At 47.6% G+C, this 254,382-nt stretch overlaps 72 protein-coding genes across 72 annotated transcripts, besides 1 other annotated feature; 33 read left to right on the top strand and 39 right to left on the bottom strand.

The window, feature by feature from the left end:
- Positions 1-352: 352 nt before the first annotated feature.
- Positions 353-745, bottom strand: CORC01_08495 (peptidase family M20/M25/M40; the record flags this gene model as incomplete). Its single annotated transcript, XM_022620125.1, has 1 exon — positions 353-745. The coding sequence occupies one exon, from the start codon at positions 743-745 to the stop codon at positions 353-355; it is 393 nt and encodes a 130-aa protein (XP_022473437.1).
- Positions 746-4,687: 3,942 nt separating this feature from the next.
- CORC01_08494 (uncharacterized protein) lies at positions 4,688-5,610 on the bottom strand (the record flags this gene model as incomplete). Its single annotated transcript, XM_022620124.1, has 2 exons — positions 4,688-4,735; positions 4,864-5,610. 2 exons carry the CDS (start codon positions 5,608-5,610, stop codon positions 4,688-4,690), a joined length of 795 nt encoding a protein of 264 aa, XP_022473436.1.
- A 4,813-nt stretch (positions 5,611-10,423) lies between these two features.
- Positions 10,424-10,720, bottom strand: CORC01_08493 (dihydrodipicolinate synthase; the record flags this gene model as incomplete). Its single annotated transcript, XM_022620123.1, has 1 exon — positions 10,424-10,720. The coding sequence occupies one exon, from the start codon at positions 10,718-10,720 to the stop codon at positions 10,424-10,426; it is 297 nt and encodes a 98-aa protein (XP_022473435.1).
- Positions 10,721-12,874: 2,154 nt separating this feature from the next.
- On the bottom strand, positions 12,875-13,855 carry CORC01_08492 (uncharacterized protein; the record flags this gene model as incomplete). Its single annotated transcript, XM_022620122.1, has 2 exons — positions 12,875-13,160; positions 13,242-13,855. The coding sequence occupies 2 exons, from the start codon at positions 13,853-13,855 to the stop codon at positions 12,875-12,877; spliced, it is 900 nt and encodes a 299-aa protein (XP_022473434.1).
- Positions 13,856-18,322: 4,467 nt separating this feature from the next.
- On the top strand, positions 18,323-18,895 carry CORC01_08491 (uncharacterized protein; the record flags this gene model as incomplete). Its single annotated transcript, XM_022620121.1, has 1 exon — positions 18,323-18,895. The coding sequence occupies one exon, from the start codon at positions 18,323-18,325 to the stop codon at positions 18,893-18,895; it is 573 nt and encodes a 190-aa protein (XP_022473433.1).
- A 352-nt stretch (positions 18,896-19,247) lies between these two features.
- Positions 19,248-20,267, bottom strand: CORC01_08490 (uncharacterized protein; the record flags this gene model as incomplete). Its single annotated transcript, XM_022620120.1, has 2 exons — positions 19,248-19,737; positions 19,804-20,267. 2 exons carry the CDS (start codon positions 20,265-20,267, stop codon positions 19,248-19,250), a joined length of 954 nt encoding a protein of 317 aa, XP_022473432.1.
- A 2,489-nt stretch (positions 20,268-22,756) lies between these two features.
- Positions 22,757-25,345, top strand: CORC01_08489 (uncharacterized protein; the record flags this gene model as incomplete). Its single annotated transcript, XM_022620119.1, has 1 exon — positions 22,757-25,345. The coding sequence occupies one exon, from the start codon at positions 22,757-22,759 to the stop codon at positions 25,343-25,345; it is 2,589 nt and encodes an 862-aa protein (XP_022473431.1).
- Positions 25,346-25,499: 154 nt separating this feature from the next.
- On the bottom strand, positions 25,500-26,637 carry CORC01_08488 (1-aminocyclopropane-1-carboxylate deaminase; the record flags this gene model as incomplete). The annotated part of the gene is made up of 2 exons (XM_022620118.1): positions 25,500-26,228; positions 26,335-26,637. 2 exons carry the CDS (start codon positions 26,635-26,637, stop codon positions 25,500-25,502), a joined length of 1,032 nt encoding a protein of 343 aa, XP_022473430.1.
- An 806-nt stretch (positions 26,638-27,443) lies between these two features.
- Positions 27,444-27,920, top strand: CORC01_08487 (uncharacterized protein; the record flags this gene model as incomplete). The annotated part of the gene is made up of 1 exon (XM_022620117.1): positions 27,444-27,920. The coding sequence occupies one exon, from the start codon at positions 27,444-27,446 to the stop codon at positions 27,918-27,920; it is 477 nt and encodes a 158-aa protein (XP_022473429.1).
- Positions 27,921-29,077: 1,157 nt separating this feature from the next.
- CORC01_08486 (uncharacterized protein) lies at positions 29,078-29,737 on the bottom strand (the record flags this gene model as incomplete). The annotated part of the gene is made up of 2 exons (XM_022620116.1): positions 29,078-29,382; positions 29,449-29,737. 2 exons carry the CDS (start codon positions 29,735-29,737, stop codon positions 29,078-29,080), a joined length of 594 nt encoding a protein of 197 aa, XP_022473428.1.
- A 3,758-nt stretch (positions 29,738-33,495) lies between these two features.
- CORC01_08485 (alcohol dehydrogenase) lies at positions 33,496-34,518 on the bottom strand (the record flags this gene model as incomplete). Its single annotated transcript, XM_022620115.1, has 1 exon — positions 33,496-34,518. One exon carries the CDS (start codon positions 34,516-34,518, stop codon positions 33,496-33,498), a length of 1,023 nt encoding a protein of 340 aa, XP_022473427.1.
- A 1,792-nt stretch (positions 34,519-36,310) lies between these two features.
- On the bottom strand, positions 36,311-38,426 carry CORC01_08484 (major facilitator superfamily transporter; the record flags this gene model as incomplete). The annotated part of the gene is made up of 8 exons (XM_022620114.1): positions 36,311-36,612; positions 36,690-36,749; positions 36,821-37,181; positions 37,261-37,502; positions 37,561-37,576; positions 37,634-37,759; positions 37,893-38,162; positions 38,271-38,426. 8 exons carry the CDS (start codon positions 38,424-38,426, stop codon positions 36,311-36,313), a joined length of 1,533 nt encoding a protein of 510 aa, XP_022473426.1.
- A 3,143-nt stretch (positions 38,427-41,569) lies between these two features.
- CORC01_08483 (prolyl 4-hydroxylase) lies at positions 41,570-43,135 on the bottom strand (the record flags this gene model as incomplete). The annotated part of the gene is made up of 2 exons (XM_022620113.1): positions 41,570-42,768; positions 42,835-43,135. 2 exons carry the CDS (start codon positions 43,133-43,135, stop codon positions 41,570-41,572), a joined length of 1,500 nt encoding a protein of 499 aa, XP_022473425.1.
- A 1,846-nt stretch (positions 43,136-44,981) lies between these two features.
- Positions 44,982-46,842, top strand: CORC01_08482 (cytochrome P450; the record flags this gene model as incomplete). Its single annotated transcript, XM_022620112.1, has 5 exons — positions 44,982-45,065; positions 45,165-45,953; positions 46,033-46,347; positions 46,435-46,601; positions 46,680-46,842. 5 exons carry the CDS (start codon positions 44,982-44,984, stop codon positions 46,840-46,842), a joined length of 1,518 nt encoding a protein of 505 aa, XP_022473424.1.
- A 1,835-nt stretch (positions 46,843-48,677) lies between these two features.
- On the top strand, positions 48,678-49,268 carry CORC01_08481 (uncharacterized protein; the record flags this gene model as incomplete). Its single annotated transcript, XM_022620111.1, has 3 exons — positions 48,678-48,723; positions 48,965-49,014; positions 49,068-49,268. The coding sequence occupies 3 exons, from the start codon at positions 48,678-48,680 to the stop codon at positions 49,266-49,268; spliced, it is 297 nt and encodes a 98-aa protein (XP_022473423.1).
- On the bottom strand, positions 48,981-49,477 carry CORC01_08480 (uncharacterized protein; the record flags this gene model as incomplete). The annotated part of the gene is made up of 2 exons (XM_022620110.1): positions 48,981-49,287; positions 49,434-49,477. The coding sequence occupies 2 exons, from the start codon at positions 49,475-49,477 to the stop codon at positions 48,981-48,983; spliced, it is 351 nt and encodes a 116-aa protein (XP_022473422.1).
- Positions 49,478-50,417: 940 nt separating this feature from the next.
- On the top strand, positions 50,418-52,799 carry CORC01_08479 (phytase; the record flags this gene model as incomplete). Its single annotated transcript, XM_022620109.1, has 3 exons — positions 50,418-50,951; positions 51,006-51,970; positions 52,025-52,799. 3 exons carry the CDS (start codon positions 50,418-50,420, stop codon positions 52,797-52,799), a joined length of 2,274 nt encoding a protein of 757 aa, XP_022473421.1.
- Positions 52,800-54,013: 1,214 nt separating this feature from the next.
- CORC01_08478 (uncharacterized protein) lies at positions 54,014-56,866 on the bottom strand (the record flags this gene model as incomplete). The annotated part of the gene is made up of 1 exon (XM_022620108.1): positions 54,014-56,866. The coding sequence occupies one exon, from the start codon at positions 56,864-56,866 to the stop codon at positions 54,014-54,016; it is 2,853 nt and encodes a 950-aa protein (XP_022473420.1).
- Positions 56,867-58,834: 1,968 nt separating this feature from the next.
- Positions 58,835-60,415, top strand: CORC01_08477 (major facilitator superfamily transporter; the record flags this gene model as incomplete). The annotated part of the gene is made up of 3 exons (XM_022620107.1): positions 58,835-59,081; positions 59,224-59,599; positions 59,662-60,415. 3 exons carry the CDS (start codon positions 58,835-58,837, stop codon positions 60,413-60,415), a joined length of 1,377 nt encoding a protein of 458 aa, XP_022473419.1.
- Positions 60,416-61,437: 1,022 nt separating this feature from the next.
- CORC01_08476 (isoflavone reductase) lies at positions 61,438-62,479 on the top strand (the record flags this gene model as incomplete). The annotated part of the gene is made up of 3 exons (XM_022620106.1): positions 61,438-61,467; positions 61,538-61,966; positions 62,027-62,479. The coding sequence occupies 3 exons, from the start codon at positions 61,438-61,440 to the stop codon at positions 62,477-62,479; spliced, it is 912 nt and encodes a 303-aa protein (XP_022473418.1).
- A 1,080-nt stretch (positions 62,480-63,559) lies between these two features.
- CORC01_08475 (hydantoinase/carbamoylase family amidase) lies at positions 63,560-64,573 on the top strand (the record flags this gene model as incomplete). The annotated part of the gene is made up of 2 exons (XM_022620105.1): positions 63,560-63,793; positions 63,869-64,573. 2 exons carry the CDS (start codon positions 63,560-63,562, stop codon positions 64,571-64,573), a joined length of 939 nt encoding a protein of 312 aa, XP_022473417.1.
- A 307-nt stretch (positions 64,574-64,880) lies between these two features.
- CORC01_08474 (uncharacterized protein) lies at positions 64,881-65,888 on the top strand (the record flags this gene model as incomplete). Its single annotated transcript, XM_022620104.1, has 3 exons — positions 64,881-65,160; positions 65,225-65,651; positions 65,705-65,888. The coding sequence occupies 3 exons, from the start codon at positions 64,881-64,883 to the stop codon at positions 65,886-65,888; spliced, it is 891 nt and encodes a 296-aa protein (XP_022473416.1).
- Positions 65,889-66,756: 868 nt separating this feature from the next.
- On the top strand, positions 66,757-67,763 carry CORC01_08473 (uncharacterized protein; the record flags this gene model as incomplete). Its single annotated transcript, XM_022620103.1, has 2 exons — positions 66,757-66,766; positions 67,015-67,763. The coding sequence occupies 2 exons, from the start codon at positions 66,757-66,759 to the stop codon at positions 67,761-67,763; spliced, it is 759 nt and encodes a 252-aa protein (XP_022473415.1).
- A 21,948-nt stretch (positions 67,764-89,711) lies between these two features.
- On the bottom strand, positions 89,712-89,861 carry CORC01_08472 (uncharacterized protein; the record flags this gene model as incomplete). The annotated part of the gene is made up of 1 exon (XM_022620102.1): positions 89,712-89,861. A coding segment is annotated over one exon (150 nt), but the record flags the coding sequence as incomplete, so codon positions are not given.
- A 1,447-nt stretch (positions 89,862-91,308) lies between these two features.
- On the bottom strand, positions 91,309-91,428 carry CORC01_08471 (uncharacterized protein; the record flags this gene model as incomplete). Its single annotated transcript, XM_022620101.1, has 1 exon — positions 91,309-91,428. A coding segment is annotated over one exon (120 nt), but the record flags the coding sequence as incomplete, so codon positions are not given.
- Positions 91,429-106,351: 14,923 nt separating this feature from the next.
- CORC01_08470 (uncharacterized protein) lies at positions 106,352-106,576 on the top strand (the record flags this gene model as incomplete). Its single annotated transcript, XM_022620100.1, has 2 exons — positions 106,352-106,457; positions 106,521-106,576. The coding sequence occupies 2 exons, from the start codon at positions 106,352-106,354 to the stop codon at positions 106,574-106,576; spliced, it is 162 nt and encodes a 53-aa protein (XP_022473412.1).
- A 4,313-nt stretch (positions 106,577-110,889) lies between these two features.
- On the bottom strand, positions 110,890-113,106 carry CORC01_08469 (uncharacterized protein; the record flags this gene model as incomplete). Its single annotated transcript, XM_022620099.1, has 2 exons — positions 110,890-112,884; positions 113,035-113,106. 2 exons carry the CDS (start codon positions 113,104-113,106, stop codon positions 110,890-110,892), a joined length of 2,067 nt encoding a protein of 688 aa, XP_022473411.1.
- A 3,199-nt stretch (positions 113,107-116,305) lies between these two features.
- CORC01_08468 (uncharacterized protein) lies at positions 116,306-116,758 on the bottom strand (the record flags this gene model as incomplete). The annotated part of the gene is made up of 1 exon (XM_022620098.1): positions 116,306-116,758. One exon carries the CDS (start codon positions 116,756-116,758, stop codon positions 116,306-116,308), a length of 453 nt encoding a protein of 150 aa, XP_022473410.1.
- A 2,011-nt stretch (positions 116,759-118,769) lies between these two features.
- CORC01_08467 (NAD-dependent deacetylase sirtuin-7) lies at positions 118,770-120,419 on the bottom strand (the record flags this gene model as incomplete). The annotated part of the gene is made up of 3 exons (XM_022620097.1): positions 118,770-119,653; positions 119,770-119,842; positions 119,919-120,419. The coding sequence occupies 3 exons, from the start codon at positions 120,417-120,419 to the stop codon at positions 118,770-118,772; spliced, it is 1,458 nt and encodes a 485-aa protein (XP_022473409.1).
- An 836-nt stretch (positions 120,420-121,255) lies between these two features.
- CORC01_08466 (uncharacterized protein) lies at positions 121,256-121,891 on the bottom strand (the record flags this gene model as incomplete). Its single annotated transcript, XM_022620096.1, has 3 exons — positions 121,256-121,441; positions 121,507-121,638; positions 121,718-121,891. The coding sequence occupies 3 exons, from the start codon at positions 121,889-121,891 to the stop codon at positions 121,256-121,258; spliced, it is 492 nt and encodes a 163-aa protein (XP_022473408.1).
- A 3,465-nt stretch (positions 121,892-125,356) lies between these two features.
- On the bottom strand, positions 125,357-126,966 carry CORC01_08465 (riboflavin transporter MCH5; the record flags this gene model as incomplete). The annotated part of the gene is made up of 4 exons (XM_022620095.1): positions 125,357-126,261; positions 126,338-126,430; positions 126,491-126,730; positions 126,795-126,966. 4 exons carry the CDS (start codon positions 126,964-126,966, stop codon positions 125,357-125,359), a joined length of 1,410 nt encoding a protein of 469 aa, XP_022473407.1.
- Positions 126,967-128,192: 1,226 nt separating this feature from the next.
- On the bottom strand, positions 128,193-129,944 carry CORC01_08464 (uncharacterized protein; the record flags this gene model as incomplete). Its single annotated transcript, XM_022620094.1, has 1 exon — positions 128,193-129,944. The coding sequence occupies one exon, from the start codon at positions 129,942-129,944 to the stop codon at positions 128,193-128,195; it is 1,752 nt and encodes a 583-aa protein (XP_022473406.1).
- A 2,811-nt stretch (positions 129,945-132,755) lies between these two features.
- CORC01_08463 (glycosyl hydrolase family 61) lies at positions 132,756-133,784 on the top strand (the record flags this gene model as incomplete). Its single annotated transcript, XM_022620093.1, has 1 exon — positions 132,756-133,784. One exon carries the CDS (start codon positions 132,756-132,758, stop codon positions 133,782-133,784), a length of 1,029 nt encoding a protein of 342 aa, XP_022473405.1.
- A 4,436-nt stretch (positions 133,785-138,220) lies between these two features.
- Positions 138,221-139,895, top strand: CORC01_08462 (uncharacterized protein; the record flags this gene model as incomplete). Its single annotated transcript, XM_022620092.1, has 2 exons — positions 138,221-138,931; positions 138,981-139,895. The coding sequence occupies 2 exons, from the start codon at positions 138,221-138,223 to the stop codon at positions 139,893-139,895; spliced, it is 1,626 nt and encodes a 541-aa protein (XP_022473404.1).
- A 1,541-nt stretch (positions 139,896-141,436) lies between these two features.
- Positions 141,437-142,081, bottom strand: CORC01_08461 (uncharacterized protein; the record flags this gene model as incomplete). The annotated part of the gene is made up of 1 exon (XM_022620091.1): positions 141,437-142,081. One exon carries the CDS (start codon positions 142,079-142,081, stop codon positions 141,437-141,439), a length of 645 nt encoding a protein of 214 aa, XP_022473403.1.
- Positions 142,082-143,775: 1,694 nt separating this feature from the next.
- CORC01_08460 (tannase and feruloyl esterase) lies at positions 143,776-145,539 on the top strand (the record flags this gene model as incomplete). The annotated part of the gene is made up of 2 exons (XM_022620090.1): positions 143,776-144,220; positions 144,290-145,539. The coding sequence occupies 2 exons, from the start codon at positions 143,776-143,778 to the stop codon at positions 145,537-145,539; spliced, it is 1,695 nt and encodes a 564-aa protein (XP_022473402.1).
- Positions 145,540-146,569: 1,030 nt separating this feature from the next.
- On the top strand, positions 146,570-147,389 carry CORC01_08459 (uncharacterized protein; the record flags this gene model as incomplete). The annotated part of the gene is made up of 2 exons (XM_022620089.1): positions 146,570-146,761; positions 146,925-147,389. The coding sequence occupies 2 exons, from the start codon at positions 146,570-146,572 to the stop codon at positions 147,387-147,389; spliced, it is 657 nt and encodes a 218-aa protein (XP_022473401.1).
- A 3,544-nt stretch (positions 147,390-150,933) lies between these two features.
- On the bottom strand, positions 150,934-151,188 carry CORC01_08458 (uncharacterized protein; the record flags this gene model as incomplete). Its single annotated transcript, XM_022620088.1, has 1 exon — positions 150,934-151,188. One exon carries the CDS (start codon positions 151,186-151,188, stop codon positions 150,934-150,936), a length of 255 nt encoding a protein of 84 aa, XP_022473400.1.
- A 1,400-nt stretch (positions 151,189-152,588) lies between these two features.
- On the bottom strand, positions 152,589-153,443 carry CORC01_08457 (alpha-ketoglutarate-dependent 2; the record flags this gene model as incomplete). Its single annotated transcript, XM_022620087.1, has 3 exons — positions 152,589-152,837; positions 153,030-153,257; positions 153,318-153,443. The coding sequence occupies 3 exons, from the start codon at positions 153,441-153,443 to the stop codon at positions 152,589-152,591; spliced, it is 603 nt and encodes a 200-aa protein (XP_022473399.1).
- An 837-nt stretch (positions 153,444-154,280) lies between these two features.
- Positions 154,281-155,134, bottom strand: CORC01_08456 (ctr copper transporter; the record flags this gene model as incomplete). Its single annotated transcript, XM_022620086.1, has 3 exons — positions 154,281-154,359; positions 154,417-154,569; positions 155,127-155,134. The coding sequence occupies 3 exons, from the start codon at positions 155,132-155,134 to the stop codon at positions 154,281-154,283; spliced, it is 240 nt and encodes a 79-aa protein (XP_022473398.1).
- A 322-nt stretch (positions 155,135-155,456) lies between these two features.
- On the top strand, positions 155,457-155,921 carry CORC01_08455 (Bys1 family protein; the record flags this gene model as incomplete). Its single annotated transcript, XM_022620085.1, has 1 exon — positions 155,457-155,921. The coding sequence occupies one exon, from the start codon at positions 155,457-155,459 to the stop codon at positions 155,919-155,921; it is 465 nt and encodes a 154-aa protein (XP_022473397.1).
- Positions 155,922-156,373: 452 nt separating this feature from the next.
- CORC01_08454 (uncharacterized protein) lies at positions 156,374-157,348 on the bottom strand (the record flags this gene model as incomplete). The annotated part of the gene is made up of 5 exons (XM_022620084.1): positions 156,374-156,465; positions 156,540-156,591; positions 156,650-156,940; positions 157,002-157,140; positions 157,188-157,348. The coding sequence occupies 5 exons, from the start codon at positions 157,346-157,348 to the stop codon at positions 156,374-156,376; spliced, it is 735 nt and encodes a 244-aa protein (XP_022473396.1).
- Positions 157,349-159,336: 1,988 nt separating this feature from the next.
- On the bottom strand, positions 159,337-160,122 carry CORC01_08453 (uncharacterized protein; the record flags this gene model as incomplete). The annotated part of the gene is made up of 4 exons (XM_022620083.1): positions 159,337-159,496; positions 159,577-159,686; positions 159,767-159,929; positions 160,004-160,122. 4 exons carry the CDS (start codon positions 160,120-160,122, stop codon positions 159,337-159,339), a joined length of 552 nt encoding a protein of 183 aa, XP_022473395.1.
- An 842-nt stretch (positions 160,123-160,964) lies between these two features.
- On the top strand, positions 160,965-161,563 carry CORC01_08452 (uncharacterized protein; the record flags this gene model as incomplete). Its single annotated transcript, XM_022620082.1, has 2 exons — positions 160,965-161,353; positions 161,425-161,563. 2 exons carry the CDS (start codon positions 160,965-160,967, stop codon positions 161,561-161,563), a joined length of 528 nt encoding a protein of 175 aa, XP_022473394.1.
- A 513-nt stretch (positions 161,564-162,076) lies between these two features.
- Positions 162,077-165,620, bottom strand: CORC01_08451 (calcium-translocating P-type ATPase; the record flags this gene model as incomplete). The annotated part of the gene is made up of 2 exons (XM_022620081.1): positions 162,077-162,943; positions 163,002-165,620. The coding sequence occupies 2 exons, from the start codon at positions 165,618-165,620 to the stop codon at positions 162,077-162,079; spliced, it is 3,486 nt and encodes a 1,161-aa protein (XP_022473393.1).
- A 3,534-nt stretch (positions 165,621-169,154) lies between these two features.
- CORC01_08450 (quinate permease) lies at positions 169,155-171,081 on the top strand (the record flags this gene model as incomplete). Its single annotated transcript, XM_022620080.1, has 6 exons — positions 169,155-169,245; positions 169,317-169,642; positions 169,786-170,149; positions 170,180-170,492; positions 170,564-170,771; positions 170,866-171,081. The coding sequence occupies 6 exons, from the start codon at positions 169,155-169,157 to the stop codon at positions 171,079-171,081; spliced, it is 1,518 nt and encodes a 505-aa protein (XP_022473392.1).
- A 2,120-nt stretch (positions 171,082-173,201) lies between these two features.
- Positions 173,202-173,273: a sequence feature (Short protein (CORC01_08449, OHE96231.1) was converted to a misc_feature.).
- Positions 173,274-173,925: 652 nt separating this feature from the next.
- On the bottom strand, positions 173,926-175,651 carry CORC01_08448 (cytochrome P450; the record flags this gene model as incomplete). The annotated part of the gene is made up of 3 exons (XM_022620079.1): positions 173,926-174,920; positions 174,978-175,347; positions 175,415-175,651. 3 exons carry the CDS (start codon positions 175,649-175,651, stop codon positions 173,926-173,928), a joined length of 1,602 nt encoding a protein of 533 aa, XP_022473391.1.
- Positions 175,652-178,466: 2,815 nt separating this feature from the next.
- On the bottom strand, positions 178,467-178,952 carry CORC01_08447 (uncharacterized protein; the record flags this gene model as incomplete). The annotated part of the gene is made up of 1 exon (XM_022620078.1): positions 178,467-178,952. The coding sequence occupies one exon, from the start codon at positions 178,950-178,952 to the stop codon at positions 178,467-178,469; it is 486 nt and encodes a 161-aa protein (XP_022473390.1).
- Positions 178,953-180,082: 1,130 nt separating this feature from the next.
- CORC01_08446 (uncharacterized protein) lies at positions 180,083-181,438 on the bottom strand (the record flags this gene model as incomplete). Its single annotated transcript, XM_022620077.1, has 1 exon — positions 180,083-181,438. The coding sequence occupies one exon, from the start codon at positions 181,436-181,438 to the stop codon at positions 180,083-180,085; it is 1,356 nt and encodes a 451-aa protein (XP_022473389.1).
- A 1,183-nt stretch (positions 181,439-182,621) lies between these two features.
- CORC01_08445 (acyltransferase) lies at positions 182,622-184,133 on the bottom strand (the record flags this gene model as incomplete). Its single annotated transcript, XM_022620076.1, has 1 exon — positions 182,622-184,133. The coding sequence occupies one exon, from the start codon at positions 184,131-184,133 to the stop codon at positions 182,622-182,624; it is 1,512 nt and encodes a 503-aa protein (XP_022473388.1).
- A 1,532-nt stretch (positions 184,134-185,665) lies between these two features.
- Positions 185,666-187,021, top strand: CORC01_08444 (glycosyltransferase sugar-binding region containing DXD domain-containing protein; the record flags this gene model as incomplete). The annotated part of the gene is made up of 1 exon (XM_022620075.1): positions 185,666-187,021. One exon carries the CDS (start codon positions 185,666-185,668, stop codon positions 187,019-187,021), a length of 1,356 nt encoding a protein of 451 aa, XP_022473387.1.
- Positions 187,022-187,803: 782 nt separating this feature from the next.
- On the bottom strand, positions 187,804-189,106 carry CORC01_08443 (pectate lyase; the record flags this gene model as incomplete). The annotated part of the gene is made up of 6 exons (XM_022620074.1): positions 187,804-188,071; positions 188,141-188,317; positions 188,368-188,486; positions 188,555-188,661; positions 188,721-188,899; positions 188,955-189,106. 6 exons carry the CDS (start codon positions 189,104-189,106, stop codon positions 187,804-187,806), a joined length of 1,002 nt encoding a protein of 333 aa, XP_022473386.1.
- A 1,953-nt stretch (positions 189,107-191,059) lies between these two features.
- On the bottom strand, positions 191,060-191,430 carry CORC01_08442 (aristolochene synthase; the record flags this gene model as incomplete). The annotated part of the gene is made up of 2 exons (XM_022620073.1): positions 191,060-191,295; positions 191,358-191,430. The coding sequence occupies 2 exons, from the start codon at positions 191,428-191,430 to the stop codon at positions 191,060-191,062; spliced, it is 309 nt and encodes a 102-aa protein (XP_022473385.1).
- Positions 191,431-193,253: 1,823 nt separating this feature from the next.
- Positions 193,254-195,167, bottom strand: CORC01_08441 (uncharacterized protein; the record flags this gene model as incomplete). Its single annotated transcript, XM_022620072.1, has 1 exon — positions 193,254-195,167. One exon carries the CDS (start codon positions 195,165-195,167, stop codon positions 193,254-193,256), a length of 1,914 nt encoding a protein of 637 aa, XP_022473384.1.
- Positions 195,168-197,105: 1,938 nt separating this feature from the next.
- On the bottom strand, positions 197,106-199,499 carry CORC01_08440 (glutamyl-tRNA(Gln) amidotransferase; the record flags this gene model as incomplete). Its single annotated transcript, XM_022620071.1, has 8 exons — positions 197,106-197,287; positions 197,420-197,679; positions 197,733-198,046; positions 198,104-198,206; positions 198,263-198,362; positions 198,423-198,856; positions 198,911-199,314; positions 199,377-199,499. 8 exons carry the CDS (start codon positions 199,497-199,499, stop codon positions 197,106-197,108), a joined length of 1,920 nt encoding a protein of 639 aa, XP_022473383.1.
- Positions 199,500-200,461: 962 nt separating this feature from the next.
- CORC01_08439 (uncharacterized protein) lies at positions 200,462-201,586 on the top strand (the record flags this gene model as incomplete). Its single annotated transcript, XM_022620070.1, has 3 exons — positions 200,462-200,518; positions 200,663-200,912; positions 201,159-201,586. The coding sequence occupies 3 exons, from the start codon at positions 200,462-200,464 to the stop codon at positions 201,584-201,586; spliced, it is 735 nt and encodes a 244-aa protein (XP_022473382.1).
- A 3,248-nt stretch (positions 201,587-204,834) lies between these two features.
- CORC01_08438 (acyl-CoA oxidase) lies at positions 204,835-206,934 on the top strand (the record flags this gene model as incomplete). The annotated part of the gene is made up of 1 exon (XM_022620069.1): positions 204,835-206,934. One exon carries the CDS (start codon positions 204,835-204,837, stop codon positions 206,932-206,934), a length of 2,100 nt encoding a protein of 699 aa, XP_022473381.1.
- Positions 206,935-207,802: 868 nt separating this feature from the next.
- CORC01_08437 (uncharacterized protein) lies at positions 207,803-208,057 on the top strand (the record flags this gene model as incomplete). Its single annotated transcript, XM_022620068.1, has 1 exon — positions 207,803-208,057. One exon carries the CDS (start codon positions 207,803-207,805, stop codon positions 208,055-208,057), a length of 255 nt encoding a protein of 84 aa, XP_022473380.1.
- Positions 208,058-208,595: 538 nt separating this feature from the next.
- CORC01_08436 (uncharacterized protein) lies at positions 208,596-211,097 on the top strand (the record flags this gene model as incomplete). Its single annotated transcript, XM_022620067.1, has 1 exon — positions 208,596-211,097. The coding sequence occupies one exon, from the start codon at positions 208,596-208,598 to the stop codon at positions 211,095-211,097; it is 2,502 nt and encodes an 833-aa protein (XP_022473379.1).
- Positions 211,098-211,915: 818 nt separating this feature from the next.
- Positions 211,916-213,001, top strand: CORC01_08435 (uncharacterized protein; the record flags this gene model as incomplete). The annotated part of the gene is made up of 1 exon (XM_022620066.1): positions 211,916-213,001. The coding sequence occupies one exon, from the start codon at positions 211,916-211,918 to the stop codon at positions 212,999-213,001; it is 1,086 nt and encodes a 361-aa protein (XP_022473378.1).
- A 2,924-nt stretch (positions 213,002-215,925) lies between these two features.
- CORC01_08434 (uncharacterized protein) lies at positions 215,926-218,852 on the top strand (the record flags this gene model as incomplete). Its single annotated transcript, XM_022620065.1, has 2 exons — positions 215,926-218,301; positions 218,382-218,852. 2 exons carry the CDS (start codon positions 215,926-215,928, stop codon positions 218,850-218,852), a joined length of 2,847 nt encoding a protein of 948 aa, XP_022473377.1.
- A 591-nt stretch (positions 218,853-219,443) lies between these two features.
- CORC01_08433 (chromo domain-containing protein) lies at positions 219,444-221,525 on the bottom strand (the record flags this gene model as incomplete). Its single annotated transcript, XM_022620064.1, has 1 exon — positions 219,444-221,525. One exon carries the CDS (start codon positions 221,523-221,525, stop codon positions 219,444-219,446), a length of 2,082 nt encoding a protein of 693 aa, XP_022473376.1.
- Positions 221,526-222,547: 1,022 nt separating this feature from the next.
- Positions 222,548-223,439, top strand: CORC01_08432 (uncharacterized protein; the record flags this gene model as incomplete). The annotated part of the gene is made up of 3 exons (XM_022620063.1): positions 222,548-223,150; positions 223,212-223,284; positions 223,339-223,439. 3 exons carry the CDS (start codon positions 222,548-222,550, stop codon positions 223,437-223,439), a joined length of 777 nt encoding a protein of 258 aa, XP_022473375.1.
- A 199-nt stretch (positions 223,440-223,638) lies between these two features.
- Positions 223,639-225,148, bottom strand: CORC01_08431 (ThiF family protein; the record flags this gene model as incomplete). Its single annotated transcript, XM_022620062.1, has 3 exons — positions 223,639-224,632; positions 224,685-224,898; positions 224,953-225,148. The coding sequence occupies 3 exons, from the start codon at positions 225,146-225,148 to the stop codon at positions 223,639-223,641; spliced, it is 1,404 nt and encodes a 467-aa protein (XP_022473374.1).
- Positions 225,149-225,469: 321 nt separating this feature from the next.
- On the top strand, positions 225,470-226,102 carry CORC01_08430 (uncharacterized protein; the record flags this gene model as incomplete). Its single annotated transcript, XM_022620061.1, has 1 exon — positions 225,470-226,102. The coding sequence occupies one exon, from the start codon at positions 225,470-225,472 to the stop codon at positions 226,100-226,102; it is 633 nt and encodes a 210-aa protein (XP_022473373.1).
- A 1,760-nt stretch (positions 226,103-227,862) lies between these two features.
- On the top strand, positions 227,863-228,528 carry CORC01_08429 (stress-induced bacterial acidophilic repeat domain-containing protein; the record flags this gene model as incomplete). The annotated part of the gene is made up of 4 exons (XM_022620060.1): positions 227,863-227,897; positions 227,982-228,095; positions 228,158-228,277; positions 228,402-228,528. The coding sequence occupies 4 exons, from the start codon at positions 227,863-227,865 to the stop codon at positions 228,526-228,528; spliced, it is 396 nt and encodes a 131-aa protein (XP_022473372.1).
- Positions 228,529-231,161: 2,633 nt separating this feature from the next.
- CORC01_08428 (uncharacterized protein) lies at positions 231,162-231,455 on the bottom strand (the record flags this gene model as incomplete). The annotated part of the gene is made up of 1 exon (XM_022620059.1): positions 231,162-231,455. One exon carries the CDS (start codon positions 231,453-231,455, stop codon positions 231,162-231,164), a length of 294 nt encoding a protein of 97 aa, XP_022473371.1.
- A 195-nt stretch (positions 231,456-231,650) lies between these two features.
- Positions 231,651-232,746, top strand: CORC01_08427 (Ulp1 protease family protein; the record flags this gene model as incomplete). Its single annotated transcript, XM_022620058.1, has 5 exons — positions 231,651-231,747; positions 231,885-231,899; positions 232,004-232,053; positions 232,102-232,121; positions 232,191-232,746. The coding sequence occupies 5 exons, from the start codon at positions 231,651-231,653 to the stop codon at positions 232,744-232,746; spliced, it is 738 nt and encodes a 245-aa protein (XP_022473370.1).
- Positions 232,747-235,208: 2,462 nt separating this feature from the next.
- CORC01_08426 (gliotoxin biosynthesis protein GliK) lies at positions 235,209-236,546 on the top strand (the record flags this gene model as incomplete). The annotated part of the gene is made up of 1 exon (XM_022620057.1): positions 235,209-236,546. The coding sequence occupies one exon, from the start codon at positions 235,209-235,211 to the stop codon at positions 236,544-236,546; it is 1,338 nt and encodes a 445-aa protein (XP_022473369.1).
- Positions 236,547-236,868: 322 nt separating this feature from the next.
- CORC01_08425 (glycerol-3-phosphate dehydrogenase) lies at positions 236,869-238,250 on the bottom strand (the record flags this gene model as incomplete). The annotated part of the gene is made up of 2 exons (XM_022620056.1): positions 236,869-238,087; positions 238,192-238,250. The coding sequence occupies 2 exons, from the start codon at positions 238,248-238,250 to the stop codon at positions 236,869-236,871; spliced, it is 1,278 nt and encodes a 425-aa protein (XP_022473368.1).
- Positions 238,251-245,152: 6,902 nt separating this feature from the next.
- Positions 245,153-250,016, top strand: CORC01_08424 (glycogen debranching enzyme; the record flags this gene model as incomplete). The annotated part of the gene is made up of 3 exons (XM_022620055.1): positions 245,153-245,367; positions 245,474-249,857; positions 249,909-250,016. The coding sequence occupies 3 exons, from the start codon at positions 245,153-245,155 to the stop codon at positions 250,014-250,016; spliced, it is 4,707 nt and encodes a 1,568-aa protein (XP_022473367.1).
- A 748-nt stretch (positions 250,017-250,764) lies between these two features.
- Positions 250,765-251,930, top strand: CORC01_08423 (uncharacterized protein; the record flags this gene model as incomplete). Its single annotated transcript, XM_022620054.1, has 3 exons — positions 250,765-250,968; positions 251,078-251,245; positions 251,400-251,930. 3 exons carry the CDS (start codon positions 250,765-250,767, stop codon positions 251,928-251,930), a joined length of 903 nt encoding a protein of 300 aa, XP_022473366.1.
- Between the last annotated feature and the right edge of the window lie 2,452 nt (positions 251,931-254,382).

Here is a 254,382-nt window from a genome sequence, read left to right as displayed (position 1 = left end):
CCAAAGGTGTTTACTTTTTCGAGGGTGGAGCGGGCGTGACTGTTTTTTGTATTTTTGATTGTTTAGTGTGTGTTGGTCTTGGTCTTGCTTTGGTAGCTTTTGGTTGGTGCTGTGTGCTCTTTTCTCGGGAGCGGCCTCACGTGGTGAAAGGTTGGTTGTTGAGGGGGGGGGGGCCTGGGGAAGTAGGTCGCGGGGACACCCGTCATGGGGGGGTCGGCGTCCGTCGCGGCGGGGGGGGGGGGGGGGGGGGTGGGGGGGGGGGGGGGGGGGGGGGGGGGGGGGGGGGGGGGGGGGGGGGGGGGGGGGGGGGGGGGGGGGGGGGGGGGGGTGGGAAGCAGGGAGTGGAGGACACTCACAAGACGGGATACGTCTTCTTCAAGACGTCGTGGAGCTCGTAAAACACGTTCCACCGTTCGTCCTTGTCAAAGTCGCCGAGATCGTCGTAGCAGATTGACGGGACGCGGACGAGGGCGGCGTGGCGCTCGACTTGTTTCCTGATGGCGGCTTCGGAGGTGAAGAGGTCGCGGGCGGAGGGGAGGCCGTCGGAGGGGGCTACGGGGGGCGGGAGGTCGCATTGGAAGGCCGAGGAGACTACGGGGCCGGTCCCAGCGGTGGCGGCGGCGGTGGTGTCGTCGGTGGCATCGTCGTCGATGAAGGGGTATTGGTGTTCGGTGTAGAAGGGCGAGGAGGATGAGGTTGCCAAGGAGGCGGAGAGGAAGGTGAGGAGGAGGGATTGTGAGCGCATGGTGTGGGCGGATGTTCTCGTCTCAGCCGGACGAGGACGTCTGCGCTATCAATTGAATATGAAGGGGGGGCCGTCACTTAATCACCAAAACGGTTGTGGGATTCGCACGATCTGAGGCAGATGCTCTTCGAGACCGCAAAGGATGTTGATAGCAACAACACACCACGCTTGTCTATGCGGAACGTCGAGGATTGGGAGAAGAGGGCATTTACTACGTAGGGTGTCACGGGACTGGGCGAATGTCATTATGTACACAATCACACAAAAATTCAAGTCGGCCGTGAAGGGCCAATCCATTGCGTGATAGCTAACCCAGCTTGTGTCGAGAGCTGCCATCCTCGCTTCCCCCGCCGAGATAGGAGTTTGGCGGGGTACGGGACTTCGATTGATAACGGCATCGAACACCCCAGTCTTTGCCGAAGCCGCGTTTCGGAGTCTTCACGGGGGGGGGTTGTCGGTTGGATGGTAAAGACTGAGTGAGTGAGTCAGTTGAGTGAGTTTGGGAGACCGGTGCCGATACGGAGAAGTCGGGAGAGATTTGTTGCCTGCAGTGGCCCGTGGGACAGGAGCTTTTCAGAGAGAGAAGGAGGAAGCAATGCTGTGCTATCATGAGGCGATTAGCGATTTTCCCTCGTCGGACAGATGCCGCGGGCAACTGGTTTGTGGACCTTCCTAATCGGAGCATGGAGGCTGGATAAGGCGGTTTGATTGGTCGATGGTTGTGGTGAGTGGTGAGCGGCGTCGGGTATCGTCCGGTGAGTTTCTGGGTCGCTGCTAAGGACAGGCGGAAAAGGGTGGTCGAACTGGGTTTACCAAGTTACTGGTTTGCCCAAATATCTTTACAAGGGCGGGGACATGAGTCATTGTGGTCGGAGGGGGGGGAAGGGCCGTCGGCAATTTTGACGATTCAGGTTGGAGTTGGCGACTTGAGGGTAGTAGTACGTGATGCCAACTTGAAACTTCTTGATTAATAAGGCATCGAGAATAATAGACTTTATTATTCAAATCAGGACATGATTCATTGGAAGCAGGCACTAGATGGCATTAAGTTCCTGTTGGCTTTGCAGGTTTATAACGGCGCCGGCACCCGACCCGGGTCCATTTTTGTTCCCGAACCGCCGGTTTCGGCGCGGAGTTCCCGGCCGATGTGCGGGGGCCATCGGCTCCAAGGTGGCAACGCCAAGCGCCGTTACAGCTCATCCGGCTCTCGTACGCAATCCACCTCTTGGTCTACCTCTCTTCCGTAGTAACCTGTCACTTGCCGTAGGTCGACCGCAAACTCACCGAAAATCACCATCGCTCGACTCTCTGATCATGTTCACCTTGATTCCTTCCCAAGGTCTTGTCGCTGTTCCGAAATGAGTCATTATTTTCTCTACTGCACACAGCCCTCTGGATCAAAACTCGCTCCCTGGTTACAATGTCTCTGGAGCTCATCAAGCAAAGGGGAAGCGCTTCAACAATCTTGCCAGTTTCTGTGGTATCAGTTCCGAATGTCCTTTCGGGTGGCGTTGTCGGTTTCCTGTAGCTCCCTCTGTTGCCAATGAACCAAAGTTGTCTTTTGTGGATTCTTTTCATAGCTGCTCCGGTACTCGTAAATTGCTGAAGATGGCCGAGCGGCAGTCTTGGAGTGATTGATGATTCTGACGAGTCTGATGATGTGAAGAACCCATCCTTGACCTCTGGCACCCTGAGATGTGGTTTCTGCTGGCGGTGACCAAACAAGCGGGCTGGACCTCCTTACACGTTTTCAAAGGTATCTTTTGTTTGGTCCGCGCCGACTCACCCTTGCTGTAACAACGAGTACCACAAAGAGATATTAGGATCTGCCCGGTCCCTGCTCATCGCCGTACGCTGGGCCTCATTTTCGCACGTATCAGGTTCGGGTAGAGGATTCTTCCTCCAGTTGCCGCGAGGACAGCTCGTTCAAATTAGATGTCGCTGTGCGATGGATGTAACAGCTCGAGTATAGCCACGTCTTTGTTCGTCCACGCCATTGGTGTCTAGACTTTTGCAGACCGGCGACGGTGCGGAACGGCCCCCGCCCAGCGTGCGAGAATGTTCCGACGTTGTAGTCGGAGAAGCTGCGGAAGCTGCTTCGCGCGCGGGGTCGGTGTTTCTCCTAGTGAACTCTGTCGCTGGATCATAATGCGATCTCAGTTTACCGACTCATGGGCAAGTCCTCTCAAGGTATTGGCACTGGGGAGCTGTAAATGTTTTGTTTGAGTGTTAATCAATCGCGCCCAATCCTGGCTGAAGCGCAGTCGCCAGATCTGATACTCAGGATTTTCTCTGAATGACCCATCGTCCCAACCAGGTGGGAAGGAGTGATGATATCCATCCACGCTCTGCATATCTTTGGGCCAGTCGTCTGGTTGATTCGCCGCCGCCACAGCCACTACAGGATGTCCGTGTCTTGCCGTCGCCCAGGCGGGTGCTGGCCGGTCCGGTTGCAAGATTTCCCAGCCAGTCCGAAGTTTCCGTAGGGTTGCGACAGATGACTCGGCGATGGCGGGCAGATTGAAGAGAACAAATTAACATCAAACACGGGATGGATGGTTCAAAGCTCTGAGCGGGATCTACGGAACAGACGGGGGGGTCGTTTTCGAGTTCGCTCGCTGATGCTTGTTGCGGCCGTCCATGAGTTATATCGGGGGGAGTCATGGGAAGCCTGCGGTCCGGTCTCTCTTTTTTTTTTTTTTAGAGTTTCAACGCCGCCGTCTCCGATGTAGTTGTTTCGTTTCGGACGGCGCTGCAGACAAGGGGTGGGGGAGCCTGACGTTCTACATGATTTGAGTTTTGCTTAGCACCGCGGCTCCCACCGGCTTCTGCCCACAAGCTGCTGTCCGCAACAAAGTCTCCAGCCGGCCGGATGCAATAAAGGTCGCTGGGTGTCTGTTAGCACCACTGGGCGTAGAGCATAGGCGGCATCACTGCGGGGAAAGGGCGGGGAGGGTTGGAGTGGTATTTTTTCTTTCCTTCTTTTTTTGAGTTTCGCGTCCGCGAGATGACTTGCAGCAGTTGTGGATTCTGGCGATGTTTCCCGATCTGCCACGGGTGATGTGACCTGACAGTGCGCTAGCCCTATTGACCCGATAGAGTACCGTGCATGCTGGCACGTGCACAGCTCAATTGACAGTGGAATTTATTAGCTGAATCACGGTTGAGTTAGTGAAAGGGGTGGGTTGAGGATAGGGTCAGGATTGGTTGAAATCCGAGCACGGAAAGGAGTAATAGATAGCCCGGGGCGGATTCGCTGTCATTCATGCGGAGCACGTGCCATCGTGCACGGTGCTCCCGGGTTACTTTATCCGAACATATACACTAATTATTCGTGGACTCCACGAGTGATGTCACTCTTGGCTCTTAGCCGATCGTCATAAGGGACGATCTTTGGTGGGGTTTTCCTACTTGCGACGACTTTGCCTCAGACCGCACACCACCGCGTCGAATCCGCCAGTTCGGACGTGGTTGTGTCGTGCGTCTGATCTGCAAGAGGAAAGTTACAATTTCTGGTGTAAAGGATGGTGGGACGGAAGTTGGGACGTTGGCAAAGCTGACCTGGGAAACCTGTCTACATTTGTATTCAGCTGTCAAATTACATAACGAGGAATCAGACGACGGACATGGAGAATGGAAGGAGCGGGACAGCATGTTTCGTATTAAGACGCGCATTTTCACGGTTACGTAGGCAGAGGGAGGGTATAATATGCAAAGAATAAGTATTGAACATTGAAGTGTTTTAAACTTTGTACAAGAACATGCAAATCCCAGGGTTTGGGGGTGTCAAGCCCTTTTTTTGTGAAACTGTGAGGTCCGTTTCCGAACCATCTCGTCTTTCTCTCTCTCGTCCCTCCTCCTCCTCCTCCATCTCGTCTCAAAAAAGGTGACTGGGGTATCAGATGCGAGTCCGAAGTCTACTATAAAACTCTAAATTCCACTTTAGAAGCGCTTGCGAAGGGCCCGCTTGGCGTTGCGCTTGCAAGGGGACTATTGAGAAATAAGGGGTTAGCTCATTGTGAACAACTTTCAACAGGTTTCAATCCGAACTTTCCAGTCTACCACCACGAGAGTAGATTTGGAAAAAAGGATGGGGATGTGAGATGTGTAATACTTACAGGAGAAGAGGGCGTAGCGGAGGGGGTGGCGGCGACGGGGTCGGCGGTCTGATCGGAGCTACCAGCGGCAGGGGCGGAGGGGGTAGCGGAGGCGATGGCAGAGGTCACGAGGGTGGTTGGCGCAGCAGCAGAGGGAGCAGCGGCAGAGGGAGCAGGAGCGGGCGCGGCAGAGCCGGAGCCGGAGCCGGACGTGAAGTCGACGCAGGACATGTAGGTCTGGCCGGCCTCGGCAGAGTCCCACCACCACTGGAGAACGCAGTTGCCGGCGGTGCCGCAGGTGGCGGGGAGGGAGTTGGGGAGGGTGACGCTAAAGGCGGTGTTGTTGGCGGCGACGCCGGTCTTGGTGGAGGCGTAGTTGGTGAAGGAGATGAGGGGCGATCCGATGATGGAGTTGGCGGTGGTGTCGACGACGGAGACGTTGGCGACGCCGGTGTGGGGGGCGCGGATCTCGACCTTGAAGTCGACGGTCTGGCCCGGGGTGTAGCTCTGGACGTTGGCGGTGTTGTCGGCGAACTTGTAGCCCTTGCACTGGTAGAGCTCGCACTTGGTGGGGTCGAGGCTGCTGCCGGCCTGGTTGGCGAGGCCCTGGATGTTGCCGTACGGGTCGGCCTGCTCCGTGTTCCACATGGTGTCGCCGCAGGCCGCCTTGAAGGCATCGCCGGCGGAGCGGGGGGTGGGCGAGGTGACCTTGCCGTGGGCCGAGACGGCGGCGACGAAGGAGAGAACGGTGAGGATGTTGGACTGCATTTTGGCTGATTTCTACGCGGTAGAGATTGGCTTGATTTTAAAAAAGGAGGGTTTGACGGTTGGGAATTTTGTTTCGCAATGTTCTGTAAAAAGCTCAAAAAAAAGAGTGGCTTGTGTCTAGCACAGCTGTAAAGAGAGTGTTGAAAGAATGAACGTGAATGAAAATTCGGACAAGTTTGGAATGGGACGAGGAGATAGGATCAGGGAGATGAGGAGAAAGAGTTCGAGGCATGGCGGAGGCTCTTATACGGTTGGACTGACAAAACCGTTGTGTGGCCTGCCGTCACAGGGTGTGGGTATCATGGGCGACCCATTCTAGACCCAGCTATGGACGCGGAGCAAACTGATAGTACATACTGTGGACGAACAGAAAAGAAAGCCCAGGCCAGCATTGGGTCGGTCAGTCAGTAGTCAGTCAGTCGGGTACGGGATGAGACCGTACTACCGTACGGATAGAGTAGACACAAGACAAGCCGGCCACCAAGAGCCCAGAGATGTGATCCATCCGTGGTCCTGGAACATGGCAGCCAACGATCCCCAGTCAGCTCCACGTGGAGGGAATGGCGGCGATTGGGCGGGTGACGGACAGGGCTCCCACAACGGGCAGTAGTCGCCCAGTTGTTTAATTTGAGTGAGGCTAGGTGGGCACTTGTTGGACTGAGCCTTGCTTGTCTTTGGCTGATGTTCCTTTTGCGCAGACGCCCACGAGGAGAAGGAGGGGAGGGAAGGGGTGGGCGTCGTCATGACATAATCCTTGCTTCACCCTTTCCGCTCCTGAACCGGGATGGCTGAAACGGCGCCATCACGCATCTTTCAGGCGGCTCCGCCGTGTCACCCCCACCGCCTTGCTTCTTCGATTCTCTCGGTGTCGGTTGTCGTAGATTGGGTGATGCCCTTGTCGTTGCGGTACAAGTCATGATCCTCCCTTCGTCCCATCTTCGGTTGCTCGGCCTTTCGCATCTTCGATGACCCCAACGGGAGATGCGTGAGGATCGTCGACAACCTGGAACGTCCCTGCAAGCGAGAAATTAAAGGTCGATGCGCTCGTCTTTAAGGGGGATGACGGTCCATGTTTCCTTGTGCCCGTCTAGAAAGATATTTGAAATGTTGTGCGGATTGTTGGCCTGTTTCGAGAAGCTGACTCCGTGGTTCAATCTCGATGTGAGCTGAAGGCCCTTTGTCGTCCCAGACACGGGCGAAGAGAGTAGGTATCGTATTCGTCGAGACTTGACCGCATCAGTCATCATCGCCCGGAATTACCTGACCAATTGGTAAGATGGTAACGCGATGCACTGCCGTACAATCTGGATGCATCTCACTTGGAATGAGATGGTTCTCTACTGCGACGTCACTTCGTCCAGCTTGTTCAAACGTCGCGTTCACAATGTCCTCTCTGCACGGCCGCATCCCGTGGCAACAACGCGGAGCGCATCTTTTCATCAACCTCTGACCGAAGCCTTTGCCCCTGTGGAACTCCACCATACCCAACTTGGCTGCCAGGTCGTGGGCCACTTCAGGGCGCGCGTCATACTGGTCCTCTCTGCTCTCGGAGTCTCATACGCGGCCAAGTGGGGACCATAATAGAACGCACACGCGGACTTTCAATTTTCTATACCACGGCAACCACACATTTACGACCGATAATGGTGTCAAAATCGTCTTGATATCCAAAACAAAATCTCCAATCACTATAAACTTGTAGAGAGATATAGTGTAATGTCTATTTTACTTATAAAGTTTAGCTATAGTGCTCGAAGGGCAGATCAGTCTAGTGGTGCGGTGATGCGCTGACAGGGAAAGTCTACGCTCTCTTCTGGTCCCCACTTGCTGGCCTGGCGGGTTGTCGGTGAGCAGACTGGCTGCCCGGCTAGAGCGGTAGGGCCTCCTCGGACTCGTTTCTTCTTCTCGCCTTCTTCGTCCGATCGTGCCCACATCGTGGATCCGAGGTAGGGTCAAGGGCGCTAAACCTTGTCCCACCAGCGGGGCCGGGATGCCGGGCCAGGCCTGCCCCCTCTTCTTTCTGAGCCTTGAGCCCGTTAGATTGGGACGTTTGAATTTTTGCTGCTAACGTATGGAGGTGATGCAGGGGCCAAATGTATTGAGGGCTTCCAGGAACCCTTGTCGCCGCCGTGTGAGGACCACAAGCAGACAGACGCGAGCGGCTTATAACCGGTCTCAATCCGTCGTCTCCTTTATTTGCACCTACCTAATCGAAGCACTTTTCAAGCAATTAACAAGATTAGATAGGCCAATGTCCAATCAAAATTTGATTAGTTCATCATCGGTGCCACGACGTCGAGCAAAAGTCCGAGTCCTTCACACAGTGTCAGCGGTCCCTGGAAGCCCTCAATACTTTGGGCCTCTCTGCCTTCGTACAGGTGAGGAGGGATGAGGCAGGGGGCAGACGCCCGACAAAGAAAAGGGGATGGGCGCTGGATACACCGTAGGCAAGCGAGAACGAGGCTCCAGCTGGGTATGTGATGGAGAATGTGGGAGATGAAATGCATTTTTTCTTAAAATTCATGGGATGAAAGATGGAGAAACAGGAGCCGAGGCCCCTCCACATTCCCGCACGCCCAAGACCTCCATCCGCTTGATTCGGTCACTGACCGATTCTATCGGCCGAGTGGGGATGACATCGGTAATCAGAGGTTTTCCCCTTTTCTTTTGGCACTGATGCAGAGCTGATGTCTCAAGTAAAGATGCTTGGAAGGACCTATGAGATCAATGCAAGAAGCCGCCTACGGTGCATATCACATCTACCCTGGTAATAAGTAGATTTGATTCTAGGCTCGATGATGAGGATGTTTACTTCTGCATCAGGTTGACAAGCCTTTCTTATTTCTCTACAAGGCAGAAGACTCGGACATACTATGTAGACGCACAGCTGCTCAAAGACGCTGCTGGGGCTAAAACGTCAGCTGTCAAAATAGAGACGTCCACATCAGCGCCCAGTGAGATTGAGACAACTGAAGAGGGAAATCGTTCAAGATCAATGAGTACCCCCCTTCGTCGTGTGCTCACTAAGCACTGGTGAAAAGGCTTCAGTGTCATGCTTTATGGCTTAATTATGAATGTTTTGCAGATTTCGGCACTCACACCAGGGATCGAATGAGACTAAAACCCGTGCTCCAGACGACTCCTTGTTGATTACTGTTCTCTAGCCGAGCATTCAAAAAATGGACGGTCGTGAATCCTCGTCTTGACGGCTGTTCTCATAGTTCCCACCCCATAGGTATCTCTGGCTGTCTGAGGTTGAGTATGCTTGATTCGGTAGGGCATCCTCCTCCCGGGCCGCAGGTACGGCCCCCCCTTTCAGATGCCGCGCCATCCGTCTTACGCGCCAAGTGGTTAATCTGACACGGTCCTTGCAGCTGTGACGCCGCCAGAGGTCAGCCTAGCAGTGGTTCCGGCCGGAAGCCCATTCTGCTGGTCGACATTACGGCCTCCCTGATCGCCTCTATTGTCAGTGCCTTGAGATCCAGAAGTGGATGTTCCAGTTGCTGAGCGGACACCAGCCGTCAGCGTGTTTTTTGAAACCAGCGCGACGGCTCTTGACGATGTCCACTGTCCATGGAAGGATCGACCAACAGATGACATAAAAAAAATATGCCGCCTCTATTCACCAGTTTCACTAACCACAGAGAGCGAAGCATGGATCTCACTATTTCCGTTGTTCTATCGGCCAACAGCCCGGCGGTGCATTCTCTTAACACGCCACATGAAGACAATTCTGGCGCGCTAGGCATAGCTTGCCACCCGGCGCTCTTCTCTTTTCATGTTTATGCTGTGTTTCCTCACATTTATTACCGTTCAGAGTGCTGTGACACTGTTGCTTTCTGGCGCTTATCGGCTGCCGGCGGCTAGTGCTATTCTTTAAGTGACTAACGCTGACTGACTTATCATTCTCAAACACGTTACCCCCACGGAGGCGGATTAAGGGGCCAGGTGTGTGATCACTTCAAAACAGGCATCCAGGCCTCGTAGGGAGGTAGTAGCAATGACTGAGAGGGAAAGAGCCATATCATTGTCTACATACGGGGTCCAGATTCAGTTTCAAGATGATAGAAGGTACTCTTCGTAGATACTTGGTACTTAATTTCAGAAACGAACATGATATCAAATTTGGTGTCCCTTGCTGCGCTTCTTCTCATGCCCTTGCCATTATTTGATTCTCAGATCTGCCCACTTCTCTGTATGCAGAATTCAATCGTCATCTCTTGAAGACCTCCAGGACATCAACGAGGACAGGCAGTATTTGAAGATTTATACAATGGCATTAATACTTAAGAAGACAGGATTTGGATTTTTTCACTTCATAAGGTTGCATCTAAAGTTGTTTGTTGCCTCTAACCCTCAAGTTTTGTTGAATAATCTACAACTTCGCCCTAATCAGCAGTTTGAGACTGTAAATCCTGCCCACGACGACACCTCAAGCCTACATGTACCTCTCATTGTGGAGATACTTACTACCACTCTTAATTTATTTGATTTCATCTTATAATGTACTGCTCATCCAGAGGAATCTAGAATACCTGAACCGTCTCAAAAAACAGCTTAGGTGGGTCACTTCACAAACCTAGTTTTTGTAATTGAGTGCAAACCTACCGGGAGAGTCGTGGGGCGCCGACCAGCGAGAAGACATGGCGATGAAATGCCCCCTCTAGTAGGTAGGAAATGGTAAAGCGCCTCATGAGCTTTGACAGAGACAACATGAGAATGCGGGGTGCACAAGTGATTATCCCGTCCTGGCGATGTTGACCCTTTGTCCGCTGCCATGGTGGCTACGTGCGCGTAATACCACGCCGACGAATCAGCCCCCTAGCTCTCTGCCTTGGAAGACGTCCGAAGCTTCTTTCATGAGGTGCTGCGCGGGGCGGAAGACGGCGTCCGAGATGAGGTCAAGTTCCGACGCTGCCGCGGGGAAGTTGCAGATGACCAACGGGATGGGCGATTCGTCTTCGAAGTTGTGAAAGTGCTGGACGATTCTTTCGTCGTCGATAAAGGGGGGCTGTAGTAGCTTGGATGTAGCACGAGCGCGCGAGATGCGTTGCTCTCGGCGGCGTCTTTGCCGAGTTGAAGAATGTCGCATGTCGACTGGGCTCCACATCTGGCAAGCAATGAAATAACTCGACATCGTGTTCCTCTCAGCCGATGGTATCGGCTGCGCACTGGATCATGGAATTGCGTCTTTCTCTAGTCTGGTGCGCTGCTTCCCCGTTGGATCCGTGGCCGATGATGCCTGCTTCACCAGCGCTTATCCATCTGACGAAGTGGCGTTCGAGATTATTTGTATCACGTTCCTCGGACTCCACGAGGAATTCAAGGGTAGGAACGTATACTCCTTCGGGGAGGCGATGACGCTATGATTTGGGGGCACCGTGTAAGGATCCCAACAGCGGAGTCGTAACCAGGGTGGCAGCGGGCATCCTGGAATCTGGGGCTCAGATAGTGCGCTGCTAAGAATATCAAATCTGCTGGGGGAAGAAGTGCCGCTTGGCTTTTATACACAGGGCTGGAAACGTTGAGAATATTAAAACGTTGATCTGACTACTAAGTAAGTGCGGTTCCGACAACACTGTGAGTGCAAAGAGCAAAGTGCTACACTAAATCAAGACGGATTGAAGACCGAGAGCACCCTGAAATGCTTTGAGGTTTACACTCGGTTTTAGAACCCTCGACTCGATTATAAGGAGTAAGCTCCGCCTTAGTATGGATGATGATTGGGCTGTTGCTTTTGAGTTTTTCGTTTGCTTGGTTTCCAGCCTCGTGGGTATGCCAACGGGCTTCGCAACAGGATAGAGTTCATGATGGGACGTCTTTTTAGAAGTAACGGAGTGTCGGAAGCATCGGCCCCGGGATCTCCTGTCCGTTGAACAAGCGGCTTGAATAAACTTGGCGAGAGGCTGCACATTCAAACTGGCATCGGTTTGCAACTCTGCATGAGGTTGGCTACTCTACATATTGACACTATATCGTGCCACTTTCGACCAAGCGGCTGGATATGGGTATGTGAAGTCCGGAGTTGATCCGCAACGCTGCCAGATTTTTGACTTCAATACCTCGCACGTGCGCCACCACACCATCCCACGGGGAGCGTTCCTTCGTCACCTGCGTCTAGCTTCCCGCTGAAGACTCTTGTACAAGCTGATCAGTCCCTAGGCTGATCTAGACTCTGTAACGCTGCTCTCGGGCAGGAGGGGTCCTTTCTGAATTATATATCGGGTCTAAGAAACTCCGTAAGGCTTGCATCAAAAGGTGATTGAAATTAAGGTAAAGTCCCAGTTTGATCACATCAGCCTTGGTGATGAGCTACCCTTTTTGCCTTGTAGAAGGCTTCAGATCTCTCGTCATGAGCGGAATACTTTTAGAGATAAAGCTGATTGAACTCATCCCGCTGCAATTGGGGTGCCAATCACAATGGATTGCACGGCTGGCAGAGTTGATGAACGAGATTTCCTAGATAGATGTCACCAATCAAGCTCTCCTCAGAACTTGGTACACTATCGACGGTCAATTAATGATCACTTAAAACCTACTTCTATTTTTTCCTATTCCGGTTGATTTCAGTGTGTATATGCTCCATAATTTATGATTTGAACGCCTTGTCTAATGCGGCTGGAAGTTGGAAAACAAATCAGATGTCTCGTTCATCGAATGAAATCGCATGGGTCTGCAATGAGTGGGTTTTTCGTAACACGATTGGCTGCCATCGCCATCTCCACCTCAGGTTGCGACCAGCGAGTGGGAATGCCAGGCGTTGTGGCAGAGTGGTCTAATGCGCAAGACTAGAAATCTTGTTCCTTCGGGAGCGTCTGTTCGAATCAGGCCAACGTCGTTTACCTTTTGCTTCTTGAAGATGTGTACTCTTTTAATGAAGAATATTGTTCTTTTCAGTTCGCATACATGACTCTGTTTTCAAATCGCACTTGCGATAGGCAGGCTTTTTGTCCCCTCGCCCATGTCGGGCATACACCTTGCGAGGCACACAGCCAGCTTTGCGAACAAGATTCCCCACGCAATCACTTCAAATCATGATTGAGAATCTTCCTAACCAGTGGATCGAAATCATTTCAAATACTTGGTCCTGGCGTCTAAGCCGTTAGCAGTTTTCTCAAGGATACATGACCGCGCCCAATTTGACAGTGTATGTTCACAAACTTATGGTAGGGGCTTCATGACCTTTCATTTCATTCCAAGTCCTCGACGAATGTTGGACGTGTGCCTCATGGTCCTCCTCTTTCAGGTAGAAGTTCCAGTCAACTCACGGGTGTCTGCCCCAAAACCAGGCTAAAGAAACACCTATCAAAGCCCCGTCTTGTATATCTCTCTCCATCTCGGACTCGAGCCTGTCAATGTCCTGAGAACTTTGGAGGGTGTCAACACCTCCAGCCTCAAGAATAGACAGCATCACCGGCCGAATGATCTCGGTGGCTATCTTTCTCATCGACTCTCGCATCATACCCTCGATGCCGAAAGTGTTCCAGACCTTCTCGTCGATATCCGTAAAGCCGGCATCGCGGAGCACAAGAGGAAGTTGCGCGGGCATACTGCATCGCGTTATCATGATAGAACAGGATAGGAAACCAGAAACCATGTAGAATATACGCAGAAGCTTCGTGAAGGCTTACAAAGGATTGCGGCCGACTTTTAGTGACCACAGCAGCCTGATCCTGGACCACTCATCGAAAGCGCAACTAGGCGGGACGCACTTCCAAGAAGTCTCACCCGCTTCCTCCCAGTGGATGTATCCCCCGGGTCGCAGTAGGGTAAACGCGTTCGACGCCACGGTTTTCCAGTCCTCCTTCCGCATTCCCGACCCAATCAACCGTATGTGAACCATGTCGAATGACCCATGCATTCCATCTGGGAATGATTTCAGAGCATTGTGTTGCAGCAGAGAAATGTTCGGAGGCAGAGCTGAAGGAGGTGGAAACTTGGTGGTGTCCATATCGATGCCTCGCAACTCGGCGGAAGGGGGGAGCAACTTGGCCATGTCTCTGAGCCAAATACCAGTGCCGGTGGCGATCTCTGCGACGCGTGGGGTCTGCTGGTTTGTGAGATGCGTCAAGACTTCCTGGGGACAGAGTCCGCCGCAGAGAGGCAGAAAGATATTCTTGTGGTTGTACTCGAGTCGATCACGCTCTTTGGTGAGGTCGCCACGGTTGAGGGCGTAGACAGTATCTTCGCCCTTGTTCCATGGCTCCAGACCGGCAAACGACTGCGAGTGGGATACTGCTGTCATGATGGTGAAATTCAAATCCACAGGATACCGTCGAGAGTATTCTTTATAGAGTGCCTTGTAGACAGGGAGAGAGGTGGTTGAGGTCCGACGGGCTTTATGTATCCAAGATCACACGGAATGGGGCTTTCAGCCGAGGCAGTGATTAAGTTGAAGACATGAGAAGCTCTGGCCAATCGCTCAAGGACTTTTTATCAACGTTTGAGCTGCATTTACGTATTAGGCTTTCGGCACTTGGTCATCAGAATCGCAATTGGTTGGTGATGTGTCATCCATGGATAGCTCCAAAGATTTACCAGCATTTTACAAGGAGGCTAAGAGGAGCTTGTTCAGTTGAGCACCTTCTGGATCGGCAACTTCGGCGCATGATCTCGGGCTCCCATGCTGTCGATGCCTTGCATGCGCAGAAAGGTGAAAAGTCGGCGGCGCGACGGCTACATGAAACCTTGACATAGGCCCATGCAGCCGCTGACTAAAAGGGATGACTTCGAGATGCCAGAACGAATGCGAACATTTGCGAAAGCAAGTCGACCTGAACCCTTCAAAAGAATCCCGTGTCATGACGGTTCTTCCAATGCATTCTTCTTTTCGGACCTGAATGTGAAGGGCTAGCTTACATAAGGTATGTGGGCAACAGTGCCAACCAGGCAACCAGGGTCCAGCACACCTACCCAAGTAGGCCCAAAGGCCCGAACCGAAGTTGTTGACGCAAGAGGTACTTACGTGACTACAAGTACCCGACTTGTAGGTTTGCTGTATCTAAGAAGTATGGGTATCACGCGTACGTCACCCTGGGCCCGACTCGGTGGGAGACCCGGAAGATGTGTGGATACCTCTGCCGTATCCTCCGACTCCGGACCCACCGGTCGGGATTGATATGCCTCACATCATTGGGATAAGACCTCCGGACCATGTCCGCGATGCGACGCAAGCGGCAATCTGGCGCTTGTCAAACGTGCGAGACATGACAGCCTCTCAGATTTCAGTCTGGGGACGGGGAGGCTAGACTGGTTATTCTGGTTGCAAGCAGTGCGGCTCTTTCGTTCAGCTCTCAGGTGAGGGCCTTTGTGTCCGCGAGCTAAAGGGTAAGTTTTCTTCGAGTGGGCCCGTGGTTTGCGAAAAACTTTTCGGAGCCGGCGTGGAGCGTCCGGCACCTTATCGGTGCCACGTTATTTAATGTCGATTTCTTTGAGCAATTTTTCATGTCAGGATGTGTTCATTGAATGATCTGCCGCTGCCAAGCTATAAAGAACGCCTGTCCCGGTCCTCGTCAGCCGCGCTGGTATCCAATTCAGCATCATTCGTGACAGACGACGGGACATCTTCATCAGAGGTCCGAACTTGACGGTCGAAAACCAGACAGAATGACGATTGATAACCTAATAGCGTTCAGGAATACGAAGTACTTCTATTTCCCAGAAGCTTTCGTGTTATGTCTAAATACCAGCGACAACTCAGTCTACCCATTGGCCGTCGATGACTATTCCTGTCAATACTTTGACTCGTGTGGTTGTGACGTTGTGCTCCTGGTATCCCGCCCCACAACCAATATGGCCATTCCTAGCCCACAATGTGCACTCATCCAGGGCCCTCGGGTTCATCTCCAATGTCCAGGGGACTAGGCTGTGCCATCAGATCCGTATCTTCACTCTGCGTCTGCCCTTTCTCACGATCCAACCTTTCGAGAAGTCTTCTGCTGGTCCTGGCCGCCCGTCTGGCTTTTCTTCTGGATTTTGACTGGCTTTTTGCTTCTCGATGGGCTGCGTGTTGAGGTTCTTCCATTTGCCGAATTTCCCCCCGGGTTAATGGCCGAGGCGCCCGTGCTACGGCTCTGAGCAGGTTCAGTAACGCTTCATGATGCCCTGACGGATTTCGCTCGGCATCAAATACCGCTATCATGAGTAGCGCTCGTAGACAATAGTGAGCATCGTTTCCAGCGGCATGCAGGTTTGCATAGGGTATTTGTAATGCTTCGAGTAACTTCTCCAAGCTATACCGATAGTATAGCTCAAGAGGAGACTATGCAGCCTTGTTGGTATCGATAACGTAAAGTGATTGAGTTGGGAGATCGATTTCGAGATGCTGAAGAATCTTGAAGTCTGAGTGTGTACCATGAAGGACAAGAATGTAGTCCCTTTTTGATAGTAGAACATCCATTCTCGGTTTAAGCTCGGAAATGCCGACAGGTTGTGACAAGCCGAAAATGAATTTTTTTGATGCCTTTTGACAATAAGCCGACTCTCCCACTGTGAACTGATATGATGTTATAGCTTCTTGATAATTTGCTGCAGTTGGGTTTAAAAGCATGTCTTCCAGAATCCTGGTGTCTAATATGGAGACTCCAATATGTAGCTGTTGGTCCGCGATAAGCTGCTCGTATCCTTGATATGTGTCAATATCGAGCCCGACAAAGAGAACATCCCTCATGGAAGATCGCTGAAGCCTATTATCAAGGCTTTTTGGTTGAAAACTTGGTACTGAATCGACAACGCTGTATCCAAGGAGTTGCCGGAGAACAAGTGTTTCGTCTCTCAAAAGTCCTAGATGGGCTGGTGGTGCTGATTTTCGGTTATCGCGGCTAGATAGCATGGCGTTGTTGGTGAGTATCTAGTTCCAAGGGCCAGAAGAAGAAGTGAGGAAAACTTGGTGTCTGAGGCAACTGACGATATGGATGATGCGACACAATCGTCGACCGAAATAGCTGCACGTCTCGCTCGCGCCTTACGGATTATGTTGATGGCCTTCACCTTTGTAGGTCTCCAGTACGCGTTCTGGGTCACTGGCTACGAAGGAATCTATGACAAGGGATAGTTTAGTTGCCCGATAAATTACACTGTGGACAAGCTAAAAGGTGGGAGACCTCAAAGCTTATGGTGATCAACATGACCTTGATGGCGTACCGGTCGTATTTTTTAGATGGACCACATCAGAGGGTTTATAATCAACAAGCAAGGCCAATCTATCAATATCTTGAAATCTGAGACGGTCTTCAAGCGATAGACTGAATATCACGTTTTAAAGACGATGCGAACATCGCTTCTGGCGGTTTAGTACTTCCTCGCATCTAAAGTCGGGAACTTATTGAGCCCGACTTTATACTTCATGCTTAGGTCATACTCGCTCATCGACGATAGGTCGCGCGTGAGCCAGGAGATGGAAAATGACGCTCATCATGAAGAAAATGAGCTTGTCTTTAGTCAGCTCGTCCCAATATTCTTGCTCATCATCCCCTTCATGGGGCTCTTTGAGTCTTATGCAAGGCATTCGAAGGCGGTCAATGAGTCCGAAGCTAAGGAGCTGGAATGCTGTACATTGGAGGGACCTTGAGACAAATTGTTTCATGCGAGTGGTGAACCTTGAGGGAGAAATGGGACAAAAGGAGGAAACAAAATGACGTACTGTACGACTTCTGCTGAGGCTAGGTGGGGGATACTCAGAGATGTGGAATACCATAATTCGCCGAAGATCGGATTGATTTCGTGTCAGAGGAAATGCCAGCTTGTTGGTCAAAGCAACATGGCGGTGTTCATCGTGTGTTCTCCCTCAGGGTTGGCCAGCACGTCCCGCCGTTGCCTCTCCCGGCGGTGCCACGGATCATCGAAGCGTTTGACACTTCAACCACCACGGGGCGCAAGGTGAGAAACCGCCAGCCCACTTGTCGGGCAAGGCTAACATCGTGCGAGACATGAAGAAGCCACAGTAGACGGACAGTCGACATGAAAACGTCCAGATAGCATGAGTTAGGTTGTGGATCAAGGCTGAATGGTAGGGAAAAAAGGTGCAGGCACCGAATTGCCCGGCGCTCAACGCTAGATGGCGCATGTCTCATTCCCCGGCCTCACACGCATGCCAATGGGAATGCCACATTCCTGACACTTTGGCTTTGACGCTAAGTCCGCCCAGTCACCTCTCCCAAACGCGTCCGGCGTAGCGGAGGCTGAGCGAGGGGCGCGTCTTACAGGCCCCGACACGAGATGATGAGAAGGCGGGCCGAGGATGCCAGTCAGAGGTGGAAATCCGTCCTTCACCATGCGAAGCAGTTGAGCATACAAATTCCTTGCCGCGGCTTTTCTTGAGATGTCACAGAACGAGTCTGCGTCGTTCCCGTTGCTCATGCAGATCAGAGATCGCCACAGCGAGTTGGCCTCCTCATAGCCACATACCTCACCGCGCAAACCCAGGGGAGACCATTGGCCCTTCGCCAAGCCACACGATCCGAGGCAAGAGTACATCGGTGAATTTGATATAAGACGACCATCGCTCCTTATCCACGCAGAAAGTTAAGGACCAGACGAAATCAAAACGTGCATTCACCTTATAAATCATCGTCATTACTCACCGTCACCTCCCTTGCCCGTGTCACGCCTCGGCGACTTCGCCCGCGGCCATATCAACCCGTCCGTCACCCGGAATTCTCGAGGCAGATACATCATCCACACTCACACACACACACTTGCACAAACTCTCGAAATGCGTTCTTCAACCTACATCTTCGCGGCCCTCAGCGCCACAGCAAACGCTCTCCAAGCACTGGAAGTACCCAACCGGGCTCACGAGGCCATCGCAGCCGCCAACGCAGCCATCAAGGATCGCCGCGACCTCAACTCTTGTAACTCGGTCGCAACGTCCCTCCTCCCCAAGATCACCGACGGCGTCCCCACACCGCCCGCCGATGTGGCCGCCTACATCGCGCTCTCGGTGACCATCACGGACGCCTGCTCCGACCCGACGATTACGGGCTCCGTCGGCTCCGCCTACTCGACCTACGCCTCGTCGTACACCTCGTGGCGCGACAAGCACATCACCGACTTCCGCGCGCTGTGGCAGGCCTGCAGCGACGTGCCGGGCGTCGTCGACGTCCTTCCTACTGGCACGAACCAGTGCAGCTCGGTCGTGGCGCAGATTACCAGCGCCGGCCCGGTCAACGGGGGTGGGTCAGGAAACGGTGTCGGGGGATCGCACAACGCGGCCCGGCCTAGGGAGACCGGGGCGGTCGTTGCGGCGGCGGCTATGGCTGGTTTTGTTGTTGCTGCCATTCAGTGAGAGCTGGGGCACAATATTTGCTTTTGACTTGGGGTAATGAATTTTTGTTGCGGATGAGAGTTCTCATTGACACTTGTAGTTGATACCTTGAGTTGCTTGAGTTGAGGAGGAAATAATGAGGATCATGATGGAGCGGGGGATGTTCACGGCGTTTGGAGATATCAGACAAAATGATGAAGAAATTTGCTTGCTTTCATTCCCCATTTGCCTGATGCTGTGCACTATGACTCCGTATACGCCCGCTCCTCCTGGTATCTCGATGCTTCCTCCATGTCTTTGAGCATTTGACATTATCATTAGTATATGCTTCCCAATATCTACAGAAATCCCCCCATACCATCCCATTTCTACATCATAACAAAATCGCAAAGTTCCAGTTCTCCACAGTCTCGTGAGACTTTTTCAAGTCTCGCTTGAGCCAGCATCGCAGCTCCGCCGCCCCGTTGATCATCACGTTACCCCAAGAGACACCGGTACACTGAGCCGACTTTGAGCAGATCTCCATGCAGTCGCCCATGGTGCTCGCCTGCGTGTTGGACATATCGATGGCGCCGTCGTCTCCGCTGTAGTCCACACCGCACAGCCGGAGGAACCTCTTGTCGGAGCCGATGACGTTGTACACCGTGTTATCCGCGTCCGGGCAGATGGCGTTCCCGCTCGAAGTCGCCGTCGGAGACGGAGCCGACGTAGAGCTGCTGGTGACCGAGGTTGGTACCGTTGCCGTCGCTGTCGGGGTCGCCGTTGCGTCACTGCTTCGCGACACGGACGAGCTGGACACTGTGGGCACGATCATTGATAGTGTTGCCGTTGCGGAGCCCGCGCCCGTCGTTGACGAAGCAGAACTGGGAAAAGAGTTGTTAATGGACGACACAACGGGTAACTTCAGTTCAAGACAGGGAATCACATACCTCGTCTTTGTGGCGCTCCCGCCAGACTGATCCGACTTCTGGTTCGCGCCGATACCGACGCCGACGCCGACGCCAACTCCGACAACCACCGCAACGATCAGCGCGACGAGCAACCAAAACACCCACAGTGTCATGCCGCAACACTTGCGCTTCCTATTCCGGCCACTGTCCTCCTCGTCGTGATCGAATGCGCTCTGCCGGAACCCCCGCGCTCGGGCAGCTTTGTCGCCCTCTGGCAGCGGCGGTGTCCCCTCTCTGTAAAAGGTAAACTCCTCATTGTTCATCGGTGTCGTGTCGTCGCCGGCCCAGTATACGCTGGGAATGGACGCCTTTCCAAAGATGGATCCCTTCGCGCTCCGGATGGTAGCTGCTTTGCGGGGCGACGGCACGGTGCGTTTGGCCTGGAGGTCGCGGGGGACGATCGGATCCGGTTCGTCCGGCGGGGGAGGGCGGTCGTTCATCATCTTGTTCCCCGATGATCCTATTGCCACCTGGCCTGGACGTTTCAAGTCCCCCAAGTGCCCAATTTCTCCTCGATTCGTGGCAGTCTGGGGACCAGATTTGCGGGCTTGCAATGGTGCCAGAGTTGCTTTCTTTGGCAAGGCTGTTGTGGTTGTTGGGTTATACGGCGAGATCCCGCACCATCGTCTCGGCCTTCCCGGGACGAGACAGAGTTTCACAGCCTCCTCTGGCTGGTATAAAAAGAAACGAATGTATCTCGAACAAATGCGACGTTGTTTTAAACGAGCTGTAGGGGGCGCGCCCCGGAGCGCAATGCGGTGCGCTGCCGCGAATGAATTGTGTCGGCCTCTGCCGTTTCCCACCCCCGTCACGCTGAAGCGGAAAGGAATGACCGTCCTGTGGGATATTTCGCCTTCAAGTGAATGAATGAAATTGAACGAACGTAATTGAATGAATGAGAGTAAAGGAAGAAACAGGAAGAAAGGCGAGGGAAACGAAAAGTGGGCAAACAGAGTCAACCGTCCCGCGAATCCATGATCTGTTTAGGAAACTCCCCTCCCCCCTGCTCTGGGCGGTTTCTCCATCGATAAAAGACCTATATAAGAGAGCCGGAAGTGGTGGTACCCCTGTTGTGATAATTTCCCGCGGCCTGGGGGGATGATGTGACGGACAGTTGGACTAGGCCGCTTTGGCACGTCCAAGCAATCTACACCATGGAACCGTGGTTTTAGGGGCAAGGATCAGGTCGGTGTTGGTTATCTGAGATAGGAACCAACGTGAGAGGCAGCTGAGTTGGTACAGGTTGAGGCGGCCGGATTAAGAGTGAGAGAAGAACTTGACAAGAACTTGAAAAGATATTCAAAGATGGAATTCCGCAGCTGGAATGGGAAAACGGTGTCGTGTTTTGCCCATACATTTGGGATGTGCTTCTGGCTCAGCCGGGGAGTCCGACGCGACTGTGACCGACTCACCATTCCAAAAACCCCCGATGAAGAAAACACTCGGCGGGCTGTGTTTCCTCGAACAAGTTAGCCCCCCCATCAAAAGGAAAGGTCCTAGCGCATCCAGACCAGATAGATAAAAAGACGGGCATGTGCAAACCAGCCACCGGGTACTAAAGAAAGGCCTTGTTTGGGCGCGAAGGAGTTCTCATGCTGGCGCCGGAGTTTTGCACTTTGCGTCTGAGTCGACCCCCTCATCCCTCCCACAGTGATTCAACTTGGTCCTTTGCCCCCTCTTCTTTGCTTTTCTTCCCAAGACGACGGTCCGCCGTGCATGAGCCCGCGCCGCCGGGGAAATCTGTTCGCAGCTTTGGCGTGCTTGTGCTTTGCCTCGCCTCGATCGCTTCCGCTCTCCCGCAACGGGTGTGCTACACATTCGGCTGACGGGTGGTGCAAACTCTAGCCCCCCCCCCCCCTTCTTCTCCTCTCCTCCATCTGCAAAGAGGTTCGTTCGGTGCTTCACTCATATTCGTTGTCATGGTCACTTGATCCAAGATGCGGGAAGATAAGGTGAGCAGGAGCAGAGGTAAAGGGCAGAAGAGGAAGGGGAACCGTTGGAACTTTGGAGGAGTCAGGGCAGTGGTATGTGCGTGGAGGCAACTGGTCAAACTAGCAGAGTTTGCGATTCATGAATAGATCGTTCATCTCAACTTTTCGTCCCAACGGTGTCCCTGCGAGGAGCCCAACCTCGAAAATATTCCATGGGAAAACGAGGGAAAACAAGGGAAACAAGCTAGTAAAGCCTGCTTTCCAGCCTTGCAGAGCCCTTGCCGGCCTTCGAGAATAACAACAACATTCAACTCTTGACGCCCGATAATCAAACTCCCACGCCCAAAGCAACCTGCTTTCACCGCATTCCATGGCCAAAGCCCCTGTCCAAGCCCTAGTCGTTGTTTGCGAAAAGGTCTTTGCCAAAAGAAAATCCCCGAAGCCGCGGAATGCAGCCTAGATTCTTCTTCCACAGCCGCCGAAGCCTGAAGCCTCGTGCTCCTCCGCGAGTCTGCGTCACAGTAAACAGGTTCCCGTTGCCATTGGGAAATGAAGACGAGGTCGGACGGGTCTACTAGTCAAGACTGTCAAGGAAGCCCTTCGCTCTCTTGTCTCCCCTCCAGCCCCCAGTCCCAGGGCGATCGCTGCAAGTCGGGCATGAGGTGGTGTGGATCATCTCCACGAACATCCCGGCATTCCGCCCATCGGGCACCAACTCGAGGCCGCTCTCTCAGATGAAGCCCATCGACTACTCCCTTTCGAAGCTTCCTTTAAACATGCACGTCGTCCCGGGGCGGCTGCATGTTGCATGACTCCCGCAAGACCTTTCCTTGTCTACTTTACTCTGCGTTTCTGCTGTTCCGTTGGGGGAGATCTTCAGCGCCTATCCTTACCGTCCCATCCCGCTTCGGTACCAGACCAAAAGAGGGTGAAGCCATCGTCATTTTGTATATTTGCAGTGGAGAACTATTTTGATCATCATTTCGGCCCGTGTCTGCAGCATGAACCATCGACAGCCCCCGCCGCAGCCGGCCCGGAGCTCCCGGCCCCAGACCGAGAAAGTCTCCAGCTCGGCGACTATGAGCAAGGGAACTCATGCGCCGGTACCGGCTCCGGCTCCCAAGCCAGCCAAGCAGTCGACTCCCATCGCAGCACCGAGGCCCGTCCGCCCGGTCTCTTCTCACAAACTTCAGCCTCCGGTGCAGCAGTGGACGGGAAACCCGAGTCCCCCTTCTTACACCAGCTTCAACGTCCCGCCGCCCGCAAGCCCGGCACCAAAAGCCGGACCCAGCGGCCCTTCAGCGCCCCCAAAAGCTTCTTCATCCGGCCTTTCCGGCGCTGGCCGCGTGGCCGACCTCCGCAGCCCCGGACCCGGCGCCCTCACCAGCTTTCCTCCGCCACCGCCGACACCGCCTCAGAGGGAGCCCGCCGGTTACTTCCCCGCGGGCGCAGGGCAACAACCACTACATGCACAGAGCAAGGCCACTGCAGCTCGTATCCCGGCCAGTGCGGCCAACGGAGTCTTGACACCGCCCGAAAAGGCAAAGAGCGCTGGGGCGGCTGGACCGCGGCCTGGCGTGATCGACTTTGACAACCTCGAAGAGACTCTCCAAAACCTGCGCTTTGCGCCCTCGCCGATGCTGTCAACCATCTACTCCGCCCCGTCGACCCCTCGCGACGAACTCTCTACTCCCGACTTCACCGCCAGCACCACCACATCGTGCTTCACGCCTCCTTCTACGAACCCGACACCGGAACCCGTGACGCCGTTGGATCTCACTCCTCGAGGACCGCCGCCGCCGCCGCCGGAGAAGAAGGAACTCACGCTGTCGCCTACCAGACCACGCGCCAACTCTCGCAGGGCCAGCCCGCCCAGCAGAAAGCGTGGACGTGGCGTCGTTGCCTGCATCGACAGCCCGGTAACCTTCTGCACCACGTGGTACACCCACCCTACCGCTCCCGACTTCTCCATCTGTTCCAAGTGCTACGAGGACTACCTCGTCGGCACCCGCTTCGAGTACGATTTCAGGGGCAAGATCTGCGACGACAACAAGCCGCGTGTCTGCCGCTTCAGCAAACCCCGCGTCAAGGACCATCTTCTCCGGAACACGCTCGCCACGGGACGCATTGAGGACCTCGTCAGCTTCCTCCTTCACAGGAGCGCCATTCCTGACTGCAGGGGAGCTGATGGAGCCAAGGGAAGCGAGGGCGCTAGGTGGTACCGTCCCAAGAATAACGCCGTCCCGAACATGGTTGTCTGCCAGGCATGTTTCGAGGACCATATCCAGCCGTATCGCTTCGCGGCCAACTTTGAACAAGCCACGGGACAAGCCACCAACGACGTCTGGTCCTGCGACCTCTCCACCCGCTACATCCAAAACATTTACAAGGAGGCGGCGGTGAAAGATGACTGGCCCGGCTTCACCAAGGAAGCTCTCGCCAGGATGAATATTCCCGCCTGCGCCAAGCGCCAAAAGGTCACCGTCACCTCCCGCAAGTGGTTCACGCCGACGACCCCGGGCCACGACGGCGTCCTAGCCTGCGCCGCTTGCTACTGTGACTTCGTAGCCGGCACGGGCGAAGAGGGCAAGTGGTGCGACGCCGGCACCAACCTCGCGTCCAGGTACGGCAGCCTGGTCTACTGCGCGCTGGGTCACTTCAACATTGGCATCGCCATGTCCTGCGCCACCGAGGCCAAGCAGTACTCCATCTTCTGGAAGGCCCTCGACGCGGCCTGCAGCGAGGAGTTTTGCAGCCCGCAGGGCATCAAGGACGGCAAATGGTACACCTTCCCCTCCCACCCGGCCGAGTTTGGCATCTGCGCCGCGTGCGTGTCGACCGTCGCCGAGCCCCTCGGGCTGAGCTCCTCTCTCGTAACCAAGTGCGGCGTATCCTCCGGCACGACGCTCCTGTGCTGCTTCAACCCTGCGAACCCGCGCTTCGCGCCCTACATGACGAAGCTCCTCGAGTGCCACTTCACGGCCGACACCCAGCCCCTCGAGTCCTACGCCCTCGAGTTTGCCAGCCTGCCCCTCTGCCCGCGCGACGAGGACTTTCAGAACCGGCGGTGGTACGGCTGGCAGGACTGCACAATCTGCCCCTCGTGCTACCACGAGTCCATCCGCGGCACCGCCCTGGCGGCCTCCATGCCCCTCAAGGGCGCCACCGTCCCCGCGAGCCTCATGTGCGAAATGTACAGCCCGCGCATGCGCAACCTCTACGCCCAGGCCTGCGCGCGCGGCGACCCTTCCGAGCTCCTCCGGGTCTCGAGGGCCCGCCGCGCCGTCTACGTCGAGACGGTGCCTACGATTCGGCAGATGATCATGGAGGCGCAGCTGGCGCTGGGCCAGCAGCACATGTTGAACGTCGCGAGCTCGACGAGCCGGACCATGGGGCAGGTCAAGGAGATTGCTATGCCGAGCCAGGGTGTGTACGGCATGCCGGGCGTCGGGTTTGGGTTCTCCAACCACTTTGAGGCTCAGGGGGCGCTGTACAGCAAACAGGCAAAGTCGATCATGGCTGAGTATGGATCAGGCTCGCGGACGCATGTCATTGGGACCTTGGAGAAGAGATGGAGGGAGGTTGAGTAGGGCAGATGCTTCGAAAGAGCGAGGACGTATAAGCGTGTTATTTTCCCTTTGTTCAAAGATACCACTTAAGAATATGAAAACCTTTGTCAAAAACTACCACCAGCCCAAGTCGTCGCTCCGAGATAATTGTTACCTCAGTGGCAGAGGTCGAAAGTCACTGCTTGAGTTTCGGGTACGCACTCAAAGCGGCTTGCCCACCAGTATGCAGAAACAGCGTCGCGTTCCCGTCAAACCCTCCCTGCTTCGCCGTGTGCAGCAGCCCAGTGAACGCCTTGCCGGTGTACACCGGATCCGTGAGGATCCCCTCCGCCCTCGCCAGCGTCTTGATGCCGTCCGCCGTCCGCTCATCAAGGTGGCCGTACGAGCCGCCAAGGTAGTCATAGTCAATCTCAAAGTCGTCCTTGGTGATGGACGCGGGATCCAGCCCAATCTTCTCCGCCGTGGTCCGCGCAATGTCCAGGACCAACCCCGCCACGTCCTGTTCGGGCTTCCTCAGGATCGAGTAGCCGACCAGGCGTTTCCGCGCGCCATTCCTGCCGAGCTGCTGCGCGAGTTTGAAGCCGGCGACCATGCCGCCCAGCGTCGAGCCGGACCCGACCGCCACCACGATGATGTGTCCCAAGGGTTCCCCGAGCCTGTCCTCCTGGTCGAGCAGCTCGAAGGCCCACCTGGCGTAGCCCAGGCCGCCCAGGGGGTGCGTGCTCGCCCCCGCAGGGATCACGTACGGTTTCCTTCCGCGGGTCGTCAGGGCGGAGATGACGTCGTCCTGGCTGGTGTTGGCCGGAAATGTCTCGGCCCCGAGGATCTCATTGAGCTGGATGTTGCCGGCGTACTTGTACTCTGGGTCCCCTGACGGGACCACGTCAACTGGGAACAGCGCTACCTGATTGTCCGTCAGAGTTTTTCCCCGTCAGAGGAGGCACCGCTACCACATGGAGAAAAAAAGAAAATGTAAAAAATGTCTCTGCCATGAGAGGTTGAAAACTCACTTTCAGACCTAGTTTTGCTGCAGCCGCAGCGGTCTGCCGCATGTGGTTCGACTGGGTTCCGCCGGTCGTAACCAAAGTATCCGCACCTTGATTGATTGCGTCTGCCAAAACGTACTCTAGCTTCCGCACCTTGTTGCCTCCAAATGCGAGACCGGAGTTGCAATCGTCACGGGCGATCCAGAGGCTGGTCGTGCTTATCCCCTCGAGCTTGGCGAGCCGATCCAGCCGCTCAATGTCTATGGGCCGATCATAGAGCAATCGGACGCGAGGAATCTCGCTGAATGGGAATGGGAGATTGACCATCTTTTGTACTTTGATTTCAAGAGACTCGTCGAGATGTTGGCCAGATAGGTACTATTTTTGGTGTTGTGCTTTGAAGTGCAAAAGTTGCGGTCACGCAAGAGGGGATATAACCAACGTAAGACGACCCCGCTTCAGCTGGATAATAGCCCATGACGATGACTTGCGGAGTTTGTGAGCAACGTGATTTGGATAATCGCTAGTGATCCTGATCATCAGAACATCACCTCACATGATCTCAGGGTCTGGTGTGTGGATAAGCCGTGCTCCTTTTTGACATGAAACCAAGTACATACGGCACTATTGATAAGGAAATATACCTGGGGATTCAGACTTTGGGAAGAGATTCTTCAATGTCGCTCGGAAACGCTACTTCCTCGTCTCTAATGCCATTGAGTCGACTGTTGTATTCTTTTCCGAACTCTTCAATTAATGAGAACTTCTCCAATTTTTCCATACTTCCAATTAAGACTTTTTAATAATATATAACAAGAATAATCAAATGATTTAAGGGACCGTCTCGTCTTATGGTACGAGCCGGGTGGAATAAGTGGTGCACTTCCGTGGAACTGGACCGACCATCAGGGCAGCAGGACTTTTGAGACCAAAATTTTCTTCGGCCATCGAGGTGCGAGGCAAGTTCAGAAGCCGCAAATTCTCAGTCTCGCGCCCCTACATAAACTGCGATAGCCAATACCAAGCATCACTTTCCATCTCACTGCTAACCTCTCTCTTCCTGTACACAGTAAGGTACTTGCCCCAAACACCTACGACCTCAACAAGTCTGTCTACAGATCCCCACGACAAAGATGCAGTGGAAATTGATCTATTGGATCTTCCCACTCGCCTGCGGCGCAACCCAACCTGCCGCAGATATCGCCATCCAGCCCCCTGTGCCGATCCTCAGCAAGAACATGCCGGTCTGGACCTCGATTACGCCTCCAGCCCCAACACCGACAGACGCATCGAGATTCCTCCGTATCCCGTTGTCTCGAGGCCACGCACGATGCTGGTACGATCGCTACGTGGACGCGCACCACATGTTGAAGCGCGAAAAGTACAAGGCGCTCCCTTCCTCCGTCAACGAGTGCCAGGATCTGTGCAGGAAGCCTCTCTCCGATGGCAGCACTTGCCGATACGCTGTCTATATCAAGGGCGGCCCCAGGGCTGCCGAAGATGTCTGCCTGCTGGATAGTGAGCCGTTTGACGAGGTTCAGTGGAATTGGCACGGCCCGCATGATACTTGGATCTGTGTCGGCAGCGAGAAGATGAAGGGTGAGAGTTAGGAGACCTGAGGATGGGAATGAAGGATGAGGATGGTGATTGATATAGTTGGAAGATGTTCCAGGACATTTCGTGGCTGGTGGTGAAGTCACAGCGCTGTGCGGATTCTTTTGGGGGGTGGAGGATGGATGGATTGTTGGAGGGGTGAAGCTTGATCAGGACAACATCGACAACAAGAACAAAAGAGGCATACCATGCTCTTCTACATCTACCCGACTGTCAGACCCCATGTCTGTATCAACACCGCGTTACGCCATTCCTCTACTGCGTCACTTGGAACCAATATCACCTTCTCAGCTATTAGCACCTATAGTCTAGACAGTACATCGAATTACAAACAGTTCAAGTTGAAATTCGTTTCAAAATAATGATAGGAACCCTCGGTGAATTATGAGAGCCACGAAGTATGACGGCGAAAGACTGCACGAGTTCGCCATAGAAGCCAGGGCTATGATGAATGTCGGGGCATGCATTTACTCTTCTTTCTGTGCCAGATTGCAGAAGTCCATTCTTCGCATTCTCCAATACAGCTCCGTTTTTTCTGCCCTTTCACTCTCGGCCGCTCTTGAAGAAAATGCCGATGATTCAATCATGAACCTTTTGCAATGGCCATAAAGGTGGAGTCTGCTGTCCGCTTTCAAGACAGAAGCAATATCGCGCGAGGTTGACATTGTTGATTCTTACGACATAACTGAGTGATGTGATATTTCCACAAGGCCTTCAGACGTTAGGTCCAGAAATTTGACGTCGAATAAAAGAGGATAGCCTTTTTCAGAGAAATTTTGAACGAACCACTTCATTTCACCCACTAACAGACCATGAATGTGACCGCTTACAAGTTCAGGAACCTTGAATGAAGACCACGAGAGTGGAACGGCGAGTCTCCTACTCTTAGATTCCTAGGAACTCTCTCATTCATCAAACATTGGGCTTAAAGCTTACAAGCATCGATGACGTTGTCCGAGAAAACCTTTGATTATATCTCAGAAGAGAGCAAGACCCCTTCAGGAGAATTGAGCATTTGAAACGACAGTCAATGCCAAGATATATATCTGCCAAAGCGCCTCAAATGCAATGCGAATACAAGAACCCAAAAGTTCATTCATGTTTCTCAAGATGGTCGTAAAGCCAACTTTTCAATCCCGAACCGCCCCGAAATTTACAAGAAGAAAGCGCCGATGGCGGCGGCACCAAGCACACCAAGACCTTGAGGTGACACGAGACCCGCAGCGTTGGGGGCCGGGGTGGAGCTGCTGCCGCCGTTATTGTTGCCGGAGCCGGAAGCGGGGGTCTGGGTCGGGGAAGTAGCTCCGCCGCCGCCGGAGCCGGGAGTTATGGTGGTGGTGAGTTGGGCCGAGTTAGTGGGGCGCGCCGCTGAGACGGACGGGGTGGAGGAGGCGTAAGAGGCAGTGGAGGCGTAGGAGGTGCTGGCGAAGCCGCAGGTTCTCAGGATATCGTTGATGTCTATGCCGATGTGGGTCAGTACAAGAACGGGATGCTGTTGAAAGTGTGTTGATTTCTTTTGCTTACCATCCAGGTCATCCCGGTCACGGACATTCTGGTCCATGCAGCTGGCGCAGAGCGCGGCGTACTGGGAGACGTTGATGCTGTTGTTGGTACAGACGCACTGGGCCTCGAGACGGCCCTCGGTGAGGTCGTCGTTGATCCGGTCATCGTCAACCTCGCAGGCCCGGCCGAGGTCGTAGATTGGGCGGCAGACGGCCTGGCACTGGCTGGGAATGTCGTCGTTGTCGAGTCGGAGGTCGGCCTTGACGAAGGCGGCGGCGGCGAGGGACAAGGCGACGCCGGTGAAGTGCATTTTGGCTGTTAAAATTGTTTTTGGGAGGCTGAAAGTCAGTTCAGGGACGGAGTGGTCAAGTAATTGCAATTGAATTGGTGTCGTGGCAAGTAGTTGATGATGTTGGATTGCTGGTGAAGTGTTCGTCGGAATAGAGAGTAGGATGGGATGATGCCGGATATATAGTAATTTGCCGGACGACTCTCTACTGGGCCGAGCATCAATGAATCAACAACACTCAATAGATGAACGGCAGAATAGACAGAGTGACAGACCACGTACGAAGCATGCGGCTGTGTCTTGGGCGGCGACCGCGCATCGTCACTCGGAGGCTTGGGTCTTGGTTGGTCTCTTGGCGGTGGCAGGTCTCCATCTCAACGGCTCCCACTCAGATGAGCAGCTATTCGAAAGTGGATTTCGATGAAGGAAGCCAAGAAGCCCCCCCCGCTGCCCCAGCCTCAATTGGCGACTCAGCATCCCGGGCATTATCGACCGCAGTTTTTTGTTTCTGCCAAAAGCCCACTGAACAAGTCTAAATTGAACAAACGTTGATTACCTAACGTGAGCTCTCGGCCGGTGCTGCTTGGGGGCCTCTTAGTCCTTGCTGACCGCAGGGTTGCTCGTCAAAACCCTACCTCATGTTTCTTCCACCATGTCAGAAGAGCAAATTCCTCCTTCGCTGTCCCTGAATCCACAGGAAAGCTTAATACGATACGCCTGGGGCCCCTTGTTAGCCCATGGACAGTCACAAGTTGAGACTCTAAGACGGATAGGTGTCGCGTGCTACAGTTGACAGCATATTTACGGACATGACCGCACTTTGGACGGGTAAGTTGTAACAGCGTTGGGGCAAGGTTCAGCTACCGGACAAGGGCTGGGCGAGAGGCTAAGCAACCCCACACAAGTGGCGCCCTAAAACCAACCGACAAATCGAGGAAGCTGAAAGCCAAATTTGTACTCCATGGTAATTACTTTACTATACTTTCATGAAATGCCTTCCAAATAGGCAGGTAGGTACTGTCCGCTAAGATAGAAAAACACAAACCTCCACGTGTATGTCCGCCCTCGTCATCAATCGAGTGGGCGTGCGCCAACAAAGATTTGGCGCCAGATTTGGACATCTCGTTGCCTTCCAGAAACCGCCAGCCTTATTTCTTGTCAAGGCCAATTGACCCCATCCATCGATCAAGCCTTTATTTTGGGTTTCTATCTATATCTAGTGGGGTACTAGAGCTACTGGAGAGTTGATCATTCGCCGCCGGTACATCGCCGCCAAGAACAGCAGAGCCACGGCAACACGCACGCACCGCATTCCAGCAGCAGTGCCGTGAAGCGTCTCTCTCTTCGACTGGATCATCCACCACCCAAGACCCCAAGAAAAACTCCAAAGATGAGCTGTCGTGTTTCACATCTCTGCTTGGCGTATGGTCTTGGAGAGGAAGTGTCTTGCAGTCCCAGTATTCCGTTGTTGACGGTTCGTCCATTCATGTTTTCATGTTCACTGCCCCCCCAGATGACGCCGAGCTGCGGATGATCTACACCAGGTTCTGCCACCAGTTAAGGGATCAGCATCATCTTTTGTTATCTTTACAATTCGCTGGTTGTTGGGTTCTCTCGGCCTTTCGTCAACCCCACGCAAAACCCAATGCTATCCCCAACTTTCCTTGCAGCTAGAGGGACGGAACTCGAAATGGGGGGGTTTCTGATTTGCCCAGAAAGGTTCAAAAGCTTCGCGGTGTCTCCAGGTCAGCTGAGAGAAGAGGTGCGGGTACAGGGTGCTAAATTTAGGTCCTCACGATGCGCTTACATCTTGGCGCTATCCAAAAGAAATTTCAAACGAAAGAAATTTCAATCAGCAGCTTGCAGACGATGCAAGGCCCACTGCAAATTTGAAATCGAATTAGACATCTTTAGTCATGATCGAACGAACTGTTAAGCTTCTAGATTTTTACTACCAGTGGAGGAACATAACCGTGACGAGCTGTTCCGAACAATTGTCGTGTGTTTGCTGATATCTCTACGGGGTCCACACAATGTGCCAAGACATCAATGAAGCTTCACCTCCGTTAAAAAAAAAAAAAAAAAAAAAAAAAAAAACAAAAAAAAAAAAAAAAAAAAAAAAAAAAAAAAAAAAAAAAAAAAAAAATAAAAAAAAAAAAAAAAAAAAATAATTAAAAAAAAAAACAAAAAAAAAAAAAAAAAAAAAAAAAAAAAAAAAAAAAAAAAAAAAGCCGCCCAAAACGAGAAGGAGAAAATGAAGGGAAATAAACTCAAAAGAAACAAGTTATCAATCTCCAGGACGGAAATTAATCCAAAGTGGGGACTCAAAGATTCATATTCATACTGATTTAAATCCAGAAATACAGACAAGCAGTCAGATGATCTGTATGCTTAAACTAGGAGAACTGTTCTGGTGACTATCAAGATGGCTTGACTGAAGCCAAATAATCAAAAGGCTGATGTAAAGCCATCCTCAATTTGAATCAAAAAAAATTTTAATCCGTCGAGATTGAGAAGATCGACAATTTGTCTCGTGACCATCACACGCGTACAAGGCTCAGTGCAAGACGTAAGCTTCACAGGTGAGGGCGATCCGCGCTATATGTGGCGATGTGCGTGATCACTGCCTACCTCCGTAGCATTTTGGACCAATAGATTGGGATACGGATACATCACAGAATGGCTAAATATTTGAGAGACTCTTAGGGGGCAGTGTATCTTCTGTGAGGTGAATCTTCCTGATCTGTGCCGTGGAGAAAGCTGTAGAATTTCGTCATGTCCGCTTTTCAGGGTAATCTCATAGCATTGGTTATTTTTGATCCATCGGAAGATTGGTTTCCTCCGTCGCTGGTTGGTAGACGCAATAAACGACTTTCTCATCTCGGTCACTCGGCCAGCTGTAAATGAAATCTTAGATAAGTCACGCCTGTAGCATGACTGGTTCATCTATTGATTGCTTCCCAATGGTAGGCCGAGTCGAGATTATAAATCCGATTGAGATCGAGATTAGGTTGCCCGGTCGATACATGTAAAAGTAGCTGTGAGGAGGCACATTTTATAATATTTACTCTGGTCAGATCTTCAAAAGAGTAGGGAAACTTACAAACCAGTTGCTTTTACAATCAAAGTCTTGCAGCAAAGTCTCAACGAGAGTTTCACGATTCAGGAGCATATTGGACAAGATCTCATTATCATGAATGCATCAGACTAAAAGTACTATGTAGATCGTATGATGGGGAAGCTCTAAGGAAATGAGACGAATGGATCGTCTCCGGAGTAGAGCCATTTGTACTGCATTAGTAATGATATTTGATTGGAGGCCCAGTAATGAAATAGGAAGTGACGGTGGGATGATTTGAATGGTTTTACTTAATGTCCCTATTACTTCAACACTGGACTTTTAACCTATATCGAAATCAATTCTACAAAAGGTACGCCAACAGCGAGACGTCTCCTATCCTGACTTTTCGACGAAGAGTCTCCAAAACGAGCGTGCAGGTTTCTTGTTACCATCGAACCATGTTTGCTCTTGGAAGGATTTATTTTTCTTTGATATGTAGCGGTCGCCTTCGCATGTGTAAGCTTTTTCCTCGGATGTCATCGATTGTTGGGGAGGTGGTGGGTATGAGGGACTGTCAAGGTTGACGGTTCTTAGAAGAGCACATGTGCAACCAAGCCAGGCCGGCAGTTATGTTGGCTTCGTCTGAAAACGACAACCACACTCAATGTCTAGGCTTCTATCATGAATGGTGTGTACCGCTATTATTTCCTCTTTGCGTTTAGTCGAAAACCACAACAACCTTGTTTGCCTTGCCTGACTTGGCCAACTCCAACGCTTCTATTGCCCTTTCAAACGGAATCTGGTCACTGACAATCTCCGCATACTTGTCCCAATTATCGATGATATCATCCGTGACCTCCAAAATCTCTGTCGGATAGCCCACGCTGAAGACGATGGTCAACTCGGTTGAAATCAAATGGGCAAAGTTCAACTCCGTCGGCTTCCTGTGGATTCCAACCACCCCAAACGTAGCCCCGCGCTTCGCCATCTTGCACACTTGCGCAGGCACCGGTGGCGCACCGGCGGCGTCGAGAAAGATGTCGCTATCAGGACGCGTGCCTCGCTTCTGCGCCGTCGCCCCGTCCCCTTGCAACTCGACGAGCTTCGCAGCCAAGTCTTCGGCCTCGTCCGAGTTGATGACGGCGTCGGCGCCGACTTTGAGCGCCTTTTCGAGCCTCGAGTTGACCACGTCCACGACGACGATATGGCTCGCCCCCTTTCTACGATACCCCAAAACCGCGCCCAAACCAATCGGCCCCGCGCCAAAGACCACAACCTTGCAGCCCGGTTTCGGGCTCGTCCTGTTGACGGCGTGCAGGGCGACCGCCATGGGCTCGTTGAGCGCTGCAATGTGCCAGGGTATGCTCTTTGGGATCTTCTTTAGGTGCTTCCGAGGTTCGTAGTTGTGGATGACGACGTAGTCGCACAGCGCACCTTGCGCGCCGCCCGAGCCGAGGAGGCCGTCCGTGAATACCATCGTGTCTACCACAACGTGATCGCCGACCTCAATGTCGGGTGACTCAATCTGCTTTCCAATTTCTGCCACCTCTCCTGCTGGTTCGTGGCCGAGGGGAGTGCATCCCTGGTACGGCGGGATGCCGCCGTGATCAATGTATAAGTTGTCGGATCCGCAGATACCGCAGGCTTTGATTTTGAGAAGAACGTCTTTGGGGCCTGCTACGGGTGTAGGGATATCGACCCATGATACGACACCAGGTGCGGTGATTTCAATGCGCTTCATGGCGAGCTTAGGCTGGGACTGAGCGAGGGAATGGACACAAAAATGGTCGCTGAAAAACAGTTTCTACGAGTTCAAATGAGAGTTGCAAGGGTTGCCCCCTATTTCTGAGCGACACATTAGGTTGCTTATTGGACTCTTATATTCACTTCCTCTTTGGTTTTCATTGACTTCATAGTTTAGAAAGCGAATCCGATACCGAGATATCGCGAACAGACAAATGAGAGTAGCTGGGTGCGAAATGGGGGTGGGTCGAAGGTTGACAACTGCTCCCGGAAACTTACCTTTGACTGGGGATTCCCAAAGTCGGCACTTGATGCCTCGAACTTTATTTTGGGGATTCGGGATGTGGCCAGTGGTGACGCATGGCAGTGACTAAGCATAGTCAATATACTACTGTTACTGCTTAGCACTCCTCGTTAATAGGTCATGCTAAGGTACGGAGTGGTCCATCTATCTCTCAGGACTCAACTTAAAGAGATGAAATAACTTGGACAAGGGCATCATGTCATTTACCCACGGAGCGATGAGCATCTATCGCGCGTATCTGGGGATGTCAGCAGAGGGCGCCGCTTCCCGCGAGTTTTTCGACTTCTCTGCTGAGCCACGTCGCCGGTCCCGACTCAAGTTCTGAGTACGTGGCGGAGCATGTCGGGATTAGCTTGCAGGACAAAGTGATTGATGACGCACTGATGCAGTTCTTCAAATGGCAGTACCCTCCCTCACTTCATGCTCATCTACCGCGAGTCGTTTCTGAGAGACCACTTTGGTGACCGGATTCACAACAAGTATTAGTCTTCGGCTTTACTCATGTCGATTTGTGGCCCTGGGGGACGTCACGTCACCAGAAAGGCGCCATCGGGATGCGAGCGAGCAATTCCTCTCCGCTGCCGAGAGAATACTCTTCGTCTCCGGTTTCACGAAACCTTCCATCGTGGCTGTGAAGTGATTTCTCTGCCTGGGGGTTCTATGAAATAGGAAGAGGCAATCTCTCCAAGGGCTGGGGTTTCTCAGTTACGCCATCGCTGATGGTAGTGTGTACTAGGATATCTGCTTCCGTCATCTTCCAGTCTGTTGATTACGATGTACATCGAATGAAGGTCTACCCGCCGTGTCTTGGCATACACTTTCTGTCTGTCTCCCACCGTGGACCTCAAGCAAACTCTCAGTTACGGAGCTGTTAGCTGTTATCATTCTGAATTGATTTTGAGAAGCGCCAGAATCAAGGTGTCATGTAAGCTGGTTGAAGGAATGTCAATGACCGCAGCTACGGCTCTACGGCTGGTTTCGAATCATCACGGAGATCTCATCTCTGACTTACGGGAGTCTGTTGGTGATTTCGGACCTCAGCGTCATCTTACAATAGATAAACAGACTGTCCAAGTATCAGACTAATCAACTTATACGAAGTGTAGCATCCGTAAAATATGCGACGGCGCATCTCCATATCCTCCTCAGTAGAGGGTGATGCATCGTGAGACATCCAGTATTTCGGGTCCCTTTGGAAAGCCAAGTCTTGTGCCATGCGGAAGGCGAGTCCTGAACGCGTCCGACTTCAGCATCAGGTAGTACACTGGAGAGAGCTGTTTCCTTGGCAGCGGAACGACTCAGGAGGTAGGTCTGACATTATTCAATAGGTATTATGAGCAGGTTTAATTCACAAGTGGTATCATCGCGGCTCTTCAGATCTTGTCCCGTCCCGCGTCATCTTTACTCTTCCACGCTCACCGTTCGCCCTTGTCATGAGGAGCTTCAAAACGACTTTGCATCACTAGGACGTAGGTTCATGGGCCTCTTAAGCTACCACCACCTTTTCACCCTTGGTGGTCTCCGTCAGACCCTCGACGGGGATCTCAGCGTCGGTGTTCTCGAAGCTCTCGCCGCGCATCATGCCGAGCTGGCGGGTGTCGTAGCCGTTGGCCTCCAGATAAGCCCGGTAGCGTTGGTCTTCGACAGCAATGGTGTCCTGGCCGATATGCGGCAGGCAGAAGATGGCGAGGGCCGCGGACAGGATGCACAGCGAGGAGGAGACCCAGAAGGGATACTGGGCGGATGCGACTGCGTTGTCGCCGCCGGCCGCCTGAATGTAGGGGAAAACTAAAAAGAAAAAAAAGACTTTTTGTCAGCGTGGGTTCTCTCCAGCGTCGCAATTTCATGAGCCATTTTGGACGTACCCCAGGTGCCGACGAATGCGCCAATCTTGCCAATCGCCGCAGCGATGCCGTAATATTTGCCTGTTGAGTGAAATTCCATCAGCACGCGTCGCCAGATTTTCAACCGGTTGTTAACGAGGGCAATTTCGTACCGCGGATACCCGTCGCACACGTCTTTGCCGCCAGCAAGCCAATGTTGTTTCCGGGCCCGACCTCGCCCAGCGCCAGGAAGATGCCGTACACGACGACGAAGCCGGCAATCATGCTAGGCTGCGACAGGTTGAAGTAGTCGCCGGCCATGATGAAGCCGACAACGGCCTGCAAGATAACGCCGAGGGCGAGGGCGTAGCGCGGGCCGAGCCAGTCGGAGAGCGGGGCGCCGAGCATGGTACCCGGGATGTAGAACAGGTTGATGACCGTGTTCCAGCCGAAGACGGTGGTGAGCGGGGCCGTATCGCCGTACACGTTGCTCAGGATGGTTGAGGAGTAGATTCCGAACGAGTAGGAGGAGAACTATTTCGGACATTAGCATGAACAAATTCATCACCGAGAGAGAGCCTTCTTCTTTTAGGGCAGCAAGATTTAGACTAACATCATAGATGAACCAGATCAAGCTGACGACGAAGAGGCGCCAGCCGTAAAACTTGAGGGATAGCAGGTAGGGCGTCTTTGCGTAGCGCATCGAGTTCTTGGTCGAGGCTGCGGGCTCTTTGACGAAAAGACGGAGGACGAAGAGGAACATGGGGAACACGACGCCGATGCCCAAGCTGGTGCGCCAGATGGTGCTGTAGTGGCCATTGTGGCAAGCGGCCGCGACTACGTATGGCACAAATGCTGTTTTTATGTATCAGTATCATCATGTCCCCGGTATCAAGAAAGTTGTAGCACAAACCGCCAATAACGAATCCCTAGTTGACCGAGTCAGCAAAAGGCAAGTGATGTTCCGGAACTTGTACAATACGTACCCAATCAATCATGGTGTTCGTAAACATGATGAACCACAAGTTTCTCGAGCCCGACTTTAGCTCGCCGGTAGACTCTGCTGCGCCGACACTACCCGCGGGGTACTCTCCTCCAATGCCGATGCCGACCTAAAATGTCATGGCGATGACGTTAACAATTGGCCTTTTCTGAGCGCCCATCCAGTCCCCAACAAATGGAGCGAGCGAACAGGTGGAAAAAGCAGCCAAAAAATCAAATAGTGGTCGGGTCTTTGCAACTTACGAAAAACCGCCAGGCAGCCAGCATATTAAACATGCCGATATCCTCACCCTTGTAGTAGGACCCGGTAGCGAGCGCGGTGAAGACGACCAGGATGACAGTCGAGACGAGCAGCGAGTTGGTCCGCGACCAGTGGTCTGCAAGCCAGCCGAACGCGAGCTGGCCGACGACGGTGCCGGCAAAGGCGATGTCGCTGACGTACTTTTTGGCGTTGGAGTTCTTGTAGACGTCGCCGTACTGCAGAGCGAGGACCGTGGTGACGGATCCAATGACCTGTGGCACCCCCGGCGCATGCGCGCGCGCGCGTCAGTACCAATTTCTTTAATTACCAAGAGGGCCGCAATACATGGTGAATGCGTCAAGAGTTGGGTTGGCGCTCACGTTGTTGATGTAGCCGTCGGAGAAGAGACCGGCGCCGCAGGCAATGACGGGCACAATGGCCTTTCGGAACGGCTGACGGGGCGCATCGTCGATGGCGACGGCCTCTTGCGCCGTAGCCTCGGACTCGGCCGACTTCTTTCCTCGGAAGTTGAGCATCGTCGCGAGTTTGACCGGGGGGGCGGCTCTTCTTCTCGTGTAAGTGCTCACGCTGGCGCCCCGCGTGTCAAAGGGAAACCCAGCGACGACTGCGACAGGAAGGACGAGCAAATGATCGAGAGATGACAGCAACACAGAGAGACTGTATGTGCGTGAGACGGGGAAGGGAGGATGAAGGTTGTGCAGAGCGGCGCAAAGGTTAAAAAGGCGATAGGCGCGCCGAGTCAAGAAGCGCAGGGGAAATCAACAAGGTATTTATTCGGACGATCACAGGCTCGTCGGTGCTAGCCACACGGCATGACCTGCCAACCAGAGGAGAGGGCCTCTTCCCATGTTGCTTTTATCTTGTTTCCCTCCCCCCCCCCACACCCCACTTACCACACGCCCTCGGAAGCAGTTCTGCTGTTGGCTGCTTCGTTCTGTGTGAGCAAGTGTTGGTGTGTGAGAAAGAGAGAGAGAGAGAGAGAGAGAGAGAGATAACCCATGGGAATGCCTCTGGTGTCCCGTCCCACCCCACCCTGTTCCCCGGCGGACGGGGGGCCGGGTACACCCAAGAACGGGCGGCCAACCCCGATGCAACATAAGGGAAAGAATCCTACGGGGTCTCCCCTCCTCCCACGAGTCACCTCCAAAGGGCGATTCTTTCGAGGCAGACGAGTGGCTTATTGGCCATCTCTTGAGAAAAAACAGATCCACATTGGATAAGAGTTGCGGGCAAATACCGGGTAGTATGCTGATAAGACACGGATATGCGGCAAGAGGGGGAGGAGTTGGCAATTAATTCCCAATACTCTTTTTCGGTCTGTCTGGGTGCGGGTACACACCGTACGTACCATACGTACCATTCGTACACCTGGGGAGGACGAAACAACCGACTTTGAAGGAGAGTCGGGGAGAGACGAGTGGAGGGAGGGAGGGGGGGAGCCCGATATTACCCATCCGCTAGGCGAGCTGCTGGTTCGTGCAGACTTGCAGTAGTTCATGTGCTTTCTCGACTCTTGTCTCCCGCTTTCCACAGGTTCAACAGGTGGCAGTGTGGCACAGATGACGCTGCGATAAGGGCCAAAAAAAAAAGGTGAACCACAGAAGGCTGTCGCGTGTCGTATTTCCGCAACAGCCAATGGTTATCGTCCAGGAAGAAAGGCAATTGGAAGATTTGGCTTGGCTACCTAGCCGCATCGGCTAAGCTTTTTCCAAGCAGTCTAGCGCTTCTCGGCAGCCGTAGGAGGCTTACCGGTACTTCACTTGGCACTCTCCCGTCTGCTGCCAAGACTTTTTCCCCCCATGCGGCCCTACTGATGCTGAGCTAAAGTACTTTGGGGAAATTGTTAGTTAGTGCAGTTGTGCTTGTGGCAATAATGAGAAACTCTGTGGGTGCAACATGGGAATAATAGTTCATTCACTCATTCTCTGTGCGAACCCTCGAGCCAATGTGCCGCCTGATTTGACCACGTGCTAGCTCTTAAAATCACTATCCACCGAGACAATGAGACCATGTAAGCCCGTCTGCTCTTCAAAAAGTCCCCGATGAATCCCGATGAATCATTCCGATGAATCGGAGACCCAGCCAGTAGATTGACCGCCGAACCACCTCTCGATTGGGAAAAGAAGACTAAAAGAGAAAGAAAAAACTCAAAAAAACTTTTTACAAATTGCGCGGCTCAAGCATTTACATGAGAGCACGTGGCAAGGTTGCAGACATTATTTCCAACCCCAAGCACCTCGCATTGGGGAAAAAAAAAAATCTTTCCAACGCTGTCTCCATTGCGCGGCCTTTTGTCGCGGCCAATCCAAGGCCGTGTTGCCCACCACGTGCATGCGGCTCCGAGGTGCCGCTTTTGCAGGCCGGGCCCCGGCTTTTCGGCACAATTGGCGGCGGGGAGACACCCTCTTCTACCTCCCGGGACCCGATATTTCCGGACCGGAGGCGTTACTGCGACAGTGATCTAGGTATTCTGCCTGCGCGCCTGTTCATTCCCGCTTTCGTTCGCTTCTCCTCGGCCTTATCTCTTTCACTCAGTAACTCTCTGATGCTATTATTACGGCCGTTGGCTGGATCCTCAATGCAACCTAAAACAGCCCTGGAACGAGTCCATTGGATGTAAAGGCGCCCCGAGTGAAGACCACGGTCTAGTGTTCTCTGCAAACATGATTAAGCGCAAGATTATAAATAAGAACATACGTGTATTCAACTCTCATTGCATACTTCGCGCTCCTTTCAAAAGTTGAGAGCCTAGGATTCCAGCTGTCAGTTGCAGGCCTGGTCAAGAGACAGGTAGTGGAGATTCGAGGGCTGGAAATTGAAAGTATATGTAAATATTTTTACGAATTTGATACCTGAAAAGCTACGGACGTATGTTTAGGGGGGCCCAAGTCTATCCTGTATCATATCCATCCTTTGGCCGAACAGTCCTTTAATGCCTGGAATTTATGGGGCACCACGTCCATCGTCGGGCGACACCCTGGCTCCCCCCCGGCGCCCAATCCCGCTCAACTCAATGGTCCTCTATTCCTCATGACATCTGATTATGATCTCCTTGGTTGCGCCCGTCCATCTAGCCCAGGAGATGGACAAGGGTGATAAGCTTCAGTCGTGCGTGCTTTAGCTGACTGTACAAACTTGGCCCAGCCCTCTACTAGCTGCGAAGGTCAAACCAATAGAGATACTGCCTTCAATGGCTGTATATCCAGCAAATGTAGCCCTGACGCCTATTCAAACAAGTCTACCGCCTGCACCGTGCCGAAAAGCTTCAGACTTGGTAGTTGATGAGGGTAACGATATGTGGCCCAAGAAGGACGATCACAGAGTATCCTAGAGTATCGGTAGACGTTGCCTCGATGATGTGATGCTGACTGCTAAAACTTGACCCGGGTATGTGCTACCCATAACAGCTTCACGGCCACGCCGGAGTCTATCACCAGTCAAGTAGACATTCAATACGACTACCACCATGATATCGAGCCCTTGGTGAATCGACGCTGAAGCGACTGCGACAGCGGGGCATATGCGCTAGGGTCGGCTGTTGGTATTTGCATGATAGATGCAGACCTAGGTCTGAGCCTCGCGGTTGTTCAAGGCTCACGTCTCACCTCCAGAGCCCGCAATAACAGGTAAGATTGGTTGTCATTCTGAGTGTACTTGATCATGGCTCCTCAGATGACTTAATGTCGTACTCAACTTCAGTCCTGATGACATACTTGGCACCCTTTCTTACACCGGTGCCCTCGTGAAGAGGCGCGCCCTTCGCATCTCCATGTGGGAAGATGGCAACTCCGCCCATGACCGGTCGCACGGGGTACGCGTTCAGTGTACCCTCCCGCGCGGCCGGGAGGAAATACGTTGTTTCGCCGCCCTCAAATTCGTCATTCAAGTAAATGAGGAACGTAAACAGGGAGCTCTGCTTCTTCTCCTCGGGAGATGCATCGTAGACATACGTGTCATCGGGGAGAATGCCAGATGGTGGCCAGGCGCCATCAATATGGGCGCGGTATTCGGCACCGGGGACGTAGCGGTACACGCGGAACCGTCGGTTGAGGCCGCGGACTAGTCGTCCGCCGACTGACTGGGGAACAAATGATGACACTCTGGACCACAGCGCATCGTGGAAAGTAGTGTCGACAACCCAGTAGAAGTTGTGCGCGAGAATGCTGATATCCCCATCCTCGCGGAGAGGGGCATCCGGGAGGAAGTGGACTGTCTCGCCGGCAGTAATGATGGCTTTGCATTCATCTGCGGAGAGGACGTTCTTCAAAAGGCTAAGCCCTGGGACAATAGGATGAGAGTATGATGTCACTGGTGCTCGTTCTTCGATGAGGGGTATCGTATTTGGTGCAGTCGTGTAAAGAAGTGCGTCGTGGTGATTGGGCGGCTTCCGGAGCGGGCCGGGTGTTCGTTCGATAACGCGAAGAGAGGCAGCCAGATTGGTTGGCGCCGATTCGAATATGGTCTTGTCAAGCACAGAGGCGTATACTTGTAGAGATGGCGTGGTAGAGCGGAGATCCCAGGTGTCTTGGAGGGCGATTCCGGGTGTCGAGGAAAGAGGTAAGGGCATGGCCTTGGGATTACTATCGGAGTGGCCGCAGGCTCGCAAGACGGCGTCGAGAACCAAGAGACGTTGCTTGTCCCTTTCAGTTCGCTGGATAGCGGTTCCAGCTCCTTCTCCTTCTGGCAGGGTGGAAAGGCCACTGATGACGTCCAGGTCTCGTACCCAGCGACAGAGCGCTCCCAGCTTCGGTTCCTGGCCGCGGATTCTCATCTCGGATAGCAGCACTCTCGCGTCGTCGTATTTCTCGTCGGTGAGGGCGCCGGTAATTCGTGCCGTAAGGCCAAGGTTTGTACCAGCTAGAGCAGTCAATTGTCAGTAGCTGTTTTGACGATGGCATCGTACGATCTACGGAGTCTACATACGAGCATTGTTGACGCCGCTGGCGCAGTTCTGACGGAAGTCATAGACGGCGACGCGAAGGTCCCGACACTGTTTCGATTTGATGAGGTTCGGGTATTTTGCGAGTGTGTTCAGCGTGTCAATCGCGATGTCGAGCTCCTCGTCTGATATGACCGTCTGGAGGCTCTTGGGCTCGAGGTTTGAGGCAGTGTTGTCGTCGCTGTCGGGTGGTGTAATTGTCGTCGCTGCGGTCTTGACCACCTTGCGCGGAAGTTCATCTTGCGCGGTTTGCTTGCGCTTCTTAGCAGCTTTAGACTTCGCCATGGCCGATTGTCGCAATATTTTGACGATGACAGAGAAAGCTTGGTAGTGGGATGAGGTCAAGTCGGAGGAGGGTGGCGTTCAGTGGGCTGAGAATTTGGACCAACCTTAGCCTGCACCACCACCACCACCATTCCAAGGGTCTTGCCCCGCCGAGGGGTTCGGCCAATCGTGGTATCGCAGCCTGAGGCAAACGCTCCGAAACCCGCTGTGGGGCCGCTGTTTGTCCGGGACGGGTCGGGTGGATCTGGGGTACCCTTAGCTGGGCGGAGCCGTCCAATATGATTATCTGTTCCCCGCTCCATCTTCCAATACCTATCCAGCACTTGATGTGATGGGATACCGTAGGAATTGGCGTCGTTTCGAAGATGGCAGGGAATTACGTTCTCCCCAAGGTTGTTTTCCCGGTCACCCTGTCCACATGTAAACGCAAGCTGAGCAATCCTCAAAGTGCCAACGCCTTTGGCATTTCGACCTCTACCACATCTAGAGCATTTTCATACCATCACGCACCGTCCTCCACAATACAACAGACACTCCAATCTATTTGCGCCCTAAAGCAGGTTGCACTGCGGCTAAAGACACCACACCTTACCTTCAGGAAGCAGCTGGGGAAACCCACATGTAGCAAGTCGTGATGTGGCAGCGTCGATGGAATAGGCCTCGTGCCGTTGAATCGCAGGAGCATGTACACACCGGCGGTTCGGAGCAGAATAGGAACCGAACCGATCAATCAAGTCAGGCGACGGAGTTTGTTGTTGCACAAGAAAAGGTCATTCACTCTTCCCAGGGCGCTTTGACCTGCAAAACCGAAGACGGGGCGGGTATTAATCTCGAAATCCGACCCGGAATTAAGACCGTCTGAACACCAGGTTATGCAGGCCGTTGGGTCTGTCAACGGTGAGCTGTCAAGTCCTTTTCCACTGCACAGAACCAGAACCTGCTACGGCGCTACTCTCCACCACCAGATGGAATGGTGCTGGTGCACATGCACATGCGACCAATTCGGAGGGTTCACCCAGCATTTCTTACCCATACACGCTACTACCTATCTCAAAAGCATCTTCTGGCCGCCCATCGAAAACGAGGATACGTTCAAGAGCCCATGACAACTGCCAGTCTGTGATGGACGTCCACGGCGGAAGAGCAGCATCGAATGATTCGGGATCTTGGTCCAAAGTTTCTCTTTGGCTTGCTATTTCCCATGCCAGAGTGATCAGCTTTTCTAGCATCAAAGGCTAAGTGTGGCATAGTCGTCGATCAGGAGTATACCCCAGATGCCAGTTCACATCCCTCGGAGGTAGTGGGGGCACCAATCAGGGAAAATCAGTTGACACCTGACCAGGACACACAAGAGACATGATCAGAGTGGACATTGGTTGGACATGCTCCCGCTCTGTCACCCCCCGCTGAACGCTTGAAAGTAACAAGAGGATCCAACTGCCGAATCCTGGACGGGGATCAGTGCCGTGAATCTAGATTGCGAGTGGGGCAACTTAACGGAAACGGGACAAGCCGGGCGAGTTATGCACTCAATGTGCAAGAGCGCGGAGACCATCCGAGTCCCGACCAGCGGTGACGTTTGCCTGCCGCAACACCGCGTATAACCTTGATCCACCTCCACAAGTATGTAACGGTATGCCGCCGTGGTTTCACGAGCGATGGTCAGTCCATGGGGTCTTCGGGCTTCGAGCTTTGTGCCGAATTCCGCCGCTTGAATCGAGCAAAGGTGATAAAAGAGCATCGATGCCTGGCTTAAATTCGGAGTGACGTTACCACCTGTCAAGTTTATCCCGTCTGTTTTCACCTTGATAGTTTCAGGTCTCGCAAGGAACCCACACCATCGAACATGGCGGACCTCAGTACTGGCTTTACAGCCCAGATTCTGAATATTCATACGCTCTGTTCGGCTTTTTTTCTAGTTTTTTCTCTGGTATGTGATAATGTATTGACCCAAGGTGCTAGGATCCAATTGGGTCTCACTGTTTTAGTCGAAAACGCCAAATCCAACTGGATCTGACCACTCATATAGGGCTTGACTTACCTCTTTGGGACCATCGTTTACAACGTCTTCTTCCACCCCCTACGCAAATACCCCGGACCGAAGCTCTGGGCAGCCTCGCGAATTCCCTTCACTCGCAGCAACCTTTCCGGGCAGATACACCGCAAGATATTGGAGCTGCATCAAGAATACGGGCCCATTGTCCGAGTCGCCCCCAACGAGCTCGCGTACAACCACCCCGACGCCTGGAAAGATCTCCACGGACACCTCAAGAACGGCACCGGCGACCACGGCCGAGATCCGGTCGCCACCCAGGACAGCAGGCACGGCATCATCGGCGCCAACCGCGAGGACCACTCGCGTTTCCGACGAGCCCTGTCCCACGGCTTCTCGGCGCAGTCCATGCTCGACCAGCAGCCCATTGTGAAAAAGTACGTGGATCTGCTTTTCCAACGACTCCACGAGAAATGTGCCAGAGGAGGCTCCGAGGCTCTGAACATGGTCTCGTGGTACAACTGGACGACCTTTGACGTGATTGGCGACTTGGCGTTTGGGGAACCGTTCCACTGCTTAGACGATTCTGGCTATCATCCGTGGGTCAAGCTCATTTTCGACGGAATCAAGGGCAACTCTTTCAAGAACAGCATGCGACGGTTCCCCCCCATCGAGAAGATTCTCATGTACTTCATCCCCGCCGATCTCAGAAACAAGCGGGAGCAGCATTTGGCCCTCACACAAGAAAAGGTTTCCAAACGACTCGCCATGGAGACTGAGCGGCCAGACTTTATGGACTCCATGTTGCGCACAAAGGGCACCCAGGTAGAATAATCCCGAACTCCCTCCCCCCGCGCCCCCATTGACCCCGTCTATTCATCCTAACGCGACCTGTGGTACCTAGAAACTCACCTTTGAAGAACTCAAATCCAACTCCTCCGTTCTCATTATCGCGGGCTCGGAGACTACCGCGACGGCTCTGTCAGCAATCACGTACTACCTCTGCACAAATCGCCAAGCTCTGCAAAAGCTCACTGACGAGGTCCGAACCGCGTTCACCTCCGAAGATGACATTGAGATGGTCACCGTGCAGCAGCTCCCGTACATGCAGGCAGTGGTCAACGAGGGCCTTCGCATGTACCCACCCGTCCCGACGGGAATCGTGCGTAGGGTCACCGACGATGGCGGCGTGTTCCTGGGTCAATATGTGCCGAGTGGAGTGAGTCCATTCCGTTCCATTTCCTCTGGGAGGGAAAAGGAAAAAAAAGAGTATAGTTGATGATGCTGACGCGGTAGGCGATATAAGACTCTCGTGCAGGTCTGGCATTGGCCGGTCTTCCACAGTCCGGAGAACTTCACCCTTCCCGACTCTTTCATACCTGAGCGCTGGCTCGATGACGCTCGCTTTTCTGGCGATAAGAAGGACGCGTTTCAACCTTTCTCGGTCGGTCCGAGAAACTGCATTGGCAGGAAGTATGTGTTATCCAAGTCTCTTGCACAACGTGTGTGCTTTTCCTTTGATTTGATACTGATATGGTACATTGCATCTAGCCTAGCTTACGCGGAGATGCGCCTTATCCTCGCCAGAATGGTCTGGAATTTTGACATGAAGCTATCGGAGGAATGCAGGGGCTGGGACGAGAAGAGCCAAGTCCATCTGCTCTGGGAAAAGGGGCCTGTGAATGTCTTCCTTACGCCCAGGGCGGAAGCTTGAGGATCTCAAAATACGTCGGTGGTGGAGAGGATTCAAAGGCAACAGATCTGTCATTGTGTTGATTCTCGACGGGCTACGAGTAGTAGCATGCATGTTTGTTTTCGTCCGAAGACTTATGACTTGGCGTTGACGGAGTGGGTAAAGCAAATACTGTGGTTGAGATGAGTGCTTCGTTATTTGAAGCTTTCTCTCACCGAGATCGCAGCCTTAAGAAATGGAGCCTTCATTATACTGTTCACCCATGTCAATTACATAAGTATGGACCTTGTATTATGAATATCACCCTAAAGCCCAACCACAACAACATGGATACTACTTACCGATAAGGTACCACCCGGCTTCGTTTGAAAGTCCCCAACCATGATTCTTTGAATAATGACTACTGCTGTAATACTACGAGAATCCGGTCCACTTTTACTTCATGGAATGTGGCCTTGAGGCCGTTCAGAAACGGTCGGCTGGTCATGGCGTGGGGCCAACTTCGCTATCTGGGTGATGCGGCACACGTTAAGTGAATGAAGCCTCTCTCTTCTTGAAAACCCGCCAGGCTCTGGATGCAAATCTATAATCAAGGAGGTTTTGGCGTCGACTCCAAGACTGCGATTCACTGAATCTACGCCAATTCGAAAGAGGCAACCGTAAATGTCGTCTTTGTTTTGCTGAGATGCGCAGACGTTTAGCTACCGGCATACTCTTGATTCATTCCGAATGACTCGGATGTGGATGGCTCAGCGGCCTTTTTACACAGGAATGCTGTTCCGGTATTTATATCGGCCGTGACAGCGGCTGTCAAGGTTGTTACGAGCGTCGGCCTTCAAGGTCATTACGATCATCTCGTATGATGATGTCGAAGACAGGCCGGAAGAGAACACGCGTATATGTAAATTCTTTCCTGTATGCAAAGAGTCCAAAGTCAATCGAAGCTGATTATCAGCATTTCACCTATCTGGGTCAGCTCTTCTTTTGTTTCTTTTTCTTCTTCTCGTCTATTACGCAAGATTTCCGCATTCATTGATGCGCTGGTCACTTTGAACATGTTTGTTCGAGTCAGCGTAATTTAGTCCAATTTTATTGAAGCTTGCGTAAAGGCGCAGCGGCACCACCCGCTAAGTGGAGAGTGGCCTCGTTATTCGGTGCCGCTGGGAAACTTGTCAACGAAGTTGGGAAGCCTTTCCGCCTGTATCGGGATCCACAACGATGAAACGTGACGTGGGAGACTCATAAGTAGCTGGCTCCCGAGATAGCTCCCATTCCGGGTCGACCGCGGGGCTCCACTTTAGAACCACCCTCTTTTTTGCATGTCAAACTTCTCTAGGTATTTCTTTCCCGCTCGGGGCGTGCCCTGAAGTTGAATTAAGGAATTTCAGGGACGCTTAAGGACAGGCACCGGTGTGGAGACGCATTGGCGCCAAAGTCGCAAATGCGCCCCCAGCGGGGAACGAAGTCGTGTGTGTGAGGCTCAGAAGCCCTGCATGCCACAACGGCAACGGGCAGCATATGGCCTTTTGCGCGGTGCTGGTTGGACGGACGTTCAGACGATTGATCGCGGGCTCTGGATGGAAGAATCGAAAATAGTAGGGCTGGGCGGGGGATCGGATGAGAGCGAAGTCCCCTCGGTCGTCCACTCACGCAGAGGCGAACGCGTTGGTAGATAGTGAAGATACTTGATGGGCGGAGAACGAGTTTGGATAAAGGGTGGTCTTGGGGCCGGATATCTCTCATCTAAGATCATCAGCCGCAACCATCACAGCAATGGTAGTCGCTTCTGCAACAACATACTTAGTATCATTTCCAACATTCGCTACAACCTTGGTCGTACTACAGCAAAATCAACGATGGCCCCCGACCTCGCCCTCGCAGGCTGTGTCTCTACCCAATCCGGTGAGCACCATAGCCGTGCCCGCATGAAGCGCACCATCTAGATCTGTGATAACGTTGCCGCCAACGGCCACCGCTCCCTAAACTCCTGCTCCGACACCTCCGGTGCTCAGGCCATGAAGAAGCGCGCCGTTGAGCCCTGTGCCAGAAAATTGAGGAAATCCGCGTCAAGAAGGGACTCAAGACCCGTAGGCTACCATTGGCGTTTAGATAAGTTCGTGAAAATTCATTAATATTTCCACAGCTGCCAGCAAGAACCTTCATGATGCAGACGAGGTCACCGCCTGGGAGGCTGTCAACCACAACGAGGCCGGCCCCAGTGACAACGCCATCTTGTTACCTTCGAGGACGTCTTCAGCGCGAACAACTCCTGCGTATTGGCTCCTGAGATCACTGATGGCTCTGACCATATCTTCGGCGAGTACATGCGCTCCAACGTTATCGATTCCAAGTCGTGCGACGGCGTCCCCGCCTTCCTTGAGGTCCAGAAAGTCGACGTTGCCACCTGCGACCCCATCCCCAAGGTTGCCGGCGACATCTGGAACTGAAATGACACCGGAATCTACCCTGGCATTTCCACCAGTGGCAACTACGCCGCCGACGGCATGAGCAGTACATTACTCCGCGGCACCCAGCTCACCGATCACAACGGTGTCGCCTAGTTCGTGACAATCTTCCCCGGCCACTACGTAGGCCGCGCCGCCTACACCCACCTGATCTCGCACATCAGTGTGACCTTGATTTCCAACGGCACCATCTCGGTCTGGAACGCTCTCGTTGGTTTGTGGCTTTTTGAATGACTGTAGATCTCCTGAATAAGAACACTCAGTCGCAAACACTTAGAGTTCCAGGCTGTATATAAATCGTGCCGACACAGGTATATAGGTAAGCAGAAGCAGCCGCGGCAACTATCAGTTGCACGCGCTCTTTGAAGTTCGGCAATTCGTCATCAAGAAAGGGTGAGGACTCGATTTAAGCCAACTTGCGTCCAGTCACATCTGATTTAACACATCGGGGAGCCAAAATAAATGGCGACAACCTGGGGCTTGGCGTCTGAAGCCCGCGACGGGACCAGAGCGCGTAGAACCGGGCCGGCATTGAACACAAGCTAATTGTGAAATTCCGAAGGGAAGAAGATGGGAAACCAATTCTATACCTCGGAAGTTCACCCCAATGTCACCGCATAATAAGGTATTGACTGGACACATGGTATTTACTTTTTTGGCAGAAACAGAGGTCTCTCAACCACCTCCTCGTTTGGACCTATGACTTCACAATGGAACCTGAAATTTCAATGCCAAGACGGACGACTCCAAAAGTGGAAGCTCCAAGGATTCTTCGTCCCGTCGCGTCCACCAATTGTTTCCTCCCTTTCATGCACGCGTTTCACCCGAAGGGAACCACCAGTGTTCCATCACAAACGGCCTTCACGCGGATCCGTCTTCCAGACAGCAATTGAAAGCAGATTCGGGCAAAAGGTCGTGGCCTGAGGAAGTCTTTGCATGACGGAGGAGCTGAACTTGCTTGCGGTCCCGGCCTTGTGGGCGTGGGGCCACCCGCTCCTCCGCTATCAGCCCGCCTAGGGGGGGCGGCAATGAGACGACATGATAAATGGACTGCTCCTCCTGATATGGCGAGCCTTCAGCTTGCATGTCTTGCCATGCCAGGCAGCCCTCTTTCGACTTGACTCGACCGCCATGGGCCTCAAGTACCTCACCTGCGCCGCGGCCATCGTCGCGGTCGCGATCCATCCTTGGCTGGCAACGGTCGCCTCAAAGGTCGACGTCGTGGCCAACATCACAGCACTGACTGGTGGTGAAGTCGAATCCGATTGGACAAACATCTTTTATTCGACAGAGAAGCCGCTGCTGCTGGGAAACGATGGAGGAGCCGCCACGGGAGGGTTTCACGCGTGGGACTTGAACGGCGACACTCCGCTGTCCGAGGTGAAGTCCATGACCACTGGCCGAACAAAGCTCATCACAACGGTCTATAACGTCACGGGGAAAGATTATGCGCTTACGATTGCGATGCCGGACTCGATCATTCGGCTCTACGAGATGCCGGGATTTACGGAAATTGAATCAGCGCAGGTGACGATGCTCGGGGATTGGTCTGCGATTTGCTCGTGGCGCACCAAGAGTTTGAACAATTACGTCTATCTTTTTGGCAAGAGCTTGGCGGTGCAGTATCTAGTTCGCCCAGTCAAAAACTCGATTGAACTGGTGGAGGTGAGAGGGTGCATCTTCAAACTCTTATCATTCATTCCTCACTAACTTGATCAGGTCCAAAGCATCCCAGTTCCGACTGAGTTCTCTGGCTGTGCTGTGGTGCAATCCCAGGCTAAGATGGTTGTCAGTGCCGACGACGACAAGGATGTCTACATGTTCGATCTCAAAGAATCGACTATTGCCCCAGAAATCACCAATCTCGGCGAGGCTGCTGAAGACGTGACGGGGGTTGCAACATATGCTTCGAATTCTACAGGAACGGAATACCTGTTCGTTGCCCAAGAAAGTAGCGTTGCTGTCTACAAGTATCCCTTTGATCTTCTCGGCAACGTCAAATTGACTGGTCTTGAAGACATCGAGGTCCAAGGCCTCAGTATCTACCAGGGGTCGACATCAAAGTATCCCAGCGGGGCTGTCGGCTTCGCCATCGAGGCAGATAGTGTTGCCGGGTTCGGGCTGGTGTCTCTGGATGGTGCTCTCGATAAACTCGGGATAGATGTCAACACCGCATATGACCCTCGGAATCAAACTGGGTGCCGTAGCCGTTCCCCGATTTGCGACGCCTGCTCAGGCAACGGCTACTGCCAGGAGAACGCACTCGGTTGCGGTTGCTTCGCTGGCTTCACCGGCGACAAGTGCGACGAAATACAGTGCATGAAGAATTGCTCAGGGCATGGCGATTGTGTTGGGCCACAGCAGTGCAAATGCGAGAACGGATGGGGAGGCCTTTTCTGTTCTGCCGTCTTCGTCGAACCTTCCTATGAGACTGATCCAAACGGAGGCGACGGAGACGATCCCGCCATCTGGATCTCGCCAGAATCGCCCGAAAATTCCCGCATCATTACTACGACCAAGTCTACAGAGGGCGCCGGCTTAGGCGTTTTCGACCTAAAGGGCAAGCTGCTGCAGACTCTGCCAGCGTCGGAGCCTAACAATGTTGATATGATTTACGGCTTCCAAGCTGGGGATCGGACGGTTGACCTCGCTTTCGCTGCTTGCCGTGGCGACGACACACTTTGGTTGGTTCATGCTGGTTATCACGAGTTGCCCATCAATCACTAATATTGCCACAGCCTTTTCGAGATGACATCAAACGGAACACTGAAAGATATCCCAGGCGGCATCCAACCTGTGCCAGCAGACTACAAAGTCTACGGTTCCTGCGTCTACAAGTCCCCGAACAGCGGCAAGCAGTACCTCTTCGTCAACGAGAAGTCCGCTCGCTACTTGCAATACGAGTTGACGTCCAACTCGAACGGGACTCTCCAGACCACCCTCGTCCGAGACTTCACGGGCGGGTCAGGCGGACAAGTCGAGGGCTGTGTGACGGACGAAGAGAACGGCTGGATCTTCCTCGGCGAAGAGCCTTCCGCATTGTGGCGTTATGGTGCCGAGCCTGAGTCGTCGGAGGATGAGGCCATTCAGGTTACTTTCGTGGGCGATGGCCAGACCTTTGCAGATGTGGAGGGCGTCACACTCGTCTACGGCGTCAGGCCCGATCAGGGGTACATTCTCGTGTCGAACCAGGGTGTCAGTGCTTACAATGTGTACACCCGGGCTGATCCTCACTACTATGTCACGACTTTCACAATCACCAAGTCGTCGGATGGACAGATTGATGCTGTTTCGAATACCGACGGCATCACTGCGGTCGGAACTCATCTCGGAAAGGACTTCCCTCACGGATTGTTTGTTACCCACGATGACGCGAACCAACTGCCTGACGGTAGTACCAGTACCCAAGCTAGCTTTAAGCTGGTGAGCCTGGAGAAGATTCTTGGATCAGACGTGCTAAAGACAAGGAACCTCCTCGATGACGTCGATGCTAACTGGGACCCGAGGAAATGAATTGAATGATTCACCTGCCTCACATGATCGTTTAGATTCAAATAATTATACATGTAGAGTTTATTACCCTAATGATTGGTGAACCCTTTCGGGTTACCACCATTCAATGTTGCGAAACTGGCGTGGAACCCAATAGTATTCACTAGTGCTGGTATCCTGCGTCTGCGGAACAGCCTCCAAGACCATAGGTATGAATTGGAGTAAAATGACGCAGAGCTTTGATTGTACAATAAAGTTCGGGGTTGTCTAACAGCACATGTAGTGCTGCCGGGGTGCCGAAAAGGCGGAACGCCGAGCCTCATAATTGTCCCTCGCTGATTAATCCAAGTAACGCCAACATCAGAGCCCATCACCACCGATTATACCCATCTCAGCCCCTTCAGAAGGCATCCCTGTTCAATGAGACTTAGTAATCCTAAGCTGATCTAAGCGGGCGTATCTTGATAAAGCCTCGGGGGCCCAGGTGCCGTCGCTGTTGCCAGTCTTCCGCTGCAGGTCGAGGCAAGATCCCGCCCATGTCTGGACAGCGGATAGGATCTGGCTTGCACATGGCCTAAGATACTGTTGATTTATTGAATTAAATATCAGCGTATGAGGCGACTCGGCCAAAATTGATGTTTGTTCGGTTTCTTAATGGTCGCTTCTTCTCAATTTGGAGTCTGATATGACAGTTGTAGACTGTAGTGGAGGTTACTCAACCTGAGTGATGGTGTACGGTTCGAAGTAATCGAACTTTCTTAAACAGGCTAGATATTACTATGTATATTCAAACTCATGGGAGACCCTGAATCACTCCATCCTCTTAGTCACTCTGTCGTCCGATCATTGTATGTGGGCCTAGTGCTGTCTTGGGCCATATTCACTATCATGTCAATGCCTGATCCAAGAGGTGAATCGAAAGGATTTTGCTTCCATAGTAAATCTTTTTTTAGTTCAAATCTGTTAATTCAAGGCAAGTCAGCTTACTAGCACTTCCTAGTTGTGATTGGAATGTGGATTTTTCCCTTGTACCAAGGCGAATCCCATACATATCAATCACAGACGACAAGTTAGGTAAAGCAGGGTGATTAGCCTTATAGATCTCTGGGATAACATCAAGGAAAATTATAGGTGAGTTCAAGCATGTTGTTTTCTAGATACTGTGATAATCCACATGTCTTTCCTTAGCAGGACAGACTCTATACTAGTTCTTCTTCATCGAGTGACTAAGAATCTTAGAGAACTAAACCCCAGCGCACGGCCTTCTCCCTCATCATATCAATGACGCCGAGCGGTAAAAATCGCTCGTCAACCAGCCGAAGACCATCGAACCGGTCTTTCGCCTCCTGATGATACATTTGCACTATCCATTGCACCTCGGACCATAGACTCGCTGGCTGGATATGCAAGCCCTCCAACACTTGATCGACATGCCGGTCAGTCCTGGGGCTTGTCTCGAATGGGCTCTCCTGAACCTGCTCGTAAAGGCTTTTCAAAAGACTGCTAGTGGTGCTCCGATTCGCAGTGTACTCCTCGTAGGTGAAGAACGTATCCGCATCGTCCGGGCCGAGGAAGTCAGGGTCGAAACGGCTCTGAAAACCATCCTCTAGCTCACGCATCCTGGTGGTCTTTGTATATTCAAAGGTCCTCTTCTTGTCCTCATGGTCCTGGCGTTCGCTATCAAAGAACGATTGCACCTTCTCTTCCGCAGATGCTCCTTTTCCAGAAAGACTCTCCTGGGCCTTGAGAAATGGTATAAATGGGTTTCGAAGGCCCAACCCACCTAGTTGATCCGGGAAGAAAATGAAGGCGTCCGACACGTCTGTAACCCCGAAGCGTTGCTCAATCTTGGATTTGATGTAGCGGACGACGCTGAGCTGGTCCTCACCCGCCTCGCCGCTGGTTGAACAGCCGCTGTTCTTGGTGCACCATGGCCCAAAGATGTCGCGCTGCATCTTCTGGTAGGTCTGCAAGACACTCTCGACGTGTTCTTTGCCAAAGCAGTAGGCCGGTTCCCCAAATGCCTGACCGAAGAAGCGGCTGATGCAGCTGTTCCATGTGCGCACCCAGTCGAGAACGCTCCTGCACTCAGCGAGCTGTTTCCGAAGCTGCTTCACATGCTCCGCGACGTGTGCCTGGTCAATAGTCCATTTCCCGGTCTTCTGGTCCAGTACAAGGTGGCCGATGCTGACAGGCCCTTTGGGTAGCCCTGCATCGATGGCTTCGTCCCGGGGCACCCCTTCACTGGTCAAGTACACCGAGCCAGTCTTCTTCATGTTAAACTCCAATCCCATGACCTTGGCGAAGCGTTCCATGGCAGACCACGCCTTGGCCGTATGCTCCGGATCGCCAGCAACCCAGAGATCGTCGTGTAGGCGGTACAGTTGCAGCCCAGTCTCTTGGTTGACGGCAAAGTCCATCACGAACAAGATCAACTCCCCGATGAGTTTCGCTGGCGTCCGACCCATCGGTGTACCCCTGTGTCTGACGCGAGGCTCACTCGACGATACTACTGATTCAGAAGAGGGACCCAGGTTCACCGGCGTCTCGAGAACCTTGCGGTAGAACGAGATAAGGTTTTCGGGAAACCCAAAGAAGCGAAGGGTGGCGAAGATTGACGTGTGCGATAAGCTGGCTCCGAACCACTTGAGATCAGACTGCACCACGGCAGCTCTTCCGTGAAGCGCTTGATGCAGCATTGTCTCGGTGGCAAGCGTGCGCAGAAGAAGCTGTTTGACGTTCAAATTCGACTTTTGAGCCCGCACCCAATCAGACGAAGCAGCATCGTCATCACCATCATCATCCCCCGTTACTCCGCCATCATCCGTGTACAGTGCTTCGGTGAGCGTATCAACTCGGCTTGGCAGGGCGGCGAGACAAAATCTCTCGATGAAGTTCTTCTTGCGGAATCCGGCGACCGTATCGTCAGAAGTGGAAGGCCGGAATTGGCGATTCCTGAGAGTTCTATTGGCCGTCTTCCCCCCCCTCCTTGTTGAGGAGCGCCAAGATCTATCAGAGAGCTCTTTGGGCGCTTCGCCGAGATAGTACGTTCGCCTCTGGGTTTGCCTCTCAGTCGCGGGTGGCTCGGCGTGCCATCTCCAGACCTGATCGGCCCCGTCCAGGGAGACGAAATTCGTCAGGGTCGATTTCAAGCTGACGCAGCTGTTGACGCCGATCCAGTGGATGAAGATGGCCTGCAACACATCTTCGTCCATCCAGATGCGGTACTTTCCGTTGGCTTGCTGGCGCGGGAGAAACGGGACTCCCTCTTTGCCGGCGTCCCATTCCCAATTGTCAAAGTCGGCGAATCGCGTGTTCAGAACATCGGCAATCTCCCGCAGGACGACTTCGTTGCCTTCAAACTCACGCAGAATTTCCTGCTTCTCGTCGCTCAGCAGGTCTTGCTGGAGGAGGCTGGTGATGCACTTCTTCAGCGTGACCGTGTTGAACGGGTTCGTACCCTTGAGGAACTGCTCGCTTGTATATGCGATTTGTCGCCGAACATCTTCGAATGCTCTTTTGCTTTTGCTAGTCTCCAATAGACTACTCAGATAGTTGTTGATTTCCGTCTCGTCGGTCTCCAGTGGCGTGAAGACTACTTTCTCAAATTGGTCACACAGATTTCGCAGCCGCTCTTGCTGGCAATCACTGAGGGAGGAGTCTTCGTCTGTCAAGTCGGCGGCGACGGGATTCTCCATGGGGCTTCCAGGGTTGATCCACTCGCTAACAAGTCGCGAGTATAGGTGTGCCATATTGAGTTTATGGCTTTGCACCTCAAGTTTGGACCTCAATAGTTCCTCAGAAGCCCGCAACATTGCGGAAGGCACTGACGTGTCATACTTGGACTGAGCTAGTAAGTTGCCGATGTTGTCGATGCTGGTGTCAGTTCTGTTGCCATTGGAATACAGCTCCTTGACTCCATGGAGTAAAGAGTTGATACGATCGCACTGGTTGTGGTAGCTTTCGGCTTGCTCGAGGATTTTGCCCTTGCGGCTCTCCAATTGAGTGCGCTGCTTCTCCAACTCGCGGATTTTGGTGGTTGTGATAGACTGAAGCGTCTTCGATAAGACGGACGTCGAAGACGACATTGAAGCAGATGGTCAATGTGGACGAAGGGCTTGGATGGCGTACAGTTGCGAAGATGAGCCTACTTTGTTCGTTTATCATTTTTCCAGATTGACTGTGGCTCCAGTCTATATATGTAATTTTGCGAGAGCCTGAAATCCAAAGTGACCAAATGCTCTTTCAAAATAGTCGTCGAGTGAGCCTCCTCCCGAGGTTGGTCGTCCATACGCCTAGAATGGAGCAACTGGCTGCAGGAGCTGTCAGAACATGTAAGACGCTGGTGCCTGGGTAAGTGACGCCCTGTCGAGTGTCATCTCAGCTTTGACAAACTCGACAACCCAGTCCATAGCCATATGTCGAACCATGATGACGTTCAGAGGTTAGAATGAATATGATTTTCACCCTATTGGAACATTCCTTTGTGACAATATGTTACATTTGAGGACAAGCAACTTGGCCGCCAAGGAAGTAGTAGTCGATCAAGTCAAGGCAAGGGCGTAAGCATGAGGAAGAATTCTAGAAGCTTCTCTTTCATAAAAGGCTATAGGCCGCTTCACACTTGATACCTCTCTCGTGTGGAAAGAATGAAATTAGTATACCCAGAGCGAAATCGTTTGATCGAGAGTCTTCTACAATAAACAATCAGGCAAGTCGTCTCTACATTGTCAGTAAGCAACTTGAAAGTATCTAATTTCCGCCGACGTTCGTTGACTTAACGTATTCTTGTTTTCGACCTATAATCGGATCTAGTAAACCTTGTGCAGTGGCGAGCCAATTACATTAGACATCTCTGTATTTGACGGAGCTAGTAAGCCTATCACGGTTATTCTCAACCTGAACGACGCAGCGATTAGCGATTGATCGTACGTCACTCTCACAATGCCCTCTCACTTTTGGTAACGTCCACATCGAGCGGTGCACATGCAGTCAACGGCCAGTGCCGAAAAAAAGCACGGCCAATGGAGAGAACCGCCGAATTATGGTCAGATCTGGCCCCAGTTTCTGGCCCGAATTGGGCAAAACTATCCAGCTGGATCTGTGGATGGGACCGATGGGTTGTCAGCCCATTTTGGCAGGTTGTCAAACCCGTTGCATTCTGGCCAGCATAACCCTGGGATCTGCCCCAGTGGCGACCCGACGCGCGCGGCAGATCAGTGGGCTGGCCTGCCTAAACTGGCGCTGTCGCCGGTTCAAATTCCGCACTCTGATGATCCTTTCCGGGCGCCGGCCGAGGTCTCGTTTTCGCCATCACGTTCTCTAGTGTAGTTTTTGGCCTCCCTCTGAAGGGAGTATGAGAGGAATGAGGTGACTCTTACAATTCTAATGTCTAACTTGTCGGAGGACCTCATGAATGGTCAAGCATGGTTGAATTTGACATCTCCAACGGTAGTTGCTTTTCAGATTTCTCGTCCCAACACACACATCCCAACATCATCCACATCATCTGTCGGATAGAAGTGCCGCGTCTAGATCCGATCTGCTGCAGATGCCTCAGTGCGGAGCGGATACTGTCGGGGGACCCGATCACGGCATCAATAAAGGGTTGCATCGAGGACATGGAAGTGGGTAAAATGAGTGTAAGACCATCGGCTCATCTTATCAGTCAGTCGATTGAAGAAGAGAAAAAATTCCAAGGCAAAAAGGTTCCCCACAACCCATGGGAAAAGGGGGGTCCCTTGGCACAACGCAATTTTTTGCTTAGATGAGCGCCAAAAAAGGCGTGGCTCGGGAGTATTTTGATTTACCTTTAGGTACTGCCGAAGCCGCGTTTCTCGCCTGAGACCCTGTAGTGCCCAATCCTAACCGGCACCACCCCTTTCACCACTTAAACCTTTTTGGTTCTAGACTTTGTCGCGTTGGCGCACTGATAAGACGGGCTATTGTAATCTTTCAGACCATTTGAAGCCGGAATAGACTTTGGCATCCCGCTTCCCGCATCGGCCGCTCACATAGGACGGAATTAGGTTCAGATGACTTGACTCAGCTCGGCAATGGCTTCAACTTCAAATGATAGTCCAAGGGAGCAGGAGAAGGACAACGGCACACGAGAGGCCACGGTGGACGCCTCCGTCATCGTAGCAGACAACGCCAGCAGCAACGACAGCCCTCCAACATCATCATCTCAAGCATCACCTACCGCTGAGAAGTCGACAACAACCCCTGCTGGACCTCCCGACGGTGGTTTGCAAGCATGGCTCCACATCGTTGGGTCATTCTTCATCTACTTCAACACATGGGGTAAGCAAGATCGATCTTCGGGCCTGCGTTTTACGCGATGCGACCATCGTGAGCTGCGGCTGCTGCAGCAGCTACTGCAGGGCCAAAAAACATGGGACATGGTCATTTTCAGATGCGGCTAGCTGACTGGGTAGCAACTCAGGTCTCATTTCAAGCTTCGGCGCCTTTCAGGCTTACTACCAGTCCGATCTCCTGAGCAATAACACGGCCTTTCAGATCTCTACGATTGGTTCTCTGCAGAACTTTCTCATGGTCTTTCTAGGTTTCATCATTGGCCCCATCTACGACCTGGGCTACTCTCGATACCTGCTGGTGGTGGGATCGATCCTGGTGCTGGTCGGTCTCATCCTCCAAGCCTTCTGCCGGAACCTATGGCAATTCCTCCTCTGCCAGGGCCTCATTGTCGGCCTCGGAACAGGCTGTCTGTCTACACTAGGCGTCGCACTCCCATCGCAATGGTTCTCGACTAGATTGGCGCTTGCCAATGGTATCGCGGCAAACGGTAGCGGTGTTGGCGGGTACGTGATGCTTTGACGAGCCTGAGGGCTAAACCTCGAACCGACTAACAATGCCGTCCCAGTCTCGTCCTGCCAGCCATGTTCCGAGCCCTCCAGCCCAAGATCGGCTTCCGATGGACGGTCCTCATCTTCGCGCTGATTGCGCTCGTGACGCTCGGCATAGCCAATCTCGTCATCAAGACATCGAAGCTCAAGATCCCCCTCAAGCGACGACCGCTCGTCGACAAATCCGTCTTCCGCGACCTCCCGTTCCTCCTCTTCCTCGGCGCCTGCTGTCTGCTCTTCCTGGGCATGTACACGCCGTACGTGTACGTGCAGAGCTACGCCCTAGAGAACCACATGGCGAGCGAGAATGTCGCGCTCTACCTCCTCTCGATGCTCAACGGCGCCTCCATTGTCGGGCGCATCATCCCCAACTTCTTCGCGCCCTATATCGGCATCATGAACATGATTGCCGGCGCCGTCTTTGTCATGTCCATTGCCGCCTTCTGCTTCGCCGCGACGAACAGCCAGGCTTCGCTGATTGTCGTCACCGTGGTGTACGGCTTCTTCAGCGGAACCTTTTTCGGCTTGCAGCCGACTACCTTTGTGAAGCTCACGGCCGACAAGAGTTACATGGGCACTAGGTTCGGTATGGCGTTTACGGTCATGTCGGTGGCGCTGCTCTTCGGATCGCCCATTGCTGGTGCGCTGTCGAGGTCGCACGGATACCTGAGCGGTTGGATCTGGTCGGGATGTTGCCTTGCTGCCAGCGGCGTAACGATTTGCGTTGCGCGAGGCTTCGCGGGCGGTTGGAAGCCGAATAAGGTGGTTTAAGATGCTTGCTTGGCAATCCTGTACACATTAATAATCTCATGCTCCAAGTTGTACCAAAGATGCGATTGCTCGATTCAAATGCCTAATTCTTGAGGAATGCGATAACACTGCTTGAATAGAGAACAGCGACGACACTCAATGGAGGTGGCTCAAGCTCAATGAAGCCATCACTTGCCTGGAGCTGTCATGGAGTGACAGCCATCGTGAGAGGGGTAAGGTAGGGTTACCGCTAGCAACGTCACAGTTGCGATGGATGCCATTGAGATCAATCTCTTTGCGGGCCGCAGCCGTGACCCATGTTCGGCTTGCATTTCAAGCGTATCCGCGTAAAGAAATATCCTCCCTGTCGCGGTGCCTCCGCCAGGTGCCGCCAGGTACCTCCAACGGCCATAACCGATGGTGACAGGAACGTGTGGGGAAGCAGAGAGTTATTAGCCAAGTCATTGAAGAACCAGCCCCTTTCTGGAAATACTTGGCATTGCGGAAGATGGAAGATGGAAAGTGACGAGTGTCTAGATAACAGGTTGCTCAAAGTGTGAGTCGGTCTCTCCCTGACTCGCCCTTGTTCCCCAGCAAGGAGACCCGGGCTCGACCTATAGATAAGAACTATATGCGGTCCTGTGCCACTATACTAGTCTTTACCAGGGCCACTAGCGGCATATCGATGATCTGCAATCCATTCTGCGATGATGCAAGCCAAATGCGTGGGTATCGCTGCCACAGCTTGACAGATGCACTGCTTTTTTCCCCCGGAAGCTTGATTATAGAGCCCCCGTGTAGGGTTGCACTCCGCAGAACCACGCCCGCCATGCCAAATGGCGCAAGCCTTCCAGTTCAATGACGGGGATGGAGGAGTTAGAGGGATTAGGGGCTAAACTCCCTTGTCCATTCCCATGGTTGCAGGTTCTATCTTCACGTATAAATAGTTGGGTTGAGCGCCAGGTATGCAAGGGTCTCTCTCTCCTTGTCGGGTTCCCGTTGCATTCTCTCCAGTCAGATCGATATTAGATAGAGTCCAAAAAATGTCCGTCAAGACAGTTGCAGTAGTCGGTGTAGGTACTCCACCCTCACGCCCGTGATCGCCAACAAGTCACATGCGACGGAAGCTTACGACTTCACCAGGCATCCGGCCTCGTCGGCCTGCGCGTCGTCAACGCACTCCAGCAAAAAGGCTTCCAAGTCACAGCCATCTCCCGCGAGGCCTCAACCGCCACGTTCCCGTCCGGCGTCGCCGTTCGCAAGGCTGACCTCTCGTCTGTCGAGTCGCTCACTTCCGCCTTTGCCGGCCAGGACGTGGTCATCTCTGCAATTTCCACCGTGGCCGTCATCGTCCCCGGCTCGCAGAACCCGCTCATTGATGCGGCGATTGCGGCTGGCGTGAAGCGCTTCATCCCGTCCGAGTACGGCCTCAACACCCGCACCTTGGAGGGCGAGATCCTCGGCGACTGGTTGAAGTCTAAGACGGCCGCTGTCGACTACTTGATCAAGAAGGCGGAAGCGAATCCCGGCTTCACGTGGACTGGTATTGGAACGAGTCTCTTCTTCGACTGGGTAAGTTCCCAAATGTCTCAAGAGGGTTGAATTGAAGTGAATCTGACCCTGTCTTGACAGAGTATCACGCGAGGAATCTACGGCATCTCGCTCGAGAGCAAGAGTATTACCATCTTTGACTCTGGAAACCAAAAGGTTTCGACGACGTCACTGGCTTTCTTGGCCGAAGGCATCGTCGCGGTGCTGCGACACCCTGCCGAAACCGCCAACAAGTACATCAACATTGTCGAGTTTGAAGTTACACAAAACGAGCTCCACAAATTGTTTGAGGAGGAGACGGGGTCAAAGTTTACAGTCGAGCACAAGACTGCCGACGAAGCCGAGAAGGAGGGCAAGGAGAAGCTGGCGGCTGGTGGAAGATTCCCCTTTGAGGAGTTTTTGCAAAAATACTGGTTCGGAGACGTACCTGGGCATGCTATCAAGGAGGAAGATAAGTCCAACAAGATTCTGGAGCTTCCGTCAAGTGACCTGCGGGAGGTTGTTAGGGGCTACATAAAGGAGCACAGCACATAGAGAGAGTGGAATGGCCTTTTCCTGAGAGAAATTTGCAAAGTCTATTGAAGTCAACTGGTGAATTTCTCTAATCTCCAAAATGACTTCCATTTGAAAGAGGCCAACATCCCAAGTAAGGTCGTTATTAGCCGCATCGAAAATATGCGTATCAGCCCCCTTTTTATTGTCGTTCCAACCATGCTATTGATGTCTTAGTGTATACCAAGAGCTCTGTCCTTTGGGCAGCAAGACAAAGTTGCACGTGCAAACATGAGTAAATTTCTGTGACCACTGTTGCAGTCAAAATGCTCCCAAGATTGTGTTTAAAACACAGAGATTATATACCCATAGTGGTTTTTTCCCACTGTTTAATTGTCGAGCAATAATGACTGCGTGTTTCTGACTAGGAGAGTACGCAAATTATGTCTAAAAAATCGATCAGATCTCGGCAGGACTACTGTCGCAAATAACCCTAACTCCCCCATTGCCTTGACGATGGGCGCGCCGCTTTCCTTCCTGATTTGCTCGAAGGAGAGCATGATGTGGTCAGCGGTGCCGGCCTGCCAGATGAAAGAGGTTAGTTTGAAAAGAAAAGACTGTAGAAGTAGGCGCCTCATTGAGAACAGACCATGACATTCGGGGAATGAAAGCAATCGCTTCGTTTCGCTTCTCTTGGCTGTGGGAGGAGGTTGTTTTCTGTCTTCTCAGCAACGACAGCTCTGTTCGGCAGGTCAAAAACTCCTTTCCCACACATTTTGTCCGCCGAATGAGTGTCTCGGAACATTCCGTAGCACTGACGCTGGCAAGGCAAGGGCAGATAAGGCAATTGAGAAACAGAAGAGTCAGGAGGTTGAAATGTCGGGAGTTGAAGGTGATGGAAGGCCGGCGCGTCAAGACGCGTCAAGAACGTTTATGATATAAGCGCGGCCTCCCAAGGACCGACGGAAGGAGATTAGGGCGGAAGCACATTGATTAGCTGCAGCAGCAAGTCGTGAGGCCGCCTTCTTGCTCTCTTCTACAATAGTCACCTTGGCAATCATGTGGTGTCGCGCACGATCCAAGACGGGTATCATTTACTAGGAGGGTGCGCAATTCCCGAGAATGGCTGTATCTTCAGGTGTCTGGGCTGAAGCCATTCCACTGCAAACAGCCTGGGGCCTGAGAGAGGTGTCATCACGCGATGGCCAGCCCAAGTCCATGAAGGAGGAGCTCGACAGAATTGGCTACACTGGTGAATGCGCGGCTTCGTATCGCACAAATCCCTTTGCTGCTCACTTCGAGCTGCACATCGAGCGAGGACCTATTCTGGAAGATTTAAAGCAAAAGCTTGGTGTCGTCCGAAGCTAGACCCTCGATCTGACGACAGCCATCAAGAGTGACTCAGTACTAACCACGAAAACGGGCGTGAAGGCTTTCAAATGGTTCAACATCACAGTCAAGGGTCGCGATAGTCACGCCGGCACAACGCCGCTGTCCGCGCGCAAGGACCCGGTACTCTGTGCAAGCAAGCTCGTCGTTGCGGCCAATACCGTCGCCCATGATTTCAGCGGCTTCGCTACGACGGGCATCTTCACCACAGATCCAGGAAGCGTCAACACAATGCCGCACACGGCCAAGTTCAGCCTTGACATGCGTCACGTCGAGGACGCAGTGTTGGGGGAAATGGTCCGCCGCTGCGAGGAGGAGCTTGAGCGTATCGGCAAAGATGACAGCGGACAAGGGTGCATTGTGGAGTGGAAGCTGCTGTTCGATAGTCCAGCCGTTCAGTTCCATCCGGATTGCATCGCTGCTGTTGAGGCGAGTGCAGCTGATGTGTGCTCTACGCTTCCCGAGGCTGGTGAGCACAAGCTGTTCAGACCAATTATCAGCGGCGCCGGACATGACAGTTGCTACACTAACCTGCAGGTGCCGATAAGCATGGTCTTCACACTGACGAGGGAGGGTATCAGCCACAACCCTACAGAATACTGCTCATCGGAGGACTGGTATGATTATTCTCATCATCCTGATTTATTAAACGAATCTGACATGTGCAAAGCGCGATGGGTGCCAAACGTGTTACTCGGAACAGTACTGCGGTATGATAAACTGCGTGCCGGAAAACAAATGCCATGATCTGTCCCGAGGGTTGCGAGTGGGGTGACCGGGGTGACCGAATCGAACAAGACATCCGTGCAGAAAACAGTTGATCGAGTTCTGATTTACAGGGGCCTCCCTGTATACCTATGCGATGGTCCTTCTCATATAATGACTACTATCTACCTTATCTACCTTATATAGCATTGATAATTATTTGATTGTTCAGTCTTAATTTTTCGGTCTGTCCGTTCAAGCGAGTCGGGAAGTAAATTCTTTAAAAGGCAGGTTTCTGACCACGCGTGTCTCGACGTATTTGTGGATGTCATTTACAAATATTGTGAAGATGCGCGGCTGTACATTCTTAGTCTCTCTTCATTTGTTTGTTGCAGCCTATTGCGCGACGCTGAAATCTCAGATACCACATTCGAAATTTCGAAGGAAAACGAGTCTTGGGATTATCGCAGGTGCCCAAGGAGAAGGCAGCCCGTTCATATGCAACGAAACACAGGTTGCTTTCATCCAAAATGCTATCAAATGGATGAAATACTACGCTGAGTCGGCGTCTGACTTTCTTGTTGAAGACGACGCCGAGAGAACAGCCGCATTTCTTGGATGGTTTGGCTGTAAGTCTTTTTGACCTTATTCTACCTCGAGCTACGATAACCTTACAATACTTTTCTATTCGAGATGGTAATCGAGAACTGGTGTTGGATATGAGTTGGAGCATTTTCGAGTCTATTCGCGCATTGGGTTCTGAAAAGACTACCTACGTGTCCTCACTTCGAGAGCGAGATGTCGTTATACCCATCGGATGCGGAACACATCAATCTTCCCGCCTATGCAGAACCGAACCTCGTACTCTGGCCTTTGCACGGCCAAAGGACAACAGTGTTGTTATTTGCCCTACAGCTTTCTCCAATGAGGGATACTATGGAACAGATGAAGGGGAACAAGCCGCGCAATCAGCATGGACGCGCAATCGAGTTGTGCAACCTTCTGCAGGACTCTCCCTCCTGCATGAGATGACACACCTACCTGGTGTGGTAGGAGGTTTTCAACATTGGAAGTCGGCTACTTATGATGGTTCTCTTGATTACGATTATGCGCCATCTAAGTGAGTGAAAGACTTTCCAGCTTTATGAAACCCTGACTAAACAATGGCGATAGTTGTATCACCCTATCTGATATTGAGAAGCTCAACAACGCACAAAACTACGCTTTTTTTGCATTGGATATTACAGCGAACCATGAACATGCAATCTGTAAAATTGATAAGGATGCACCAGATAAAGAGGGAGATGCAATTTGGTGGTTGAAAGAAGGAGCTGGTGGTCGGGGAGAAACTCCATGAGCGTCTAAATCTTATGTAGTGAATTCAACGTTCACAGCCATCTAGAACCCAGCCAGTAGTCTAATGTCTTGATAATATTCAACAGTGATGCCAGCTTTTCGGTCAACTCATGCAATGCTCCGCAAAGTGAGCAATCTCTTTTAACACCCAAAACCTAGCCCAAAATGAAACTTGTATAGCAGAACGGCTTGAAGTTCCTTATTCGGCAGAGTGACTTTTCACGCCCCTTCCCAACTTGAACAATATTATCAGAATCACTGTCTGATTTGTCGTCAAATGTCTTATTGTGTCCAACATGTAATGTTGTCTTCATCATTGCGAAGACGAGCACGCCGCCAAATATGGCACCAAGCCAAGCTATAAAAGATGACCAGCAACCAACTCAGAGCTCTCACCGTGCCAAGTTAATGTGAACTTACTGATGTTAAACGACCAGCCAACACCGATGGTGTCTATCATGGGAACGACACCACCAACAGCGCCGGCCCCGGAACAATATTGGACGATGTGTTTTCCACTAATGACGGCTGTTCTCTTTTCTGGTAGAACTTCTACTAAAAATCCACTAGTCAGTCATACATAGGTAGCAATGTAGATGTTAACATCAGATATGAACGCACCGGCGGTATATGTGTTCAGCCCGCTGAATGACCACACTAGACCGAAGCCTTGAACAAAGGAGCTGGTGACTGGCAAAGCCATCCCTCCTACCTCTAATTGGAGACTCCAGCCTAAGACTAATGTTCCGAGTGGAAGTAGGAAGAAGAAAGCCAGAAGATAGGCATTGAGTCGGTCCTGTGGTAGGCGGAGGCCGTTCCGCTTTTGGATATACCGCTTGACCGTACGATACGACAGCGCACCGCCGATCATGCTGCCAAGTAAGAAGCCAGCTCCCGGGGCGAGATAGAAGAGTTCGCTGATAAGGGGAGTGGTGAGGTTGAACACGTGGGTTGATGACTCGTCGAATCGATGCTATGAGGGCATATTGATTGAAGCCCAGAAGGCCGCAAGCGAAGTCCTGAAATTGGGACAGGTTAGCAATAGTGACTGAGACAGTATCTGAAGTAGAAATACCGCCAAAATTATCGTCGGTTTAACCCGTTCCATTCCAGCTATGACGGTTGAGGCTCTGCTAGAGCTTCTCCGTTCCCGAATGTCGACGGGACAGACCTGGAGGAAGTTCTGGGCAGCAAAGACATCATCTCTCCGATCCACGTCGCCCAAGCTGAGCAGGTCGTTGATACTCCAAAATTTGGGGATTGGGCCATCGCGGCCACGTCAGCTGAGCTCCTCTTGGAGGGCAACTTTGGATTTGACGAAAGTCATTACATTTCGGCGCTGTCGGTCCTGTCCGCCACGTTCACGCAGACGCTCCGCATAAGAGATGACTCTATCTCGCTATTGTTCTCCTGCGGCCTCCACCCAGAAGAAGAAAAAAAAGAAGAAGACGATGACAAGGGGAGCTCGACCATCGCAGGAGTATCCATGATCAAGAGCTTGATCGGGCAGTTACTGGAGCAGCACCGCAGCTTCAACTTGACCGGCTTGGACCGCCGCATCAAGCAACGGCTGATCAAGGATGGTGACCTCGAGGAGTTGTGCGCCCCGTTCGGCTGGCTATTCGAGCGGCTACCAAATAGGCTAACCCTCGTATGTTTCGTTGATGGCGCGGTGCACTACGAAATCGAACCCTGGGAAGATGAACTTATCAAGGTGGTGGGGTGTTTGCTCGACCTGGTGAGGAATGAGGACATGACGTTTCCTGTCAAAATTCTTGTCACAAGCCCGACGCCGACAGAGAGCCTCCAAAAGTTATTCGACACGGAAGATAAGGTCTCCCTGTTGAATGCTTGTCACATACCCGGTGTGCTCTGAAAAATAACATATGCGGAACTTTCAGGATAGAAGGTCTGTCGGATTGGAAGCCCAATTCGACCTCGAGTCAGCGCCAGCGCAGGGGCCATCTGAGGGTCTCTATATCAGCGTTTGACCGGCGATCCAACCTACGGTTAGAACCTCTCTTTTCCACTTCACGCAGAGATCAATACAAGAGTAATTAACCTTTTATTACCACGGTTCGATCGAACAAATCACCTTATAATTATATAAACTAATACTAATTAATAGTTTAATTATTATCGTAAATTAATAAGGCTATTATAAAATAAAAAAAGTAACTTTTTAATATTATATAAGATAAAAGAATCGTATTATTTTAACTTTTTATAAAAACTAAAAAAAAACGATTTTTTAACGCCGTATAAAATAAAAGATTTCCGATCTTTTAGATTTTTATTAAAAAAAAAGCGTTTATTATATTAGCAACGTTTTTAAACGGTTTATTAATAAAACCGCTTAAATTAAATATTAACCGTTAAAAAAATCTTTTTTTTTATACCTTTTTTAATTTTAAAAAACTTTTTTTTTTATTTTTTTTTTTATTTTTTATAATAAATATACGAATCTATTTATTTTATATTTATATTAACCGCGACCGGATTATATAATATTTATATTTATTTTATAATTTATAAAATATAAACATAAAAAAAAAATATAAAAAGTAAATTATATAATTTATTTAACTTTATAAATACGAAAAACGAGCTTTTAATAAAAATATATTAAAACGCCGTACGATTAAAAACTAAAAAGATTTTTTAAATAAATCGTATTTACGCTTTTTAATAAAGGTAAGAATAAAAGAGGTAGACTTAACGAACTTAAACTATACGACGATTTAATTAAAAAAAAGATCGAAGATATAAAGTAAATTTTATAAAATCTTATTTAATTTAACCTCTTTTTAACTTTTTTATTACCTCTTTAAATAAACGAATAGAATACTACTTTAACAACGATTTATAAATAAAAACGAGGTTATTATAAAATTTTTAAGCTTAACCGGCCTACTATAAGCACCTACCGTACGAAAGTAATAAGTATTTTTATAATTTAATAATAGGCGTTAAAAAAAGAGGCTAAGGCTAAAATAATCCTAAAAAAAAAAAGACTAAGAACGGATTTAAAACGGTTTTTTTATACTTTTTAAAAAAAAATAGATTACCGAATAATAATAATTCGCTTAACGAATATATACGTCTCCCGGGTGTTTATTTAAGGAGAAACGTATATATTTAAAACGTTATTAAATTAACCGTAATCTATTTTAATAAAATATAATAAAACCGCTTAAATTAAATAAAAGGAGCCTATAATAACTAAAAACGGTATTAAAAGCTTATTTATAAAGTAAAGGATAAATATAAAGAATATTACGAAGTAAACTTAGGGCGTAGGAACCGATTTAACTTTTAATAATAAGTTAAGCGACGATAAAAAGTTATTACCGCTATTTTTAAATAAGTTAAATTTTAATATATTAAAAACTAATATAACGATCGCCTTAAGTTTTAATATAGGCCATAATACGACTTTAAGCGAGTTAAGCCGGGCATAAGTAAAAGTGCTTATCCCGGATTAATAAATTACTATTAATATCTAAGCGTATTAAAGAAATTAATTATATAACAATATAGACGATTTTAATAATGATTAAATTAATATAGCGCTATTATTTATAATTAAAATATACCGTAAATAGAACTTAATTAAGCGAACTTTATTTTATTATATAATTAATAACTTAAATTATTAGCCTAACGATTAGTTTAAACTCGTAAATAAATAGATTATTAAAGAATTTAATAAATTTATTTATAATAATAAGGTCTTATTAAACTAAACGCTAGTAAAGTAGCCTTATAAAACCTTTATAATAACGGTTTAGGTAATTAACTTCTTAATTTAATTTAAAATATAAATTAATTAAGTAGTTAATCGATTCGAATAGTTTACTTAACGGACTAAAGAGCTTAAATTCTTATTTAAAATTATAAATAGAGCTATCTCGGCTTCGAGATCTATATTAATTAAAAAAATATTATTAAAAATAAAGTTATTACTACTTTTATAAACTTTTATTACGGCTAATAAATTATCGATAAGAACGAGGCTATTTAGCCCTATTTAACTAAATACGAGTGTTAAATTGCGATTAATTAACTACGGCTAACGCGGCTTTAATTTCTTTTTTTAAATAAGCTATAAAAATCTAAGCCTAGAAGCGGCTAATGTACGGTAATTAACCGATTTATATAAAATCTTCTTTAAAAAAAAGAAGTATTTAAATAGAAAATACAAGGTTTTATAAAAGATTTTAATTATATTTTATATTAATTATAAAAAGATTAAAATCTAAAATTATTAATATTATTTAGCAATTACTATCGTTTTTATTAAAAAGGTTAAGGAATATTATTATTAAATCGTATATATAATAGTCGATTAAAATAATTTTATTACAATTATTAACGCCTTTCGAAGCCGTTTTAAAACTAATAATTAAAAAAAAAGGCTTCTTATTAAACTTAAAACTTTATTATTCGGATCGGTAATAAAAAAGATAAAAGGTAAACTAAAAATAAAATTTTTTAAAAAGCTTATTTTACGGATTAATAAAATTAATAAAACCTTATTAATAAAAAGAACCGATAAATAAAAAGTCGATTATTTATTAATTACGGTTTAATAAGTTAATAAAGTAAGATTTACTTTATAAAATTAATTTAATAAATACGAATGTTACGACCTAACACGTATTACTAAACCAAGGCCCTGCCCCACAGGACCTACGGCGGCTACTATACTATATATATAATAATAAGAACTTAAACGGCCTCTCTTAAGATAAAAAAACTATAAATAAATTACATAACCCCGATCGTATAATAAAATAAAAAACGGACGCCCGTAAATAAATAGAATAGGCGATTATAAAAATATAAGACGGACGACCGTTTAATAAACGATTAAATAATAATAAATAAAATATTATAAAAGATATATTTATAATTAGGATTTATATATAAAATAACCTAAGTTAAATTTAAAAATAAATTTTTATAACTTTTTTAATAATTAATTCTTATATTAAATTTAATAATCGTTTTTAACTATCCTTATTAAAAACTTATTTAATAAAATTACGATTAATTACTAAAGCCTTACTTATTTTATAATTTATAAATAATAGCTTTATTAAAACTATTTTTATAACGATTATTATTTATGAATATCGTAGCCCCGATTTTTATTAATACGAACTTTATTACGATTAGCTAGCTATAATATTTTAATTATTTTTATTTAATAAGTCGACTTTATAAAAACTTATTAAATAATATAAACGATATTTATTTAATCTTTTTTTAATAAAAGTAAATAGCCCTAGGTTCTAAATACCGAACTTTCCTAAGCTAAAAAAGATTTAAAAATACCCGATATTAAATTCGATTTTAATAAAAACGTAGTCCTTAATTAAATAATATACGCTTAAATACGTAAAGCCGTTAAAAAAAATATTAAACGTAATAAAAAACTAAATAAACTTTTTAATATTAATACTACTCGATTAATAAAAGCTTAAATTAAAAACGATTACGATATTATTAAAATATAAAAAATACTTAATATTACGTTTAAAAGATTTAAAAGTAAATATTAAAGAGTTTTAAATTTCGCTAATTAAATAAATACGTTTTAAAATACTGTTAATATCGTTATTATTTTTCTTAATAAAAAATAATAAAAATTTAAACTTAATATACTTATTACTTTTAATAGGACTTTTAAAACCTTAAAAAAATTCTTAATTTAAATTAAAAACTTTTAAAACTTTTATTAAAAAGACTTTAATAATAAAATTAAAAAGGTCGTATACGCCGTTAGCTTTTTTAAAAAACGAGTTTTTAAATAGTTTAAACTTTTTTAAAAAAAGTATTTTAAAAAAGAGACTTTTAATAAATATTTTATTAAAATATAAAATATTTATTATAATTTCGATAAGTTTAAAAAAGTTTTTAAATTATTTTTTTAAAATCTAAATAAAAAACGATAAGCCGAGCGCGATATATTATAATTCTAATAAATTAAATTAATAAAAGATTATTTAGCTGAGTTTAAATGCTTTAATATTTAATTTAATCTTATTAATAATATTAAGATTTTTATATTCTATTAAAAATTAAAAAATAAGGTTAAGGACGAACTTATTAAGATCGACGAACTAAACGATTTTTTTTAATATACTAAATTTATAATTAAAATTAATAACCGCTTTTATAAAAAAAAAAAAAAAAATAACGATAAAAACTTAACTTAAGACGTAAATATTAATAACAACTTTAACGCAACTTTAATTAAAAACACCGCTATAATAAAAATAATAACCCTTAATAAACTACTATTTATAAATAATATAACGGACTTATAAACCTTAATATAGTAAAACGAGATTAATCCCGCTAAAAAAAAAAATTTAAATATTATAATTATAATAAATTAAGATATATAACTAAAGACTATAAATAGCCTAAACGAATTTAATAACGACCTATTTTCGAAAAATAAATTAATATTACTTTTAAAAAAATACTTTATAAATCACTTTTTTAAATTATATATTACGACGATAATTACTTTATTTATTAAAATAATAAAGAATAATTAGGATAGTACTTTAAAAAACCCTTTAGTAAAACCTTTATTATAATAAATAAATAAAAAATAGTTTAATGCCTTAAGACTATTAAAAACTATAATAAAAAGTATATTTAAATACTATTAATAATATATAAAATAATTAAAGTATAACCTATTAGCTTTTTTAAGCGAGCGTAAACCTTTATAATAATAAAAAGTAAATTAAAAAAAAAATAATAATTAAAAACAAAGACGACCTATTTTAATTAAAAAACGAAATCCTAGCTTATAAAATACGGATTTTGAATAAATTTATTTATATAATACGACGAATATTTAATAAAATAATTTAATATTACGAATAGCGCCTTTTAATAATAAAAGATTATAACGAAAACTATATTTATATCTTAATTAATTATTATAAAACCGGCCGATTATTAAAAAAAAAGCGACTAAATATAAAAATAATATTCGCTTTATTTTAATAACGATTTTAGAGACGATTAAAAGTTAAAATAAAAAAAGACCTTTTTTAATTAAAATATAAAATTGATAAAAAAATAAATATTATATATTTAATATATAGACTTTAGATGTTAAAAAAACGTTATTATTAACGTATTAAGGAACTAAATAAGGTTTATTATATAATAGACGCTTATATTTTTTAATATTTAATTATAAAAATAGTCCTTATTATTTTATAATAGTAATTATATAAATAATTTAAAATAATAATAAAAGATAATATATTCTATTTAAAATAAAACTTTTTTATGTTTAAAGAAAATACTAAACTAAATAATTTAAGTAAAGAAATTACCGACGATATATTTACGGAATTTAATACCGAAGGACTAAACTATAACTCCTTTTTAAATAATATTAATATATCGGATTACGAATAATTAATAAGTTAATAATCGCTTTATAACTCGAACGAACCTCGCGACGTCGCTTAATAACGTATTTAGTTAAAAATCGATTATAAAATACTACTTAATATTAACGATTTTATTATTAAAAAAAAAACCGATTTAAATAAGTAGTTAAAATAATAAAAATCTATAAATTTCTAAAAAGAACTAAATAAGTTTATTAAAGACCTAAAAGATTACCTATATAACTAACATATTCTAAACATATAATTTAATATTAAAATACTTAGAAATTATAAATTATTTCTTAAAGGAAAAGAACTTATTAATAAAAAAATAAATAATATCTATAATATTATTAACACACTATATTTACTTATTAAAAAATAAAAGCGTCCCGATTTAGTAATTAATTATAAACGGCTTATAAAAAAAAGACAAATATTAGTTTTTAAGATATTAAAAAATTAAATATATTAATCGTAAAAGAATAATAAAAGGCGGTTAAAATAAATAAGTTTTTATATTTTATAATACTCCCCGATAAAAAATATTTACGATTTAAATTTTAAATAAACGGATATAATATAAATATTATTATTAATAATAGCGTTTAAAGAATCTTTATTTTATTAAAAACGATAAATAAATATAAACTATTATAAATACGGAAAACGAACTTATATACTTTACGAACGGTAAAAAAAAAAAAAATTAATTATAATAACGGATATATTAACTAAGAGACTATATACCTTACGATATATATTAATAATTAATTAAAATAACTAAAATACGATATTATAAAAATTAAAGATACTGACGTTATTTTAAAAATCTCGTAATTATAAAAATATAATCTATAAATAGATTAAAAAACCGGTTAACTTTATTAAATAGATTTAATTACTAAACGACTTAAAGAAAAGAGTTTAAATAAGTCTTATGTAATACTTAACGAATAAAAATAAACTAAATATATCGCTTTTATTAAAACGATAAAACCTATTAAGATATTCGCACTTAATACGGACGATCGAAGATCGGACCTACTCTAAACTATACTTAAAGAATACCGGATTTATATAAAACTATTCGTTTTAAAAAAAAAAATAAGATTACTAAAATATAGTAACTAAAATATAAAAATCGAATTAAAAAAAAAAACATAACTTAAATTCTATTTATTATACCTTATAAATTAATTTAAACGTAACGAACTTAATAAATATATCGATAATAAACTTAAAAAAGGTTATATTAAACTATTATTTTTTTTAATAAGAATATTAATCTTTTTCGTATTTAAAAAAAGTAAAAAAAAGTTTAGATTTATAATCGATTATAAAAAATTTAACGAAATTATTAAAAAAAATTACTATTTATTACCCCTTATTATAAAACTTAAAAAAATATTATATAAAGTTTAATAGTTTACCGTAATAAACTTTAAAAGAGTATTTAATTAAATTAAAATTAAAAAAATAAATAAATAAAAGATAATATTCTAAACCCGTAAAGGACTTTATAAGTATTTAGTTATACTTTTTAAATTTATTAATATACTTATTATATTTTAAATAATAATTAATTACGTACTTAGGGAATACGTTAATATTTTCGTAATCGTTTATTTTAATAATATCCTTATCTTCTCTTTTAACTTTAAGATATATAAAAAACACGTTTATATAATATTTTAAAAACTCTAAAACGTAAAGCTCTTCGCTAAGTTTAATAAATACGAATTTTATATATAAAAAATAAATTTCCTTAACTATATAATTATATTAAAATAAATTTATATATAAATATTTAAAATAATAGTAGTTAAAGACTAGCCTATATTTATTAATATTAAAAACATATAATTATTTTTAAAATTTATTAACTTTTACCGGCAATTCTTTAAAAACTATATTAATATTATTAAACTTTTTAATAACTTAATAAAAAAAAATATAACCTTTATCTAAAATAAAAAATATAAAAAAGCCTTTAATAAAGTTAAAAACTTAGTTATTTTAAAATTAATAATTATAATTCCGGATTTAAAAAAACCGTTCGAAGTCGAGATTAACGCCTCGGACTTTATTATAAAAACTATTTTAAAATAATAAGATTAATAAAAAGTATTTTATTTTTATATATTCTACTCTAAAACGTTTTATAAAACAGAACTAAATTAATAAATTTATAATAAAGAATTAATAACTATAATCGAAACCTTTAAAAAATAAAAACTATAGCTTTTAAAAACTAAATATAAAGTTATTATCTATATAAACTATAAAAACTTTATAAATTTTACAATAAATAAAAATCTAAATAAATAATAAATTAAATAAAACGAATTCTTATTAAAATTTAATTTCCGAATTATCTACTAAAAAGGTTTAAAAAACGATAAAGTAAACGTTTTTAATAAACGACCTAATTACGAAATTACGGTCCCTAAGGAAATATAAGTAATTTTTAAATACGATAATAACGGTAATTTTATACTTATTATAAAACTCCTTATAATAACTAAAAAAGTTAATACTAGCCTATTTAGAAAAATAACTTTTAAACTTATTATAAAAGTTTATAATATTTAAACACATAGTTATTAAAATATTATAAAAATATAAAAACGGATTCGTTAATATTATAATAAAACCGCTATAAGAATAGAAGTTATTAAAGTTATTAAAAATTATAATATTTATAAAAAAAATAAAAATAGCCTTTATAAGCTTTATAAAGAGTTATAACTATTATTAATACCTTTAGAAATATAATACTTAATCTTTTAAGACTTTATTATTAAACTATTAAAGTCTAAGGAACTATTAATAAATATATAATATAATAGTATTTTAATTATCGTCGACCGACTTACTAAATTTACCTATTTTATATTATATAAAAAAGTAAATAATATTAAGGAATTAATATATACCTTCCTTAAAATAATCATTATTAACTATAATTTACCTAAAGAAATAGTTTTTAATAAAAATAAGTTATTTATCGCTAAGTTTTAAAAATCTTTAATCTCGTAGCTCGGTATAAATTATAAACTATTAACCTTTTTCTACTCGTAAACTAATAAATAAATAAAAAAAATTAATTAAATTTTTAAAATATACCTCCGCTATTATATAAATTACGATTAAAATAATTAAGTAATATTACTATTAATAGCTTAGTTTATATATAATAGCGTAGTTAATAAAAATATAAAAGAATCCCCTTTTTACCTTAACTACGGATTTTAATTAACTATATATAAAAAAGCACGCAAAGGACTATAAGTTATAAAAGCCGTAATAAACGTAAATAAATTTAAAAAAATTTAAAAAGAAGCCTTTTTAAACTTTAAGTTTATATAATAGCGTATAAAAAAATACGCCGATAAATTAAAAATTAATAAACTAACTTTAAAAAAAAGAAATAGTATATATCTCCTTCGCCGTAATATTAAAATAAAACGATTAAATAATAAATTAAATTATAAAAAATTTAAACCTTTTGAAATTATTAAAAAAAATTTATTAATTAATTTTAAATTAAAACTCTTAAATACGATACGATACTACCCGGTTTTTTATATTTTATTTTTAAAGCCGGTATTTAAAAGCTTATATACTAAAGATCGCATTATCGTTAAACTTAATAAATTAAAATATAAAATCAAATAAATTATCGATTACCGAACTAAAAAAAAATATAAAAAATACTTTATTAAATAAAAAAATTATAGATATAAAGATAATATATAAAAACCTATTACAAACTTTTAAAACTCTTAATAGCTTTTTAAAAAATACTAAAATTAAATTTAAATTTAGAACTCTTAGTTATTACGGCATCCTAATCGATAACGTTAAAAATACTATTAACTTATACCTCCTAGGCTATTAAAAAAATACTCTCGGTATCCTTAAGAAATTCCTTTAATATAATACGACTCTTTTTAAATATTATTTATTTTTAAAAATAAAAGCGTTTTAACTTAAATAACGACTTATTTAATTTAATTTAAGCTTTTTAATAAGCCTTAGCCCTTTTCTATAGCTTTATAACTCTCTTTTAAAACCGCGACTCTTTTATTTATTCTTTATAATTAAAACAATTAGACTCTATTATTAAACGATTTACTATACCTATTAATTAAAACTTATAAAACATAATCCTTAAAAAACTTATAAATATAAATAATATTAATAAAAATATTATATAAAATACCTAAACGATAATATATTTTATAAATATCGGAATTAAAAAGAACTAAGTAATGAATACCTTAAGAACGATAATTTAAACACGATATTATTTCTATACTTTTATTAAAAAAACGAATAATATATAATAAACAACGATAAAACGTAGCTATTTATAATTTCGATTTTTTAATTCGATTTAATATAATATTAATATATTTTAATAAAAATACTTAACGATTCCTTAATTTAAAAATAAATAATTTATTTATAAGCCTAAGGACTAGACTTTTAAAAAAAAAAGCTAATATTACGACTTAATACGTATTACTAAACTAAGGCCCTGCTTTATAAGACTTACGACGGCTACTACACTATATATATAATAATAAAAACTTAAATAGCCTCTTTTAAAATAAAAAAACTATAAATAAGTTATATAACTACGATCGTATAATAAAATAAAAAACGAACGCTTATAAATAAATAAAATAGGCGATTATAAAAATATAAAACGCACGACCGCTCGATAAACGATCGAATAATAATAAATAAAATATTATAAAAAATATATTTATAATTAAGATTTATATATAAGATAGCCTAAGCTAGGTTTAAAAATAGACTTTTATAGCTTTTTTAGTAATTAATTTTTATATTAAATTTAACGATCGCTTTTAGCTATCCTTATTAAAAACTTATTTAATAAAACTATAATTAATTATTAAAACCTTACCTATCTTACGACTTATAAATAATAGTTTTATTAAAACTATTTTTATAATGACTATTATTTATAAGTATCGTAGCCCTGACTTCTATTAACACGAACCTTATTACGACTAGCTGGCCGTAATAACGAAGCGCTTTACGTTTAATTTAAAACCGGGTTTAATATCGAAATTAAAATACCTAAATAGTAATAGTTTTTAATTAACGAAAAACCGTACTAATAGTATTAAGTTAATTGTATTTATAATAGTAAAGGAAAAGAAGTTAAATACGGCGCCCGATCGTAGGGCTAGAATAGAAAAATAGCTCCGGACGGCCTTTAGAAGCCTCCTATAGCAGGGTTCCGCGGATTTTAAAAGTGTTACGTATATTAAAAAAAGGGCTATTAATTTAATAGCTATTTAAAAAAGGAAAGAACCGAAATATATAAATAATATAAGAGGGTAAAAAGAACCGTTAGTAAAATTAATTTAGCTAAGTATAATTAGTTTTTTATTGATTACGAAGGTAAATCGCCTGAGATTATAGACTTTATTATAAAGTTTAAAAGTATAAAAGATCTAACCGTTTATTTAATTAATAACGATAAAGATCTAAACGTTCTAAATAAGACCTAATAGTTCTATTTTACTTTATTAATAATTAATTATTTAATGTTTAACAAGAAATAAGCTGTGGAAGTTTTAAACGAGTAAGCTTTTTTCTATAGCTAATTACGATCTATTAATAAAGAGATTACCTAACCTCGAGACTCTTTAGTCTAATCTAGGGTAGAAACCTTTTACTTTTAACTTTGAATAAATAAAAAAGGAGGTGATCTTAAAGAAAAGATAAGCTTAATAACAGCGCTAAAACCTTTTTTATACGATTTAATTAAATAAATAAAAAAGATCGTATAAACTTATTTTATTAATAATCGATACGGATTAAAAACCTTTTAAAAGATTATTTTAAATATAGGAATTTTAAAATAGTTAATAGGGGGAAAAAGGTAATTTTAAGTTTTAAAAAAGATCTATTTAACCGAACTTAATACTATTAAGGCCGGTATCGCTAAGATTACGTTTAAACTAAATAAATAGCTTATTGGGATCAGAATAGTTAATATTTAGACCTAATTCGGTATTATAACTTTTTATATATTGCTTATTAATATACTCTTTTTTTTATATTTAATAGATATAAATCGCCTCGGTATTATATTTAAAAACTTTATAAATAAGATTATTAACGATAAAATATTTAAAACCGTTAAATAATAATAAAGTTACGCTTTTATAAAGCTTAAAACCGGTATTTTATTAATTTATTATTTTATAAAAACCGAATTACGGCGCTTTTATTAAAGGTTTAGTTACTTATCGGTTTAAAAACTTTATATTTTACTTAAGTAGTTAAGTAACGACGTTAAGATCGCAGTAATAAAACATTTAACTAAGTTCTATTATTAATATTAAATAAACGTATAAAACCTATAGCGATTTAAATTTAAAATTTACAACGAGCTTAATTTTAATTAAGAAATAATAATAAACGTTTTTTATTTAAATAGCCGGCTAGTTTTTTATATAATCGATTTAGCTACTTTTTTTTAAATAGGGTAATTCTTTACTAATTTTTAAGTAAAAACGGTTTAGGTAGCGTTAAAAACGTAATAAATTAATATATATTAAGGCCTATTTAACGGTATATAAATTAATACCGGAACTAGTTTTAAATCTATTAAATTTAAAAAGAACGCTAGATTATATAAAATCGAATTAAAAATAATACTAATTAAGGCCTATTATAATATTAATAAAATCGAACGAGCTTATTAATAGTTAAAAAGAGCGTTTAAAATTATTAAAAAATAAAAGCCCGGATTTTATAAACGACGACTATTTATAAATAATATTAAAATGCTATAACGATATTATTAAACCGTAAGGTTTAATTTTAATGCTTTTAATATTCGGATCGTATTTTAAAACTATTATTTTATTATTACTATTATTTAATATTATTTAAAAAATATAAGCGATCGAGAAGGTAATATAAATTTTATAAAATCTAAAAATAAAAAAGTAAGTTAGCGAAGCCTTAGCGGTATGTAATGGGCTTAATATATTGTAGAATTTTAATATCCTATTAAATTTAAATATACGAGTTTAAAAAGATACCGTAAATAAATAAACCGGACTATATAAATTAATCTTTATCGACGAGCGTTTTTATATAATTATAAAAAATTAAGATTAATTATTTAAAGCTATAATAACGGCGATCCGACCGTATAATTAAAAAGATAAAGAGATAATTTATAAAGAAAAAAGAGAAGAGTTAGGGAAAGTCGAATAGTTACTTCTTATTTAAAAGGGCGAAGATTAAATCGATTAATTAAAAATCGTTCTTAACGAGATCGTCGTAATTAATAAATTAAATAATTAATTATTAGATCCGTCGCGATAACGGCGAGGTCGGCTTTAAAAAAATATAATTCTATAGCTTTTTAATTATAATAGATTAATCGATAATTATATTAATATTTTTTATTTAGTTAAAAAAAAATAGACTTCAAATTAGTTTTTAAATTATAAAAAAAAGGGATTATTACTATAAAAAATAAGCTTTACGAGGCTTTAAATATTATTAAAATAGAAACCTTATGAGATTAAAGCATATATCGCTTCGTTTTATATAATTTAAATAAGTACGCTAATTTACGGATTTTTAAATTATATATAGTTTAAGAGATTAAAAATAAAAGAATTAACGCGCTATATAAGAAATCTTATTATATAATTTAGGGATATAGCGACGTTAAGAAAATAGAATTATTTACGTAATCGCCGACGGTTTAAAAGAGTAGTTAATAGTTAATACTAGCTTTAATCTTTTCTTTTATTAAAGACGGATATTATATATAGAGTAGGGATATTACGTAAGTATAAACGTAATTTATTATTAGTTTAATATAGAAGATCTTTGTTTATTTTTTAAAAAAGATGATTAGTAAGTATTTAAAAGGTACGATTATTAAAGTGTTTAAACTATTATATAGGCTAATAGAATCGAGAACTTATTAATAAACGACTTATTACGATTTCTATATTAAATAGTTAAATATAATTACGTTAATTTACGATTTATGCTTATTAATTTTTAATTATTTAGAAGGACCTTGTGGGATCGTTAATATATAAACCGACGATACGCTAAGCGTATTTAATATCGAATTTATATAAAAAAAAGATAAAAAATTTAAAAAGGCCGGATTTACTATTAAATATTACGGCCAGCTAGTCGTAATAAGGTTTATATTAATAGAAATCGGGGCTACGATACTTATAAACAATAATCGTCGTTAAAATAACTTTAAAAAAGCTATTATTTATAAATCATTAAATAAAAAAGCTTCGATAATTAATCGTAATTTTATTAATAAAGTTTTTAATAAAAATAATTAAAAGCGATTATTAGATCTAATATAAGAATTAATTATTAAAAAAGCTATAAAAATCTATCCTCGAGCTTAGCTTAGGCTATCCTATATATAAATCTTAATTATAAATATATCCTTTATAATATCTTATTTACTTATTATCTAACGGTTTATTAAACGGTCGTCCGTCTTATATTTTTATAATTACTTATTTTATTTATTTATAAGCGTCCGTTCCTTATTTTATTATATAATTATAATTATATAACTTATTTATAATTCTTTTATCTTAAAAAAAGCTATTACTATTATATATATAATATAATAACCGCTATAGGTTTTATAGGGCAGGGCTTTAGTTTAATAATATATATTAAATCGTAATATTAGCTCCTCCTTTCGAAAGTCTAATCCTTAGGTTTATAAATAAATTATTCGTTTTTAAGTTAAAAAATCGTTAAATATTTTTGTTAAAATACGCTAACGTTATATTAAACTAAATTAAAAAATCAAAATTATAAATAACTACGTCTCGTTACCGTTTATTACGTATTATTCGCTTTTTTAATAAAAATATAAAAATAATACCGTGCTCGAATTATTATTCTTAAAGCGTTCGTTATTTAGTTTTTTTTAATTTTAATATTTATAGGATATACTATCGCTTAGGTATTTCGTACGATACTTTTATTAATATTATTTATATTTATAAGTTCTATAGATAATTTCCTATAAGTCTTAATTAATAAATATAATAAATCGTTTAATAATAAAATTTAATCGTATTAATTATAAAAAATAAGCGGAGGAGTCGCAGTTTTAAAAAAAAGTTATAAAACTATAAAAGAAAGCTAAGGCCTATTAAAAAGCTTAAGTTAAATTAAATAAATCGTTATTTAAATTAAAACGCTTTTATTTTTAAAAGTAAATAATATTTAAAAAAAGTCGTATTATATTAAAAGAATTTTTTAAAAATACCGAGAGTATTTTTTTAATAACTTAGGAGGCGTAAGTTAATAATATTTTTAATATTATTAATTAAGACGCCGTAATAATTAAAAGTTCTAAGTTTAAGTTTAATTTTAGTATTCCTTAAAAAACTATTAAAAGTTCTAAAAGTTCGTAATAAGTTCTTATATATTATCCTTATATCCATAATCTTTTTATTTAATAAAATATTTTTTTTATCCTTTTTTAATTTAGTAATTAATAATTCGCTTAATTTCATATTTTAATTTATTAAATTCGACGATAATACGATTTTTAATATATAAGTTTTTAAATATTAGTTTTAAAAATAAAATATAAAAAACTAAATAGTATCGTATTATATTTAAGAGTTTTAATTTAAAATTAATTAGTAAAACTTTTTTAATAATTTTAAAAGGTCTAAGTTTTTTATAATTTAATTTATTATTTAGTCGTTTTATTTTAATATTATGGCGAAGGAGATATATATTATCTCTTTTTTTTAAAATTAATTTACTAATTTTTAATTTATTGGCGTATTTTTTTATACGCTACTATATAAATTTAAAGTTTAGAAAGGCTTTTTTTAAATTTTTTTAAATTTATTTATATTTATTACGGCTTTTATAATTTATAATCCTTTACGTACTTTTTTATATATAATTAATTAAAATTCGTAATTAAAATAAAAGGGGGATTTTTTTATATTTTCGTTAACTACGTTATTATATATAAACTAAGCTATTAATAATAATATTACCTAATTATCTTAATCGTAATTTATATAGTAATAGAGGTATATTTTAAGAATTTAATTAATCCTTTTTATTTATCTATCGGTTTATAAATAAAAAAAGGTCAATAATTTATAATTTATACCGAGTTATAAAATTAAAAATTTTTAAAACTTAACGGTAAATAATTTATTTCTATCGAATATTATTTCTTTAAGTAAACCGTAGTTAATAATAATTATTTTAAAAAAAGTATATATTAATTCCTTAATATTATTTATTTTTTTATATAATATAAAATGGGTAAATTTAGTAAGTCGGTCGATAATAATTAAAATATTATCGTATTATATATTTATTAATAGCTTTTTAAACTTTAATAATTTAATGATAAAGTCCTAAGAGATTAAATACTATACCTCTAAAAGCATTAGTAATAGTTATAGTTTTTTATAAAGCTTATAAAAGCTATTTTTACTTTTTTTATAAATATTATAGTTTTTAATAACTTTAGCGACTTTTATTTTTATAACGGTTTTATTATAATATTAATAAATTCGTTTTTATATTTTTATAATACTTTAATAATTATATACTTAAGTATTATAAACTTTTATAATAAGTTTAAAAGTTATTTTTTTAAATAAGCTAATATTAACTTTTTTAATTATTATAAAGAGTTTTATAATAAATATAAAATTATTATTATTATTATATTTAAGGATTACTTATATTTTTTTAAAAACCGTAACTTTATAATTAGGTTGTTTATTAAGAGCGTTTATTTTATTATTTTCTAAACTTTTTTAATAAATAATTCAGAAATTAAACTCAAATAAGAATTTATTCTATTTAATTTATTATTTATTTAGATTTTTATTTATTATAAAATTTATAAGGTTTTTATAATTTATATAAATAATAATTTCGTATTTAATATTTAAAAGCTATAATTTTTATTTTTTAAAAACTTTGATTATAACTATTAATTTTTTATTATAAATTTATTAATTTAGTTTTATTTTATAAAATATTTTAAAATAAAATATATAAAAATAGAATACTTTTTATTAATTTTATTATTTTAAAATAATTTTTATAACGAAATTTAAAATATCGGTCTCGACTTTGAATAGTTTCTTTAAGTCTAGGATTATAATTATTAGTTCCGAAATAATTAAGTCTTTAACTTTATTAAAAGCTTTTTTAAATTTTTATTTTAAATAAAAGTTATATTTTTCTTTATTAAGTTATTAAGAAGTTTAATAATATTAGCGTAGTCCTTAAGGAATCGTTAATAAAAATTAATAAATCTTAAAAATAATTATACGTTTTTAACGTTAATAAATATAAACTAATTTTTAATTATTTTTATTTTAAATACTTATATATAGATTTATTTTAATATAATTATATAGCTAAAAAAATCTATTTTTTATATATAAAATTCGTATTTATTAAGCTTAATAAAAAGCTTTATGTTTTAAAATTTTTAAAATATTATATAAACGTGTTTTTTATAAATCTTAAAATTAAAAAAAAAGATACGGATATCGTCGAGATAAACGATTATAAAAATATTAATATACTTTTTAAATATATAATTAACTATTATTTAAAATATAATAAGTATATTAATAAGTCCGAAAGGTATAACTAAATATTTATAAAATCCTCTATAAGTTCAGAATATTATTTTTTATTTATCTTTTTTTTTAATTTTAATTTAATTAAATACTCTTTTAAAGTCTATTATAATAAACTATTAAGCTCTATATAATATTTCCTTAAGTTTTACAATAAGAGGTAATAAATAATAATTCTTTTTAATAATTTTATTAAATTTTTTATAATCGATTATAAATCTAAGCTTTTTTTTATTTTTCTTAAATATAAAAAAAATTAATACTTTTATTAAAAAAATAATAATCTAATATAACCTTTTTTAAGTTTATTATCGATATACTTATTAAATTTATCGCATTTAAATTAATTTATAAAATATAATAAATAAAACTTAAATTATATTCCTTTTTTTAATTCGATTTCTATATCTTAGTTATTATATTTTAATAGTCCTATTTCTTTTTTTAAAACGAATAGTTTTATATAAATCCGGTACTTTTTAAATATAATTTAAAATAGGTCCGATTTTTAATTGTCTATACCGAGTATAAATATTTTAATAAGTTCTATTATTTTAATAAAGGCGATATATTTAGTTTATTTTCGTTCGTTAGGTATTACGTAAAACTTATTTAAACCCTTTTCCTTAAGTTATTTAATAATTAAGTCTATTTAATAAAATTAGCCGGTTTTTTAATTTATTTATAAATTATACTTTTATAATTATAAGATTTTTAAGATAACGTCGGTATTTCCGATCTTTATAATATCGTACTTTAATTATTTTAGTTAATTATTAATATATATCGTAAGGTATATAGTCTCTTAATTAATATATTTATTATTATAATTAACTTATTCTTTTTTAACCGTTCGTAAAGTATATAAATTCGTTTTTTATATTTATAATAATTTATATTTATTTACTATTTTTAATAAAATAAAAATTTTTTAAACGCTATTATCGATAATAACGTTTATATTATGTCCGTTTATTTAAAATTTAAACTATAAATATTCTTTATTAAGGAATATTATAAAATATAAAAACTTATTTATTTTAGCCGCTTTTTATTATTTTTTTATAATTAGTATATTTAATTTTTTAATATTTTGAAAATTAATACCCGTTTTCTTTTTATAAGCCGTTCGTAATTAACTATTAAATTAGGACGCCTTTATTTTTTAATAAATAAATATAATACGTTAATAATATTATAAATATTATTTATTTTTTTATTAATAGGTTCTTTCCTTTTAAGAAATAATTTATAATTTTTAAATATTTTAATATTAAATTATATATTTAAAATATATTAGTTATATAGGTAATGTTTTAAATTTTTAATAAGCTAATCTAATTCTTTTTAGAAGTTTATAAATTTTTATTATTTTAATTACTTATTTAAATCGGCTTCCTTTTTAATAGTAAAATCGTTAATATTGGGTAATATTTTATAATTAATTTTTAATTAAATACGTTATTAAGTAACGTCGCGACGTTTATCCGAGTTATAAAGCGATTATTAACTTATTAACTATTTATAATTTAATATATTAATATTATTTAAGAGGGGGTCATAGTCTAGTCCCTCGGTATTAAATTTTATAAATATATTATTAATAATTTCTTCGCTTAAATTATTTAGCTTAATATTCTTTTTAAATATAAAAAAATTTTATTTTAAATAAAGTATATCGTTTTTTGTTATTATTTTAAATTATTTATATAACCGTTATAATAAAATAATAAAGACTATTTTTATAATTAAATATTAAGGAATATAAACGTTTACCGTATAATAAGCCTCGTTTAGTTCTTTAATACGTTAATAATAACGTTTTTTTAATATTTAAAGTTTATATATTAAATATATAATATTTATTTTTTTATCGATTTCGTATTTTAATTAAAAAAGGTTTTTTTTTATTTTAACTTTTAATCGTTTTTAAAATCGTTATTAAAATAAAGCGAGTATTGCTTTTACGTTTAGTCGTTTTTTTCTTAATAATCGGCTAACTTTATAATAATTAACTAAAATACGGATATAATTTTCGTTATAATCTTTTATTATTAAAAAATAATATTCGTAATATTAAATTATTTTATTAAATATTCGTTGTATTATATAAATAAATTTATTTAAAATCCGTATTTTACGGGCTAAGATCTCGTCTTTTAACTAAAATAAGTCGTTTTTATTTTTAATTATTATCCTTTTTTTTAATTTATTTTTTATTATCGTAAGGGTTTACGTTTAGTTAAGAAAGTTAATAAATTATATTTTAACTACTTTATATATTATTAATAGTATTTAAATATACTTTTTATTATAATTTTTAATAGTTTTAAAGCGTTAAATTATTTTTTGTTTATTTATTATAATAAAAGTCTTATTAAAAGGTTTTTTAAAATACTATTTTAATTATTTTTTATTATTTTAATAAGTAAAGTAGTTATCGTCGTAATATATAGTTTAAAAAAGTAATTTATAAAATACTTTTTTAAAAGTAATATTAATTTGCTTTTTAGGAATAAGTTATTATTAAATTCGTTTAGGTTATTTATAATCCTTAACTATATATCTTAGTTTATTATAATTATAATATTTAAATTTTTTTTTATAAGATTAGTCTTGATTTATTATATTAAGATTTATAAATCCGTTATATTATTTATAAATAATAGTTTATTAAGGATTATTATTTTTATTATAGCGGTTTCTTTAGTTAAAATTACGTTAAAGTTATTATTAATATTTACGTTTTAAATTAGTTTTTTATTATCGTTTTTTCTTTTTTTTTTTTTTTTTTTTTTTTTTTTTATTTTTTTTTTAATTTTATTTTTTTTTTTTTTTTTTTTAATTTTTTTTTTTATTTTTTTTTTTTTTTTTTTTTTTTTTTTATAAAAATTATTATTAATTTTAATTATAAATTTAATATATTAAAGAAAATCTTTTAGCCTATTGAGTTTAATAATTTCGTTTTTAATTTTATTTTTTAATTTTTAATAAAATATAAAAACCTTAGTGTCGTTAATAAGATTAAATTAAACGTTAAATTATTTAAATTTAATTAAATAGTCCTTTATTAATTTAATTTATTAGAGTTATAATATATCGCGCTCGGTTTATTATTTTTTATTTAAATTTTAAAAAAGCGATTTAAAAGCTTTTTTAAATTTATCGAAATTATAATAAATATTTTATATTTCGATAAAGTATTTATTAAAAATCTCTTTTTTAAAATACTTTTTTTAAAAAAATTTAAATTATTTAAAAGCTCGTTTTTTAAAAAAGCTAACGGCGTATACGACTTTTTTAATTTCGTTATTAAAATCTTTTTAATAAAAGTTTTAAAAGTTCTTAATTTAAATTAAGAATTTTTTTAAAGTTCTAAAGGTCTTATTAAAAATAATAAATATATTAAATTTAAATTTTTATTATCTTTTATTAAAAAGAGTAATAACGATATTAATAATATTTTAAAACGTATTTATTTAATTAGTAAAATTTAAAACTTTTTAATATTTATTTTTAAATTTTTTAAATATAACGTTAAATATTTTTTATATTTTAATAATATTACGGTCGTTTTTAACTTAAGCTTTTATTAATTAAATAATAATAATATTAAAAAGGTCCGTTAATTTTTTATTATATTAAATATTTTAATTAACAACGCGGCGTATTTTAATATATATTATTTTATTAAAAACTATATTTTTATTAAAATTATATTTAACATCGGGTATTTTTATATCTTTTTTAACTTAAGCTAGCTCAATATTTAAAATTTAAAGTTTTTTATTTTTATTAAAAAAAGATTCGATAAATATCGTTCGTATTATTTAATAAGTTTTTATAAAATCGATTTATTAAATAGGAGTAATTAAAATAATACGGCTAACTAATTATAATAAAATTTATATTAATAAAAGTTAGGGCTATGATATTTATAAATAATAATCGTTATAAAAATAGTTTTAATAAAGCTATTATTTATAAATCGTAAAATAGGTAAAGCTTTAATAATTAATTATAATTTTATTAAATAAATTCTTAATAAAAATAACTAAAAATAATCGTTAAATCTAATATAAAAATTAATTATTAAAAAAGTTATAAAAGTTTATTTTTAAACCTAGCTCGGGCTATCCTATATATAAATCTTAATTATAAATATATTTTTTATAATATTTTATTTATTTATTATTTAACGGTTTATTAAATAGTCGTCCGTTTTATATTTTTATAATCGCTCGTCTTATTTATTTATAAACGTCCTTTTTTTATTTTATTATATAATTATAATTATATAATTTATTTATAGTTTTTTTGTCCCGAAAGGAGCTGTTATTATTATATATATAATGTAATAGCCGCTGTAGGTCCTGTAGGGTAGGGCCTTGGTTTAGTAATACGTATTAAATCGTAATATAGTCCTTTATATACTTCTCTATATATAGTTAATTAAAATCCGTAATTAAAATAAAAAAGGGATTCTTTTATATTTTCGTTAACTACGCTATTATATATAAACTAAGCTATTAATAATAATACTATTTAATTATCTTAATTATAATTTATATAATAACGGAAATATATTTTAAAAATCTAATTAATTTTTTCCGTTTATCTATCGGTTTATAAATAAAAAAAGGTTAATAATTTATAATTTATACTAAACTACGAAATTAAAAATCTTTAAAACTTAACGGTAAATAACTTATTTTTATTAAAAACTATTTCCTTAAATAAACTATAATTAATAATAATTATCTTAAGAAAAGTATATATTAGTTCCTTAATATTATTTACTTCTTTATATAGTATAAAATAAGTAAATTTAATAAGTCGGTTGACGATAACTAAAATACTATCGTACTATATATTCGTTAATAGTTTTTTAGACTTTAATAATTTAATAATAAAATCCTAAGAGATTAAATACTATACTTTTAAAAGCATTAATAATAATTATAATTCTCTATAAAGCTTATAAAAGCTATTTTTATTTTTTTTATAAATATCGTAATCTTTAATAGCCTTAACGATTTTTATTTTTATAGCGGTTTTATTATAATATTAATAAATCCGTTTCTATATTTTTATAATATTTTAATAACTGTATACTCGAGTATTATAAACTTTTATAATAAGTTTAGGAGTTATTTTTTTAAATAGGCTAATATTAACTTTTTTAGCTATTATAAAGAGTTTTATAATAAATATAAAATTACTATTATCGTCGTATTTAAAAATTACTTATATTTCTTTAAAGACCGTAACTTTATAATTAAATCGTTTATTAAAAGCGTTTATTTTATTATTTTTTAAACCTTTTTAATAAATAATTTAAAAATTAAATTTAAATAAGAATTTACTTTATTTAATTTATCGTTTATTTAGATTTTTATTTATTATAAAATTCGTAAAGTTCTTATAATTTATATAAATAATAACTTCGTATTTAATACTTAAGAACTATAGTTTTTATTTTTTAAAAACTTCGATTATAATTATTAATTTTTTATCATAAATTTACTAATTTAATTTTATTTTATAAAATATTTTAAAATAAAATACGTAAAAATAGAATATTTTTTATTAATTTTATTATTTTAAAATAGCTTTTATAACGAAATTTAAAACGTCGGTCTCGATTTTAAATAGTTTTTTTAAGTCCGGGATTATAATTATTAATTTTAAAATAACTAAATCCTTAACTTTATTAAAAGCTTTTTTATATTTTTTATTTTAAATAAAAATTATATCTTTTTTTATTAAGTTATTAAAAAGTCTAATAATATTAACGTAATTTTTAAAAAATCGTTAATAAAAGTTAATAAATCTTAAAAATAATTATACGTTTTTAATATTAATAAATATAAACTAATCCTTAATTACTTTTATTTTAAATACCTATATATAAATTTATTTTAATATAATCGTATAATTAAAAAAATCTATTTTTTATATATAAAATTCGTATTTATTAAGCTTAATAAAGAGTTTTATATTTTAAAGTTTTTAAAATATTATATAGACGTATTTTTTATAAGTCTCGAAATTAAAAAAAAAATAAGGATATTATTAAAATAAACGATTATAAAAATATCGATATACTTTTTAAATACGTAATTAATTATTATTTAAAATATAATAAGTATGTTAATAAGTTTAAAAAGTATAACTAAGTATTTATAAAGTCCTTTATAAGTTTAGAATACCGTTTTCTATTCGTTTTTTTTTTAATTTTAATTTAATTAAATACTTTTTTAAAATTTATTATAATAAATTATTAAACTTCGTATAATATTTCCCTAAATTTTATAATAAAAGGTAATAAATAATAATTTTTCTTAATAATTTCGTTAAATCTTTTATAATTAATTATAAGTCTAAGCTTTTTTTTACTTTTTTAAATATAAAAAAGATTAGTATTTTTATTAAAAAAATAATAGTTTAATATAACCTTTTTTAAGTCTATCGTCGATATATTTATTAAGTTTATTATATTTAAATTAATTTATAAAGTATAATAAATAAAACTTAAATTATATTCTTTTTTTTAATTTGATTTTTATATTTTAACTATTATATTTTAATAATCTTATTTCTTTTTTTAAAATAAATAATTTTATATAAATCCGGTATTCCTTAAGTATAATTTAAAATAAGTCCGATCTTTAATCGTCCGTATTAAATATAAATATCTTAATAAGTTTTATTATTTTAATAAAAGCGATATATTTAATTTATTTTTATTTATTAAGTATTACGTAAGACTTATTTAAACTTTTTTTTTTTAAATCGTTTAATAATTAAATTTATTTAATAAAGTTAGTCGGTTTTTTAATTTATTTATAGATTATACTTTTATAATTATAAAATTCTTAAAATAACATCGATATCTCTAATCTTTATAATATCGTATTTTAATTATTTTAATTAATTATTAATATATATTATAAAGTATATAATCTCTTAATTAATATATTTATTATTACAATTAATTTATTTTCTTTCTATCGTTTATAAAGTATATAAGTTCGTTTTCTATACCTATAATAGTTTATATTTATTTACCGTTTTTAATAAAATAAAAATTCTTTAAGCGCCGTTATCGATAATAATGTTTATATTATATCCGTTTATTTAAAATTTAAATCGTAAATATTTTTTATTAAGGAGTATTATTGTCGGATTGGAAGCCCAATTCGACCTCGAGTCAGCGCCAGCGCAGGGGCCATCTGAGGGTCTCTATATCAGCGTTTAACCGGCGATCTAACTAACGGTTAAAACCTCTTTTTTCCACTTCACGCAGAGATCAATACAAAAGTAATTAACTTTTCGTCACCACGGTTCGATTAAACAAATCACCCTATGATTACGTAAACTAATACTAATTAATAATTTAACTACTATTATAGATTAATAAGGCTATTATAAAATAGAAAAGGCGACCCTTTAATACCGCATAGGATAAAAGAATCGTATTATCTTAACTTTTTATAAAAACTAAAAGAAACGACTTTTTAACGCCGTACGGAATAAAAGATTTCTAATTTTCTAGACTTTTATTAAAAAGGAGGCGTTTATTACGTTAATAACGCTTTTAAACGGTCTATCGACAGAACCGCTTAAGTTAACCGCCGACCGTTAAAAAAATCTTTTTTTTTTATACTTTTTTTAATTTTAAAAAACCCTTTTTTTTACCCTTTTTTTTTATTTATTTTTCGTAATAAATACGCGAATTTATTTATTTTATATTTATATTAACCGCGATCGGATTATATAATATTTATATTTATTTTACAACTTACGAAGTACGAACGCGAAATAAAAACGTAAATAATAAACTATATAATTTATTTAATTTCGTAAGAGCGAAAAACGAGCCTTTATTAAACGATAATTCGATTAAAAAAGAAATTAAAGATATAAAATAAACCTCATAAGATTTTATTTAATTTAACCTTTTTTTAGCTTTTTTATTACCTTTTTAAATAAACGAATAGAATATTATTTTAATAACGATTTATAAGTAAAAACGAGGCTATTACGAGATTTCTAAACTTAACCGGCCTATTACGAGCACTTACTATACAAAAATAATAAATATTTTTATAATTTAGTAACGGGCGTTAAAAGAAAAGGCTAAGGCTAAGGTAATCTTAAAAAAAAGAAGACTAAGAACGGATTTAAAACGGTTTTTTTATATTTACTAAAGGGAAATAAATTACTAAATAGTAATAATTCGCTTAATAAATATATACGCCTCTTAAGTATCTATTTAAAGAAAAACGTATATATTTAAAACGTCGTTAGATTAACCGTAATCTACTTTAATAAAGTATAATAAAAACCGCTTAAATCGAATAGAAAAAGCCTACGATAGCTAGAAACGGCGTTAGAAGCCTATTTATAAAATAAAGGATAAATATAAGGAATATTACGAAGTAAACCTAGGGCGTGGGGACCGGTTTGACCCTTAACGACAAGTCGAGCGACGATAGGAGGCTGCCGCTGCTACCTCTAAGCGGGTTAAACCTTAGCGTATTAAAAGCTAATACGACGATCGCTTTAAGTTTTAATATAGGCCGTAATACGACTTTAAGCGAGTTAAGCCGGGCGTAGGCAAGAGTACTTATCCCGGATTAATAGATTATTATTAATATTTAGGCGTATTAAGGAAATTAGCTATACAATAATATAAACGATTTTAATAGCGATTAGATTAATACGGCGCTATTATTTATAATCGAGATATACCGTAAATAGAACTTAATTAAACGAACTTTATTTTATTATATTATTAATAATTTAGGTTATTAGCCTAACGATTAGTTTAAATTTGCGAATAAACGGATTATTAAGGAATTTAGCGGATTTATTTATAATAATAGGGTCCTATTAAACTAAACGCTAGCGAGGCAGCCCTACGAGACTTTTATAATAACGGTTTAAGTAATTAATTTCTTAATTTAGTTTAAAGCGTAAGTTAACTGGGTAGTTAATCGATTTAAATAGTTTATTTAGCGGATTAAAAAGCTCGAATTCTTATTTAAAATTATAAACGGAGCTATTTCGGCTTTAAGATCTACGTTAATTAAAGGGATATTATTAAAAGTAAGGTTATTATTATTTTTATAAACTTCTATTATAGCTAGCGGATCGTCGGCAAGAACGAGGCTACTTAGCCTTATTTAATTAAATATAAGCGTTAAATCGAGATTAATTAACTACGGCTAACGCGGCCTTAATCCCTTTTTTTAAATAAGCTATAAAAATCTAAACTTAAAAGCGGCTAGCGTACGGCAACTAACGGATTTATATAAGATCTTTTTTAAAAAAAGGAAGTACTTAAAAGGAAAGTACGAAGTTTTATAAAAGACTTTAACTATATTCTATATTAATTATGAAAAGATTAGGATCTAAAACTATTAATATTACTTAACGATTACTATCGTTTTTATTAAAAAAGTTAAAGAATATTATTACTAAATCGTACGTATAATAATCGATTAAAACGATTTTATTACGATTGTTAACGCTTTTTAAAGCTATTTTAAAATTAACGATTAAAAAAAAAGGCTTTTTACCGAACTTAAAGCTTTATCGTTCGGATCGGTAGTAAAAGAGATAAAAAGTAAACCGAGGATAAAAATTTTTAAAAAGCTTATTTTATAAATCGATAAGATTAATAAAACCTTATTAATAAAGGGAACCGACGAACGAAAGGTCGATTATTTATTAACTACGGTTTAACGAGTTAATAAAATAAAATTTACTTTATAAAGCTAGCTTAACAAATACGAAGCGCTCTACGCTTAATTTAAAACCGGGTTTAATATCGAAATTAAGATATTTAAATAGTAATAGTTTTTAATTAATAAAGAACCGTATTAATAATATTAGGTTAATCGTATTTATAACGGCAAAGGAAAAGAAGTTAAATACGGCGCCCGATTATAAGGCTAGAACGGAAAAATAGCTCCGGACGGCCCTTAAAAGCCTTTTACGGCAGGGTCCCGCGGACCTTAGAAGTGCTATATATACTAAAAAAAGGGCTATTAGTTTAGTAGTTATTTGAAAAAGGAAAAAACCAAAGTATATAAGCGATATAAAAGGGCGAAAGGAACCGCTAGTAAAACTAACCTAATTAAATATAATTAGTTCTTTATTAATTACGAAGGTAGATCGCTTAAAACTATAAACCTTATCGTAAGGTTTAAAAGTACGGAAGATCTAACTACTTATTTAATCAATAACGATAAGGATTTAGACGTTTTAAATAAGACCTAATAGCTTTATTTTACCTTATCGGTAACTAGCTATTTAACGCTTAACAAGAAGCAAGCCGTAGAAGCTCTGAACGAGTAGGCTTTCCTCCACGGCTGGCTACGATCTGCTAGTAAAGAGATTGCCTAACCTCGAGACTCCCTAGTCTAATCCGGGGCAAAAACCTCTTATTTTTAACCTCGAATAGGCGAGGAAAGAGGTGATCTTAGGGAAGAGATAGGCTTAATAATAACATTAAGACCCTTTTTATATAATTTAACCGATTAAATAAAAGGGATCGTATAGACTTATTTTATTAACAATCGATACGGATTAAAGACTTTTTAAGGGATTATCCTAAATATAAGAACTTTAAAATAGTTAATAAAGGGAGAAGGGCAGTTCTAAACTTTAAAAAAGATCTATTTAGCCAAACTCAACACCGCTAAGGCCGGTATCGCTAAGATTACGTTCGGACTAAACGAATAAATCGTCGGGATCGGAATAATTAATATCTAAACCTAGTTCGGTATTATAATTTTTTATATATTACCTATTAATACGCTTTTTTTTTTATACTTAATAAATATAAATCGCTTTAGTATTACGTTCAAAAACCTTATGAATAGGATTATTAACAATAAAGCATTTAAAACCGTTAAACAACGATAAAGCCACGTTTTTATAAGGCTTAAGACCGGTATTTTATCAATTTATTATTTTATAAAAACTAAACTACGGCGTTTTTATTAAAGGTTCGGTTACTTATCGATTTAAAAGCTCTATACCTTATTTAAGTAATTAAATAACGACGTTAAGATCGCGATAATAAAATACTTAACTAAATTCTATTATTAATACTAAATAAACGTATAAAGCTTACGACGATTTAAATTTAAAATCTATAACAAACTTAATTTTAATTAAGAAATAGTAATAGACGTTTTTTATTTAAATAGCCGGCTAGTTTTTTATATAATCGATTTAGCTACCTCTTTTTAAGTAAGGTAGTTTTTTACCGATCTCTAAGTAAAAACGGTTTAGGTAGCGCTAAAAGCGCAATAGATTAATACGTATTAAGGCCTACTTAACGATATATAAACTAATACCGGAACTAGTTTTAAATCTACCGAATTTAAAAAGAACGTTAAATCGTATAGGATCGAATTAAAAATAGTATTAATTAAGGCCTATTATAATATCGATAAGATCGAACGAGCTTATTAATAATTAAAAAGAGCGTTTAAAATTATTAAAAATAAAAGCCCGGATCTTATAAACGACGACTATTTATAAGCAGTGCTAAAGTATTATAACGATATTACCGGACCATAAGGTCTAATTTTAACGCTTTTAATGTTCGGATTATACCTTAAAACCACTATTTCGTCGCCGCTATCGCCCAATATTATTTAAAAAACGTAAGCAATTAAGAAAATAATACAAACTCTATGGGATCTAAGGGCAAAAAAGCAGGTTAGTAAAGCCTTAATAATACATAATAGGCCCGATATATCGCAGAATTTTAATATCTTATTAAACTTAAATATATAAGTCTAAAAAGATACCGCAAATAAATAGACCGGACTATATAAACTAATCTCTATTAATAAGCGCTTTTATATAATCGTAAAAGATCAAGATTAACTACTTAAGGTCATAATAATAGCGATCTGACCGTATAACTAAGTAAGTAAAAAGATAATCCATAGGGAAAAAAAAAAAGAGCTAAGGAAGGTCGAATAATTACCTCTTATTTAAAAGGGCAAAGATTAAATCGATTAATTAAAGATCGTTTTTAATAAGATCGTCGTAACTAATAAATCGGATAATTAACTACTAGATCCGCCGCGACGGCGGCGAGGTCGGCCTCGGAAAAACTTAATTCCATAGCTTTTTAACTATAACAGATTAATTAACAATTATACCGATATTTTTTATTTAGTTAAAAAAAAAATAGATTTCGAATTAGCTTTTAAATTACGAAAAAAAAGGATTATTACTATAAAGGGTAAGCCCTACGAGGTTTTAAATATCGTCAAAATAGAAACCCTACGAAATCGAGGCGTATATCGCTTTATTTTATACGATTTAAATAAGTACGTTAATCTACGGATTTTTAAATTACGTATAATTCAAAAAATTAAAAGTAAAGGAATTAACGCACTATATAAAAAATCTCGTTACATAATCTAAGGATATAGCGACGTTAAGAAGGTAAAATTATTTACATAATCGCCGACGGTTTAAAAGAATAGCTAACGATTAATACTAGCTTTAATCCTTTCCTTTATTAAAAACGGATATTACGTATAAAATAAAGATATTATGTAAGCGTATACATAATTCGCTATTAGTTTAATACGGAAGATCCTTACTTATTTTTTAAAAAAAATAACTAATAAATATCTAGAGGGCACGATTATCGAAGTGCTTAAACCACTATATAAGCTAGTAAAATCGGGAACTTATTAGTAGGTAACCTATTACGATTTCTATATTAAATAGCTAGGTATAATTACGTTAACTTACGATTTATACCTATTAATTTTTAATTACTTAAAGAGACCCTATAGGATCGTTAATATATAAACCGACGATATGCTAAGCGTATTTAACATCAAATTCATATAGAAAAAAGATAAAAAATTTAAAAAGGCCGGATTTACTACTAAACTAAAAAAGATCTTTATTGTTAATTATTTATTAATATTTAACAACGGGATCCTCATAATTAAAAGCGATATTATCGTTTTTTATTAAAAAAGGTAAAAAGAGAAAATTACCTTTGTTAGTTTTATATTACGTAACTAGTAAAAAAGATATCGGGTAAAATAAATAAAAGGATTATATATTATTAATATTTATTAACTAAAAGCAACGTTCAATACCGTAAAAATAGCGTAAACTACGGATTTAACTAAAAAAGACGTTACCGCGCTAAATAAACAGCTAAGCTAACAAATAGTAAACCTAGATCGCGGGCTAACCTATTATCCGTTAGATCTAGCCTCTACTAAGCTTTACGTCTTTATCGACGGATCGTTCATAAATAACATAAATTTAACCTCTTAACTCGGATATATTATTATTTTAATAAACAAGGTTATAAAAGACGACGAATTCACGATATACGGTAATATCGTTTATTATTTATTAATTAAAAATAAAAGAGTAACTAAAAGCGTTCTAGCCTTAGAGGTCTATAAGATAGTTAACGGCGTCGACTTCGCTTATACAATCTTTATTATATTTAAACGGATTACAAATTAATTAACTTTATTTACAATACTAACAATCGTTTATACAAATTCTTATTTACTATACGAGTGCCTTATTAAGTTAAGCATTATTAAAAAAAAGAGGCTAATAATAAATATCATAGCTTTACGGCAATCGTACGAACGACATAAGATTCTTAAAATCCGTTAAATTAACAGCGAAAATAATTTAATAAACGTTTTTACTAAATAGAACCTAAACCTAAGTCTAGAACGATTTATTAACAATAAAACAACTATAATACGTATAAAAAGATAAGTTATACAGAAAAGGTTTAAAAAAGAAGCGGAAAAAGAACTATAAATATTGCTTTTATCGGCGTATTATACGTTATTATAAGATCGTCGAATTACCTTTTTGATTATATAAGATTAACGATAAAAGAGAAATAGTTAGTATTAGATTAGAAGCTTAATTCGACCTTAAGTTAACGCCAGCGCAGGGGCCATCTAAGGGTCTCTATATTAACGTTTGACCGGCGATCTAACTAACGGTTGGAACCTCTCTTTTCCACTTTACGTAGAGATCAATATAAGAGTAATTAACCCTTCGTCACCACGGTTCGATCGAACAAATCACCCTGTGATTACGTAAACTAACAATTATAAAATATAAAAACTTATTCATTTTAATTACTTTTTATTATTTTTTTACGATTAGTATATTTAGTTTTTTAATATTTTAAAAGTTAATATTTATCCTTTTTTTATAAACTATTTGTAATTAGTTATTAAATCGGGACGCTTTTATTTTTTAATAAGTAAATATAATATATTAATAATATTATAAATATCGTTTATTTTTTTATTAATAAGTTCTCTCCCTTTAAAAAACAATTTATAATTTTTAAATATTTTAATATTAAATTATATATTTAAAATATATCGGTTATATAAATAGTCTTTTAAGTCTTTAATAAACTAATTTAGTTCTCTTTAAAAGCTTATAAATTCTTATTATTTTAATTATTTATTTAAATCGGCTTTCTTTTTAATAATAAAATCGTTAATATTAAGTAATATTTTATAATCGATTTTTAATTAAATACGTTATTAAACGATATTATGAGGTTTATTTAAATTATAAAGCAATTATTAACTTATTAGCTATTTGTAATTTAATATATTAATATTATTTAAGAAAGGGTCGTAATTTAGTTTTTTAATATTAAATTCTATAAATATATCGTTAATAATTCTTTTATTTAAATCGTTTAGTTTAATACTTTTTTTAAACGTAAAGAAGTTTTATTTTAAATAAAATATATCGTCTTTTATTATTATTTTAAATTATTTATATATTTATTATTTTAAAATAATAAAAACTATCTTTATAATCAAATATCGGGGAATATAAACGTTTACTATATAATAAGCTTCGCTTAGTTCTTTAATACGTTATTAATAATATTCTTTTAACGTTTAAAATCCGTAAATTAAATATATAATATCTATTTCTTTATCGATTTCGTATTTTAATTAAAAAAGCTTTTTTTCGTTTTAACCTTTAGTCGTTTTTAAAGTTATTATTAAAATAGGGCGAGTATTACTTTTATATTTAATCGCTTTTTCTTTAATAATCGGTTAGTTTTATAATAATTAATTAAGATATAGATATAGTTTTTATTATAATTTTTTATTATTAAAAAGCGATATTTATAATATTAAATTATCTTATTAAATATTTATCGTATTATATAAATAAATTTATTTAAAATCCGTATTTCGTAAGCTAAGATCTTATCTTTTAATTATAATAAGTCGTCTTTAGTTTTAATTATTATTTTTTTTTTAATTTACTTTTTATTATCGTAAGGGTTTACGTTCGCTTAAGAAAGCTAATAGGTTATATTTTAATTATTTTATATACTATTAATAATATTTAAATATATTCTTTATTATAGTTTTCGATAGTTTTAAAATATTAAACTATTTTTTATTTATTTGTTATAATAAGGGTTTTATTAAAAGGTTTTTTAAAATACTATTTTAATTATTTTTTATTATTTCGGTAAATAAAGTAGTTATCGTCGTAATATACGGTTTATAAAAGCGATTTATAAAATACTTTTTTAAAAATAATATTAATTTATTTCTTAAGAATAGGTCGTTATTAAATTTGTTTAAATTATTTATAATCTTTAGTTATATATTTTAACTTATCGTAATTATAATATTTAAATTTTTTTTTAATAGGATTAGTTTTGCTTTATTATATTAAAGTTTATAAATCCGTTATATTATCCGTAAGTAATAGTTTATTAAAAATTATTATTCTCGTTATAACGGTTTTTTTAATTAAAATTATATTAAGGTTATTATTAATATTTATGTCTTAAATTAAGTTTTTATCGTCGTTTTTTTTTTCTTTTTTTTTTTTTATAAAAGCGATTATCGATTTTAATTACGAGTTTAATATATTAAAAGAAATTTTTTAACTTATTAAGTTTAATAATTTCGTTCTTAACTTCGTTTTTTAGTTTTTAATAAAATATAAAAACCTTAATATTATTAATAAAATTAAATTAAATGCTAAGTTGTCTAAACTTAATTAAATAGTTTTTTATTAATTTAATCTATCGGAATTATAATATATTACGTTCGGCTTATCGTTTTTTATTTAAATTTTAAAAAAACGATTTAAAAGCTTTTTTAAATCTTTTAAAATTATAATAAATATCTTATATTTTAATAAAATATTTATTAAAAATTTCTTTTTTAAAATATTCTTTTTAAAAAAGTTCAAACTATTTAAAAACTCGTTTTTTAAAAAAGTTAATAGTATATATAACTTTTTTAATTTTGTTATTAAAATCTTTTTAATAAAAGTTTTAAAAGTTTTTAATTTAAATTAAAAATCTTTTTAAAATTCTAAAAGTGTCGTTAAAAATAATAAATATATTAAATTTAAACTTTTATTATCCTTTAATAAAAAAAATAATAATAATATTAACGGCGTTTTAAAACGTATTTATTTATTTAATAAGTTTTAAAATCTTTTTATATTAAATATTAAATCTTTTAAACATAGTATTAAATAGTTTTTATATATAAACGATATTATAATCGTTTTTAGCTTAAGTTTTCGTTAATTAAATAATAATAATATTAAAAAAGTCTATTAATTTTTTATTATATTAAATATTTTAATTAACGACGTAGCGTATTTTAATATATATTATCTTATTAAAAACCGCGTCCTTATTAAAATTATATTTAATATTAAATATTTTTACGTTTTTTTCGGCTTAGGCTAGCTCGATATTTAAAACCTAAGGCTTTTTATTTTTATTAAAAAAAGATTTAATAAATATCGTTTATATTATTTAATAAGTTTTTATAAAATCGATTTATTAAATAAAAGTAATTAAAATATTATGGTTAATTAGTCGTAATAAGGTTTATATTAATAAAAGTCGAGGCTATAATATTTATAAATAATAATTGTTATTAAAATAATTTTAAAAAAGCTATTATTTATAAATCGTTAAATAAAAAAGCTTTAATAATTAATTATAATCTTATTAATAAAGTTTTTAATAAAGATAGTTAAAAACGATTATTAAATTTAATATAAAAATTAATTATTAAAAAAGTTATAAAAGTCTATCCTTAAGCCCAGCTCGGGCTATCCTATATATAAATCTTAATCGTAAATATATTTTTTATAATATTTTATTTATTTATTATTTAATAGTTTATTAAACGGTCGTCCGTCTTATATTTTTATAATCGCTTATTTTATTTATTTATAAACGTCCGTTCTTTATTTTATTATATAATCGTAATTATATAATTTATTTATAGTTCTTTCGTCTTAAGGGGAGCCGTTATTATTATATATATAATATAATAGCCGCCGTAGGTCCTATAAAGCAGGGCCCTAGTCTAGCAATGCGTGTTAGGTCGTAATATTAAACTAAAAAAGATTTTTATTATTAACTACTTATTAACATTTAATAATAAGATCTTTATAATTAAGGGCGATATTATTATTTTTTATTAAAAAAGGTAAAGAGAAAAGATTACCCTTATTAACTTTATATTACGTAATTAATAAAAAAGATATTAAGTAAAATAAGTAAAAGGATATTACGGCTAGCTAGTCGTAATGAGGTTTATGTTAACAAAAGTCAGGGCTACGATACTTATAAATAATAGTCGTTATTAAAATAACTTTAAAAAAGCTATTATTTATAAGTCGTTAAATAAAAAAGCTTCGGTAATTAGTCATAGTTTTTTTAATAAGGTTCTTAGTAAAAATAACTAAAAGCGATTATTAAATTTAGTATAAGAATTAATTATTAAAAAAGCTATAAAAGTCTATCCTTAAGCCTAGCTTAGGCTATTTTATATATAAGTCTTAATTATAAATATATCTTTTATAATATTTTATTTATTTATTATTTAACGGTTTATTAAACGATCGTCCGTTTTATATTTTTATAATCGCTTATTTTATTTATTTATAAGCGTCCGTTCTTTATTTTATTATACGATCGTAGTTATATAATTCATTTATAGTTTTTTTATTTTAAAGGGAGCCGTTATTATTATATATATAGTATAGTAGCCGCCGTAGGTCCTGTGGGGCAGGGCCTTGGTTTGGTAATGCGTGTTAGGTCGTAATAAAGGATCGTATATTATTAATATTTATTAATTAAAAGTAATATTTAATATTATAAAAGTAGTATAAACTACGGATTTAATTAAAAAAAACGTTATTATATTAAATAAACGGCTAAGTTAATAAGTAATAAATTTAAATCGCGGGCTAATTTATTATTTACTAAATTTAGCTTTTACTAAGCTTTACGTTTTTGTCGACGGATTATTTATAAATAACGTAGATTTAACTTTTTAATTCGGATATATTATTATTTTAGTAAACGAGGCTATAAAAAACGATTAACTTATAATCTATAATAATATCGTTTATTATTTATTAATTAAAAATAAAAAAGTAATTAGAAACGTTTTAGTTTTAAAAGTTTATAAAATAATTAACGACGTCGATTTCACTTACGCAATCTTTATTACGTTTAAATAGATTATAAATTAATTAATTTTACTTACGATATTAACAATCGTTTATATAAATTCCTATTTATTATATAAATACTTTATTAAATTAAGAACTATTAAAAAAAAAAAGTTAATAATAAATATTATAGCTTTATAATAATCGTATAAGCGATATAAAATTCTTAAGATCCGTTAGATTAATAGCGAAGATAATTTAATAAACGTTTTTATTAAATAAAACTTAAATTTAAATTTAAAACGATTTATTAATAACGGAACGATTATAATATATATAAAAAGATAAATTATATAAAAAGGGTTTAAAAAAGAAATAGAAAAGGAATTATAAATATTACTTTTATTAGCGTATTATATACTATCGCGAGATCGTCGAATTGCCTTTTTAATTATATAAAATTAACGATAAAAAAGAGATAGTTAGTGTCGGATTAAAAGCCTAATTCGACCTTGAGTCAGCGCTAGTGCAGGGGCTATCTGAGGGTCTCTATATTAGCGTTTGACCGGCGATCTAACCTACGGTTGGAACCTCTCTTTTTCACTTCACGCAGAGATTAATATAAGAGTAATTGACCCTTCGTCACCACGGTTCGATCGAACAAATCACCCTGTGATTACGTAAACTAACAAGGTCTAAATCATGAAAATGGAGGTTTAACGATATTTTTAAGTTGAAATGATGTCTCTTAGTGCTTCGGTACGATCTCAAGTCTTAATATTACTCTAACTAATCCAATCTAGACGAATTTGAAATACCAGGTATTGTTAGATTTTGTATTGTATGATTCTTGATGCTCTGTCTCACCAGGCTCTACATGTTAAGAAGGCTTTTATGGCCCACCCAGTAAGATGGCACATAGCAAGAGACACGCAGCAAGAGCACTTCGACCAGAGCTTCGTCCAGTAAAGAGATCACAGTATCATACTATACATAACAATATATATCCAACAATTCTCCATCTCAGTCTGTGTAAAGTGGCTCCGGGATGCTTGCGTGGCTTACTAACGAAACATCACTATTAGTGAAGATCAATGAGGTTTCGACGATACGTGGGAACGGCGGCGTTCGCATTGGCATCAATACTTAGACCTACACTTAGCTGACGGCTTGACCAAGGGCCATGATAAGACACTTGTTAAGCGTTCTTTTCGGGGGCGAATGGTTGCTAGGTGAGGTCGTGAAAGAGCACGGTTTAGCCCAATAGGGGCATTCCACTTAGGACCCAAACCAAATCGATGACATATTTCCCTTCTGCCTCTGCACCACTCTCAAGACAAGCCTTGAGCTAATAATCATTGGCCCAGTTTCTAAGAGAGGAAGAAAAGGGGAGAAAAATGCAAAGCGTGCTGAACATTACGAGGCCTGTGGTCGACAATATCAAGAGCCCGGATTGATCATCTTAGCACTTCTGTACCTTTCGCAATCAAGTTTATTGCCATTGAAGAAGGCGTGGACGAAGGTTTCTGTGGTAGTCAATTCGGGATCGTCTCAAGTCGCGGCAGTGCCGACGTTGCAGCGCTGAATGACACGAGGCCAAAAGCTTGGCCAAGACGTCGCGGCTTGTCACATCAGGAGAGAAACACCTGTCAAGTGAGATTCGATGCTTGGCTACCAACATTCGAAAAGATGAAAGCTTTTGTTGAAATCGGACTCGCGAAATACCATCGAGTCTACTTATGTACGCAATGTTCCCCAAATTGTTGATGCGGCTGAAGCGGTCCTCGCTTCCACTTACCTGCAACATAACAACAGAGGAACTTGATCGAAAGGGATTCATCACATTGGACGGTGAAGAGCCCCTCGCCGTCTAATGTAATATTTCGGCCGGCGAACGGAGTGGGTAGATGAGCCGACGCGGCATTCAGTTGAGCAGGGGGTTCATGCGACCCTCCGTAGATCCTCCTTGTTTCAGGAGGCTGAAACGGTGGGGGCCACAGTGTTCTCGCCCCAGAATGGACTCACTTAGGCTTCACATCACGATAAAGTCGCAGGACCATGGTGTGAGGCTGTGTTGCTGGCAAAACTTGAAGGGGGAACATGAGATGATCGACGGGATGGCGAAAAAGTCAAGAGACGTGTGCTCACGGTGTATATCACTTCGAAACCGTGCAGATGATAGCACATCAAACCAAATCATTTATTATGTTCAGTAATCATCGGCAGTAGTTCGCAGATCCGTAAATCAAGGTTGGAAAAACCCACAAACCCCCAGGTGACAGATCAGGGGTGGGGTTCTTTGACAGAATGCGACCCCCGGGGCCCGGTACCAGCCCGGTTTAAGGGGAGCCCCGAAACTACCTCGTAGACAATGGGACCATTTCCTTTGATCCGTGATGACACCCATCCTCTCGCATTTGCTGCACCCACTTTTGAAACCGAAATGAGATGACATGAGCCCATTCCCAAGCCCGCGTGTGTGGGAATGACCATATAGACTCAGGCGGACGCTTCAAATCTCTTGGCATTATATGGTGGTAATCCACGAACCCTGGCCATTCCCCGTCGCATCGGTGTGGTCAAGTTGCGGGACCGACGGGATCGGGCATCTAGATTTTTTGATGATATATGGGCACCCAGAACCACAACTTTGTTCAAGGGCGTCCACAAAAGAAAGACTCGTCCATGTTGTTGATCCCGGTGATCTTTGCGCATCTTCGTCTTTTCCGATTAATTGCCTTCATATACATTATTTCGCTGGCCCATCGGGATCGCGGCTCTTTATCTACTTAGACAACATGCCTGTTCTCGATACGCGGCTTATCCAGGAGGGGATGATGGAAGTTGGACACGAGATCATGAAAAGAAGCGTCGACCACACCGTACTAGAGACACTGGCAGTAGGTAAGTCGACTTGTACCGGAGTGGCGACTTTGAAACGAAACTTTGGCTGACTTATATGCACAGCTGGCACATGTATATTCGGTGTCGGCGGCTTCATTTACTGGATTAACCATAGGTGATTGACCAATCATAATGAAAGAGGTAAAGACACCTTTCCAAACGAGCAGTCCACGAGATAGCCGAAGCTAATTATTTGCAACATTAGGTTGAAATACCACACCCGCCATCAACATCACCCAAGACCACGAACGCCGAAGCAGAGACACCGCCAGCGTGCGACACTTCACAACTAATACATACATCAGAATATGTTGCAGGACACCCAGCGATATTGCTCGAGATGGCATAATTGAGGAGCTACTCCTGTTGGTCTCGACAGGCGCATAGCAATGCTGCGGCCTCCTCTAGCTCACGCCAGTATATCATACCGACCCGCCTGATATCAGAAGCATTAACGAGATGCACCCTCACAGCGATCAGATATCGAGATCATTTGGCTATACAAACATTTGTAATTTAGAGGCCGCCATTCCGTTTTGATACCCTACCAATTCATTATATGCGTTCGAATCACACAATCCTAGTTTTGATGGGAGACGTTAGGCGAAAGGGAGACACTTCTCAACATGGTGTTGGCATTTGCTTACCTGGGTTTCATGGCTTAAGTTGAAAGATGTTTTGTTTGACGTCGAACAGATTTCTTCCTTGCTACTGCGATGTCATTGTAGTTGAGCCCTTGCATTACCCTCGTCTGACTGACTTGTAGTTGAGATCATTCCTCAACTCGTGACATTGTCATTGCCAAATGGCCCATGCGCTAGATATCTGCCTTTAGGCTTTGGCTACGATGGTTTCCATTGTAACATCCTATTCCATACCGGATCCCTTAAATTCAAGGCTACCCTTCTGAATGTTTTGGAATTGTTCTGATGCACTAATACTGGGATAAAAGGTCCTGCCATATTCTTGCAATCCCAAGCACCCTACATGTCATGTCATTGACTCCAACATTCAGACACCGGTTCAAATACAGGTCCACCTTCAACCGGTTCAAATGGCAAAGGCACACTTGGCAGGCGGATGAGCGAGAGTCTATAAAAAATTCGGGTAAGGCCATCTAGTTTCTGATTCACGATTACCAAGTAGACAGTCTCTTGTTGTATGTAAACGGCGCACCTCACTCTGCCAGTATCAGGCCACCGTTGTGGAGCAATTATACATCATCTGGGATCTCAACTCGGTGATTCGTTCATACCTTCAACTTGCAAGACTATTGTAGGTGCTTCTAGTCAGAGGCCATCCTGCCCACTCTAGAATGAATGTCAAGGTACTGGACAGGGTCAATTAGGCATTGGGTCTTGCTTTACGTAGGCAAAAATGAAAAAGATGGAAACAAATATTTGTATCTCAAACTTGTGTGATTGATTGCCTTTCAATTTTCTTTCTACCATCAATTTTGATTTTCTGAATATGATTCGAGATGCAGGATACATATTTCTGAGGCTAGCACATCTGTAAACCCCAGCAGGACTACCAAAGCCTCTTTTTCAGCATCCGCTGAACAAGAGGGACCTTTCATGATGAAACTCTTAAACCACGTATGCTTCCAAGAATAGCTCTATATACATTTTGGTTGATCTTGAATCCAGGAGGCCTGTTGCGCACTATATATGTCTGCCTTATTGCAAGCCCGTGACTGAACTGAGTGTGAAAACTAGCTTTGAGCGGGCTGCACCTGTTCAACAGTCCACCGGACCCAAGTGGGGCCGTTCACCCGGCCCCAAACCCGGAAGAAAGAACCTCATCCGTAAAGTGCTACTATATCTTAGCACCATGATCATCATCCCTATGCAATTTAAAAAACAAAGAATTCATATATGCTTCTGGTTACCATGACGAAACTTAGCCTTAGTTCACATCCTGAGAATTGAAACAGCGGGTACCTTCCATCGCCAGGTCAACAAACTTAGCATCTTCTTCCCTCTCCCCAGATCTCTTTCCTTTCTCCCACCTTTTTCCTTCTCATCCTGTCAATCCTCTCCATCCTCTACATCTTTTACTCATCACCAAGGCTCGAGAAATCTTCTTCTCCGAAACAGATCATCTTCAAACCATGTTTGCAACCTAGTAAGTCTTTCCCTCCCCTCCCTACTCCACCAAAGTTTTCCCCAGCTCTTCATGATGATAACGCAGGACTGGTGAGGCCAACGAGTCCATGATGCATGAATCGCGAATAATGTTCTGATTGAGCTTCCTGTCTCTATCCCCGTCTTCTCCTCTCCTACTACTCGGCGCTCCTTCATTTTGCTAATTCATCACCACGACGCAGACTGCGGTACCGCCATGTTCCAATTCGCAAATCCTTCTCCTCGAGCTCTCGAGGCGTTTGGTAAGCTTACCATTTCTATTTTTTATCCTACCACCAGCAAGCTGTCAAGCCTTTGTGGCGTTTCCATTCTTCATGATGATACAACCAGGCAACTGAGATCCATTGGTCTCTGAGCGATTATACAGAGGTGATCTGATCGAATGTTTCTTCTCTTTTCTCCGTCTCCTTCCATTTTGTCGCTCCGAGTTTTCACACTTTCCTAATCCATTATCATGACGCAGGAATACAGTATCTCCATCTTCTGGTTCGCCAATCCTTCTTCTCGGCGCGTGCGGCAAGTTCAAGTCCCAAGGTCATTTCTTACCCTGCCAGTACCACTTGCAAGCCATGATGGCTTTTGAATTGGTTCCATTCCATGTGATGACAAAAATCCTGCATCCGAGATCTATTGGTTTCTGAGCAATCACCCCGAGAGACAGACGTTTGATGGGTCTGAGGGTTTTCTTCTCTTACCCTCTCCATGTCCATCGAGAGCTCATTTCTACTTTTTCCTTCCATCTCGCAGTGCCAGAATTTCTCTCAGACAGCAATACCTCGTCTTGAAGCTCTAAGTAAGTTCCCAAATTCACATCTACTCTCTGAATTCCACCTCTCCAATATCTCTTCCATATCTCTGCCCCTCTCTTTTGAAAACCAGAAGCTGACACCACATCTTTCAGAACTCACACCAAGACACCAAAGATTCTCACCTCAACAATGTAAGCCCAAGCTCACCCTCCCCCGACCCCCACGCCGCAGAGAGAGTCGTCACCAGCCTCATGATGATGTCAACCGTGTTGCACCGAGAGCACTTCAATGAGCAATAGAACATTCTGAGTCCGACATGAGCCCCCCCTCTTTCCATCGGCTTCTTGCTGCAATGACACAAAGCTGACCATATCCACATCACCTAGGCCTCAAAAGTTGGACTCTTAATCGTCTCCTCATCGCATGGTGGTAAGTTTATGCCCATTTCCCCCTGTCCCATACTCACGCAGCGGAAAACTTTATCTCCTGCCTCATTATGATGACGACATTAGTGTACCATGAACCCTTCATTGAGTGACACGTCGTAAGGTGTCTGAAATGAGCATCCCAATCCCCTCTGATTATCTTCTTGAATGGACCTGATCAAATTTACTGACAATCTTCTCATCTACCAGGTCTCAAAATCCGTCTACAGGCCGTGTCCCCTTTCCTTGAAGCCATTTCACTACAAGTAAGGAAGCTCCGTCCTGGTACAAGCTCTTTGCGTTTATCGAACTTTGGCTAGCTAGCGAGACGAAGATATGTTTTCGAACTACTGGTCTTTCGATGCTCTCCCTAATTCTTGCTTATTTACGACCTGCCATCTGGCATCTGCGTCACGAGTTGGAGCGCATATCAGCAAACAGCATTAATAGGAATAGATGCTTGATGCCATTATACAGAAGAGTGGAAGGGAACAAGATACTTTTATTTACAAGACACGATGCAGGAGAACTCGGGAGACCCTTGTGATGAGGCAGATGTGAATAGGCATCTAGCCCTATGTAGAACAGCCTGTCGTGATAAATATACTCCTCCCACAAGACTCGCATCATTGGCCTAATCGAATTCCTTTGGCGCACCATAGAATAAAATAAGAAGCTGCAGGAAATGTTCTCTTGGCTATTTCTAGCACAGAAGGTTTGATATCTCTCTGTAAAAGGGCTCCCATGACTGAAGAGAGGTGATTGGCTATATGAAGTGGTGGTAGTCGGAGCATATTCGATTCCGCGTTTGCACGTCAACAGGGCTAGGTAAGGTAGTTCACAAGCATCGAGGGTGGTGGATCATGGGAGAAAATGGTTCACTGCAAAGTTGCGAAACATATCGGCATTTATTCTATTAGAGGACAAGTATTATCAACAGAGCCGCATGATGGAGGGTTTTCTCAATTTTTGTAAGGTACGACTATCGCTATGAACATGCATTACGTGTCCCATATCCACATTGGTGTCGTGTGAACGTTGTTTCCCATCAAATTATACATTGAACAAAAAAACTCGCTTGAAAGTCAACAATCCAGGCGCATGGCTGATTTTAGAGTAGAGCAGCAACTACAACGCCAGCGGCCGCGGCGAAGACACCGGAGCCGAGACGATTAGCAGCGTTGGTGACTTGGACTGGAGGCGTCGTGGTCTTGCTGGGAGAGGTGACGAATGTGGTGGCGGCGGGAGGAGTTCCTGCGGGAGCAGAAGTTGAAGGAGGAGAAGAGCCGGCAGGCGGGGCAGAAGGGGTACCAGCCGGAGGGGGCACGGCGGTGCCAGCGGGGGGGAAACCAGCGGGAGGAGCAAGGGGGCTGCTAGCAGGCGGGGCGGGAGGAATGCCAGCTGGGGGTGTACCAGCGGGAGGTGCCGGGTGAGTACTGGCAGGAGGAGCAGGGGGATTTCCAGCAGGAGGAGTGCCAGCAGGAGGAGTGCCAGCAGGAGGAGGGCCGGCGGGAGGAGTTCCAGCTGGGTGTGTACCAGCGGGAGGGGCAGGAGGAGTTCCAGCGGGAGGAGTGCCGGCGGGAGGAGTGCCAGCAGGAGGAGTGCCGGCGGGAGGAGTGCCAGCGGGAGGAGTTCCAGCTGGGGGTGCACCAGCGGGAGGTGCCGGGTAAGTACTGGCAGGAGGAGCAGGAGGAGTTCCAGCGGGAGGAGTGCCAGCAGGAGGAGTGCCGGCGGTCGGCGCAGCAGGCTGGCTGCTAGGAAGTGGGAGTACAGTGGTGAAAGTGTGAGGCACGCTCTCGGTGACGGGGCAGATGGTGGTGGAGACAGGAATGGTCTCAGTGGTGGTGTGAGGTCCCTCGGGGCAGTCGGGAACACTGGGAGGACACCTGGTGATGGTGTAAACCTTTGTGGTGTAGACTGTAGAGGTTGTCCAGGTCGTCGGCGGAGGAGCGGGTTGGGTGGGAGCGGGCGTAGAGGACTCTTCCGTGACGGGACAGATGGTCGTCAAGATGGCGACAGTCTTGGTTGTGATGATGGGGGTGTGAGGGCAGTTCGTGACGCTCGGAGGGCATCTCGTCACGGTCTCGACTATCGTGGTGTAGACGGTGGACGTGGTCAGCTCAGTGGTGCTGGTCTCAGTGTAAAGAGGCTTCTCGCTTGTCGTATTGGCGTATGGAGTCGTCACGGGAGGAGGAGAGACCCAGGTGGAAGGCTTGCTGGAGTGAGGGTGATGACTCTTGGTTGTGCTCTCTCCCTTGATGCTGCTGACAGCAGTCTCGGTGGTACAGTCCTCAGTAGTGGTGGGAGCGGGAGGGACGTGAGTCAAGGGCTTGCTGGAGTGCGAGTGATGGCTCTTGGTGCTGCTCACGGTCGTCTCGGTGGTGCAGTCCTCGCTGGTTGTGCTGTAAACTTCAGTGCTGCTGACCGCAGTGGAAGTGGTGCAGTCCTCGGTAGCAGGGGTCGTGGTGTTTTGGTACTCTGTGATGCTCACGATCTCGCTCGTCGAGGTTGAGATGCCCTTGATGCTGCTGACGACAGTTGAGGTAGTGCAGTCTTCCGAGAAAGTAGTTGTGCTGTGGACCTCGGTGCTGCTGACGGCGGTGGAAGAGGTAGTGCAATCTTCGGAGGAGGTGGAGGTGCTGTACTCCTTGGCAGAGCTGACACTCGTGGACGAAGTCGTGCAGTCCTCAGAAGAGGTGGAGGTGCTGTAAACCTTGGTGCTGCTAACCCAGGTGGACAATGTGCTCGCCTCCGATGTGACGGGAGTAGAGGTAGGAACGTCCTCGGATGTGCTCGTGGAGACCACCTCACTGGAGGACCAGGTAGTCTTGGTGGCCTCGGTAGTGCTGACGGTGATCGGGGGAGTAGTGGTACTGGTAGTCGAGGGGGCAGAGGTGCTGGTGGTGACAGGGGCCGTTGTGCTCAAGCTGTAGGTGATGCATGAGCAGGCAGAGGAGACAGCCTTCACATCTCCGTTGCAGTTGTTGAAGTCCGTAGGGATGGCAGCGGCAGCAGTAGTAGTTCCGTGGAGGAACTCCACACAGAAGCCCTCGGCCTCCTCCGCGAAGCGCTCGTCGACGAGGTTCCGGTAGCACCCATCTTGCTCCTGTGATGGGTCAGTCAAAAGTTCTCATCGTTACATTCAGTTGTTCGTGTACGGTACATCTCATCTGGCGGAGAATGGACAGACAGATGAGACGAAATTAGGATGACTGTACGGAACAGACAAAGAAGACAGGGGGAGAAGCAGACGTACGCAAAAGGGGTATTCCCAGGCATTGACGGACGCCAGGGCAATGGCGCCGAGTCCCATGTAGAGGCCGCGCATCTTTGGTTTTGTTGGAAGCGAATGACAGTGACTCTGAAAGTCTACTAGTTGATTAGAGCGAGAGGACGACTTATTCGTAGCGACCGTGGGTGAGGAGAGAAGGAGGAAACTTCAACCGTACTCTCGGCGCAGCGAAGCGGACTTTATCAGAATAAGACGAAGGTGTGGGTGGTTGCCGGTTGCTGGTAGCCATGCCGGGCTACGGCGGGGAGTGATACATCCGTCATCCATCCATCCATCCATCCATCCATCCATCCATCCATCCCATTCGGGCGGGCTATCCAGCATCCAGCAGAATACGAGCAGGAGCTGCAGTCCGGCTCGTGGTTGATCTCTTGGTTTCCCTTAAGCCATGTTCCCACCCAACCATCCCACAAGATGAGGCACCATGTCGACATGCAAGGTAGCAGTAGTGCCCACGTTGGCAGGCCGGGCTACATCATGGCAAAGGTGCCAGTCAGTGGAAGGTTGCGCCGGTGCTCTGCTAGCGAGCCCGAGTCTGCTTACACCACGTAGGGCGAGTTGAGGTCGGCCAGTCCCCGGTGAACCACCGGCGGTTTGTCAAATTCGGGCACATGGCGCATGGGCGATGGCGGCGTCCGTCAGGTCGTACCGGTGCCTAGTGTGGTGTTCTGTCATGACTTCAATGTTCCAGGGACACGGCACTGGGCAAAGACATGCGGCAGTTGACGGCGGGACACGGTCGTCATGGTAAAGCAAGCCACACGGAGGGCAGCGAGTGTCGCAGAGATGGGACTGACTGTGGATGGGGAGGAGGAATGATGGGCCCGGTATCCCGCCGGTGATCTCACCAGGTGGAAACGGCGCCAGGAATACGGTGGATGACTTGTTGGAAGAATCCGGAGGTTTTTGGAGTAGATGGAGCATGAAGAGAAGCGGAGTCGACAGAGAAGGCGTGTTGAGCTGTCAACCCTTGCGTTGCTCCGGTTATTGGGCGGTTGTTTCGACGTCTGTCGACGGCGCACAAGCCAGCTCCACAAGGGGCAGTTGTAAGTGGGGTTGGGCGATGAGCCTCTTCGAACGCTTGCAAAGTCTGTTTCTTCTCTCCCGTGTCCAACGCCTTGCCCAACGGTGCGGTTGGAATGACAACTCGCGTGGGAGAAGAGAGTACAGAGAGGAAGCGGAAAATCCAAAAGGTCCATCTCCTTCATCCCCCTGCTTAAGGTAGTGGCTTTCGCTTAGCGTACTCTAGCCAGGGGTAGCCTAGCCTCTCTCGAACGATCGAGACAACCGATCGAAAGCCAATCAGTGATGGGCTTGGCCGGATTGGGACAGGCGAATGGGGCATCGCCAGCTCTCAGGTGGTAGGCATCGCTGCCTCGCTGGGCAACTCCAAACAAAGCAACATCGCGCCTTCCTTAGGTAGGAGCACAGCTCGGCTAAGGCGGAAGGACGGAATTGCTCTGGGCGACTGCCAACTGTTCTTGCCTTCCCTCAATTTTCTAAAAGCAACTACTTTATCCCCCGACACCATCTGCCTGCCTCCTGGAAAGGAAGGCAAGATGGGTAACTACATATCTTGGATTTATGCAAGTCCTCGTCTTCTTCAGTTTGCTTCCGCGGGGCTTCTCCTTCTGCCACCCGCATTCCTCTGCAAGACATCCAATTCCCAGCTCCACCCTCTTGACCTCGACTACGTACGGATACCTATCCGTATCTTACCTTACCATCATCAACGGCATCTAAGCTTAATGCTAGTCGTTCTTATACGATGGGACAATAATATCACCATTTTCCAGACTACCCGTCCATCGTTCACTTGACAACTCTTCATCAGGTGGCAACCGGCCGTTTCCTGAGTCGCTAACCCCAATGAGGACACGACAAAGGCGCTCGCTTGAACGCTCAACTTGTTTCCAGGTTGGCCTCGCTCACACACTCTCGTCTCCCGATCGACTGACTGCTGGACTGGCTTGATTGATCCCTTTTGATACCCTAGCCGCTGCTAATGCACATTGCAGCACCCCGTCGCCTTACTCGCCCGTCCCTTTCCGTCTTCTCTTCCTTGCAGCTCGCCGCTTCTTAGCTCGCATTTCCCCTCACGCCGCCGCATCATCCGTCGCTAGGAGGGTTGCTACGCAGCCTCTTGTCATTACTTCACTCCGCGTCCTCAGTGGGAAAAGTCCTTTGGCATAGCGAGAGGACGAGTGTGCCAGTGAGGCAATTTCGCGCGGATTTTCACCCCGCCATCTCACCACCCTCTATCTGTACGGATCCTTACACTCGACCCGCCTCTCCCCAGACTGTCGGCACTTTGCAGCAGCAACCCACCCACCATCACTGGGCTACCCTATGGAAAGGTCCATCGTCGCTTGCCTTCGCCCGACCAACAAACCACCTGGCCAGGTCACCTTGTTGCGGCACAGCGCTGCATCGTCACATCGTCTACTGACCTAAATCTCACGATGGATACGAGAATCTCCTCACCTCCGGCGAGGGCCGCGGGGTCCCCGCCACTCTCCATGACATCGCGTCGCCCAAGTGCTTACCGACCTCACTGGGCCAAAACAAGCTCTTGACTCACACACTTGGAGTATACCGTATCGTTCGCATGACGACTTTTACCGCTAGTCAATCATGTCTTCAACGCAGTCCGGCGGCTTGTCCATTCTCTGCGAGGTTGAGGTATGATTATCCACGTCTCCAAGCGGCACGTATCTCGACGCTCGGCGTGCATTCTATCGCACTAGTCTGATTGAGATCTGGGGTAAGTTAGGCGGCAGAAGATTTCGTCCCATTTCCACGACCGAGTTCAAGAATGTCGATCAAGCCTCACCTAACCCTCGCACGTGCTTCTGATTCCTGACGCAGTCATCAATAAACCCCTGGCTGGCTGCAGTCTGTAGGAAGTACTTGGTGACTGCATAGTCAACTCCAGCTGGCAGCTGGATCAAGCCACTCCCTTGTACCTGGGTAAATACGAGACTCAGCGAGGATACGCTTCCTTCGCTTCCAAAACGCAGTCTAGTTTCCGGACACCTGGGGTTTGCGTTCTCGATGATGCCCTCCTCTTAACCAAGAAAGTTTCTCATTGTCAAAATAACGATGCTCGAATCAGATTATGGAACTGGGATTGTCTCGTGACGTTGAGTCGCCTTTTTACCACCGATGGCGCTCCGCTACGCTAAATCACCTCGGCCCATCGGGACTTCCTCCAGGAATGCCAAGCGGGTCAAGGCTAAGAGACCTCGAAGCATTCCAGCTTTTGCCCATACACCATTGACAGCTCGAGATTTTGATACACGCCCGAGCACCGGCCAGCGCGACCTTCAGCGCCTGACTCGATGCGCCCTCGCCTCCGCCGCGCCGGCGCGCCGCTGCCGTTCTTGCTGTGGTAGGCCGCCGTGCGCCTATCGTTCCGACACACGGCGCGGTTACCCGGGCTGTTGAGCGGCGTGTCGGAGCCGAGACCCGGGACGGAGGCGTCCTGGTCTGACCAGCTCTGGACTACTTCCTCGGATGCTCCCGCCGCTGAGACTCGCGCTCGGGCGATGGCCAAGGTGGTGGTGTCGAGCAGCTCCTGCTCGGAGAGGGAAACGGCCCGGCCCAGGCCACCCAGAGTCCCAAACCGCTGACGAGGATTTACGACGCCGAAGGGTCGAAACAGCTTGACACGGTAGTGGCACCGCATCTGGTGCAAACATCAAACTCTGTATCGACGAACGAGTCGCTAAGGGCAATCGAGACGCCAGAGATTGCGTAGTTGCCAAGACTCGGGGTTGGGGTAGTAGAAGAACTTACCTCGGGCCTTGCAAGTCCATCTCATAGGAGAGACTTCCTGGCCACCTCGAGCATCAACCTCCGCTACGGATCGGCCCTCTCAACCTCGCTGCTCGTCATGCTGAAGGAGGTGTTCAGTGCGCCTCGGTCGACACTCTCAGCGAGGAAAATAGTCGTGCTCGGTCGCCACGGTGCCCAGCTTTCCTTCGTCTGAGTGTTTGGCGTATAATTTCGAATGGGGTTTGGGGAAACGGCCGCGGGCTTCGCCCTTGGTGAGGAGGAACTCCGAGAGGTCTTGGGTAGATAGCAGACCACGGGAAGTCATGCCGCAGATAACGATTGGCATGTCCCCTTTGTCGTCGAAGCCATTGCTGGAGTGAACAGCGTGACCGTGGCTCCCTACAAGCTATACCCCGACACTGAAGAAGGGGGTCGAGCAATTTCTTTTGGGGGACTGATCTCATTGTGTTGCTGTGACTGCCTCAACCCAGAATTCGTCCAGCCATCGGAATGTTGCTAAAACACTTCCTTCTTTTGCAGGGTCAATTCACTCGCGAGGAACGAAGCCACGAGCCCAAGGCCGCCAACACCGATCATGGTGTAGATGACTGCTCTGATTGGTGTCTGATAGGCCTGCTTGATGAGCCACAACGTTTTCTCTGGGAGTTCGAGCTTCCTCAGCTCAGGGATGAATGCTACGGCGGCTGCTGTATCTCGCAAGTGCTCCGCCCAGGGCGGCCAGCGTGGTTGCGTCCAGGGCGTAGAGAAAGAGGTTGACCAGAACGGCGATTTCTTAGAAACGCTCTCCGCTCCGGTCTCTATCTCGGCCATTTCCCGTGCATATTCACACGTGGCCTTCGCGATGCCGTCAATCTGCTCTCCAGTGTTTGTCCCGTGCACGATGACGCGAATACGGCTCTGTCGCTTGCGTACCGCGGGGTAATATTCTCTTGGACCTGATGCGTGTTTATGTTAGTAAGGACTCCGGTACATTCTCTTTCTTATCGTATCCGGCTCTCATGGCCGCCACCATGGGGAAGGTAGCTGCCGTAGTGCACACGACCGATCGTCGACCGAGCAAATACAGTGAGAGCAGTTCGCACTGTAGCCCGGCCAAGACTAGCTGCTGTGAATCATTTGGTGAGTATCACAGCCCCGCGGGTTGCCACTCACCACCCGTGGAAGTCAAGCGCTGACCGCAGGTGTGAATATCAAGGGCAATCTCCTCCGTTCCGACGGTGTCACGAGTTCAGCGTCCTTGGGGCTAACGATACCGATCCCGTGGGCCTCATCGATCAAGAACTCTATGTTGCCCTTGGGGCACACTCCTTTGGCACTGTCAACGAGCTCTCGCAGCGGACAGACGTCGCCGTCTATGCAGTACACCGCCTGCAACCGCCACCAGGATGCACTGCTTGCTCTCACGAAGCACTCTCTGCCAATCGAGGACGGACTCGAAGACCTCCCGGAACGATTCGCCGTCATTGTGGCGGAACGACTGTCTGCATAGAGTGGCTCTGTCAGAGCCAAGCTGTACACCATGCCGTCCAGCGTGCTAGCGTTCACCAGCTCGTCGTATGCAAGGGCATTGCCAGGCTGCGGGAGCGCTCCAAAATGGCCCCGTCCCCCTCAAAGCCCGAGCTGACGACCAACACGGCCACGGTCCCGTGGACCTCTACAATCTCCGGCTTTACCTGCTTGCACTTGTATTTTCCGTTCCCGCGCCTTGGCTGGGGAAGAATGTGTAGAAAGAATGGCGAGGAGTAGAGACTCAGAGAGAGAGAGAGAGAGAGAAAGAGCAGCTCGAGTGATAACTATTAGCGATTGATATAATTAATTCAGTATTGGCGTTGGCGTTAGCCACCGAAAGCCACCCATGTTTCGTGACTCAGAAAAGAGAGATTTCATCAGAGACAGGCATGCTACGGTGAAGTGAGATCAATGATCTCACTGGCCGCAGAGGAAGCAATGATGTGGCTCGGTACACCTGCCTCCTCGGCCGAGATCATGAGCGAATCCTCCATGCCCTCATCCGTTTCAGCCGTTCCACCCCGTCCGGCAAGAGTACCAGCATCTTGTCTACTCACTTCCCACGCCCCATTGGAAGGGTCATACTCGAGCAGGTACGTGATCTCAAGTTTGTCCTCTCCGGAATACTCCAGGGCAATCTCCAAAACTGGCTCGCCATAGTGTCCCATAAACTCCAGGTCCACCTTCACCTCCGTCCCGGCCGACAACTCACCCCGGAACGGAATGGTAAACGGCTCGGTTCTCGCAACGCGCCTGTTGCCTTGCATCTTGACAGACTGCAAGAACGTCGCAGGCGTGCCGTCGACGTCGATGCCCCTCGCCGTCACCTGATACCTGTCCTCCGCCGTCATCTCAATCTCCATAACCAACCGGCGACGAAGCACGAATTTCGGGATGGGAATATCCAGCTTCTCCATCACCTTCACCATCAAATCGTCCGTGGTGGCCCAGACCCGCAGCTCGCTCAGGTGGTCCAGCGGCGTGCTCTGCAAGTTGCAAATCACCAACTGGCCGCCGTTGGGGCTCGTCTTGGTGCGCTTCTTCTTCCCCACGGTTTCGGGGATCGTGCAGGCCGGTGGCACGGTCAGGGACGAGCCGAGGGCGAGGCAGAGGTCTGCCTTTCTGGCATTCGCGCGGGCGAGCGCGAGAGGTTCCGCGGGGAGGTACTCGCCAAAGTTTACAATGGTGTCGAGGAGGGTGCCGTTGCAGACTGCGCACTTGCGGCCGGTCCGGTGGTCGCGGACAGTCTTTTCGTAGGTGGCGACGGCGCGGAAGTCTGGTTTGATTGTCAACCGCCATCATGATGGGTGAATGGCCCATGACATGTCAGGGAGCGAGAGCTCGAACGGAAATGCAATAGGAAAATGAGAGAGTAAAAAAACAAAGTCTTACCTCTCAGATACTCCTTGCCACAATCCTTGCAATACTCGCGGTTACTGTTACCATGAAGCTCGGAAATCTTTTCCTGAAAGCGAGGGTTACATCGTGAGCCTTTGATCGACCAACTCCTTGAATGGCGGGAATGAGAGCGAGGGACATACTGGCAATATTCCGCTCTTCCTGTGAAGGCCATCGCAGTTCTGACTGACGAGATATTTCAAGATGCCCCGTTCCTGCAGCTCTACAAGCGCCATATGGGTCTTGGTAGGGACAGCCTGAAGCGTGCTGGTTGTCTTGCCTGTTCTTTGCCGTCCCTGGGCTCTGAGTGTCCAGGCACCTTCTGGACCGCGGAAGTCGGGAATTCCTAGATCACCACCGTCAATCTCTGAAACTAAGCAAATCAATGCGTATGTGCGCTGCAGATTGGATTGTGGACGGCCCGTCTGGCATCCGCCTACGAGGTCTCCCGCGCTTCCGGGGGAAGAAGGGATGAGGAGGAAGGTTTGGAACTCACCTGCGGAGGTGGAGATACCCGCCCCAGTGAAGGCGATGAAGTGTCTACTATTCTTGATTTGCTCCGTCAATTGAGAGGCTTTCTCTTCAAGAATGTGAAGAGCCTCGCGACGCTCTGCCTCGGCTTCTCTGGGGGCGGTATCTGCCATTGTGGGATTCCAGATTCGAGATTGCAGACGATGGAATGTGTGTCAAGAGAATGAACAAGTTTTTTGAAGTGGCCACGAATAAGATAAAAGGTGTATGGCAAGAAAGATACTCAGCATGCACTTGGGTGGCTTGACAGGACTGTTTTAAAAGAAAAAGAGAGTCTCAATAGCGGATCGTCGTGTCAAAGAGATATCGAGCAACGTGATATTTGATTGGACGGGATCAATTTAAACCATGATTAGGCAACCATGGCCCTCTTCCACCCCTTGCGCGCGGTTTACAAAAAAAACCGCCCATATTCAGCATGCCTGATTTATACGCTGAGTCTGTAACATAATATCATAGAAGAAAAATTAATTTAAAGTATCAATAAGCATCTGTAGCTTATGAACACTCAAGAGGTATTTTTGAAAATATTTATTAACTATAAACTTTCTTGATCTTGTCATGTTTTGATGATGTCTTTAATTATGAGGTCACTTATACATTGAGGGTTTTTTTTTTTGGTCAACCTTGTAAGTGGTGGTGTGAGCTTTATCTTAGCGCTACTGAATGACCATGAATAAGTGTTAGCGGCAGCACGGTCACTTTATCGCTCGGGTGGGATTGCCCCACCTAGCTGCTCACCTTAAAGTTGCCGCTTTTAAGCTGGTAAAAAGATGCCTTAGGGGGTGTAGGGTGAGGACGGCCACAGCTTGCGGTGGGCTGACCCCCACATTTAAATCTTCAGAACAGTACGGCAACTGCTCCCTAAGGCCCAGGCTAGATACGAAATACCTAACTCCAGCGGCAACCCCACAAAAAGAAGAGAGCAAAGCGGTACCCGAAGACTTTGTTAAACAAAGCTCCCCTGGCGAGCTACCTTACGCGAGTTCCGCCGGTCCCAAAGCAAGTAAGTCACAATGATGACCAGTACAAGAGGCAAAGAAATCTCTAAATAAAACCAAAGTCCTGGTTGGAGATCGAACTTTAGCGCGCCTCTTTCTGATGTGATACCAATGTAACCCATATCCAGAAATCCCTGTGTTGAGCCCCGACAATGTCAGCGTCTGCCGTTACGAGAGAGATGCGATCTTCTGCACTTACAGCAACAAAGGTAGGGGGAAGAAAACATAGCGTTAGTAGAGCAATAACCCTCATAGTTTGGGCCTCAATGACCGTTCTTGCGGTCAATGTCTCCGTTGTATATGTGTTGCGGAGATTAACGAGATCGCGGACCTACCACCAACTTAGCTGCCTAAAGCTCCAATTTGACAAAAGCTCTCCAAGGTTGAGTCTAATAAAAAACTTCTCCTCCCATGGTGGTGACGGATTCCAGCTTGGCTGTAATAACTAGGACGTGGCTTCGCTGGAACGCGAGATCTCTGACCACGCTCTCAACACACTCCGAAATCCTCTTCTTCTCTCTCAAGTAAGTATCATCCCGCGCTAGATCTTGCCTAACATTTATTTCATGATACACATATTTCATGGTAGCGATATTACTCTCCAACACATGTGCTGCAGTCTGGAGCCCTCCCATGATAAAGAGTGCATTCTGCAGACTTTGTGCGTTGGCTTCTCCGATAATTGGACAGCGAGGGTCGGTAGCCGCAGCATCTGCTCGCTGAATAGCAGTTAGCAAGCCATCAACAAGTTATTCTCTACTAGCAGATTGGATCTTGACTTACGATGTTCTGTACAGCTTTGTGGATGCAAGATATGTACGACGACCAATTCATCATGAGACTCTTGAACACCAAGATTGGCATAGTCGCCCAATCATTGCTGTCGCTGCGTTTAGCAACCGCTCCACCATACTCCTCTTTGACCAAATCCCAGTGATTGATGAGAATTGCGAAGTTCCGAGTTCTCTCATCTTGTACAATATCCAGAAGATAAAAACCCTCCTTCCTCACTGACCAATGTAGAACGTCATTTGGAAGCTTAGTTGTACCTAATTCATCGTTGGGAGGGAGTCGTTTCCTGCCGTTCATCTCAAAGAATTTGAGAAGGCAGCACGACTCAAATCTAGAGGTCCCTGTTATCACTGCGGGGGGCGGGGGGTTGGAGGGCTGGTATTCAACTGGCTGTTACTTTGACCCAAACCATAGCTGAGCCTTGCCTCCCTCCCCTACCGTCCTTAGCCCCCAACACAATCCCATAACCAAAGCCACAGATGCAGCGTGGTCTTGCTACATTTCAGCTTTAGGCAGCAGCGCATACTACGACTTGTAATTTTCACGCTGGCTATTCATGTTCTTCCAATCCTGCATTACTCCCTGATTCGAAATCGTCAGGCAATCCATCAACTATTTGCAACAAGGAGTCTGCTACGTACATCTGGAATCTTGTACGGGTCCCAAACTCGATGAACACCGCTGCTTCCGAAAGTCTTCTAGGATAAGGCTTCTACCCAAGGGTGTGATGGAGTAACTATGAGCTAAAGGGTTACCTGTGTATCGAAGTCCTGAATGTCTCTGTCTTTGTCTTCATCATAACGCAAGGGATACTGCTCTTTCAGCCATGCCTCGATATCGGAACGCTTAGCGCAGTCGAACACATCTGTGTATACCCAGGTCCATAATGTGTTGATTAACACTTAGCATACCATGTTGAATGCAGCGTCATTTCGGAGAATGCAAGCAAAAACAGGTGGGCAGCGGGACGAAGAGCGCATGCTGCCTAAATACACCACGGGCACGTTATCTGCCTTGTATACATGTATATATTGACGTGGCTGACGGTGATCATTGAGGAAATCTAACCAAATCATTTCCGTTGCAACCAGCCCTCTCCCACTCGATTATAAGTTTGAGACTATGTGGTTTGAACCAAGATGGTGATTCGAGGCACATATCAGAAATTTAGAAATGAGGCAGCACTAGACCTCGTTGAGTCTCATATTGTGACATCTTTATTAGAGGATCACTGTCAGAAGTCCGAGCTTGAACTCTTGAATTCCAACCGCGAAGGGAAGTTCTCAGATGCTGCATATTGGTGCAAGAAAGACGGAGGGTTTGTATTGCGAGGGAGCGTCGCTGACACCTTGACGAAACTCGAAACTCAAGAGCAAGAGGAGACGAATCGGGTGGCCTTGAAGCTTCGCCAAATGTTCAGTATTGAACTTAAGGGGTGAGATACCATGGATTTCTGTCTTTCCGCTTTCAGAAGTGCAAAGCATAGTAATCGGCCAATGGACTAAGATGCCATGAAATACGGCTCTGAAAATTGGTCAGTGTATTACCGAAATTCTACGTTCAGCCAAGAACACCCCGCACACCTAGCCATATACCGGGATCCTCACCAATTCAGAACATATTTGGAATCTGCAATAGAATCACGACAAGAAAGTCTTTCTATTGATCTTAATGTGGAAGTGGAAGGATGCATGGGCACCTTAGGAGAGAGTGTGTGATCAGATTTCGTTTCCACCAGCTGCATTCTTTCCAACAGACGACAATAGTGAAAACAAGGACGATCACATTAAGAAGAAAGCGTTACCACGGTACAAATCAATTTTTCCTAACTACACGCTCCTCTTCACCCACATCGAGGAGTACTGGCGCTTCATCGCCCTAATAATCATACGCCAGGAACTCTGCAAAGATGCAGCTAATGGTTCAACGGATTTCAGGTTCACAGAGTGTAGTATCAAAAGCCAAAAAAAAGTGTTTCATCAGTGGTATACCCCAAGTCCAGAAACGACTCACGGAAAAAGACTACGACGAGAAATTCAAGCGGTCTTCTCCACTTACTACTATCTCATATAGACCAGATAATGAGAACAAGGTAATTGATTACACCCTGGTGCTTTGGACACAGCATGAGAAAAACCAGTTTGGACACAGCATGAGAAAAACAGGGAAAAAGTCTGTTTGGCCATTGACATCGGAGAAACTAGGTGGAAGCCCAAAGTTGAAAGGGGCTCGCCGCAGCTCATGATCCAGCTCAAACGTAAATTGGAGACTCCCTACAAGTCTCAACTGCGAGCAGCGATATACAACGAAGAAGCAGATTTCAGGGGGACCACAGATAAATACCCCTTCATACCCATTGACCCAGCGCAGTTGTATGAAGGTCTACAGAAGGGCGTCGCGGAAGACCTCAACATTCGTTTCAATTATATAGAGGGTACATTATCTACATTGACACTTTAAGTTTCTAGAAAAGAAGTTCATAGCTGACTCATGGTCCATACTTAGAGAGAGATGGCTTTCGGAGGGTTCTTCGTGACCACGATTTTTTCCGGCAATCTGCCTTAGGATCAAATCATTAGGAAAATACTGGCCGACTGGCGAGTTGTCGCAGGTTTGCACTAATGATTAAAATTGTAATACATTGTTCTCAATAAGAATGGCCGAAATTTATGACGACTTATAAACTAATTAAGAGATATTTGCAATTTTCTCAACAGTTGTCTCAGTATCCAAAGTTCATGGTCGACGAATGCGAGTGAGGACCGCTTAGCGCATACACCGTCTAAGCGCATACCGGAATGCCAAGTGCAGCTTGAATTTCTTCCGATTCTTTCCTCTCTAGTCATTGGATTGGAATGAGGAATAATTGTCATTCATGTCCAAGCTGGCATTAAATAGCGATTACGCTCAAACATGGCATATTCTAGCATAAGGAGAGAAGCTGTAGGCTCTGTGCTCGATGAGCGGAAAGGAAACTCATCTCCGAGTGGTGGAGTAGTCCTTTCATTAGATCAATTTTCAGCCCAAAGAGGTTTATATGATGGAGCTTCATTTCAATCATAGCCGAAACGATGCAATCACTTGAGTCATCGCAAGCATTGACGTAAATGGGATACAATTGGGTACGAGAGAGGTTGAGATTTTTGGATCTCTGCTAGATGTACGGATACCATCAACTACTGGCGGCACCCGGCACACCTCTTCCCGGCGGCTAAAGACTCGAGGAGAGGCTGTCCATAGCTTAGAATTCCTCTCTTCTAAAACAGCGCTGGTTTCCACCCACCTGCGATGCCTCGAGCACCACAAAATGCCACAAATGCTACCATGTACGCAGCACCCGCAAAGATGATCAAATTCCGGTAGGGCTCAGTACCGGTCCTCAATAAGAACCCCGCTAGAGGAATGCCGACGAGGGCTCCGAAGCTCGCAATGAAGTACGCCATGCCCGTCGATTTCCCATAGTCCTCAATCTTGCAGACGCGCGAGATGCACACGGGCGACAGGCTAATCGCAGCCCCGGACCAGAAACCGAACAAGGTAGTAAAGGACATGATCTTGGCATCGACGTCGCCGGCGGCAAGCCACAGTCCCAGAACCAAGACGCCGCAGCAGAGAGACGTTACGCACATTGTGTTGAAGGCGCCGACGCGGTCGGCAATGTACCCGGGCAACATGCGACCGGGTATCGCGCCTGCATTGAGCAACACGTTGAGGAGGAAGGATTTTTGCAGCCCCAGTCCCTTTGCGATGGCGTAGGATGATATGTAGGAGTACGGAATGAAGACGGCAAACTCTACAAAGAAGATGGCAATTACTGCGACACCAAACTTGAGGTTACGCAGGAGGCGGAAGTCGAGGAGGACTTTGGCCTTGCGTTTTGGCGGAAGCCGTTTGCGGAGGAAGATGTTGGTGACGACCAGGCTGCCCGTCGATAGGAAGGCGATGATACGCATGGCCCAGGGGAAACCGATGCGGGGGGCCAGGTACTGGATGATGAGAGAGAAGCCGATGCCGCCAAGGCCGCCAGCCGTGCAGGCCACGCCAGTTGCGAAGGCGCGTCGCTCGCAGAACCAGTGTCCTATGGCTGATAGGGCCGGGTTGAAGAGGCAGGCGGCGCTGATGCCGCCGCAGACACCAAACGAGAGGAGCATTTGATAGAATTCTGATGCAGCCAGGGGGAGGGTCAGTCATTCACGGGCGAAGGCATCGATGGTGCGAGGCCAGGCATGGCGACGTACCTGTAGATAGGCTGAGAAAGATCATTGAAGCAATCGTGCCGATAGAGCCTGGTATGAGCAACACACGGATATCAAAAGCGTCAAATACGGGTCCTGCGATAGTCTCGACCGTCAGTTTCGGAAGGACTGTAGTAATTGGCCGGGTATACCTACCAACTTGGGCTCCGCAGGCGGTAATGAAGAATGCGTAACATGAGAATATCCACCCTGCTTTACTTTCGGGCACGCCTTGAAGTTCATTCTGCAGTAGCCAACCTTGGAGCACAGAAATGGTGTTGAGGATGCCCATCGGTGGGATCATGGCGCACCACGCCCCGACCACCACCATCCAAGCTTGGAGCCCGCCCTCGGGATACTCGATAACATCATCGTGGAGAACATCGTCTATAATGACTTTTAAGAGGTCTCAGTCTCCTGGATTTGGAAATTTGAACTTGGCAAATTCGCTCAAACATACTCGTGTCCGACACCGCCTTTGAGGGTTGAAACGTGGCTTGGTGGGTTTGACTGGCAGGAAAAGAAGCCTCGATGTTCCCGTCTTCGCGTGGGTAGTCAATAGGATTGGCCTTGGTGGCACCGGCATACTTCGCTCGACCTGAGTCCTGATGATCCTCGCGACGCGTCTCCATCGTCGTTCATATGCCCTATTAGTCCAAAATGTGGGCTCAACTTGGTACAGAGCCGCAAGGCCGAAGTCCTATTCATAAGAGCACAAAGAGGTCAAAGGAGAGAGACAACTCGGGTTTACGGCTGAACGGCAAAGGTGATTCGTGCCATCCGGCTACCGATGCGTGGAATGAGCAATGGCCGGTCACTGAGGGATTTGGAGACCTCCGAATCGGTTCGAGTCGTTGGGAGGGGCTTGCAGTGCGGAGAGCGCCGGTTTTGATCTGCTCGGAATGACGCCCCACCTTCCCGTCATGTTTGGGGCACTTCATTAGCAGATGCCCTTTGACCTTGCTGATAAGCTAGCCCTCATGATAAGAGTCAACAAACAGGCACGAGCACTCTGCGGGTGAGGAGATGAGTATAAGTAACCTCTTCTGGAGTCCAGGGTCTTTACTTCTCAAGTTGATGAAGTCCGAACTAGGCAGTAACGTGCTCCTATATGCGAGACAATAATTCTAGGGTGTACACCTTGGAACGGGGTAAATCACAATCAGTCAGCCCAGATGGCAGTATTCTGGACTATATTTGTGAAAGGGCGATCCACTAATAAAGCCAGGTAATACAGAACTTTTTTGCTACGTGCAATTGATGGAACCATAGAGATAGCAACTAAATGAGTAGAGAACAAACGTCAAGAGAGAACGGCTCCAGATGTGACTAGACAAAAGTGGTTCAAACATCATGAATCATATCGGCTAGAAGCAACTCACGCTTACAAGCATATATTCGGAGATGCATGTTACCGCGACCCTTTCCTAGATACGATCAAAGGCTCACAATGCCAGCCAAAGTAATACGGAGTAGGCGAGACAGGCATGTTGTTTCACTCAACCGGACATCGCCGTCGGGAGAAGCCAATGTCAGGAATTCGTAACTTCATTTGGTCATATCGCCGAGGTAACAAGCTAAGCCAATTTCCATCATTAAGGACATCTTATCGTAATCATCTTAATACTATACAAGAACAATGCAAAATGCACAGCCAAAAAACAAACGCTCCTAACAAAACCCAGCGCTGGAGAATCTCGTCTCGGCGAATTATCTTTGGGAATATCATGCAAAGTAGAGAAACTCTACTGGTATCAAACTGTGCGCTGCGCGCATACATCTCCACGATGCAAAATAAAACGGGAAAAAAAACAAACAATGCAAAATATTCTCCGTCATCCAAAGAGAATCACCTAAATCAAACAGGTTGAGGCTTGATAACGCATGTCGGCTTGATCATCTTCCCCACGGACACAAAGGTCGACGTGACTTCTGGTAGGGCGGGCGTCTTTTCGTTTTCGTCGTCCGCCGGCGCGAGGCTGGCATGTACCGTGGTGACATCAACCTTCTCCGCCACCGGCACAACAGCAGGCATGGCATCCGTCAGGGCGGGCTTGTCTTCAATTCGGTCGTCCGCCGCACGAGTGGCGTGTCCCGCGATGCCATCCACCTTCTCCACAGGTACAAATGCAGACGTGACCTTGGCCAGGACAGGCTTTTCTTCGATCTCGTCGTCCGCCGCGCGGTTGGCAGCGCCCGCGATGAACTCCATCTTCTCGCGGAACGAATCATCGTAATGCGAGAAAACAGAGGAGGTGCGACAGGTGTCGAGCGACGACCGGGCGGTGGCTGGGCCGTTGTACGAGGAGAAGGTCGTGTCCGCGACAGACGAGATGCGACTCCTGGTCGAGTTGGACCGCGTGAGCGGTACCTGTTGTTGCTGCTGCTGCTGCTGCCTCTGACTCTCAAACTTGGCCAGCTTGTCCGCCACGCCGCCCTGCATGGTCCTGAGCACGGGGAGATCGCCATTGATTGTCGACTTCTTCTTCCTGCCATCCTCGAGCTCACGGATCCAGGCGAGGCGGTCCGAGGCAATGCGGGATGATGCTTTCCGACTGCTGCCGAGATCACGATCACGCCACGGGGCGGATGCGGATGGAGGTCCGGATGACGTCGGGGTCCCTGAAGCTGAAGGCACCGATGTCGGTGCCGGTTGCCAAGACCGTCTGCGATCCGTTTGGACAATCTCTGCCAAAAGAAGCTTATTCGGCGCTAGGGCCGTCGTGGTCGTGGTCGTAGTCGTCGTTGGCAACGAGGGCATTCCAGTGGGCGTTGAGTGGCGCTTGTCCGTGTTGTGCGAGAGCCGTTGCTGCCTGGCAACGGCGTCGGCATTTTGTTGGTGGGGCCTGGTGACAGGCTCTGCTGGCGTGGTAATAGGGGCGGCCCGCGACGGCACATAGGCTGGCACGAAGGCGGCGCGTCGTGGCGGCTCGTGGAGCGGCGCTCTGTTAGACTGGTTCGACGCCGAGGCGGTGGAGGAGAATTGAGTGCGGATGGGTGCTGCAGCTGTGCGAGGCGTCTCTGGCGGCGGCCATGGTTTCGAGGTGTGTGACTGAGCTTGACCGGTCGAGCCGTTGTTGATGATGATTACGCTGGCTGCAGAGCTTGGTGCGGCTGCCCTGAGCAAGGGAGCTTGACCAGGGCGGCGTGCTTCGGCCGGTTTGCTGGCGGCGGCCGATGTGAGGAGCGATGGTGACGACTTGTTGAGCGATCGTATGTCGATGGTTGCAAGCGCAGCTGTCGTGGCCTTTCTGGCAAACATGTCGGCGATGGGCGTCATGGACGAGGTCCGCGAAGAAGTCTTCTTCACCTGCTTCTGCTGCCCTGCTTGCTTGGCTGGCTCCGGCGGCGCCATGCGGAAGGCCTCGAGGGACTGCAGGTCAATCTCGAGACTCGACGTCCCAAAGTCCTGCACCTGGACCCGCGGGGAGTCCTTCATGCTCTCGTCCAGGGATGGTCGCTCGTGTCGTGATTCCCCCAAGACCGACATTGTGGTCTTCTTTGCCTTTTCCCGGCCGCGCCGCACAAAGCCCGACAGCTTCTCCCTGACGGAGGGGAGCCGTCGCGGGCCTGACCACTCACCGTTGTTCCGTTCATGTTTGCTCGACATTGTTTCCGCACTGCTTGACCCTTCCTTTGGGGGGATGAGGTAAGGTTGTCGTGTTCAAGTCTCGTAAATTCACTCCGAAGGGGGGTAAATTCAAATGAAGATCACGTGAAGTAAACAAAATTGGCCCGGAGATCGCATTGATGCAGGGGCCGCTCATACCACCCTAATTTGTCTCACGGTGACAAACTTCCCCTGACCAGGGTTCTTCACTGCAACCTCAGGACACACTACCAGTTTCAATTCCTATCCGTATTTCGGTGCAGAGTCTCAGAGCTTCAAAAATCACGGAGGTAGTATCCGTACTTGCTCAGGTTTTGAAAATTAGTGTCGTAAATTTTGGAAACATGCAGCAAAACGCGGGGTGCATTTGGTAGCTTACAGATTCAAGTCACGGATACAAGTAGTGTTCTTCATCATGTGTCAGGTTGTGCGCTAATCTGTAATGGGCTAGTGATCTGAACTCTTCAGGAATTGTGTGTTTGAACATTTTGTACAGAGTAATATGACCGAGTAATTATTTAAGCCGGACCGAGAGAATAACTCGCCCAATGCTCTTCAATCAACTGCATGTTCACGAGATCAGAAAGTCTCCCATCAGCAAGTAATTAAAGCCCAGCACTTCAAGGTCGACTATTATCTCTACAATTAGTGCAGCCATTAGACAAATACACATTCATGGGATGTTTGGCCTTCCATGTAAAGCAGTGCGCCAGAAGCTCAAGCTGACGACTTGAGTTGGATTCTAGCGCCGGGTGGACCCGTGTTTCTCAAGAAAAAGAAAAATGAGACTGCAACGTAATACGAGCCTCGGATGATGGTTCTATTCCGCAGAAATCAGAACGTTTCGAATCAATATTTTACCTGTGCATTTACATCAGCAGTGTGCATTTCGGGGGGGAGTGGGGGGTGGGAGGAAGGCTTGTGAGAGCCAAAAGCACATTTTCTTTTGCTAATTGGTGGCAGTTCTCTATTCGGATCATTAGGCGCTACAGAAAGGCGAGGCCAGAAAGAGAAGAGAAGAGAGCACCTACCTTGAAAACGTGGGTTGAATATACGTGCACCTTAGATTGTTATGCGAAGCCCAGTTGCACAACTCCAAGAGATATTATCATGCCTGAGTTCCAGGTGTTGGTCAGCTTCTTTACTGACTCCTGCGCCTCACCATCTGATCGTCCATATCATGAGCATGAATTGATTTACGCCTCATAGGTACCTATCAAAACCATTCTCTCCTCACCATTATAGCTGCTCACATGCCTCATACAGCATGTGCATATCTAGAATGATTGAGGATTGAAATTCGCCTGCCAGGCTGTTGCTGCTCCTTGCTCGAGATCGTGGCTTTCAACCCAAAATGATCTGAAATATTGCCACGAAACCGGCCGAGTATTAGCGCAGACGAGGCGGTTCGCCACGTTCTTTTCCACGTGGCCCTCAATCTGACTCAGCATAGACAGGACTTATCCCCTGTTCACTTTGCGTTAGTTCGCATTAGTATAAGCCACTTTCTACCTACTTCATATGCCCATTGCTGTGTGCTATAATTCGTGACACATATCTACCTCTTAAGGTTCTCGCCTGACGTGGGAACCTAAGATGACCGTAACGAAGTAGTCAAGTGAACAGTGAGCGAGCTCCCAGGTCGGCATTCAGCATGTAAATAGTATACAAATAGTATGTATAAGGCAAGTTCTCGTAGAATCAGGCAGCTTGGCAGCGTGAAGAAGTACCGGGGGTAAGGGGCTTCAGATTCATACTAGTCGAAGACGTCTTCCAAGTCAGAAGCATCACAGATAAACTAGAGAGATGCATCGTCAAAGGAACTGTTAGGATGAGAGCCCTGATGCTTTCGATTTAAATTTGACCCCATCTATTCCTCCGAATGCGGCATGATGTGGAAAAAGAGTCAAGGCATCACAGATTGTGCCACCTCGGAATGAATGAAATTCGCGTCCCTTATGTCACCAAAGAAAACTGCCGTCAGATTTATTTGCCTAAATTTCCTGGCGCAAAGAGGGTGCGATCCATATTGGGAAGCAAATGGTTCACATCTACTTCTAAGAAACTAGTTAGACGAACCCCGGACTACGCTGGTCTCTTCCCTCTTTGCCCTCCAACCACCCCTCCGCGCCATCTCCGGTCCTCCGATGCAACCCCCGGCTCCTGTGCGCCGTCACATTTTCTCGGTGGCAGCCGACCGAGATTTCCTAATTCTGCAGTTTACTCTTCCGATGGCGCCTCTTCGCTACCGACGTTTCAGGGCCACACATATCCTCACGCAGTCACGTCCACCATACAACTACATTGTTGGCTCCCAATCAACTCTTGTTGTGGGGAGGTACTATACCAATCGTCCAATTCAGGAATTACGGATGAATGCACTCCACCATGGCACCCCCTCTTGTTGTGCTCGTGACAGGTGCTTGCCGCGTGGTCAAGCAAGGAGGTATACAAGAAACCGCCGAAAAAGGAAGAAAATTTCAAATTCTCCTAGTCTCTTGTCTTATTTTTGATTCGGGGGACGGGGGTAGCATACTATACCGACGTGTCATTGAAACTACTTCGCGATGGCACGACGTCCGACTCTGGGCCTCGCCATCAACTAAAGAGCTTGGCTGGCTTGTCAGCTAATTAATATCCAATGCCGTGTTTCCGACAATGTCGGCATGCCATATATGACTACCAATGCACCACTATATATGCCGCGGTCCTCGTCTGTCTGGAATGCATTCTGCCTGAACGAGGCAGCGCTCATCACCCAGATTCTCGGGCAGCATCTTTGTGCAGCAATCTACAAGAGACGTCGTAGACATGGGCAATCTTCATCCTTCCTTCCTACTGCTCGCCTTGGCGGCCACCGTTACGGCCCACGGCCACGTGGACTGGCTCGTTGCCGATGGCGTCGCTTACCGCGGCTGGGACTCGCCCGCATTCACGTACTCGCCCCCGACAAGTCCCGTCGTGGGCTGGAAGATTGACGCCCCTGATAACGGCTTTGTCGAGCCTGTCAACTTCGGTACCGGCGACATCATCTGTCACAAGAACGGAAGCCCGGCGGGTGGACACGCTACCGTCGCTGCAGGGTCCAAGATCCAGCTCATATGGAACACATGGCCAGAGTCACACAAGGGACCGGTGATTGACTATCTTGCCAAGTGTACCGGAGACTGCGAGACTGTCGACAAGACCACTCTCAACTTCTTCAAGATTGACGCCGGTAGTCTGATTGACATGTCTCTCTCGAACGGCAAGTGGGCCGACGACGTCCTCATTGCCAACAACTTCACATGGACCGTGCAGATCCCCTCTACTCTGGCACCGGGAAACTATGTTCTCCGTCACGAAATCATCGCGCTTCACTCTGGCGGCAACGTCAATGGTGCGCAGGCGTACCCGCAGTGCTTCAACCTCCAGGTCACGGGAGGAGGGTCCCTGGCCCCCGCCGGCATCAAGGGCACGGCTCTGTACAAGTCTGACGACCCGGGCATCCTCTTCAACCTTTGTACGAGCCCTCTCGTCTACCCCGTGCCCGGCCCTACCCTGGTGTCGGGCCTTGCCTCGACTGTTGCTCAGAGCACCGCCCATATCACCGCGACGTCAAGCGCAACCCCTGCCGGAGGAAGCGGCGGAGGCAGCCCTACTACTCTGAGAACGACTACTGCCGCGGCGCCTGTCACCACAACCAGCGCAGGAACAACGACGACTACGGCTGCGAGTGGCGGTGGTGGAACTGTCCCCAAGTATGGTCAGTGTGGTGGACAAGGGTGGACTGGAGGGACTACTTGTGCTGCTGGATCGACCTGCACAGTTTTGAACCAATACTATTCGCAATGCAGCTAAATCGGTGTAAAGCGAAACAAATTTGTCGGAATCAATCTCGATCGCAGCCTATCATTATGTATATACATGCAATTTGCCACAAAGCCATTTATTTGCAAGACGTTTCCTAGACATTGAATATATTGCCTGCCCGAGTTATTTAACCTACAAAACCTTGCTCAGCCAAGAGTCCAGATGTTGAGACCGGTTCGATACTCTTCTCGTGATGTAGACCAGTATGTAGAGTCCCAAGGTCGGGCTTCATGAAGTTGGTCCAACTCTTCCATTATAATGAATTGCATGGGACAGCCTTGACAGTAACAGCATCGGGGTCATCACATTCCACATGTTTACACCACCTAGGGTCTTCCATTATCTAGTTGATGCCGATGTTGGGCAACTGAATACCGCACTTACTGTACTTCGCTTCGACGATTGCAAAAATATGTTGTCAGCCGGTCCGTAGTCGTTTCACTGGCAGCGTCCTTGAGAAATTAACGTGGGGTCGGGTGAGCTAGCCTGCGCTATATTGAGTTGATTGAAGCTGGTTCGTGACGCTCTCCGTTAGTGCAGCCCTGAATCTCGGGAACGCCGGATGATTTGCTTAAACACGGTTTGCTCGTCAGGCAGATGAGTTGTGCTGCTTGTTTGGTCCTTGCCGATGTCTTATACTCTACCAAATTCCACCGTCGATCTTTCAAATAGGGGTCGCTGGAGGGAACTTTTTAGCCTGATAGCACAAGTCTCAGAGACTGATTAAATTGCCTAAGACGTCCGAAATGAGGTCTTTCCGCCCATGAAAATACCTCATGACGTATATGACCAGTGGATCATAGCTGGATAAGTCGGAGCTATGACAGATGTGGCCAATGAACGAGAACAATGGGAATCAAAGGACCTAAGAGAAGCATTTTAATGCAAGGTGTTCGGTTGTGCATCTTGGGTTGCGGATGCAAACGCTGAGCAAGTAGTCTCTTATTCTGTCCTGTGAAGCCCAGTCGAGATTGAAAATTCTTGCTGAAGAATACATGTAATCTGCGCAAGCTCTTGACTAGTAGGCTCATGATGAATTGTGATAAATATGAGCATAATCATAAGATTCTAAGCGGCATGTTTTTAGCCTTGGAATTGGATACCAAATTCAGGCACCATTAGGGTGGGTTCAATGTCAGGTTATGACGTCTGGGTCTTGTAAGTGCTTTTTCTTTTGTCGATGGGATGAAAGGTTTTCATGTTTGAAGATATCGTGGCACGAGCTCCGACAGGATCGTTCATCTACCAATGAACACATGGACCTACTGATGGGCAAATAATGCCGTCGAAATTTCTTTAGGGCTGATCTAGGGTCAAGGGTGTAAATTCTGTTCATATCGCTTGAAGATGCTGCCTTCGTCCTAGTCGGCTGTTCTCTTCGGTGGCTTTAAGCTCATACCGAGTGTCAGACATCTTGGCAGATGCCGCATTCAGTAAAATAATTACAGTTCGAAGGTAGGACTAGACTTGACAAGCATCTTCTCTAGCTCTGAAGCGCCTCTACTGATCTAATGTATTTGTAGATCTAAAGTTCTCTTGTAGCCGCATGATCAAAGTATATGAAAATACTGCCCACGAAGGGTATTCTCTTCACAGAGACACAAGTTCATGATTGAAAATGACGAAGACAAGGAACAAAACGAAAGCCGACTGGAGGAGTCAGGATACCCCAGTCTTCATTAAAGCCACCCAACCCTTGTACTATCCTTCTCCTCGAACCATGTCCACCCCATCCAAACCACTGTGATCAATGAAATGGCTGTGAGCATTGAAATTGTTTGATCCAATGAAAGCTTGATAATGAAATCTCTCGGACATAGCCAAACTTCGATTGCATACGACTACGAGTTGACGAAAGTGTGTGGAGACGATGGGGAAATTTCCCCAAACTCTGCGACCAGATAAGACTAGTGCACCGACTCCTCCGGATATCCCCCACTCCTGAGTCCGGAGTTTACACAGCCAATGATCCGCGGATGTATTTTCAATTTCGTATTCTTTGTGACAGGGTTGTTTGGCAGAGAATGCTATGAACTACAACCTTAAATTCATTTTTATTGTCCCAGACTTTTGTCCTAAACGACAAACTCCTTGATGATGAAATGCCGAAGGGTATGGATGGGCACATGCTTGCTTCTGGGGATGCTGGAACACTTAATATTGAACCTTGACTTGTTTCACACAGCTGTGCACACAATCAATTCAAGCGGCCGAGGGCATTTATTGATTTGCTACTGACACTAGAGTTTTGATTGGTCGTCTTAGGTTGTCATACCAACACGATCCCGCGGTAAATAATTGTGATCGACGAGGTAAACTACATTATTTAATGCCGACAATTCATGGATGATTTGTCAAAAGGTTCTAACACGCTGGAGCTCCCATGTCCAAAAGCGAGAGTCCCTCCTTCAGGGGGCCTAGCAAGAACATAACCTAGTACGGATCAAGCTTCATACTTGAAGATACTGTAGGTTGATTCTCGTACATGTCGCTTGAGGAGCGCTTGGACTATCGCGCGTGTTCCCTCTCTCTATTTTTCGGGCCGTTTTAGCTATGATTCCGAGCCCAGCGTATTTCGTTTTCTCCCTCCTCACAAACCATTTGCCGAGCAGCAATATGCGACGACTGAGTAAAGGCAAGACGATACCGACGAATTATTTAATTCCACATTCCTTAAATGAGACTTTAGGGCCTCGAGATCGGACGTGAGAGCTCTATTGTGTCAGCTTTCCGAATGCGGGTCGACAAGGCAATCGTTGTAGCCCGTAAAAATTGGCAGGGAGTCAAATGAATGGTAGGTCCTTACTACTAGGCTATCTAGAGCAACTACCGCGTTTTCCTTGTTCCTCAACCTTGCCCTACTGTCGTTACAAAATACACTGTGAAAAGCCAGGATAAGGGGTGTGCTTGGCTGTAATCCAACTGTAGTTGGCTCCCTCTCTTAGCAGTCTCAAAGCAGTAAACAACATCTGTTCCAATAACTATTTACGTGTCTTCATATACAGTTTTTCAAACACTGAGTCACTATGCCATAAACAATTCAAGTTGAAGTTCAAGCCAAGTTCAAGCCAAGTTTGAAGGCTCCGACAGCCTCGGTAGCTGTGTGACGCAAAACGCAATACATCATTGATCTGTCTCTCAATAGCGTATCGCCATTTACGCGCTTCTGTTCCAGCGTTTTCTATCAAAAATCAGGCACATGGGGGATTGTCGTGCATGTGGCACATGCTAACAACAATTTCCCTTGCCATTCGAGGTATTGCCGAGCTCCTTTGACGTCGAAGCTTTGTTTCCCATTGTTTCCTTGATTTCTGATCGGACGGCATGCTCACCCGGGTTATGGTGTGTGTACGGCCCAGATTAAAACAACATAAGCTTCTGCCTTCCGCTACCTAGATAGGAAAGCCCTTGCTGTCCACGAGTCAAGACTACCCAACGTCATCCTATTTCGGAGTCATCAACTGCCTCCAACTGCTCCGTGTGACTCAACGTTCATCTCTTCCAGGAAGCTAGACCAAGCAGAGAGCTGGAGCGGATTTCGAGCCATGGAGCTCGAATCATGAAGCGTAGTGGCTTTCGGATCCGTCAGAGACCTTGGTGAAACGAAACATCTCCAGGGCGCTCGGCCGAAGAATTATCCCTGGAAAATGGAGTTGAGCAGGTTCGCCCTTGGTATCTTTGAAACGTCCCCTCTCTCGGCGCGAGACTAAAACCCATGGGGAGGGGAGAAAGCACATGCATTACAACGCGGCAGTTGGTTCCTGTCACACGATGACAGCGCGCACGGCTTCATTATTGCATGCAGCGCGATTGACGATGATCCGAACGCGAGAGCTGCGGCATCTTTTGAAGTCTCCGTGTACCTAGCTTACCCCCCACATCTGAACGCCCAGCCCAAGTAATCTCAACGCGCCTCAGTTCCCAAACTGGGGGGGGGGGGCTTCAGTCAAGTTGTACTTAGCCCAGATGCAAAACACGATGAGATCTGTGATCTTAACTTGCAGCCTAACCGAGCGTACCGGCATTACATCATGCGCATGCCGTCCTCGGACACTCGGGCTCAAGCGGACGGGAAGGACACGACCCGTTACCTAGCCGCCAGCACCTTGTGATAGACAATTCCCAGTGGAAACTTTGCCCAAAAGCAGCAGTTTTCATCACATGACCTGAGGAACACTCCATCCTGACCTTGGTCCGTGTCGGGAGGAGGCCAGGATATCGATCTCCCGGCTCTCTGGTTTAAAACCCTGGAGGCGCCAAGCTTGAAAGCTTGCTCGAAAGCTTGCTCGAGTCAGCCGCAGGGTCTGCCCTCTAATTTCCCTCCATTCTTCAGCTCATCTATCAGCTCTTTTCAACCCGTTAATCCTTTTGGGTTCCTCTTGCTCAACAACACAACCTACCGAAATACACGATACCTTGCCAAAATGGTCTATACGGGGAAGCCTTCGGGCGGATGCAAGTTGTGCAGGATAAGAAAGGTCAAATGCGACGAGGCAAAGCCTTTCTGCATGCGATGTACAAAGTCTAAGAGACATTGCCCCGGATACGGCCCGGTCATTCGCGATCCATCAAAGTCATATGCCGACAAACTCAAGAAGATGAGGACGAATAGCACCGACAGCACGAACAGCACCGACATGTTCTATGTCGACTCATCGACAAAACCCAAGAACGGATCACCCGGATACTGCTGCGATTGGAAGACATCAGAAAGCCCACCAACAAGACGACACTCGTCTCCATTCAAAATCGGGACTAGGGAAGGTGACCTCATCGAGTGGTTCAAAAACATACCAGGAGGATTGACAAATCCGCTCGACGAGCAAGCCTCATGTCTGTTCCTTTCCGAGTTCGTCAACGTGCCCTTGACGTCCACAGCCCGCGGCTACTACGCCTTCTTGCCACATTTCCTCGGCCGTGGCGACATCTCAGTCTGCCTCTCAATGGCCTTCAAGGCGACATCGATGGCTGCCTTGGCGATGCGACAGTCGAAAGGGGCAAGAGGACCTGCCCTACTTCGTGCACAAGAACATCACGTTGCCGCTTTGCGAGCAGTCGGTCAAGCGATTGCCGATCCAGAGGAAATCGACAGTGATCAAACGTTGGGGGCAGTCCTTATGCTGGCGTTTTATGAGGTGAGGACCCATCTTGCAGCACTCGAGACTTGATACTGACACATTGTAGGTATTAATGTCAAAGGATTCTATGAAGGAGTACATTAGCCACTTAAAGGGCGCCGCAAAAATCGTTCAGGTGCGCGGCCAGAAGTGCTTGGAGACGGACGAGGGCCGAGAAATGTTCGCCATGACACGCAACCAATGCATGTCCGTACAGAACTTCTTCAAGGAGTCTGAAATGTCCGGTTATTCATGGCTGCTATACAATGAGGCGGTTCAACGTTCAAATCGTGCCACCGTCGACATCAATCTCCTCTGCAGCCAACTTCAGCAGGGCGTGGACCGCATCATCGCCCTCGCGAGGGAGCCTACGGCCGAGTCTGTGGAAAAGATGCTGGAACTGTTAGAAAAGTGTCGAAAGATCGAACAAGAGTTCCAAAAACTCCGCGCAAACCCGAATCCGCAGTGGAAGATCGAGGTGGCCGAATGGGTGTTTGACCGGACCGACGAGGAGCTTGACACTGAGCCCACGTTCGATGGTCAAGTATACAAGTTCTTCAACCTTCCCATGGCCGTGTTACATTTGGTCACTTGGAGCTCTCATCTCAGCCTCATCACCACCATGGTCCGCGCCAGCTCATGGTTAGCCTCGGCCGGTAGGGAAGGGTTGAATGACTACGATGAGTATGGGGATCTGGTCCGGTCCGCCACCGCGCGCGTCAACGACATTGTTTCGGCGATCCCGTATTTCTGCAGCTGGAACGGCTACGGCGTCATTGTTTCTCAGTTCCCCTGCGGCACCACGAAGCCGGACGACCCGCTCAAGGGCGAAGCCGGTCTCATTGTCATGTGGCCGCTCGCAGCAGCTCTGAAGAGCGATTACACCACGCCCAGACAGAGGCGGTATCTGAGGGGTCGCCTTCGTTACATTGCAGACGTGTCTGGCATTAGCCAGGCTAGATTTTTCATGAACGAGATTTGAATACGGAGTCACTGGAGGAGCTCTGACTGTACTTGTACGCGTGTGGAATTCGGGCTTTGGCAAGACGAGGCGGCATCAGCTACTTTGAGCTTATGATTATTGGCGCACGAGAGATCACAATGCGGGAGTTGGGATACCATGGCAAGGCGGTCACAGTTGTTAGACTAATCCGAGGAGATATCATTGCTGCCGTAAATAAAATTGATTGAAATAATTATAGAACTGTTCTGATTATCTCACTACCTATATGCATCCCCCGTGCGGCTCTCCGTCCTAGTTCCCGGGTATCTCGAAAAGAAACAAGCTGCAGAATGCGCGTCCGCATCACGAGTTGATGCAATTGCATTGGAAGAATGTTGAAGTATCGACGAAATATTCTGCTCCTTATTGACTTGAAAGGGGGTGCCGAGTCCCTGAGGACACTTGAGACGGAGGTCACTGTACTCTGGGCGACGCACACATATTCTAGGTGAATTAACCTATTGCGTCGGGAGAATCCTTTCCTTTCCAAAGGCTTAGTTCACCGAAGGACGATCGCGAATTGGTTGCCGACAATCCATGCTCAGGACAGTTCTATCTGTCAGACGGCAGTATGCCGTGGTCAAAGCTGCTCTCATATTGAGCTAGGTCTCTTGTAGGGGTTTCATCCGATCATCTCTGGTATCGCCTTACGTTTCGGAGCGGGAGCCAAGTCCTGACGCCATTTAGACTTCAGATCCAACAAGCAAGTCATTGCACCCGCGAATACGAAGCGCCGACGAAGAAGTAAAACGAACCAATGTCGACATAAACTCATGGGTTGGATGACGAATTGGATCCTCTCCTTCGGTTCCTTCGCGCACGACGCGAAAATGGAGCAACACCGTATGCAAGCCCCGCGTTGCATCGTATCTTCGTAACATCAAACCATTCATGACTGGATTGGCATTAGTTCGAATGCTCGGTATTGATCGTGTTAGTATTTCTTTCGCACTAGACACACCATGGTTGACTAGACACAACCCGAATGACTCGACACATCGGGATTGAGGTCAGGATCAAGCTCTAGACTGCGTCGTCATCCGGCAGAGCCCTAAGTTCGTCACAAGCATTTCTCTGACCGGGATCCACGACGGTGATCTCAAGTTAGATCAGCCGCAGATACATAGGATGACTGGTGATCCTATGAGAGCTTGCTATGTTTCCGCTGTGCCATTGTTTCGTGCGCTCTAGCAGATGCAGGGAGTAGCTTGTGTGCAAAAACAGCGACACCTGTCCTGGGTGAAGATCAGTTGGTACGGTTCAACCCTCTACCCATAGCCCGGGCCATTATTTTGCACTGTGAGCTTCGGCTGGGACAATCAAGTGGAAATTGTCTCCAAGAGTCACGTTTCAACTGGACCGCTTCCCTTGACATAGGCGCGACATTTTGCCAGTATTTACAGTAAAGTTCGTTCGTAGGTAAAAATTTCGATAATACTCGTTCCTCCAATATCCGGCAAAAGGCACTTGGTCAATCTATGTATAACGGTCGCTAAAGCAGATGAAACAAAGGAAAAGTGCTAATACGTTCCAACTCCATATACCGCCCGCCAGTCCAAGGTCTCCCGATGCGCCTTCCAATCATCAAACGACGACGTCGCTACTTGTAGCGCTGGTACGGATGTCCCGTCCTTGTGAACCCACGTTCCGTCTCGACATCGATTCTCGTGGAGCGTCAGATGGGAGTTGAAAACATCCCGAACCACGTCACACGTAATCACCTCCCGTTTCGCCACGCTAACCTTACTCAACGGGAACTTCCAGGCCAACACACGCTCCAGCTTCTCCGGCGCGCCCCTCTTCATGTCGTACTCAATGGGGATATTCTCGCCAAAGAGGAAAAACATTCGAAAAGAAACGCGCTTGCCGTCCGAGTGGTCTCTCCTGAGGCCGAGCCCGGACATCTTTTTCTGGAGGCGCGAGGCCAGTGAGCCGTGGTGCGGGTCGAACCAGTTGCTGATCTGGAGGAGGAACTCCTCCGTGGTGATGGGGAAGTCGTAGGTGCACTCGATCATGATCAGACGGCGGCAGTGCGTCGGCTCGGTCCTGCGCGATTCGCAAAAGTGACGCTGGAAGGTTCCGTTGACGATTCTGTCTATTTTGGTCTGGATTCCGCCGAAAAGCTTGCCGACGATGGATTTCTTTGCCTCGCCTGGCGGTGCCATATTGTTGATTTTGCAGTAAAGTGAGGCGTGTTAAGGAGGAGAGGCTGTCGTGGGAGCAAAAGTTTGATTCGGGGTTGGCTTGTTTTGAAGTATGGTGTCGATTGAATTATGGGCTGTCTACCTTTGAAGATCTTCTTATGCAGAGACTTGAGTACAGTTTGGTGTCTTTACGAACGATTACGCTTAAATCCAGGCTATTTTAATCCCTCTGTCAATAGACCGTCAGTATTAACTCCATATTCTTTAACCGATTCGAAAGAAAATCGCGTCAATTGTTTCTATCAAAGGCTGCACTGAAATGCAGGAAACAGCATTGGGCTGTGTCAATATGTCACAGCTACTACAAAGAGCTCTTTATTCCTTCTGAACCGAAATATGATGACATTCCATCCCTCTTGGCAGCGTATCTATCCCTGCATAAAGCAACTTACAATGTTGTTTAAATGACAGGATAACGTGGATTCACCCTACCTTATGTTGCCACACTGTGAAAAAGAGTCAGCTTGAAATCAGAACAATACTCTTTAGGATGCTTTTTCCTACCTCGGATAATATGGAATCCCTTTTCAATTGGAGTCCTTCAAGTGACAAGCCTCAGCTCATGACCGAGTCTCATTCCTTTCCAGCCGAAGTCTGATTTCGTTCCGTGTCTGGAACCCGCGTCTTTCCCCGTAGGGAGACTCTGCTGCTCCACCATGGTTCATCAAGTTGACTACCTCAACTATACGTAACTATAGCGAATAACCAAACCAATTTGGTTTGAAGGCTTCTGTGAGGGACAATGAAAATGCTGAATCCGCGACAGTTCGTCTGCGGGAAGTGGCGACTAGACGGCAAAGCTTCCCATAGGATCGCCCTTCAAAAAGAACCTCAATAATTCATGCGTAGACGAGTTAGGATTCGTCTCTTTCTTCACCCAAAGTTTGACTATTGGAGCTTGCCTCCCCATCGCATTCGCTTGCAGTATGGGCCGAACCAACAATAGACCCATGCAGACCTTGGCAGGCAAAATTCCGGGACCCCGAGGACGGCTTCCGGCTGCCTACCGTGCTACCTCATCTTACCTCCCCGTACGTAATATCTGGGAAAAGAAAACATAGAATCAAAAATACAAGGCTGGCGACAATTTACATGACACTTGCCAAGTCAGCTTTACTGACGTGTTTCTGCAGGCCGCTCTTCACTCTGCAGGGCTACTGTCCTAGATCTACGCGCGCCAACACGGCGGTTCGCATGTGATGACTAGTAAGGTTAGTAACATGTCTCGCCTGTTTGTGGGGTAAAGTCGTCGTAAGACGGATGACCCTGCCCGCATTTGGCTGCAATGCCAACTCATCCTCACAACTGCCATGGCATTTCCCATCTCAGCTTAGGAGAGGATTTGCCACTTTTCTTAAGAGCATCCTTAATAACACATCACGAACGCCCCTTTTTGCTGGGTTTTTTTTTCATGCGACGGGACTTTGGTTCTCTCCGAAATTCGGCCTGAGCTGTTAGGGAACTGTGACGCATCAATTCGACGTGTTCGTTGTGTGTCATCGCCGAGGTCTGAGCACCGATCCAGTGGGAACGCCTCAGACCCCAACCACCGCCACATCCGACCTAGATAACCATTTCACAATCACTTTTTAGTCGACGCGGTTGAAGGTGGCACCGATTGTGTAGTCGGAAAGCTCCTTCATTGTAAATCAATCATGAGGAGTTTGTCAACATTCCTTGCGCTGCTGCGCCTAGCAGAGTGGGCGACACCGGCCCGAAGCGACGCAACGCCAACAACCCACACAGACACGAAGAACGAGCAGCAGCAGCAGCCGTGCTCCCCCGACGCCTTTAAATTCCCCACAGAGCTTCTTGAGGGCGCAGACCTCGTGGGCGTAACGGCGGCCGAGGTCAGAGATCTGACATTCAGCCCCCAGACGCCAGAGGGTCGCGCAGTCATCCCGTCGGCGGGTGTCAGCTTCTGCAATGTGACGGTTAAGTACGTTCACACGGGCTTCAACGACGAGACGCAGGTGCAGATATGGCTGCCGCCCGCTGGGGCTTGGAACAGACGGTTCGTGGGCGTCGGAGGAGGAGGGTACTCGGCCGGGCAGTTCGGGAGCGAAAAGGTCGTTGCGACGCTGGCGCAGGGGTATGCGAGTACGTCGTTTCCCGAAAATGTTTTGTCCTATGAGGAAATGATGGCTCAGTGAGCTGACGACGGAATAGCAAGCTCTACGGATGCCGGGCATGACGACACGACGTGGGAAGAAGCGCCTTGGGCGCTCAAGAAGGATGGCACGGTCAACGAGCGGTTATTCGTGAACTACGCCTACGTCTCGGTGCACGACATGACCATCATTGCAAAATCGATTGTGACGCAGTATTACTCTCAGACGCCAACGTTCTCGTACTGGAGCGGGTGTTCGACGGGGGGCCGGCAGGGCATCATCGAAGCGCAGCGGTACCCCTCCGACTACGACGGCATCCTCTCGGGCGCGCCGGCGGTGAACCAGCCGAGCCTCATCATCAGCACGTACTGGCCGCAGTTCGTGATGAATCAGAGGGGCGTGTACCCGCACATCTGCGAGCTGATTCTCATGACGCAGTTCGCGGTCGACGCGTGCGACGAGCTGGACGGCGTCAAGGACAACATCATCGCCGACCCGGATAAGTGCCCGTTTGACCCCGCAAGCGTGGTTGGAAAGGAGCTCGATTGCGGGAACAAGAAGATGGTCATGTCGGCGGACGCGGCTGAGATCGCGCGGGAGATCTGGCGAGGCCCGCACGGCGCAGACGGGAGACCGCTCTGGCTGCCAAAGGGTTATCCGGTGGGCGCTCCCTTCACGGGCCGTTTCGGGCTCGGCAACACCAACTGCAGCGTACCGGACGCACCGTGCGTCGGCCGGCCCTTCCAGATGTCCGTAGAATGGATCCGTAACTTCGTGCACAAAGACCCGGCTTATAACGTGAGCGGGATGACATTTGCCGATCTAGAGGCGGCGTACGAGACAAGCAGGCGGGAGTTTGACGCGATCATCGGGGCCAACGATCCGGACCTATCCGAGTTCAAGAGGCTGGGGCGCAAGATGATTAGCTGGCATGGTCTGGCCGACGAGTGTGTCACGATGCGAACGTCGCGGGACTACTACGACCGGGTGTTGGCGGTGGACGGGGCGGCGGATGTGTACTATCGCCATTTTGAGGCGCCGGGCGTGTATCACTGCTACGGGCTGAACGGCACGTTTTACCCGCTGAAAGGATTGGAGACGCTGCGAGCTTGGGTCGAGGAGGGAGAGACACCCGAGGTGCTGGATGGATTCAAGCTGAGTGGGGGGAACGATAGCGAGGCGCCGACGAGGCCGTTGTGCGCATATCCTTCGGCAGTGAAGTTCAATGGTGGCGATGCGGACAAGAGGGAGTCGTGGAGCTGCGAGAAGCGTCCGGAAGACTGGAAGTGGGATCGGGACGAGCTTTAACGTGGGTCATCCGTCAGGGGAAGATGGGCGTGAAAATGTCCTTTCTGGGGTTGCAGTAACTTGGATGGCGTTCTTCGTATGTAGACAAAAGAGAATGCACATGTTGTCGTGTAATGGATGAGTTGACGGATTGACGAACCATCTTACATCATTCGCCGGAGCTGCGAGGTCGCCTCCGGTGAGTTGTTCCGGAGTGAGGTCCGCCAATAGGGGGAACCTGGAAATCTTCCGCGTCGCCGGAGAGAAAGGCCCGGCTCAGTTTGCGCTTGCCTCGTTCTGGATGGCTTAGGTAAGGTCCCCCCGCTCAGAAACCCCAGCGCCCGCAAGAAAGCGTGACGGGGCTTGGAGAAGGCGTCCATTGGTCCCTCCCGTCTCCCCTAAGGCGAACCGAGGTGTAATTACCCGTCGGTGGCCCAAACTTCCAGCCAAAAAGTCGAAAAAGCGAATTTTCAGGGTCCAATCCCCCCCGCCAGCGGACCCCGTGGTCCCTTCGCCCCCCTCCCTCCGGGCCTCTGCTGACTTTGGCATCTTTGCTTTCCCCTTGTCGCCTTCGTCCTTACCAAATTCCCATGGCAAAAGCCGCAACACATTCGCCACCTCCCACAACGGCTCGGCCGACGCCAACTTTCCCTCTTAAAACCATCCGTCTTCGATCGCCTCGATCCCGATTTCTCGCTCCATGCCCGAAGATCGAGCTCCAACACCACCATCCTGGGCCACCACCACCATTTGCTCTGCACAACCCGCCTGTGCCTCTCTGCCTCTGCTGCAATCCTATCAGCCCACCGTCGTGGTCGCCCACGCTGCTGCTGCCGCTACTGGTGCCGCGCCGTACCGTCCAGGTCCATGACCTTTGCGTCGTCTGCGGATCTGCTCCGATCGCCCTGGGCCTAGACCCCCGGATCTGTTTGTTCGGCCTCCTCTTTCGGCCTTGCTTTCGTTTTGTCGTCCGGAATTACATCCCTCCCGTGCACGCTCACTCGTGCGTTCCCTCCGTCTTTGGCCGGCCTTTGGGCCACCGCTCCGTTTGATGCCTTCCGGCCCCTCCAACGCATCCGCTTCCACCCCGAGATCCGGGTCGTCACCCACTGGCACGCATGGTCCGACTGCGGCAAACATCACTGAGTCGCATATCTTTGCCGGTAATGATGGCCAAGACGATGCCGGCTCTCCTACTAGGGTCTCTTGGAATCATCTCCGCCAGGGCGAGAGTCACCAGCGCGTGAGTTTTCATCCCCCCTTCTCCTTCAGCTTCGCTCCTTATCGGGGCCCTTATCGGCCCCACCTATCCCATCCATTGGAGAAGAGGCATGACCTGGTGCACCAAATCCCGTTCATCATAAGGTACATGGCGATTCCTCCGTCTGACCTTTCTATTTCTATAGATCCGCCATGGCGCCCAGCAATTGCTTCGCCTGACCGGCAAATTTCCCACCCATAGTACCGCAGGCGAGGATGACGGCGATGAAACCGCCAACGACCACGTTCTCCCCACCGAGGACAACCTGCGCGCCATGTCACGGCTATCGCACAGCATCGCGCGCGATATACACGAGATCAGGACCCTCCGGAAGGAAGACCCCAACGCAAACAAGCGAAAGTCGGGCGAGAGCTGCGAGCAACAGCTCGCTTCCAGAAGCCATGCCGGGGACCGCGGTAGCCCCCCGGGACGCAGGAACCGCCGCAAGACGATCGATTTCTCGTGCCACAAGTGCCACCGCGTCGACACCCCGGAATGGCGACCCGGCCCGGACGGCCCCAGCACGCTCTGTAACGTGTGTGGGCTAATTTACGCCAAACGAGAGCGCAAGAAGCAGGAATCGACGATGCCCACCTTTGGATCTCGCTAATTTTTCTTGATAAATTGTTTCATTTTCCCTTTTCTTAACCCGTTCGAAATATTTCAGGTCCATGGATATAAGGGGCGGAAAGAGCAATCTTGCGATCGATTCGAAGAATGGAATTACGGGACGGCAGCAAGCCGTTGGACGCTGCTTTTAGGTATTGATATCCAACGCGATCCCAAGGGTTTTGGACTTTTTTCCTTCTTTCATTTTTCCCTACATTTTGGGGAGACACTATTTCGGCTGGAGCATGGCGCAAGCGACAGATGGATTATGAATATACCCAACCAAGAATCAAATCAAATTTACCTCCTGCCTACCTTTCAGCTCCTACAACGGCAACATTTTGCTTGAAAGAGGTGGTCAACCCGTGGCTGAGAAAACGACCACCTTACACACAAGTTGCACTGATGTTCTTGTTCTCGATGAGGCGAACAACAGGCTTTCTCAACAACTTCTCGCCCGCAGACAGCTAGGCTGAAGCAAGGCCCAATTCGTGTCTGACCACCGAAATCGAGTGTCTGTCTGACTCTGGTCATCCGCATTCGACAGACGGGAGCTGCGAGATGCTATATTAGCCTAACAAAGAGAAAATGCCCATCGTGCCCGACGCTAGCTCCCCGCGTCCACCCTTACCCGCCTCTCACGTCTTCCTGTCTGCCATGGCCGGCGCATGCTGCAGGTAAGCCAGGTTAAGCTATGCGAGCAGCTGTACGGCGGCGGCGGGCGACAACCGCAGCTCAGCAGGTTATGTCTCCGATGGGTCGCGCCGAGGATGCGGGGAAGCAAATACACCACGGCAGATCACTCACGAGGTCACTTACCCAAACAGACGCAACGCTTCACGTCAGCCCACCGGCCGCCTACCCCAGCTCCCAAGACCACCGAAAACCTGAGTGGTTGGAACGGTTCCGTGGCTGAGTATGCATGCAGTCGCCAGGCAACGTTTGAGAGAGAGAGAGAAAAAAAGCTCGTATTAAAACACGGTCAAATATCTCTCACGAGCCTCCTGACTATCGACCCAAAGTTCCCCAAGAAAGGCGGCGGCCTATCCCCACAATACCCTCGGCGTCATGAATTGATCTATTTCGCCAAGTGGCGGTTTGCAGTAGACAGCTGACGCAGTCAATCGCAGGCTCAAAGATTCAATTGTGATACTACGAGTCTAAAACGAAAGGATGGAAGTGTTTGCTACCAAAGTCAGTATGAAAAACCATGTGCTTACCACTAATAAAGCCGTTTAGCAAGATACTAAACAATTAAACAAAATAAGGTAGTAGTGTACAAAGAGCTTGCTGACATCGCGAAGCTGTGCCTACTGCGGTAAATGCCTAGGTACCGAGCTGCCGCAAATTGTTTCTTCAACCAAGAATGAGACAGATGTCTTCAGCACTGAGTTCTCGTGCGACGAGTCATCTCCAGGTACTCATTTACCGGCAAGGATAATTGTTTTTCCAACAAAGAATTCAGTAAACCAATCTGGCCAATTTACTCGGGCACAAGCGCTGACTTCTGATCTATCTGAGGCTCCTGCTCGTGATCCGCGCTCATCCCTGTGGGACATTTCCATTTTCGTTATCTCATGTCGGTGCCATCATGCTGTTGGAGGTGATCCAGACGCATGGATCGGCTCATGTGTACGCGTCGCAGTATCGGAGGTTCCTCATGAATTTTGATACCCCGAACACAAAACCCACACCAGATCCCAAAATCCCCTGGATACCACCAAGCTGTGTTAAACCCTCCCATATGACCCCCCCCCCCCCACCCAAGAGTTGGTGGCAGGCGGTAGACATATACGACGTATTGCCAATAGTTTCCACTTTCTTCCCAAGTAAAGGGCATGTTACAAAGTAATTGTTCCAGAGGGTTCGAGCCGCCTGGGCTGTTGAGATGGTCGAGCTGCCTAAGCCGCCAGAGTCGCCAGAGTTGCTTGAGCTGCTTGAGCCGCCTGAGCTTTCTGGTGACGACCTGTCCTAGTAAATCCAGCGAGTGGGTCAAAGTATGCTCTGGGCCATGTGTGCTTCTTCGCACCGCCTCCAAGCCTTTCGATCGCTTGGGAACGCGCTAGTGCAGCGGCCGCAGGTACAAGCATAGCGGGCACCATTGATATCGTGAGTTAATTCGTGGGCAATCAGATCCTCCCGGCTGTCGCATCGTTCGCCGCAATTCCCATTGTGGAAGATTGGCTGTCCGTCACTGTTTCCGTTCGTGTAGATAGCTGCGTCCATGTCCAGAAGTCCGTCTGTGTCCGAGAGAACGCTTCCGGGTCGCCAACCTGGAAGGTGGGGGGAGGGGGGCTGTTTGAGACTGAGAAGGCGTATTTAGTTTCAGAGACTTGCCCGTCTGTTGAGGAGTGACCGTTTGTGGAAGACATGATGCTTTTGGAACACCATTATTAGCATGTGCTGAACCCGCAACTATCTTAGTGGGCAAATGAGAACGACAGCTACCTTAAGATTGATTTAGAACTTAGCTTGCGGTTTGAAAAAAGTCGGATGTTAAGTTTGCAGGTTAACTATGAAGTTTGTAGAATGCTTTGACTGATAGATGCCATTGTCATTTGGAGTCCGGATAGTCTCACTCTTCATAGACTTAAATTTATGTAGATAAGAATGAGATGAATTCCTACGTGGGTCGAGATATTGACTCATGATATTCTTGATTGTCACATTCTAGTGATTCGTGAATGGTTTAGGCTGTGGTGAGGCTTTATTTTCCTCGAGTTATACGAATCAAAGTGATCTCCATGTTTGAGATAAAAACTTCGGTATAACCTGGTGAGAATGAATGCGAAGTAAATCTTGTTCTCTTCTTGGTACTTACCGCTACCAGAAAAGCTGCGCATCGTGAGATGCATCCTCAACTTGGTTTGAGGATCGTTTACGAGGCTTACCAAAGGTCAAGCTACACGACTCTTTGAATTTTCCGTGAGGAGTGACCCATGATTGGCTGGGTTATCCTGTAATGGTGCAGCTATCTAGGTACCCACGACTCAGCTTGCCTACATTAACCTTTTCCGCGGATTTGGTGGCGTTTACAGTGCTCCGGCGGTAAACGCGCCTTCGTTACTTTAGCCAGGTGACCCCGAAGACTGCCTTTGAGATCGTGTTGGGGAAGACCATTCGAAATGATGGATTATTCACCAACCCAAGGCTTCGCGGTTGGTATTGGCACGCTCAGATATACTTCACAGAAAGATAATGACGATGTCATTGTTAAAAGGCTCTCTTCTGTATAAAAGATATTTAACTAGCAGCTAGATTCTCGTATGTCCCTTTTGCTGCTCTGATTCAGTAGCCAATCGTAAGGCACAATCGCTGAATTCTGCAATATCAATCTCCTGCACCTCATCAGGGCACTCCTGCAATTGGCTTTACCCACACAAGTTTCCGATACCATCCCAACATCATATGCTTTTGGAGGTGATCCAAACGCAGCGACTGCTGTATCAAGTTGACAACGTTGGGGTTTTGTATTTCAGGATCAACGTCTTTGAACGCCTTGGGACAGAAGCCACACCAAAATCCATCGAACATAACCATGGAATTTAAGAGAAGGATGTGCACTTGATCGTCCGATAGGTTTTCGTGGTGAATTGACAAATGAACCTCGAATTCGTGAACTTCTTTAGTCCTAAAGCCTCGGTGACACGGTCTCCCAGTAGGTGTTGTTTCCGAACACACCCAGTGAAAGTCCGACTTGGCACGTGCCAATTTGTGGCTTGCTTCACAGTCTCTCCATTCTCTTGCCTTCGAGTAAGTCGCTTCGCACCAGGTACACTTAAAACCGCCGGGCCGATCATGCGTCGCTTCGTGACGAATCAGAACGCTGGGGTGTTGGAATTCAAGGCCGCAGTGACCATAGCAGCACCTGAAATGCGTCTTTTCATGCTCAAACCAAGCTGACTCATCGACGAATATTTGGGTGCAATGAGTGCACCGAAATGTGTTCTCAGGCCCCTCTGCAGACATGATGCCTTAGACGCAAAACTGTCAGTAAATGCGAAGTTTACCAACTTCTTGTGCAGAGGGAATAAGAAAGTCACTATTCACCTCGAAACAGATAAACGGTTTAAATTGCAATTTAGGAAAGCTGGTAAGCCAAGTTTCTAGGCAAACTTAATCAGGAGGTGTAGGTTGACTCGTTCTGTTGATGTTGTTGATACAGTGATAGAGATCATTTCCCCTTCCAAAGTGGACAAGGTCACCACTCAAATACTTCCAATTTGACGGTACCGTTGAATTTAATCTTCTTTTTAGACCCAGATCGGTCGACTGTCTTCAATTTTCTTTCCCTGTTTTCCCTGCTTTCCCTGTAGATTATCTGACATATTGGAAGTTGGGTGGCCGAGATGAAGCTGTTCAGAGGACTGGTATTCAGACTTTCTTTGACTTCTGTGTTGAACTACCCTATGCGGCTTGGAAGACTTCAAGGTGTGCTGGTAGAAAAACCATCTTTGTCACTTTAAACAGATGGTCCAGATTACCGCCAGCCCGCCCGTCCGCCTCTCAAATTGGCGAGCTTTCATCCTGATTGCTCCCAATCTGCCATTGATTCTTTGGCCAGTTTTCATGAGATGCCGGGTTGTGACGAACAGCCATTCTATGTCAAGACACGAAGATTCAATAATACCAAAAATCTAAAGTGAAGGGATGGATGTGTTTGCGTCGAAACGTGGTATGGGGAATCATTTGCCTACCATTAACGAAGCGGTTTGGTAAAATAGTGAACAACTGATAGAATCAAGGTACCTACCTAGTAGACAAAGAGCCTGCTGATATCGCGAAGTTTGCCTAGTGCTTGAGTTCAAGTTTTCCCACTGCGGCAAGTGCCTAGAAAGCTTGCGGGCAGACAGGTCATTGGGAATAGTCAACATGTCAGGGGCTCACTGACAAACCCGGCACGGGATCCATTCCGCCAACTGGCAAGGATGGCTGTTTCTTCAACAAAGAAACCTACAAAAGACTTCATTCATCGTGCACGACATCTCCAGCAAATACATCCCGAATACTCGGCACCCCACAGAAACAAACTCTCACCCCTCGCCCCCCATCTGTCACGGCACCCCTGCCTCACCCCCGTCCTCTCATTCAACCCCCACGCCTGGCTACTTCCATCATGAACAGTAGCCCTTCTCATATCCCTCCTAAACCGATACGCAAACTCCCAGCCCATGGCACGATGCATTGTACACGTGTTATCCTAAACAACCAAATCCCCAACATCCTCCCACTCCACCGTGACGCGGTACTTTTCCAACGTGGCGTGCTCAAAGAGTTTCTTGAACAGAGCCTTTGATGCTTCGGGGGTGAGGTTCTCGATGTGGTGGATGTGTGCTGGGAGATAGAGGTTCATCCGCCCGGAGGGTTCGTGTTTTTGGACGAGTTTGTGTCGTCCCATGGGATAATCTGCGGGCTCGATGTTTGCAAAGTGCTCCGGGGCGGCAAGTTTCTTGGAATGTAAGATGGAATGACACGCAACGTAGTCTTTCTCAGCCAACTCCGCCTTCACCCCCTCCCCAAGACCATCCCATGCAGCTCTGGTATCGCAAAACTCCGTACTTCCCCCCGTACCCCTCGGCGGCAATTAATGAGCCAGAAGAAGAGAGTGCCCCGCTCTTCGCGGATTAAAGCTCGAATCAACGTGAAAGAGAGCGTTCTCTAATCCAGCCTGGGCACGCGGGGATTTGGGGTCGATGACCGATCCATCTGCTTCGATGTTGCCTACGTCAAAGAGCTCGTCGTATTGGAGGCGGTTGGCGCGGCCTGCTTTGTTGTAGGGTTTGACGTCGTCTAGGTCGCCGAGGTGACGGGCTAGAGCGATGTGGGTTTCGTCTGTTAGGCCAGATTTGCGGATGACGAGGAAGCCGTACTGGTTAGAGTTTGTCAGGACAAAGACTTGACAAGTTCGGCAGGGGCCTCAGAACCTCACCTTTTTGACAAGGTCTTCTATTAGACGAGCGCTCTGGTCGAGTGAGGTAGGTTGAAGTGGAAAGTTATGTGCTCCGATCCCGAAGCTGGGGCTGAGCTCCTTGGTTTGCAGTTCGGTGATGACCATTGTGATATTTATGGTGGCGGCGATGCTCAAGTTCGCCTGCGACGTTAATGTTAAAGCTGTAATTACAGCTTGGAAGACAAGGTGACTGAAGGGCGGACCCAAGCGTATTTAAGAAGAGGTCATACTAAGATAACGAATACTTACTTTCTTTGGGAGATTTTGACAAAAAGGCGTGTCCAACGAAGCCCGATTATGGCTGAAGCCGTCCCTTTCCGAGGAAATGGACGGGTTATTTAATCCGGCGTGGTATTCTTCGTGATGGTAAGACGCAGGCCAAGTTGCCCCTCCATTGGCCTAAACAAACGGTAATAAGACGGGCTGCAACCTAGACCAAGATTGCTTGAATTTTTTGCATCTGCCTTGCGGAGAGAGGCAGTTTATGTGTATAATGCGGCCCGTTGCAACTAGGTAGCGGTTTGGGTAGATTCGTTGACGATCCCAAAGCCAGTATTCAGTATCCGGCACCAAAGTCCCATAGTAGGCATGGCAGACGAAGTTGAACAATACTTGAGATCTTCTGCCGTCACCGCCAGGGTAATTAGCGGGCAGTGGAACCGGCCTCATGTTGTCAGCATCAAGTAGTTGGGAAGGGGGGACACGACAAGTTGAGCGTGGTGGAGAGTATTTCTCTATTTCTAGCGCTGGATTATGATTCAAACAATATGGCAGTATCAACGCTGCGTGGGTATAGTATTATAATTCCTCCTCAATGACGTCGTGCGTCGTCTCCCTTGTCCGTGAGCCTCAAGTCGGGGCATTAAGTATGTTTAGTAGCTTTCAACCGCAGCAGACGGTAGCCTCACTGGCAGCAGAGGTGGGTCCGTCGTAAATGGTCTCTCATTGGAAACGGAAGGCGCCAATATAGGAACCGATGAAGATGCAGATGATGAGGTAACCGTTGTAGTACATGACAAGACTAGATAAAGCTATTAGTGCAATTCTCTTGGGCGAGAGAAAGTTTCATGGGACGTACAGCATTACAAAGTAAGCGACGGCGAATTGGCACATGCGGATGAGGGCGCGAACGGCCTGCTGCAGGACGTTCGGGCGGAAAGGTGGGACGACGTTGGCGGCGATAGCGGCGGAGCCGGAGGGGCCCTTGCTATGGTCGTCGGCGCTAGCGGAGCTTGGGGAGACGGCGCCGGCGTTAGCGTACTACTGCTTGTAGGCTTTAATAAGGTATCTATTATATTTTTTAATAGTACAGCGAGGGGCCTTAAGAACTATAAGTAGGACGATAATCCCGATATATATGCCGGCAAATATACTGTTGGAAGTGATCTTCCTTAATGTAGTGTTAGTGGTTTAGTATTATCGACATAAGTAGGGAGTTCGTACACTAGCTATGATTCGAACGACAAAGCTATCTGTCACGTTCTAGTTCTATAACATTTATAAAACGCTTAGTAGGCGCTATAAACAACAGACTAAAATTAGCTATGACTAGAACCTTGTAGCCGGTGCTGCTTCCTATGCTGGGCATAGCCGCCTTGGTGCTGGTGGTAGCAGCTATGCTTATAATACTAGTGGCAGTTTGTGTTCGTACTCGACATCGTGGCATCGTCACATCGGTTCGTATGTTGGACTTCCAGTCTATTCAGATATGGTGGGATGATATTTAGTCAGAGGTGATCCTGATAGAGACTCTGAGAGAGGTAAAGTCGGTGTCTCTTTAGGAAATACCGTGACATTTCCTGACCGACGCTTGTATTTGGAGACTTGGTTTCGTGCCATCGCCCGACCGCTAAGACCTTTTGTTTTTTGGTAACAGCAAATAATGGCTTACACTGGATTGTGCGAAAAAGCGGTCATCAGCTGGCTGTATAACTCATGAGGTAGGCTCGCATTACGAGTCTTCCTACTAGCATCAGCATCAGGCCCAGCCTCAAACTCATTGTATTAAGCATTATCACAAACTACACAAGTCACAAAAACCTCAAAGCCAAACCTCCAACAAATCACACCCACCAACTTTCCCAAATTACATACAAAAGAAGCCCAACAGCGTTCAAAATGCATCTCACGTCCGTCATCCCCCTGCTCGCCGCCGCAGCAACTCCCATCATGGCCCTCGGCAAAGCCACCGTCGTAAACAACTGCGCAACCGAAGTCTCCGTCTGGTCCGTCGGCGGCGACGTCCGCGCCGCGGGGCCCCTAGCCGCCAAGGGCGGCTCCTACAGCGAGACCTTTGCCCGGGACCCCGTCACGGGCGGCCGGGCCTTGAAGGTCACCCTCGCGCGCGATGGCCTGTACACGGGCGCGCCGCAGCTTGTCTACGCGTATAACCTGGACGGCGCCGATGTGTGGTACGATCTGAGCACCCTCTTCGGGGACGGGTTCAAGGGGAGCAAGATTGTTGTTGCGAGTAGGCTGGCGAGCTGTCCGGCTATTGTTTGGGAGGGCGGGGTGAGTCCCGGGGGCAGTAAGGTCAAGGTTTGTACGGCGGAGCAGGACGTTGTTTTGACGCTTTGCGCTTGAGGAAGGTTTGATGAAACCGATAGTTGGGATGTGGGGATTTGTCACTGGAGGAATGAAAACGGAGTCTTTGAGCTTCAATGAATTGGAAATACTACATTTTGATATGCCAATTCTGAAAGATAACAGAACAAGTTGGAATTCCAAACCCTGTCTTTTAATCTGCAGATTCAACACTCCCGTCGCAAAGTTATATGAGCCTCCTTGGGGATGGTCAGCTACTTCGCAACTGAGTGCCGCGTAAATATTGTAGAGACTATTGCGCCAAAGGAATTCCACTAGATTTGAAAAGCGAAACCTCCAATTTCAAAGCCGTGCGTAGCAGAGTGTTCCACTTCCCGCTCTTCCCGCCCTCTGGCTTATCAATGCCAGAAGACCAGACCACGTTGTTTGCGTTGAGAAAGGCTAAACGAGAAATGTTTTTGTTTCAGCGATGGTCCATAGAAACCACAGCGCTATGGAAGGAATGTCGTGAGCGCACCTGAAAGTTTGTCTGAGGACGATGTATCCATATTAGGTTTGACCCAAGTGTTGTAGAAGATGGTGTCTGGGAATGAAGTCAGCCAAGAGCGTGAGGACAACAAGAATTGAAGATGGAGAATAGAAAATGGGATCTCATACCGTTCAGAGTCTTTGGGTCATCGTAAACGGCTTTGGCCAATTTGGGCCATCCCTTTTCTAATGAGCCATGTCTTTCCAGAATTCATTTAGGTTTCAGCCCCAAGACTTACGTAGACGCAAGGAATCATTATGACGTGAAGATCAAACCAATCGTCGATGGACGTATGTCTCTGGAGAACGTTGGAGTATGCCAACTCGGCCACCGATCTCTCTGCTTGAGTAATTTCTTCAGGCGTCAACCGCAAGTCGTTGATAAGAGTGTTTCGCCAATCGTTGACCCAATCAACACTGCCTGCGAGGCCTTTGGCTTCTCTCTGAAGGGAGTCCCAATCGTCGCCCGGTATGGTGTTCAATCGAAGAGCTTTGAAGCCTATATAGTCGATGAGATAGAAATAGTCTTGCTGAGTTCCACTCTAGATTAGCGTGGGTGGCAACGGCAAATCAAGGATCATTATTTATTACCAGCCCATATGCTTGATAGTGTGGGAGGACTTCTGCGTCTGGGTGCTGAGCAGCATACCAAACAAAGTCGTTGGTCATGAAAGCCTTCACGAGATCCTGGTTCGTCGGGTCGTTCCAGAGTGCATCAGCAAATCCGGTGCTGCGACACGTTAGCTTTTGATGGAATCTCTACTCCATTCGACTTACCCCTCGGATCGGTCATCAAAAGTGCTCAGAATTTCTCTCGGGCTCACACCGCGATCGACATGGACAGCATCAAGGTTGATATTTGCCACTGCCAAAGCAGCCCGAGTTGATAGATGATGATTCGGCAGGTTGAACGGGGCAGAAGTCAGAGACAGGGCCATTGTGAAGTCTGGAGTCTTTTTCTGACATTGGATATCGAAGTTGAGAGCTGAAAGTACGCACCCTGGACGTTCTTCCGAGCGTACTTAAATGCATTTTCTGTTGACCTGTCGAAGAACTTTTGCAATTTGTATTGGTATTGTGGCGGGCTGAGACCATCAGTGTCGAAATACGCAAAGAACTTCAATCGTGTCGTGAAGTGAAACCGGGCGCAATTCCAGAAGCCACACCTGGAGCACTGCCGGTATCCCACCACGCGTGGGAGGCTTTCTCGATGATGAATGAGGAAAGGTGAAAAGTCTCTAGCACGTCACTTACATCTTTTGCAAGGAAAACTGACTGGTTCTAATGCGTTGGGTTGATATGAAATGGACATGGCTGACAGCGACTGTCATCTAGCCTGATTGCTGTCTTAGTGCCACACAGCGATCAAGATTTCTCACTGTCGAATGAAGTCGATGCTGAACTTCAGCTTTAGCTTTGTCTGAATATTTGTGTTACCTCGAGCCGTGTTCATTCCGTTCTCAGATGATGTTTACGTGCACGCCTGCGCTCAACCAATGACACTCGTCGGTGTGAAGGCAGCTAAGCCCCTCAAGCTCAGCATCTTTTCGCGTCGGATCATGTCTGACATTTTTGGGCAACCGGCAAATGCTCTTGACTGAGACAGCCTAGGCTTTCAGTCCAACATGGTGGCTTAAATTAAGGCCTGGCGAGACTTCAGAGGCTACTAAGACACTCTAGACTTTAAATTTAAGTTTAAATGACTAAACGCATCGTTTGCTTTCGGCCGGTCTTGAGTCAACACTACCGGGCTACGTGGGGTAACACAACGGCCATCAGCTGTTATCGCCTTCTGCAGTCAGGAAGATATTGGAATTCGCTCCCGTCATTGGATGACATGACATTAGCGCCCTGTAAGACAGCATGACATTGGCCCAAAACAGTGTTTACGTTCCCACGAAGCGAAAGATATGATCCTTAAAGTGAGGACCTTCAGGCTTTGTGTTCTTCATCTGCTAATTTCTGAGCTTCATCCCTAGGGCAAACGCGAGTTTTTACAGGTCGCTATTGCCGCATTCAGCCGTATTGTATGATTACGAACATCTTGGGTGTGATGAATCCAGTCACCCTCTGAATCATGATCTGCACGGTGTCGGCTAGAATTATACACCCACTCAACTTCTCTGAGGAGATTGTTATAGATCTAGAGGAGGATTTTTGCTTGATTTCACTGTAGTTCAAACATTTGTAGAGTCTTTGAAGGAAACAATGGTAACAGCTCGGCTGTGATGTTGTCTTACATCATGTGCGTCAGGAATGTGAGTTCTCAATACATGTAGGTTTGACTCTTCTACTGATTGCGACTTGTTTGACTCCCTGCCACGAATGGACGCTCATGACAATGTCAAGTGAGTCGGAATTCCCTTCAGCGGCGGGAATAACGCAAGCAGGCTACCGCATACAATGGCAGAGCTCACTTTGATCGCGAAACACGCGCTGCTATGGAAGAAACCACCTGAATGTGTTTGTAGTAGAAAGGCACAACCTGTCAGCAGGTCATAGACGTGAGTCCCTTGTGCTACCGTGTCCAGTGGCTCTCCTTCTCACACAGCCGCGCAGAGATGGAAGTTGTCTCTCTCCATGCCGGATATCTGTTTTTCCAATTGTCCCACCGCTTTCATTTTCATTTTCTAATCCCTTTTCGGCCTATTCGACTATTACTGCAAGAGTGGCCTAGCCCCCGATTTCTTCCTCCAACACATAGTTGCTCGTAGGTTTAAAACTATTTGGTGAAGCCCATGGACTCGCAAGACTTTGGATGCCTCGGCGTAATCATGGCGGCGATAGAGTGAAGCTGGAAGCTGAAACTGTGATTGGTGAGCGCCAGCAGACAACCAAGTAGTTCATGGTGATCAAGACCATGAGGCTTTCCGATGTATGAATGGCATCACGCTATGCCATGAACATGAGACGGTGCATTCGACAATCACGCCTTCAAGCTGTCGCAAGGGATATCGGACGGCACACCCGTCGGGTTGACAAAGTAGTCGTGGTACCAGTACACCTGATGCTCAGGCTTCGTCGACAAATTCGGCGCCGCATCAACAGACTGGGTGGTCTTGAGGACCGTGTACTGCGTCTTGTAACTGACATACAGCGGGTCAGAAAGCCTTTCCTTGTACCCTCAAGCGTGGGCGCCTTTGTGGACGATTTGATCGAGACTTACTAAATCTGCGAGCAGTTACCCGCCTTGAAGTTGTTCTCGATGCGGCCGTGTGCCTCGTAGACAGTCGCCGTGGCATTGTTCTCGGCGATAAAAGTCGTGTTGGGGAAGTGCTGCACATGTTATGAGCCACAACATGCGAACCCCTTGTGTATGCACGTTAGGGGAGGGGTAAAGGGGATCGATCACGTACAGTAAGCGACATGCTCCCATCAGTGGGCAAAAACCGCTGCTTGCACTTGGTAATGGCATCGGCGCCGACGCAATGGATGCTCAGTGTCGTCTGCATGCCGTCTGCCGTGAAGAAGTCGGTGTACGCCGTCGTGGCGGTGGGGTCTTCTGCAGGAGTTACGAGACTTCACTTTACAACGTCAACGTCTTGTGTATCGATTGAGAATTTGTATTGCCTGGTGGCATGTGTGCGACTCACGCATTGAGAAAATCTTTGAACTCGGCCTGCACGCCAGGCTGCGGGTCGTAGTCGGTGAAGTCAATCGCCGCGACGAAACGGGTGGCGAGCAGGGTGAGGAGCGCAACGGGAAGCCGCATCTTGACAATGTGTGCGGGCAGAGGTTGAAAGAGTGACTTGATGAGCGAATGTTGGAGTAATTCATTGATTCTTGAAGTTAATCGAGTGCGAATGAGACTGTCGTGGGATGTGGCAGGTGAGATTAGTAGAAACATGAAGTGTAGTCAAATGTGACAAAGTGTGGTGGGTAGGTCGTCAACGCGGGGCAATGTTTAGTATCAGTGTTTCGCACAGGATATATTCATGCGACGGAACTTTTGTGAAAACCTATAAGTGTAATAGGACAAGCGCCCAGGATACAATGTATGGAGAAAGCGAGAGGCTCTATGAGTCTCAACATGTCAACACCGCTCGGCCGCGGCGATTCGCCCCTTTGTTCGGCCCAAGTTGACCGTCCGCCCCAGACCTAAATAAACGACATCTGGAGATTAAGTGGGAACGAGAGCAAGCATCGGCATCTTCCCGCCACCAAAAGCACTGCGGAAACAGCGGAATCACCCCTGATGTACGGGGAAGGCTGGGCCCGTGACTGGGGTGTACCCTGCCCAACATGGGACGAAGGTTTCCCAGGGCCTTGCCGTTCCCGCATGCCGTCGCGCCGCCGAGCCCTTCTCCCGCTTCTCATCTTCTCGGACCATTCGGCTGGACCGGTGCCGCCGACGGAGGGTCACCGAGATACCCATGTAAGACGTGGTCCTGGACTGACTTCGATATGGACAAACAAACATGGGGTCTTTAAAGAGCTCGGGGATGCCTTGGGCGTCACGAGCTTCGATGAACCACACCAGAGGCCACAACCCCAGACCTCTGTCGACAAACCAGTCTTTATCGCCAAAGAACATAACTCTCCACTCACCAGGCCATGAAGTCCACTCCAGCCCTCCTCGCCCTCTCCGCGAGCCTGGCCAACGCAGTTGATATGGCGTCCTATGAGGCCTCCCCGGGCGTCGACGCCGCCTTTGCCAACTTTGTCTCAGAGTACTACCTCGTCTCGGAAGACAAGGCCGCCACCACCTCCTTTACCAACTTTTGGCCCTCTGACGGGAAGCTCATCCTCGCGGGGCGGACGTTTTCGGGGTACACCGCCATGCTGGCCGTCAAGCAGTCTCTCCTGCCGCCCAACGGCAACAAGTCGTGGTGGCACTTGATCCGCGGCGCCACGGTCAGCGGGGAGACGGATGCCGACAAGACTTTTGTGGCGGATATTGTGATTCAGACGACGTATGTTGGGGGGAATTGCTCCCAGGCGTAGTAAGTGTTTCTAGACTCTTTGACTGGTTGGGATTGGCGCTTTTTGAGAAATTTATTGACACTTTCCGTAGTGGTAATGCGAGCTTCACTGTTCTCAAAGATGCCCAGGGAGTACCGAGGCTGGAGCCGCATTCGGAGAGCTTGAGCGTGTATAACCTTACAGTGTCGACGACGGAGTCTCCTACAGACATTCCGTGTAGCAGTTCGTAAAGGTGTAGGCGGCAATGTGACCAAAGTGTAGCTTGAAAGCAAATCAGCTCACAATGACGTGTCCAAACTCCTGGATTTTATCGATTTCAAAATGAAAATAAAAATAAAAACTCTTTCTTGTTCATCGTGCTGTGAGTGAACATGTTCTATCGTATCATATCGTAACTAATGGATGAATGTATCGCTCTCTAATGCCGTAATGACAGGTTTTGCCCCTCCGTCCCAGTGTGCCGAACCATTCCACACGTGAATTTTTGGTGCCCCGCGCCCGAATAACGCCCCCAGAAATGACAAGAATGGTCTTTGGTGTTATGTTGTGATACCCGCCGCCCATGTTATATGTACGTACGCAGTAGAATCCGGTCGTAGAATCGTGCCAAGGAAACAGAACAAAAAGCAGAAACGCACTAAATGGTATCGTAGCTAGTAATATGGAACAGTGGAATAGAAATATATGCAAAAAAAATGAGTCTGTGAAAAGATGCAAACATGATCATGCTCGACCTTGCATGATCACTGGGCTTTCTCAACATCTCTAGTGTTGGTGGTCTCTTCAGGCTGCGTGGAGATGACAATCTCCGGTGCAGCAACCTTGGCATCGTCGGAACCCGAAGAAACGCCCGCATCCTCGGATACGGCGTCGACCTCGGGAGTCTTCTTGCGGCGTAAGGCGGCACCGATGGTGGTGAAGAACCTGCCGAGGGCGCGGTAGACGATGACGACGGGTCTGCCGACGGTCTTTGCAATCTTTTCGAACCAAGCGTCGGGGAACAGACGGATGAGGACGGCCATGGGGAGGGAGAGGGAAGCGAGGACAATGGACACGGCCCAGTGCTCGCCGCTGATGCCGCCGGATGTGATGCGGAATGCCTTGCCGCCGACAAAGATGATGGCGACCTGGGCGCCGACCATGATGCAGTTGATGACGATGAAGAAGTAGTTGCGGTGCACGCCCTCAAAGATGTTGAACTTGTTATCAAGGCGGCGGTTGTTGAACTCGTTGAAGATCTGCATCCACACAAACGTGTTGAAGAGCATGGAATCGAGCTCGAGCTGATGGTCTTCGTTGTTGGCATCGTAGCCAAAGATGGCGTTGCCGGCAAAGTGCAGGATGAGGGTCGCGGTCAGCTGGAAGATGGCTTGGCCGATGATCATTTTCCACATGTTGATGGTGATGAGGGGTGCCTTTTTGCCCTGCGGCAGGCGGTCGAGGATCTTCTCGGTCGGGGGGTCCGTGGCGAGCGCGAGGGCGGCGAAGGTGTCCATAATGAGGTTGACCCACAAGAGCTGGACGGCGGTGAGGACGGATTCCATGTTGGGATCGGAGACGGCGGTGATGAAGGCGAGGAGAACAGCGGTGATGTTGACTGTGATTTGAAACTAGATTACTTCATGTTAGCGTCGACTGGTGGAAGGGGGGCTGCTTGGTTTGACGTACCTGAAGGAATTTCTGCACGGCGTCGTTCACTGCTCTTCCCCATTTCAAGGCCGTGACAATCGAGGTGAAGTTGTCGTCCATCAAGACAATGGAAGATGCCTCCTTGGCGACCTCAGTACCAGAGATACCCATTGAGAAGCCAACATCAGCAGCCTTCAGCGCAGGCGCATCGTTGGTACCGTCGCCAGTAACAGCAACGGTCTCACCGAGAGCCTTGAGGCGGGTGACCAAGACGCGCTTATCTTCCGGTGAAGAGCGGGCAAGGACTTGCAGACGGGGTAGCGTCTCGTTCATCTGCTCGACGGAAAGCTTTCTGAAGACGGGGCCTTCCATGATGAGGCCGCCCTCCGTGAAGATGCCACATTCGGTCGCAATGGCCTGAGCAGTAACGGCATTGTCACCAGTAACCATACGAACAACGACACCAGCGTGCTGGGCCTTGCGAACAGCTTCGGGGACACCGGGGCGGACCGGGTCCTGGATACCAACAACGCCGGCAAAGACAAGGTCATGGAGGACATCGCCGAGGTCGACATGCCCCTCAATGGTTGCGTTGACGCCATGAGGAGGCCATTGAGGGAAGTCTTGGTAGATGAGGGCAATGGTGCGAAGGGACTGCTTGGCGTAGACGTCAATCGTCGCCTCGAGGTTGAGGCGATCAGACTGCTGTAGAGTCGAGATGGAGAGATCGTTGACGTTGACTTGTTGGCTGCAGTATCCGAGCAGAATCTCAGAGGCACCCTTGACCACAAGGCGGTATCCTTCGTGACCGGGTAGCTTGATGACGGCACCCATGCACTTTTTGCTGGAGTCGAAAGGCATCATCTGAGCCACTTCCTCATTGGCGCGAGTCTCGGCCAGTCCCTGCATGCCGAGGTGATCCTTGGCGAACTGAAGAAGGGCAGTCTCTGTCTTGGAACCAATGAAGGTAGCTTGACCTTCCTCCTCCCCCTCAAAGGCGGTTGAGTTGATAGCGATGGACTGAATGATGAGCTTTTTGGTAGCTGCAGGAAGTGATTGAGCAAACTCGACGGCGCTGATGGTCTTCTCTCCCTCAACTGACTTGGAAAAGCTAGCAGAGCCGAAAGTGCCGGCAACAACAGTCATCTTGTTCGTCGTCAAGGTACCAGTCTTGTCGGAGCAGATTGTCGTGGCGTTACCCATCGTCTCGCATGCCCTCAGGATACGGACCAGGTTGTTTTCCTTGAGAAGACGGGTGGTTGCAAATGCCAAAGCCAAAGTGACAGCCAACGGGAGTCCTTCAGGGACAGCAACAACGATGATCGTGATGGCGACAATCAAAATATCCATGAAGGTGGACGCCTTCTCAGCACCGGTGCTATTGTTAGAGCCGAGGCCGGCAAGGAAGCGGATGAGGAGGACGACGAATAGCAGACCAGCAGCGCTGCTTCCAAGCTTGGCAATAGCCATGGCGAGGCCCTCGAGTTTCTTTTGCAAAGGTGTCGCCTCCATCTCGGTGCGAACCGACATCATGATCTTCCCGAAGCTGGAGTTGGTGCCGACGGACGTGCAGACAAAGGTGCCAACGCCCTCCAGAACCTTGGCGCCAGAGATGATGAAAGGGTCAAGATCCTTGGATGCGTTTCCGGCCTGCAGGGCGTTGAAGACGGCATCGCCGCCAGTCTTCTTGAGGGCGTCGGATTCGCCCGTCGCCGAGGACTCGTCACACTTCAAATCATGACCGCTGATGAAGATACCGTCCACGGGAACGAGATCACCAGGTTCGAGGTGAATGACATCGCCGACCAGAATTTCTGCGATATTCAACATGAAAGACTTGCCGGATCGAATAACCTTGACCTCTCGGTCCTCCTTTTTAGCGTTGAGCTTGACAAAGGCCCGTTCCTTTTGCCAGTCATTCAAAGATCCAACCAGCGTAACGATAAGAATAGCTACGATAATCGCTACGCCTTCGACCCAATCAACCGGTTGACCATCTTTGGGGTCGTGTTCGGCGCCGAAAGTCTCATAAAGTCCAAGGGCCAGCGAAATGGCGGCGGCAACGGTAAGCAAAATGATAACTTTGTCGTTGTAGGCACCCCACATGAGCTTCCACAAGGGTGTCGCCTTCTTGGCAGGTAGGACGTTTTTGCCATAAACTCGGGTTCGGTCCGTGAAACTATTGGCATCGGCGTGGTGTGTTGTGGCTGATGGCTGTGCACCGGATGTGGCGAAGGAGGGCTCCTGGTGACCGGTGGCCTCTTGGAAGCTAACTAGACCCCGGACCCCCACCTCATCTTGGGATAGACCGGCCTTGACGTCTGTCTGTAAACCCTTTTCGATACCGCGCAGGCCGCCGAGTGCGAAGAAAGCTGCCAAAGATTTTGGGTTGAGAAGTTTGTTGAGGTGCCCAGGGCTAAAAGCAAATGGGTTGTTATCGACAACGAAGTCGCCTTCCGTCCCGGGATCGGGGTGAAGAGCACTATCCGGGTCTTCCGTCAAGGCAGTCGAATGCATACTTGTTGCAGCGCTGATTGCTGGTGTGAGAAACGGGTTTGAATGTGTCGATATCGGCGACGGGGTTATAGCGTCGTCGTTTTCATTCCCGCGGTGATTGCGGGTGTCGACGCGCAACTGGGGTGGTGCGAGAGACGCCATTAGCACCGATGCAGACAGAGCAGTCTTGAGTTGATGCTAGGACTTCTCATGAACGAGTGAAAATAGATGTTGAGGAAAGATTTTTTTGGGAAGACAGAGGTGATGCTTGTGACAATATCGAAGCCAGCAGAAAGTTGGTGTAACCTCTGGCGACCTGACAGTATTAAGAAGGGTAACACACGAGCGTATACAAGGCTGCGGGCTGTGTAGGAGGCAACTTGCGTACGGAACGGATTTCGCGTTCCTTCCAGGTAGAGCAGTGGCAGAGTCTAGGGCGTACCCGAGAATTCCAAAACGCTCAAATGTGAAGAGCGCCGTGATCCTTGGCGTCGCAGCTGCGCCTTTAGCCCCGTCGAAGAAACTTTCCGTTTCTTATGTGTACAACGACGCTGTCAAGTCAGCCTGCGTGCCTGCTTGTGAGGTGACAGTAGACGAGGCAGTGCAAAGAGGGAGAGGTGTTTCGGGCGAGAGGCGATAGTCAACTTTCCGTCTGAAGGTGAGTGGAGTTGTTGAGAGTAGGGTGGGTGAATCAACCTTGAGTAGCCGTCATGCTTGATGGCCTTGAGAGCTCCTCACACTAGACCAGACCGATGATGAGGAAGAAGAGTTTTCAAGAGCGTTGGAGGTATAGGCCGATGCTGTCTGTATTCTTGGACAACGAGACTCAAGGTGGCAGTGCTCACGACGATATGCCCTTTCTTGGCAGTCCAGAGGATATGAAGTCAACCGAGACTCCACTGAGAATGGATGGATTGGTCAGATTGAAGCAGCATGATACGTGCATGAGAGGATGGGAGAAAAAAAGGCGCGCTTGCTTCGACTATCACAGCAGCAAGCACATGTTGGTCTTGGCGGTCAAGTAGCAGAACAAAAAGTCTTGCACGATGTGATCAAGAGGGGAAGGAGCCAAAGGACAGGAGGAGCTCCGATGGAGAGAAAGAATGACGTGCCGGGGGTAATCCTCTCATCTTGGGTGAGATTAGCAAGACTCGTTGGACCACAGGGTGAGATGGAGCCTTGGAGGTAACCGCCCAAGGTCTGGGCATTGAGGCTGTGCAAGAGGAAAAAGTGCAAAAGGACCCGATGAGGCAATTAAATTGGAGCATCAAGAAGCGAGCTCTTTTCAGTGGAAGAAGGGCTTGAGTCGGGGCCATCCTAGAACCGCCGTGCAACAACGAAATGGGAATACAAACCAGGGGGGAAGAATGGAGATTGACAGCATATTATGGGTTCTTGGCAACATTGACCATGCCAATGTTTGAACCTTGGCGTTTGGTTGATGCAAGTGCCGGGACCTTATCGCCTCCCACCGGCGTTCCGAGGTATTTGTTTTCAGTCTGGCCAGACTTCCAGACGAGGCCAAAATTTACGCGGATTACCGTTGGCCGCGACACAGGTCATCTATGATAGATGGGCACGGCGTCCGAGACTTGAGTGGCGTCGCCATCCTTCGGCTTCCAGCAGGGGACGGCATCGTGCCATTCGGCCACTCGGAGGGGGTGGTGGCCACCATTAGATAGACGCCGTTGGCATCCGTACTGTTCCCGTGTCCGATCGGTGACCGGCCGTAGTCCAGATGGCGTATCGCTCTTGACCTCAGGATACTACCAAGGGAATGAGACGCACGCAAGCGTGTAGGGAAGGATCGCACTCGGGTGGTCGTCTATTGACTTCCGGTTGCTCCGCTTGCCTCCCGCACTGGCGGGGGTCATCAAGCTGCAGCCGTAGAATGGCGATGGCTTCATCAACCAGCAGGAGTGACCGACCGATGCAGCGCCCGACGGACACGGCAACGACGTGCTACTCGGTGTCAGCGGCAGGAAGTCCCGTGGAGGATGGCCGGAGAGGTTTCGGACTGGCAAAGTTTGATGACGGAATGGGTGCATGAATCGGGACATTGTCCGTCCATAGTCCAAGTCATATCTGGACTCTGTGCCCGGTACTCTATACTTTGGAATCGATACCTTGGGGGCCGTCACAAGGAGATGCGAGATCCCGCAGCGGAGTTGTTGGTTCAAGTCTCGGCGGCTGGTGCGGCTGGGTCAGCATGTCGAGGTGGGGATTTGAGCGTAATGTAAAAGGTTTGAAGCTCCGAAGCTCGAGGCGAATCAGTCGATCCGGAGAAACAATAAGCTAGCAATGATAAGCTCTTGACCAGGTTCATTCGGAGCCGTGATGAAGGAAAATAGAGACTGGGAAGGATTAGGAGAGGACCGGAGTAACAGTGGAGAAGAGGGACGGGATAAAAATCCACAAGGAACACAAGGTTTGAGGTGGGAAAAAGGAGTGTGAAGAAAAAAAGTGAAGATAATGTCAAAAGACAAAAAGAGGAGCCAAGAAATGAGGGAAAAGGGCGGTCGCGATGCACAGTCACAGTCGAATCAAGCTCGCAGAGGGGCCGCCGGGGTCGTGGGGGGCCGCACTAGTCAGCGCCAAGAGTGGCTGTGGTATGCACGTGCTAAGGGTTTCATTGGTTCGCTTAGCAAAACCAAGGTTGATGCCCCACCTCAATCCTCATCAGGTAAGCAGCTATCGGCAGGGGTGGCACGCCCCCGCTGACCCCTTATTCCCGTGCAGCTGGTGGCAACTGCTTTTGCCCGGCCAATGGAACTTTGATGTTCTGGAACTTCTTCGGGAATCCGCCTGCGTGGTTGACCAATAAGAGCTGATGTTTCCGGTACGTATCGCCAAATGAAGCTCCTTCTCAGGTGCCTCCACTGTCGGTCTGATTGCAGCCATTGCACCACAGCAGAACAGAGCAACCTGGAAACTTCAATATCCATCCTGGTCTCCCAAACAACCACCAAAAGTAGCAAAGGCGTGGTCCTAAACTCCTGGCCAGCATCACACCAATGCCTCGACTCGAGCAAGCCTTCAGAAACAATGTCATTTAGCGTTACGTGGTGTACTTCCTCTTTCTGTCTCTGTCTCCATCCCCCCAAGAGAAACCAATCTCTGCAATGTTGATAGCATCAACTATCGTGGTCACGGAAAAATGTCAACGCCACCATCCTGGCCAACGCACACCTAACGCGGGGAACGCGGGGAAGCTTGTCGTCTAAGCAGTGAATCTTGGCTATCATCCCCTTGATAAAAAGGCCTGGCTTCAACTGAACGAAAGCCATCGATGATCTATATGCGGTTTTCCGCCATTCTGTCATGTTACTCTTCAACGTAGACAGACTAGCGTCGCGTTGAGCTGTCAAGTCATTCGACGTCATGATGCCATCTATCGAACACGTCGCCATGTCGTATCTCCTCCATAAAGGAGACATTGTCGCCTTTCGCAGGTGTCATCCAGTGAATCTGCGAGGCTACCAAGGTCTTTGCCAGCGTGGCTGAATTTGCCTTCTTCCATTTCAATAACTTGCCGTGCTTGCGTAGCTCACACCTAAACCAACCTGAAATCAAACTTTCTTCTCCTTGTGGTGCCGAGGCGGACTGCGCTTTGCGCATCATTTCAAATTGCCAAGACGCAATACAAGGCTCAGTTGTACAGCTCGTTCTCGCCGCGATGCTGAGCAACTAGGCAGGATGGGTTTCAATCTCCACGCAGATGGGACAAATGACCCTGAGGAGGTGCGCAACTGGCGCAATCACATGAGAGCCGTCACCGCCTCAATGAGTGCCACTGCCAATAGGTTTCCTCGCTCCCCTTGGCCGCTTCAGCAGGAAAGCTAGACTAACACAGCCCAGTGGGTTATGACACCTCCGTCATTGGCGGCACCATGGCTCTCGACTCCTTCCGTCGCGACTTTGACCTCGCTGACAGCTCCCCGACCTTCCGTGATACTCTCCAGGGCAACATAGTCTCCACGTTCCAGGCAGGATGCTTCTTTGGCGCCCTGCTCACCTTCCTGCTCGCAGGATGGCTCGGCCGCAAGAGAGCAATCATGATCTCTGCCCTCGTCTTCCTGGTCGGTGGAACTCTCATGACCGCCTCGCTCGGCGAGATTGGACTCCTCCTTGCCGGGAGAGCCATCACCGGCTTGGGCATTGGTGCCACGTCTCTCATTGTCCCCGTTACATATCGGAAATCAACCCCCGGTCCATCCGCGGCCGCCTCGTTGGGCTTTTTAAGATGGCATCGCAGGGAGGAGGAATGAGCGGTTTCTGAGCAAACTTGGCTGTGGATCGCACACTATCAGACTCGACACAGACACAGTGGATTGTACCGCTCGGCTTGCAGTTATTGCCGGGAGTTCTCTTATTCTTTGGCATTTCCATCTGTCCCGAGTCGCCAAGGTGGTTGGCAAAGAAGGACGGGTGGGAAGACGCCAAGAAAGTCTTGGTTCATATCCGCAAGCTGCCGGCAGACCACGACTATGTCAGCACCGAGATCAATTATATCAAACGGCAAGTAGAAGACAGCAGCGTAAATCACATGAACAAGGCTCAAATGTTCAAACGCTTGTTCGAGAAAGGCTCTCGCAGTCGCATTGCCATCGGTCTGTTTCTGATGGCCTGCCAGAATCTGACAGGCGTCAACATCATCACATACCATGAGCTGGAGAAAGGGTATTCGACCTGTACGCTCTCCCACTGATTTGAGGAAATAGATTCGCCTCGCATCTTTGAGACTCTGGCCATCACAGGCATGAGCAATAAGCTTTTCGCGACGGGCTTCTACGGTATAGCAAAGACCTTGGGCATGGTCATCTTCACCGTCTGGCTCGCCGAAAAGGTCGGCCGGCGCAATGGTCTCATCTGGGCAGCCTTCATTGGATCCCTTCCAATTTGGTACATTGGTGGCTTTACATTTCTTGCAGACCCCGCTGGCCAGGCGGCTGCTGGGAATACCGACCGCAATGCGCGGGGGTATATCGCCATGCTTTGCGTGTATCTCTGTGGCTTGATCTATTGCGCCACTTGGTGAGCCCTCCTCTCTCCTACTCTAGTCTGCGAATCCGGTGAGAAGAAATCTAAACACATCCAAAGGCAAGGCATTACGTGGTTGTACTGCAGCGAGGTGTTCAGCCTAGACGTCCGCATGCTCTGCGTCGCCATCACGACCGCAGATCAGGGAGCTTCGTCGTCTCGCGGACTACGCCTTACATGATTACGTCGCTCGGCTACGGAATGTACATGTTCTTTGGAACTCTCGTGATCTTGATGGGCGTGTGGGCTTTCCTCTTCGTGCTCGAGACCAAAGTAAGACGCTCGCCGCCGCCCCTGGCGCTGCAGTTCTCGGAGTTCCATTCCCCAGCCTCCATTTACATCGTCATTTCTATGCGGCTGACACAAGGCACCTGTGCTAGGTCTCACGCTCGAGGATATGGATCTGCTCTTTATGAGGAGCATGCACACCACGGTCTGGACCGCTTTGCGAGAACGCAAGAGCGCCAAAGATGTCTTGGCGGACACTTCGCCTGCGGCGGCTGTTCATGCGCCTTACTTGGAGGAGAAGGAGGTCCGGCTGGAGTACATGGATACTGTGGAATACAAGTCTGTGACAAGATGAGGGGGAGAAAGAGGGCAACGTTGAGCTGGGTAGATTACTAGTGTCTGAAGGCGGCCTCTTTCGCAAGATCTTGTTAGAGAAATCGTTGTTTTGTTCGAGACCTCGTCTCAATCAAATGGTACTTTGAACGAGGTACTGCCCCGCAGTCTACTTGCACAGCCCAGCGCGAATATGTGCACTGCCACCGGTAATGCTGCAGTATGACGTCGTTGTGTGTTGAAAGCGCGAGTAAATATTGCCCTTTCGTAGTGACACCTGGCTTAGGGTTGGTGTGTTGATGTCTCTTTGGCTGTTCCTCGGAGGGTCTCCTGACGGTGGGGATGCGCCAAGTCTTATCTCAACGAGGCGCAGCTCACGGCTTGCTTTGCTTCGAGTGGTTGGGAGCCCAGATAGCTGCCACACCAAATCAGACAAAAGTCGCGCTATTTCCACAGGCTGATTTTGGAGTGAATCTCCCATTTAAGTTTTCCGTCGGCGTATCGCGGAAAAGAATGTCGTGCATGTGTTGATGAGATACAGGAGACACTGCAATGGTTTTTGAAGTCAACCATTGAGAAACGTGATTGGTCGCTCTAGTGTTACTTGGCGGCCCGACTTTCAAAGTTCCAACTTGGAAAAGCTTACATATGTGGTTCTCATCATGGTCGCCTTAGCGTCCGTCACATCAATTACCGGCCCGAAGCACATCGAAACATGCCTATCATCCTTTTGAGGATTCATTGGTCAGGCAGATTGGGTCATTCAACGAGCGGGCGTTCCTCCCGGCTGTGTCGTTTGCTAGCTGCCAAGCTGCTAAACTGTGAACATGTATAGGTACAAATGCAGATTGCTTCGATATTGTGCCCAGAGCAAACCGGAGCCTCGTGGTCTTTGTACCGTTGTATCGCCATTGTAAAACCGTCATTCTTGGGGATGCCTCACTTGTGGTAGCATACTGGAGGGATCGGCCTTGCGAATTCCCCGGCCCAGGACAAAGAGGCCTTGCCAAAGTCTATTCGATTCATTAGTCGACAGGCACAGCCTCCGCCGGGTTGTGCGGAGCCGGAGATTACTGCTGACCATACTTACGACTATGGGATCGAGAACGAGGTTGTTACAGATTCAATCATACAAGGTGCTTCCTGACCAAGAAGAATGAGCCAAGCTCCGGAAAGGGAAACTCGCGAGTAAATTAATTACGTTGGCATTTGGGAAGCAGTTCTCGGGCAGAGAGACATCCTGAGCATAATCACACGTCGAATCCTTTGCCCACCTCGCTTGATACCAACTTATTCTTACTTGGCGACACTGCAAACAAAGCAGCTGAAAGCATCAGCATCTCCTCACTTCTAAGCAGGAAGAAACTTAACTGAGCTATTCTACACTATGGTTTGAACGATTCTAATATTCTCCTTGACTGAGCTGCGAAATAGAGGTTTCACGACGCAGACATCATGACTGCCCCATCCATCGAGGCATCCCCACGTCTCATACTTCTTCTCAGCCTATAACTCTATCAGGACAAGGAATGTCCAGAAGCCAGAATATTCCATACCCTCCACGAAGGCTTTGACTAAGTGACTGAGGAGCTCACATTTCAGCTGGAAAACCGTAGTAGCCACGTCCTCGTCACCTGTCCCGTGGCCGATTCCTTTGGTGTTAGCTTTAGCCACAGAATCAAATCTAGGCAGATTTTAGGACTCTGCTTTTCGCCTCCCGTCTCACTCTTTCAATGATATCTTTACGGTATCACTCAAAGCGCTAACGGTTCCATAACCCCCTTTCTGTGGAGCAAAGTCCTTCATTCCCAGAAGCCCAGAACCCCATTCCTGTATCAAGCCGCACAGTTTGTCGTGAACGAACTCGATGAAGAAACTCCATGGCTCTTCAAGGCTGTGAAAGCATAGCTCTCTCGTACCGTCGCCCTCAAAGATACACTGCGCGACATTGAGCCGTAGGCCTCGAACCAAATGCCCTTCGAGGGTGTCGAAGCCAGAAGACACTGGGCCTGTTGGTTCATTGGAATAAATCGGGCACGACTTGGGCTTAGATGACCTATGCGTATGTAACAGACGGCGTCTGCGTATGGAAATACAGATACGACAGTGGACCTCGCAAGTGCGCCCAGCTCAAGGTAGGAGCTAGACACCCGCCCGACTGATGCCAGTCTTTGAAGCGATTATGCTCGGCGAGAATCTCTTGATAAGCTTCATTGTCCTCGTTCCTTTTGAAAGCAATGTTCAAGATGCTCCGGTCGATTCGTAGCCTTCAGGAGGCCATCCAAGTCTGGCTCTCACATTAGAGTCCTTCATTCTGACTGGACCGACGACGTTAGCCTGGCAGGGAGCCTCTTAGAAAACCATCATGATTGCGACGCTGGGCTGACTACAGATCTTCGGCCTCGCATTAGGTAGTTATCTCTATTCCGAAATGAACTCGACGAGTTGTTCCGCTTGCCGAGAGCACTGGAGATATCTATTTTTTGATTGTCAAATTTGAGCTGTCTGTCGTTTCCTTGGAATCTTCTGGACTCACTTCGAATGACCCTCATCTGATGTCTGGAGATGGTTTAAGTGATGCCTCGACGCGGCACTCGTATAATTTCCATTTCTCTACCATTAATTCAGTAGGACGTAGGCCACGTCCGTTCGTCAACGAAGACCACCTTCCAATGCATACCGCTGCAGGATCGAGACAGAACTTGCCAATCTGAGAACTACTCAGAGTTTTATCGGATCAATTGTCTGTTTTTGTATAACTGTGCGTTTCTGAGCGTCCCTGGACCATTCCACCGGCTTCATCAAACTCAAATTCAGTGACTGTACCCCCCGCATCTCCGGTTTCTATTTCTCATGTAGGTCCTCCTTATGCTTTGGTCTTGGTCTTCCGTCTGATCCGAATTTTTACCCCATCTGGTGGGAACAAAGCCTCTGTAAGCCAATAGTTCTCTGGGCGCTTGCCATTGTATTCAGGAGGGAACTCAATGTCATAATGACCCAACACGTAGGCAATAATCATCTTCAACTCAAAGTCAATCAAGAAACGACCAGGGCACGCGTGCTTCCCATGCCCAAAAGGCAGATGTTCGGGGCTCGTGGTGACAAAAGTGACTGGGGGCGCCTTCTCGTCCTTTGCTGCTGCATCCTCGCGCATCCGAGAGAAGCGGAAGGGGTCGTATTTCAGCGGGTCTTCCAGGAACTCGCCGTCCGTCTGGGCGGGTTGTCCGAGGAAAGAGATAATGGTCCCTTTTGGGAGGTGGTAGCCATCGGGGGTCTTGAAGCCGTCGACCGAGACTTTCCGGAAAAGGGCACGTCCGCCAAAGGAGTTGAGGCGTAGGGTCTCTCGGGCGACGCTGTCGGCTTTGACCATCTTGCTAACTTTTGCTTTTGTCCAGTTTTTGTCTCCGTCGGCGTACAGCACGCGATTGACCTCGTCCCTGAGAGTAGTAATCGTGTTGAATTCCGTATCTGACCCCAAGATGTTGAGCAGCATGTTGGTGGCCTGGATGCTTGTCTGGTGCATGGAGCCAAAGTTAGCTGCGATCAAGCGACGAGTCATCATGTCGATGTCGTTGAACTCCTCGGATCGATGCTCCTTTGCGAAACGGGCCATCATCTGCAAATGGTCTTGAGGCTCAATGTGGTTCGGGTCGTCGCGTTCGTACTGTAGGGTTTCAAGACGTTCTTTCCAGACTGGCTCAAACATCTTCTTTAGTCTGTTGATCTTTCCATGTATTGTCAGATTGACAACCCTGCCGACGACAGGTCGAAGAACACGAGGGCTGGCTCCGGAGGCGCCAGCGTTCGTAATGAGCTGGTTAATGATGTCGAAATTGAGGTTGAGGTAGTCTTCGTCTCGGCCTGGTATCTGTCAGCTAAGTCCCTCCACGTAATCGTCCGTGAGGAGGGAATATATACAAATTCCGGGGCCGATGGTGAAGCGGCTGGCTGCCTGAGCGACAACCATTTTCAAAGACTCGAGGAGGTCGATTTCTTTCCATTCCGGATCTGTTCCGAACCACTTGTCAAAGGCGACGCCAAGCTCTTCATTCATGGCGGCGCAGATATTCTCCAGCACGGCGTTCAGTTCGGTCTTGACAAGGATTCCTTGCCACGCATCCGCCACATATCGATCGTGGCCAAGGGCCCAGTAAACCTGATCGACTTCTGCAAAAGCGGTGCTCGGATTGAGTTGGCTTTCCGGCTGCGTCTGGACCCATCGCATTGCGTTCGTGGGCATGATTACCTCATGGCGGAAACCGATGCCTAGGATGATGACTGGCTTTCCCTACTTTGCATACTAGGTTTCGATTTCAGCAGACTGGGGGAGATGCGAGGATAAATGAATGGTTTACATTATCATAAGCCTCACGGAACAAGCCTTGACAATCCGTGTAGAACCGCATGTACGTGCGGACGCTGAATCGTGTAGCACCATCAGGCTCGCCGATCAGCGGGATGCCCTTGGGATACGGGATGCTGATAAGTGCTCGGCTGATGATGTACAAAAGAGCCACAGAGCCGAGCACGACCAAGCCGATGCCCGACAGGCTGGTGACGGTGGGTAAAAGCTGCGATATAGGCGCCATCATTGGGCCACCCAGGGGTAACAAGGACGCTGTTGCAGTGATCTCGCAAGAGGTGAGATGTGGGTTGAGGTTCACAATGTGACTTGGAAATCCGGGCCAAACGGGTGAGCTTTAAAGGAGTCCTAAATGCTGACGTACTTTATCCCGTCTGCTCGTTAGCTCAGACAGTGTGACAGTCTACCTAGTTGGAGCTGGAGCTGTAGAGTTGGACAGGTGGGCCTCGCAGGGAAGCCAAACAGGGATGATGCTCAGTGCAGCTTAGCGCGCCCGTTTCTACACTACGTATGTAGTCGATGGCGGTAATTTGGATGCCTGCGCTTCATAGGGCTGTCTCGGATCCAATCGGAGTGCCTTTCGCATTTTCCTTCTGGCTACTGGTTGATATACGCCTCTGTTTGCCAGGCTGTATCAGTAGACATTTGATACAAGTGCATCGGATCATCATGCGGCATGCCTGGTTGGCATCTTGAGCTATCACAATACACAAACAGCGCACAAGGCTTCCGTTCCACATCTCCCAATAGTTCAGTCGCCCAACGTCATTTTTCAGGCCAAGTCCAGCAGAAGCTCCGCTACTTAAACATTTGAGTCAATAGCGAGTGTCCTTACCCCAGTCGAGCCTGGCCGGACGAGAATCCTTCGCGCGGTGTCAGCTCCCAGAGCTCCCACTCCACACCCTGGCGCGTGTAAGCAGCCACTCTGCCGTAAAAGGAAATCCGCCACCTCTTCACTTGCGATTGGGCATTACTACATGCAACCGTTCAATGGTTGGCTTGATCGGAAAGAGGGGCATTTTCCAAATCATCGGGTTGTCAAACGACCAGGGGTAAAGTAATGCAACCCTGCACCTCACACAAAGCGATAAGGTGATGCAATATGATGGGAGAGGGTTGGAAAATCAACAGAAGACTCATTCTCTCCCAAAAAGGTGTAAACAATGGCCAAACATGGACGATCTGGGAATCGAACCCAGGACCTACCGCATGCTAAGCGGTCATTATACCACTAAACCAATCGCCCAATCATGATCTAGCCCGGACTTGAACCGGAGACCTTCAGTGGAACAGGGAAGAGTCTGTGAGGAACTCTTGGACTGTTAGACTGACGTGATAACCAACTACACCACCAGACCATCTAGTACTTATATTGTTGCAGGGGTGAATAGCTTCATGTGTGGCTCCCGTGGTCCCGATGGAGAACTTCGTAAAGCGAAAATGATGGTTGGACCTTCAAAGTGGAGAGTCAAAGCCTAGCCCCATCAAAGGTTCCACAGTCGCACAAGAAAATGTCGACCAAAACGGCCTCGATCGATTTATATCAGAATGTATGTATCACAGGTGGTAGAAGTGACCCAACGGCCACGTAGATGACCAAGCAAAATACAGCTCTATCAAATATACAATATGACGTACAATAAGGTACACCTGGGAAGGTAGCCTAAAGGACCAGATCTATATACCATTCAATGTACTTGACGCAGGAGTTAGGGCGTGTTTGTATAATCTAGCCCCTGGTTTCTATTCCGATAGGTTCGGATAGTTTTTCCTGGTGAAGCCTAAGTACTGATTTTCGTTTTTTCCATGTCAGATTCCCAGAGTAGTACTCCCAAAATCATCATAGCCTATCATAAAGGCAGGATCATACTACATGTATTGGTTGCTCTTTGATGGGTCAAAAGCAAACCATGAATATCAAATGAACACTTCTTGGTCGGTGTTTGGGGAGAGAGAAAGGGATTCCAGCCTTGGCAGTGATGGGACTGGGAAGTAGTAGTACGAGACTCTGTGTCCATAACTCCATACCGTTAGGACATAAACCATAAACGCGCAGAATTTGAGGGGGCATCCATCATTGTGTGGTTTTACACTTTTGGATAGACGGTAGGGTAATAGCTTTTCGGTCGTAGGATCGAAAGCCATCTCCTTCGGTTGTCGTCTATTCAATGCAACGGGCATTGATGTTACTTTACCCACAAATCACCATGTCCTCACTCAACTGCTTCTGGAAAGTCTGCGATGCAAGAAATAGGCCCGTGCCTTCAGTTGCCTGCAGACTGTAAAGTCATGTAAATGAAAGGTCTCAAGCATTTTATGACAGACCAGAGATCCGAGTGGATTTGCAAGACTGCTGGGTTTGATTTCGAAGCCAAGAAGAGAGACACTTGAAAGCAGTAGGTTATAACAATCAGGTCCAATTCGGACATCCCGAAACGTAACAGTCGTAATTATTGGCAGTACGTTGAGTCTACGCGACCTGTTCCAGGTATGATTAATTCAATCACACTTAGTTTTGAATAAGAGTTGAGAACAGGATGGTAATGTCGAAGGAATGAGGATGAGAAGACTAAGGCTAGGTGTTGCCAGGCTCGCATGGGACAAGGTTCAAAAAAACAGGCAACGTATATGTGGAAGATCGCTGACTTCAGATCCGTTTCAAGTATGGAAAAAATGGTCGTAGCTGATTTGTAAAGCAGGATCCAAATCATGGCCATAGAAATGCACATGAGCTAATATGAAATTGGAGCTCTAGGACGTGCTATGCCTGACGAATGAATATATCAAAGTACAATATTGATGAACGATATGTTGGATACTAAGCATCGAGTGTAAGTAAGCTGCCCCACACCCCATTTTTGCAACTAACGCCGGTATTGAGTCGTTCCAATCTCTCTACTGCCATACTATACATGCTTTCGTCGACCTTTTTCGTTTCCCAGCTGCAGTACCGGCCTGTGAGCGTGGCATCCTTCGTAGACATTCTACATCGCCGAGATTTAGCATGGTAGATCTAGTGGGGAATTTCTCTCACTTACCTGGCCCTATGATTTGAGTTCGGCATTTGGTGCCTGATCCTTAATCGTAATCTTGAGTTCCAATTGATCCTTTACAGAGTGACTCGTAACCGTGATATCAACATCCATTGTGCTCGGAAAAGTGTACGGATCTGATGGGTTGTCCGAAGGGAAGAACCAGTCCTTGGCCGTCTTGCCGTCGTTATACTTGACTTTCCAGTGAGACTGAATGGGCTTGAAAAACCCGCGCTCGGGAGACTCGATGCCGATGCAGAACGACTGCAGGTCCTCCAGCTCTTGCCAGCAGAGCATCACGTCGTCGAACCCGCTCTTGCCAAAGTAACATCCCTTTGTCCATGACATGAATGACTCTCCATCTCCGGGCGTCAGGGTGGCGTTGGTGATGTCCTGTACCATGCGCACATCGGGTGATGTCGGTTGGTTGTGCTGCGTGAGCTCGAAGCTCTTTGACGCCAGGTTGGTGAATGTGAGGGAATGATCGGGACTAATCATTTTGATTTTTGGATTGAAGTCCTTAGGGCTTCACGCGAGGGGAAGGGGGTCGCCTGCCGGGTAGGTTGGGTATATATACGTTGCAGCTGACAGACAGTGCTCGCGACTTCGGAACTTGTTAAAAACCACTAAGGAGGAAATCCGGATGAGGATGGAAACGGGAGCGGACATGAGGAGCACATTCCACTCATAAGGCAAGGACATGTGATGAATGACTTCCGTAAAAACGCCAGAAATCTGGCGCCTACTAATAAGGTAGTTGAAGAATTCCTGTGGCAAGACACCGCTTCCGGCTTGGATTGAACCATGGCTGGCAAGCTGGCTTCTCATTGCATTGTCCTTGTCCGATGGATTGGGGATAGTCCAAGGAATTGATGGAGCGCCTGGAGGTGGCAACGACTCAGAACAGCAAAATGTTCGAAACTGAATCCGTTTGCGGAAAGTCCGATATTCCTGCCGCGTGCGGAGTCGGCGCTAAGCAGCGCCGGACCGGTATGTGGCAGTCCAAGCTCGTCTACTATATCTGGGCCGATCGGGTGAAAGGGGAATTGTACTTGATTCCTACATCACGGTATTAGATTTAAATGTGAGGAAGCCCGCGTCTAATTACAACGACTGCAGCATTCAGACATTTTGCCTTCAAATGGGCCTTGTGGCCTAAAACACTATTGTTCTTTGGTCGCGATCATGTATCCTATCCCACTCTATTTTCCGATTAACAGAGCGGAATGTTGGGGGGCCCCAGCTTCGGGTCTAGGCGAGTGGGCAATCGCCAGATTCATCATCGCGCGAGGCAACGCCACGAGGGGTCTCGATCGTAGGCTGAAATCGGAAATTCAACTAAGGCAAGAGCCGGGCAACCGAGTTCTAAGGTAGAGAAATGCATGTCCAGATGGAAGTGCCGATTTTGACAACCTTCGCTGGAAATACTTCTTCTGTCGATTAACCTTGCGTGTATGCAATGTATAGAGGCCTATTGGCTTGTTTGCTCCCAGCAATGCATCAAAAATTCAAGTGAGCATGATAGAGCAGGCCTCAGTATATTTCCAATGGTCTTCTCTGGGTCGGTTTCTGTATCATGTTTGTGACATCAATTCATCGCTGTGCTACACTGTAGGTATAAAACTTCATCACGCTTCCAAGCAAGTCCCAAGCTCAGCTAACAAGTCTTCAGCCAGCACATCAATAGCGCCCGCTCTTTGGTCCTCTATTCCAAATGATAGGAACAACACGTCGTCCAAGAACCCGTGATATTTCTGATCCTTTCTCTTCCAGCTCATCGATGTTACATAAAACATGTCAGACCCTCCATCATCCCTCTCCTCCCGGCCGTGTATCCATATCGGTCGCTTCGACATCGCGAACACCTCAAACGGTGCCTTCTGTCGGAATACCATGACGTACGGTTCGTACTCGCTATGGAACTGATAGAAGGTCTTGTGCTGGAACACCGTAAAGACAAAGGTATTGTCACTGGTGGCCCTGCAATTCGGGTCACTGCGCTTGCAAAACGTGATACTCAACGAATTCGTCGCTTGATGTATCGACTCCAAGTCTGGCGGCAGTTTGGGCATGTACCTGCTCAAGCAAGCCTCGTCGCCAGCAGCCAACGGCGCCAGATCCGACCCCACGGAGCCGTCCGCGTTCAACTTTGCAAAGACCCGCTTCGGTGACACGTCATGGTGGACATAGATTGCTCCCTCTTCATCCCAGAATGGGAACCAGTTCTTCTCCATCGTACCCCAAGGCGGAGGACGTTGGAGCTCCGTCCCGAGGCCGAAACCTTGATCCAACGACATTTCGAAGCCCCAGTCCCCGAGCACGCGGAAGTCTTGGATAAACTGTCCAAAGCAGGCAAATATGGAGTTGGAGCCGAATACGATGAAGGGGGCTCTAGGGCCGTAGAAGACCCGCGCGTCATGAGGTCCCACGTTCATGGCGATGTAGGCCAATTTTGGTGGGCATTTGTCGGCGCCACTCTTTGTGGCTGCGATGGGCAGAGCCGTCGGTGCTTCGAGGCAGATGAGACCTTCTAGTGTGAAGACGGCATTACAAACGAGCTCCACATGCTCCGATGTATCGCCGTGTGTCTTGCGCTTCTGCGCAATAATGATAAAGGTATTCTCGATGCTGGGATGTGGGATGACGTTGGGGTTGATTGCCGCTTCATCGCCAAATCGAATGGTGAAGAATTTCTTGTTGAAAGTGGACGTCGAGAAGATCTCGTGATGTGTTTGTTTTGATGCTGGGGGAGGATTAAGTACACCATCTACAGGCTGCACTTGAGTCGGCGCGGCCGAAGGCGCCGGCCACGAGTGAGGTTGAAGTTCATCGTCTTGTCTCCAGTTCGGCGCAAAGATGTGATCGAACCACGTATTGAAGCCGGAGGAGGAGTCTCTAAAGTTGAGACACCGTATACCGACATAGACGAGAAATAGAAAGGGGCCTATGATGAGGACGACGCGCTTAAAGTCCCTGGCTATCATCGCGAGGGGGGAGGGCTGTCCGCATGCGCCGAAATGTCAGGACTCATGCGAACTGGAACGAGCGGCACTCGAGGCTGGGGTTGCAGCATGCAGAGGCAAATGACCGAGCTAGTCTTAATGACTGATAAGCTTTCGGTGACTGCGTAGACTCCCAGTGCTAGAATTTGCCAGTGAGGTAGAAGTGAAAGAGCAGTTCCGGGAACTTTGGCGTGCGCGAGATTCTCCACACCACGTGCTGGCCGAGCTCCAGGATCACAACTGCACTACAAACAAGAGTACCAAGGGATGTGGGGGAACTAGGATACAAGGGCTGTCGACCTTTGAGCTAAAAGGAAAACACGGGGAAGGCTTCGGGAGTTGTAGGCTGTTTGATGGAGATCGACGGACGAGCAAGTGAATACGACCGTGGAAGCTGGAGCTTCCCCTAACTTGGAAGTTGAGAAGCGCGGCCGACTTCTTCTCTTAGTCAACCCCAGCCACCCACATTATTAGTGCGAAGGGTCAGATCAATTAGGACGTCTGCGGAAAGCTTCGTGATGGAGTGTTCCTGAGGTAAACTCTCGAGTTGGAGCAATGATTTGCTCTCCAGCAGACAGTAGTTCCGCTGCAGCGAGCATGTGAGCATGGGAGATGCCTCGGTGAGTTGCGCGAATCCCTGACCTGAGTTGCAATCCTGTTCCCCTCACAAGCCTCCCACATCACTTCCCTTTCGGGGAAAGCCTCCGTTCTTGCAGCGTCATTGGGTGTGATACAGCTGCAAGTCGATAGGAAGGGCCACACACACGAGAAATTGAGCTTCGGGCGGGAAGGGGAAGCCCCAAGTTTTGCCCGCTGCAGGCTGAGTCAACTAGGTAGCGCGTGGCGGACTCAGTCCAGTCAGCGCGTCTCAGCCCGTCGGCCCGCGTGGCAAGTCCATTATTGCTGCGCATTGGACGCGCTCTAGAGTTTGAATAGAAAAGGCTGTGATCTATGGATCTGGGTGGCAGCCAATCCGGTTGTGTCATGACGTTGAGCACGTAGTCTGACTGAGCTCCTTGGTCTAGTCTTGCGCGGTGGAACAGTGTTGCGAATTGATCAATTACAAGTGGTTTACTCTAAGCATCACTTTCGTACTAGATGCCGCAATGTCTCTCGGCAGTCCCGAAATACACGTGCCCAAACGCCAAATTCTTCTCAGCCCATTTCAAATTTTTGCCGGTGGTGTTGGTAGGGTTCTTCTGTAAAGCCATTGAGCAGCCCTGACGCTAGGCTCATCGATGAATCTCGTGACGATCTCAGCAAACCAAAAAGTGACAGGTAGTATGATCAGATGAGGAATGAGGAAGGCCGGTTCCAAGCCGAGGGGGCCGGCCTTGGGTAACGGAAACCTATCGACCAAGTGCGCAAGATGCTGCCGCTCTGAGTCCTTGTAGTAGCCAGCAGCTGTGTAGAGGCGGTCTCCCAACGTCCCCAGGACAGGTCCGTGGACCAAGTAGAGGGCGTAGGAGATTCGCCCGAGGTATTGGCAGAAGCGAGTCTCGAAGAACTTCTTCAGCCACCAGATTCGCGGAACCGCAGACACTAGCAGAATGGCGGCCCAAAAGAGGTAGAACCACTTGTAGTCGTAGGCGGCTTGCGGCTTGAGTAGAGACAGGTAGTACCACCCGCGATTCTCACGCATCTTATTGACATCGCCGGTGTAAGATGGGACGCCACCCAGATACATTGAAAGGGCGAAGAGATGGTAGTAGATGAAGATTTTGGCGGGTTCCAATCTCTTGAAGATATCGGGAAGGTCATTCTTCTTCGCCAGGAGGTCGAGGTCGCAAAGCATCATGCCCATGATGAACATGGCTCCGTACCATCCGTCGGCAATGTACATGAAGTAGAAGGCCAGGCCAGCTTCGCACCAGAGTCGAGCATTTCTAGTACATCTAGAGAACGCGAGAAGCGATGTGTAGACGATGATCGAGCCCTTCATCTCTACTGGGATGGACCAAAGGTGAGGATTCCAGCTGAAGAAGGGACTGCCTCCAGTGGTGAAGATGAAGCTGAAGTTCTTCAGCTCGCAGTAATAGAGCCAGACATCATCTCTCCAGGTTGAGGCACGTTCGATGTTGTCGACCCAAATGTCGAACATGTGGAGAAAGCTCATGTAGATAAATGTCGTCGCCATTAATGGAAGGTAGAGTCTTAGCCATCGCCTGAATAATGCTGAGGCGACAATTTCTGCCAGCTTTCCGTGATCTCCAGATTGGATCAAGCTCAGAGGTTTCGCGGAGAGAACATAGCCGGATATGACGAAGAACACTGATACTGCGAAATGGCCTCCAGTAAACAGGTGTCGGATACCGGGCAAGGCGATGAAATGATGTTTGTTTTCGTATCCAAAAGCGTTTTCAAAAATCCTATTTTGGACGTGAGGCTCGTGTGCCCAGAGTTGGTTGTGGTGCCAGTACACTAGGAACGCAGCAAAACCTCGCAAGCCGTCGAGGTATGCCGTAGGCCGGAGCTTTTCCGGGCTTTTGGTGTCTTTGATGGGCCAAAAAAAGCTGCTTAGACTGGAGATGTTCAGTCGAGATGGCCGCCTGGTTCGTATGAGGGTAGCAGGCTTCCAGTCGACATCATCAGCGAGCCATTTGGACTTCTCGCACCAGGTGGGCTTGACCTCATCCCACTCCTTGCTGTCGAGAATGCCTTCGTTTCTGGGAGACATCTTTACAACAGTAGCCGTGGAGTTGTTGAAGGCAATGAGTAACGGGAAGAGCAGTTTTCAGACTCAAGCTGACAACGATGTCTGCTTACGGTCGTGAGTATCGTTGGCTGCTTTCGCGTGCGTGATGCTGCAGGAAAAAGTGTTCTCGACCCTTGCCTCTCCGGAAATTTTGATGGACTGTTAAAAGAGGCACAAGTTCTTTTCAGTATCGTCGGATCCTGCACGGGCTCATCGGCAGTTGTCAGCCAGGAGGTCGCCCCTTGGGTGGATTTGGTCCGGCTTGGCGTTGATCGCTGAACCTTGTGTTGCTTTCTGCGCGCGGAGTGCCCATAGACTTCTCTACTTTCTGTCAACATGTCAGTTCGTCCAGAGTTTCACAAGCCAGGAAAGGACGAAATACCAGCTGAACCTCAGAAAGATTCCTCGGTCGAGCCAAGAAAAGATGCGGGGTGGCGGGATGCGTCTAGGATGAGAGGTCCGCCATCCTTCCGGGGGTTCCTGGTCCAATATGCGGGGGATAGGCCGGGGTAGAATGCGGAGAGACAAGCTACTATGTAACCGTCCAACAATAAAATGATCAAAGCTAAGCGGCGTAGGAGCGATATCACTCATTTCCCTCATCGTGACGCACTTTTTCCATCCGTTGGTTGCAACGAGACCGGGCGTCCCTGGCAGCTATCACAAGCAGCGTAGCACTCCGTCGGACTAGCTTGGGATTGTCGTCCGACACAACAACAACAATTCGCTCCTCCGACTCGCGCACTCGGCAGGGTGAGACCTTGAGATTGTAAGAATCCCTCTGAAAATTTCAGTCTCCTCCTGCAACTCCTCCTGATTGGGAAGGTTCCACCGCTTCTCCCTCCCCTGAATATCGTAGCCGTTGGTTCCGGTGGCCAGGATCGGCCCAATAGACGCTCAAACAAGCTCAACGTCCCGGCGCTATTATGGCGCGAAATGTGGCCGGCCGCAACGAGTGGTTCTCATCACATCTCCGCCGGCCTGAATGGCTTCGATCCTCCAGCTGTCTGACTCTTTGTAGTGCAAGATGGTGGCTTGCTCGCCGCTATCCGGCTGCGCGAATGAGAGTAGAAACCGTTGAGCTCATGCTCCAGCCTTGCTCGTATTGAAGGACAGTGAGAACTAGCCACTTAGAGAGAGATAGACCCCGAGCTTCATTAGACAAGTCACTGAGGTGAGGCGGTGGCGTCAGTAAGGCACAGACGGGACGAACACGATGCGACTTTACTCTGGCGACCTCGGCGTTTTTCCTCCTTTATCCTGGCACCCAGCTCGTGACAATGATGTGCAACTGATAGGTGAAGGAGTGGGGGAACGGTCGGAACAGCTGTAGGGCAATCCCCGCCTCGGCGATTAGGACACTCTGGGGATATGTGCCTGCATGGAGAAGCTCCTCAAATCTCGACATGCATCCTACTCTCTTATTCTTATGCTCGTCGCATCTTTGCCCAAAGCTTGGTTCAAAAGCTTCTTCGGTTGAACACCTCCACTTCTCTTGGACGACTTCAGCCAACATGTCTTCACCCATCATGAGCCCATTGAGTCCATTGAGCCCTACTGGCTCGACCAAGGCGAACCTGTTCAGAAACAGAGTCCCAACACAGCTCAGGAGATGTCTGCCCTTGTACATTGCTTGTATTTGCATAATTTTCCTCGTTCTCAACATGGATTTGTTCGGTTCCATGCCCAAACCTGTCCACCTTTCCAAGCGCGGTGGTCAACACTCAACAACAAACACACGTGGAACCTTTCCCAAGAAGATATGGCAGACTTGGAAGGTTGCACCCTTCTCATTCGAAGCCGAGCAGATTCTCACTGCGCGGACTTGGACAGACAAGAACCCTGGTTATCGGTACGAAGTCCTCACCGACACCAACGACATGGAGTATGTCGAAGAGCACTATGGCCCTGAAGGCTTCGACCGCCCGGACATTGTCGACATGTACCGCAACGTAAATGCCACCATCATCAAGGCCGATCTCCTCCGCTACATGATCATGTACGCCGAAGGAGGAGTCTACGCGGACATTGATGTCGAGGACCTTCGGCCTGTCAGCCGATGGATCCCGGAAAGATACAATGAGGCCGACCTTGACCTCGTCATTGGGGTCGAGATTGACCAACCGCATTTCAAAGACCACCCGATTCTCGGCAAGAAGTCCATGTCGTTCTGCCAATGGACATTCATGTCGCGGCCCGGCCACCCGGTCATGCTGAAGCTAGTTGAGAACATCATGGCATGGCTCAATGATGTGGCCAAGACACAGCGTGTGCCCATCTCGGCAATCAAGCTTGACTTTGACGAGGTCATCAGCGGCACCGGCCCGTCAGCCTTCACCAAAGCCGTCCTGGAGGTAATGAGTGCGCGTTCTCGATCCGGGACGATCACCTGGGACACATTCCACGACATTGACGAGTCAAAAGTCGTCAGCAACATACTCGTCCGCGACGTCGAGTCCTTTGCTGCTGGCCAAGGCCACTCCGACTCTGGGAACCACAACTCTAGGGGAGCTCTCGTCAAGCACCACTATCACGCTTCGAACTGGCCCAGTCGTCACCCTCGCTTCAGGCATCCTATCTTCGGCGAGGTGGAGAGGTGCAACTGGAACATTGAGTGCGTCATCAAGTGGGATCAGGACATCGCCGCCTTCAACTCTTTATCCCCAGAGGAACAAAATCAAAAGGTCGAGGAGCATGAGAAACTTCAGAAGCTCCAAGCACAACAGAATCAGCAAAAGGCAGAGCAACAAAAGGCCGCTGAGCAAAAGGCTGCCGAGCAGCCTTTGATGTTCCCGCCACCTCAACAGCCTCTTCAAATACCACCACCACCAGCAGATCCTGCAAAGCAAGAGGAGCTGAAGATGAGATGAGGTAGTTTATCCCACAGACCACAGGATTTGTAAACCATCCCCGAGACACTATCATCTTGAAGAGAATCTCAACCACCGCGCCGTTAGCCCGAAGGATGACATGTGAGATCATGGCGCGCGCCGCTCCAAAACCAATGCGACTAACACGAAGCATAACGAGTCGAGAGTACGAGATATGGTTATGAACTTGATTTCTTATTTTTTCGCGGCGGACAGCCTGAGGAGTTGTGCTGGAACATGTTACATGGCCCGCATAATTGAGTTGCAATTGCACGATGATGCTGCGGACTCTACGGATTGAGCACTTGGTCTTAATCATTTTATCAGGACACATGATCACTAGCATGATTAGAGATATAAACAAGTGAGGGAGGCATACACAAGACTTGAAACGAAGATACCCTTCAAACTCCTGTACATACCTTGGTAGCGCATACATATTGCCAACGGCCTCATACGACACCCAGTATTGTCTGGTTCATGCTACGCTGCACGAGTCAAGATTCTTTCAATCAGCATCGTGCTCAACTTCCATCTAATTATGTGTCAATGGTTGACCACGGCGATTGATGCAAGAATCACTACAAGGCAGCCTCTCAAGATAGTATTCAATTTCCCGCGACAAATACAATTAAGTAAATGCTATACGCTTCCAGCCTCCTCTCCATATCCGATATAGAATTTGAGGCTAAGTCCGTATCAATTATCTACGGATCTCAGCTCATCATGACTTCTATTCCTACGTATCCCTTGATTGGCCTCTTGGAATCGCCATCTCTTATCTAGAAGGTAAGCTTCTGGCCAGCTTGTCCAGGGACGGTGGCGACGACATTGGCGGAGCCAAGCAGGGTGTAGGAGTAAGGAGGGGAGTTGGCGTTCAAGGTGCCGACGGGAGCCGTGTTGACAGCACCCCCAAGGTCGTTGTCGATGGCAACAGCATAGCCGACGATATCGGAGTCCAGAGTGGTGATGGGAACCGTCACATTCTTGAATACGTTGCTCTGGATAAGGACCTGCGCGTTCTGACGGGTGTTGATTCCAGAGTTGCCGCTAGGTAGTGTTAGTGAACTTTGTTCCCTGAGAGACATCGCGCTTGTTTAAGATTGATGAGAAACGTACTTGAGGTAGTAAGAGTTGTAGACGTGGCCAGTGCCGAAGCGCAGAGACGGGCCACGGGAACCAAAGTTGGCCCAGTAGTTGTTGGCGTAGGTGATACGCAGATGACCGGTGTCTTCTGCCTTGTTGTTCTCGCTGTGGCCGATCAGGGAGGTCTTCCAGTGGTCATGGAAGTAGGTGCTTTTGAAAGTTAGCAAGTAGCTCCTGTTTCAACTTAGTAGAAGACCTACTAGGAGATAGTGATGAAGTCAGAAGCGTGGGATGCATCGATGAGGCCGTCGTAGTAGTCCTTGTCAGCGACGAGTTGAGAAGAGAACTCGCTGTGGTCGATCCACACGTTGATGCTTTCCTAAGAAGAAATTTTTTGTAAATAGATACTCTTGCCAGAACCGTGACACTTTTGAGGAAATTTCTCACATCAATCTTCACGCCATCGCCAGTTGAAGCAAGTACATTGGTAGACTTGATGTTGCGAATAATTACATTGGACTGGCGGCGAACATACAGTCCAACTCCGTTGAATCCTATAAAATAAGGACATAAGTTGGTGTGCGAGCACCGCGGGTGGTGAAGGGATACTTACCTGCGCCAGCAGATGCACCAATAACAGATTTGTTGCTACCGATGCGAACGTTGGCAGTGCCGCTAATGGTACCCTGAACAACCACAATCCTCGGGGTACTATCCTTCTCATCGACCGCGGCAGTGAACTGGGCCAGGGTAGAAACAGTGGTGACTGTTCCACCGGATCCTCCCGATGTTCTACAACTCTATCAGCTCTGCCTCGTTTGAGGCTTCATCTCGCCTTTGGACTTACCCGCCGTTCAGAGTGGCATAACCAATAGTCGCCTTGTCTGAGATGGACGCTCGCTTCACGAGGTGGGCCTTCTCGGCGACGTGGTCGACGGTCGGGGTCGGCGTCGCAGCCGCGAGGGCGAAGAGCGTAGCCAAGGCGGAGGTGATCTTCATCTTTGCAAGTTCTCGTGCGATTGGTCAATGGAAGGGGATCAAGAGGAGCTTTGGTGTCTGCTAACAGAGTCTAAAGTCGAGGGTCTGGGGTGTCAAGCAATTAAGAACCCAGGAAAACCCGTTTCTTGAGCACCTCTTTATACAAGATCTTCAGGCTCTCTGTCGGATGCTTTTCCGTCTGTCGGACAGGGATTCAATCATCACGAGATGATGCTGAGTCCTCACGGATTGCGAACATGCTTACGAAATGCAGGCAGACTTTGAGGCGAGCCCTTGAGAACTGATAGTTTGGGTACAAGAAGGTAACACGGATGGACGGACCAGAACCCACGATCATTCCGCGAATGGCAGCCGCCTGCCAGAATGGAGCTCATCGACGCCTCAAGTTGTTCCTCCGCTGGTCAGCCATCGATTGCGAAAGAAAATCCTTGTTCCGACGGAACATTGCGAATTAGAAATTCGAACCGACGGGCCTGCCCATGCCCACGCTAACGTCCTCGAATAAAGTAGAGGCGCATCCGTCCAAAAACAAGCTTGTTTACTAAGTTGAATCATTCCGTCCGCTAATGACTCCTTTATTCGGCGGGGCAGCGGCTTGTGTCATGTAAAGTTGATCCTTTGAATGCGGACAGGTAGGGGTGGGTGGGTGTCCGGGGTAATCATTGGAGAAATTTCCTCAAATCAGCATTTCGCCTTGGCTCAACGTGCAGGTCACGGCAGCATCCGTGGAGCAGACCTACTCCGTCGAAGCCGGGGCACCTCATGGACGGTATAGACTGTGTGATTGGCGAGTGCTAGTCGTTCATGCAAGGGCGGACGCGTGGAGGCGCGTCCTTGTAGTCAAGGCCTTTCTTTGGACGGAATCGGTGAGTGGAAGTTTTTCCCGTGGTGGAAAGGAAGCGATGGCGAATGGGTGGAATGGAAGGCGGGATATCACGAGATTTTGGCGAGCGATTGTGTGCAAAGGGTTCTTGTTCCTTCGACTTTCTGCTCTCACTTCGCCTTCGGAATGCTACATGTTCAGTGTAGATAGACATTTCTTACACTGCACAACGTGAGGCATGTTGAAGCCTTGCGAATCCTTACTGGAAGATGATGTCGTAGGCGTTGACTGACAAGAAAGTCACGGGTTTCGTGAAGGCAAACGCGCATACTTGCTTTTGCCTCCATATATGGTAGGCTTGTTACCTGCCTTCCGAAAACGACAAGGGATCTTCCGAGTACAGATTATCGAGACAGTCCGACTACCGATCGTCTAGAGGCAAGACATAGGAAGGCATAAGATCAACCCACTGTCAAATGAGCCCCATCTCACAATAGAGTTGTTGTCTGGTTGTAGTTCCTGGGAAGGAGGACGTCAAATTTGTCGGGACCTGACATATCTTGGCATCGCCAAGACAGTCTTGGCACAGCGGTCAATAGACAGGTGACGAAGCGCATCGGTGGTACTCCCGTGGGGCAACGTCCTTCATAAGTACGTTCGCAAGTACGTTCGCGAGTACGGTCGCGACCATCAAAGCTGCCTGGATTGACTTTTCGACTTGGAACATGCCCTCTTCCCATGTTTTCAAAGCGAGAGGAACGCAAAGTCTATAGAGCGACAATGAATTGAATCCCCCAACAGATTCGGGATGCTTCTGGACGTTAAAATTCGCGGAGGCTTTGCACGAGATGATGACTGACTTGCTCAAGGAATTTAAGCGTACATGAGATAGTTTAGGGGTAACTTGGGTTTATTTTCTAATGGTAAATTTGCTTTAGGAACAGACTTTCTGAGGTTGACTTTTTTGAGGCGACGAGTGCTGTATTGGTGTGTAGTCCGACTCTATGACCCATCACCACTCATCTGAAGTTCAATACCCGTCATGCACGTCTTCATTAACTCTGAGCACCCTCTTAAAGCATTGTTTAGACTATTTCATCGTGGTGTCTCTCCCATTCTCGAATCATGGCTCAGCAGATTCGCTTCGCTCCTTCGTAATTGAGGCCCCTCTCGTCGGCCAGAGTCTGCACAATATCACTAACGATGGAACCCTCAGTATCAACCTCCTTTGAGACGCGAATTTCCTTGCCCCAGCTCATGACATCCTTTATGACGGAGATGTGATGCGTGTAGTTGAGTTCAATATTGGCAACTGAGGCGAGCTCTTCTTCGCTGAGGTCAATTGCGTCCCGAGATCGTTGAGCGGCTACAAGAACGTTTTGATCGGTTAGATGAAAGGACCTTGTGATGACCTGTCAGGAGACTTACGTAGAAGCAACGTCCAACTCCCGATGCTTGAGGTATTCTGCCACACTCTTTTTCGCGGGACGGGAATTGTCATTTTGAGACCGCCAGAACACAAACGTAGGCTCCTCAGCTTCACCCGAAAGGCTCTTGTCGATAGACCTCATGCCTTCCCAGATATCAAATACCATATTCTCACTTGGCGAGTCTTTAGCAGGATCAGTCTCTCCCTAAACAATCGAGATCAAAATCTCGTTGCGAAAGCTCCTCGTTGGGGTCGGTGTGGTATGGTCGTACCGCCGTAATCGATACTTCTAGTGGTTCGTCCCGATCTCTGGCGACTACGCACGAGCGTTCATCGACGGAGATTAATTTGTATGGGCCTGCCCACTGTTTGGTGGTTTCCCTCCACGCCCTCACGTCCGAATCCAGCGGCATATCGAGGTTAGGACTGACGTCTGGCCCGTACCGGGCGGCAACGGCCTCGTTAACTTGCCTTCTGGCATTTGCCTCGCGGAGAGCCTTCATTGCCTTGTCGATTGCTCGTGCCCGTTGGGCTACGCCTGGCGACGGTGGTGAAGCCGTCGTCGTTCTTGGGTATGCTCCGAATACGAGGAGCGTTGGGACGAGCCACTTCGGTCCCATGGTATCATTGCAACACTTGAGTGCAGTCTGGAGGCACTCCTCATGCGTGGAATCGGGGCTTTCCTCTCGCAAGATTCTGAACGCTCTTTTCAGCTGCTGGTGTGCCCTCTCCACCTTGCCGATGCTATGGTGCGCTTCAACGGGCACTATTCTCACTTGTATGCCATAGGCAGCAGCATTATCCCTGAATTCCGTGGATTTGAAACTAGTTCCCGCGTCTGTTCTGATGCCGTCTGGCGGTCCCTGGTATGTATCAATCCAACTTCGCTTTAGTGTTGCCCATACAGTCTTAGCCTGTATGTCCCGTAGGAATTGCCCACCATGGAAGGATGTGGCTGCGTCGATTATATGCAGGACCGGCCGACTATTCAGGTAGAAGATATCGACGACGATCTCCCAGTTGAAGTTGAGGTCGTCGTGTAATTTGAATTTAAACCTGTGTGGGCTTTGTGCGTTCATTTGGCATTGGTGGCAGATTTTCGTCAGTTGCTCTAGTGCCCCTATTTCCACGTCGTTCCCAGATTGCTTGAGGAGATTATACAGCCTCGTGAAAGACGGGTGGCCGAAACGTCGATGTAATCGTTTGAGCTCACTCTCCGTTAGGTAGTTAATGGATTTGACGTCGGGTTCGAGCTTGATGAACGCATGCCCCCATCGTCGATCGACGAGCTCAAAGTGCTTGCCATTGGACATCCGGTTCCTTATGTTGTCGAAGATAATGCCCAGCTTATCCATATCCTTCAGGCATAGGAGGAATGGGGTGTAAACGGGTAGGATGTGGAAGATCATCGTACCGAAGCGTGTGTTAACTTCCACTGTATCAAGGGCACTTATTTCCTCTCCTGGGCCGAAGCTGATTCTCGCAATGCCTGCTGTCGACGTGTTGAGGGTGACTGGGGAGATCTTTTGGAGCGCCTGGAATTGCCCCTTACCTCCCGTCGACCATTGTGAAGCTCCGGTATCCGGAATGATTCCGTGAAATGATTCCGGGCCGTACCGCTCGCTGGCATGGAATGCCTACGCAGGATCACCACTTGGGCCGTCTGGTAGGTGTAAAAAGGGGGCCAGTGGGCCCTCTAGTCTTTTCTCTTCAGCATGAGATTCTGTGACTTCTGCGCGGCCCGGTTCGGGGGCTTACACGCGGCTTAGCCTGGTGTCTTCCGTGCTGCTTAGTGACGTCGTCGTCTGAGGGACTTTCCCTTGCCAACCGTGGAGGAATGCCTGCTCATTAAGAGCCTGTACCGCCTTTTGTTCGTTCAGCATGGTATACCCTCCTCAGGCTGACGAGACGAAAAAAGAGTGGTTGATATCGTCGAATTCGTCGTAGTCGAGGTCTTTGGTATACGGGGTGAGATCTTCCTCGCTTTCCGACCGCCCGAGGCCGCACTCAGGGTCATCAACGGTATGGTCGGTTCCGCCCGTCGGCTGACCCTCGTATGCTACGAGGAACTGGTTGAACCGATCGGGGCTGGTTTTGCCCTGCGTGCCCCTCGACTTTCTATACTGCTCGTACGATTTGGTACGCTCTTCCTCGGAGTGATTGCTTGACCAAGATCCATCCTTTTTGCATATAAAACCATTCCCTTTTTGTTCTGGTCTGGGATTAGATCGTCGGCCCGGTGAAGGGTCCGTTCCTCCTCCCTGGCGGTTGCCGTACCTGGCCTCCTTTCCCTTGCCATTATACGTACGGTCGACCCAGTGCTGCTGGTGAGGGCCGTCATGAGATTGGAAGTTTGCTTGGTGCGGCATTCTGGCCTCGATGATGAGGCTGGATCTCAGCCTCCAGCAAAGGGTCTCGTAGTCCTCATGTGATTGTTGTAAAGGTATCCTCGCCTCTGGGACTCTCTGAACCGCAATACAGAGGTGGTCGACCTTTCGCTCATTCGTCCCCTCGTACGGCAGTGTTTTCGCCAGCTTATCGATTCTATCGATCAGCTCCTCGAGGATCTCGAGCCGTGACTTTCCTTCCATCGACCTGGCCACGGAGCCGAACGAAAGTGCTCTCAGTTCGGATAGGAGTTCCAGCCTCCTACCGTGGGTCTCAAATCGGTTTCGGATTGTATCAACGACGCTGAGAAAGTCGGTCTCATCGATAGTACGCACCGCTGTATAGTAATATTCAGCGGCTTTCCCTGTCAGTACGATATTGATGACCGAATGATATTGTTGTTCTCGGATTCCGACTTTCTCGCAGTAGTCGTAGAACATCGTTAAGGTCTCTTGTAAGACCTCGTACTTCCCCCCTGAGTACATTTTCTCTTTGGGGAAGGTCTTCCTGAGGTCCTTATATTGCCGTATGCTAACGACCGTTGGATCGCTTTCTTCCCATAATTCGCGTGCCGCAGGGTAATTGTGGTGACTTTGTGCAGTCGATCTCACACTCTGTTGGTTGGTTGGGGCCAGACTTCGCATCGGCAGCGTCGTCCTGCTAGTCACCGAGATAGGTGGAATCGTCGTTTGACGTACTTCCAGTATGATCCTCCTTTCCGGTGTCGTACTTGTTGCTGATATGGCGCCATTGGTGATTTTCAGTAGGAATTCCGGTTTGCTCACTCGTCCACAGAATTCGTCGTATTTAGACACTGCTCGGTCGATTTGATCCTGATCCCATGGCGTAAAATCTTGGGCTGCAACTGTTGCTGCAAGCGTCTCGTGTGCCCTCCGATGTGCCGTCTGGGCTGGCAGAACACCTCGGCAGTGTAGGAATCGGTTTACTTCCTTAACGATACTAGGATTCGCACTAGCAAACCACTCGTCCCTCCAGTCGCCTAGGTCGTCGACGATTCGGTAGAACAGGGGTTGCCCCTCGAGCCCCTTTCGAGCGTACATTTCCATGATGTATACCAATGCAGCATCAATTTGCTCGCCGTTAGGCTGGTCTGAATCTCGGTACGCCCATTTTCCCCAGTACTCTGGGTTAATTTCGATCCAATCGTCTGGGATAGGAATCCTTCCCCGCGCTCTGTGGACTGACTCGCCCCTTGCCGTTCCTTGGCTTATGCTTACACTTGCGGCAGCCGGCGTGTTTGATCTTGACGGGGATGTTTCAGATTCGTTCGTTAGTCGTGGCAAGAGCGTACTGTCGTTGCTCGCCGGAAATATCGGGGTCTGGGAGCTTCCCGCCGCTTCCAGCCTTCTCGCGGCGAGTCTCGTCACCATTTGCTCCTGTTCCTCTGGGTTGCTCGCCATCGTTCTTCTGTCCGTAGTGGCACTCGTGGGTTGTTGAGGAGTAGTTAATAAGGAAGCAATTGGATTTGGAATCTTAAGCTTGAATTCGGGATCTTAAGGTCGATTTGTCCTTCGATCGCGCGGGCGGTTCCTTCCGCTGCTTTGATCAATTGATTGACGCGTAGGTTGGCCGCGGTGTGATTGAGGTAGGAAAAGCTGCTTGAGGGTGACGACGGTAGCTCGGTCGCCTTCGCAGTTCTGTTAATTGGCAGTGGGTTGACGTGGTAGACGTCGACCTTCCGTAGGCAGTCAAGGGCTGCGATTCCTCTACTTCGTTCCGTCGTAGAGATTCGCGTCTTGTCGCCTGCTTTCCGTAAGGTTGGGTAGCACGATTCTCCTGTCGCGTTCCGTTCGAGGAGGTCGTCTCTTCTGATCTTTTGCGAGATGCCTTGCTGATCTGCGATAGTGGAATTTAACCACACTGATCAGTGTTGGTATCCCTCTCACAGGGATATTGGTTCGAACCAATACGGTTAACGAAGAGATCAAATTGATTATATCTAACTTCTGCGTAAGGGTGTAAGAAGGAGGTTCCAATCGGAGGTTAGGCAGGCCGCGATTCTCGTAAGTATAGGTTGTAAGTAGCCCGTGCGCGGGCCCCTGCCTCGAGGTCGAATTGGACTTCCAATCCGACACTGGGATTGTTTGTTTAATACTTAGGAATAGTTTCAATTATTTGGTTTATTTGGAATTTAGTTTGATAGATTGGCTTTAGCGGCAGCGCTGATGCTTGACTCAGCTCCTAAAAGTAACACTAGGCGCATTTAGGAGGAAACTGACACTTTCACACATACGCATATATATACCTATATTCACATATGATCTCCTTTTCTCTCAAGCTCTCCGATAGACTCGGACATCTCCACCAAATGCTCGGAGTTTGCTATGTTATTACAACTCATCTCGTCACCCAGCATCCTGACACAGATAACCTAAGTCCCGAGTCAAGGTAAGGATGTATCGTTGCCGCAGCCGACAAACTCCGACCGAGTTTCATGCGGTTGGATATCCCGAACCCACACCGAACTTCTCTGTGCGGGAAATTCTTCCCCAGCGGAGATAAGAACGGCGCAAAACGACAACACGGAGAGTTCGGTATCTCTCAAAACCTATAATTCGGCAATGGCACTCATAGAATGGGGGATCCGCCGAGCCCGATTGAATGGTCCTGGACTCAACTACCACAGCTCGTGGTGGCTTCTCTAGGCCGGCCCCATTTACGGCCATCCGCGCGCTATTTACAATGCAATCACCTATCTGGTCAAATACTGCTGTCAGTCGTGGCAGATTAGTCAGCAATTCAACAATCTCTGTCAATTCTCGAGCGAATGGTCATTTGAGTTGTTTGCTCAAATGATCCCGCAATGATCAGACTTAGAGGGAATTGGACGGGCCCGCGGGATACGTTACCCACATACTGTCACGGTCGGGAAGACGGGACATCGGTGGCGCACCGGTAGACCACTGGTGTGGCCCTAGCGGGACGGAAAAGGATATTCCAGGCAGAGATTAAGGGGGCTTGCGTACAAACTGTAGAAAGGCAGGCTTGAATAAACGTCAACACCTACACCTAAGGGGCAATCGCCGACTCTATCACTCTGCGCGGAACCTGCACCTGATATATACGAACATTTACAATAATTTGAAAGATATATAAAGGTCACGAGGCTATAATGCATAGCAATAGGATAGAATCCTAAAATATCTTGTTATTATACTATTTAGTCAGCCATAGCCCCTAAAGCTTGAAGTTATGAAGAGGTTGGCAGTAGTAAATTAGACGCAACGAGCCCTATATTGCTTGAATATCTGGGACGTCCTGTGAGCAAGCCACATGCTCCATACGCGCGCTGCTACCCTTGATCATTAATCGCCATTGCATCTTCAGACTTGGGTTTCCTATAAGGTATGTTGGGCCTCTGGTAGGCTTGCACCTCCATAGACGACCTCCGCGTCTGCCATCATGACACGCAGAAGCTCTGTCAGCATGATATCGCTTCCTTTGGAGCCTATCAGTCCCACGGCGGCGGGCAGGTCCTCTATCATCCCGGTAAACTTTGACTTGTAGGAGGTTGGTTCAACTAAAGCCAGGTCAGAGGAACGCATCATAGTCTTTAGTAACAAATGGACAGCTTGTATGACAGGATAGAGTGGGAAGCTCGTCCGAGGGACGGAAGTCTTTGGGGTTTATGGAAGTTGAGAATTCCACTCACCAGGTACGATAAGTTCTGGGGCGTGGGCATATGGGCCGACGTTATAGAAGAAGAATCCGACGCCCGTGAACTTTTGCGGCCCGTCTCTGTACTTGTCGCGGTAGTCTGGTTTGCCTGTGGTCCAGGGAAGCACCAGTATGGTTTCCGAGTAACCATTTTGTGAAGGCGGCATGACCTCTTGATAGAACCATTTCTGATAGACGTCCATAAGTCGGCGACCTTCTTTCTGCTGCTCCAGCGTTATCGTTGGCAGATACTCTCTAGGACAAAGTAATTTAGCAGCCGTTTATTAGGGGAAGGAAATGTCACCTACTTCTTGAATCGGAGCTGAGGATTAAGTACCGGCGGTTTTCCATTCTTCTTTTCGTATTCCTCAACAAATTCCTTAAAGAACCCCGTCCATTGATCCGGATTAGCGCTCCATTCAAATACGTGGTTGAAGTACTCATTTAAAGGCGTTTCAACCCCCTCCGGATTTGTTTCTTTCCATAGTCGGGCCAGGTTTATGTGAGTGCGTTGGACACCCAAGAAGGATTCAAGACGGGCGATGAATTTATCAAACACCTTCTGGCTATTTTCATCGGAGACTGGCCAGTAATCGGTGGGATACAGAATCCGCGTTGGTTTCTGTGCGAAACGTCAATAAGAGGCAAATTTAACATCGAAATTGCGCAGCAATTCTACCTTGAAATCATCACTTCGGCTAGTAGAACCTCCATAAAGAGCCTTTGCAAGAATGCTGAACTCTTCCGCTGTTCTGGCAAAGCCGCCAAGGGTATCAAACATTCTATTCTCAAAGTCAGCAGCCGATTTCATCTGAGAAGAGGTCGGGGTAAAGCTCACGGGCTGTATGGCACAACTCCTTCAAAGCTAGCCGCCCCAAGGGACGATCGCATACCGAACACACCTTGCGCCGCAGCCGGGGCACGTATGCTTCCGAGAGCTCAAAGAATGGCGTTAGTCTACGACTGAGCATCGTTTTGGATGGGAACCAGGGGCTTACTGTCGGTTCCCAGGGTGAAGTCCAGCCATGGGTAGGATGCGATGGCCGCAGCACTGCCGGCGCTGCTTCCACTGGTTGTGAGATATCCATCACCTCGAGGATTGAAAGGCGCCTGGTAATCCACCCAGTCGCACGTTGGCCATTCAGAGTCTGCAAACTGGGTCGTCTTGAGCTTGCCAACCACTTCGAATCCAAGATCAATCAGCTTTTGAAGGGCAGGCGCGTTGCTGGATCTGACGGGATAGAGCGACGTGTAGGCGCGAGACGAAGCACCAGTCTTCAACCCTTTGAGGTCGATGATGTCTTTCACTGCAAGGCGATAGCCTGCGTACGGTTTCTCGGCGGTTTTCTTGTAGTAAAGACGAGAAGGAACGGCGACTGTCAGGGCGGAGGGATACTGTTCTCCGTAAGCAGCCCCATCCAAAGAGCGGTACCTTGTACAGTTCGTAAGTACATGGAGATATATCGTGGGGGGACATTGTACGCACGTGCCGGTCTCCTGGGTCGGGACTGTAGCCACCATAAAGGCATCAGCACTATCAGGGTAGAGCCGGTACACCAGGTGAAGCTTCCCATGATGTATAAAATAGGGTCCCTCAGGCAAAGGTTCTTTGCCCGACGATGCTGTGCCGACAATGCTAACTGACACGAACTGAGCACCGTGGTCTCGAAGAAGCTGCCCGACGTCCTCGCCCAGCTGGAAAGTTGCGTCGAAAGTTTGAATCACCACAGAAGAGAGGAATCGATAGGACCAGACGTCGTCCCTTCGAACAAAGTTTTCCAGATGTTTTGAAAGCCGGCCAACATCGAGAGGCTCAGACCCGACATCCAAGACAGTGCAAGGCTCTGCTGTTCGGTCACTTGGTAGATCAGAAGGAACTGCTGCATGTGCCTATTCAAGATGTTGAGAACATGAAGCATACTGCCACGGCGACTGACGGGACGTGGACTGACCGTGTCGATGAAGTGCATGTAGTAGGCTACGTCACCCAGCCGAACTACCGTTGAAACGAATTTCTGCCCCATAGAGAGCCCTAACAAAGCACAAAACAGACCCGAGACCAACAGAATGTGCATCGTGACAGCGCTTTGGCGCGCTAGTAGATGACTGGGCCCGACCCAAGATATGCTGCTCAGCGTAGAGGCTCAAGCCTTGGCTCTAGCGGCGACTGAATTTGCTGCCGGAAGACGCGCAGTTGAGACATTTGTCAGCGCAAATGGCCGCCCGAGATGACGGCGAAAGTGGGAAGGGGGCAGACAGCCGCGAACTTGTTTGAGAGAGGGATCGAGGTAGGAAAGCACAGGGATAGCCTCAATCAAGGCGGAATTGGGGTAACGGCGGGAATAGAGATGGGTTGGGTGAGACACTGCGACCCAACAACCAACACCCGAGCTTCAGTGTCTGCTTGGCACGCGCCTTCATGGTACCTAGACTATGATTCTTCGACCAATGACACCTAAAGCAGTATTTTCCAGCCGCCACAAGTCAGCGAACAGTATGAACAGTATGAACAGTATGAACAGTATGAACAGTATGAACAGTATGAACAGTATTAAAACTTCCATTAGGTTTAGAAGTAAAGACTAATATCCAGCCGCCACACGTCAGCTTCACCTCCTCAGCATGGCGACATCTTGGCGTACATGAGATATGACCTTCTTCAACGTCCAATCAGAATCCATCGTCTGGTACAAGGCATCCCGTTGTCGCACATCTGGACCTGTTTGGCAATCTTCAATGTTTGCATCAAACCCCCTCACGCTATTGATGTTGTGCAACACAAATCCTTGCCGTGTTGCCGCTGGTTAATTTAATCAGCAAATGGAGCTACTTTGTATATGCAGCCTGATTTTGAGTCGGCAGGAAAACATACTGGTCATGTCCAATGTTCCGTCAGCAGTAACTACATTCAATGTCTGATCTGATAGCTCTCAATATCATAAGGGACGGAGCCGCTCCCAGCCTGGTGGTTTGAAATGACATGAGCATGCCAGGACCGAAAACCCCCAGACCGAGTGATCTCTTTCTATCCGCAAACATGGCCCGTCTTGATGCCGAGTCGGAAACTAAGCCCCGTGGTCTAGAACTTGCGAAAGTCTACTCAGACTTGAGTCTAACCTGGGAGCTTGACCAACTCAACCCCGAGAAACGACTTGCAAGTGTCTTCTACATGCAGAAGGATGCCCTTTTTCTCGAGGAGAAACCCTAATTCATGAACGTGCCAATCGATCCGGCCTAGAACCCAACCCTGAAGCAAACCAACGTCAAGTACACCCGGAAAACAATTTCTGTCACCAATGTTCGCGGCAGCGAGGACATTTTCAAACTCGATAGACAAGGTTTCCAGCTTGGTCAGCTGCAGAGTAAGCTATCGTACGAGGACTTCGCATCAACGGACTCCATTGTAAACCAATATTACGAGGAAGTCAAGGCTTTCCTCAAACAGAATACGGGCGCGGTTGAGGTGCTGCCGTTCGATTTCCAGGCTAGTGACGACGAATTTGTTATTAGCTGAACTTCGCGTAAAGAGTCGCAAAATATCTGACATGTTCTCTTGAGCCTCAAGGTCCGCCTAGTCGATCGTTCACTGCCTGCCAACTCGAGAGGCAAACCGGGAAAAGCTCAGCCATTCGCTGCTATACATGCTGGTAAGATATCGGTCACATGTTTGCGTATCTTCGTTTGTCCGAAAATGTTCACCAATGCCACAGAACTGAACCTGCTCTCCCTTCTAGACCAAACTGCGAAAGCCGCCGCTCGGCGCCTGTGCCACTTCCATCGAAGCTTTGCGGACCAGTATGCCGGCCGGCGGTACCAGATTGTGAAGTTATTTGCTCTGACGTCCCCCAAAGATATGACATCGCTGACCAAATCTCCCAGTGTTTGGAAGCCCCTCCGTGGACCCGCATACGACTCCCCTCTCGCGGTTTGCGACTACAGAACCGTCAAGCACGATGATCGAGTTCCCTGTGACATCATCTTCCCCGACTACCTCGGCGAAACCTACAACTTTTGGCCCAATCCTGACCATAGATTCTACTACATAGACGGCCAAGAAGCGAATGAGACATGGATGATCAAATGCTTCGACTCAGCCACCGCCGAAAATCCAGAAATTACCCAATGTGCGACGCCCATTCCCATACCTTTCGCTCTACGCTGACGACCAAGGCAGTCTCCCCGCATGTGTCCTTCCCTTACCTTTCGGATCAGGATCACGCGCCCCGAGAAAGCGTGAAAGTCAGAACATTTGTGTTCTACTGAGATATCGGGACCGAGCCCCTAAATCCCTTTCCAGTCATAGCTGCCCATTTTCATCGCAACATCCCCTCATTATATTTTGTGTCACATTTTACAAATGTTGAAATCTCATTTGCACCTTACCTCTTTTGGATGTTGGATGGTCTAAATTCAAATGTCATTTGAATGAAAATCAAGAGTGATGTGCCAGAAACTATACCAAGAAAGTATTTTGAAATGTGAGCTAACATTGTTAGCTTCTGCAAGTGTGAGACACTTACTGTACGCAGGGTTCTGTGTACGCCACATCGGCAGTGACATGGTTAAGTCAGGCGGAGGAAAACGTTGTGCAAGAGGCTGGAAACCAGAATCAAGTTTGGTAAAGTTTTACAGAGAGTTTGAGAAGCGAACCGTGGGACAAGATATCAAAGAATCAATGAATGCGCCCACTAGTTCCCATCAGACAAAGGAGATAATTGGGACAGAAAACTACTGCTTGACAAGCAATGAAATAGTTGCCGAGTTCTTTGCAGCCAACAGACCAAATCAGTTCGCCTTGTTCCAGTCGTTTCAAGTTTCGCATGCTCCAACATCTCCAAGTTCATATTACTTAGTAGGCTATAAAGATAAAATGCAGATTAATACACACCTAGGCTTTAACCCCTACGTACTAGTTAACTTCTGGAACAGCAGAGACACAAGGCTTAGGGTAATAACCTACATATATAAGAACCTTGGGTTATAGATATAGTAATAAAGACCTACCTAAACGAGACATATCTTATGGGTTAAGGCTAGTAGTTTTACAATCATTAATATACATAGGCCACTAAGCGAGCCTATAAACTATACAACTAGCCTCCTATTAGGATATTAACTACTAGAGAGAACCCTTATTGCTGGGGATCTTAATTCCCGCCACTCTTCTTGGGAGCCTACGTCCCCGAGCCGGAACCGGGGAGACGATGTTATAAAATAGGTTAAAACTTATGACCTTACGTTTGTTAGGGAAGTCGGGGCCTCTACCTATACTTATGGGCATACCCCAGACCTAACCTTCTTAAATATTCCTTTTACGGAGGCCTATAATAGCCCACACCTTTATCTAGGGGCTGACTACTAAGCTATTACGATGATTATACCTATAGGCAAGGCCTAGGAATAGAGACGTTAGATTAAGAACTTGTTAGTTTTAGAGTCAGCTCTACTACGGCTGGCTGACCTTATTAAGATAGGGGTCTAACTCTGAGCACCCTAGGGGATCTGCCGACCCTAGTAGAGATAGATACTCTGGCTTCATAACTAGTTAGCCTCTTCTATATAGCTATCTAAGCTGTAGGAAAGAGACGGACTAACTAGGCCAGAGGAGCCCCCTGGTGGATGGAAGAGTGCTTAGAAGCCTATATTGCTGCTATTTAGGCGAGACGCTAATAGGCCTAGGAACCTGGGCTGGTTATACCTCCCCCTTTCTTAGAGGAACAGAAGGTCTTCTTAATAACTGTTAGGAGGGTAAAGCGCGCTTACTGGACTGCTAAGATTGAAGAGGTTAAGTTAGACTAAGACCTATATAGAATCCTGGGCTGGCGGAAGTCCAGCCTAGTAGTTAAAGCTCTACCCACTGATAGTCCTATCCAGTGAACCTGGGACTGATCCATTTCGCTCAGCCAATGAAGGATTGTTATTATAAGGCATCAATATCACGCTACTAGAGAAACTGTCAATTGGAAGTAGCAAACATGTCTTCCACCTGAGCGGGTTTGTTTTGGTATGGGGACACTCGTTTGTTAATTGGAAATTTGTCAAAATTGGGTGGCAGAGTGCTTCAAGGGTCTCCACTATCCATCTTTTCGGAAGAAAGGAAATCGTGTTGATAGCATGCTACCTTGGTGGCGACGTTAGCGCGCAAGGATGGTCACTTTCCTGTCAATGCTGATGATGGGTATTACACAAACGTCATGCCGTTTCTCCATCAATCTTCCTCATGGCACTTCAGGTCTTGAACTGAATGATCAAATGGTACCATTGTGGGATAAGGGGCGTTTCTAGGAGCTCATTGACACGACTCGAGGAGATAATTTCACATGTTTCTTGGGCGCATGGCCCCGCCACAGGTCTGGTGGACCAGTCAGGTGTTCAGGCTTGATGACGCATCATTAGTTGCGGCAGGGATCAAGATTCGACAAGTCTGGATCCAAGCGCTCCAGACATGGATGGAATTCGGCTGGAATGGTCGAGTTTCTGCAGATCGACATCTCTTCCACGTGGAACGGAAATGCTCTTCTTTGAGAATCGTTCGTCTCGACCTAGATCGCATTGATGGATTTGCCCGGCGTTCTCCCAGAACTTCAATACCTATCTGAAGTCCGCGAGGGACCTGCGCAGTGTACATGATTTGTTCAGGTACCCAGCTTGCCAATGCTGAACTTCGATGTCCAAGGGTTTTGACTCTCGATGCTTGTCCAAGAAAAGTAGAAAGCGATGTCTGGCGGTTGCATTGAGCTCTGATAGCTGTCTGCGCATGCTGTCTGCGCCTGCTTGGCCATGTCAACGAAAGTCTTCTGTTCTGCCTGCTGGCTTCCAGGTGGTTCCTCGTCCGAAAAGTGAAAGCAACACGTGCGATGTCATTTTTGTCCGAAAGTATTATGCCAGCCGTTGGGTTATGAGCTTATAACATGAGACACGCGTAACTAGCACATTGAGAGTTTGGTGAGTGCTGAAATGTGAGAAGCCGCTTGTCCCGGAGGTCCAGAAGCAGTCACCCGGCACTGAAGAAATCCAGCCGAGGGAAATCGGTTACGCGTGCCCGCACCTCGGGACTCGGGGTCGGCGCCGAGCGTGTCCGATGATCGGGGGCTGACGTCTTTGGGTTTTGTTGGACTGTTTGGGTTGAATCAGGGGTTTCCAGAGAGCCTTTTTGTGGAGTTTCGTCGCGAACCAAGAGACTTAGTCTAACTGTATCTAGTAATAGCCGAGGCACTGCCCATCAAAGCATCATTGCTGCTCTCCGAGCCGGAACTCGAAACCTAGATTAGATTAGATCTGGACAGCGTACGCTGAGTTGTCGTCTCAAAAACAGTGTCCTACAAAATCCCATCTGCAACCTCCATTTCTCCAGACCAACTTCCCCAGTCCTTCAGTACCCCAGCTCCCACCCCCACACACAAAACCAAGATGCCGAATACCCCGGATTGGGTCAAGGCCCTCCAGCCGTCTGGCCCGCAGGGCACTGAACTCCTCGCTCAAGAGAGAGCAAAGTCCAATCTCAACGTCGACCAGCTCGCGACGTTCATGTTCACAAATGAGGCTCTTGAGCGCAGCGAGAGGATACTAAACATCTTGAAGAAGGAGCCTGTCTTCGACAAGACGCAGAACTACTTCCGCGGCCGAAATGCCCGGATCGAGGCTGCGCTGGCAAGAGGCAAGAGACTCTTCCAATTGACCAAGGAGCACAACTGGTCTGAGCAGGATTACACCGTTGCCAACGATCTGATTGCTGAGCCGACACCATACGGCCTCCACGCCAGCATGTTCCTCGTCACGCTTCGCGAGCAGGGCACTCCAGAGCAGCACGAGCTCTTCCTCAAGCCCGCCGAAAACTACGAGATCCTCGGATGCTACGCCCAGACTGAGCTTGGTCACGGCTCCAATGTTCGCGGCCTGGAGACCACGGCGACGTGGGACCCGTCCGACAAGAGCTTCGTTCTGCATTCGCCTCACCTTACGGCTTCCAAGTGGTGGATCGGTTCGTTGGGCAAGACGGCCACGCACGCCGTCGTCATGGCCCAGCTGATTCTGAATGGAAAGAAGATTGGCCCCCACCCCTTCGTCGTGCCAATCCGCGACAAGAAGACTCACGAGCCTCTCCCGAACGTACACGTCGGCGACATTGGTCCCAAGTTTGGTTACAACACCATGGATAACGGCTTCTTGCTGTTGAACAACGTCAAGATCCCGCACAACCACATGCTCGCTCGATTCTCGTCCATCGACCCGACCACGAGCAAGTACACCCGTCCAGCGAACCCCTCTTTGATCTACGGAACCCTCACATGGGTGCGATCAAACATTGTCCTGCAGTCTGGCTCGGTCCTGGCCAAGGGTGTGACCATTGCCACTCGCTACTGCGCTGTTCGCCGACAGTTTCAGGACCGCGATGCGCCGGCCGGCGAGCCTGGCGAAAACCAAGTGCTCAACTACACCATGGTGCAGATTCGTCTGCTCCCCCTCTTGGCAGCCACCTTTGCTCTCCATTTCACCGGACGCGGCATGATCAACCTTTACAACGAGAACCAGAAGCGCATGAAGGGCGACGTTGGCAAGCTCAGCGACGGAAACAGGAACCCCGGCCCTGAGGAGTTGAACCCCGGCACCGACCTCCTCGCCGATCTTCACGCCACCTCCTGCGCCCTCAAGGCCTACGGCTCGACCGTTGCAGGCGAGGGTCTCGAGGTTTGCCGCCGTGCTTGCGGAGGTCACGGCTACTCCTCCTTCAGCGGTATCGGTTCATGGTATGCCGACTACCTGCCGACCTTGACGTGGGAGGGCGACAACTACATGCTCACCCAGCAAGTGTCGCGCTACCTGTTGAAGTCTGCTCGCTCTGTCCTCAAGGGCAAGGCCGGCAACAACGACACCACTCGAATCCTCTCCGAGTTCCTCCGCCGCCGTGACATTGGCGCTGCCTTTGACGTGCTCGGCTCCGACGAGGACCTCGTGGCCGCGTTTGCCTGGCGTGTGTCTTTCCTCACCTTTGAGGCCCTCCGCCACCGAGACGAGGACAAGCAGTCTTGGAACAGCCTGCTCGTCGACTTTTGGCGCCTCAGCACCGCCCACGCCCAGTACATGGTTGTCAAGAACTTCCACCAGGCCCTCAACGACAAGGCCACCACCGAGCAGCTCGACAAGGACACTGTCGGTCTCCTGCACAAGCTGTTCAGGCTATATGCCCTGAACACCCTCGAGCAGGAGGCTAGCGAGTTCTACAGCTCCGCGGCCGTCACCGTTCGCCAGATTACGCTGGCGAGGACCAAGGCTGTGATGACCCTCTTGGAGGAGATCCGACCCCACGCCGTCCGCCTGGTCGACGCCTGGAAGTTTGACGACTGGGTGCTGGACAGCAGTCTGGGTCGCTACGACGGCAAGGTGTACGAGGACATGTTCAAGCGCGCCAGCGAGGACAACCCGCTCAACAGCGTCGTTTTTGACCCTTACCCCAACAGCAAAGTGCTGTTCAAGAAGGATGAGAGAAAGGACCTGAGGAGCAAGTTGTAAATGATCTCACTAGACTGGAGAGACTATAGATGCTATACGGGATGGATCATTGTTTTTGACTGTAGAATTACTAGCGCAATGCAGATAGAATATTAAAGAAAGTTCCTGTTACTGCTTGTAACTACTTTGTCCAAGGGACTTGACTCTCATGGGGTCTTTATCGCAAACCTACAGCGGCACCCTGGCCTGAGTTAAGATGAGCCGGCGGGGCCGGACCTTCAGGCCGAAGCCGTCGTAATTTTCGTACTTTCGGAGCACCCGCTCAGTCGAGGACTCCACATCTTTTCGGCTTCTCCGATCGAATCAGTCATTTCATAGTATTTCCACCCAATGTCCGTTGACTATGTTATTGTGCCTAAAGACATTACTTTCTTATCATGAGTCGGGCTGGTTCGCCAGAAGGGGCTTGCATTGCCCGAGTAGAGCTGCCCGTAACAATCTTTTACAGTTTCTTCCATGGCTCTAATCTAAACGAGGCATAACTTACATGTAGCAAGCAACCGATGTCCGTAGAATGCTGTTAGAGATGTGTTCAATACTGTCAGCACCGCCGGGTCCGTGTTTGCCACGACACTTAATGATGCCTTCGTTGTGATCTCACAGCATCACTCCAAACGCCTTTTTCTCATAAAGATGGCATTGCCTCACCCCCTCTGCAGCACTTTTGACGCATTCACATGACTGATTCCAACTCGCCCATAGAAAGGACCCAGTCAAAGTTGGCCTACAGATTGTTTCCCAACAGTAAGCACATCAAATTCCTCTCCAGTCTCGACTCCCCTAATAATAGTTACCAGTGCAAATCTCAATTCTGCTCGCTCTCCTCCCAGGTCTAGCCACGGCTGCCCATCATGGCACTCCCCGGAAAATGACATATATTGGAGGCTGTATTGTTTCCAACAACGGAACTGGGTGGTCTAATTGCACGATGCCATACATTGAAGCGCGGCTCAAGTCGCAATGCGACAACCTTGGCGGATCCACGTTACGCAACATGAATTCCACCACATCACACTTTGACTTCGTTTGCGAATGCGTGCATGGGAACACCAAAGACTTTGTATACGACGACAAAATTTTCAATGCGACCGCAACGGTCGGGAAGAAATGTAGAAAAAGATAGGCTTCTATCGATTGTGCGGCATTGGAATATGTTGATAATGTCAAACTCTTAGAGTCTCGACGGTTTTCTTGCTGGTAGAATGGAAAAAATTAATCTAATGCGGAGATCTACAACTGTCAGCTTGGCCTCGTGCAGCATTGCCAAGTTCCTCATCAGTTCAAGGTTCTTTGCTAATACTCGCAGCAGCTTACCGCCGCAAATCAGGGGGCAGCGGCTTCGTTGGAGACCCTTCTATAGCTTTCTTGAGTTTGAATCTTCGTCAAATTTCAAATCTTTTCAGCCAAGGCTTTTGAGGGGCGTAAAAATGTCAGTGTACGAGGGAAGAGGATCAGCCCGACTTACATGGATCGTATGAGCCTCACAATATGTCATTCGTTCACCATCCACCCAGTCATCATTGGCCAATAACACTTCAAGATTCACTCTACCCCGCAGCCTCTGACGGGCACTCGCCTGATGGCTGCCTGGCTTGAGTTCCCATTCGCCGCTTGCGATAGAATTGAGACAATTCTGATGACATGACAACTCAGCCATCAGTATGCAGGAAATACCGTCTATCCAACTGCACCGCACGGAAACCAACCGTTTAAAGGACTGCGCTTTCTGTTCGGATAGCAGGAAAACCACCCCTAATCCCCGTCTCTGCCGTGGCTGCCAGCCTTGGAATGACTTCTTCCATGTTGTCTTCTGCTACTACGCTTCACGGGAGGAGGTCGACGTCTCAGCTTTCGATCCCGACTATGGCGAATCGCGGTCTGCTTTCTACGACTTTCAAGCTCTGACCTTTCAGACGCTTAGAAGCGCCACCGATCACCCGGAGTGCATGATATGCCAACTCATCAGCTCGCAGTTGAGCATCATAGCTGCTGGCAACCATGATTTAAAATTCGCAATTTGTGGGCTGTTTCCCAGTCGAAGGACAGATCCGAGCTATCGGACCGTCAGATCCGATACGGGCCGTACGGGATCCTTCATCGAGAGATGCGCCTTGGCTATTTGCATTTTAGGACTCGCACAATCCGCGGGCAAACCAACCCAAGGCTATCACCCCGTGGTTTTGGAGATTTTGCTACACTATGGAGCCGTAGACGGGAGCCAACTCGAGTCAGCAGAGCTCTGGGATCGACGATACATTAACGTCAGCCTTCTTCGTAACTGGTTGGAAGGCTGTCATGCCTACCACGGACCCAAATGTAACGAACCATTGACGGAATCAAAGCTTCCTACAGAGTTTCGCGTCATCGACACAAAGCGCAGGCGAATCATTCAACCAAAGACTCAGATTCCGTTTGCGGCACTGAGTTATACGTGGCGGCTTGCAACTGCTTCAGCAGAACGAGACCTTCATTTGACTCTGTCGAATGTAAACGAGTTGAAACACACAGACGCTCTCTCGCCGGATGTATTGCCTGAGGTTGTGGTGGATGCCATGCACTTATGCCGGAATATCAGACAGCGGTACCTCTGGGTCGATCGTCTATGCATCTTGCAGGACGACGAAGATCTCAAAATGATACAGATCAACGCCATGAACGATATTTATCAGCTTGCTGACTTCACCATTGTTGCAGCTGCGAATGGTGTTGGCGCTGGTTTGCCTGGACTGACGACACGGCCAAACATCACCAGCCATAGGAATCATTGCTGGCAGTTCATCAAGCATGTACCGAAAAGAGTCGATGGCACCGGCTCAGAAGATCATGCGTCCATGGAGCATGCCATTGTTGGTATTGCGCCTCTGAGCGAGAACCAGGTCATCAGCTCTAGCGAGTGGAACTCGAGGGCGTGGACCTTTCAGGAGAAGCTCTTATCCCGGCGACACATCTTCTTTAGCAACGGGCACGTCTACTTCAGCTGCTTCCACGAGGGATCTGAGCTTCACAGATACCCGGACATCTTGCATTACCGACCATTCAAGGAGTCAAAAACTGTTGGAACCAAGAAAGAGCAAGATTTCGGCGGAAGAGGTTTCGAAAAGGGTCTACGATCTGACGAGTACAGCAACGATGGCGTACTCGGGTTTTATCCGCTTTTGGTGGACCAGTACACCAAGCGCACACTCGGTCGTCGGGAAGACGTGTTGAGCGCCTTTGCTGGAGTTGGCAATGTCGTCGCTGCCCGAGCCAAAACGCAGATGCTGCTGGGTCTTCCTGAGAGATACTTGGCGCACAGTCTCCTGTGGTCCTTTTGTTCTCCCTTGGGTATCACTTACCGCACGGCTGAAGGGCTGAGGCTTCCATCCTGGACGTGGACTACGAGACAAGGTTCCGTCATCTACCAACGCTCTCTCGGAGGTAGAATTGACGGCGACTGGTTAGACCCGATGTACCAGATTCACTTTGGGCACCTAGTCTACTTCTGCTACTGCGATCCTTTTTCCAGTGGACCCTCAAGAATCAGCAGTATTTACGAAGGCAAAGTATGGTTTCCGGAAGATCGAATCGACGATTCTTTGCATCAAGAAGACTTCCAGCGAGATCTTGAAGCCTTCTTTAATCCAAAAGAAGAGTCTATCCGAGTACCAGGCTACAAGGATCCTCGGCAACAGTCATCATGGAGCTCCGTGATTGAAATGTGGAAACGGTCTCCGCATAACCCCATGGAAGCTCGCCATCACATTAACATTGACAGCATCACGAGAGCCAGAGCAGAAGAACACCCTCAATGCCTCGTTTTCAACACAACGGTTGCCAGACTTCGTATAGGCTCCCATCTCCGCGGTAATACCGACGGCATTCAACTTGCTCTTTATGACAATGATGGCACGCAAATTGGGACTACCGCGCCCATGCACAGAGACTGGGCTATGAAATGCCTGAGCATAGGGACGAGTCTTTACATGGTGGTCGTCGCCGCGGGTCTCAAGTTCCCGGGGACCTGGGAGCACAATCCCATGTTTGCGGAAAGCCAGGGATATGGGTTGTACGTGTTGATGACATCTCGTACGAGCGGACTTTACTCTCGTCTCGGGATCGGTTTCGTTTCCTTGGATGGATGGACCTCTGTTGAGCCCAGCTGGGAACCGGTTGTTTTGATATAGTACGACAAATAGATCTCAAAAAATAGAGTCTCTTCAGCTTTTCGGCCGTGTTACATAAGGAACAAAAAGATAGCGGGGAAGCTGGGATTGTATTTATCCCCATCGGCCCCGACGGTGTGAACTATTTGAGGCCACGAAATATCTCAACATACCAATAAGCAGCTGCCAGTTATCGTGGCAGACTCTCATTGTACATATTCACCTATGCTTTAGTTAGTAAAGGCTTTCTCTTTGAGTTCGCATTATGTCTTTCGGTTTAAAATCAACATTAGGCCGAGTGGGAATATAAAAGCTAATGACTAGACAACAACATACCATTCTCGGTGTTGGAAATATAACTGCATTTCAAAAACAACTCTTCAAATTCACTTTACATTTCATTATCGTTGCAAGACAATGAGGGCAATGTTTTTTATTCGTGGCAAAGCTTACGAATTCTGAGAACTTTTACCCATTCAAACCATGCGTGTACCTTCAGGCCATGGCTTACTTGGTAGCCAAGTCGCTGATCAGGAACGTTTGCTCCGGTGGTCGCAGCCATCGGCGGGTGCATGCGCCCTTCCCGGCGAAGTGACGTCAATAGCTCCCCACCATATCACTCTAACACAAGCTCCCGTCGAGCTCCCCAAGCTCCCATCCCTTCTTCATAGCTCAAACTAACTACAACGTCTTTTTTCCAAGGTGCCCGACCTTCAGTATTTCAACAGTAATTCTTTCTAATTCATCATTCTTAAGGATACTCCTTCTCCAGAGGCCATCGCCAGAAGGGTATCCAAGAAAGACCTTGGCCCTAGGCCCTAGGCTCGTAAACCGCCACCATGCAGATCCGAAGCATCTCTATTTCGTCCTCGATTCTCGCAGCCATATCAGGCGACTCGAACAAGCCCGACAAACCGAGTCTCAAAAAGCGCATCTTTCGCGTTCTCGCCTCTTTCCTCTCCGTCTTCCACCTTCCCCTCGCCCGATACCGCGCCGCAGACTTCCTCGAGCTTCGACACAATGTCTGGCACCTCGACGAGGACGAGTACACAAACTCCTTCCACCTCGCAAAGAAGGCTGCCAAGGGCAAGGGCCGCGAATCCGATCTAAAGCCCGTCGGCGATCTAGGGTACAGCGGCTCGACCTTTTTCACGACGGCCGATGGCAAGTTTCTTATCAAGTCGCTGCCCCGCCGATTCGAGCACGAATTCTTCACGCATGACTTGTTCGACGCGTACGTCGCGCACATGAAGAGACATCCCCACAGCTTACTGGTACGCATCACCGATATGGCGTATACCGCGAAAGCGACGATTGGCGGGATCCTCGGCATGGCGCCAACGCACCACATAATCATGGAGAACCTGATGTACGGCAAGAAGGAGGAGGAAACCGATCACCGAAGGAACCAGTGGGAGACGTACGACCTCAAGCCGAACGATTACTTCTTCCCCGAGCGGGACATTGCCAACGGGAATCTGGCGCCAGACAGCGTCAAGGAGAGGTTGATTGACGAGTTTGAAGACAAGGTCCGCGTCACACCCGTCCAGAAGAAGGAGCTGCTCGATCTCCTCGAAGCCGACACGCAACTCCTCGCCGACAACAACGCCGTCGACTACTCCCTCTTCATGGTGCGCTTCCCCGGCCCCAACGTGCTCGATGAAGCCCGCGACGTTCCCGTCATCCAGTCGGACGCCCACCCGTGGCGCACTGGCCTGACGGACGCCGATGGCAACTGGACCTACCGCATGATCGTCCTTGACTTTTTCTGGGCCAAGCACAAGTTCCGTGCCAAGGCCATGACGGGACTCGTCAAGTCGTACAACGTGTTTGCTGGACACGGCCCCATGAGCATTACTGCTAACCCTGTCGAGTACCGTGAGAGGTTTCTCAACATGATTCGGGATTTCGTCATTGAGGTGTGAGACGGTCAGTCGATGGGTGTTATGTGTTGAGGTTTCTCTTGGTAATTGGCTTGTCGGAGCGCGGCGTTGAGCTGGCATGTATACCCCTTTTTCCTCTCATAGCGTCAGTTTTCCCTTTCAAGATGGCAGAATGAAAGATGCACTTTTCGTTGCCTATGACTCTGCTTACGCGTGTAGTGACGTTGTCTAATATCATAAAGGCAATATATCCAGATATTAGCTATTCCACAGTGTCGCAAAAACGACACCGTTGATTGTGGGCAGCAATTAGCGCTATATATGTCCTACGACATCAAGTTTCAATGTTCTCATCACATGTTGCCCTGTCTGCACCCATGTCACCAAACCTATCATCGTTGGCCAACACACCTATTCCGAGTCAATTGCTCTTATGAAGAGACCTGATTGTGCTATAGAAGTGTAAAAATGGAGGTCCTCGATTCGAGGGACCTTTTAGCCGATCAAACGGTATTCCCTATTCAAGTGAGGTAATGCTTGGTCACCTTTCTTTCTGCATCTCGAACTACTTGTAATATTTCCTCAATTGGCTTTCTTCAGTGATAATCCAATTTAGTTTATCCATTCCACATCTGTGGCGTGAGCTCTTCCATGTAATAGACCCTGAACTATTACACACACCTTGTTTTCCTCATCCCAGTAGTCTTGCTGGGCTTGCTCACCACCATCCTCGTTGATGCTGTGATGACCGGGGTCTTTGTAGAAGGTTTATCCGAAGGAATCATCTACACTCGGCTCCTTCAGAAAATACATTTTCTGGTTATATTGAAGAGCCCCAGTGCTCTCATGGCTACCCCTGCCTTATTGTCATCGTTCACGTCTTGTTTGCCGCTTTGAACCTCGTCTTAATAGGAATTCTGCCCTGACCAAGTTCATCTGTGGCATTTCGATGCTGCTGTCTACTGAGCTCTTTGAGGATCTCTTTCAGCTTTGGCTGCACTCAGCTGTTCGATTCAAAAGCCTAGCACCGTCTATCACAGAATTAAATCTCTCCCCTTGCTGAAATGTCTGGTCAGTCTGGTTCCTATCGGGTCTGCTTCCTGTTCAGTGTCTTTCGTCCGGTCCCCATCCAATCTCCTCTGTCTAGTTTCCGTCTAATTCCTGTGATCTTTCTGATCCACTCCGTCTGGTCTTGTGCGGTCCCCGTCCGGTCTTCACTGCTAAATTTCTGTCTGGTCCATGCCGTCCTGTCTCAGGCTTCCCTGCCTAGTCTTCTCGATGTGGTCTTCCTGTCTGCTTTTCTCCCTTTAGGTAGTCTTCCGTGTCTATCTTAGTCCCCGTTCCCACCCCCTGCTCCCATGATTATAAAATGGCCAAATCTATCCTCAATTCAAACTTCTTCTCCCGCTCACACAGAAACTTCCTCATCACTTCCTCTCTCTCCCTCCTCCTTCCCGCCTTGGCACTCATGAAAAGCTCTCGCCCTCTCCAGAGTCTGGAGACTGGAGAGAATCTATAAAGGAAGGAACTTTTTTTTTCCTTTCTTCCTTTTCCCATACTCTCCCTCCCACACTACAAAATCGTCACCACCTCCCCCTTCTCACTTTTTACTCCTCAATAGCTCCTCACCTTTTTCTGGAGTCCGGAGAGCATAAATAAAAGACAGCACTTCTTCCTCTCCCCCGTTCTTCCACTCTTCATCCTCCCACCACCACAATATCCCCACGAATCAGGAACTTCACCTCCTCCCTGACCTCTTTCTTCACATTTAACGCTGATAAATCAGTATCGAGGAACACAATCTCAGGGTCTCGCCCAGACCGAGTCACGAAGTGGATATATATCTTGATTGAGCTTTCGTCTAGGAAGACTACGCCTGAGGTAAGGTACCTAGGCAAGAACCACCCTCATCGTCTAGAAATCACGTTTCAACATCATCATTAACACATCTTGGCTTAGCCAAGCATCCTACTCGAAGCACTTCACTTTCTTTCCTCGATTCTTTCCTCGACTAAGCCTCAACCTGAGTCTGACCTTCTCTCTCAGTCCGCCTTCCATACCCAGCTGTTCCTGTTGCCCTAGCATCTCAGGTACAACTTCGACAACTTCCACGTGATGAGACTTGGCTTGCAAAAATCTTCTACAGCAAGCCCAAGCAAGAAGATTGTTAAATAATCAATACCAGACCCTCCAGCTCAATCGCAAGGTTGACCTCTACATTTTCTGCTCCGTCCACGGGTAGAAGCAACATCCAATTCAAGGACAACTTTGCTGGTCGCTCTTCTATACGACACTTTGCTAGTCCCCTAGCTTTTTCAATTCAACATACCTGGGTCAGGTATTATCTAACAGACACAGCCAGGTAAGTCAAAGTCCTTCAATTCGAACTCAAAGTCCATTGCGTCCCTTCAATGTTTTAGCCCTGCCTAAAGGTTCTGCTGCTGCTTGCTCTACCCTGTGTGGTTGGCCCGAGCCTACCTTAAGTACTTCCACAATTCTCCTCCGCGCCTACCTCCTCTACTCAGTCTTCCAGATGCTCCCTTCCTTGAACCTGTGCCATCTTCCACCTGCCCTGCGGGCCGCTGGCGCCTTTCCCGGGGTGGGCCGGACGTGGGGTACAAAAGCTCTCGCCTTCATCCTGCGCCTCCTACTTTCCTTTTCACCTAATCAGCATCAACACTCGCGATGACCCAGCCTTGACAGGCTGGTAGAGCAAGTGGTAGTTTCAAGCGTTGTTTCTGATCGATTCGCTGGAAGAGTCGAAATCCAGTACTATCTTTGCTCCCACCCCTTGTTATTTTCCTTTCTCGCCTCTCCTTCGGCCTCGCCTGGGGAAGCATCGTCAGTTCACTCATTTAACTTCTCTCGTTTATAGTGTTTTCAATCGCAGAGCTGCAAGTCCCGTGAACAATCTCGAAAGCTCTTCTCGATCTCCTCCATCTGCAGCAGGACGCAGTAACGGCAAGATGGTGGACACACTCGACCCCCGCTTCCTCGGTCCCGTTATCGAACAGGAGCAGGATGACGATGGCAGGTCGACTGTTTACGCGTCGACTGACAATGGCTGGACTAATGATGGCCAAAGCGACGCCGGCAATCCGCCCGCCCCTGCTCCGCCAACTTTTCCCCAGTCAGACTCGACGAAACTCATTGATTTCGACGACTCTGAGGGTGGCCAAGCTGCTGTCGCTGACAACAATTCCATCCAGACGAGTCCCGATGTCATCGAGCAAGGCTTCGCCAAAGAGGTTGCTACGATCTCGTCGAGCGGGAATACACCTCCGATCAAGCCTTTTCAGTCAGGTCGCAAGGTCCTAGACCCTTCGTCAGCCGAGTTCACTCCCAGCAGCTCGGCCCCAGACGACTTGCCGTCGATTCACTCTGTCTCGTCGTACTGCGATGCTCGGCAGAGCCAAGAACCCAGATACGATCTTGTCACCACTCTCAAGTCTCGTCTCAAGCAGCTCGAGATCGACCACGAGACTCTCAAACGTGAGAACGATAATCTCGACATGGTCAACGAAACGCTCAAACACCAGTCGAACTTGGACGAGTCTACAATCACAAAGTTGAAGGATCGTATCACCGAGGCCGAGCTTCTCAGACGCAGGGCGCAGACTTACTCTGTCGAACTCAATGAGCGATGCAAACAGGGTCAAGGAGCCTTGAGCCAGCTTCAAGAAGAATTCGAACATAGTCAAATCCAACTTGAAGAGTACAAGAACAAGTATGCCGGGGCTGTTGCAAGCAATGGACCTCTCCATTCCCAAATGCAGGGCATGCAGAATTGTCTGCTCAATGCTGTTGAGCGAGCCAAAATGTACGAGGCCTTCATGCGCAACTTTCTTGCTGATCATCCCGAGTTTACAGCAGCTTTTGCCATCATCGGCGTTTCCCCTGATGGCGTTGGAAACATGAACGCGAGTACCCCAACGCCCCCCGATGACGAGCCTCTGATCTCTTTTGAGGACTCTTCACCTACACTTTCCAAGCCTCAGAGTATTCGTCCTAATTTTTCGGCCGAGGACCGGCAGCCTAGTTCTCTGAGTCCGCCCCTAGACAACCGAAGCATTGAGACGGCAGATTCCCAGCACACTCAGGTCCACAAAGCGACTGGTCTAGACTGGAGTGAAGACAGCGATAACATATGGGACTCTCCATGCCAGAGAGAAATTGCGCTGCAGATACATCAGCAAGTCATCGGAAGTCGTCACCCTTTAAAGGTGCCGGGTATGTTGAAATACGGACTTCGGTATATCCGAATCGAAACTGGTCAGAAGCTAACTGCCAACTACGGCGTACCAGATGTGGCCTCCCGGACTGTCATCATGACTGGACTTCCTGACGATGTCCATGTCCAGCGAGTCCTTGAGCACATTCGGGGTGGTCGGATTCTCAAAGCTCAGACAGCTCCGATGGGAACTGGCGATAACCGCTTCAACCATGCCTACATCGAGTTCATCTCCCCGGAGGATGCCATAGCGTTTTACCGCTGCAGCCTCAATCGCGAATTCGGATTCGCCACGGCGAGTGACAGCTCGGTCCGAGTCCGCATCAGCATTCCCACCACGGACTCGTTCCCTCTGAATACTTCAATCCTGACCATGATTCGGGAGGGATCTACACGTTGTCTCTCCGTTACTGGATTCCCCGTCATGCACCTGCATGCAGTTCTCAACAAAGCTGGATTGGCCTACACTTTCGCCGAAATCATTACGCACTTTGTCTACTCTGATGATGGAAGCTTTCAGATCTCGTTTTCCAACATCGAGTCAGCTGTACTTGTCCGTAAGTGCATCATTGGATCCCCTCTCTACACCGGTTCACCCGATGGACGCGAAGTGGCCTTTTGTCCGGACCCATGCGAAGCCTCTCTTGAGAGCCTCCCCCAAGTTGCGTTCTTACCGACAGACGCATCTTTTAATGTCGACATCCTCTCTGCTGAGAATGCTCGTGACTTCCAAACTAAGGACAACGCCGGGGCCGAGGATCAGCGCTATCAAGAGGAACGGCTTGCCAATGCCCATTCGGATGATCCAGAGGAAAAGGCAGATATCGAAGCCTTGCGAGAGAGGCAGAAGCCCATTGTTTGGGAAAAGGGAGCGAACTGGGACGAAGCCATCGAGTACATGGCTCTCGATCCTGATCAAGGAAAAGAGGTTCGTCACCGCAGAGATCCCGAGTCGGGTGCTTTCCAAATGATGTATTATGGTGGTTGGGCCTACACCACCGAACAGTCGCAAAAGGAATGGCTGCACTATAACATCGACAGCCCAAATGCTTACACGCAAAAGACTGCAGATCTCATTTATGCGAGCACTGGCTGGATCGACCAGCGAAAGGTGAATGCCTATCTCCGAAGCAAGGAGGCCCGCAAGAGGCACAAACAGCAAGACAATGATGCTAATCAAGAAGTCAATAGATCGTCGTTGACGACGGTGGAATCTTCGGAGACGCAGACCAGTCTTTGAATCAGACATCGGACGAGCCTCGAGAGGAGTTGGTCGCTCACCGCCCCGCCTCGTCGAGGCCTTCGCTCTCGGAGCTCATTGATATGGGGAGCTCAGTTATATGCATGAATCCATCGGTTCGTGTCCCTGCCGGTGCTCATCACAACCACATTGAAAGCAACTCTGGATTGCGATTTCCGTCTCTTTTGGATCAATCGAACACAGACAACAATGTATCGACTCCGCCCTTGGCCTTCAATCAGCGCCCTCTGACGAATCAAACTGCTCTTTCGTCCGCCGCGCAGTCAGCCATGAGCGAATGCTTTGATGGAACTTTACACGGAATCACGAAGGCAGGCTTCAATGAGCTGGCAGCCCGGATCGCCCAAGACAAGCGCGAGCCAAACAAAAAGAAGCCTTCCAACGATCAAGGCCCCTTTTAGTAGAGGAATGTCGGCAGGGAAGCGGATGGATAGGAGTGGGCACGATTGACGGGGAGAACTCGGTCGGGGATCTTGCGATTACGCGTCGTGACGATGAATTCATTGCCATCTTTGTGAATGCGTCTATTTGGCTCTGTTTGGCGAGTGCAGAGCGATGGATTGAAGATTCAGCGGAGAGATTGGTTGGAGAATGGTTCACAGTTAGCGCGATACAGCATAATTTCGTTGATTTGACTTCAAGGCCCCGAGTGAGATAGTGATGTCTCTCATGTCTTTAGGTTTCACTCGACAGCGATTGTGTACATTCTGACCAACGGTGGACGCGCAAGTCACCTGCGAAGATGATATTGTGATCATTTCTATTTTTCCCATTTGTGGCTATCTGCTCAACGTGAACACAACCCCATCGTGGCGCTTTCTCAGTCTCACGGTTGGATTCACGCGTGACAGAGAATTGGTATCTTGGTGATAATTGCATCGGGCCCACGCGTAGAGGCCCGCTTGCTAGAGGTACTCAAACAGTATTGAATAGCAGCAAAAGTGGCCACGCGAGGTCTCGCGTCATGGACCCAAATCTCAGGGACATCCACCTCATCTAGAAAACGTCGGGTTAAAGGGCAGTCCGGGCTCGTCCGTAACGAGCAGCATCTCATCCCCCTGATCATCGTCACCGTTCTCCGCATCGCCACCCTCCACAACAATCTCATCGCCCTCCTCGGCCTGTGCCCCGTTGTCGTCATCGTCATCGTCATCGTTACCGTCGTCGCCCTCGCCGCCTTCGCCATCCTCAAACGCTTGCGAAACGGACGAGTACTGTCGTGGTATGAGGTATTTGTCCATGGCGCCAACCTGCGGGTTCTTTGGGTGGTAGCCGTTCTGTATGTAAAAGTTTTTGATTACGTGCTGGGGGATGTTGGACTCGGGCTCCCATGTCGGGTTCATTGACGAGGGCCAGTTGCCCTTCCAGCGGACTCGAAAGAAGCGTGTGGTTTTCTTGCCGTGGGAGCGGGGGGAGACGCGGTCTTCTACGGCTTCGATGCGGAGGACCTCATAGACTTGCTCGTCTTCTTCGTCGGAAGCTTCTGTTGAGAGCTTGCCGCCTGTTTTTCGCGCGGTGTTGGGTTTGGCGGCGGGTTTGGATCGAACGGCTGCGCGTTTGCTGCCCGCTGTTGTGGCGGGGGGTGCTGAGAAGATTTGGGCCAAGGCTGCTTGTTGTGGTTCTCTTGATTTCGGGGTGGTTTTGGGTTTTGGGATTGATATCGGGTTGGTGAAGGAGGGTTGTTCTATTGATTGGACCGGCTGCGTGGGCGTCAGGTGGGAGTAGGCGGCCTTTGAGGCCGCGAGGGAGACCGTCCATGGGGTCGAGTTGTGGATTAGAGGCGTGAAGCCCGTTCTTGGTGTCGGAGTGTGAAGAAGCATCCCCGTACCGTTGCGTGGTGGGTTCAACGCCGGGGGCGCCGTGGCCGGCAGTGGTAACTTCCCGGCTTTGGGTGTAGGTGTTTGCACTTTTGGCGAGGACGAGTGCTGGGGCGTTGAAGGGGGGTCTCGTATCGAGAGGAGGGACCGCTTCGGCGGTTGTAGCGTCTTGATCCGCGGTGCCGTGGGTGTGGATGTGTGGTTCGCAGAGGCCGGGGGTATCGGCGGGAAGATGGTTTTCTCCCGCAGCCGGGTACTCTGAGAAAAAGACGCTTGCGGCGGTGGTAACGGCGGAAGTGCTGGCGAGCTCGTGGCTCCTCTGGACGAGTCGAAGGGCGTGCTCCGGCTGCTGTCCGTCTCGATGCCCGGCATCAACCGCGAGAGCGTCTGTCTCGGCGACCTCGTTCTCTGCTTTTTGTTGGGGGGTTCTAGGCCCGCCGGCAGACTGCTCTGTTCGCCAGAGTCGTACGAATCCTCCGTCAGCAGTAAGGGTTCCTCCCCATTCAGTTGCCGGAAGATGGCTTCGTCCTCGTCCGCTTCCTCCATCTCGAGGTCCCCTTCCATATCCAGTTCCTCAAAATCGTCCGCCAAGACACCCTTGGACGGCGTGGAAAGCGAAGGCGCATTCTTCCTCGGCCGACCTCGTTTCCTCTTCTCTCCGCCCGCGGCGGCGGGTGGTGGTGTTCTCAACTCCTCGGCCGCCCTCTGCTTCTTCCTCTTCTTCCTACCGCTCTTTGTCCCCTTGCTGGCCTTGTCGCCAAGCAGCACGATACCCTTCTCCCGCGCCTCAGCCTCCTCGACGGCGCGCACGTTCTCCGCCTGCTCTAGCTTGCGTTCCTCCTCGTCCTGCTCTTCGGCGCGCGCGGCGCACCACTCCTCGTACGCCATGGGCGAGACGTAGTCGCATATCCGCTCGGCATCGACCACGAGCCTCGCGGCCGGCAGGTCCGTCCATCCCACCACGTACTTCAGACGCTTCTTACCGTCCTCAGAGAGCGCGGGCGGGACGAAGAACTCGTCGCGGATGTAGGCCGTTGTGTCGCGGAGGGGCACGAAGGTTATCGGGGGCAGGCGGGGGCCGGTGCCGGGTTTGTAGCGGCGGTAGGTCGGTATATCTTCAAACACCACGGCGAGCCGGCGCGGTTCTGGTTCTCTTGGCGGCTTCCGGGTCGCGATTGAGGACGTGGCGGTGCCGCCGCCGCTACCGGGTAGGGTGGGGGGTTTCCCGAACCAGATGAGTTTCGAAGGCCGCGACATGGCTTCTTTCTCCTCGCGGAGGGAGTCACCATGCCACGCCTGATAGGAACGAGGCGGATTTATGCCACCGCGGTGCGGTCGTGGAAGGGAGGAAGGTTGTTCGCAGACGTCGTGTGTCGTAAGTCGAGGGGTCTATTGTCTGGGGATTAGCGTTCGTGTTCTTCTCGTGTCCGTGTCGCGTGCCCGCTAGGTCAAACCGATAATAACAGCCCGTTTGAACTCGACAGCACTGCGGGCTACAGACGTCGAAGAAAAAGAAAAAGACAGAGAGGAATTAGACGATGTCCCTCACACCATGGAAATTCGCACCTGATTTTTTGGGAGTGGTCTCCCCGATATGGGTGCTTTCTTCGGTGGGCGCGGTAATGCTTGAGGTGGGAAGAGGAAACTTAATTGCCTTAATTCTTTAGTTAGCGGTCTTCTCTACCAGCACAGCCACTACAAGTGTCAAAGCTGAGCAGACTGTATTCGATTTAAATCAGTGTATTACAAAAATTCATTAATTGGCTGTGTTCTTATTAACTTAGTTTGAAGTAAAGTTTGTAATTTGAAGTTTCTTATTTATTTATTTAAATGTGAAGCTATTGTTGAAGAAAATTATGTCTCTAAAACCCAAATTTGTAGTTATTCTTAAATAAAAAAAAAAAGCTGTAAATCTTGACCTACCATGGATCTTTCCTTCCATTGATCAGTCTCCGTATCCGATAAGCCCATTGCAGCAAATTGGTGCCGTTGGGATGATCTGGGGAAGCAGGGGCTGCAGGGGGGTCCGTGCAGAAGCTGCGGCTGGGCGTTTAGCGGCGCAGTCCAGCGTGAGGCGTTAAATCTTTGGTGGGCCGAGCTTGACCTCATCGCAAGGAGCACAAGCTCCATCCATCCCAGCTTCAGCAGTGGCCGTTTTCCATTTCTTTTCTCGCCAACCAGCCAAACCACAACAAAGGTCTCCCCTGCACCGCACACCGCAACGTCGATGCCCACGACTCACCAACACCATTAATAGCTATCGCAAAAGTCTCGCCACCATGCTGACGCCCACGAGCACCTTCGCCCTCCGCCTCGCCGGCCACGGCGCCGCCCGCGCATCGATTGCCTCTTCCATCGCCCGCACCACCGCATGCCCGTACTCGACCGCCTCCATGAAGCAGCACCAGGCCTCCGCCCGCCCAATCGGCCTCGCCTCGACGGGAGGCCCCATCGCGCGAACCAGCGCCGCCTTCGCCGCGTCTCCTTGGTCCTCGATCGTCGCCCGTGTCGTCCGCCAACCCTGCTCACAGCGCTGCAACGCTACCGCCGCCGCCGCCGCCGCCACCGCGGCGCAACAAAAGTCCGCCCCTGCGCCGGGGGATAGGCTGGACTGGGAGACGTTCTTCCAGCTGCGCAAGTCCCGCAGAAGGTGGCAGCTCGGCTTCAGCGTGATTTCCGGGCTGGGATCCTTCGTTGGTGGAGCTGGCATTCTGGCTACGGGCATTGCGGACCCGCTGGTGACACAGATTCCTCTGGATCCCTTTATCACGATGGGTCTTATGACGATGGGCTTCGGCGCTCTGGGATGGCTTATTGGACCCAGTGTTGGTTCTTTGGTGTTCTACACGCTGAACAAGAGGTGGAAGACCCAGATGACGGTGGTAAGTGACGCCTGCTGGATTCCAGGAGAGAGGCAAGTGCTAATTTGAATGTCTGCTGCAGAAGGAAAAGGAATTCTTCGCCCGCATCAAGAAAAACCGTGTTGACCCCTCCGTCTCCTCTGTTGGTAACCCTGGTAAGTAAACGTCCCAGAAACGGTTGAAACCACCAATGTGCTTATCTCTAGTAGTCCCCGACTTCTACGGCGAGAAAATCTCAAGCGTCAAGGGCTACCGCCAATGGCTCAAGGACCAGCGAGCGTTCAACAAGAAGCGTGTCAGCTTTGTGTAGGGTACCACCGACGACCCTTCACCACGGCTTGGCCAGGGACAGTTTCTTTAGCTTAATCACGATCATGGCTAGTGGGCGTAGACCGCCCTCCTCTCTTTGTAGCAATAGGGGTATCGCGTAGGAAAAGTATGTATCATGACGACACAGCCCCCCTCGTCAGAACAAATTCAACTTTTTATATCAAACTCCCTCCCGACTCTCAGATAAAAGGCAACGTGGGGTCCACCTGTTTCTTCCAAGCCCTCATGCCTCCCTCAATGTCGCCGATGAATCGTTTGCCATTATTATCCAGCGCCAAGTCTTTGAGTCGCCTCGCCGCCAGTTGTGAGTCGTTGCCGACCCTGCAGACCAGATAAATGGGCGAATCCTCTGGGAAATCCAATGGCAGCCACTCAGGTCGGGGGTTGACCCCGTCGCTTGACGGCTGCGTCTCCCTCATGAAATTGGCAATGGGGATGCTCAAAGCGCCGTCGAGGCTACAGATGTCAAAGTTCTCGCGCTCTCGAACATCCAACAGAAGATGCCGGCCGCCCTTCTCGTTTGAGACTTGTTTGTACTCGGTTGCAGATATGCGCTCCTCGGGCGCAAGAAGACTGACTGGCGCATTAACCCCGCAGAACGACACATAGTCGAGTGATCCCGATCGCAGAGTCTCGAGAGACAGCGTCGACGTCGCAGAACAAGCGAAGCAGTCCTTTCTTCGGCCCCGCATGCGGACAGACCTAAAGGGCCCGGACGGAGCCGCACCCGAAAAGATGAGAAGTGAAGGCGCAGCCGCCTTCTTACCCTTGACCTCAGGGTCGACCGCCCCAGCGGCAACGAGCTTGATTGCTTCGAGCGCTTGCAGGACACCCATGACGCCGACCACCGGCCCGAGGATGCCGCCCTCGCCGCAGCTGACCACGCTGTCGGGCGGCGGCGGCTTGGGGAATACGCAGCGGTAGCAAGGCCCGCCCTCTGGGCTGCCCTGTGGCGCGGCTGGCGAGTTGAGGATGATGAGCTGGCCGTCTGTGCGAAAGGCTGAGGCGGAGACGAGGGGCTTCTGAAGGAGGACGCAGATGTCGGAGATGAGGTAGCGGGAGGTCGGGTGGTCGGTGCAGTCGAGCACGAGGTCGTATTGCGATACAATTTCATCGGCGTTGTATGGCGTCAAATGTTGCGTGTGCGGACGATATGTCACTAGAGGGTTGAGACTGAGACGACGTGAGCTTGTTGGCGGCGTAATGAAGGGGAAGGGCTGCGTACCCCTTCAGGTATGTGATGGCGCTTTCGACCTTGGGAATTCCGACCCTGTCAGTCGAGTGGGCGACCTGACGGTGCAGGTTGGAGACCTCGACGACATCACCGTCGACGAGTCCAATGGTGCCGGCCCCCGCTCCGGCAATGTACGCCGCTGCGGGGCATCCCAGACCCCCGGCGCCGATGATTAAGATCTTGGACTTCTTTAGCCTGAGTTGACCTATTCGCATTCAGTGGTGGTTTCACAGCAGCCATAGGGGCTATAAGCGCCGACCTTTGACACCCACTTGAGGTATGATTAGCTGCCGTCCGTATCTCTCATAATCCTCGGGTTGCAGGGGCCATTTCCAGGGTTGAGCTGATGCTTCCTCCTGTGCCTCTTTCTCTGCGCTGGCCAGCTGTTCCTTAAGATTCTGAAGCTCGTGCTCAGCCCTTGCGACTTTGTGCCGCAGCTCTTCGATTCTGCTCATTTCGATATCACCATGTCGTGGGGTGTAAGTGAAATGGTGACTCCCAAGCGCGGAATTTGCGTGCGCTTGAATGCATGTCGGAGGTTCCGCCCCCGATCTCCGACCCCGCGATTTTAGATGACCCACCCTTCTCTTGCTTTTCGGCCCCACCACGAATTTTTGAAGCTTGCAGCATCCTCGAACTTCACCGGTCACTCGCATCGCACTCCGTCCAGGTCCGACTTTGAGCTCGTTTCCATCCAGCTACAAACTCTCAGGACTGTGAAGAGACAGGTTACTCAATATGGTAAGGCGAATTTGTCTCCCAGGTCTAAAAAGGCAATGTTAACCTCTCTCTCTCAGGCGCCCACAGCACCGACAAAGTCCCTCTCGACCCGCGAGAAGCGCATGGCCCGTATCCGCGGCGACATCCACCCCCTCGCGCCGCACAAGACCCTCCGCCCGGAAGCGCAGGTCGACGACGGCTTCCTGACCAACAAGAAGGATAAGCGGACCATGAAGCACAGCGCCTTTGTCAGCAAGGTCGCAAAGACGGCGCCCGGCCACTCCAAGACGCTCAAGCGCCGCCGCCCGAACAAGAAGCTCGTCGCCACCATGGAGTCGCTCGCCGACGCGCTGCCGGACCTGGATGAGGGCGCGCAGACGCTGGAGCAGCTGCGCGAGGGACAAGTCAGGCACAAGAGTCTCAAGAGCAGGCCTGGCGCGCTGAAGCGCAAGGAAAAGATTGTCAAGGCTGAGGTGCAGCGGTTCGGGGCTAGCATGGCGGCGTTGGCTTCCGTGCCTGCTGCTGCTGCTGCTGCTGCATCCGCGGGTGGTGCTGGTGCGATGGCGGTCGAGGAGACGACGGCGGACGGGGCCCAGGAGGCGACGTCGAATGCGACGGCGAACCGATGGGCTGCGTTGCGGAGGCACATTTCGAGCACCATGGAACAGAACCCTGCATTCAGCAAATAAGCCTTGCTAGTGGTTTTTATTCGACTTCAAATCGGCAGGGCCTGTTGTCCAGCAGTTGTCACAAGGGCAGCAGAGCAGGGCGCGCCAGACGACTGTGTTTGCGCCAACAAAGGGGACCCCAGACTTGCCGGCACTCTGCGTCACGTTTGCGGTTTATGTCCACGGCTAGCACACGCTTCTTTTGGAGGTATTTTGACTTCGGAATCGCCAGTTTGGACCGGAACTTGGTGCGGTATGCCGAGACGCATGAAACTCTCCGAGTGTGCATTTGTTGGACGACCCGTCAATGTGCGCAGCGCTGCACGGTAAATGCGCTAGAAGTCGCCAAATCTCTCGAAAGGGTTACTTCTCTGCTCAGGTATGAGCGGCGGCGAAATATCCGGCGCGTAAAGGTCCCCTCCTCATCGTCGAAATCAGGATGGCTCTGCAACATCATACAACCTGGGAGAGTCAACGCAGCCTGGTGGGGAGGATTCCAAGAGTTTTGGCGTATCTTGGCATCAGTCCATCAGATGTCTACAACAGTCAGGTCCTAGTCGCATTCCGGAATTCTCTTGGTGGTCGGCGCGGGGTTTGCTGGAGACCAGGATCAGGATGGCAACACCACTGAGTGTAGGAGCAGCTTTAGATGAGCTGGGCAGCAAGACCTCGGCGGAGCCAAGCATGGCACGAGGAAAACTCATCAGGCAAAGGCAGATCATTTTCGGAGCCTTCGTGTAGAGACTGTACATGTCTACAAGAAGAACCGCGCAGTATTCTCAGATCAAGAAGTGTGGTTTGAGAGGATCGAATTGCCGGCCGTCGCTCATCGTTTGGGACAACATTCTGATAGCCTATACTTGAAATAATTCATCGTCCTGTTGGCAGCACGTATCACCGTGATGTTGAGCTGCCTCGCGATTGTAGCCTACGAACATAGATTTGATGTGGTTCGTAAACGCGCCCCTTCAATCACATGCCAAGGAGCTTCCGTCTGCTTACTGTGCTGTTTACTGTAGCAGGGGTACTGTTCTAGCGCTTCAAGGGTAGGATATCGGCAAATATCTCTACGACGATCTTGTGAGCCGATGTCATTGCGTCGATCTTGAGGGTTGCAAACGCGTCGTAACATGATATATAGCGTAATGAGAACAAAAGGGGAAATCAACAAACAAAGTATCTGGCTAGGCCAGGTCAATGGATATGAGATTTGATGGATTGGTCACCTCCAACGGTCTGGAGTGGCCAACGGAGGGTTTTTGTGGACGTCTTGGCGAGCTTGACGGAGCGTTGATGTTAATTAGCTGAGGTTGCATAGGTACTGTACGAGTAGACGAGTTCAATACCAATCGACCAGGTTGTCTGATGGACGCACAAGGTAAGCACGTCAAGCAGCTTGCTCATCTGCACAAGATTGTAGCTACTGGGGAAGTGCATTTGTGAACTTCTTGATGATCTTGATTTGGGGTAGGTGCGCTTTTCCACCGTCATTTGTGGTCACCAACGGCGATCCACTGGAGAGGGGGAGGCTCGCTTGCCTGGAATTAACGTCACTTAGGGAAAGAACCGTGCAGCTGAGCAGGCAACAATCGCGCCTTCTCTTCATTAAGCCGCTCCTTCCTTTTGAAACTTGAAGCTCGTGGAGTTGATATAAAACTTGGAGAGCGTTGCCTTTCCCATCTCGATTTCCTCTCCCGCACCTACAACCAACTTCCTCCCACGGCCGCATTCCAAGCTCCCCCTACCACCACTTACAAAGACCTCAACCCAAAACCATCGACATGGCCGACACCAACCCCGGAAACTTTGCCAACCGGTATGACTTCGAGTGCTCCCTCCCAGGCCTCCAAGGCCTCTAAGGGTATGAACTGGCGTTTGAATGATTGCTGACCGTATAAAGACCCACAGAAGAGGTCCGCGAGATCGCGGCCAAGGGCGGCCATGCCAGCCACGGTGGCGGCATTGCACAGGAGGTCCAGACTGGCAACACTAACCCTGGTAACTTTGCGAACCGGTATGTCCTTCCTGATTTGCAACAAGAGCTTTGAGCATCGGGTGTCTGAAAATCCTCAATAGCCCCACGGAGGAGGTACGTGAGATTGCGGCCAAAGGAGGTCACGCCAGCCACGGCGGCGGCACCGAGGCCGAGACCCACTCGGGCACCGGCAACACCAACCCCGGCAACTTTGCCAACCGGTAGGCAGGCTTCACATGTTTCCCTACCATGCCCTGGCTCCCGGCTCCTTCACACCTGCAGCTCAGTCATAACTTAGCTCGCATGCGCGTCTCTGGTACATGAGCTTCACTGACGCTACTATAGGCCCAAGGAAGAGGTTCAAGAGATCGCAGCCAAGGGCGGCAAGGCGTCGTCCGGTTCATTCGAGCCCGGCTCTGAGAGGGCGCGCGAGGCAGGACGCAAGGGCGGTCTCGCAGGTGGACCCTACTGAGATGATATCGCAAGATAGACTTGGTGCTACTTTCGTAATCATTTCAACGCAGCAGTACGAAGTTGAGTGGACGAGAGGACGAAGCGCGATTGTACGATGGCTGGCACAAAAAGGATGGACATGAGATATGATGGATGGGCAGCAAAGACAGAATTGTCTCTAGGACGGACAGGGTTCCCCCGATGAAAACGACAGCAGAGATTCTAAATTCTGACCAAAGGCGTTGTTGTGTTGGCATTGCATTGCCCTGTCAGGCGTTTCGTCCCACTTCCGGGCCGTGAGCGGATGGCTCCGAGGCTTTGCGTGCTACGGCGCCTCCCCCTCCCTCCACCCCTCTCTCTCTCTCCCGGGGGAGCCCCCACCATATCCCCGGACCGTTCAATAAGGTGGGTCAAAGCGCACCATTTCCATAGCCAACTGTTTGAGAACGCTCGGCAGTTCCCAACGAGATTGAACCTTCCTGACCTTGTTCTGAGTTATTCGAAAGGGAGTGATATGTGCCCGGGTATTGATGGGATGCATTAAACTTGAACCCTCCTGGTTCAAACCGAATCGATTCTTTTGAATTTAACCCCAGTAGCAAGGCCCCATGTCGATGGCTGCCCTCCGTATCAACCCTCCAGCCCTGAGAGCGGGTGGGTTGGGGCTGATAGGATTTGGGCTGGCGTCTGGATCGGGGGCAAGCCACGTTCGGAGGGTGATCGGCGAGGGACTCAGTCTTGGTCGCTAAAGCCGGGGGCGTTTCCTCGTGACCAAAGTCTATGGAATTTTTTTTTTTTTACCAGCGCAAGTACTTTACCCAAGGTGAAATGTAGTGGCAGGCAAAGCATGGACCGCCGTAGTCCCAGACGGGAATAACCCGATGATTGGCCTCGTCCAGAAAGGGTTGCGGCGGAAAGTGCGCCAGGTGGGTGGTATCGCAGCCCGGTATCGTGATGCCGCAGCATGGTGACGTAGACGAGGTGAAACTGGGTACCTTTTTTTCCTTCATCGTCATTTACCAGTGCATCCTCGGTGCCTTACTTTCATTTTAGGACCACAAAGTAGCGTACTCACTCGGTCCCACGCAATCCCATCTCGCTCACGATTTGCTGTTTCCGTAGCGGAGAGGTGGGAAGGGGGAGGGAGGGCTCGTAAGTGAGACTTGACTGTGAGAGAAGGTTTTGTTAGAGGCTTAGCATGACATCCCACCCCCTCCTCCTCCTTCTCCTCCCTTCCCCGTCTCAGTCATTTGTCACAGGCAAACTGGTGTCCTTCGTGGGAATTGGTACCAGAATCGGACAGCGGCACTACGTACATAGGAGGTAGAGTTTTCCAGATCTTGCGCCTTTCTTTTTCCCTTTCCGTGCCTTGATTATCCGTAAGGTACGGTGATATTCCCCTCCCCCTGTCCTAGATTTCCCCATCGTCCACTGCAGAAGATCGGCCATCGAGACCAGCATCTTTCATTGGGTTCCCAATGGACCTCGTCGTCCCTATGTAAACTCGTGTGTCCCCCTCGCCCACTCGCCCAATTTTCCCCCACAGGCGCTGTCGTCTTTCGAAGCAAATTCTCCTTAGTTCCTTGCTGCTTTCTCCACGCGTATTTGATCCTCCCGTGGACCTTTTGCAGCTCACGGAGGAACCCTTCTGCGAGATATCTCAAACCAAGCCCCTGGGAACCCCCAGACCCTGACGGGCTTTCCTCCGTACCATGGCCGCGGCAGTCGACGTTCAAACAGCAGCAGGTGTCCCTCTCACGGGTATCAGCCGTCTGGGCAATCCAAGGTGTGTGTTTCTCTCTCTATTCTCTCGATCTGCTTATCCACATCCACCCATCATTGTCATCCCTTGGCTTCGTCAGCGCACTCGGTGGACCGGCACCTCAGTGGGTGCGCCAGAGAGACCAAGGAGTGGGGTCGCCTGCCAAATTGGGTTGGTAGAAGTGGTCCTAGCTCCCCGAGGTCCCCCACAAGTGTGGCTTGTCGAAACCTCGTCACCTCGCATTTTTCGTCTCCTTCCTTACCTCTTTCGCTGTGCTGCGCCACTCGTGGGCCACGTCTCCGCCCAACTCCAGCCCAGCCAGCCCCATTTTCCCTTCAACCTGCCTGCCTGCACATGCGGCACCCATCAGTGGGCTCCCCCCCGTTCATCGTCTTTCTCCCCGTTGGCTTCCCCCACCGTCGTCCATCGCTCCGCTCCGTCTGCGACCTGTGATCAGGAGCCTGAAGTTTCCCCCCGCCGAACAAGACACCCTCGTCGTTCCCCCCCGCCCCAAAATCCCCACCCACAAAAAAAAAACCCACACTCCCACCTCCCCCCCCCCCCCCCCCAACTACCCTCTTTTCCCTTCTACCACCCCCCCCCCTCCTACCCCTCCCCCCACCCCCCCCCCCCCCCCGCCCCCCCCGCCCAAAAATCCCGAGCCAAAAAAAAAAAAGCAAAAGAGCGGATTCGCAAAAGGGCCCTGGAATTTATTTTTTTTTGCTTTAGCTTTTCCCCCTCCATTATACCCTTCCCTTTCTCCCCCCAATTGTCCACATCCTCGGGACTTCTCACCTCTGTTCCTCGGCCACCAATCTTTCCTCTCCCGGTTCCTCGACTCCCCTACCACACCACAAAACAAACACGCTCCATCAAGCTACCTACTTCCCCTACCCCGGATACGTCCTGGTAAAGATCGGCGCTCTTCTCGACCGAACCAGTACCCTCTGACGCAACTCCGTGCCAAACAGCCGCTTCTTACCATTCCGCCCCTCTCGCAACCAACACTCATCGCCCCGCGTCACCAGCTCTTCCGGCCCCGGCTCGACCTCGACGACTCCCTCGATATCTTCTACAGCATCGGCTTCAGCAGCATCAGCAGCCTCCGTTCGACTCTCGCCCTCGACCTCCTCCTCGACAAGCAGCACCAAGTCCGACCCCAGGTCGGAGTCGCGCTTGAGCATGCCCTTCAGGAAGATGGCGCGTCACTTTGGTGACACTGTAAGATCCTCCTCTCCCGCTGCTCGCTCCTCTTCCCTTTTGGCCTTGATTTCCCTTCTCTCCGTACCGTACGCCGTACTGAGAAGTGAGACCTGATGAGGTCGCAACATCCCGTTTCCTGAACTCAAGTCGGACGACAGTTGCGGACAGGCAAGCATATGCCTCTCGTCTCGTCGCCTGTCCCAAGTGCGGCGGTGATGCTGGCAACGGCGGGGTATTTTTTTGGGGGTGTCGTCCTGTTTCAGCGCAACGCCAGTGAACTGACCCGAACTGCGTCCTAGCTCTCCCCGCAGCAACCTTACTTGTCGTGTAAGTCGCACTCCTTGCCCCAGTCCGCCGCAACTTCCGTAGTGATCACCTCCCGGCTGACAGCTTCCTTTTGCATGACGCAGATCATGATATCCTCCGTACGTACTCTTCCGATGACGAGGTGCCGGGACCGCGGGTTCCGGCCACTTAAACCTAAGACTGAGCTCACCGAGAGACGCTTGGCTTACTTCTGTCTTCGCAGTCACCTACGAAGACATCAAATCGCTCAAGAACGACTGGTTGACAGATAACGTACGACAATTCCCTCCTTGTGCCTGCTCCCAGCTAACCGGTATTTAGAACATTGCATTCTGGGAAGAGTGAGCCCTAACCATACCCAAATCCAACCAACCCCCCCTCTTGCGACTCCTCTAACATAACGACCGTAGATGGCTGGAACGCGAAGTCCTCCCAAAGTATCCGCAAGCCCGCATCATCCTTCTGCGGCCCTCGATGACCTTCCTCCTCATGAAGGAGCCCGACATGCGCCAGATCCGCTCCGCTCTCCCCGACTTCTCCAAAGTAACACACATCTTCCTCCCCATCAATGACGCGCGCAACGTCGCCCAGGCCGAGGGCGGCTCCCACTGGTCCCTGCTGCTCGTCAGCGCAATAGACGGCGTCGCCTTCCACTACGACTCGCTTGGCGGTGCAAACTACGCCGAGGGCCGCCTGGCCACCCACAAAATGTCCGAGATCCTCGGCCGCCCGCTCCGCTACCTGAACCTCGACGACTCTCCACAGCAGGAGAACGGCAGCGACTGCGGCGTCTTTGTCTGTATCCTGATGCGCCACCTCCTCATCAAGCGCCTGCTCAGCGCAAACGCCCGCGAAAAGGTCAGCATGAGTATGGCCAACAAGCTGATTGACAGCCACGGAGGACGCAAGGAGATGCTCAAGATCATTGAGAGCTTGCGCAAGGAGGGCGAGCGGAGGAGATCGTAAGCGCAAATCCCTCATACTTCATCCCCCCTTTACTGCTTAATTCTTTACTCCCTGCGGCTTGTGGATGATGTCAATGCCATCATCCTAATTCTGTACTCCTTGTTTTCGAAGCAGAAAATCGCTGTCTTGAAAGGGTTCCCTGACATCCCCTCTTTAAAAAAAGGAGAAGCGCATCACCGTATTCGTCAAAGACACCGCCCCGGATCGAGTAGTCAACAATAGGTCCCTCTCTCCCCTTGCATCACACATACCCGAGCACAAGGACGTAACTACGAGCTGTGCAAACCACACGTTTTACCGACGACTTATTTTAAATGTTTCGATATACGATATCCACGAACGCATGCACAGTGTATTTTAATCAACGACATAAGAAGGGGAGACATGGGGTGAATTGCATTTGGTAGGAGGAAGATGGAATGACGAGTCGACGCCCCTACCAATATCCAAGGATTTTTCAAACCATCGAGTCAAACGACAGCCGATTTAGGAGTCCGAACCCCCAATCAGTAGAGACAGCGTATACAGTAGGGACTGTGGAAGGCTGGCGGGTTCATGAGAAGATCGTGGTCGAAGAGTCCTTCACGCATGTGTCGGCACTAATGAAAATGCCAAGACTCAGCGAATCGCCATGAGATGGCAATTCAGCGGTCTCGGCGGTTTTAGTGGAGTGGGTGTCACAGAGCGTGGAAGAGGAGGACGAAGAGGGGGCGGACGAAGACAAGGCAAAGGCGAGGCGTTTGGCGTGCCAAGGCTGGTTGATTAGACATGAGAGACATTTGACTATATTCTCGTTGCTATCCAGGTTTTGATGGATTGTGATTGCCTGATTTACATGATGATTACTGACCTGTCTGGGTGCCATCCGCTCTCAACTGTGACTGTATCCATCCTGACAGTTTGAACTATCTGAATGGATTGTATGAGACAGATTCTCGAAATGCTGGGCTGTTGAATCGCCTCAGAGTGACAGGATTGGAGGCAATGACACCTATGAAGAGTATAGTGCCTGAGAAGATATGTATAGTTTACGGCATATTTACTCACTACATTGGCCTCCAGACCGTTTCCACTATCATAACCATCAGAACAAGCTACATTACGCACACATATCTCCACCCATGGGGAGAAAGGGAGACAGGGATTAGGCAATCTTGACATGTACGTTGAGGCTGCAATGCACGCTTCCTTCTGTATCTCGATAGCTACATCGACTTGACGTATTTCAACAGCATAGTGCGTTGACATAAACACGACCCCATGAGCATGGATCATTTGTAGACAACTTTGAGCATTCGAGGAAGTGGGCGGTCCGCCCCGTCTCTTTGAGGAGAACTGGGGCCGGACGACGACTAACTTTAATATCCAAGAATATGCATGTTTGTACGCCCCGGACCGAGGACTTTCTCCATGAGCTAGGCAGGGTGCCTGGACTCTTCGATGACGCCTGGGGCGGAGCATCGCCCATCACGGATAGATTATGATGGGGGGAATGATAAGATTGGGAGGCTTAGCGCACAAAAATTGACTGGGCTACTATTCCTCGCGGTTTATTCAAAGAAGTCCCTCTGGATACAGGCAGAGTGGACGATGATATAGACGCGCATATGGTTGCGAAGGAGCTCCTGAGCGAAACAGAAGCGCCGGACACGGTGGCTTCTCTAGAAAGCTCTTCAGAGACGAATTAAAAAACCAAGTCATGGATAGTACCAGAGAGCTTAGTGGGGAAAATCTTAGACGTGTGAGGCAAGGCCGGAGAGATGGAGGAAATAGGGAAGAAACCATGAGGTGTGGCGTGCTCCGCAAAGCTGGAAATACCTAGCGTGAAGACACTTTGGTATTCTCAAGTAGCAAAGCTATGCAGACACGGTATACCTTGTATGCTCGCAGGAGGGTGTCATGGAAGCCTGTGATCAAAATATCTAGAGGTTGAAGGGATAGGAACCTCCAAGAAAGACCCCAGTCCAACGCCCCCTCCACAGCAACCCATCCAGCGATCCCGCATGCCGCGCCCCGGTTATGTAAGCCAAATCTGACCCGCGCGCGTTCTCCGTCCACCGCTCCCTTCAATGACGCCCGCAGCGACCCTCCCACTATTCCACTAACACCAGGACGGGGACCTCCCTTATCCCCAAAGCGTCGTCATCCAAAGTCAAAGTCCAAACCCCAGACACTTATAGTCTCTCGCGCCCCCCCAGCTAACGAACCAGTCCCCCGGCTCACCGAAGCTTCGCAAATCTCCCGCTTCACACATCCCATCTCGTCACCTTTAGACTTTGGCATCATCCCAGCTTTGGATTCGCTCCCTTACGTTGAGCTCGTTCCCCTACAAGAGGAGATCCCGCGCCCGAATCCACACCAGCTCCATTACCCAACGCAGAAAACGACCGAGCTTCCCCAGCGACTCGTTCGCATCAACCAGCAAACACATATAAAAAAAACAAAAAGAAGGGCGGGAAAACATGGCGACCTCGCTCCCCCAAGAACCAATCTGCCTCCTCCGGCGCATCCAAGAACTCGCCTCCCTCTCCTCCGCTTCCTCCTCATCAAACCCCTCGAAAAGGTCCTACCCGCCCATCGCAAGCATCCCGCGGACCTCCCCCGCCCGCCTCGCCGCAGCCTCCCCAGACGCACCGCGCGACGACGCCGCAACCCAGCCGACGACGATCCTCTACCTCGCCTACGGCTCCAACCTCAGCGCAGAAACCTTCCTAGACGCCCGCGGCATCCGCCCGCTCTCCCAGGTCAACGTCTCGGCCCCGGGCCTCACCCTCGTCTTCGACCTCCCCGGCCTCCCCTACACCGAACCCTGCTTCGCCAACTCGGCGCCCCGGAAAGTGCCCAAACTCCCGGACCCGACCGATCCCCCCAAGTTCCCGCCGGTGCCTCCCCTGCCGCCTCCCGCCAGTCTCTCCGACAAGGCAAAGATGACGCCGAGGCCGACGACGGCCACCACACCGGACCTGGGCTGGGACAAGGGTCTCTTTGGCGTCGTCTACGAAGTCACGCCAGAAGACTACGCCACCATCCTCGCGACTGAGGGCGGCGGCTCCTCGTACAAGGACATTTTTACCCCCTGCATCCCGCTCCCGCCCCGCGTCTCCGTCCCCGAGAAGCCGCCCATTGAGATCCCGCGCCCGTTTCTCGCGCACACGCTCTACTCCCCCTCCATCCCGCTCGCCGACCCCGATACTTCCTCCTCCTCCTCCTCCTTCTCCTCCGTCTCTTCCTCCCTCCCAATCTACAACAATAACAACACCACCAACGACCACGACGACAACACCCCCAAAAAACCAAGCGACCCCCGCAAGAAATGGTACTGGCGCCTCCTCCAACCGTCCCGCCGCCCAGACCCAGCCTACGCCCAGCCCTCCCCGCGCTACCTAAAGCTCATCACCGACGGCGCGGCAGAACACGAGCTCCCCGACGACTACCAGTGCTGGCTCAATTCCCTCCAACCCTACACGGCGACCTCGCGCCGCCAAAGGGTCGCGCAGTGGCTTTTGTGGACGCTCTTTATCCCCGTCCTCCTGCTCTTTTTCGAAATCAACAAAAAGTTGGCCAACAAGGAGGGCAAAGTCCCCGTGTGGCTCGGTGTCACGCTCGCCGTGGTGTTTAATCTGCTCTGGATGGCGTATGATTCGGTGCTGAGGCCCGTTTTCGGAGACGGGGAGAGGACGCAGGAGGATGACGGTGATGAGGACAATAATAAGAGGTTTTTCCGAGCGAGGTCGTGGAGGAGACGTTACGCTGCTGGTGTTGATGAGGAAAAGATGGGATTGCTTGAGGATATGGACTGAAGAGTCGGTGGGGGACATACAAGGACGGACATGCATTTCACTCTATACTAGCGCGTAGGATACCACACATCATCAGATTGACCAGAACAATGTCGTCATTGCTTGACCTGTCTAAATCCATTCCTTCACACCATGCTACTGCGGTAAATGATCCAGGGATATCAACATTTGTCTTTCAAAAATCAAAAACCAAGACTCCAGCCCCTCTGCCCCACCAACACCAGGTGCCGTCGGATCACATTCCGTCACGATCAGTGCTGTGCCGTACTATCCACATGCTCTCTGATGCCACGATTCTTTTCCCTCTCCCTTGGCCTGCAACTTAGTTTTCTGAAGCAGAGACCAAGCTCGGAATATCGTCGACGCTGTAGCGTCCCTCGAGAATGCCGTGCACAGCGGTGAACAAAGGGTAGTGCTTCTCCTGGCCCCTCGCCTTGAGGAAGCTGTTGACCTCCTGCGCCGTGCTCGTACCCTGAAGCAGCTGACCGTTCAACTCCCGCTTCTCAATCTCTTGAACGCTCAAGCCCTCCGCCACAGCCATTTTGGCGCACTTGAAGTTTCTGCCACCACTGCACGACGTGATCAGATCCGCTACGCCGGCCGACTCCTCGGTAAACGTTCCCGTGTGCACCGTCTCACCGAAGAACTCCTTTCCAAAGTTGACCATCTCCAACAGGCCCACGCGCATGATGGCGGCCTTGGCGTTGTCACCCCAGCCGCGGCCGTCGACAAAGCCGGCGGCCAGCGCGACGATGTTCTTGAGGGCGCCGCCCAGTGAGACGCCGGCAACGTCAGAGACCATGCGGACGTGGAAGTAGGGGCGGTGGAAGAGGTGCTTGAAAATTTGGTGGTCCAGGGGCGGGTACTCGGCGGGCACGGCGGTGAGCTTCGTTTTGGAGGTGCGGCCGCGGGCGTCCTTGTGCTGCATATCGATGGTCGTCAAGGGCGCAATGCCGTTGCCGTTAGCGTTGGGGTTCGGAGAGGTGGCACGTGGGGTCGGCGCGCGCGAGTTATCCATGGGCGGGGGGTCGTAGGCGACAGTGGTCTCGGACCACTTCTCGGCGGCGATTTCGGACGCGATGTTGGCACCGGAGAGGGCGCCGCAGTAGATGCCGAGGCCGTCGCCGATCCACTCGGAAAAGAGGGAGACGCCGTCGTCAGAGACGTTGACGCCCTTGATGCAGGAGATGCCGCGGGCAAAGGGCAGGATATGGCCGTTGAGCTGCTTGCAGACATTGCCGATAAACTGATGGGGGAGGTTAAAGATGAGGATGGTGGAGTCCTTGACGGCGTCCTGCAGGGAGGGGTTTGCGATGATGTTGTGGGGGAGCTTGATGCCCGGCAGGTATTTTGTGTTTTCGTGGTATTTGTTGATGACGGTTGTCAACTTCTGGGGCTTCTCGCCGAGGGAGGCGTCGTAGTAGGGGGATGTCGAGTCCAGGGTGACGTCTTCCTCATACACCCACATGTGCACGTCTTCTTCAAAGAGGTCGGGAAATGCCTTTGTGTTTTCGGCCACGATCTTGGAGATGGTCGAGCCCCTGGGGTGTGTTAGTGTCTGGTGTCTGTCTGGTTGGTCGCGTAGACGAGTAGGGAGCTGTGGGAATTGCCATATGAAATATTGGTGTGAAAGAGAGGCGCTCACCAGTTACCGGAGCCCACGACCGTCACCTTGTGTTTCTTCTCTACACCGAGGGAAGCCATTGTGGTTGTGGAGTTGAATCGTCGTACGGGAAGGCTGCTTCTGACAATGGAAACAACAGGACGCAGTCTGAAAAGCATGAGGCACAGTGGAGCAAGAGGTAGGAAAAGAAAAGGAGGGGGTGAAGGTTATCTTATTATGTACTGGCCGGGAGGAAGTAAGGGTAGGTCAAGGTAGGCCAGGGAAGTGGAGGGTAATGTCGGAAAGGTCAGGTAAGACAGCTAAGGGAGGGTCCAAGTCCAGGTCTAGAAAGGTATCGGCATCGGCTCCTCTTTGGGTGTGTGTCGTGTCGTGTCTTGCTCCTGGGGGGTCACTTGGTCACGAACCGCAGCAGTAGCAGTTGATTAGTAGCGAGCAGCAGATGGCAGAAAAAAAAGGGTGCTGGGTGCATGTGGTTTTGCCCCTCCATCTTTCCTCCCCTGTCTGTCTCCAGCTGTGTCTTTGAATATTTCCGGGAACCAGCCAACGCCCACCGCTGCTGCTGCTGCTGCATTTTACTCCTGAGCACACAATCCGTAAATTACCAATGGGAGTCTGCACCACCACGACCACCGCCGCAATAAACCCCAGTTCCATCCCCGTCCAGTGAGGGAAGCTGCGACCAATGGCAGCCACACTTTGCAGTCAGCTCTACCACAGTGCCGCGGTCTTCCTGCCAGCAGCAGTGTTGAGAGCCAGCATGACGCACGTCCAGGCCGGGAGGGTCGCGGTAACTGACGTGACCGCTTTCCCTATTGGGTATAGTCGCTCAACGAAATGCCAGGGGTTGAGGCCGAGTCGGCGGGCCCCTTCCCTTTTTTTCGTTGTCGGTCCATTTGTGTCTGTTCTGACTTCTGACTTCTTGGGCAGGAAGGAACAAGCTGAGATGGCCCAGGCGGAGGAAGGTTCCTCATCCCCGGGGAGCCTCGGCCGGACTCTCCGCCTCCTCCGGCTCTGGCCGAGGCAAGTCGGACCTGGCATTTGCACGTTTGTATCGTGAAGATGTAAAGACTTCAACGGGTTACTTTCCGCCCCCAGTCTCCATGGTCTCCAGCGTGTCTCCCCATCGAGCCCAGAGCTCGGCTTGTCACAAGACAAAAAATGTCAACAAATTGCTTCCAACCCCACCGTCCCTATCAATTCTCCCCCCTTCCGCCTCCGCCTCCGCCTCCCCATGTTCAATTTTCGTGTGCAAAAGTGGGTTCCTCTCGGTGGGACCCCAGAGAGAAAACGACCCAAGATTAGATGCAATGCACCATTGGCACCAATCCCCCTGGCAGGATCCGTAGATGGGGAATCACATGCCAAACAGTCTGTCATTCTTTTCCTTTTGCTTCTTCACCTGTCGTGCCTGAATCCCGGCCGGGGGATAAGTTAGCCCACGATGCCGATCGTCGCATGGGGTTCAACGTCAACGACACCCATTTTCACGTTGTCTCTCCTGTTTCCTCATTGGCACAAGCACGCGATATCGCGGCAACGCGGGTGCAACGGGCTTGCGGCTGTGGCCGCGCCGCGCCAGACGCCAGACCTCTTCTCAATCTCTCCGAGGTGCGGATACGCTTACTGCCCCCTAACCTTACTCCCGTCTAAAGTACGGGCACTACATCCCGTTCGCCGCCACCACCCCCCGCCGCCGCGAGCCCTTGCGCCTTCGCTAAACTTTATTGCTCTTCTCCCCGAGGGACATCTGATTGCCGTCCTGCCTCAAAGTGGTATGGTGCTGCCGCTGTTGTCTCTCGAGCACCTGCGACGTAATGAAGATCCCCAGGATGACTGACATGTGTTGCATTGCGGCACATTCTAGTCTCTCTCGACAATCCCATTGTTAAACAGCCGCTCTCTGAAGCCACTTTGACATCCGCGGTTTAGTGTAGAGTAACCACACGTATCCAAGACTGCCTCCTTGTGTGCTAGCCTACCTACATTCCTCAAAGTAAGGTTGTACTAATGACCTTTATCTATCCCCTTGGCAATCATTGGTTTCCAGTCGAAGACATAGATTGAGCAGGAGATATCGAAATGCTGCCACTATGTATGAGTTCCTTGACTGTTTCGATTTCGCAGTAGAAGTATCAATTAAACTTGATTCCAGATAGCCCATGTCGCGATAGCCTCGAGCGCCCTTGGACTCGTCTCAGTCCGGTATGCTCAATCAAAGAAGGCAGTTCTATGCTGCATGAATCGCTGCATCTCGGGTGTCAATCTAACCACAGAGATTACTTGATGTGCATCTTTTGTGAGTGGTTTGTGCTCGATGTTCCAAGTGTTGAACGTGATGTTCGTAACCCCTAACCTTGGCTCGTTCGCTGACAGCCTGCACTTCACAGGGGTTTACTCATCGCGAAGATGGCTGTATTGGTGCAGGTGTAGTAAAAACGTAAGTGACAAAGTCGACATGCTGCCTGCGCTCCGAAATCGATCCTGGTTCCGAGGAAAGTCATGATATTGAGCAGCAAAAGCAAAGACAGTGATCATTATTCAGCTCGTCAATGAATGAAGAGTAAGGACAAAGGACAAAAGGCCAAAAACTTTCCCACCGACCCGAGTATTATATGAGAGGTTCCTAGATCTAGTATTCTGTACTGAGCACCGACATCAAGCCGTCGAGCATCATAGAGGTGCAGTTCGCTGAGCCCTTCGCCAACCATGATCGGGGTAGACTATGGGTGGTCGACGGTGACTTGATCTCGGGTGTAGCCTACCTTGGTCTTCTTGCGAACGTTAGTGAGATCAGAAAAATCTGTTTGGAGAGGGGGATTGAAACATACTGCAAGTATCATCAGCTCACGCTAGTCGACGACAGGTTCAATTCCGAGAGGATGTCAGTCAAATATCAATCCCTACGGACCTATATTATCGACTAGCAATTGGCTCAACATGGATATTAAAGACAATATCGTCGAGTGCTCAAGCTGTTCCTGAAAGATGGCGACCTAATGCTATTCAAGTAAATTATGCCTATGCGTGTAGTGAATGTCATCGGTTCATCCGCCATAGAAAACAGAACTGCTGCTACCGGTCACACTGTCCGGGTTTACTGATCACAAGGGCATATTGTGTATAGAGCATCGGAGGACTGTTCGGATCAAGACAAACGTCTACTCGTCATCAGAGAAGCTTGTCCGCTGCTACGGGATAACGCGAACACTCTTAGACGGTTGAAATTTGAGTAATCCCTCCTCTTTGAATCGGATTGATGAGTACGGCTCAATATTTCTTGGTGCAAGCTCCGCCTACAACATTGTATTCTTTTCCAGAGAGGTTTTGCGGCTGGATTTAACGACGAAGAGATGGGAGTCATTGTCATGAACTTGTTGGCTTGCATTCATCTGTTGTTGTCATTCATTGGTGTGCATTACCGAATCCTTACTGGGATGAGCCCGCAACACCAACGGAGCAAGTCTCACCTAGCGACTACGACTATCTACGAATCTTCCATGGTAAGGTAGGTATTTCTTCACACATGCAGAGAGCGCCCATCTCATGCCTCACCTATAAATTAAAGTGTGACGGTGATCTCCACAACCTCCAGCAGTACCAAGCATCCATTTGATTCTGGCTGAAAACACGCTGGAGAATCATGAAGCCAATGCCTCTTTGACTAGCAGTGTATTGAAGTCACAGAATGGTCCATACTTCCAGCCCAGGCAAGCAACCATCAGATGCTGCATGCCCATGCATGTTGACCTACCGTTACACCTCACCACACGACATCCAATCCAAGTTAGATGGGGACTGCCTTGACGGTTGATGGTCATTTGGGCAGTCCGAGGATGGATCCGTCTGCCCGAAGACCGCCTACGGCAGCTACATGCAAGAGAAAATACATCCCTCTGTGGGAATCATGGACTCTAGAGTATGAAATGCTTCACATAGCTTTGCCGAGATGGAGAAGTGGATAGAGAAGGATCCGTCGACAACAGTGGTTGGAAGTGCAACTGACATTTTATTGGCCATTGCCGTCCTTTCATGAATGCCGTACTATGAATGGCTTCCTCTTGACCGTGATTGAACCCCCCATCGAGATATTGCTCAAGTAAGGCACGACACGACGAGTGGCAAGCCATCCATCCAATGTCCAGCCACGCCGCCAATCTCGCACATAGGTACGGTCAGGGATGGAAAGCCGTCTTTGGTTGCAGGGGGCGGAAGGGCTAGACTCATATGAGAGATGAGCACTAAGCGCGTCTTGCATGAGGTACGTCATGGTGTGAGGAACAGACATGGGAGGAAAAAAGCGGTGTCGGCTCCATAGCATTTGCAGAGAGTGAAGACGTGGACCAGTCGGGGGAGACGGATAGGAGGGGCTTTCCGGTATGCAATACGCTTGGGAAGATGCAGATTTAGTAAGATGGATGGCAATTCTTGAATCTTGTGTGAGAGATGAAGAATGGGGGATGAAGAATTCGGTGTCGCGTTGCGGCAGATGATATTCAGGCACGGAAAGTCAATTGAATTGGCACGAGGCAGGTACGAGGAACACAGGTTGCTGATCAGCGTAGACAAAGCAAGAAAGGGGCAAGTGCGACTGCTGGCAAGAAGAAGAGGAAGGCACCCGTGTAGGGCGGCGAGGGGTGGCCCGTCGGGGGGGTTGCCACGGACAGGTAGGGTACCTACAGTAAGGATGAGGTCGAGTGGGAGCTGGAGCTATCCTTCCGGAAAGAGCAAGAAGCACCAAGGTGCCAGGGAAGGAGAAAGGAAGGAGGGGCATGAAACCGCGTCTGTGCAGTAGGGCGAGCTGCTAAAGCTGATGCGGGAGGAAGTCTGATGACGTCACTCTCCATGCAGTGCTGGGATGGAGCTCTTTTGATTCTAGCCTTTTTTTCCCTCCTTCTTTTCCTTACCTCTCTGCTTCGCGGTTCTCGGCCTGCAACGAATTTGAGGAAAGACAGACAAAAAAAAGGAGGCAGTCTTCAACGAGATAGACATGATATGACAGACACGTCAGACCAGAGCGGGGGCTCATTGGCGCGGATCGACGTGGATCGCAGCATGCGCCGAGAATCGCACTGTTGTCGAGTCAGATCATGGTCGTCGAGAGGATTCCCCAATACGAGAGAGAGCCTCAGTACCAGGACAGCCGAATGCTCGGAACCATATCGAGGTCACCGCCCGCAGTCTTTGCAAAGGACATCTTCAGCAACTTCATGATGAACTAGGACCGCAGATCCTGTTTTCAAAGTTTGGCATTGCAAGCCGTTGGGACACGAAGATGATACCCATGAATATGGACATGAATAACACGACCTTTCCTCTCCCATCCTGATCTGGCCTGGCCAGCCATGCTGCGCTGCCATGCTCTCCAAGTCTCGGTCTGAGTCTCCCTCCCCGGCATGCGACATCAACATCCCGGTTACCGCTCAAATTTGTTGCACACACGATATGGAACCCCCACCGCACTAGCACACTCGCTGCTTGGATTGTCACTGGCCAGCCTGCCTGCATCGTGATCCGAGAAGCATCTAAAGAGTGGGAATCATCGGTGTCGATAATGGTCTGGAATCTCGGGGATCGTGATGGTGGCCCACGACCGGCGCAGCGCACAGTCCAAACTCCGCTAGGGCGTCTACACTAGAGCAACCTGGAACCCCACCGAGCTCTGTGCAGTCCCCGCCCAAGCTATCCGGTTCGGGCGGTGCCAAACATTCCCATGTTTGCCGTGCCCGTCAATTTTGGCAGCTTTGACATTTGCGGGTCTGCTGCGGGCATGGAAGTATCTTCTCCGCATGCTGCTGGCGGGGAGGTACTTGATTGCCCCGCTCCCCGCCTGTCTTTTTCGAGTTTCTTTTCACTGGAGACTTTTTTCGTTCCTCGAAGTTGGCTAATTGACAATGGAAGCTCCTGCAGCCATCCTGGAGTAAGGTAGGTTGGCAAGGGTGGCAAGCACTGGTAAAGTACCTAGCTGCAAGCATGACTGGCCAAGTACCTTACCTCGAGACGAGGTGAAGCAGCTGCATGTATCTCGTCCAATCTTGCTGTCCTCATAACTGAAGTTGGTGAGAAGCATGAGAAGGAAGCGAGGTGGGCTGAGGTAGCAAAGTGTCCCCAACACCAACTACCTTAACACAGAGTACAAGGAAGCCCAGCGTTTTCTCACGCCCATCACATTGCTTTGCTTTTCACGCCTTGGATTGGTCTGGCTTCCGTTGAATCTCTTGCTGCTCTACTAAGATCTCCAAGTTCCCCGGGTGAGCTTTGCCAAGGTATCTTACCTTATGTGCCAATTAGGTTAAAAGGAACCTGAAGAAAAGCAGGCAGAAAAGAGACTACAGAGATACCCCGTCATACCTTGCCCTTCCTGATCTTACCTACCTTACCTTACTTGGATACTAATTAGCTGACCGGCCGGACTGGGAGCGGCAGCGGTGCGGTCGGGAAGGCAAGGTACTAGGTAGCTAGCTGTACCTGGGCTGATTTTCTCTGGGGCGCCATCTCCCGCGCTGTCTCTCTTTCTGGCCCAGTCCGTCATATCGTCACCGTCCGGCTGTGTTTTCTTTTCCTTCTCCTCCTCCTCACCCTCTTCTCCCACCCTTTCTCCCAACTTCTTCTCTTCCTATGCAATTCGTCATTCCAACCTCCTCCAGCAGTCCGTTGATCCTCGAGACCCACGGCCTGTTCATCCCGCCGTCAAGTCGTCCCTCCCCCAGTCTCTGTCGCATCTTAATCAATTGCACTTCCAATTGCCACTCGCTCCATCCAGCTGCGTCCTCACCCTCGCTCAACCCCCAGCACAAGGCCCATTCTTTTTGGCCGGAATCGTCTCCGCATAATTACGCCAGTGCGCTCTCCACGGTCCACGGCCACAGCTCTCGCCCTCGTCCCGACGCCCCCGTCCTCGTCCTTCATTGATACCCACGTCGCCGATCTGTCCGCGGGGCACGAAAGCTGCCTCCTACAACCTACGCAAATGGTCCCGAAAACCATGATATCCAACGAAGTATACCTCCTCCCCCTCAACGACGATGGCTCGCCCGAGGTTGCCGGCGAGTACATTTACCTCGCCCCAAAGACAAACGATCCCGTCACTATTCGCTTTGCAATCGAGGGCACCTCGTCCATCTGTCGCCATGGCAGTCTGTGGGTCAACATTCCAGAGCAGGGCGCCGAGTTCCACAGAGACCAGTTCCGCGAGTTCAAGTAAGCTTTCTCTGCCTCCACTGCTCCCAATTGCGACGTAGACTTTTTTCTGTCTTGTTCCTGGTTTGTCTTCTCGTCTGTAACCCGCGACTTATGCGCCGTCTAGACTAAAACCCGACTTCAATCGCACAATTGAAATCTCCATTCCCATCTTCCAGGCCGGTGCCTACGCCTTCTACACCACCTATGCCGAGCTGCCAGAGCTCGTAGAGGAGCTCGACTCGACTCCTCAGACCACCGCCACCAACAAAAAGACGCCCCTCTACTACATCGATGTTGCCCCGCGTCTCAGTCTCGATGGCCGCCCGCTGCCATTGCCTGCTCTGTCCATCTTTTCAGTCATTAGCAAGTTTATGGGCAAATACCCGGGCGACTGGGAAAAGCATCTTCGTGGCATTAGCGACCGTGGTTACAACATGATTCACTTCACCCCGCTGCAGGTTCGCGGTGCTTCCAATTCCCCCTACAGCTTGTACGATCAATTGGGCTGGGACCCCGAATGCTTCCCTGCCGGCGAGAAAGACATCAAAGGCCTGGTGGAGAGCTTAGAAAAACAGTATTCCCTGCTAAGTTTGACCGATATTGTCCTAAATCACACGGCACATAACACTGCATGGCTGCAAGATCACCCAGATGCTGGATACAACCTGATAACAGCACCTTGGCTTGAGTCAGCGTGGCTGCTGGATTCGAAGCTGCTGGAGCTCAGCGACAACCTTGAGAAGCTTGGACTCCCCACCGAAGTGAAGAGCGACGATGACCTCATCAAGATTATGGACGCCATCAAGAAGCAGGTGATATCCGAGATCCGCCTCTGGGAATACTACGCCATTGACGTCGAGCGCGATGTTGAAGCGGGCCTGGAAGCTTGGATTGCCGGCAGCACCACGCTGCCAAAGGATACGAGTGGCGACGCAAATGTGACTGGATTGAAGGATGCCTCCCTGAAAGACCAGGCCGACTTCCTCATTAAGAACGGTCTCCAGGGCGGTGACCGCTTGGGAGAAAGATTCAGGAGAAAGGTCGATCCCAAGGTGGCTTCCGGGCTTCTCTCCACCATTCTTGGACGCTACCAAGGTGAGGAGGGCAGTAGCCCGAGAAAGGCGGCAGCAAAGTCAAAGTTGGTCTCGATTCTCGACGAAATCAACCTGCCATTTTACAAAGAGTACGATAATGAGCTCAGCGAGATCCTACAGCAGCTGTTCAACCGCATCAAGTACTGCCGACTTGACGAACATGGCCCGCGCATGGGTCCCATCAACAAGGAGTTTCCTCTCATCGAGACCTACTTCACTCGCCTGCCCAAGAACGATACTACGGCCAAGAACAAACCCGAAGAGAATGTTCTGGTCAACAACGGTTGGGTTTGGGGCGGCAACGCCTTGGTCGACAACGCCGGCCCGGATTCTCGCGTGTACCTGAGGCGCGAGGTCATTGTTTGGGGCGACTGTGTCAAGCTCCGCTACGGCAAGGGTGCCTCGGACAGTCCTTTCCTGTGGGAGTTCATGACCAAGTACGCCCGTATGCTCGCCAAGTACTTTGCTGGTTTCCGCATTGACAATTGCCACTCTACGCCAATTCACGTTGCCGAGCACATTCTCGACGAGGCTCGTCGAGTCCGACCGGATTTGTACGTTGTGGCAGAGTTGTTCTCGGGTTCCGAAGAGATGGATTACGTCTTCGTGAAAAGGCTGGGTCTGAGTGCCTTGATCCGCGAGGCCATGCAAGCGTGGAGCACTGGCGAGCTCAGTCGTCTGGTTCACAAGCACGGCGGTCGTCCCATTGGCAGCTTTGAGGTTGACGAGATTTCCAAGGCGGACCCCAAGTCTCCAATGAGCCCCATGAGCCCGTCCAATGAAGGCAGCGACATGCTCAACGGGAGCAGCCCGTCCTCAAGAGAAATCATTCGAAAAATCAAGCCTGTGCCAGTTCAAGCCCTCTTCATGGACTGCACTCACGACAACGAGACTCCGGCCCAGAAGCGTGATGCTCGCGACACCCTTCCGAACGCGGCTCTTGTCAACATGTGCGCCAGTGCGACTGGCAGTGTCATGGGCTACGATGAGATCTACCCCAAGCTTGTTGACCTCGTAAACGAGACTAGGTTGTACACGTCCGAGTCATCCTCCAAGGCTGTTAAGATTGGTGGTGGCGGAAACGGCATTGGTGGCATCAAGAAGCTCTTGAACCAGATCCACACCCTCATGGGTAAGGACGGATACGACGAGACTCACATCCACCACGAGGATCAGTACATCACCGTGCACAGAGTCCACCCTGAGTCGAGAAAGGGATACTTCCTCATTGCCCACACTGCTTTCCCTGGGTACGGCAACGGCAACGGTGCTTTCAATGCCGTACACCTTGGAGGAACGAAAGCCCGTCATCTTGGTAGCTGGATGCTCGAAGTAGACGCGAGCGATGAGGCCCGCAAAGAGGCCTCGGACGACAAGAAGCTACTGCGCGGTCTGCCTAGCCGTGTCGTTGATGTCCCCGGCGTTCGCATGGAGGTCAAGGGCGATGAGACTATCATTACCGTCCGCGACAAGTTCCCTCCTGGTAGCATTGCCCTCTTCGAGACCTGGATCCCGGCGGCCGAACACTCATCAGGTCTCGACAACTACGTCACTTCGGGTGCCAGATCCGCTGTCGAGAGCCTGAACCTTGTGGACCTCAACTTCCTGCTCTACCGATGTGAGGCTGAGGAACGTGATGGAAGCGGTGGGAACGACGGCTGCTACGAAATTCCCAGCTACGGCAAGCTCGTCTATGCCGGTCTCCAGGGCTGGTGGAGTCTTCTAAAGGATATCATCCGAGACAACAATCTTGCTCATCCTCTGTGCCAGAATCTTCGCGACGGCCAGTGGGCTTTGGATTACATTGTCGGACGCCTGGAGCGCATCAGCAAAACTCCCGATTTCGAGAATCTCGAGAAGCCCGCCGTCTGGCTGAAGGAGCGGTTTGACGCCATTCGCAAGATCCCGAGCTTCTTGCTGCCGAGATACTTTGGCCTCGTGCTGCGCACATTATACACTGCCTCATGGGAGCGTGGGCTCGAACTCATGAACGAAAACGTCCGTGAAGGGCAATGGTTCCTCCAAAGTCTTGCGATGGTCAGCGTGCAAGAGACTGGTTTGGTCAAGTCTGGTTCCTTGTGGCCAAAGAAACTGGTCCCGTCGTTGGCTGCCGGCCTGCCTCATTTTGCCGTCGAATGGGCCAGGTGCTGGGGACGTGATGTCTTCATCTCCCTCCGTGGTCTCTACCTTGGCACTGGCCGCTTTGACGAAGCGAAGGAGCACATCCTTGCATTCGCTAGTGTACTGAAGCACGGCATGATCCCCAACCTGCTCAGCAGTGGAGCTTTGCCGCGATACAACTCTCGCGACTCCATCTGGTTCTTCCTTCAATGCATCCAAGACTATACCAAGTTCGCCCCCAACGGACTGGACCTGCTCAAGGAGAAGGTCAAGAGACGCTTCCTGCCCTACGACGACACGTGGTTCGATGTTGACGACCCCCGCACCTATTCCCAGGAAAGCACCATTGAGGACATCATCCAGGAAGCGCTGCAGAGGCACGCATCTGGCATGTCTTTCCGCGAGGCCAATGCCGGCCCTTCGATCGACTCGCAGATGAGCGACAATGGCTTTAACATTTCCATCAAGACCGACTGGGACACCGGCATCATCTTTGGTGGCAACCAGAACAACTGTGGCACATGGATGGACAAGATGGGCGAAAGCGAGCGCGCTGGCTCCAAGGGTGTTCCCGGCACACCTCGCGACGGCGCTGCCATTGAGATCACTGGTCTACTATACAGCACCTTGAAATGGGTGGCTTCGCTCAACTCGCAAGGCAAGTATCAGTATTCGTCCGTGAAGAAGGCAGACGAGTCGACCATTTCTCTCAGGGAGTGGGCCAACCTGATTCGTGACAGCTTTGAGCGATGTTACTGGGTTCCCCTCTCTCCTGAGGAAGACACGAAGTACGATGTCAACTCTAAGATTATCAACCGCCGCGGTATCTACAAAGACTTGTACAAGTCCGGCAAGGAGTACGAAGACTACCAGCTGCGTGCCAACTTCCCCATTGCAATGTGCGCGGCACCCGAGCTTTTCGATCCCGCGCATGCGCTGCACGCTCTCTTGGTTGCCGACAAAACTATCCGCGGGCCTACAGGCATGGCAACTCTCGATCCTGCCGATCTCAACTACAGGCCCTACTACCGTAACAGCGAAGACAGCGAGGACTTCGCCACTAGCAAGGGACGAAACTATCACCAGGGCCCGGAATGGCTCTGGCCGACGGGTTTCTTCCTTCGCGCCTTGCTCAAGTTTGACCTCGCAAGAAGAGGTGACCAGGCTGGACGTATTGAGGCCTTCCAGCAAGTCACCCGAAGACTTATGGGCTGCAAGCAAATGATCCGGGAAAGCGTCTGGGCCGGACTGGCGGAACTGACGCAGAAGGATGGCGAAGACTGCCCTGACTCTGTGAGTTGTATCAGCGTTGGAAACTATGGCTCGCTTGCTAACAGTGTACAGTGTCCCACACAAGCATGGTCTGCCGGATGTCTGATTGACTTGTACATGGATGCGGCTGAGGAACAAAGCGACAAAGCAAAGATCGCCTTACCTGTAAGGACCAAGTAAATGATTCGACGTTGCGAAAACTAATAACCCCTACTGGGTACCGTATTCAAATTAGTTAGGCGCTTTGAGAGTTTCCACGCGGATGATGCAGAGAAAACACCCTGGGCCCGACAAAAAGCAGTTTGAACTCGGTTGACTTTTGGATCGGAACACGACACGCGTTTCATGGCATATAGATAGACTGCATTAATAACCTAGCATGATTCCTTTATGAGACTTGCGTTCTCCTTGTTTCCAACGGACCTGTTGGGTGTTACATTGTTTGAGCGCATGCGGTGCAGTCATTGAGGTGTCGTTGTGGTCATCTTTGGGTAGTGGTCTCAGAAAATGAACAACTAAAGACTTAACTGTAACTGATGATCCAACACGGGCACCGATGCACCGGCTGCCGGCACGTCAAGCTGACTTTGGAGTGACACTGCATCATTTGCGCACGTATGAACCGACTGACAGATGTCTGGATTGATCCGACTAGTTGAGCCATCCGACCGTTCCTCCTGAGCCACAGCATACCTACGTAAACTCGGCTTCGATTATCAAAGTATCCCCGAACATGGCGAGACATTTCCCAGGCTAAGGTACCCAGACATGCCAGACTAAACCGTCAGCTACCTACGCACAGACCCAGTTCGTCTGAAGATACAAAGACAGCACTTCAAGTGTGGTGTTCCCTCGTTCTCTCTTGACGGTAGACTCACCGTCTTCTTTCCTTCAAGATTCTCTCTCGGTCTTGTCACAATTTTCAACCATGACTGAGGGAACAATCAACACCGCCGCCGGTTCAATTGCCGCCGATGGCCTACCGGCTCATCGACTTCCTTCTGACACGGACACAAATTCCCCTTTTTGGACCGATGGCTTGCCCCTCCCTCTCGAAGAGCATACGAAGAAGCTCTTTGTGGAGTATGCCAAGATCCCCGAGGATAAGCTGGAGGAGCATCTTGAAGAAGCTGTATGCCATATTCGTTCACGCGCTTACCTTTCCACTCCGTCCCTCACTCCCCTGCCTGGTATAAGCTTGAGTGTTGTCAACATAGCACTGACATCGCTCGTGATAATAGCGCAAAAAAGCATGGAACGATTGCCCTTACCCATGTATCGGCCTCTGGTTGTTCCTGAAGCTACAGCTCAGAAATAACAAGGAATTTGACGAGGCTGTTTTGCGTACGCAGAAAGGAGAGAAGCTGCTTGATTTTGGATGTGCAATTGGCCAGGATTTACGCAGCTTGGTGCGTGCTTCTTTTCTCTTACCCCCCCGCCGTCTTTATTTCTGTTCATGTGTTTGCGTTGGCGGCTCCGGCAACATGGGTCACTGCAACGTGACGATTATTCAGTTGTTGACTGGTGTGTCTAACACTACTTACACACATTGACATCTCGCAGGCCCACGCAGGTGCCCCGACAACCATGCTCTACGGCGCAGACCTCGTGCCCAAATTCTTTGACGCCGGACACGCCTTGTTCAATGACCGGGACTCGGGAATTACCTTTCGCCAGGCCAATGCTCTGGACGGAACCGACGCCCTCCCAGACTGGCGCGGGAAATTTTCCATCATTACGTGTAACTACGTGCAGCACTGCTTCAGCCTAGACGACCAGGAGACATTTGCGGGTCTGCTGCTGGATTTACTCTCGGGTAGGAAAGGGGATTTGGTGTTTGGACGGACCGCGGGGACGACGGAGGGGCCGGCGAGGCGGGAGGAGATGCACAAGGGGCAGAGGCTTTATCGGCATACGGAGGCGAGTTTTGTGGCGTTTTGGGAGAGGATGGCGGCGCGGGAGAAGGGTGGTGGGGGGAGGAGGGTGCGGGTTGAGACTTGGGTTGATGAGGTTCCTGCTTTTGAGTTGAGGGGGCCAGGGATGGCGAGGTTTGAGAGTGTGAAGAATTTGATGTATGCTATTCGGTTTGAGTGAGGTTGGTTTGGTTGGTTGGTTGGTGCGTGTGTGTGTGGTATGTGGTGTGTAGTCGGAGAGCATCTCTTTTTCCAGTATTATCAAGGAGAAAGTCGAGCCAATTAGGCCAGGTACCTTGAGATGATCACACAGACGAATCGATAGTTTGGAGGAATGTCTCGGTTCCGTTCGACTCCTCAGCTGCGAGAGCGGACATTGTGGTTCATGGATTAGGATTACTTGGACTGGAGTTATCAGGCCCTGACTCAACAGCACCCGCATAGACTAGTTCCACGACAACAGGCCCTCCGGCAACTTACTGACAGCTTTCAGAAGCTATATACAAATGTCAACAGTTAGTTGAAATTTGGAGAAAGCATTGGTTCCGATACCGTGGACTACCATTTGCAACATGATTAATAGTCCTTCCTTTTTCTTATTCCTGGTTACAATTTTGTGGCTACGCATATATTCTCACCGCTTTCCTCCATGTCTCGCCCCCTCTCTTTTTCTTTTTCTTTTTTTGAGAAGAAGCCCTCTGGAGTACTCAGCTTTCCCCGCAAGACAGTTCTGGCGCCAAAAAGTTTGGGTCGAAAGAAAGCCTCTCCGGGCTACGTAGTCTGAAAGAATTACGAGAGAGTGTACTCAAGCGATATGAGGCCCGACTCCGCATGGAGATAACACCAAGTGTAATGAAGACAATTGAACCAGAAAGAACGGCTGCTTGCTGCAGCTTGAAGGGCCCCGGACCATGTCAACCGGATCATCATCGCCAAAGTCAGATTTGACAACCCGTGTCGAGGCCGCCGGCAATGACCAACATCCTATTCATCATGAGCAACTCGCTATTTACCGTTCGACTGTCGGTAGGAGTTGCAAGCTTCATCCGTCAAACTGCGGCTAATCACAGGAGCTGAATCTCTCCGCCACGATAACCCCCGGCCCCGCCTCTTTGTCTCCATTTCTTTTGGCGAACCAAAGACCCCAGTGAACCCAGAAACCCGGTAAAAGCTTCTCTCACGGGACACAAGCAAAAAAACATAGAAGCTTTTGATCTTCAGCTCGCTTGCCACAAATGTCTTTGAATCGACTGTTGTGGCTTTACTGCCCCTCGGAATGTTTAGATTACCTTGCCTCTCTCTCAGGGCGCCGAAGAACGCCACATGTCGCCTTTTATAAATTCCTTGTGTCTTCAAACCATGTGGTTGCAGTCTTACGTGCACGTGGCACCGGAACACCAACTCCTGAGGGGCTGAACGGTTTTCTTCCAGACTTTTCTCCTGGTGGAAGACGAGAGATTGACATACGGGAACTTCCTCGGGTTGCTCTCGGCACGTACTTGCGGGAAATGAGGCTGGATACTTCTGCTGCGTTGTGTTAGTTGTGGCTTGATGGGAAGTGGTCTGACGGACAATATGGTTACACCCTCAATGTGGTGTACGACGCTGAATGATTACCTTAATGTCTCGGAGCGAGAGTTGGGCTCGGGCAGAGCAGGGGGCAATAGCATGGAAATCGACAATGAATATCTCCGTCGAGCGTTTGTTTTGTTTCCTAGAAGGGTGATTTTGTTTCTCTTATTGCTCAAACATGTCGGCCTCCCCGATGGGACCGGCAGGAAATTTCCGTCATATCGACTCATTGAAGGAAGAGTAGAGGTATCACAGCATTTGACGCCGGATACCTTAAGTTTCCGTGCCGCTTAATGGTGAACGATGATGATCTTCCGGCCGAAAGGCGGAAGCCAAAAAAAAATCTGGCACGTTGCTCAGCTGGAGCTTCGATGCCTTTCACGTCTGAAGTTTATTGACTCGAGTGATGTCGTCCTACGTTGCTCTGCCAAGGTGTCACTATCCCGGTGTATCAACGAGAGGCGAACTTCCGACACGTCAGAAGGATCGTCAGGGGCAGGGAGACCTTTTCTCCAAACTAGTTGTTGGAGATATGTCGATTTGTATCTCGTCATGTTTCCGGACATGTCTATAGTCCGCTTTGGCCGTTCTACGGAGAGTAAGCAACGAGACTACTACCCACGCTGCTACCAGAACCCCGCGGACTGTAAGCCTTCGTATACAAAGATACCATGAAGACGACGGAATCATACCAGGTTGAATTCAAAACGATCAACAGATCGATGCAATCGCCCTTTGCACCCCGGCCTAAATCATGCTTTTAGCGTCGGACAGGACACAAGAGATGTAGCTGGCCGCGGGTGATTAGGCCGGAACCTAGGTCCGGCTTCTGGTCACAGCACACGCACTACGACAACCCCCTTATTCTGCCGAATCGCGTATCTTTCCTCCGAAAGGGAAAAAAGGATCCCAGAAAGTCGGTCGAAATGCAGGGCTGCCCGAACTTTTGACTGGGGGCCCCTCCCTCTGGCCGGGTGCGTCAGGCAGCTCCTAACGCATGTCTCGGACGAAACGAGGCCAATTTTCTTCTCCCCTCTCTTCGACGACTGGGAGGGGGGGGG

Source organism: Colletotrichum orchidophilum (assembly GCF_001831195.1).
Source record: "Colletotrichum orchidophilum strain IMI 309357 chromosome Unknown Scaffold_72.1, whole genome shotgun sequence".
In the NCBI taxonomy this organism is placed as follows: Eukaryota; Fungi; Ascomycota; class Sordariomycetes; order Glomerellales; family Glomerellaceae; genus Colletotrichum; species Colletotrichum orchidophilum.
The sequence above is the reverse complement of the archived record's forward strand: the minus strand, read 5'-3'. Positions and strand labels throughout refer to the sequence as shown.